Source organism: Aulonocara stuartgranti, assembly GCF_965226115.1.
Source record: "Aulonocara stuartgranti genome assembly, chromosome: 8".
Lineage (NCBI taxonomy): Eukaryota > Metazoa > Chordata > Actinopteri > Cichliformes > Cichlidae > Aulonocara > Aulonocara stuartgranti.
The window spans coordinates 29,739,358-30,001,857 of record NC_138959.1 but is presented as its reverse complement, the minus strand read 5'-3'; the positions used below and the strand labels follow the sequence as shown (position 1 = coordinate 30,001,857).

Below are 262,500 nucleotides of genomic sequence, written 5' to 3'. Positions count from 1 at the left end.
CAAGACAGATGGCAAAATGAGGGGGATTTGATCTTACCCATTAAACAAAGTATTTAGTGTAACTGGAGAGAATGAGCTAAATGACTGAAGGCCATCTTCATAAGAGAGGGAGACGTCCAAATAAAAAATACATTCAAGTCAGAATCAGAGGCTGTCAAATCATGGTGAGACGGAGGAGAAACAATGCTGTTATTAAGGTCCAATAACACATTTATTTTAATGCATCGTATTTAAAGGTGGAATTCTTTAGAAGAAATCCTTTACGAGCAGGCAAACCTTTGGACAGTCGTTCTGCTTTTTAACAGGACATGTCGTAGTTAGTTCTGGTCCATTGTTCCCTCACCCACAGTCCTCTGTTCAAATACCATCACACAGTCAAGCATCTTCAATTCCCATTAAAGTTTTGTTGATGTGCTTTGATCCAAGTTCAGCTGTTTACTCCACACCAGACTCAAACGAGCTGAAATACAAATGTTCCAGAGCTAACGTAGCTCAACTGAGCCGTCTGCAGACAAAACCGTCTTTGCCTCCACTACATGAGGAAGTGTTTTTGTTCTTTCTCACTGAATCATTTGTTAGTGATCCTCTCCATGTGTCTCTGTGTGCAGGATGAAGGACACCAGTAAGAAGAACAACATCTTCTCCCAGTTCAGGAAGAATGACAGAGACAAACAGAAGCTGATAGAGACTGTAGTCAAGCAGCTGAGGAGTCTGGTCAATGGCATGTCCTCTTAAACCCACACACACACACACACACACACACACACACACACACACACACACAGAGACTAAAAGATGTAAACATGAATGGCATCACATGCACGCGTTGAACTGCCAACAGAAGGACTTTTTCACATATGTAAAAACAACACACCAAATGGCAAAGACACACTTGTGAACCACACGGGGAATTCGAGGGACAGATACACAGCTTACATGTACACACAAGTCACACACACACTTTACATGAAGGCAAAGCAATAGACAAACTGTTCAGAGTGTGCAGGACTCTGCAAACACACAAAGTCTCCTTAGCTGACTCAATACTCGACGATAAACGGCATACAGCAGTTCACTGACACAGGAACAAGCAGTAAAATGTTTGTAAAGTATTTTTAATGCAGACGATGAGACGAACTATGTTTTGTACTTTTGTGGGAGTGCAATGGTTGCTGCAGAGCGAGAGCGCTGGAAATGACAGGCACAACTATTGGGACGATGAGGTCAAAGGTCAGTAACACCAGTGAATGGCACCAATCACTATCTGATGCTTTGTCAGACACATTTATAAACCGAAGCCCTGTGCAGTAAGATTATCTGCTGGTTAACCTAGTCAGTGTAAACCAGCTGTTTGGAGTGTGGTCGTTAACGAGTAAATATGTCAGCCCATGCTAACCTGCTGAAGTCCTCTTCTTTCTTTTTGTTGTTGTGCATTGAGATGAGCCTATTTTAGCTGAAAACAGATTTCCACAGACACTCAGTCTGAGCTTAGACTCATGCAGCCCCTTCTGTTTAAAATGTAAAGAAAAGCAGAACTAAAGACAGATCAGATATTTAAACTGAACAAATGTCCCATTTTAAGAATAATAGCACGTTTTGAATTTGATGGCACATCTTTAAAACGAAAAGACGGACGTTTCCCACTGTGTGAAGCTGTGCTGCTGGAACAGCTGCAGTGTGTGCTTTAGTGTTGTCCTGCTGAAATATGCAGGTCTCTCCTGAAAAATACTCTAAAACCTGTATACACCTTCCTGCATTGATGGCCAGATGTGCCAGCTGCTGATTCCATAGGCATTAATGCGCCTCCACACCATCAGCGATGAAGGCTGAGTGCTGGTAACAAAGCAGACTCTTCCTCCCGTCTTTAGTCCAAACATGTCGTTTTGGCTGACCTCAGAACAGTTTCCCACTTTGCCTCAGTCCATTTTAAATGAGCGTTGGTCCAGAGAGGACAGCAGAGTGTCTGCATCGTGTTCACATGTGTGATCTGTGGATGGCACAGCGAGCTGTGTTCCAGCTGAAACTCAGACTCACACCTGGAGGTGACAGGCAGCCAGTGCTGAGCTTCAGTGCTGAGCTTCAGTGCTGAGCTTCAGTGCTGAGCTTCAGCGCTGAGCTTCAGGCTGAGCTTCAGTGCTGAGCTTCAGTGCTGAGCTTCAGCTTTGCACACACAAATTTCTCTGCATCTTTTGATGCTGTTATTACTCTGGATCAGATGTTCACAGTCTTTTGCAGCGCAGCACGTTATTCTGATCTGTTAATTGTACACGTAGTTTCTTGCAGATTGGTGATCCTCTTCACCTGGTCATGCTGCTGACCTGTTGCCAGGTAACCAAATCAGCTGTTCCTCTGTTGGATCTCTTACGTTTCAGCTTTTGTTGCCCTGTCTCACATTTTGCTGCTGCCATCAAATTTAAAATGAGCCACTAATGTTCTTGAAATAGTCAAATGTTGAAGTTTAAATATTTGATAAGTTTTCTGTGTTATATTGTGAATAAAGTACAAATGGTTGTATTCTGGTTTTATTTACATTTCAGACAATTGAAATGTGGGAATCCTACTGTGAACAGATCTGTAATAACGATGAAGATGATGCTTATCTTTTCGTGTGTTGCTTTGTGTTTCTGGTTAGATACTACGTCACAACAACAAAGGTGCAGCAGTTAGTGCTGTGTGCTCACAAAGAAAGGCTCACATCAGGCCCTGTGTGTGTGACGCTGGCATGTTCTCCCTGCTCATACTTTGTTAGAATGGAAAGACGACATGTTGGAGTCACAATGAGAGTCTGAGGTTCAAGAGTCTGACTTTGTTAATGTCCACAATCCTTTCAGCACTGCTGCGCTGAGAAGTCCACATCACAGCTGGGCCGATGCCATCCACAGGTTTCACTTGGAACTGTAGACCTCGGGCCAAGCTTTGATTGATTCAAAGCAAGTTTGTGCTGATTTGAACTTCAGTTGGACTTTTCAGCTGAAATAGTCATTTATGTGAGGACACATTATGACCATCAGCTGTGCTGAACACACGGTCTGTGCTTTAGTCGTTACACCTGAGCAGTACTGCTAACGGTGTATCAACCACTTAAACATTCATAAATGAAAATCATAACTTTTCAGCCTCGTTCCACTCATCTGCGTAAAACTGCAGCCACACTCAAAGTAAGTGCAGCGACGCGGTGACCAGAGACCAGAAGGGACTACCAATGAGAGTGCAGGTTACCACTGATTTAAGCCACATTAGCTAACCAGAGTGGGGAGTGTATGCAAGCGACCAGCCATCAGCATCACAGCGATACATGACGAGCAAACCCTCCCCAGTGTGGCTTACAGCTGCACGTGTGCCTGCCGTGTACGGCCTGGTTCACTACCTTACTGACTTTGACCAACTGCAGAGGGGTTTGGTTGGGCTTGTGTCATGTTAGGGTGAGCAGCTGCTTAATGAATGAATGAAGTTCATTAAAAATGTAGTAAACTTTCCTGTAGTGAAAACGTCTCCCTGCTTCGTGTTTCCAACCTTTCTGCATATGAATGTGTCATGTGACCCCGACAAAGACCAGATGAAGTTCATCGTCCCAATACGTCACCTGTTGTTGCTGTAGCGCTGGTTCTGTGACAGGAGAGAGAAGTGTGGATGATGATGTCTTCAGAGACTGATGTTCATGAGAAAAGGGATGTTTTATTGAACTTGGTGTTTGCTGTTGTTTGCTTCTTCTGCCTGACAACCCTGAGACAGTGACTGAACATGGAGGAGCTCGGTGTGTGCTTGCATGAGAGGACAGCAGAGGGACAAGCCTGTCCATGGAGTCGCTGCATATTTACATGATTTGACCTGTCTTACATGGATACATATGTTGCACAACATAAGACAAAGCTTGATACCAAATAATTTGATTCGTTACCACAAAAACAAGATCGATGCTGGTCAGGTCTTTGCAGCTTGTTGCACTGGATTGTATTACATTGTGCAGGTGTAAACATCTGGATTTGTTAAGGCCCTAATAAGGGTTGATGAAGATTTTAGGCTGAATGTGTGTGACACTGTAAGAAACAGCCCTGTGTATGCACGTGATGCCACCATATAAGAGATTCACTACAGTCATAGCAAACTAACACCTGGTATTAATATGTGGCTTGTGTCTGCAATATGTTTAGCATAAATGCAACACACACGAGTCCGACTGTTAGTGGATCAGCTGGATCACCTCTGAAGGTGTAACTGTAACGTGATTGTGAAGCCAGTGTTTTAAAACTGGCCACAATAAGCGAGGGGCAGATCTAAGAAACAGAAGGACGCTAACGGTTTGTTAGCCAACATCATCCTCCCGCCTGCCTCTGAAGGACGCCATATTTAACAGAACGAACACTTACACTAGTGACTGAAACTAATCAGGAAAGTTGGCTGGGGGTTATTTTCCCATAGACTTCTATACAAGTATTTCATCTCCTGCTGACCACAGAGGTTCTTTTTAGACCTGGAGGCTACATCCAGCCTCCAACTTTTACAAACTGAGGCACTGCACTACAGTAAACCAACTATGCACGTGTCCTTCAGGCTGATTCCAAGCAACCTAAAAAGTATGATGCCAGTAACTACTACTCTGTGGTGTTGGCAGCTGACCGCGTGCACGTCCACAAGGGAGCAAGACTGCACGAGGTCAACGACGTGGCTCATTCAATACAAAATCCACTCGACCCCCTTAATATCACTTGATTATTCTTTATGATTTCTTTAGCATATTCTAAAACCTCAAAAGCTCAGCATGATTTTTTTCCCATAACCAGCTTTGCACATTAGAGTATATAGAAATAATATGTTAGATTTAATGTGACGTTTAAAATTGACTGTTTATCATGTTGAAGACGAGCCTGGTACCTGAGCGTGGGTGAAAAGGACAAATTCATACAACCTTTTGGCCTGTTAACGACCTGCAGAGCAGCTCTAATATCCAGGTTGCTGGTGCTCTACACCTCAGACAGTGAAGCAGGCCTGCCTGTGTCACATCAGCACATGTTAATACCAGGTGGCGATGGAGGCTACGTTTCCTCAGCACGTGGAGCTGGTGTCGCTGAAATTATGCCCCGGCATTACTGGGCCTGTCCGTGGTGCTGAGGCTGGTCAGGTGGACTCTTCTCATACAACCCACCCAAAATATCTGATTCACGCTCACATGGAAACGAGCTCCATGGGGGTCGCAATGTTGATTTAAAGCGCACATATTTAATCGCTCGGTGGCCGTTGCATTCTCTTCTTTTTGTTCCTCAGGGTGAAATCAAGCTTTAGAATCACTTAACACACAAGCACAGCAATAATGAATCTGTTCCTTTACAGCATCACAGGCAGGTTGACATTTTGTAACAAGACTGTTTCTATTCTGTTTGTGTTTGGGCTCTATTTCCTCCTCTGCAGGTGTTTTTGCACTGTAAATGAGTTGTTTTCCTTTTATGATTTATTATTTGCCTTTTTTAATGGTTACTTGTAAATGCCAATGTATATATTGGATATTTTGTAAAGAAAATCTTACAGCAGCCTGTCTGCTTTAGAGAGAATGTGAGGTCGACGGTGTCATATGAACCTCCATCAACAGCTAAAGTAAATATGTAATTAATAAGAGTTTGCATTTGTTCCTTTCCTGTTAAATGCAGCTGAGTGCAATATGAGGACCTGAGTGATTGAAGTCGGTACCTTCTCTTCACACAACTGCATGATTAAAATGTAAAGAGCTGGCTCCTGCTCCACCATACATCCCATATGAACTGTGTAAATAAGGTCCCACACATTTCTCTCTGGGTTTCATCACACCAGTCACACCATTGCTTCTGCTGGTTTGAAAGTAACTACAGCACCTGTGTCACAATATAAATAAAACCCAACTTCCATACAAACACAGCCTGTACTGGTCATAGCTGATGGAAACTGGAAACACAATCATTACACTCTTCATTTTGAAGCTGGCCCCACTTTGATTTTCATAGGAACAAGGATGCTGTACGCCCTGAACTCTGCTGACTTCCTTGATGAAAAAGTTGATCCCACCTAAGGAAAGATTGGCTGGTGGAGAACTCGTTGCTTTTTTAACAGAGAAGCTGTTGTTCCATGTCCTGATGTCCTTGAAGGATTCAAGGTCTGACCCCGGATTTTAAAGACGGGGACCACAGTGATCGGGTCGGGGCAGCAGAATGGGGAGCGTGACTCTTGAGTTATTGGCACTGACTGCTGGTTTACCACATCTAAGATTAAGGCCTAATGAATGTAGGTGATTTCGATTTAGTTTTAGCACAGACGAGTTTGTTTTCTCTTGTCACTTGCAGACGTAAAGAGAGGGTACGTCTGAATATCCAAAGGCATCCTTGCTTTGTCATTGTTCTCAGTAAGAAACGCAGACTGAGATGTTGTTTCCCTGAATTTGTTGTTTTTATTTTGTGTGCTGTAATAAAAGGTTATCCAACACTAATGGCTTCCTGTTGTTGAACATACTGTTTGATGCAAAACTCGGCAGGCAGGTTATATTTAAGACCGATACGTCCAATTGTCCAATAAGACGTGCGCGTCTGACTGGTCAATATTCACGTTGCTGTGATGGATAAAAGTCAGACTGAGCCATGGTAACATTATGGTAATGTGCTGCTTTAAGAGTAGACAGAAGGTGGCTCTTTTTCTGAAAGAAAAAGCTAATATTTGATGTCTATTTACAAGAAAGACTGGAACCAGTGTGTTGGACAGGCACTGGAAGCTGCACAGGAAGAGGTGGAGCTGTTATTTGCGTCCAGATGAAATGAAAAGCATTGTTTACCTGCACTTCCAGGTAACTGGGTTCTGATTGCTGGTTATTCTTGTGTACAAGATGTCAGTTCAGATACCCAGGGTACTGAAAGCTGTCCCAGCTGTGGACTACTTTGTCCTGTTCTGGGACTTAAGTGCTCACATGGGCAGTGACAGTGTGATGTAGAGGGGTGTGATTATGAAAATGCTGATGTAGTGTTTTTATGCAATTCATTCAAAAAAAAACTGCTCTGTAGATGTGTAATGGTGCCTAATCCCAAACCAGCTTTACACAGTTTGAAAGAACCAAGCCTGAAAACCAAATTCCTCTCCTTGGGCAGGTGTGTGTGTTAGGCTCTGCCATCGTGCCGAGCAGGCCCTGATTATCAAACTCCACAAAGGGCCACTTTGTAAAAAATGGTGCTTGTGAGAGCAGAACGCTGCTTCACGTTCCTGGACACCTCTGTGATACCTGCACATATTTGGTGCAGTGCAAAGGTTGTCGACGGTAACAGAGCGGGAAATCAATCAGATTAGCTCGGACTAATAAACAAGTTTGTTCTGTTGGTAGCCGACCCTTTAAACTCACTGAGTGACACACAGGCAACCCTTTACAGGGAGGGTCTGTCATTTCACTCAGAGCCTCAGCGTGTCCCCGCACACACACACACACACACACACACACTCACACACACACACACTCACACACACACACTCACACACACACACACTCACACACTCTCACACACAGACACACACACACACACACACACTCACACACACACACACTCACACACTCTCACACACACACACACTCACACACACACACTCACACACACACACACTCACACACAGACACACACACACACACACACTCACACACTCACACACTCTCTCACACACACACACACACTCACACACACTCACACACTCTCTCACACACACACACTCACACACTCACACACTCTCACACACTCACTCACACACTCTCTCACACACACTCACACACTCTCTCACACACACACACTCACACACACACTCACACACTCTCACACACTCACTCACACACTCTCTCACACACACACACACACTCACACACTCTCTCACACACACACACACTCACACACTCTCTCACACACACACACACACTCACACACACACACACACACTCACACACACACACACACACACACACTGTGAGTCAGAAACAGAAAGTGAACTTTGCCCTGGGTCAGTGTGTCACCGCAGTGATCTTGGTTGCTGCAGATGCAATGAGGCAAGAGACATTTGGACAGCAGCAGCTCGCACTGGCAGGGCGGCCAGTGCAAGCTGCTGTATCTCTTGTTATTGTGCACGCTTCACCAGATACACACTTTGTATATTTTTGTGTATCTTTCAATGTACACCTGCTCAGACAAGCCAGTGTTTGTCACATCCAAGAGTAAAGAGTCAGCCAGTAAAAAGTCCTCACTGGGTTTTACACAGAGTTACTGGGAGAAGATGGGGGAGCTATTATATAAATAATTATTTCCAAACGACGACTGTTTCTTCTTATTGATTATGTGAAGAATTCATTTCGAGAGGCAAAGTCCTCTAACACACTTTAACATGTTTACTTTTAAAATTAATAGAATTAGTTTATATTACATATATATAGTATGTTAAGTATATAAATTAGTCAATCTTCAGATTAAGCTGTGGGCAATGATGCCTGCAGATCATGTGTCCACTGGATTTGTAGCTACAAACTGCTGGTTAAGTGTGTCTGACATGGTAAATGCTACTGGCACTGAAATGACGTGTCCGTCACGTTTGTGTTGATGCTTTGTTAAATGTTTTCTTTTCCTATCATATTAATGTTTGAACTGTAAATAACTCGTCTCCCTTGATTATTTCTTCACTGCAGTTCACCTGCAGCTGTTTGCTATCATGCAGATTTCTGCAGTTAGGATCTTAATTGGTCCTTACATATATAATTATTGCTATCTCAAAATGCACTGACAGTGGTTTGTAGCAGAGACACGTGTGCTTTGCCCTAAACAAACACTACAGAGCATGCTCAGTGCCCACATTCTGCTTATCCTTGTATCTCTTCAAGTTTCAGTTGCAGCTACTGAGGCTTCGTAAAGTACACAGAGGGCTTGATGTGCTAATACGTGCTAAACCGTCACAGTCGTGGGAGACACAATGAACAGATCAAACAAACTTTAATGCCAGTTAACAAAAACACGTTTTTATTCTAGTTTTAAAAGACTTGAGGGAGCAGACCTGACTGTGAGGGATGTGGGGGCAAACATGGAGAGCGCACAGGCTCTCCTGAATCCACAGACCTGTTCATACATCAGGGTGTAAAAGGTCAGTGACAAAAGATTGAAGTTTTGTTGATGAACAAAATCCTGAAATCAATTCTGAAGGTCACAGATGAAACCGGTGTAATATGACCTTAAGTGCCTGTGAGGAGCCAAGCTGCGGCATTTCATACAAGCTTAAGACTGGACAAAGTAAACTGCAGAAGTCAGAGTGGGAAGAATGACCATCTCCAAATCTCTCACAGAAATATCACTCCGAAACCTTTGCCATGAGGCTTGACAGAAAAACCCTGTGATGGAATCAGAGAGGACAAATTCAGTTTGATCCTTTTTTTATTTCTGTTTAGCGATAACAGCATTTATGAGGACGAGCACACTGATCAATAATGAAGTAACAATGACAAATAAAAAATGTTACATGCACTGATTTAATATGTTTTAATATGTGTGTTGTACTTATTTCTTGTCAACTCTCTCATTATATACACAGTGTGTGTCTGTGTGTAGCACATGGGTCAATACATACATACGGCTACTGGTGGACGGAGCAGTCGCCTGAGACTGCATTGGTCTGAAGCCCCTCAGTGAGATCGTTGACAAGACTGGCTACAGATACCGACTATGGCGTGGAGCAGTTGTCAGCCACCTTCTGATCATGGATGGCATCAAGCTGTATGCCAAGAGTGAGACATCGATTCACTGATCCACACTACCAGGCTATACAGCAATGACATCGGGATGTCGTTCGGGCTGGAGAAGTGTAGTCGGATGGTAACAAAGAGAGGGAAGGTAGTCAGAACTGAGGGGATTGAACTACCAGAAGGCAACATTGCAGACATAGAGGACAGCTACAAGTACCTGGGGATCCCGCAGGCAAATGGGAACCATGAAGAGGCCGCTAGAAAGGCTGCAACCACCAAGTACCTGCAGAGGGTCAGGCAAGTCCTGAGGAGTCAGCTGAACAGTAAGAACAACCCAAGGAAGAGGAGGAACCATCATGGAAGGACAGGCCCCTTCACGGTATGTACCACTGGCAGATAGAGGAGGTGGCTGATATCCAGAGGTCCTATGTGAAGGTTGAAGGTAACAGTGGTAATCGGAGCACTCGGTGCAGTGACTCCTAAGCTAGCCGAGTGGCTCCAACAGATCCCAGGAACAACAAGTTATTTTTACATTCAGTACCACAGTAAACCAGACAGACAAAGGAGATGATGACACATATCCCTCCACTGACCCGGACACTGTTCAAACAGTCTGGCTTGTTGCTGCCGGAGTGAACGGTATCTTTGTAAAAGTGTTTTAGTGCAAGTGTCACCACATTTCCACCAACACGTACAGAGAACGACTGCAGCTAATAATAAGAAATGTTCATTCACCTACTCAAACAATGCATCCATGGCAGAGTCGGTGTCAGAAAGGTCAACATCCACAGTCATCGTGCTGCTGAGCTCTGGAACTGCAACAAAGACATGCTACATGGATTACTTTTATTCCTCTCCATCCTGTTTGCTTTTTGTTATTTGCTTGTGTTCAGCTTGGAGGAACCCATCTGTAAGCACATGCAGGGAAACTGCAGGACAGAACTGAAAACAAAGGTTGACACAATTCCTCAGGTTTATATTAATGACAGTTAGAAATAAGGAAATAAAATAATCCCTTTCCACAAACTGAGTGCACATATTATGGCCACTGTTAATTCTGTGGGCAAAAGATGACAACTCATGAAAACGTTATTCTACAAAATACTAAAAGGGAAGCACTCCTGACTGCAATATGTGTCACATAAAGGTTAATGGGCTCCAGAGTCACACTTCCAGGCAGGAAAAACACGGTCCGAAGTCAGGCCCAGATGTACTGCAGCTCGGAGTACTCTCAGATCCACTGACAGCCTCAACAGGGAACAGCAGTCGTCTTCTAGACCCACCACCCTGTGTGGAGTCGGCAGCAATCACCCCAGCTTTGGCAGGTCAGCGCTGCCTTCCAGCTGCAGCATGCAGCAAGCTTCGGCCTGCACGGAGAAACGGGAATATGTGACAGCAGTGGCTGCCATGTGGAGTATAATCAGACTATAAGCATAATCAATTAAGCCAGCCGGACACAGCCACTGTGAAACACAAAATCACCTCAATAAGTGGGAGTTTCCTACAGCAAATATGGAAGTGAATTAGCATGCAAGTGCTACAAGTCTGCTGTGTTAGAGGACGTCTAATGAAGAACAGGACGAGGCCTCGAGAAGACCTCGTCCTGTCTCCTGTACTCTCTGACTTTAAGTCTCACATCCAAAGACGCAGAAACAATGATGTCAGGGGACAAACACTGAGTGAGCGCATACTGAATTAGTAGCTTGACACTCCCTATGACTTCCTCCTGCTGGGAATGCACCTCTGATTTGCACCTCAAACTAGAAATCCCAAGAGTCAAGCACGCCAGTGACCATTAGTGTGCGCCTCACTGAAGTAGTTTCAAACTGAATACAATATTTGTGCTCACACTCAGTGTTTTTGTGATACCCAGAGTGGCTGCTTCCAGCTCTGTCCTGCAGGTTTCCCATTAAAGATGCATTTACTCATCCTTTGTTGAACTGTAAACACAAAGTCTGACATATAATAAAATGTTGTGGTTAACATGTCAGCAGACAGTCATATATAATTTCCTCTGGATTAATAAAGTACTCTGATTCAGATTCAGAGCAATGTTAGCAAACCACTGGAGCCTTATTGATGGAGTCCACTGATTCAACATCCGTCTGTTCAAAGAAAGGTGTATTAGTGGGCCCACAGCCACAGGAGACAAGGACCAGAACCAGAGGCTCGGTAGCTTGTGTTTCTGCGGTGCACTAACATCACAGGAAACAATGATATGATGCTGTTTTGTAAAGCAGTGCAGAAGATGCAGAAAACATTTGCAAGCATTTGTGCAAGGGTCCTTTGCCTGTTACTGCACCTCCAATTTAATAAATGCTATTTGCTTTAAATTTGGACAGGATGATGGAAATAGGTGCAGTGATTACGTGCAAACATAACACAAACACACAGTATGTAAAGAAACACATTGATCCTTCAGTACAGTCTGAACTCTCTGAGGCAGCATTCTTATTATTCCTGTAAGTATCTTCAAGAATCGCTCTCCAGCGCTTCTCAGTTGACTTACTGAGATATTAAACAAATGTAAAGCAGTGAAATGATTCCGTCATTATAACCCTAACCCCTTAACGGACAGTGAACTTGGTTGTGCTCCAGAGTTCACTGAGATGTCGAGGTCACAAGCAGGTCAGCCAATGTGAAATGTGGTGCTCGCTGATTGTGCACTCTCTTCTATAGGTGTGTGTGTGTGTGTGTGTGTGTGTGTGTGTGTGTGTGTGTGTGTGGCCATGTTCCGATCACCAGTTAAGCTAGCATGCATGACTTTGGACTGTGTGAGGAAACCCATGCAGGCACTGAGAGAACATACAAACTGCACACAAAAAGGCCAAGCCACATTAACACACATTAATAAACTTTGCACAAAACCTGAGGAAATGTATGTTTGGTTGGTTATTCCTCTGTTGTAACAGTGTTTTTGGCATTAAATCTGAGGCCACTGGAAAGTCTTAAATGCTGCCACATTTGTAAGGAACATGAATTTGTGGGTTGCGCCCGTGAAAAACTTACTGGCAGTTCAACAGTTTATTAATTGAACTATCAGGGGTCTCAGTAGCTTGTGCTAAGTCTATTTGTGTTTTTGGGGGTTTATCATCTAAATATGATCTGCAACAGCACAAACAGCAAAGCCAAGAGGGACAACGTTTGGCTCTACGGACAAGACACAACGTCGAGACGTTTAAAAAAACGTGTTCTCTTTTCACCAAGCCAGACTCAGGTCTGAAAATCATATTCTACAGTTTAAAATAGACTTTCCTCATGAATTTGTCAACTCTTCAGTAGACTGACAAACTTGAAACATTTCTATAGTAGGTTTAATCATCAGTGTTGTAGACTAATTATTATTATTGTATTTTCACTGGTCCAGTTTGAAGAAAACCCTGCCTGTGCATGACCTGCAAGGTTTAAATGAACAAAAGCAAATGATGATATATCTGGACCTCAAAACCACGGCGCGTACGCTAATCGTCCTGTTCAGGTTTCAGAATGTGGAAGAAGCAAAGTGTGACTGTGATTACAATAAATGCATCAAGTGTTTATTTATTATTGTTACTTTTACTATTAATACTGTTTCTAAATATTTTTCTGGCAGAAATATTATCGATATTAATGTTTTTAGGGGACCAAGGGGTTTATCAGGGAAGCGTGAACATCTGAGTTAACTTCAATAATTACTTCCTCCAAACCTTCAACGTGTCTTTTAGACCCCATTCCTACAAAACTGCTCAAAGAAGTCCTGCCATTAATTAATGCTTCGATCTTAAATATGATCAACCTATCTCTAATAATCGGCTATGTACCACAGGCCTTCAAGCTGGCTGTAGTTAAACCTTTACTCAAAAAGCATCCCTAGACCCAGCAGTCTTAGCTAATTATAGGCCAATCTCCAACCTTCCTTTCATATCAAACATCCTTGAAAGAGTAGTTGTCAAACAGCTAACAGATCATCTGCAGAGGAATGGCTTATTTGAAGAGTTTCAGTCAGGTTTCAGAGCTCATCACAGCACAGAAACAGCTTTAGTGAAGGTTACAAATGATCTTCTTATGGCCTCTGACAGTGGACTCATCTCTGTGCTTGTCCTGCTAGACCTCAGTGCAGCATTCGATACTGTCGACCATAATATCCTATTAGAGCGATTAGAACATGCTGTAGGTATTACAGGTACTGCACTGCAGTGGTTTGTATCATATCTATCTAATAGACTCCAGTTTGTGCATGTAAATGGAGAGTCCTCTTCACACACTGAGGTTAATTATGGAGTTCCACAGGGTTCAGTGCTAGGACCAATTCTGTTTACATTATACATGCTTCCCTTAGGCAGCATCATTAGAAGACATAGCATACATTTACACTGCTATGCAGATGACACCCAGCTCTATCTGTCCATGAAGCCAGATAACACACACCAATGAGTTAAACTGCAGGAATGTCTTAAAGACATAAAGACCTGGATGGCCGCTAACTTTCTGCTTCTTAATTCAGATCAAACTGAGGTTATTGTACTCGGCCCTGAAAAGCTTAGAAATATGGTATCTAAGCAGATTCTTACTCTTTAAGCATGTGGTTACAGAGTAAGCATTTACTAAGCATTTAATGTTGTGATTTGGTGCTATATAAATAAAACTTTAAAGTCAATTTAATTGAAAAAAGAGACACTTAGTTCTTTAGCTGAATGTATGAAAAATGCCAAAGATATATGCATGTATAAAACTGCATTTTTGCACCAACAAGTTGAAAAACTATCAGTAAATAAAAACCTGCCACATCTCAGCCTGTTGTGCAGTGTGTCCTTAAAAACAACACAAATGGACGACAAAAGAAGAAAGCCTAAAATCCACCTACAGCAGAAGAACTACATTTAAAAGTTATATCCTTTAAGTCTTTACCTTACGATATAAAGCACCTTGAGGCAACTGTTGTTTGATTTGGTGCTATATAAACTGAATTGAACTGAAGCTTTGTATAAAGTTGTGTTGTGGCTAAAGCTGAAGTGTATAAGAACAGACTGTGATGGAAGGTGTTAGCCTGGGAGCTATGCATGCAGCACTAACTGACAGCAGCAGAGTCACTGTGTGGGCGTTTACATGGAGGAATCATTCTTTACACTTGAACTTCCCTTCACCTCCTGTCCCCTCTCCCCACCTCATAACACCTCAACAGCAGAATGCTGTTTCACACATTCACATTGTCGTGTGAAAAACTCACCATCCACAGCATGACCAGCTGGAAACCCATTCACCCTGAAAGTCCATCACAAAGCGCTCTCTCTCTCATACATGATAACTCTGGTTGTCAGAAGCATTCTGCAAATGATCAAACGATGACATGAAAATGTAACTTACTCTAAAAGCAGCTTTGCACAGTGCTTTTAAACAGAAAGCTGAGCAACACACTGGTGCCCAAGGTACATCACAATATGATATATGTCACAGTGTTTTACATTAGAGACTATTATCAGGGGAAATGTGACTTGGAGCCTGGAAACCAGCAGAGTGTGCCCAGTAACTCTGTCACCGAGCACAGAGTGCACATGACAGCTGAGAGGTGAGGCTTGGACTAGACTTCTCTGTGACAGCTGTGCACAGCACAGACAAATATTCTTCCATGAAATTTTTTTACAGATATAAAGATCCTACGTTTGCATCCAAAGTACTCCACTTGACCTGTTGAGGCTGTGTGCCTAATTCCATGTGACCCACCCTACTACACAGACACACAAAACAACATCTGGAAATGTTGTTTCAGGTATTTTCTTGTTCACTGTTCAGCTTTTTCCCAAAATAACAGGCTACTTCCAGGAAATCCAGCTATTTATACGCTAATATTACCTCGTGTTTGTTTTAGTTTTTTATTAATTTGAACTGAATTTGAAATGTAGTCTTTAGTATTCATATTTTAGTATAACAATATATTTGATATTGTCTTGTTGATTTTGAGAAACTGTAATAAAGCATTCCTTTTTTTTATCCCAATGTAAAGGTCAAGGGTCCTGTTTATCAAAAGAAACAAAGGTAGGGCCTGCTGTTGTCCCCACCTGCAGCTAAGGTGGTGTCACCTGGTTTGTACTAGTCACACTTCACTTGTAAAGAAATGTAGAACAAATCAGTTTTGCACCTTTATGAATCTGTAGACATGGGAAGAGAGACACTGATCCTGGTCTTACTGCACAACAAGGCTGAAAAAACAACCCAAGTATGTCTTTAATTGTATCCTAGAGATTTACCTGGTGCGCTACAGCCATGCAAAAGTTAAAGAAAAAGTCTTTTTTTTCTAGCAGGCCGTGACGGGAGATCCGATTATACGTCCTGGCTGTAATGGTGATAGCTGCCGCACCTTCCACAGGGGTGAACCTCAGGGCGCGCACAGTCAGCCAGAACAGAAAGATCCATCCGTGTAATGCTTCGCTGTAAAAACAGCAGCCAAGCTGTCTCTGTCAGGCTGAGCGCGCACACGCACGCTCGCACACACACACACACACACCCCTTGTGAAGTTATGGCAGCTCGTAAAAACAAAGAGTCCAAACGCAGCGGCTCGGCTGACGAGGACGTTGTCTGCTCGGTGTTTACTCTGCGTGCAGCAGCGTAACCTGGGAATAACCCTGCGTGTGACCCGTGTTTGAACCCACTCAGAGAGATATCATTTTTATAACACGCACACGCCAGGACAGACTGACGGCAGGTTAAAGTCTTCTTCGAGATTAGAAAGCGGCTGAAAGAGAAGCCGCGCGTCACCGCGCAGCGCAGCTTCCACCTTCATCTCTGATAGTCACGTGCTGCCTTATTCACGTATTGATTTATAATTAAGGCAGGAGGGTAAGCCACAGCGGTCACAGGCTATGAAAGAAAAACAACTCGGACTTTTAACTATGAATGGCACCCACGGCACCCACGGGGAGAGGGATTAAGCGCCGCTTTTACATTTTCTGAAAATTGGAAAGGTCATTGCTCCTGAATACTCGGCGCATGATTACCGCTCCTACAAGCGGGGCTTAAGCCAAGGTAATGAGTGTGTAAAGTAGCTGCTTATTGCCAACAAAGGCGTCTTGGGACTTCCATTGTCTCGGTGGGAATCATCACCTTTTCTCAGTGAAATCCGCCGTGGATTGTGTGCGTGCAACAGGAGGTAGGGACTAAAGCCGTGGCCTCTGGAACAAATGGTGAGGCGAGTCGGCCAGCACAGGTCGGAGGCGGGGCCGAGCAACACCCACAATTAAAGATGAACTTTGCGTGAACTAATTTATCGGAGGGAGGAGAAGGTAATGGGCTGCCCACGGGCTTGCCAGCCTATAAAAACTGCGGCTTGGCACACCGGAGTCCCAGACGCAGACTGAGCTCCACCTGAAGTCTTCACCGGGCCCACGAGACGCTGCAACATGGTCGTGAATGCACTGTTGACCACGTTCTTGTGCACCGTAGCGCTTCCCATTCTGCTATTCCTGTTGGCCGTGAAGCTGTGGGAGATTTACACGCTCCGATGCAGAGACCCGACTTGCCCTTTCCCGCTGCCCCCCGGGTCCATGGGCTTGCCTTTCATTGGAGAGACGCTGCAACTCCTCCTCCAGGTAAACGCTGCTTCTTGTCATCACGCGGAGGATGAAATATTATATTCAACTTAAGCGTGAAAGTTTGGGTTTCCCGGAGCTTATGGGAAGTGTAGAATTAAAATGAACCCACTGTCATAAATGTGTTCATGTATATTTAATGTATCGTGCGTGAGGGTAAAACCATCCACACGTGACAGTTTGTTTGCGTGGCCATATGTTCACAGAGGAAAACATTTCTTCGGATGAAGCGGGAGAAGTACGGTTACATCTACCGCACACACCTGTTCGGGAACCGCACGGTGCGCGTGACTGGCGCGGATAACGTCAAGCAGATCCTCCTGGGGGAGCACAGGCTGGTGTCCGCGCAGTGGCCCGCTTCTGTTCGCGCGATCCTGGGCACGGAGACGCTCTCCAACATGCACGGAGCTCAGCACAAGACTAAAAAAAAAGTAAGTTACTTTGACCTTTCCGTAGAGGGAGCACTGGCTACAGCGGGGGGGTTACATCAGGTTTGCGTCCAAACTCTGAACAAATGCGTCTCCTCTCTACAAAAACCGGGAAACTCGAGCTCGGTCACTTCGGTTCTATTCAGGTTTGTGACATGGCACCAGTTTGCACCAGTTACCTCCAGGTGCTGAAGCTCAATATCATCATGCCACGGTCATATCTGTCACACTATACCTCCAGATTTGACAGCTACTGCTGCAGTGTCATTGTAGTGAGTTTTGTTGTTGTTTTGTTTTTTAAAGAAACTTTCTGTCATTTTATGAAAGCAGAGACTTGATGTCTCCTGACACAATGTAGTTTGTCTTTCTAATACCAGGGTCATTCCATACAAACACATTCTCAGAACATTTTCTGTCTCTAATTTGTTTTAGAATCGAATCGAAAATCGTTTAGAATTTAGACTTTGGTTTTTTGCAATCTTAGCTTCAAATCCTCCAGAGAATGCTCCATCCACCTACTTCCTGCATGTTTCTGTTTGTTTTTGAAATCTGTGGCAGTGTTTGAACATGAATATCTTAAACTGTAAACATAAAAGCCCCAGATTCTCAAAAGAGTGAATCAGGATCTGTATTTTGGGACAGCTGTATCAAAACGTTTTTGCTAGTTGGTGTCCTGTAAAGTCCCACATTTGAGCACATGCTAATAAAGAGAGAATCCAAAAGACACCCAGTGATGGTCTCTGAAAGGTCTATAGTTGTAGTTCACAATAATGCTTACTTTTTCAAATGTGAGGGGGAAATGCAATTTTCATTTAACATTGATTCTGTTTAAGCAAATATGCCAAGAAATAAAATAAAAATGTCCATAGATGGTTTATAGCAGTCTCTGAATATAGCTGAAACCCGTTGAATCGCACGTGCGACCCACATTTCGGCACGCACTGTGCCTCGGAGGAGTCTTATAATTTAGGTTAAGCTTCAGATGTGCTGAGGCATTAAAGCTGCAACAAGCAGTGATGTAAAACATGCAAATAATTATAGTAAAACTAAAGAGTAACGAGAAGTAAAAGCCAGCTGAGCCGGGATCAGGTGAAGGCGTGCTGAATGTCACAAGAACTGTAATAAAGCAAAATGCTGGAAACTGGTCGGCAGGCTGTTGGACCCCAAATGTTTTTGCTTTATTCAGCGAGGTGTGGTCGAGGTTTTTTGACCATAGCATTTTTAGACCAATTGGATTTTGTCGAGCAGAAGGCCCACACGGAGTTGTGCACCCCACACCACCCACCCTGCTCTTGAAACCCAGCTTGAATGTTTCTGTTTTGATAAAGCTTAAAATCAGGACTCTAGCAGGTGATGCTGAACCAGCTTAGTTATGCTGCTATAGACTCATTCCTCTTTCATGTTCTGCACGTCTTTGTCCTCAGTCTCGCTGTGGTCTCTCCTCTTTGCTCTAGTCTTTCCCCCTCACCCCCCATTTGGTCGCAGGTCGTTCTACGTAGCTGCTTCTGTGAGCCTGGATCTGTTGGCGATCTCTTCCTGTTAAAAGATTTCTTTGCACATCTGTCAGGAGCTTGGCAGGGGGAATAATGTGACAGTCTTTCACAATATAAAGTGCATTGAGCTGGAACCATATCTAAACATTAAAAGTCGGACTTGAGCTGCTTTGCATTTGTCTGCATAATTATTCTGAAACTGGTTCCAGATGCAAATCGTCTTTTTCAAGTTTTGCTAACACACTGACCTGGAATCAGTGTAAATGAAGTGATGTCAGCTGCTGATTTGTCGAGCTGTAATGTTATTTCTGGCATATTGCCTAACTAAAAACATTTAAGGACAGAATACTTGTCTTTGACACCGGCACTGAGGTGAAATGGTCTCACTAAGTCTGCTCTTCCATCATCACTCCTGTGCCCCCTCAGGCTATCCTGCGCGCCTTTTCCAGGGAGGCTTTAGAGCTCTATATCCCCGTTATCCAGGAGGAAGTTCAGGCTGCAGTGCAGGAATGGCTGGCAAGTGACTCCTGCGTGTTGGTCTACCCAGAGATGAAGCGGCTGATGTTCCGCATTGCCATGAGGGTCCTGCTGGGCTTTGAGCCGGAGCAGATTCAAACCAATGAGCACGAGCTGGTGGAGGCTTTCGAGGAAATGATCAAGAACCTGTTCTCTTTGCCCATTGATGTGCCTTTCAGTGGACTGTACAGGGTAAGAAGCATGAAATGCCAATATTTTAAAATTGTACAGTTAGTCCAAATAATAGCAAAACTTTACGGACAAGATGAAATCGTTTAGGTCTTCTCTCGCCTACCCTCATCTGATGTTTTCCCCTCTATTCCCACCTTTCCTGCTTCCTCTCCTGCAGGGTCTGAAAGCAAGGAACTTCATCCACTCTAAGATTGAGGAGAACATCAAGAAGAAGGTGCAGGAGTCAGACCAGGAGTGGAAACCCAGAGACGCCCTGCAGCAGCTCATAGACAGCAGCAACAAGAACAAAGAGCCCATCAGCATGCAGGTAATGAGGAGGTCACCTGCTGCAACGCACGTCTACAAAACCGATTTCTGTCCATATGAGCCACTGTAAGTGTATTTCTGTTTGCAGGCCATCAAGCAGTCTGCCACAGAGCTGTTGTTTGGGGGGCATGAAACCACAGCCAGCACAGCCACCTCTCTGGTCATGTTCCTGGGTCTAAACCCCAAAGTAGTGCATAAACTGAGACAGGAGCTCGAGGACAAGGTAAAGCTTGTTTACAGGGACTGTTTTTAGCTTATTTTGTAAAAACAAGGTCTGGACTTTCATACCCATCTATCACCTGGTGCTGAGCTTTGTCACGAAATCGATCAATGTAGAGCAGTGTCAAACCACGGAGGCCCCAGAAAAGTGCAATCAAACGATGAGTTTATTAACAGCCCGGAGAAAACATCAACATATGTCTTCTGACCCAAATACATGTTGTGGACACTTGTAAAGCAGTGGGGTACACGCCCCCCATGGCGTCAATGACAGATTAAAATAGGTTCCAGGCATTAGTCACAGTTAGTCGTACATCTTTAATGGCTATAAGCAGACATAGAACTTCTCTTTTTGATAACACCTTCCATACAAGTAATAATCTTAAGCCCTCAGAGCGTCTGAGGGCTGGTTATCGCCTCCAGTCATCTGTTACCAAGTAGAATAAAATGCAACAGGTTTGCAACAAGAAGCTGGAAACATTTGGGCCTCTGCTCAGGCCTATTCCTAGATTATATGTATTATATGTACTGTGAGCATGCATTGCAGTTATCCTTCTATGTTCTAGTTTCCCTCAGCATGGATCACCTGGACAGTCATGCCAGTGAAGCTTAAAACCCTTAATGAACCGAACATCAACTCAAAATAAGCACAGATATGCAATGTGTATAAAATACTTCTGACCGTACCTGTAATAAAAGTTAACATAATGGAAGGATCCTCAAATGGACATCTTCAATAAACAGCTGTAATGCAGTATCAATACTGTGAGAAATATTATTAGATGAAATAATGCTGTAAAAAATGTTATTAATGCAGGTATAATGATGCAGATTATATGGCAGCTTTGACTTGTTGTGTAATAACAGTCCCGAGTCTTTGCTGTCCAGTCTGATGCTTTAGATTTCCCAAGACTTGTATTTCTGGTTAAATTAAACTATAATAAAGTTACTTCAATAATTTTGCACATCACAGAACTACTGTGGAGCTCCATCCATACTGAAGCTTCTGAAGAACCTCAAGTGGCCATCAGTGGTTAGCACTGCTGCCTCACAGCATCGAGGCTTCTGGTTTGAACCCCACTTGGAGACTTCTTCTGTGGAGTTCTTCCTGTGGCTGTGTGGGTTCCTTTGTTGTGCGCATTGACTAAGCTTAGAAAACTGAGGGAAAACAAAGACGGGCAGCTGACTTTGCAGCTTCACAGAACAGTTGGATATCGCTTTCTGTGTTCAGGCGGCGCAGGGCATGGACCTACAGAGCCTGAACATCGAGTCCTTGGAGCAGCTGAAATACACAGGCTGTGTCATCAAAGAGACGCTGAGGATCAACCCTCCTGTGCCTGGAGGCTTCAGAGTGGCCCTCAAGACCTTTGAGCTCAATGTAAGCTGGCAACAATTTCATAAGTAACATGAACACGGAGGCTTTTAGACTCATGACAGAAGCGGCTCACTAATGATTTCCACTTGCCTCCTCAGGGTTACCAGATTCCCAAAGGCTGGAACGTCGTCTACAGTATCTGCGACACTCATGATGTGGCAGAGATCTTCCCCGACAAAGAAGACTTCCAGCCAGAGCGCTTCATGTCCGATCCGTGTGCGGACTCCTCCAGGTTTCAGTACATCCCCTTTGGTGGTGGCTCCAGGATGTGCATTGGGAAGGAATTTGCCAAGGTTCTGCTGAAGGTGTTCCTGGTGGAGGTGGTAACAAAGTGTCACTGGACTCTTTTAAACGGGCCTCCAACCATGAAAACAGGACCTACTGTCTATCCCGAAGACAATCTGCCAACCAAGTTCACCAGCTATGTACAAAATTAAACCGAATAAACATCTCAGATTTATTTTTATTTTCCCCAAAAGTCATAAAAGATTTGTTTGCAGACTCACTCACATGAACAGGAGGATGTTCCTTTTAGCTTGGTGTCAGTGTTTAAGCATTAACTGTACATAGTGTAGATTACACAAGAGCAAATTTTATATTCTACTATTTATACTTTGGATTTGTGTTTTTTCTTGAGCTGAGCAAAATGAATGAGAGGCACTCTGGACCTGTGAGCTGTGTCTACAGGACTGTACATATTTAATGTGTCTGTTAATATAAATATGCCTTTCTATTGGACCTCAGCTGATGTTTGGGTTTTATTTAATAAAACAAATTTGCAGAAGTGTTTGTTTTTCGTCTTTCACTGAACCAAAAATGATCGCACATGTCTGGTTAGATGCTGTTGAGTGTCTGTGCACCAGTAAGCTCACTATGCTACATGGGCTTTTGTAATGTCCATGATGCTGGTTGTAACTCTGGTTTCGAGTTATTATATAACAGGTTCAGCCTCCTCCATGAGTGCATAATGAGGCAGAAAATAAATCTATGGAAGCACAACTGAAAATCATCATGGATATGTAGACTGTGGATTTTTAGTTCGTCTTTTATAAAGTTAGACTAAAAACCTGGCCCAAAAGTCTGACTTTAAAATGTAATGGGATTACATCGTTTACACCAGTATTCTGTCAGCGTCTCGTAAAGGTTGACTTCTCAGTGCTGGTTCAAGGTTTACATTTAGAGACTCAGAGCTGGAAACAAAACTCTGCAGCTTTGGGATATTTCCATGTTCCATCATTTTCTCAGTGATGAGCCATCCTGCTCCAGCATGTTAGACATGCTCTTATGCTGGGATGCTTCTCCACCAAAAACTGCAAAGAGGCTGTCTTCTTGCCGTCCAGTGGTCATTAATTTCCTCCTCGTACACTCTGGGCTGGTGGAGTCCAGATGCTGTGGCCATAAATCATCTTTCTAAACGTGTTTAGGTCATACTTTGGATTTAGTCTCTTTTCTCTCTAACACCTGATTGTTATCCTTGAAAACACTTGACTCTGACGTCAGCGTAGAATCAGCTGTTCATCAAAACACACTTACTTCTAAGAGATTTCATCTGTCATTCATTCAGACAGAAATGGAGTCATTTCTTCCAAACCCTCCAAATCGTCGTGTGCATAGAGAAGTGATTGAAATGACATTTGAACAGAAAGGAAACACCACATATCCCAGTTCAGGCAGATATGTACACTTTTTAAAAACATAGTTTTTGTGTTTTCTGCATTTGTTAGCGTCTGTTGTGACTTCGCTCAGCCAACACAGTCTCTGCTCCGTCCGTGGGTGCAGCCCTCCTGCCATGGCCATCCTTCCACTTATGGTGTTTCTAGGCAGAATTCCTCCAGCCTGTCTTTTCCCACATAGTGCTAATCGGGTCTCCTTGGATTTCTGCAGTGTCCTGTGCTTCCCCCTGTGTAACCAGTGTTTCTCTGGGTGCCAAAACCAGCTAATGTACTAGTATTACCAGTTCTCTACCTGTCTGCCCACTTCCCACCTGCCTCGTCTTGGACATTCTGGGGCCCTTGGAGAGATGAGCCTTGGTGTCATCTCTCTAAGTAGACTGTTGCGATCAAATGCAGCAACACTTATTCTCACGTACCAGGTCCTCCAGTACCCTCTGCTCTGCAGCAGACCCTGTAGAGTTCCCTCAGGTTACAGCCAGTCACTCCTATTCCAACAAACAGTTTAAAGCTGCTCTCTGCATCTGGTTTAACCAGACTGATGACTAATACCAGCTCACTGCTGGTTTACCTCTGACACACAGTGCTGCCTCAATGCTTTGCTTTTACATACAATAAATGTAGATTTTTATATATTCATTAAAATGTGGTTATTTTTATTTATCTCTATTTAAACACATTTTTTTGACTATTTAAAATTAACTATTTGTGTTTTCTATTCATAGACTGTATATAAAAGATGGACACAGACACAACAATGCCACCCATCAGCTGAGAGCTTCTGAAAGTGGACATGATGAAACAACACACTGAGAGGTCGGGAACTTTCACTGATGTGTTGCATCGCCTGCTGTATTGTCCTTTTTTGCTACTGCAGTGGACCCAGCAGAGTGTTTACGCTTATATTATTCAAAATGATTGAGACTGAAAATCTATCAGCAAAGTGTTTATCATAGTCACAGATTTCAGACTTCTATTAAAACCTGACCGTTTCTGCCTGCTGCTGGCCGTCAGGAGGAACACAGTTTTACTTTGGCTCGATTTTTTAAAGTTACATCTGATACAATTTATTGTAAGATTGCATATTTTTACATTGAAATCCAGGGAATGTAAAACGTCTGGGTTAAAGGCAGAAACAGTGAGTGTGATGTAAGAGTGATTGTAAATGTAGTGATAACACAAACACACACCTCTTTATCAATTGTTGCGAGGAAGAAAGCAACAGAGGAAAAATCTGGAATCCATACAAGCAGGCAAAGCAACGATGTGCCCTGATGACCCTGGCAGATGAGCAGCCAGAGGGTGAACCAGAGTTCATACTGGTCGGTTCACTTTCAGGGCACCAAGCCAGTAAAGATTTACAGAAGAAGAATAAAAGCAGTCCAGTATCATAGCATTCATGTGTCTTCACTCATGATAACAGACTGTTAAAGGATTACTGTTTAAGTGTGTTTATGTCAAAAAGTGAGAAACAGCAGCTACTGCAGCCGACATTGCAGACGATTGTTCGAAGAACACATTACGAGCTAGCAGAGGAGCTAATGATCAGATTATCTGGTTAGCACAGAGAGTTCATTGTGCTTAAAACAAATCCTAACCGTTTTGAGCACTGATCGAGAGGATCGTAGTCTGAGGAGTGTCTGGACCAGCTGCTCTAAGAACTGCAGAAGCTTCTCAGATGAAACGTCTTCAAGGAAACTTCAAGAAGTCCAGACGCTTTTCTTTCTAAGCTCCTCGAGCTCTTTTGCATCGCCACACCTCACCTCCTGGATCCTGACACCCCTCAGCAGACATTTTGAACTTTGGTACATTTATGTGTTTAATCCATGACTTTGCTTTACAGCTGCTCTTTTCTCTCATGTTGTACTACGTGAGGGGAAAAGAAGCACAGCCACTGGCTCCTTTCACACTTCCACACACCCGACCAACGCCTCTCACATCACGCTCACAGGACCAGGACCACGCCTCAAACATATCTCCTGTCATGTATCTATGAATGCTTTCCTGCACTGCACATCGTGTGCTCTCCCCTCGCCTTTTCTCTCTGTATCCCCACTATCACTACCAGTCAGATGTGGTCATCTGATTTAATACTAGAATTACGATTCCTTCGCTTATCTTACACGACGTGTTTCTTTTGGTTGTTAAAGGTAAATTTCTCCAAAGACAATAAACTCTGGTGTAACATACACATGTTACATACAAGGTCTTAAATAATCAGGCCCCATCTTATCTCAATGACCTTGTAGAAGAAGAAAGTGTGTACATTATTGTACTTTATTGAGCCCCGTGGGGAAATTGCTCTCTGCATTTAACCCATTCACTCAGTGAAGCAGTGGGCAGCCATTGGGCGCCCGGGGAGCAGTGTGTAGGGACGGTACCTTGCTCAGGGGTACCTCAGGGTAGCTGTTAAGGGGAATCGAACCCCCGACCTTCCGATCATGGGGCAACCACTCTACCTACTGAGCTATTCCTGTAGTAGTAGTAGTAGTACCATATCACCCTATTAGAGCACTTCGCTCTCGCTCTGCAGGCCTACTTCTTGTTCCTAGAGTATTTAAAAGTAGAATGGGAGGCAGAGCCTTCAGTTTTCAGGCCCCTCTTCTGTGGAACCAGCTTCCAGTTTGGATTCAGGAGACAGACACTATCTCTACTTTAAGATTAGGCTTCAAACTTTCCTTTTTGCTAAAGCATATAGTTAGGGCTGGACCAGGTGACCCTGAATCCTCCCTTAGTTATGCTGCAATAGACGTAGGCTGCTGGGGATTCCCATGATGCATTGAGTTTTTCCTTTCCAGTCACCTTTCTCACTCACTATGTGTTAACAGACCTCTCTGCATTGAATCATATCTGTTATTAATCTCTGTCTCTCTTCCACAGCATGTCTTTATCCTGTCTTCCTTCTCTCACCCCAACCAATCACAGCAGATGGCCCCGCCCCTCCCTGAGCCTGGTTCTGCTGGAGGTTTCTTCCTGTTCAAAGGGAGTTTTTCCTTCCCACTGTCACCAAAGTGCTGCTCACAGGGGGTCATATGATTGTTGGGTTTTTCTCTGTATGTATTATTGTCGACCTTACAATATAAAGCACCTCGAGGCGACTGTGTTTTCGCGCTGTGTAGATCAAATGGAATCGAATTCTCTGAGTAACCTGATGGTTCGTGTCAGACAAACGACAGTGACGAGCGTCGTCAGTCTGACGAGTGTGTGAAACTTTGGGCTGCGTGTATCTGTAACTCTGCAGTCTTCACTTTGCTCGGTAAATGAGACCCAGAGTTTTTGCACTTCAATGGAAGCCTTACTGGCAAATGTGGTTTGGCCTCTTTCACGAGCTGATTCTTATTCTGGTGCCATTCTGATTTACAACCAGCCTCCCTCCATACCATGTTGACTTCTTAGCTTTGTACTGTTGTCCCTGGCCCTTGTTTATTACTGTGCCTCTTGCAATCATTGGATCCACAAATGCTGAACTGTTGTACTTAGTGTAAGTCACCGTGGATAAGAGATTCAGCTTAATGGCCAAATTGTAATAGTAAATTGTTGCTGACACCTTTATGTCCGACCATCCTATCGCTGCTGGTCCAGCCCTCGAACGATGTGAATGAACTTTTCTGAACTTTGCCTCCTCTTCTCGTTTTAAAGAGCGTTTCCTCCCCACCATTGTTCGCCATCACCCAGCAGAAACAAAACTCTGCACGGCCAAGGGCATTTTGTCTGCATTTTTGACCATTTTAGTGAATTTACAACACAGCGTTGAAAGAGGTTTAAAGCTCGCTTGCTTTCATTTAGATCCCGAGGCCTGAAACAGTCCAAAGTAAATCATTGTAATAGTTGGTAGAGTCGTGTTATTGAAGGCAGCACCTTTACACACTGAACAACCGTGAACAATACACGAGTGTGTGTGGAAGCAAAAGGACACAACAGGAAAGAATGCCAAAGAACGGCAGGAGGAGTCTGTATTTACTCGTATTACTATGAACACTGCTGTGCAAATATCTCCAGTCACCGCTCCTTTCTTCAGATTTTACCAGGAAAACGGATAACATAACTCGGAATTTGATCAACACTCCCCAAAACTGCTATGAACAAACTATGTTTATCCACAGCGCTGTTACTGTCTTGTATCCTGCCTGGTGGAGCAGAAATGTGTGCTGTTGCATTAAAGAAGGAAGGTTGTGGGTTTCAGTCTTCCTGAGGCCGTAGCGGTTCTTCAGTATATGAAACAGAAAAAGCTTTGAGGAGGCAATAAGAAGATTGATGTGGTTTATAAATAATAATAATACATTTTATTTAAAAGCACCTTTCAGAACACTCAAGGAGCAAAGTAGTGAAAGTCGGCATAAAAGCAGGGAATAGACACAACAATGAGAAACATAACAGAAGGAACAGATGAAAAGTTAGCAGAGTGGAAAGCTTATGTGGTTTTGAGTCTAGACCTAAAAAGAGAAGATGAGGTGATCCTTCTCAGATCAGGAGGAAGGGGACTCCAAGGTCGAGGAGCAGAGCCCTGCCCCCCGAAGACGAAGGGAAGCAACGAAGAGAGAAAGAGAAGAAGAGGATCTGAGGCACCGAGACGGTGATGTGAACCAAATCAGAGGGAAGACGAATAGCCTTGAATGTGTACAGAAGTATTTTTAAAGTGATGCCATGTTTGACGACCAGAAGCCAATGAAGCTGCTTCAGGATGGGGGTGATGTGGTGGAGAACACGGGCAGCAGAGTTCTGGACATGAAGCTATTTTTGTACCATGAAAGTACAGAATTGTCACTTACCTGGGAACAAATCACAGCCCCTGTTACGAGTACAGCAGCTAAATGTCACTGCCCCACTAATGAGCTGTTTCAGGCCTAATGGTACAAAAGCTCCTGTTTTGAGAGTGTATTTGCTTTTTGATCGAGATCTTCAGTCTCTACAGTAAAGGGGCTGTTACGCTGCATTCAGCTGGAAGACTTTGTCCACTAGCAGGCCGACAGCTGTTCATTAACCTGGAAAAAGCTGCATGAAACCAACACGAGTTGCATGTAAATAAGTTCCTTTTCTTAACATGTTTAAATTGTTCATGTTAATCATAATTGATTTAAACACTTTTCTGTGTGAATGTGCTGATGTAATGGCGAGCAGCAGCTACACGGTACAGTTCTACTGTGGCACAGCTGTAAGGCATGAAACTAAAATGGAAACAAAGACAAACTGCTGAAGTGTGTTACTGAGCCCATGTGAAGAGTGCAAATAGCTGTCGCACATGCATCCTTCCTGCTGAGCGTCTCATCCATGGAGCACACAGGGGTGGCCATGAGGGGGCTACTAAATCTTTACGGCTGGAAGACCAAAAACAGAATTCCCAGTTTCATTATGCTGTTGTCAGATACAGGCTACATGAAAAATATGGCAACAAAACAAAGAAAGAAAAGAATTACAGGCCTTATTAATTTCAGTTCAATTCAGTTTTATTTGCACAGCGCCCAATGACAACAACAGTCTCCTCGGGGTGCTTTATGTTGTAAGGTGGACCCTACAATCATAACTTCCTGCTACTAAAGCTGAGATGACTGAAAATAGATACATATGAAAACCAAGTAAGATTTTTAAATCTTGACTAATAAATAAATCATCGGTTTTAATTGACTGATTGGCTGAAAGTCCCAAACATCGCTTTAGCTGAGCAGAAGCAGCTTAGGATTGAAACAGCGAGGGAAGCATTGAGTGACACAAAACAAATGACTGTAGGTGTCGTCCTCTCTCTGCGTTCACATCTATTAAAATGATCTCCTTCTGTGTTCATGTATGAAACGTATGAACAACATGAGACCCAGACAGTTATTTACTCTTAGGTTAGTCATCCACCTAAAGAAAAGTGATATATTTGTAATGTATTAGGACTCACGTGGGGCCAGTGTGCCTGTCTAAACGACCTTATCCAGTGCAAATCACTCTCAAGTGCTATTGGATGTGCTTAATCAGATCTGTTTAGGATATTCTTCTTGTCTCAGCCATTTGGTCTGATGACCAAGGTCACCGAGAGTCAGGCTGTAGTGGAAAAGTCATTGTAAGAACGGGAGCACTTTGTTTGTCGACCTGCATTTACATAGCGTCTCACAGCCCCCAGTCCCTGCTGTGGAGTGGTATGAGTGCCCAGTAACAAATGTTAATGGTGTCTTTAACATGGCTGTTAGTGGCTCGGTGTGATTATTCAAAATCTGTGAGACTGTTGACGAATCCACGTCAGAGAGTTGAGCTGGGAGCTGCCTGTGGCGTCAACATTTATACACAAGTAGAACAGCTCTGTTTCTCCTACGTAATGAAGTGCAGACAGAGAGGATACATGAGCACGTGTTTCAGTCTGTGGTCACACTGATGATAATGATTCAGTCGTCTGTGAAAATCTTCTTGGTTCCTCCAGCAAAGCAAAGAGTATCTGAAGCAGCTTCAGGAGGAATCAGAATAAAGACGTGTAACAGTGATACAAAGGAAGTGTCTCCAGGATGTTTTTAATACGCTGCAAGAGAAAAATACAAAAAGGTAAATACTCCACTTATGTTGTAAAGTTACTTTGATTACTTGTTATAAATGTATCCTCTTATTTGTTGTTTTGATTATACATTCTTTTGTATTGAAATACAAATACTTAAAGTTGTAATTATTATTGTTAATAGATCACTGCCATGGGAGACATGAGTGGAAAAGTTACTAAATATTTTTACATTTAATTATTAAGCAAACGTATATCAAAATGTTAAAGCTGCCTATATTTATTTCTTTCTTTTGTGAAGCCTCTACCACGCACTAAAAGAAATAAAAGTCTTCAGTTTCTGGATACTGAGCATAAACATGAAGCCTTGTCTCATCGGTGTTGTCCAGTGGGACCAGAGGGCCTTCACAGTTTGGGATAAAGTAGATCCATAAAGGCTATCCCAGCCATCCAATTCACCAACAGCAAAACAAATACTGTACTATAACACTTACTGCTCATCATGTGAATGAAACACTGAACATCTTTTGTGCAAACTGAAGTCAGCGACACATTAGACAGTTTGATTGATTCAATGCACTTTCAGCATCCATCGGGTTTCTTCTGGTTATCCAGCACAGGGTCGCAGGGCCCAGCTGACACAAGAACAGACCATTAAAACCAGCAACTGTGGACTGTGGGAGGAAGCCAGAGTACTCGAGGGAACAGACAACGGGGAGAACAAACACCACACAGGTGTAGTGGAAGTATTCATAATTCATAATGTCAATTATCATACAAAAAAAGAAAACCATTTATTTTCATGTATTTTGATTTTTACTTTATTCATTTAATTCAAAACTACAGTAAACTACAGTAACTCTACATAAAAAACATTTTCACCTGTTCTCTGATACTTTAATGTTCCTGACGTGGTTTGTAACACATTTACAGCATGTCCTGCTCACTCCACACTGTCAGTGGACTGAGTGGAAGTGTCTTGGTCTGTGATGGGGACAGCCTCGCCTTGTCACTGTGTTATATAGATTGCGGTGTGCAGATTTCCGTGGCTGCCTGTTGCCCTGAAACACACTGGGCCAAGTTCAAAGATCTCTGTCAGAGATCCTGGAGCAAGCTTTCTCCTGCACCCGAAACTCACAACAGAAAGTGGAGACGAGGCTGACGATGGTTGACCCAGGAGGCAGCCTGTGCACCTTCATGTGCAGCAGTTGTGTATTATGCTGAGATACAATAAAATTTACAGTTTCAAATAATTCTTATCAAAACTAAAAGAAAGGATTTAAGTTGGGTAAGACCTTAGCGCAGTCACATATCTGTGTATAGACTATACTCTATAGTTTGTTATCGTTTGCAGGTGTTGCTGTTGTTTGGTGCTTGACACTTTTATCATCTGTTTCTTAGATGCTACGTTTGCTGCAGCGCTGGGATGTGACGGTGTGTCTAAAGCAAAGGTCCTTCTACAGTAGACCTGTGAGCCCTGAGGCTGAGACCTCGTCACTGTGGCTGTGTTACGACTGCAGATATGTGGGGATGGGAGATTCTTCCTGGCAGACTGATGCAACGGTTCTATTGCAGAGTTCACAGACCGCAGCCTTTCTTCCTCATCAAAGGACTGATGGTCTCTGAAATGTGACATAGACCTGTTAGATCCTTCCTACGACCTCCTACTTGGATAATTAGATCATCTAAAGTGTTTATGCGAGCAGGTGGATGCGCTCTATGCATGGGGTGTGTTGGAGTAATGTGGCATGGAAAGATTCAGGATATGAGAAAGTTAAACTGGGATTGGCTGCTGACAGGGAGGGTCCCGTGTGTGTCTCCTTTGAGTGTAGACATCAGGGAGCCTTTCATCGTTTATGAGGCAGGGTGTGGTATTTGGATGTTAATGTTGTTGGGGAGACGTTAACGGCACTGGGGAACGAGCGCCATTTGTGCCTTTTACTTCCCTTTGTCTTTTACATGTCAGATTGCTCCTGGACTCATGGAAGTAGGGAATCCTTGTAAAGTTCAGGGATGTGACCCCCTGACCTCACCTCACCTGCTCCGTCTCATCATCTCCTCACCATTCATTCAGGCTGAAGCCAAAGTGTAACATCTTCACACGGTCCTTTGGATTCACCTTAAAGACATTCAGTTCATGTTTGGGGCCTGCACTATGGGATGGAATTAACTACCATCTTCTACTCTCTCTGTGTAAAATATACAAAGGCAGGTATATTCATTCACATCGTACTTTATATGATCATGTTTGTATTTTCATGGGGCTTCATGTCTGGTGATTAATTTGACATCACGCGTAAAAATTTAAAACAGCTCTCGTAAGCTGAAAATTCACTTTACAGTTACTCCAGTGCAGGAAAACAATATTGTAATATTATTCAGAATCACACAAACAAAGAAATTAAGGAGTCTGGATTCACACTTTTTCCATATGTATCTATAACTATATATCCAGGCAAGACCCCAGGCTGTGTAAAGATGAGACAATCCAGCACATAACAGCAGGGTGCAAGATGCTTGCAGCAGGGCATACATGGAACGCCATAACCAAGTGGCCGGCACAGTGTACAGAAACATCTGTGCTGCGTATGGGCTGGAGGTAAACAAGCAACAGTAAAAAAGACAGAGAAGATGTTTAGATTTCATTGGGAGTGAGCAGATTAGCACATGAGAAGGTCAGATTAGCTGGTAAATGTACTGATTCTTATACAGTGCTTTTCTACTTTGCCCGAACACTCAGAGCACTTTATACAACATGCCTCATTCGTACAAGCACTGCCAGGGATCAGACCAAAGACCTGACTGTGTGATCATGCCTCCCCTACCTCAGTAACTGTAACTTTGTGGACCTGGAGTGCAGTGGTGCGTGGAGTCGAAGAGACTGGATCTAGGTACATGTGGCTAAAATAGTCTGCCTGTGTGTGAAGCACATTGTAAATAAAAGAAAACTCACATCATGAACATAAACTGTGTGGAGTGTCATGTTGGGTTCTCACAGAGGGTCATTTGGTTGTTGGGGTTTTCTCTGTATTATTGTGTTTACAATATAAAGTGCCTTAAATTAAATGGAAAACAAAAAATGAAGTTTTTCATAACCCATTTTTGCACCATTAAACTACTACAAGCAACAGAGCTAGTGCTCTGCAACAGAACAATATGACTTTATGAGCAACTGCAGAAAGCAGTGTGTTGCTACAAAAATGGTGAGAAACAGACCATTAACAGTGGAAGAGAGAGAGACCATCATAACACTTATAAATGTGGGTCTGTCCTACAGAGAAACTGCAAAGGAAATCAAAGTGTCAGTGAGTACAGTTTCCTTCACCATCAAACGCACTGAGAAACAAACTGTGACAGGAAGAGGTCTGCAGACCCAAAGACTGAATCAGAGGACAAGTTTCTGAGAGTTAACAGCTTGTGTGATAGGCAGCTCACAGGACAACAGCTTCAAGCACAGCTTAATAGTGGTTGTAGTGAGCAAGTCTCAGTTTCTACTGTGAAGAGAAGACTTCGAGCTGCAGGTTTGACAGGACGAGCTGCAGCAAGAAAGCCAGATGCCAGAATAAGACTAAGAGGCTCAGCAATGAAAGGCGAGCGTCTCAAGCTTTATAGAACATTTTCTTCTTATCTGAAAGTAACAGAGCTGTATGACATGGTTGGTTTGGTGGGCTTGAGCTTTGTTTCTTTAACCTTTTGCTCTTAGTCTCAGGTGGAGTCTCTGGTCTGAAATACAGGCCTCTGAAAAGGAAATAACATTCACATGGACTCAAATATGAAGTAAGAATTTTTGACAAAATGACTCATGTTTTACAGTACATCCAACAGGTCAGAGGTCATTGTAACAAAATGTTTTGCAAAAATGTTTCTGCAAATTCAGCCACATATCAAGAGCAGAAAGAGAGATTCTAACCACACTCAGTGAGTCTAATCTTCGGTGACCAGCTTAGATTAGTGACAACACTGATAATCCACGTCAGTATGTGATGCATGTAGCTTTAGTTGCCCAGACAAGTCAGACCTTCAAGTTGGTCATGCCTGAAATCCCTCAGCAGGCTCACATCAGTGTGGACGAGCTGCTGCAATCTACTTGTGCACACAGTGCAGCAGAGGAAGCTGCTTATGTTCATAATAATATGCTTATAATTAATATATGATAATATTACTTAATTAGTGCTGAACTGGATTGCATTTATATATATTCATTGGGCTCTGTGGGTGGACAGCAAAGAAAGAACTTCATTGCACAGAGAAATGCATTTTCTCTTGTGACACATGAATAAATAATAATAAACAATTTGAATCCTTGCCTAAAAAAAGTTTAGCACGTAGTCATGTTTTGTGTGTGGCACTCATTATCCCAATATTCACTGTAAAATATGAACGCCACACTGGTAAATCATTCTTTGCTTGTAAACGCCTGATAAGGATACTTCATAACCACATTCATATTCATACTCATATCTACACAACAGCCCAGTGAATCATTCTACAACAAAATGGAGCATGTGTTGTTTGGTGTTTATGTGTGTAAAAATGTGTGTAAAAATAATGTAGTATATTATTATTTTCACATATATGAAACTAATGGTACAAAGAAGATGCAGCCAAATATCCAAGGCAGGAACCAAAATGAGTCTTTTAGCCGACACCAGTCCTCCCCTCCCTCCTCCTCAGCTCCCTCCAGCTCATACTGTCATTTGGCCTGCACGTGAACCCTGCTCACCTTCTTCTAACCTCAGAGTAGCAGCACGCCCGACTGTGTGTGTTTTTGTTGCCAAAAACACATAAAAAGATCAGGCACAGGTTTAGGCTGTTAATACACAACAACAACAAAAGATAGGACAGTGTTGGAGCTGCGAAATGCAAATAAATTAAACTAAAGTGAAGGGGAAGAAGTGTTTGGAGATACAAGATGTTGAAACAAAGACAGGAAAAAAGGTCCTAGAAGGTGATCAGGAATAAAAGAGATGCAGGAACTAAAACAAGCAAGACACGCAAGACATTTCTTTTACACCTGCTTGAACTGTGATATTAGTTTTATTTTTTTAAAAACACCTTATTTCGTCTAACAGAGTTAACCTTTACAGACCTCGCATCATGGCCTGTTTTGGCATTTGACAATATAAATACCTTAAATTTCATTCTTTTACCCAAAACATTTTTTATTATTATTTTGTAACATTAGACTGGTGTTTCAAATGTTTGCATACTGAGTAGAATAAAATATATCGTTATTGCCACTTTTACAAGAACAATGAAACACAGTAACAATGAAACACAGTAACAGTGAAACACAGTAACAACGAAACAGTAACAACGAAACAGAGTAACAACGAAACAGAGTAACAACGAAACACAGTAACAATGAAACACAGTAAAAGTGAAACAGAGTAACAGTGAAACAGAGTAACAACGAAACACAGTAGCAGTGAAACACAGTAACAGTGAAACAGTAACAACGAAATAGAGTAACAATGAAACACAGTAGCAGTGAAACACAGTAACAATGGAACAGAGTAACAGTGAAACAGAGTAACAATGAAACAGAGTAACAACGAAACAGAGTAACAATGAAACACAGTAGCAGTGAAACACAGTAACAATGGAACAGAGTAACAATGAAACACAGTAACAACGAAACACAGTAGCAGTGAAACACAGTAACAGTGAAAAACAGTAACAACGAAACACAGTAACAGTGAAACACAGTAGCAGTGAAACACAGTAACAACGAAACAGAGTAACAGTGAAACACAGTAGCAGTGAAACACAGTAGCAGTGAAACACAGTAGCAGTGAAACACAGTAACAGTGAAACACAGTAACAGTGAAACACAGTAACAATGAAACACAGTAGCAGTGAAACACTGTAACAGTGAAACAGAGTAACAGTGAAACACGGTAACAGTGAAACACAGTAACAGTGAAACAGAGTATCAATGAAACAGAGTAACAACGAAATAGAGTAACAACGAAACACAGTAGCAGTGAAACACAGTAACAGTGAAACACAGTAACAACGAAACAGAGTATCAATGAAACACAGTAACAGTGAAACACAGTAACAGTGAAACACAGTAACAGTGAAACACAGTAACAACGAAACAGAGTATCAATGAAACACAGTAACAGTGAAACACAGTAACAGTGAAACACGGTAACAGTGAAACACGGTAACAGTGAAACAGAGTATCAGTGAAACACAGTAACAGTGAAACACAGTAACAATGAAACACGGTAACAGTGAAACACAGTAACAGTGAAACACGGTAACAGTGAAACACGGTAACAGTGAAACACAGTAACAGTGAAAAAGAGTAACAATGAAACACGGTAACAATGAAACAGAGTATCAGTGAAACACAGTAACAGTGAAACACAGTAACAATGAAACAGAGTAACAATGAAACAGAGTAACAATGAAACAGAGTAACAGTGAAACACAGTAACAGTGAAACACGGTAACAGTGAAACACGGTAACAGTGAAACACGGTAACAGTGAAACACAGTAACAGTGAAAAAGAGTAACAATGAAACACGGTAACAATGAAACAGAGTATCAGTGAAACACAGTAACAGTGAAACACAGTAACAATGAAACAGAGTAACAATGAAACAGAGTAACAGTGAAACACAGTAACAGTGAAACACGGTAACAGTGAAACACGGTAACAGTGAAACAGAGTAACAGTGAAAAAGAGTAACAATGAAACACGGTAACAATGAGACAGAGTATCAGTGAAACACAGTAACAGTGAAACACAGTAACAGTGAAACACAGTAACAGTGAAACACAGTAACAATGAAACAGAGTAACAGTGGAACACAGTAACAGTGGAACACAGTAACAGTGAAACACAGTAACAATGAAACAGAGTAACAATGAAACAGAGTAACAGTGAAACACGGTAACAGTGAAACACAGTAACAGTGAAAAAGAGTAACAATGAAACAGAGTAACAATGAAACACAGTAACAGTGAAACACAGTAACAGTGAAACAGAGTAACAATGAAACACAGTAACAGTGAAACACAGTAACAGTGAAACACGGTAACAGTGAAACACAGTAACAGTGAAAAACACTACATACTGTATATTTCATGTCTTTTATGAGTCAGCGGTGGCACAGTTGAAGGGACCTTGACATTGTGACGAGGAGTTTTGGTGGGAATGAATCAGTAAAACGGCACAGGAGGATCGTACATGGTGCACAAACAGAACAGAGGTCAGCGCTGTCCTGAGAGGAGTGAAGATGAGAGAAAAACCCTTCCTGTCCCTTGTGCACATAAAAAGAAGGAGCTGTTACATCACTCACACCAGGTCACCAGGAAGAAGAGAACAATAGAAGTAACTAGACGGCCTGACTCCTGCCTAATGGCTCACCACTTAAAGCTCACACACACACACCCTGACACACACAGTTAAAAGGACACACACAAATTCCCACATATTTACCATCATGTATGGAATTTACATGAGTTATTTACTGTGCTTCAGCATGTCACTGATGCTGATATTCTCTCGACTGCCAATCTGGTTGTAGCTTTCATAGATCCATCCATCTCCCCGCACATCCATCCCTGTCTTTTGTGCCAGGAGTGGGCAATAGGTGTGTGTACTGTGGAAGGTTTGGATGGTGTGATCAATTTGCCTATACATCAGAGGTGTCAGCCTCAGTGTGAACTATTGGCCTTTAATGGCCAATAAATACAAGTTAGCAGGACATAGGTTGACTGCAGGTCACAGAGTGATCACATTTGTTGTTGCTGTTGTTTGTTTAGTAAAAAAAAAAAAAAAAGACATAAATAGAGTAAATTAGATGAGCTAATTTTACTTACTGCGACCTCACAGCTCCTACATCTGCAGCCTGGGACTTTGAAATGCTGTTTTGCCACCACGTATTCCAGATTTCATAACTTCCATATTTTAACATTTAGCTTGCAGCGTCTAAACCTGTGTTTGAACATTTCCTCCTCGTTTCTCTTTTAGTCTGTTTTACTCTGATTGGTTTTCCAGTTGGGACCATCCACCGTCTCATCTCATCTGTCCATGTCTGTCTCAGTTTTGGCCTCAGCCTTCAGTCCTCCCTCCCACCGAAGCAATGGGGTCAAAACCATTCCAACACAGGAAGTGATTTTACACCCTTCACACATCTGAGCAGAACAGCAGGCTGTAGCTGGAGGGATAGACCCCACAGGCCTCAGAAATTCAAACTAGCAGCCCTCTAATGAAATGTGTTTGTTCTTCATCCAACTTTCGCCCTCCCCAATTGCATCGTTCATTCTTATATTTCTTTCCTCAGGTTCATAGTATTAATAATTCATTCTGTCTCTGTGAAATGTCACTTATACATCTTACTGGCAGCAGGGTTTTTATTTTGAAATGTAATGCAACTTCCCCTTTAGGTTCAGGTAATAAAACTGTTATGATATGAATAAAAACTTCTGACATGAGAAACAGTAAAAGCCAGTTGATGCTGGTATAGTTGAGGTGAGTACGAGTCATTTAACAGTATGAAGGTAGGTGGCTCCAGTACGTAGCCCCTTTCCACTCGGGTCGGCTGGGCTTCACTCAGTTTTTAGGGTTTCCATCAGGTGGTAGTACCTGGTTCTTAGTTCCTACTTGGCCAGATTTCCAAGTCATCCCAGGAAATTTGATAATGTAACATCAACAGACTCCATGCCACTGGTTGGCTAGTCAGCTGCGTTACTTGAAGAGTCAAAAGAAGAAGAAAAAAGAAAAAAAGAAGAAGATTCATGCAAGTGTCTCGTTCACAAAAATCAAAAACGCCATTTTGTCAATACTGAGAAAAAGCCATACACCAGGCAGCAGTACACCATCCATTGTTGGTGGAGTGTTCATGTCAAACACAAATGACGTCATGGGACTACATTACTTTGAGTGATATATGTAAAGGTTCTTGATGGGGTTTCACATGCAGGGCAGGAGGTAATTATGACAATACCATAATTACCTTTAATAATTATTTAAAATTATATCTAACACATAACCTGAGGGGCTGCCATGTTACTGTAAAGTACCAGACCAGTAATCTCAGCTACTAAACTGACAGCTGATTCAGACAGCGGTAACTAGCAAGTTTAAGCTCCCTCACTATGAAACTGTTGAGGTACAGTCGGTCAGTTGGTACAGTAGGCTGGCCTGTTGGTCCACTCAGAGAACTACAAGATTAAATTCTAAGAAAAGGTTTTATTTTATAGCACCTGAAATGTTCCAGTGTATGTTAGCTTTGCAGTTTTATCAGCATTCACCAAGTGATTGATTGTGTGGTGACTGCAGTCAGAGCCTGGAACAGCAGGCCAGGAACCATTTGTTCAACCACTAAACACCAACTTCACATGTACATAACAGTCTCTCTCTCTCTCTCTCTCTCTCTCGCTCTCTCTCACACACACAAATGTGCCAGTGAGTATGCACGTGCATGCTGTGTGTGGCTCATTTACAGCCACAGTGAGTTCAGAAGTAGTTCATGCACACGTGAAGACACACAACTCTCTATTCAGTCAAAAAAACACTTTTTCACTTTGTTTGTTTTTACTTGTACGTGTACAGGTAGAAGACGAGAGCGTGTAACAAATAGTAAGAAAGTAGTAGTAAGCTAATAAAATAATAATAATAATAATAATAATAACAACAACAACAACAATAATAATAATAACAACAACAACAACAATAATAATAATAATAATAACAATAATAATAATAATAATAATAATAACAATAACAATAACAATAATAATAATAATAATAATAATAACAACAATAATAATAATAATACTAATAATAATAATAATAACAATAACAATAACAATAATAATAATAATAATAATAACAATAACAATAATAATAATAATAATAATAATAACAACAACAACAACAATAATAATAATAATAATAATAATAATAACAATAACAATAACAATAATAATAATAATAATAATAACAATAATAATAATAATAACAATAACAATAATAATAATAATAATAATAATAATAATAATAATAACAATAACAATAACAATAATAATAATAATAATAATAATAATAACAATAATAATAATAATAATAACAATAACAATAACAATAATAATAATAATAACAATAACAATAATAATAATAATAATAATAATAACAATAACAATAATAATAATAATAATAATAATAATAATAATTTACTCTGTTATGTTGCAAACTTCATCTCACATGTTCACTAAATGTCTTTTATTGTTTATTCTCACCTTATTTGGAAAATACCATGCACACCACTACGAACCTACATTACCTTGATGTGTTCAAATGAAAAACATTATAAATAAATATAAATCACCCATATTCGGTGACACACAGTGTCCACTCCAGCTGCTTGACAAACATGCTCATTAAAGTGTTAGTATTATCTTATTTTTCTAGTGTTTAAAGTTTTTTTCCATGTTTTTGTCCATTTATTATTTCATTCGTTTAGTTTTATGGAGCTTTAACCATCAGCTTAGTTGATTTACTGTTCCAGCAGGTTCCAGTTCTATATTTTTGATTTGCACTTCACTTCCTGCTTTAAGTTTGTTATTTTTCGCTACCTGTTTCCCGTCTTTCTGTTCTTTCCTGGGGTTATAATATGAACCATGGTCATCCCAGCCAGGCTTTCTTTGTGCTAGCTGTCTCAACAAAACGTAAACTTCCAGTTGGTGATAACAGGTACCACACCAGTGCTTCTCATCTAAGCTGGCCTTTGATGAGAAACGCTGGCGTTTTGCAGGCGATGTGATTCTGCCACAGGAAATGATCCCTCTGAGGCCCAACCAGAGACGTTATTAGCCGATGATGATAATAAAAGGACAGTATATTTAAATATACCATTACATTACGACATTAAAGACCAGGTAACAAAGTTTTGCTTTATACATTTGTGTGCAGTGCTGTGAGATGAAAAAATATAAAGTGAAATACAAAATTGAAAAAGACAAAAAATATTAGAGGATAATTAAATATAGTATAATAGTATTCAATATAAGTAAAATAAAGTATATGCAAAGTGTGTTTGCAGGGCAAGAGATGCCATGGCTCAGTGCCACGCGCATGAATGTGAGCCTGGCCTGACCCGAATGGTTTTTGAGAAGTTGAGCATCAGCGGCTCCTAAATTCAGTCTAAACTGAAGAATCACATGGATCAGTCCCTCCTAGTAACACTCTTTTGCCTCGTTGTTCAGCTTCTCTCTGTATCATATTGTGTTGCTGATCTTCTCGCAGGTCAATTGGGTGCTTTCTGTAGCGTTTGTTAGTGGTTTCGTCCATATTACCTGTTTTCTCCTATGACTATAATCTGTCTAAAAATCTGTGTATTTAGCCTCCATTTGCTGAAACTTGGTGAAAGACAATAAGAGAAAACTGTGTAGTTCAGTGTCAGCCTGCTTCACAGTAAATTTATATGCAAAAACAATTCAATAATCAGACTGATTTTTGGGTGGATGGCAGCAGCAGGGAGGTTACAGTGAGGCATATAAGACTGTTGAAGTGGGCTGGCATCTCCTCTAACAGGGTTTGTCACAGAAAGTTTTCACTTCCACATCTTTTTGCAATAGATCTGCGATCTGTCCACATTGTACCATAAAAGCTTGAATAAACTCCAGCCCTGAATCGGATAAGTGAAAGAAAATGAATGGACATTGATGCGTATAGAGCTGTTTGCAGCAGGCAAAGTGAAAGGAACAGAGTTGTGTCTAAAAATCAACATGTATTTTTACTGTTCTGCTGCCACAGGCGGTCAGAATAATAGCTGATGGTTCAGTGTGCAACAGGACTGCACTGTCCCCACAAATATTGACAATATGTTCTTGTGCATAATCACAGCAATATCAGCTCTTTGTTCAACGAGGTACTGGCATATAAAAGTTCTAAGCTTTAATACTGTACCTCAGTGAAAACTGAAACTCTCTGCATTGCATGATAACACACAGACAGGGTGTGAGACCCTGGTGATAGCTGACATTTTCTTTCCTTTTGCAGTTGTGTCAGGAAGTGCAGCCAGCGTAAAACTGCTTCCTGACAGACGGGAGCAGCCTTTACATACATACACGGCTTTTCTAAAAGCCGTGTATGTATGTAAAGAAAGAAAGTGACAGTATTTTACAAAGTATGTGATTTATTAACATTATTATATGTAAATATATTCATATCCCAGCCAATTAATTAATTAACTAGCATTCTATGAAAAGCAGCAAATTCAAAAATCAGCAGACCAAGTGAGACAGTGTGATGGAGAGAGGGATGCAGGCCTAATAACAAAATAATATCAATGCGAGCTCTGGTTTTACTCGTGTGCTTCTCTATGAAAACAGTGAGAGGAGGATGAAGGACATGTGAAAGGAGAACCTCTGGTAGAAATGAGCACTGAGGCTCAGCGTGCAGCATTTATCCAGAGAGGAGCTGCGTTATTACAAACTATCTCACTGTGTAAATCTGAAATCTGTGTAACGGCTGAAGAAACAGAACTTTGCGGTCAGTGTGTTAATGAATGTACTCTTACTGTGTAAATATGAAGGCTGTGTTCTTTTTCTATCAAAGGAGAAGGCTTGAGGGAAAGCGCTTTGCTCAGATGAAACCAAAATCAAGCTCTTGTGTATCAACACAACACGCTGCGCCTGGAGAAACAGAAATGCTGAGTAAGACTCAAAAACCCACCATCCCAGTACTGAGGCACAGAGATGGAAACACAGGACGACTACAGGACGGGCTATGAACTCTGACGCTGGGTCATAGAGTGATCCAGCCATTCTTCATTCCTCAGTCCTGGAAACCCATGGACGGAGCCGAAGCTTTGAGTTGCCGAGATAAGAAACCTGAAGGATTAAGAGAGTTTGTGTAAAGACGAGTGGCCAGAATCGTGATGTGTGAGCAAAGCTGATGACCAAGAAACAAGTGCTGTGCTGCCAACAAGGGTTTCTGCACCAAGTGCTGAGTCCTGTTTTGTTTGGGGATCAAACACTAATTTCACTCAGTGACGTGAAAATCTGGTTATAACTTTAATGGTTTTTTGGATTTTTGGTTGATTTTCTGTCTCCGTCCATTTAAATGAAACTGACTTAAAAAGTAGAGACTCTTCATTTCTTTGTAAGTGAGCAAACTTATAAACTCAGCAGAAGAAAACTAAAAACATAAAAATGAAAATAAAGACACACACACACACACACACTGCCATTGCAGTGCTTCGTGGCTTCAGTGCCAGCAGGAGTCACATTTCTGCAGGAAGTCCCAGTAAAACATTGTGGAGCATGAAACTGACAGTCTGCTCCATGGCTGCCAGCCCAGCAGGCGCTGAGGTGACTCTGAGTGATTACGCGTGTGTGTGCGTGCGGCGTGTGCGTGCGTGCGTGCGTGCGTGTGTGTGTGGCGTGCGTGCGTGCGTACGTGCGTGCGTGTGTGTGTGCGTGTGCGTGCGTGCGTGCGTGAGTGTATGTGTGTGTGTGTGTGCGTGCGTGCGTGCGTGAGTGTGTGTGTGTGGCGTGCGTGCGTGCGTGCGTACGTGCGTGTGTGTGTGTGTGCGTGTGCGTGCGTGCGTGCGTGCGTGCGTGCGTGAGTGTGTGTGTGGCGTGCGTGCGTGAGTGTGTGTGTGGCGTGCGTGCGTGCGTGCGTACGTGCGTGTGTGTGTGTGTGCGTGTGTGTGTGTGTGTGCGTGTGTGTGTGTGTGTGTGTGTGTGTGTGTGTGTGCAGGGCTTCCAGGGGACAAACTGGCTTTATTCAAAGCTCGATCACAGAGATGAGCTCCTGACCTCATTCACACTCGTGCTGCATCTGTGGTTTGTTATTGTTTAGGACTGATGACACTGCAAGCATGACAATAATACATTTCATATTACAGACGGTGTAATGAGTCATGTTTATTGTTGTCTATGGTAGCATTAAAGCTTTACACCGCTGCTGGTGGGCTGTGGGATCTATCGCCTGTAACAGTGGCTTGTTTTGAAACGTCCTACCTGTTTTTATTAAGGTAGAAACATGTCAAATGATTCAGCAGAATAATAATGATTCCTACAATAACTTGGTTTTCAGACTTTCTGCTTACTTAACCCTAACACACCCTAACAGAGGCGGTGCAGTTACCAGCTTGGACATACTCAAATAACTAAACGTCTGCTTTCATGTTTTTAATCAAGGCACAAATGAATATACTGTAATTACTGGGACATGCATTTACATTGGGTACAGTAACAATATATCTACCCTGTCACAGCTTCATCTGTTTTTTATTCACACATATGAGATGATGACACCTGTACTGCTTTCAGGCACACACCCATACTTCCACATGGTGGGACGGGCCCCCGTGGTTCACGTGAAGAAGTCGAGGGGGTCGTTCAGAGGACAGAAACACGCAGGCAGTCTCCCGTCTGCCCTCCAATTAAACCCTTACAGCACACGCCTCCTCTCCTCTCTTTCCCCTCTGCCCTCAACTTAAACCCTCACCCCAATCTTACCTCAACCCTCTCCACGCAACCTTAACCCCCACCCAGCATCCAACGCCCACTGCCTTTTCCCTCTGCCGCTTCTCCTGCCCACACACACACACACACACACACACACACACACACACACACACACACCCTTTCCCAGAAGAAAACAAAGACATTGGCCTTAACATGGCTAAGAAATGACAGGAACCAGTACCTTGTTGTTAATGCCTGCAATGAAATATTGTGTATTTGATGACTCCTGTCACGAACCTCTGTACTGTATTTAAATGGTCACATGGTCTGAAACAAAAAGATGGCAATAGAAGCTTTAGAGTTCATCTGACATGCACGAGGCAGCCGAAATCTGAAAGTAAAACCATCTCTCAGATATCTGTGTGTGAAATTTATAATCAGAGTATAACATTAAGTCAGTCGTGCCTCTGGGATACTGACCTCTCAGCAGTCATTAGCAGGGTTGTTAATCAGTTTCAGCTGCTTTGGTATTAATGAAACGATCAACAGCTGCACTGGAGGGCACTTTGAAAACACATCAGATGTAAATGGGGTGAAAAACATTATGAAATCATGCTGTCAGTACTGATGTCGAGTAATGTGTCAGGAGTGAGAGGATGCAACATCCTTTGATGGAAATGAAATGATCAACCTGCAGACGACTGGAATTAAAGACCCGGGAAGTAAATAGACAAAATTATGCAGCCGACTCGTCCATTTTGCAGAAATTGCAACAAATCCAAATATTCCTCAGTAGTATGTTTGGCCCACACGGGGGTGTCAGATGTACCGAAATATAACGTCCCCGTGGTGTTCTATTGGAGTGAGGTAAGTGAGCGTGGGGGTCAGTCAACAGCATCAGTCCCTTCATCCTCCAGGTACTGCCTGCATGCTCTCACCGCATGAGGTCAGACATTGTTGCTCAGCAGGAGGAACACACTGCACCACCTAATGGCAGCCAGGGTGTTGTTGTTTCCCATCCTGTAGAGCGCGGGGGGGACTCCAGGCCTCGAGGGCCGGTGTCCTGCAGGTTTTAGATCTCACCCTGGGTCTACACACCTGAATCACATGATGAGTTCGTTACCAGGCCTCAGGAGAACTCTCTTAAACCAGCTGTGTTGGATCAAGGACACATCTAAAACCTGCAGGACACCGGCCCTCGAGGCCTGGAGTCCCCCCAGCCCTGTGGGGTGTCCCTCCATGGATATGACCCCCCAGACCATCACTGACCCACGACCAAACCGGTCGTGGCAAGCTTTAGATTGTAAGGTAGAATAATACATACAGAGAAAAACCCTCGCCTACGAGCAAGCACTTTGGCGACAGTGGGAAGGAACAAGGTTGCTCTGAGATCGTGTCATTTTGAAATGTGACAGTGCTCTTCCTGGCACCTACAGCTGTACAGCTAGCATGTTTCCAATATGCTGTTTTATGCTGCTGAATTTTAAAGGACTGTGGAATATGGTGACAGAAGGAATGCTTCAGAGAGTATTGGAGAGCTGGTTTGTGTGATGAATGACAAACACACCTCTGGTTCAAACCTCAGTGACCCAAATGGAGGCATGCTTACACACACACACACACACACACACACACACACACACACACACACAGGTGTGTCTGGCAAGCCTTGTGCGTGTTCACGTTGGTGAAGACATGGTGGGAGGCTGCAACCTCCACGTATATTAATCTGTGAGGCTGAGCCACAAAGAGTCAACACATTTTATGAAAAGAGAGCAAGAACAGTGGGGCGAGCGTCTGTGTTTGACATGTTTCAGTGCAGGGCTTCCACAGAACGAGTGCAACAACCACACCAGCCAGTTGTGTTTGACCCATTAGTAACTGCTTTTGTTACTGTGACATCGCTGAAGGGTTTTCAGAGTCAAAGACTTTCTTCTCTTTACCACTTGTTGCATCTTCCACTGAGCGGTCTGGGATCTCTGTGCTCCTGCATTTACACAATACTGAATCCATGTACAGATTGACCTACTGCAACTGACAGATAATTTATGCTCACAGACATTGTTCTTGCGCTTTAGTGCCATTTCAGCTGGTGGTGTAAATATATATATATATAATCCACCTTTTTTAAGCAATTAAATGAGTTCAGTGCGAGAGACATGGAGTGCCTCCAAAGGTCACTGCACCTCTAACCTCCCTGATGTTTCAAAAGAAACAGTAAATACATCACAAGTTTAGAGAAAGAGAGCAGATTTCTCCTGTTTTGGCTTCCTGTTAAATCCAGAATTCAAAATCCTGCTCCTCACATACAAGCTCTTAAATAATCAGGCCCCATCTTATCTTAATGACCTTGTAGTACCATATCACCCTATTAGAGCACTTCGCTCTCGCTCTGCAGGCCTACTTGTTGTTCCTAGAGTATTTAAAAGTAGAATGGGAGGCAGAGCCTTCAGTTTTCAGGCCCCTCTTCTGTGGAACCAGCTTCCAGTTTGGATTCAGGAGACAGACACTATCTCTACTTTCAAGATTAGGCTTCAAACTTTCCTTTTTGCTAAAGCATATAGTTAGGGCTGGCCAGGTGACCCTGAACCCTCCCTTAGTTATGCTGCATAATAGACGTAGGCTGCCGGGGGATTCCCATGATGCACTGGGTGTTTCTTCCTCACTCACTGTGTTAACAGACCTCTTTGCACTGAATCATTACTTATTATTAATCTCTGGCTCTCTTCCACAGCATTGAATTCTGAAGTGCACAATCCTTTACTTTCTGCTCAGATTCAGAGAGAAATGGTGCAAAACTGAAGGCGCTTCAGTGCAAATGGTTAATGTGCCAACGATTACTGCAAAAACAGTCCAAGAGAAGTGTAGCCACACAAATAACAAAAAACAGAAAAAATTAAAGAAAAATGGAAAAAAGAAAAAAGAAGAAACAACAGAAAAGAAAAAATTAAAGAAAAATAGAAAATAGAAAAAAGAAGAAAAAAGAAGAAAAACAGAAAAAATTAAAGAAAAATAGAAAATAGAAAAAAGAAGAAAAAACAGAAAAGAAAAAAATTAAAGAAAAATAGAGAATAGAAAAAAGAAGAAAAAACAGAAAAGAAAAAAATTAAAGAAAAATAGAAAATAGAAAAAAGAAGAAAAAACAGAAAAGAAAAAAATTAAAGAAAAATAGAAAATAGAAAAAAGAAGAAAAAACAGAAAAGAAAAAAATTAAAGAAAAATAGAAAAAAGAAGAAAGAAGAAAAAAAACAGAAAAATTAAAGAAAAATAGAAAAAAGAAAAAGAAGAAAAAACAGAAAAAATTAAAGAAAAATAGAAAAAAGAAGAAAAAAGAAGAAAAAACAGAAAAAATTAAAGAAAAATAGAAAAAAGAAAAAGAAGAAAAAACAGAAATGAAAAAATTAAAGAAAAATAGAAAAAAGAAAACAGAAAAGAGAAAAGGAAAAAGAAAAAGAAAAAAAACAGAAAAATTAAAGAAAAAAGAAAAAAGAAAGAAAAACAGAAAAAATGAAAGAAAAATAGAAAAAAGAAAAAAAGAAGAAAAAACAGAAAAAATTAAAGAAAAATGGAAAAAAGAAAAAAGAAAAAAAACCAGAAAAAATTAAAGAAAAATGGAAAAAAGAAAAAAAAACAGAAAAAATTAAAGAAAAATAGAAAAAAGAAGAAAAAACAGAAAATAAAAAATTAAAGAAAAATAGAAGAAAGAAAAAGAAAAAAACAGAAAAAGAAAGAAAGAAGGTAAATGACCTGTATTTGTATAGCGCTTTACTAGTCCCTAAGGACCCCAAAGCGCTTTACATATCCAGTCATCCACCCATTGGTGATGGCAGCTACATTGCCCTGGGGCGCACTGACAGAGGTGAGGCTGCCGGACACTGGCGCCACCGGGCCCTCTGACCACCACCAGTAGGCAACGGGTGAAGTGTCTTGCCCAAGGACACAACGACCGAGACTGTCCAAGCCGGGGCTCGAACCGGCAACCTTCCGATTACAAGACGAACACCCAACTCTTGAGCCACGATCGCCCGCTCCAACTCATTAAAAGAAATTCATCACAGTGTTATCTTATCTTGACAGCAGAGGTTCTCACAATGTTTGAAGAGTAAAGGTTAAAACGTGGTGAGGAGTGAAAGGACAGACAATCACAGGTGAAGTGCCCACATTTACAATATCAAGCAGAGCCTCGGGTGGGTTCAGAGCCTCGATTAAGGCTCCTCAGCAATGATTGGTTGGTTTTGGTTGAATCATCTCTTTTTTAATCTGCATCGTCTCTGATTTGGTTTTGTTACCTGCTGCTTTCACAGTCAGACTGAAGCAGCCTGTATGAGATGACCTCATGTTCAGGTACATGTGTGTGCTGCAGGCACAGACGGGGGGAGCAGCAGGCTGCCTGCTGTCAACACTCACAATTTATGATACCTCACCTCACTTTGAGGAACAGCTGCTATTTGTACACACTGACAGTTGGAAGCACTTCACACACAGATACACACAGAAAGCAAAGGAAAAACAAGTCACAGTGTTTTGGCCAAACACTATGAAAATAAGTCTTAAAATGTTGTTTCATTAAATACATCTGTGGGTTTGGGGATTGGAGGGGAGATGGAAATGTAAGTAAAAAGGGTTTTCTGTTGTGGGTGCATGTGACAAAAGAGGAAACCATGGAGACTTAAAAGAATAATGTACTTCTGCTTAAATACAAATGCAGTTATTAAAGAAAAACAGAATAAAAAAGTTCTGTGGAACAAAAGCCAGAAAGTTTGACACAAAATCAAACTAAAAGTCCTTCACTTATGCTACGAATACTAACATCTAGGAGTATGAGTCCTGACAAGCTCAGGGTCAGAGCATAAGGAACTGGAAACTACTAAACTCTGATAAAATGTTTGTGAACCAGCTGATAGAAATGCATCATGTTTATTTATACATGTAACAAACTATGTGAAGCAGCTGAGTATATAGAGCATGGATGTAACAACTGTAACGTCACCTATTGCTTTGTGTAGCCTCGGCGTTAAAGTACCGGCAGCGGTGAACGTTAACATTTATGACGTTGAAACAAGCATATTTGGATATAAACTGGGGTGGAAATTATCAGCTGTAGAGCACAGACACTAACAAAACACAATAGCTTCACTCAGTAAAAATCTTCCTTGATAGTCTGTACCACACAGCATGTTGTTTGTAACGACAGACACTCAGCAGCACAATCCTGTTGGAAAAGTCCGGACAGTAACCGGAATTAGTGGAAGTTATGACTCGTGGTTACTTTTAAGTCTTACTCATCATTTGGAAAAAGAAAACAAAATCCCGACCATTGTTCATCTGTGTGTGCAAACGTGCTTTTTAATGCTGTTCAGGCACTTTGACAGTGCTGTCTATAGGGGACGACTCACTTTTGGGGGGGAGTTGTGTTACAAGTAACCTGTGGCTGAACCCTGAACACACTTCCTCTGGTTACAGGGCCGACTCTTTGGAAAGGCTTCAAAACAAGAAAGAAAGAAGTAAAGCTCCGTAATGACACGCATGCCCCAAAAACTGCAAATGGAAAAAACGTTTTAAAAGAATAATTTAAAAAAACAGAGCGAGAAACGAAAAGCAAAAAGGCAAGAGAGACAGTGACCTTTCTCTGAACCCAGTGATGAACTTCTGCCTCAGTGTACTCCACACACACACACACACACACACACACACACACACACACACACACACACACACAGCACATTTTCAGCTTATGTAATGGAGAGCAGGATCGCGTGTGTGTTTCCACTTCAGTATGAATAGGAGGTGATCCCAGCATCAGTCAAGTCAGCACTGTTCCTCTCTCACACACACGCACATGCACGTACACGCACACACGCACACACGCACACACACTACTGGTTTCAGCACAAATGTGACCTTCAGTTTTCAAACTAAACTGGTCACAGAGTAGAAATCATGGCTCGGGCTGAGGACGAGCACCCACATGTTAATCAGAGCTGCAGAGGTTTAACCCAGGACAAAGCTCTTACCTGCAGTAATTTATTTTAACACCTTCCTAATCAGGAATATGCATGAGTATAACTATCTCTAAAAGACACTGCTCCCACTGTGAACCTGAGTGTGGGATTCCTCGTGTCTGCGCTCTCAGGGCAGTTAGCTGCGATGGTAATCACTGTGGTAATTACTTACCCAGTGCTGACATTCAGCCTCATTTAGTGAAGATTCATGAATTTATTTCATTCCCTTTATTCTGATTTGTGGAAATCAAATGTTCTTCTGTAGTTGCTAGAATTACTGAACACAGAGTTCTGTAGACTCTCATCGTGCTCAGTGGAGCCGTGTGCCACTGAGCATGTGCAGTGTCACCTCACAACAAAGGGTTTGTGGTTCCCACATTCTCCGTGTCTTTGTGGGTTTCACTCCATAGTAAAGAGTAAAATAAAAAGTACAGTTACCCTCCATAAATCCAGTTGTAACCTCCAAATAACTTCAGGATTGACCCGTAGCGTCCTCTTCTGGTGAAATGGAAGTACTGTATACTAATGCGCACAGGGTGTATGCTCATGCTTCTGTCTTACTAGCTGCACCATGCGTCCTGCAACTGCATCAGAAGTTGAACTTGTTGTTTGCGTTAGTGTTGTGTAACACAGTGATTTGATTATGTTAACTTATTATAAACTGTCAAAGTTCAGCTGGCGCAGGGAAAGAGGTGAGTTACTCTCTTTCTAGTCCCTGTCAGGACTCTTGCTGCAGCATTTTGGATCAGCTGAAGGCTTTTCATAAATGCATGAACTAGTTTTTCAGCGTCACTCTGAGACAGGATATTTCTAACTTTAGAGATGTTGCACAAATGGAAGAAAGCAGTCTTACATATTTGTTTAATATGTGCATTGAAGGACATGTCCTGGTCAAAAATGACTCCAAGGTTCCTCACAGTGTTACTGGAGGCCAAGGTAATGCCATCCAGAGTAAGAATCTGCTTAGATACCATATTTCATGGGCGTAGATTTGGCATGGACGGAAGGGACATGTCCCCACCCATAATTTGATCTCCTCGAATAAAGAAAAACAAACCCGATAGAAAGAAAAACCGATCTGTCAGCGTCTCAGTCACCCAGCGGTGCAGAAAGAGTGAAATTACTTCTCTACTAGAGTCCTACGTCATGTGACAAATATGGCCAATGTGATTGGCTGAGCCTTTCAGGGAGCTCTGTTTTGTTTCAGCAGCGGCAAACCTGCGCTGCGAGGAGGAGGAGAGGAGGACGGCAGCAAAGAACCTGGATACAAGAAAGTGTTTTTCAAAGAAACCTGTGAGTCACTTAAAGCCAAGCTCACTCATAAAATGTGTCACAATAACGTCACAGGCTGTGCCAGGCTTTGGCCCACATCAGTCTGAAACTGTATGTAACCATGAAGAACGTGTTTGCACAGCAGGCAGCACTGTTAGTTCTCTCAGTCTCAGAGCAGCGTTTCTCATTTTGATTGAAGCTGTCAGAGAAAACGGAGCCTCGAGCAGCCCGGATATTAGTTTACAGAGGCTGTTAGAATTATATGTCTAATGTTGCTGACACAATAATTTCATCCTAATGGCACTGACGTATTCATAGGGTTCATCTTTGAGACAAAATGTCATGAATAGTCATGATTTTGCAAATATTCCACCTTGTAGTGCAGTTTGCACAAATTGTTTTAAAAATGCACTCAGCCTGCAAACATCACTGATGAGTCATCAGTGATGTTTGTATAGAGCCCAAAATGTTGCATAACTTTGCTGAGAGATCTTTGACTCTGTGGTCATCTTAGACGAGCAGTTTTATGGACCAAACCCAGCAGGTCACTCAGTGTTGCCTTAGTGCTAACGTGTCAGAGATGTTGGTGTAACTGAAGTAATGTTGTTAAGTCCTTAAAGTCATATTCTTTTATTGTCACGACTGTATTTGAAGCTATTTTTACTTTTGTATGATACCTGATTTATATGGAATGTGGCTGAAATAAACTAAAGCCTAAAATACTTCGTCATTTGTTTAATAGTAACTTAACATTATATAATTCACATAAAACTATGAATTGTAATTTTAAATGGTTTAAAAGCAGGTAGAATAGCATATGTAGGCAAGTATATTTCTCCTTTTATCAAGAAGCAAAGACAAAAAGGAAAAAGAGAAACGGGGCAGGTTGGGTGGTCGAATCATCCGTCCCCACCAACGCCAACACCAAATCTACGCCCTTATTTCTAAGGTTTTCAGGGCCGAGTACAATAACCTCAGTTTGATCTGAATTAAGAAGCAGAAAGTTAGCGGCCATCCAGGTCTTTATGTCTTTAAGACATTCCTGCAGTTTAACTCATTGGTGTGTGTTATCTGGCTTCATGCACAGATAGAGCTGGGTGTCATCAGCATAGCAGTGAAATATTCACAGGCTGCTCGGATTGAATGACCTGCATAAAATGAATTAACGAATTAAGATGCACATCTTCTGCACATTGTAGTTTCAACACATCTGTGTCACATTAAGGAAACCGCTGTGACGTCGTTTGTCCTTATCAGTTCTCCCACCCAGAGGTCGGGAAAAGGAGACGGCACCCAGTGAACAGCTCCCGTTCACCCTCAGCCCTCAATCAAAAACACAAAAGCAAATCTTAGATAAATCCATTTTAATGGAAAATGTAAAACCCTTTTGAACTTCAATGTACAAAGCATGTAACACTTGCAAGTTAAAATTTGAAATTGAAGCAAGCCATGTTTTAAAAAAATACCTCAGTGGATGTATATATGTACATATTATAGTTCATTTTTTCTTTATTTTATGTTTTAACTTCAAAATGTCACCATAGTAAATCCTAACAAAAACAAGACAATCAATTCTTTTCTTAAATAAATTACATCTTTTCTGTAAATGTCTCATTTTTACAGCAAATACTTATTTCATAAAATGCTGACGTGTATAAGCCATTTCGTTTGTTTTTTCCTTTACATAATACAACTTTACACAGTCTACAATAGTTTGGCAGGTCATTTTCAGAAAATGTATTTATGGCATGAGGACTGTAGAGCGTCAACATTTCCCAAAGTACAGGCATTAGCTGGTGTGTGTGTGTGTGTGTGTGTGTGTGTCCTCCATCACAGTAGAGCCGTATTACAACTGAAAAACAGCAAAAGAAAACAAACTGTACAACTCACATTTACATAATGCATTTTGTTTCAATAACACTGCATTTAATAGAGCTATGAAATAAATACATCTTCACAGAGGAGATAAAACAAGGTTAGATGAAAGAAATCCTGAAAAAAAAGCACAACAAAACTAGAAAAAAGGACAAGAACGACACGAAGGAACGAGAAACGAGGGAGCAGCAGAGGCTACTGACTAAAACAGCTGAGATTTCTGGTTTGCATTTTCCACCCTCGTGTGTCTTTTTGCCTTTCGAAACATCAGAGATGCCAGTTTTGATCCTAATGCTGCTGGTGATGCTGACGCCATCAGCTGTGTTAGCTGCTGCCATAGGTTAGAGTTCCTGGCCTTTATCGTCCAAAGCAGTGAGCGCGGCTCCACCAGTGCTGCTACGACAGTCTGAGCCTCCGTGGAAACTGCATTTCAGCTGGATGCAGACGCGTTTGGAGGTTTGTAGTGCTGATTCACTCCATCACACTGGCTCTAGTGAGGCTCCCAGCCAGCGTTCGCTTTGTGTTTGGAGCCTGTGGGGCTTTCAGCCCTCTCAGCCCAGCTGCTCTTCAATTTGTCTCCTCTTGGCACTAAAGGTTTGGGGTGATGACAAGGGCGGCAGTGCCTCTCACTGGCCACTGGATGTGTGACATGAATGTGGGTCACACTGTGAGGTCCTCTGGATCACATGACCAGCTTTGAGCCAGCCATTTATTGTGGTCACGTGACACAGCCCTCCATGGCAGAAGGAGGAGGGTGTGGAAAGGGCGAGGTGCTGATGGGAGTCGCAGCCATCTGTGGAAGGCATGAACGAGGCTGAGAGGGCATCATGAGTTGTGTTCCTCGTCGTCTTTCTCAGAGCCGCTCTTTCTAAGGGAACTCGCTGCCTCCTTCACACAATGATACAGGATGTTCTTCACCTGCAGGGAAACAGCAAGGCGACACGGTGTAAGTGCTGGACCTCATCCATTTCTTTTACAAGACTTATGTTCAAATCTCAAACGTCAAGCAGCCTGTCAAATCGCAGACACACACCCAGTACTGCCAAGCAGCAACCTTTGGACCTGAGAAGCTGCCGTTCCTCTGAGGACCCCTTGAGGCTCCACAAACAAGTCCATTCCCATAGGTTGCCATATAACCAACCAGCATTAAAAGCTGTGTTCACAGTCTGCCCCCCCAAAATGTTTTTTTCCCCTGTGTGGATATTTCATAACAAGCGTGCAGCAGCAGTGAAGGTATGGCTGCTCTGACTGACTCGTGTAGAACTGCTAGCTGCTAGGCTTCACCAAGAGTCACTGAACTTGACCTCCCACTGTGGAGCATTTTCATGTCGTTATCTGACACAATAAGATCCCTCTGATGATGACTGCCCCTCTGACAGACTTCGCTTTGGTTTTCAAACACAAACGCAGCAGAATACAGACGATACGGAGACGGAGTCTAACTCAGCCACAGAGCTTTAACCACAACGAGACTGCTGTGCTCGGTGTTCTGCTGACGCTTTTTGTGTGGCGTGTATTGTATTACCTGTAGTTTGTCTTCATAGTTGACCTCCTCGTTGTTGGGTCGTAGCTCCTGGGTCAGGTGGAAGGAGTTAGCCACGTGCTCAGGAGACACAAAGTCATTGATGACTTGAACACAGCTGTGGAGGTTTTGGACCTGCAACAATCACAGAATATCAAGTAAAAATAAGCCAAACACATCGATAATTGAGTGTGCCTATGCAGATTTAATATTCTTCTTCTTATTTTTCTTCTTCTGCCTAAACCTTTGCAGCGAAACGCGTCGTAGCTTTGAGACAACGCTTCCATATATCGTTTCAAGCGGCTCGATTGGGTACGGTGTGCCGGGGATTTTGGTGGTTTTTGCAAAATTCCCCAAAACGAATAGATTTTTAATTGTTCCCCATTCATTTGAATGGGAACACATCTGAAAAAGGCACAAACGCAGGCCACTTTGAAGGCCTACTGCTCGGCCAGAGTTGATCACAGAAACATCATTCAAACATCACATGGGTCACAAGACTTTGGACTGTTATTGACTAAAACCATGCTTCGATAGCTTTTATGGTTTTTTCACAACATCAGTATAAATTTTAAGAAAAATTAGATTTTTCCTGCCACGGAATGATCATGTGACCTGCTCTAAAGACGGCGTGGAGAATCATTTGAAACAGAAGTCTTTCTTTCCCGCCCAAACCTTTTGCTCTACATGTATATTATATACATCAGAGCGTAGCTCCATTGTCCTCTTTCACCCAGTCACGTTTGAGACAGCATGTATGGATCTCTCAGAGATGAAGCGCAGCCTCCTCCCCGTCTCTCCCCCACAGGCAACCACGTGTCTTTACACTGTTACCACCATGATAAACACTACAGATATGATAATGTAACAACGGGATATTTTGTAGACTGGAAACGTCTTTCACTCACGGTGAAAGACGTTTCCTGAGAGTTTTCTGTAGGGAAGCAGTTGTTTCAAAACTTGAATCTTGTTTGGCAGCTGTGTGTCTGAGTGTGCGTTTCTAGTTAGTTAGTTACTATAGTAACCAGTCCTCACAGCTGATGACTGTTTGAAACGCCACTAGGGCTGCCACAAACGATTATTTTGATAGTCGACTAGTCACCGATTATTTTTGCGATTAGTCGACTAATCAGATCATCATCCATTGAACGTAAAAGTACAGCTTATTGCACCAGCAGCGTCTGCTCTTATATAACTATCATTAGCTTACAGCTGTAAGTGTTTAAGGTCTGTGCTAACTAAAAATAAAGACAAGATGATAGTTTATTACATTTTAATGAAATGTGCAGATTGTTTCGGTGGAGTTTAATAAACTCAGCCGATTTACTCAGGAACAAATAAAATACTGAAAAAAGCCAAACAATAACATTTTTAAGTTATCTAAGTGACTTGTATATGTTTAACCTGAGTAGGGCGGTGGGTTTGAAAACGATCTGCCGGGAGTCCGGTGTTCTCACGGGGCTAGTGACCTAGCCCCCGGCTAGCTATCGAGCTAGTGGGTAACAGACGTCTCCGAAAACGTCGGAGCGCTTTTGAAAATATGTGGTGTCTTGATAAACTGAGCAGATATTTGAGGTTTACACAGCTACATTCTCGCCTGAAAATATGTTAAACGTTTATTTTGTGACCCAGAAAGAATAATAAGAGTAATATTAAAACTAACTAGCTGCCGCCATTGTTGACAACTGCGCTAGGCCGCGCTATGAATTCTGGGACGCAGCTTCTTCTTCTTCGGGGTTTAACGGCAGCTGGCATCCTTGTACATGCAGTGCTGCCATCTTCTGTTTCAGTCCGTTATTACACTCTTAAATCCTACTACTTATTCCTGCTTTTGGGATCTTACAAAGCTTCAAACGACGCGTCGACTATTAAATCAGTCGTCGACGATTTTGCTAGTCGACGTAATCGTGACTAGTCGACTAATCGTGGCAGCCCTAAACGCCACGCACGCAGAGCCTGACGTCTTTGAAACCTGACCCAGCAGCAGCTCAGGCACACTCAAAATGACTAGTTTGTGTAAACCATCTGCTGCCACAATATTACGTACAATCACACCATCACCCAAACTGTGTGAAACTGTGTGAAAGCTCCACTGTGCAATAAGAATAATAAGAAATAATGTCAACTACGCTGCATTCAGTTTAAACTAGGAAACATCAAACACCATCACTTCCTCTATTTTAATTGTGCGCTTCACAAAGAGGCCGCCGACTATTAGACTGATTTCATTTCTGCTGCATTACATTTGGTAGAGTTGGACGTGTTGTCCTTATCAGTTAGTGATCAGTGTGTGTGTGTGTGTGTGTGGTAAATACCTGATGCATGGCCCCTGCAGGTATAAGGACAGAGTCTCCCAGGAATTGAACGACTGTCCAGCCCTGGACGCCATGCTCATCCAGCAGCCGCTGACGCTGCTTCCTGCTCAGGTACCATGCGTGCTTTCTGATGGAGTCCTGGTCCAGCGACACGTCCAAACCCTGCTCCTTAGAGAGCTGAGGTGGTTGTTGTTGAAGGGGAGGAAAAGGGTTTTCTAGGTCAGCGCTACGCTGAAATTCACTAAATTCACACAATCACGTTTTGAGTGTGTTTCTGCGAGTGCCGACCTTGTGCAGGAAGTCTCGGACTTTGTCCATGTCTCTGTTGAGGTAGATGTGCCACAGCGCCCCTGGTGTTTCACTCGAGTCTTTTAATCTCTTTCGAACCCCCTCATCTAGATCCTCCTCTTCCAGACGCTTCAACACTCCTTCAGAAAAACAAACTCGTCGTTCATGTATTATCATTTTTTAACAACGACCTTTGTCAAACTGTATCTATGTCATTCAGCTCTCAAAAATCTAAACTAACAGTCGTTTAGTTTATGACATAATACAGTAAACAAACCACAGATTAACTCATGTTTAGTTTTCTCCATTTTGACTCTTTGACAAAGTTTCTCTCAGCCAGCGATTCAGGTAATGCTAACAGCTCCTGTTAGCCCTCACACGTTTCACCAGCCTTACCAGTTTTGGACAGGACTCCATTGCCTTTGGCTATTCCAACATAGACCAGAACAGAGACCACATCGGACACTTCCACGTGGAGTTTTGCAGTCCCAAAGTCCTGGTCCTGAGATGCAGCTACACCTACAGTGACACCATAAGAGCACTTAAAATAATGCATGTGTGGAACTTTATACACATAGTTCTGAGTATTATGGTAAATGGCCTGTATTTGTATAGCGCTTTTACGAGTCCCCCCTAAGGACCCCAAAGCGCTTTACACACCCAGTCATCCACCCATTCACACACTGGTGGAGGCAGCTAGGGTTGTAGCCACAGCTGCCCTGGGGCGCACTGACAGAAGCGAGGCTGCCATATCGCGCCATCGGCCCTTCTGGCCAACACCAGTAGGCGGTAGGTGAAGTGTCTTGCCCAAGGACACAACGACCAGGACTGTCTGAGTCGGGGCTCAAACCAGCAACCTTCCAATTACAAGGCGAACTCCCAACTCTTGAGCCACGATCGCCCACATTATATTATATATGTGGTCATCCTGCTCCTATGCCAAAAAAGTAATGAGCTGGTAAATAAGATGCGATTTAAGACCTTTAAATGTGTAGTTTTTATGTCCTGGGGACTGAAACTCAAAATAACAGCTAGTGTTGGTGGGAGGGCTTTCTTCTCAAAGAAAATGGTTTTCTGGGAAACCTCGACTCCAACTGGGAACGTGGAGGCAACCTTGACACACTCAGCATCATTTTCAAGTTTCTTTGTAGGAACAAAGAAATCAATGTCACGATGAGCCCCAGAAAGTTGATTCTGATGAGCAGAATCTGGCACTGCTAGATATAAACTGACGGCTCCTCTTACCATAGGCACAACAGAGTCTTGGCCCCAGATCTGGCCTGACAAAGAATGAAGGCAGGTGAGAAGCCAGGTTGAGGTTCCCTTCTGGATCAGAGTACTCTGGCAGAGGCAGGTTCTTCATCAAGTCATCATATCTGCAATGAATACTTGTATTTAGACGGCTTCGTCGTCACTACTGAGTCATTTACGTACCTTCAGACCTGTTTTTAAAAGCAGTCTGAGGATCAACACCGGTGCTGTGTACCTTGAAGGCATGAGGGCCATAAACTCTTCTCCAGATGGCCAGTCCATCAGTCGGTAAACCATGGGCTCGCCATCTTTGGACTTTGGTCGCTCTGAACAGTTGCAAAGGATCCAGTCAGACTCGGTCACTGATGGTTTACCATAGTAATGCTCACAAGACTAAATGCAGATGAACTTACTGGTGATGTCTTCAAATCCATCCCAGAACTCCTTGATCCCAGAGTTGGACAGCACCTGGTCTTTGCAGTTCAGGAGGTCTCCCTGATGGTCTGCAAACTCCTGGTTGAAGGAGTCGGCCTTCCACAGACTGGCATTCAGTCGCTTATGGATCCCAGACACCAGCACAGGCTACACAAACACACAAGACACACAATGCATCTCAACACCAGGGTGATGAAGCTTAGTGGAGCACTGCTAAACTGACTTGCTGTACACGGATGTGCACCTGTCCGAGCTTCCAACACTCTCTGAAGAGCTTCCAGTTGTTCTGGTTGCGGTGATCTCTGAGCCACAGTAGCCGTCTGTTGTTCAGCCAGCAGTGAGGGATGTCTGGATGCTGACTGCTCGAGTCCTCCGCTTCTGCTGCAGTAACAGGTGCTGACTTCTTCTTCTCTGCTTTGGCTTCCTCAGCTGGGGCGTTATTGTTGATACTTAGGGTGATGGGCTCTTGCTTCGCTGACAACTTAGTGGTGATGTTCTGGCGGCTGGCGGGGATTTTATTCTCTACAACCGAAGCAATGATGTCATCGAGGATATTGGGCATGCTCCGCCCACCCTTCCCAGTCTACAGAAAAAGGAAAGAGGATCACACATATTACAGGAAATAAAAACCTGTGGCTTCTGTTTCTTTTTCCTTTCTTTACATTATGCTGGGACATGGGAAGTGGTCGGGTAGGACTGGACTGAAAAAGCAGCCCATGTCCAAAGATAAACTTTAAAGAGTTTCAGAAAGACGGGAGAACTATGGCTCGAGGCCGCTTTAGACAATTACACAAAAGTCTGGCTCCTTGGAGCAAAAATCTAAAAGAATAGGTGCAGCTTAAATAAATAAAAAAATAAATGATTGCACACAAACATCCTCTTACATCCAAAAACAGAAGTGGAGGTGATCAGTTATCCTACCGTTTGCTGCTTTGTTACTTGTTCAGACTCCTGTTTGAATTGTGAGCATGTCCTGCATTTGTTTTTTGGGTTACAACTTAATGTATCCTTTAAATTTCTTTAAACTGTGCAAAAGTCTTGAGCCACCCATCATTTGTCTATATTGTGACTAAGCGAGGGGAGACTGTCACTGTAACTTTCTATAAGAGAGTTTGAAGGTTGGTCTTTCTCTGATTCAGTTCCTGAAAGAAGGAGCTTGAAAAGAAAAGAGAACTGACTTCTTTAAGTTTCTTGAAGGCGTCTCATCTCTGATCCAGAAAGCTTCTTCAGTTCTAAGACCAAATGGTGGAGAGTTCCGGGGTATTTAGGTCCTAGTGGGAGCCCTCTCTTCAGAGGGTGGCTGACCCACTGTTGATCATGTGGCTCATCCAATGAACCACGACGTGAAAGTCATGGGTCACTATCAGCAGAGGTCTGGGGTGAAACCGCTGTCAGAGAACCGATTAGAACTAAAGAAGCTTCTCGGCTGAAACTTCCAGTCCAGTCACTTTTTGCTCCAAGCTCCTCAGACTACCATGACCTGGATGACTGAGGATCTATACAGGCCTAATTTTAAAAATGTCATAAAGTTTGGGAAAATGATTTTTATAACAGTGTTCTGTAAATACTTCCTGCAAAGAGGGCTGTGTACGAGTGTTCAGAACCACTGCCAGGCATGGAGAGCATATTTGTCACTGACCTAATGATAGTCTGGGCTCTTATCTGTCCCTGAAAAATATTGGCCTTAAAATTATTGCAGCGATTTATCAGAGATGTGCAGAAAAAAACTTGCTGCATTCAGGATCCAGAAATGAATGATTCACATTTAGTTTCTGCATTTTATGCAAGAACATTAGCAGTGCAGTTAAATAATCACTTTATGCTTTCATTATCAGAAGTCACCAATAATCAGAGTGCACGCATCACTTCCTGTCTCCTATCCTGCTTGTTCAGTTTGCACAATCTGTATTTGATCTGCTACACACAGATGTCTGTATCAGTATTTAGGCTCAATGTTATGATTCTGGTATAATTACAGAATGCCTGTACACTTTACAAGCTACATAAATGCATGTGCCTCCACACAGCTCCCCCTGGTGGCTACACAAGACATCGCCATATTTGCTGTTTAGGCCATTTTAAGTGGCTATACCTGTATGAATCATATTTAAACACTGAACACAGCAGACTCTGTGTACCTGTGAAGCAGCGGAGTAGACCGGTGCAAAGGCAATTCCTGCGTCAGTGGAGCCCAGCTTCAGCTTCCCTGCTGTGCTGGTGAGGAGATCTCTGAGTGTGGAGCCCTGCTCTGTACTGTTACCCAGTGAGGGGGTTTTGCACTGCTGCAGGACTTCCAGGCTGTCCCCTTCTTTGTCCTCCTTCACAGATTTACCCAGCACCACCGACTCTTTGTTTTCTGTTACAAAAAGAGGATGGAGCCAAACTACACATTCAGCGAAACATTTAAACTTAAAGAGTTAATGGTGTGGACGGATTATTAATAATAATTTGTGGCTTCTGTTCCTCTCACCTTTCTTTTCCTCCCTGGATTTCCGCTCTGCCAAGTCTGCCAGGAAGTGCAGAGGCGACTGGGACTCTGGCGGGGTGATGGGAGCATTTGCACCGTCGTTACCTGGACTGGTTCCTCCACCACCTCCTCCGTTAGTTTCTGACTTAACTCCTCCTAGGTCAGAGGTCTGCAGAGAGCCTGGCTCAGCTTTCACCAGGGACAGCTTGTTGCTGTGATTCAGAACATTCTGCAGAACCTGGACAGAAGGAACAGTTGGATGAACTCACTTAACTGCATGAAATCACAAAGCCTTCATGTCAGAGGAAGAATAAACTTTATTTAAACAGTGACCAAGCAAAATGCCTGTCCACAGTATTGATATCCCCTGGGTTACAGGTTAATAGATAGCTATGATCACCACACACAGCTACTGTATTATTAGTTCAACCACAAAGCTGTTAGAAAACTACTGTTAAGCCTGCTTAAAGTCCACCATTCATTAGATAGAAGAGCCCAGATAATAGCACCTGTTTTCGGTTCACTTACTACTAAACCACAGTCTATGATTAACTCTAGTGCAGGAACTGATGGACCGATGATGCCATTTCTGTATGTAAAAGCTATTAACCATGATGTGGCTGGTGTCGGCTGCAGGTCCTGTGTCTCTCACTCAGCAGTGGACCACAGCGACCCACACATGTTGATCTAGTCTGTGCCACAAAGGTAGCATCATAACAATGTCATAAAAGACTGCCCCCACCCTACCTATCACTTAGAAAACGTTGTCAATGACGTTACACGGTCAGTGCTTACAGCTGTGAATGGCCCGATCGATATCTATCATCTATTGTTTTGCTTTACGAGTCATGCCCACTGGTGAAAGCTATTCTTTTCTCTTGATCCCATTTTATCTTTTCTTTGCAAATGTGGTTTACTGGTGACAGCACTCATGTTCCAGTGGTCCCACTTAACATATCTGTCTTATGAGCTATCATTCCAGCGCATGTCTGTATCCCGTCTTCCTTCTCTCACCCCAACCAATCACAGCAGATGGCCCCGCCCCTCCCTGAGCCTGGTCCTGCTGGAGGTTTCTTCCTGTTAAAAGGGAGTTTTTCCTTCCCACTGTCGCCAAAGTGCTGCTCATAGGGGGTCATATGATTGTTGGGTTTTTCTCTGTATGTGTTATTGTAGGGTCGACCTTACAGTATAAAGCACCTTGAGGCGCCTGCTGTTGTATAAATAAACCATCTGCGATTCATCATTTTGTGTTGCAGTCAAGGCCAGACTGACTTGCTGCACCATCCTGTGGAATTACATGTTCTGCTCTGTATCATGGAAATTAATGAAATGAGTCAGAGGCAGAGAACAAGCGTTTTCAATGTAACACAAATCCAATGTCAGAGGAAGTAGATCTGCAGTGTGTACGCACTGCTGAGCAAACACACAGGCCTTTATCTCTATATCGAAATGTGACTACAAACCTGAAGAAATCCAAAGCCCGGGGTCCTGTGATACTGAACAACATACATGTCATGATCATTTCAGCTAACTCTCAGCGTGTTGGGCCATGCACCCATCTCACTCTACATTACCACCACTAACAATCACAGGCAGCATCGCACTATGCTGCTTTTCAGCAGTGAGCGACCTGCCACAAAAGCACAGCTAACAGGTTTTTCTGACCTGAACTCTGCACATTTTAAATTCAGCACCTCTTCAGAAAGTCTTGACAGTGAGTCAGGATGTCATTGACTGGAAGAGGGTGTGGTACCTGTGAGACTCCGTTGGTGGCAGGCAGTTTGGTGAGAAGGTTCTGTTTGCTGGCACAGGGACAGTGAGAGCTTATGTTGTGTTTTTCTCTCAGGGCGTGCATGGACGTCACCAAGTCTGTCAGCACTGAAACATCAAAATCAAACACACAATATTAAATAATTGTGCTGCAAAGTATCATTCAGTCATAAAACTACACACCAGCTGTTGTTCAGGGAAATAGCAACACAAAGAGCTAGGATGGACTGTACCTGAGCCAGGGATGATCTGGGTGGGCATGAGGTGTTTGTGGTCGTGGGCTTGGCCTTTAACACACTTTAGCCATCCATACAGCTCTTTATCTGATCATAGAGAGAAAAAAGTCCCGCAGTGAACACACTCAGACACAGTGGAGAGAAAGGTTACATACACGCGCATGTTGCTGAAAAAGACTCCGGTTCAACCGCTTCTGACTTTTGGTGAACTGTCCAAATAGCCACACTGACCTTTGGAGCTCTTTCTCTCCTTGGCCTTGTAGCAGTCTAGGCAGACGACAAAGCCACATTTCTGACAGACCCAGTGGATGTTGAAAAGTGTGGCTTCACATGCGTCACACATCTCCCTCACCCCTCTCACTGCTCGCTTCCACGCCAGCTTGGCTGAAACACACGATAAAGGTTCAGAGGAAAACACGCTAAGACGTGTTCATCTAAACTCTGACACTATTTTTGAGAAAACTTACCATCCTTCTTAATCCAGCTGGATGCAGTATTCTCTGTTGCTACCATCTGACAGAACTTGTCTCCTATGAAGCTCAGGATGTACTTGGCTGTGCTTTGGTCCAGGTGGCTCTGCTCCATCGGCCCCGGGACCCACAGGCTGAGGGCCTCATCGTCAAACTGGTCTGGAGTGGAGAAGCCATCCATCCGGATGACGCCATTCTTGCTGTAGGAAAGCCTAGATGAGAAGAAACATGAAGGCTATCTCAGTAAGGTGGTGCACACGTGTAGGCTGGCTGTCCAAAGAGGAAGCTGATGAAAGAAGCGCATCTACTATAAAAATGTTCAAACAAGGTTGTGCGTGACTGTATTTTGGTTTCGGACGTGTTTTTGGTGACAAAAAAACAAATGTTGCTTATTTTGTCCTTACAGTCTTAATCAAATAGCTGAGAAAAAACCAAAAGTGTGACATGTTTTTAAAGCGCATGTAGTTTTAAACATGACGTTACTCTGAATCCAGCATTAAAGTGCCAGACTCCAGAAACAGACACACGCACTAAAGCAGCTTTTACTCTCAAACAGAAGCACGAAAGAGGCCTGATGTCACAAACAACTGTTAACTTGTTACACACAAAGTTCAATAGTCTGACTCGTGTTAGCCAGGATGGGTGAAACTGTCTAACACCCAGGCAGCCTGCTTCAAACAAAGACTTTATTACCACAGAGGAAACAACAACATCAATATGACCTGGACGGATCATTTCAGGTAAATCTCAGCAGGTGTGGCACTCTACGAAGGAGCCAGTGCACAGATAAAGCAGGAGAGTTCATAGAGTGAGTGCTTTACCGTCTGAAATAGTAGAAACGACAGAAGACGGGGGAGTGAGCGGGCTCCTCCCCTTTCTTGCTGCGGACCACCCTGCACTCCCTACACTTCTGCAGGTTGGGGCCAATTTCTGAACATGAATCATCCTGCAGGAAGGACTCTCCCGTCTGCTTCAGCTTCTTCACTTTCCTCCAGTCCTTGAGCACAGAGCGAGGGATCCCATCTAACATGCATAACATCATAATCATTAACTGTGACTACGCTTCATTTTTAAATATTAACATAGAGTTGCTCGTCAAGAGAAACACAGAAAATACATCAGATAAAAGAGGAGATTTTCTTTATAAGCAGGGCGTAGATGGAGACGCGCTCACGTCTTTGCCACATTTTCTCTCATCTGAAGTCACAGAAATCACTCTGAGTAATGTGACTTCAATAAATAACATTTGATTAAGAAAAGCATCCAAGCAGTTTCCCTTCAGAAAGAATGAATATTATATCCTCTGATAGAACATATGAGACCAGCAGTCACATGGGTGCTTCATGCCACACATGCTGTTTAGCATCTACACAAACAACCTTTTATGTGATAATGAAGCTAAAGCTGGGAGGTCATAACTGTGTATCAGAATATCTTCACTGTCACTGTAACAACAGAATTAAGAGCAGTCCCTGCAGTGCCACGAAAGTTTAAATATACTTACAAAAGAATAATAACAGAAAAGCGGCAGAAGCTCATAATGAAGGAAACCTTACTGCACCTGCCAGGCTGAGCTGCAGGCTGTGTCAGACACCTATACTCATTTATAAATGTAATTGTTACATCAAACAACACCTTCACCTGGACTCTGTATAACATGCACGATGATGCTTCTGGAAAGTGAAGCCATGCAGAAATACTAAAGCTGTGCTCAGAAAGAATATTCAGACTCTTTAGAGTGTGCGTGAGTATGAGCACGGCGAAACTACTCCCTGAGTTTATGATCGCAGCTGCTCATTTTGCAAATATAGCCCGTGTTATGTTCAGGAGGAGGATGATTCATTGATCTGTTACACAGTTTTGTTCCTTCGAGCTTCCCGAGAACACGTGAGAGACTCTGGCTAACACTGATTCATTGTGTAAATGTTACCCCCACAGCTCCCAGTTGCACTGCTGTGACAAAAACACTGTTGCATGCTCCCTAACAGCAGTGACACAAACCTACAGCGAGACACGAGCGAGGACTTACTGCTGCTGGCCAGTTTGAGTTTAGTCTTCTCTCGGGCTGATCTGAAGATGCCGTTGGGCTTCACGTCGTCTTCCTCTCTGTCGTTGTCTCCTTTCTTCTTGGCCATGTCGTTCTGCTTCTTCTTGTAGGTCGGTTTAGGCTGACGCTTGGCTCGGCCCTCCATCTTGCTCTCGCTGGTGTCAGAATCATCTCCCCCGCTCTCCGAACCAGACTCGTATGTGCGTTTGTTCACCCTCCTTGACCCCACTTTTCTCTCCTCCCCGCCTCCTGGAGCTCCGGCCAACTTGTCCTCAGGCTGTCTGTCTCTGTCACCTTTGCTTCCAATGTCTTTGCTCATCTCGACCTCGTTGGAGGTGGAGGCGCTGAGATTGACGGTACAGGGCTTGATCATTTCTGACATGGCTGCTGTGTTGCTTGTGGTAGTGGTGCTCGGACTTTTCTCCACTTTCATACTGGAGCTTGTAGTGGTAGCGGTGTTCCTGTCCTCCTCGGAGTGCCGGGTTAACCAGGCTTTCTTCAGCTTGTGGTAGTTGTTGGGCTGCGCAGAGCTCGGTAAGGCTGATCCCAGGGACTGGCCATTAAGCAGGGGACTTGACTTGCCTGGTGTGGTACTCCTGCTCGCTGAGCTATTGCTGCTGCTGTCAAACGAGACCGAGGAGGCCTGACTAGTAGCAGGTGGAGGCGGGGAGCTGGAAATGGGGGTTTTCTCAGTGGAATCCACAGTTAAGGAAGAATTTTCAGCTGTGACTGACGAGGGAGGAGTAGAAAGGTTGCTTCTGGACTGTGCCGCAGCTAAAGCAGCTTTGTGCTTCTTGAGGTGGATAAACGAAGAGGCGTAAGGCTGACTCGAGCCAGAGATTGAGCTAGGTGTTGGGGTAAGGCTTGGGCTGGGGCGGGGTGCTCCTGCTACACTCGCAGGATTCAGAGAGACGCCTGGAGATGCGTGTGAGCCAAAGCCCTCCTGGAGCTCCTTTTCCGTCTCTGGTCTTATATGGCAGAGCACCCGACCCCCAGTGCCAGGTTTGAGCGCTGCAAAGTCACATCGAGCCGAGTAAACTGGCTCAGGAGTAGCGCTCCTGGTTTTACTCTGAGAGCCAAAAGCTGAGGAGACTAAAATGGCAGTCCTGCACACAGAGTTTGTAGCACCGGCTCCCACAGGTCCTGACACACCTGGCACAGGAGTCTTTTTATAACCCTCCAGGTTCAAGTTAGGCTGGATGACCCTACCTGCTGCAGGTTCTCGTGGACATTCGTCCTGAAACTTCGATGTGTAGAACCTCCCCTGGGGGAGCTCTTTGTGGATAAGAGCACCAGATTTCTTAGCACCAACGGGACTGTCGTACTTTATAGACGATCGCACAATGACCGATGCCATTGCCGACTGGGGCTTATTTTTAGAGAACCCCTTATCTCCAGAGCACACCCCTCCTCGTTCCTCGATCAAGTCTCTGCCTTTGCACCCATCTGCGGATGGAGCCGCCATCTCTCCGGGGGTGGCAGAGGCCACAAAGGTGATGGCAGCAGCAGTCCCGTGACCTTTGATGTCCCTGAGCTCTGGCAGCAACGTGGGGGGCTTCTGCTGCTCTGCTGATGTTTTGCTACCAGTTACTGGCTGAATGGGAGTGAGGGTTGGAGGAGAGAGGCGTCCACCGTGCGCGGCTCTTTCCCTCTCTGCAGCCTCTTTGCGTTCCAGCGCGTGCTGTGTGGGTGGATGGAAGACAGGTGCTCGGTGGAGAGATGGCATTGCCCTGAGCTGTTGCTGCTGCTGCAGGTGATGATGGTGATGGTGTTGGTTAGAGGCTGAAGATGAAGAGGACAACGTGGAGGAAGGAGGAGAAATAGCAGGGCTGCGACGGTCTATCCTGTCTACGCCTGCGTGGAGCTGATGCTGCGGCTGAACGAGGGTCACCTGCTGACTGAGCTGCTCCGTGATTTTCCCCGCTAAACCTTCTCCTCCCTCCGGCTGGTGCTTGATGAGAGGAGGGGGCTTGGAGAGGGAGTTTTTGGAGCTGGTGTGGTAGCTGCTCATCGACAGAGCTCCTGGGCTCTGCACGGCGGCCCCAACACCGGCCACGACCCCCGGGACCCCCATCGACACTTTGTCATAGTAAGGACTGACATCTTTGGAGGGGTAGAGTCTGGGAGGCTCATTCACCACACTGTTAGACAGCGTGGTGTAATAGTTGCTCTTTTCTGACTGCATGGTATGAGTGAGGGCGTGGCTAGTCTTGGGGCTTGGCGAGGGAAGACCCGGCATCCGAACACAAAAGCTCGAATCTCTGCTTCTCTCTCTGTCCCTGTCCATCGCAGGGTCGACGGAGCGCTGTATTTTAGCCGTGAAGGGAGCGACCTCAATGCTCTCCTTCAGGATTTGACGGTTTTCCTCTTTGTATTTGCAGGCGCGGTCTGCTGCCTGGAGCGCCTCCTGAGAAGAAAACAGAAACGCTGCAAGAAACGCTTCTCACACTTTCTCCTACATTTGTCACTAAAACAGAGACCACGGCCATCACAGTCAGTTTAAATGAGGGCTACACTGAGAAACGGGAAGCAAGGGCCAGACGATCCATAGACTTTAATCAAGTGGAAAATAAATGTCTGCAAAGGCATTTGACATGCAAGCTTAGCTGAAAGTGTCTGTGCAGCATCAGCTTTGCTTCTTAACAAAGTGATAACAACAGGGTAGCGCGCTGATATGGCCCATGTGCTTTAATATTTACACATGACAGACAAATATACGACTCTGATGCCTGAATGTGTCCGCTACTCTCAACCCGCCTTTCTTCCATCTGCTTTAAAAGTGAGTGTTTATCAGGAGAGTGTGCGAGCAGCCACGTACCTGTGGACTCGTCAGACGGGCCTTGCTGTGGGGATCCAGGTAAAGGCGGTGCAGATGGACGTCTTTTCCTGTTGGAGTGCGACTTCTGTCTGTCTGCTCCTGCTTCAGCTGTGCCAGTGTCATTGTCCTCATGGGATCCACGTAGCCTTTCTTATCCACATCTCTGCACACGGACAGGACAGATATTCAACTTCATGAAACAAGCTTTTACCATCTTTTTCAACAACTGCTCCTACTGGAAAGATCTAACTGTGTGTGTGCAGGTCAGTGTTCATGACTCAGAAACAACTGATGGATGGTTTAACCTCAGCCATGTTTTGTGTTGGGTAGTCAGTGATGTTGGTTGTGTAAGGCGGCTACAAGCTGCTGAATGAATGGCATTCTGGGTAGACTGCTTCTGTCATGGTCCGCGGCTGGTGTCCAAGGAGCTGATGGGATGCCCACGCCCACGCGTGTGGCTGTCGACTCCACACCTGCATCCCATCCCAGGCGATCAGGTGGACCATTTAACCCAGCTCTGCCAGCTGCTCCACGCCAGTCCGTTAGTCGCCTCTCAGCGGTAACATGCTTCCACGTGAAGGTGGTTGCGAAATTCTCTTTTGCTGGAACAAACGCTAACCCTTTCCTTGTGCGCTTAGGTAACAGCTCGGCGTGTTTGGAGCCCTCTCCTGCCCGCCTGGAGTTTTTGGATCACTACCGGCACTCGTCTCCTTTATTCACCTGGAGTTTCCCCGCGGACCCTCAGCCCTCCCTCCGGTTCCCACGGCCCCGTCTGGACCGTAAGATTAATTCTCTACCCACGTATGCTGTTATTTCTCCGTTCCCCAGTAAGCCTCTTCCTCTTTCTGTTGCAGCCTCCCACAGTCCCGATTACGGCGTTCCTGAGTTATTTCCCGGTCCCTTGGTTCTCTAGTTACCTGGCGTGTTTTCCTTTGACCCTTCCGGGACACCCTTAGTTAAAATAAAGTTTTTTGCGTGCACCCTGGCGTGTGTCTCTGCTTCTGGGTCCAGCTTGTGTGCTGAACTACGGTTCATGACAGCTTCAGTACGGCGTTAGTGCCACTTCATCTGAGGTATTCCCTGCAGCTCAGAGCCACCTCAGGTCTGCTCTGTGAGAGCTCTCTGAACACGGAGCTTTTGAAGTAAAGAGGAGTTCAAATGTCCAAAGCAAATATTCAGCGGCTCCTATATTTTGTGCTTCTTTTTACCCACAGTAGTTAACTTTTTAATGCATATTGAAGCCACCAAAGAATTTCCTGCTTCCCCTCAGTGCACGTTTTCATTTCATGTGTGAGGTTCAGTAAGAAGTGAAACACAAACATTTGTGTTGTACGGAGAATGAAGAAACTTAAAGACTCCTTAGAGTACCGTGACCTGCGAGACCGTCTGGTTTGACAGGAAGTAGTTCTTTTCCTCAGCGTGGATTTTCTCCACTCTTCAATAACAACAAGTCACAATGGCAACGTGGCCAAACTACGATCTTTATGTTAATTAAGTGTTTTTAAGTCAACACTTAATCCAACCATCCATAATCTGTCCTGTTGAGCCTGATTTACCTCGCCATCACCTCCTCTAACGTTTTGAGCTTTTCCCTCCATAGGACACAAACACAGGTGGGAAACACAAATCAGCTACTGTGGGACTGTCGGTCTGTGTCATTCATCTGGTGTTGCAGGGTGTAACCCATCAAACATCAGCAGCTCTTTGTTTTCACAAGTTCATATTTTCAGTTTCCACTGAAATGCAGAGAAACAATGATTCCAGGTTTCATCAGTATTAATGCGGGTTTGGTGACAGAGCGACGGTGCAGCTTTAACTACAGCACTGATCTTTCTGCTTACTCTTTATGAAGATCCATGCTGGTCTTTGACAACGGAGGGCTCGTGTGGGCGATCTTGACGGGGGGGCGGTGGGCATCGGCGCTGGCTGGCCGGACAGGAACGTGGCTCAGCATTCCCAAACTGTCAGCAGCAGCAGTCTTATGGAGCCATGGACTGGCAGCATTCTACACACAAACAAAAACACCACTGTTATTCTGCTCATGGCAAAAAACTACGTGAGGAAACATGTGGCCAACCAATAATGGGGGGAGGTTATTATGTGCCTTAGACACTCGCGTCTGATTGGCCGGTAGCTTTTTTAACACAGGCTTCTTCATCAGAGGTCCAACAACACAGCTGGGAAAAGCAGCTTTATTTCAGCTTTGATTAGTATGACGAACAATCCAGTTCAACCAGGACATGTATGAAAATAAAAGTCTCGGGTCCTGAGTGGAAAGTATCTTTAACAGATGCTGTAATTCACCTTTGGGTGAACGAACCTGACATGAGCTTTCAGTTCCAGCCGAACAGGGTTCAGGCTCTCTCGGCGCATGTGTGGGTAACACAGTTCATTACTTTTAACCAGTAATACTCGATACAGGAACTATAAATGCATTAGGGGTGGGGGAAAATCGATACTATGTAGTATCGTGATATTTTGTTTGCTAATAATGTATCGATGCAGCGACAGCAGAAATCGATATTTTGTTACAAAAAAGGTTTTGGTGCTCTGACTTCAGAGCATGTTGATCCTTTTTCTGAGCAACAATCCTGACACTGTCCAAATGTGTTTAACTTTTTTTTGGCAGCAATAAACATGACAGTTTACTTATTTTAATTTAAGACATGTTTTATTTTAATTACGTTTAAAACTTTTTTATTTAATGTAAAATTATATTTTGTTTTAATTTACTTTCAAATTCTTCAGTTGCTGAAGGGGCTGCATAGTTTTCATATTGCATAGTTCAGAATAGCTGTAATTGTACCAGATGGTTGCATTCAGTTAAGTTGGACTAGACTGTAATACAAACCGTTCAGTTTGTCAACAATAAAACTGAAATGAGAGAAAGACTGAGTGCGAGACTTTGATATTAGATAAAATGAATATTGATAAAGTTTAACTTTATGTTCAGAATCTGAATATCGCAAAATATTTTTAAAAATTGCAATAATATCGTATCGTGAGTTAAGTATCACATGATATGCTATGAATATGAAGATACTGACAGACAGCCAGTTTGTCTGACCTAACAGCAATAATGTTAAAACATGTCATGAATCACACTGACTGTAAATGTTTAGATAGTTTTTTTCTCACAGCATGTTTCATATATATGATTGGAACATGTTTGTGCAGCCTGTTTACTAAAACTACTGAATATATTTAGTCAAGTTTAAAGGTGTCACGTCAGTCGTCCTCAGCTCCGACCATCCTTCACTTCATGGTTAACGAATGTGTTTTTACCTTTGGAAGCGCGCCTCGTTTTAGAGACACATGCAGGGTTGTGTATTATCACTGTACAGGGCTGATCAGGGGAGGAGCTCAAAGGAGGGGCGTGGATGCTAGGGACAGGATGAGATGAAGGTAACGATCCACCCATGAAGAGAGCGGCCGAAAGATAAAAGAAGAAGGTGGCAGGTGTTGTCGGCTGATTGTGCGTTTCCTCTAATCAACATGAAATGGTTAATGGGCTGATATGGACTGATAATAAAGGCCTTGTATTCCACTTTTCTGCTCACCTAAAACATATTTGTGTTGTTGCTTTGAGTGTTTTAAGTCACATTCAACAACGCACACCTACACACAGCACTTTCTAATAATCACACTCAAACTCTGACAATCACACCAAACTCTGGAATACAGATGGAGGGAACAAGCTGCTGGATGTCATCAGCCTCCACATGAAGGGGTCCGACCCCAGGTTTCCTCCACGGACTACGAATAATGACTAATGCAACCTGAAGCCAGAAACTCTCCCTGGATTGGACTAGTCACTGCGATGTCACCCACCGGTGAACCCACTCCACACAGGGAGGACTTTAGTCTGCTCAGCTTTTTAAAACCAAACGTCGTCAGCGCGTCACAATCCCGGGAACACGAACTGTGGATCTGAGGGACGCTGCACGCTCACTAGCTAACAACCTGTGATTTATAAGTCACATGTCTTTACTGAGGTCACAGAGCAAGACAGCAAAAGGTCACGTAAACCTCTGGTCACCAGTGAAGCTCCTGCTGGAAATGAGAAATAACTGGAGGTGTAAGGTGCATCGTAATCGTCTGCATTTCTCAGAAACAGATGCTATATCGCTCTTTTACACCCATTCTACTGATGCTAAATGTGAAAGTGGACATTTCAAGGCTGTCAGTTTAAAGTCTACGTTCCTGAATGAACACACAACTGGTGTTACTTTGGCACCAGCTCCAGAAACAGATCGCTCACCTGACCTGTTAATAATGGTTTAGACGACTAAAACATAAAACTGAACAAGCGCTACACACCATTAAAATACTAAAAGAATAATTCCTTTCACACCAGCCAGTTGTATGTTGTTAAAATATAATCCACAAGGTGGCAGGCTTCGGTATCACAAAGCTCTGTACTACTGCTATTACTAGGATCAATGTAGCGTTGTAGTGCTGGCATTTTAGGAAGGTGCAGACTTTCACAGATCCATCCATAGAGCTCAGCGACGTGCATTTGGGCTTTACAGGTGAGCGTCTTATTTCATTATTGTGTCACACATCATGCTCACGGCCAACAGGCTTATAGGAAACCAGGGGAGCAACAGCATCTGCCAGTGTTAAAGAAAAAACCAGCCTTTGGAAACCACAGCAGCGAACTTTTGAACATCAAAACGAGTAAATCACTGTAAGCGTCAGCACGCTGGAAACAGACATCTCGATAAAATAAATATGGACATATGGACACGTGTCATCCTGTTGAATGAACTGTCGTATAACAGAAACAGACTATAGCTTAAAGGTGACACTTCTTCTTTCTGCCAACCAAATCTTTCCTTCGCCTTTACCACATCCTTTATCTTTGTTCACCAGTGGAAATATGAACACAAACACGCTGACATGGGTGCTCCTGTACACCTACCCTCCTGAGAGAGGCCTCAGAGTTCACAGTAACAGGATTTTCTGGGTGGACCCACTTAGCCGTGGGTCCACCCAGGTTGAGCCCTGGTGGGTAGGACGTTGGCGTTCCGTTGGGGTACTGCCACAGGATTGGGTACAGACCAAGTCCTGCAGCCCCGCTGTGAGCTTGGGCTAGAAGAGATGGCGAATGGTGGCCCTGGCCCTGAAACACACAGACGCATCTTTAGCTTTTCTTTAATGAGGGTAAAAAGACAAAGACACTACTCTTCTCCACAGTACAGGACTGCAGCACACAGGAGGCACACCTGTAGGTACTGCTGCTGGTGGGGCAGAGCAAGGTGACCCAGACCTCCCGGAGAGTCGAGTCGAGGGTGGAGAGATGCTGCAGGAGGGGCCATGGCTGGGAGCACAGTGGGAGGCAAAAGGTGTGGGTGAGGCAGGGCGGAGGTGTGAGCAGGAGCAAGGAGATGGGAAGCTGCGTGGGGGTGTGACGCAGGGGTAAGGCAGGGCGAGTGGGGGGAGTGCAACGTGTGCAGGTGGGGATGGAGATAGGCCGCCACGTGATTGGATGAGACTGTTGCAGAGGCGGAGTTCTCTGCGTCGGAGCGAACCAGAGCTGGGTCTCTGTAAACAGTGAAGGGCTCATTCTTCTTGATAATCAGCGGACTCTTTGTGTTGCTGCTCGTACTGACCGCGCCCGACTCTAGCCGCACTGGCTTGAAGCCAGACCGCAGAGGTTCTGCCAACTCTATTTTAACTGGCAAACGAGACGGTGGAGGCGGGGAAGTATCCGAGTACCTCAGCATTTTATGTTTAGATACCTCGGGGGAGGTGTTAGGTTTAGGTTTAGAGATGTCCGCCAGGCCTGCGTGGGCCTTAGCTTTGACGAGATCAGCTTGACTTGCGTTGGGGTAGGAGGGGCTCTGAGAGCTGTCGGGGCGGGATTTCTGCTTCAGGGAGTCCAGGTGAGCTGAGCCGGGGTTTGGGCTGGAGCTGATCTGAGGTTTAGATATGTCAGGGGGGAGCACCGTGTTCATCTTGTGGGGGGCTGGTTGCTGCTGAGGGTGCTTTCTTGTCTCTTCAGATAAAGAGGGACTCTTCATGCCAGCGTGGAACGACTGTAGTGTATGGTGCTGCTGCTGATGAAGATGATGGTGAGGAAGGACATTTTTCTCCTTTTCCACCAGCAACACATTTTCAGCTATAGATGTGACAGGCCTGGGAAAAAAGCACAGCAGGAAAAGTAAGAAGCAAGTATGATGTTGACCATATTTGAAAGACTATAAAGTTAAACGTTGAGAGAAGTCCTCAGATCACCATGTGGTCCAGGGCAGGTTTCTGTGATTGCATTCAGTTACGATCCAGGACTGGGACACGTTTCTTTTTCAGTTTCAGATCCTCAGTCCACTTTGTCTAACCCTGACCCGACCAGGTCATTTTCCATCTATCCATGTACTTCCTGTTAGCCTAGTCACAGGTCTATCCGAGTGTGACAGGAGAAACAGCAGGGTGCATCCTAAACATGCTGCTAGTCTATCTCAAGGCTACAAAAGGCGAGAGAAGGTGGGAACCTAACATTCATGTCTTTGCACTGGAGCCTACAGTAACCAGAAAGAGTCTACATGAATGGCAAAAACATGCAAACACAGAGGGGTCCTAGTGGGCTGCTCTATTTAACAGTGACATCCACCATCCAGTGCGCTGCCCTACATCTTGGCTAAGTGAGCAATACTTTTGGTACACAAAGCACACTGGAGGAATAAACACATACGTAAAGAATATATATTTATGCATACCAGGTAAAACAAAGTTCAGTATCTCCCTCAATCTGCAGGTTTTAGGGAATCACAAAGCCACAAATGTGCAGTAGCTAGGAGCCAGAGCAGGCCGCGATCACAGCTGTGCCAGATGTGGTTCTAGTTTTGATGACCAGAGATCCATTGTGTTTGCTAAACTTGTGTTGACTGCTAATATTTTAATATAAAAAGGTGTTTTACTCTCCTAAAATAGGCCCACAAATCCAGCAGTGGTTGAGCTTGCTTGCAGTGACCTATTGTATTAAATTCTCTGCTTTCTTTCCATTATTGGTGTCTTTTATCATGGTGGTGCAGTCTTATCTTGCTATAACCTATGTGCTGCAGTTTACTCTTATTGGTGGCTTTATCTGTGAACATAATTCGTTACCTTTATGTATTTGATGTGTGAACTGTTTTATTTTTTATTGTTTTATGTAAAGCACTTTGGTATGCCCAAGGCTTTTAAATGTGCTCTATAAATAAAGATTGTTGTTGTTGTTGTTGTTGTTGTTGTTGTTGTTGTTGTTGTTGAGCTCTACGATCAAACAGCACCGGAAATATGTCCAACTCCTGGTTTTGGAGTAAGGAAAAGGCCCTGGGAAAAGTAGTCCCACTCCACAGCTGGATCACCACCACATTAATGTTTTTACAGCCGCAGCTCAGGCACCACACCTACGGGATGAATTTCAATAGAATATGTCGCCTTGATCTCGAATTATCGCAGTCACCAGATTTTCAGAAACCTTGACCTCTGACCCCTGACCTTGAGATAACAGCTATTGTATCAATGTAAACTCGTACGTCGCTTCATTCTGTCACAGGCGTCCATGTCGCTCGGGCGCCGTCCCAGCATCAGGTAAAAACACGTGAGCTGAAATATTTAAAACATTGTCTGCACTCACCTGATGACCTCAGAGGACGCAAACTCCAGCCTGCTGCTTACGCTCTTAGTCGCCGTAACGCCGCCTCCCAAGATGCCTTGATGCTGCACGGGAGGTTCCATCTCCGTCCTGCGGCCTCCCTCCGATGGCGAGGGAGACGGCGCTACAGGAGGCGATGAGACGGGTGAAGGGTTGAGAGAGAGGTAAGGTGAAAGGGCCGTGGACTCGGCCTTTTCGGAAGCGAGCAGTGCCGACACAGCCTCTGAGCTCTCGCGGTGCACGGTGGCCTGGGCGTCATCTGTGATGTCAATCACACCGGCGCTGTGGAGGTGGGACAGCGACGGCGTCTGGGATCGAGACGACGCTAAAACAAAACACAACAAAGTAAGAACACTGAAGCGTCGTCAGAGATGAGAAACTTGCAGCAGCTCACCTTTCACAGTGTTCTTGCTGTTCTCCAGAACGCCGCCCTGGACAACATCAGACATCAGCGGCGTCTGTTGCCGTGGAGACTGGGTGATCTGCGTTACGGCGACCAGTTCCTCGTCTTCCTTTGATAACATTTTGCTCGTTTCCTTCACTACGCTCTTTTTGACATCCTCTGTTGCTTGAAGCTCCGCCCATGGAGACAGGCGGCCAATGACAGACGAGGAATCGTTGGTCTCGGGTCCCTGCAGAAGCGGCTTCTCGTCCTCCTCCATTTTAGAAATGGCACTTGGTTTCACGTCGCTGCGAGTCTTTAGCTCGTTCTCAGAGTTGGGCTCTGAGGAGGAGGAAGAGGAGGAGGAGGAGGAAGATGAGGAGGTGGAGGAAGAAGATGAGCAAGAGGAGTGGGCGGCTCTCTTATTGTGAGGATTTTCTGAGTCGCTGCTCTCGGACAGATCGGATGTCATGTCGGTCTTCGGCTTCTTTGGACCCGCCTTCTTCTCATCTTCGTCACCTTTCCTGCGTTTGTTCGCAGACTGCTTCACCTTGGACTTGGGCTCTGAACAAACGACAAACAGGTGGGATCATTCTGCACCTGTGTGAGACTCGTGGTAGCGACAGATTTATGTTGGACAGATCGTCGTGTAGCTGGGTTCCTTCACAGACATTTGAAACATTTTCAGTATCACAAACAAAGGCAAGCTGCTGCTCAGATGTTAAGGAAAGAGACAAGAACACTTGCACAGTCACACAACACACACAACTTTCTGTTAATATGTTGGACTGTTGAATCATCATGTCCACCCACCTGTTGTTAGGGGCTGTCAGAATGCACAGTTTTAATATTCAGCACTGGAGGTAAAACCTCAGTCTGACCATGACCGTAATCGCCGCAGAGCCAGTGAGAGGTTGGACTGGTTTAGCCACTAAACTGGGTCAGATCCACACACATGGGTGAGGCGCAAAAGTAAACTTTCCTGAACAGAAACCTACAAACTAAATATGATGGTGCATAATACATCTAACATCTAACGTCTGGTCCGAGTCTTACGTTAAGCTAACCTTTGCACAGCGACCAAAAATTGCTTCTTTTTTCCATAGGTTAGGTTAAGGTCATAGACTGTACATAAAAGATGGGGAAAGCCACCGTGACATCACATTCTGGTGAAGTCACTTTGTGAAAGGTGAGCATTTATGCTGTTGTGATTTCACTGAGACACAGGCATGATATTTGTTCTGTTTGACTCGATTTATTGTTCTCAATATGACATGAAACTGGGCTTTTTACCACAACCACTAACTGGAGTTTTAAGTGGCTTCCATGAAACGCCTTCACGTGTGTGCATGTTTTAGCTCTCTTGTGATGAAACCCGACTCACCTCGCCCTGCGGGCTCTTCTCTTCGGTCCTTTTCCTCCTCTGGAACGCTGCTATCTGATCCCTTCCTCCTGGAAGAACGAGAGATGCGCTGCTCTCTCTGCTCCCGCCCGCTGCCACCAGGCGAGTGGTGTAATTGGCTGGCCGGTTGCTGACTCTGCTGCGATTGGCTCAGTTGTTGGGAGGCCAGCATGCCCTGTGAGGCTTTAGAGTTGGGGCCTATTGATGTCATGATGGGGCGAGGGCTGTTAGCCTGGGCTCGTGTGTAATGACTCTGCAAGAATGAAAACAGAAATAAATAACAAATTCAATTTATGAACAGAATCTACAGAATCACAAACACAAGTCTGAGTTTACCCACCAGTACGTGCACCTCAACAACATCAGTAAAGCCTACATCAGATTCTATTGTCTGGTTTCACTGTTACGGCTGGCAGGCTGTATGCTGCACACAATCAAGCATTGGCTGACACATTTACACATGACATCAACAAACAAAAGAAGTAACTGGGCTACCATGGGTGTGAAGCAACTGTACAGATTATGAGGTAAGAAAGGAACACTGAAACAACTACTACAAACACACCGTTCTTCTATATGGTATCTATACGACAGTCAGATATGTATGACTGCTTGATATACTTCTGCAATTAATTTAAAACACGCCTGAGTTTAGCTTCAGTCAGAGGAACGTCCACAGACACGAACACTCCCTGCAACAGGCTGGAGTCATCAGGCTTTACTTTGTACTTTCTAGTTTCAGAGAATGTTCCTATTTATCACGTGGACAGGAACAAACCTCCATCTGTGCAGTGTTGAGGTTACCCGACAGGCTTTGGGTCCCAGTGACAGCACAGAAGCTTCTGGTAGACAGTAGCTATTATGCAGTTGCCTAGTTTAATATGTGAAATCATGTCAGTGAAGTTTAAACTACTTAACTTGGTGGGTGAAGATGCACAGCTAACACTATCAGTCTGCTGGGGGGTTGGTGTGAAAGAGCACAAAGTTAACATCCCCGACTGCAACTGAGGGTCACTGCCTACTGTCATTCAAATGACCCACAGCAGACAGGAAGGACAATATTGCTATGATGCCCCCACAGCAGTGATGGAAGATGACACACGGATGACTGGAGCTGTCCTTAACTTGGGTTTTATAGGCTGCAGAGTGCAGGGCAGTGAGCTGATCTCAGGCTAGAGAGAGCTCATCAGTGACAGCATCACTGCCCCAGCACATCCTGATACTGTGACTCTCGCACAGCAACAAAGACACTGTCATTCTGCTTCTTATGGTATATTAGGTAACGAGGTCCCAGAGCTGCAGAGAACATGAAGGTGCATTTGTCTGTAAAGTAGATGAAAACCTACAAACCAGTACGCTCAAATGATTGTAACCAGTATAGTAAAAGACAATGCTGCACCTGCTGATCTATTTCTGCTGAAGGTGTTCAGGGGTCTGCACGCTGATAACCCCTGTCCCTGAAAGCACACCTGCTCAATACGATTTACTGTACGCATGCAGCAGAGTACTATGCAACACAGCAGTCAGTGCAATTCACAAGATGTTTACAAGGAACTAAATTTGCTAAATGTCCAATTTGTATTTACAATAAACGAGCTGCATGTGATTATCTAGGCTTAGCTCTGCTTTGGAAAACGACATGTTTTTCATTATAGATGACAGTGATGCCGATCTGGCTACATTTGTGCTGCACGAGAACGTCACCATTTGTAAGTGAAATAAGTGAAATGAGGTCTTTAGGAGTTTTTTGTTTCCATCGCTGTGAAGGCTGACACCGAGGCCTCATTACCAGGCTGCGGCTTCACTTCCTGTTTGTGGCAGTGGGCGCTCCTTTCTCTCCCATTAGTCAGCGTTATCCTTAATTCCCAGCGTCAGCAGGTCAATGAAGTTGCCTCAGAGTGAGTCATTGAACTAAGCACCTATCCACTTTTCATGACCAACATGGGCCCGTGGTTATTTCCCCGTAATCACTAGAAGCTGACAAACACTGACATTCAGCGCCGTGTGGTCGATCTTAGTCTGTTCCTGTTAGCACAACTCCTACAGACTCTGACTGACATGTTGGAGGCTGCTGTGCCAGTGTGTTTATTCACTCTGTCCCGTTGCTGACCGTGAGAGGGACACGTGCTAAAGCGGTCAAACCGTGGCTTTGATAAGGACAGAACCTACAGCCAGGCACATGATGCACAGCACATTCAGTGTCTGTGAGAGGTAGTTCTTGAATCACGTGATCTAATCCTTGGTGAAAGGCATAGCAAAAAGCAACCCCACACTGCTGCACTGACCTCTGTGGTCACACACACCGTCACAGCTGGGAGCAGCTATATTACCCGGGGTGTGGCGGAGGCTAAAGCAGCCAGTAGATGGCGCTGTGAGAAGCACTTTGGCCCGGTTACTCTTTTAATGAACATGTGAAACGTTGCAGAGCACAGATTTAGGTTTAATGCAATCGGTGTTCACAGAAAACGTTTTAAACTGAATTAATGGCCGAATATTATACGTTTCAGATGATTTAGGCAGGTCAGCTATATTCATTTAACAAACACTGTCACAGAGTTTAATTTGTCTGCTTATTCGATTACTCCACGAGCAGTCCAAAAGACCAATGGAGTAAAACTATTGATAGTTGATGTGACCGAGTGCCTGCTGAGGCAGCCAGTAGTATTTAATAAAACCTGACTTACAGAAATGAACCTATAAGACTGAGAAGACAGATCAGTCCGCTTCCACTGAAGCTGATCACTGACCGTGTTTCCAGCTTTGTCCCAGTGTGTTACGCTGGCTCCAGACTGCATCTCAGTGCAGATGTGTGGAATTAGAGCTCCACTGCAGATACTCAGCTTGTTCTTTTATAAGTACCAAATGAAAACAGTAATCGCTTCACACTGTAAGTACAACCCTGGGCCTGAGTTAGATTTAGGGGTGTGTGAAAATGTTGAGCACAGAGGACGTCTGTCAGCTTTGTTCTACTGCAGAAAGTGTAGGACTGGAGGGTTGGGAGGTGGTGTAGCAGTGGGGGTTCTGGGGTACCTGAGTGCTGCCAGTGGTCCCGCCGGGTCTCCCTCCCGCCATCTTTAAAATGTCAACGACAACAGGAAAAAATAATAAAAAGAAAAATAACAAAATGAAATGAACACAAAGAAAATGTGGGACAAGGAGAAATGTTGTTATTGACTGCGGGACTGGCTAAGAGTTCAACGTTAGCTCCTTACACCAGCTTGCTTCAAACGAGTACGTGGCAACTTGACATTACATCACCACAGTTTAATGGTCACCTGCTGACACCGCAGGCACATTACACGGAGCCGAGAGGTGAGCAGAACAACAGAGCGCCTGAGTGTCTAACCTCTTAGGCGAGGTTCATAGAAACTTTTACGTTAAAGGCAAAGTTGGCAATTTAAAGATACGGTGAACACAGAAAATAAGGAAGGACATTGGTCAAACAGCTCTGTGGAAGATTCGGAGCCACAGCCCTGTTCAGGGAATGCTGAGGATAAGGATGACGACGCGGAGCGTTCAGAGATCTGTGTTGACCAATGTCTCTGACACGGACAGATACACAGGAGGATGCAGATGATGCTGAGATTAGATGAAAAGCAGCAGCTGCTCGCTAACAGAAACAACACCAAAAGCCACGTGCTGGATGCATTCAGCTCGACAGTCATGAGTACACCAATCTTTGCTATTCTACAGCTTTGTGTGTTTCGTCTCAACTCCACACCCTCATCAACTCAATATTTTGCATACAATCCATCTTTATTCCTCATTTCTAATTTTTCACTGAGTACCTACAGCACAGGTGACAGATAGTTTATCACTGTATGTCATATTTGCTTCTGTGTCTGTACTCACGTGGGCAGCGTTGTTGTTCTGACTGGATCGCGACCTGCGCCTGGAGGTAATGCCGATGTTTTCCCCTTTCAGCAAAGAGTGAACAACGTCATCCAGAAAGGTCATCTGGACCATGGATGGATCCACGTTCTGAGGCTCTAGCACCTGAGCACACACACCAGGTTCATTCGACACTCGTATCTTGGAGAATTCAAATGATATCAAATGATGAACAGATGCAAATGTAAACAACATCATTAGAGTATTTACGTTACTCTGCATGTACAGGTCTATAGCAAGAACAGAATATCTGCAGACTGCTAACCAACCATTACAGGTATCCTTCAGCCTCAGAGTAGATACACCAAAACGGCCTCTGACCCTGAGGTGACTAAGATTCAAACACTTCTGAGACTGAGTAGATCCATCTATGGTATCAATCTGATTTCAGTGTAAATCAGTAACTGGGCGGTGTCAGATTCATGCCTGCTTTCATTGAAGGCTAACGGGAAAAGTCAAACTCCACTCCTTTTGCCTCTGTCTCTTAATAGCAGATGAAATCAGATGAAACGTCTGTAAATGATTATTATTTTAAACACGATGAAGACAGAGGGGTGTGTCTCAGGTTAAGGTCACACGTCCCATCCTTTCGATCCATTTCACACAGTGTAAAACTACTTAAATAATAACATCACAGAACTGTGTGTGAGTGCATCCACGTACCTGGTCATTCATAACGACCATGTTTCGACTGAAGAGGTCGTGATGTGTAATGATACCAGTGAACCACTGGGTGGCCGAGTCTTGTCTGTACACACGCACACGGTAGCCATTTAATGAGTAGGGACCTGCGAGCCACAGGAAACAGTTCCCACTGCAGTTATAGTCCCACTGCATGTTCCTTATACAACAACTATTACAGTAACGATGTCACTGACGTGGTGAGCTTTAGCGAAATAAGACGGCATGCTAAAATGCGACCACACAGTCCAAACAAAGACTTACCTTGCATAAAAATCTCCTGCACCTTCTGGTCTTTGAGCCAGCCTTTCACTTCTTCGTGGAGCTGAGGGTTGTCTCTTAACACTGGGCTTTGACTGTCCACCTCATCCTTAAAGACACCAACAAGTACCAGCAAATGATTAAACACGTGTTTGAGTCAAAGCCAGCTCAGAAACAACCAGACTGACACAGACGATGGTTTCTCAGCTACCGGTGCCACCGTGTTCATTTCAACTTCAAAAGCTAATAACTCCTTAGAATGTTTACATTTCTTTATTAACGTGACCACAAAAGTCCTAAATGTAAGAAAAGAAAGAGTTATGTACGTCACAGTGTGTCAGAGCCTCCGTGTCCTTCTTGCACAGGCTGCTGCTAGCTCGTGGATCTTCTGCAAAGTCTAATCTAGACGTCTCTTCCTTGATGAATGGTTCACACCCTGTGCTCAGTCCAGACTGGGATCATCATACTGTACTTGCTGGAATGTGGGTGATGAAAAGATCCAATGATCCTTCTTTCCGGTTCTGGATTTTTCCGTCTGTAATAACAGACTGATTTTGCCTCTGCTAACATCCCTGCTTCCTCTGATGGATGTGTCACTCGCACAGTATGTTGTGGGTTCAGATAAAAAGCCTGGAATAATCTTCAGACACTTTTCCTGCTTAATTCAGTTCATATCTACAGAATAAAGGTTTTCACATCACACTTCTTTTCTAATGCATTACATTTCAGTGTTTTATGATGTTTTCATGCGTGTTCACACAGCAGTCGTGTCAACAAAAACGTGCCTTTTTGATCGTCTACATGAGCTTTAGCACGATGTACAGCAGCATTGTTGTTTAATGACTGAACATGAGGCTGTTAAAGGATTAAATACTAACTAATGCAGTCTCCTCCCTCAGTCCAGACTTCTGGGAAGGGTAGCAGTGCTTGTTTATTTGTGCAAAGGCCTGTCTTGGTAAAAGCTAAAGCAGAAACATGATAGAGCTAGCACGGGGAGCTGAACTCTGTGGGTGAAGTCAGCAGTAGTAACTACAATGACAGAAACTTGCACAGGAAAAAGGGTTTTAACGACCTTATTTTGGGGCACAGATACAAGCTCTTTGTTGTTGTTTTGTGCATTCAGTTTATTTATATCCCGATGACCGCTGAAACTATTTATATAAAGCTGCAAACTGCTCGTCAAAGGTGGCTTTGAAGCAGATGGCAGTTACTTGCACACGTGTCATCCTTTGGTTGTCTCGGTAATCCTGTAAAAGCAGGTCATGTGTCAGCCATCGTATCCTGCCCTGGCGCTCGCAGTCACCGCACACCTCCAAGGTGAGAAAAGTCGGGACCATCTCGCATCGCCGCTGGTTATTTTTCTCTTCGTCACTTGAAGTCATCAAACATCATCAGAGCAAATCCCGCCCAGTGTGGACGCAGCATCTAAAGCGCCAGCATTACCACCATGGCTGAGACATCAGCGGATTCTCACCGCAGTGACTGAAAACATCTAAAAATCCAACTCCTGTCAAAATCTGATGATGTTTATAAAAAACCAGATTCAGTCTGAAACTAGAAACCAGGAAAAAATGAAGTGTTTTTGAAAGACGTGATATTATGTTTCATACAGCTGTGAAGCTCTACTGTCAGTGGCACCGAGCCACAACCAAGTGAAACAAATACCAGAAAGATTCACACACACATATCCCTACATGACACCTTGTTGGAGTAGTTTCTTAGATCTAGTGTACTGGTTATTTATTTTTAAATTATTTGCTGGCTTTATTTACAGACACAGTGAAGAGTGACAGGACAGCAGAGTGAGAGAGGGGAAGGGCGGCCAAGGGCTGCAGCTCGCCGCTCTTCACCATCATACGGCCGCCCGCTCATCCCTCTGAGCCGACTCATGTATTAATGTACACTTTGTACCACAAAGTGTTCGTTTTTACTCTTCTGTGACCTCGTTTTGATTTCACAGTATAAGGCCCTCACTCTGCACACTACTACGTGCTCTTTTATTCTTTATCCCTTCGCTGTAACACATTCAAAGTATCAATAATTACGTTTTTCTATAACAACAGATTTTCTGCTGTGACAGTAAAAAGGTAACAGGTATAAGACAGAGACATCACAGACACAAAGGGATGCTAAAAGACGACGAGTAACCAAACCACAGACACCACACCGTCTCACAGCTCCGTGCAGCTCAGTCAGGAGCTTATGTGCACTACAGCTCGTGTAGTAACGATCCATTCTGAGATGTTCCAGAATAAAACGGATTACTGGTGTTTCAATCAAATAAGACGAGTTGCTCCTTATCCTGGTGACGGGCTGAGACAGCTCAGAGCTGCTCTGATCTCTGAGCGTTTTCTCATATATGAGATCATCTATAATCTTCTCTATTGTTAATTACTGTTTACAAAACTGTGAGATAAGAACTGGGTGTGAGCACCCGTCCGTGTACGTCTCCTCACAGATAAAGAGTGGCAGGAGTCAAAAAGACACAGAGGCAGGAAGTGAGGCCGCTTTCATTTCACCTTCTCTTTCATCTCCTTCCCCTCCCTCTCTGATCCTGCTGCAGTGCTCTACTTTCAAAACCTTTTTTAACTCCAAATTAAACCAGTGTAGCCTAAAAATAGCCCAGTGGAAAGCAGCGTGTCTCATATTCTAGAGTTTGTCCTTCTGATGACTAATGACCTCTGTTAATAGACTCCTCTAACTCGTAATCCATCCCAGTGAGCGCACACACTATTCTCTGTGTGTGAACAGCGGGGCTATGATGTTGCCTGGTTTGTTAGTCAGTATGAAGCTTCAAACCTGCAGTAATGTCAGTTTGAAACGATGTTCTGAAACTAACTCGAGTCCAGCAACAATTTGACTCCTTTTTCTGACGGCAGTCAAAACTGAATGAGTGATGTAAGCTGGCAAAGACGAGCAGACTTCCAAAGCTTTTGTTTTGTCAGATCTGAGTGCTGACTCTATACACGTGGTTTTACGGCGCTCTTACATACGTTGCATCATAGTCTCCCACACAAGTCTCAGTCAGACACAGCAGGTGACTGTGCAACAGCACAGAGCAGCTTTTGTATTAGGAACACTGCAGGGCATAAAGCCAGAAACTTGCTCTGAGGCTGTCAGCTGAACACTATTAAAATGGGTGTGTCAGCTGCTTGCTGCCTTCCTCCCCCAACAGTCACATTCATGGAGGAAAACAAAGAAAACTTCTTAATTTTAAACACACAGAAGTGATCCTGCAATGTGAACAATACTGAACGTCCCCTCATGACACCATCAACGGGTCGGGCTGGCAGCAGCTTCCATGAAACCCAATACTTGGTACTTTGTGGTTTCCAGCCACATCTCCATTGGATGTTCCTGCTGAGCTCCTAAACCCCATATCCCCTTCATCAGACTCGACTTTTCAAAGTGAATTTACACTTAACAGAAGGAAACTGTGTTTGGTCGGCTCTATTATTAACAGATGAATCTGTATTTGGTGCTCTAGTAATAAATTGGGGCAGCGGGACACCATCTGTTCTGTGGTTTATATGACTCGGCTGTTTTGATACTGGACTGATAAGCATGCTATGTGGTTAGCAGTTGCCTCCTAAGCTTGCTCCTGTCCACTGTGTTTGTGCTGTTGAAGCATTTTAGGAGCATTTAATGATCACATGAAGTAAAGTTCTACTCTGCTGTACGTGAGAGTAACAGAGAGCATCTCTGCAGAAAGGTGGAGCGACAGATCTGAAACACAGTGTGTGCATCGTTTGGTCAGATTGGTGAGTCAGCACGAACAGTTTTATTATCTGGCTGCTGCTCTTCAGCTTCAGACCACAATTTTCTAGTAACACACACACACACACACACACACACACACACACACACACACACACACACACACACACACACACACACACACACACACAACTGAGCAGCAGCCTGGGTTGGCCCACTAAACACTGACTTCATTGTAGCGTTTATGCCAAACAGATTGCAGTCCCCGCCCCCTCCCACTCTCTTCTTCCTGTCCAACTCCAAAAAGAAAGAAATAAAACTCTCTGAGGCTGCAGCGCACAGAGAGTGAGAGACACACGACTGTTTTTACTAAAGAACGGGGAGCTCTGTGTGAACATGAGTGATTTAAGAATAGAGGAATTTGCATTGTGTGTGTGTGTGTGTTACAACTCCTCTGCAGTCAGCACTGCCCCCTCCAACCTGACACTCCTTCCTGTTTCAGTCACCACTCATGTGGCAGACTGTGTAGTGTCAGTGTGTATATGTCAGTGTGTATATTGTAGTCATGTGGTTTATCATGAAGTGTGTATTCATTTGACTTCCTTTCAATATTATTTATACAGCACCAGATCACAATGAGTTGTCCCAAAGCATTTAATATTGAAAGGTAAAGACCTCTATACTGATACAGAGAGGCCCCAACAACCAAGCAGCCCCCTACGATCTGCTGCCACCAGCTGAGGGTGAGGGGAGGTCACCTGGTGATTCTAAATCGTCCACAGGTGTGGATGTGGGTGCTCGTCTCTCTCCCCTGTGAGCAGATCTGTCCACAGAGCACCCCCGCCTCTCGCCCTATGGTAGCTGGGACAAACTCCAGCCCCCGCGAGCCTGATAAAGATAAGTGGAAGAGCATGGATAAATTTGCATGCCTAATTTTGATATACTGTATTTGCACATTCAGTGGCCGTGTTGTTTACTCTAACAATCACGCTACATCATGCATAAAAGTTGTACAGTGTGTGGAAATCTATAAAACAAATCACGGCAGCAGCTGATTCAACTTCTGTGTGACTGCAAACACAATACATGTGGCTTTTTTTGACTTGGGTTAAATATGAACTTCTGCCCAAGGTGTGAGTCAGTCACGTGCAAACATGTCAATCAGAGGACAGACTGCACACGCAGCTTATGGTCATGTTCAGGTTTGGCAGTGTTACATCCAGCAGACAGACCTCCCTGCGCTCCACAGCCAGCGTCCCTCCATGGCTGCTGTATCCAACATAATTATGAATGACTCATTTTTCATTAGCACATTTAATTTGGTTACAATGTGTACAAAATGTGCTCAAAATCAACAAATCTGACGTTCTTAGTAAAGAAATCCTCTTGATGAAAATCATCACTCGCATAAAGGCAGCAGGGAGGTCTGAGTTTCCACGCTGCTCTCAGTCGCTGTGAGCAGGTTAGGACAGGACAGCCAGAAGGCTCATTTCAAATCAACATTCCTGCTTTAATGAGCCTTCTGGCCACAACAGAAATGGGACCAGTATGGTTGGAGCGTAGAGTAAAGCAGGAACGACGTGGCCATTTTCATTTCCGCTCATTAAAGAAAAGGCACCAGCACTCAGCGGCACACATATCAAAAGTAACAAAGTACTATGATTGTTCATCATTTTTATTAAGGCTGTTTCAGTTTCATCTCATTTTTATAGGCTGCTTCTTCTTTCCAGCTACAGCCTTCAGGCGTTGCCACAGCAGATCATTCACCTCCATCTCACCCTGTCCTCCGTATCCTCCTCTGTCACCACATCCATGAAATCTGCCCAGTAGCTCCACATTCATCACACTTTGTCCAGTATTTCCACCATCCCTGCTTTGCACATGCCCAAACCGTCTCAGCCTGAACTGCTGCTCCGATGGACTCGTTTCTAATGCTGCTCACTCCCAATGAACATCTGAGCATCCTCAGCCTCCTGTCTTGGTGTAAGAGCCTCATCGGCACCTGCTTCTCTCTCTCTAACTCCGTCTTGCTTCTAATGACTTTGATTTCTCTTCTCTGCCGTCTGCAAACATCATACTCCGCACACACTCCTGCATGACCTCATCTGAGGGGCTCGAAGCAGATGCTGGTGTAATCCAGCAGCTGCACACTTCACCACTGTGTCGCTATCCCCGTGGATGCCCTGCACCATCCTCACATACTTCTCTTCTCCTGACGTCCTCATGCAGCACCACATTTACTCTCCTGGCACCATCATAGTCTCTCTAACTCCACGAGACAAAGTGCAGTTCCTTCTCTAAACGTCTTCATAAACACTCGCAAAGCTAACAGCACACCTGCAGTGCTTCCCCGTGAGCATCACATCAGCACGTCCCTCTGTAGTTACTACAGTGCTGCACATCACCTTTGCTCTTTAAAACCAGTAACAGTACACTTCTTCATGCATCCTCTCACTCATTATGTTTCCATCTGTATCCCTGATCTCTGCCCAGCCAGCTGATACAGGTCCCACTGTGTTTCTCTGGTATCCAGCCTCGCCTATAACTCACTATAAACCATTCCCACCTCTCTATATGCCATACTAGTCTCCCAGTACTCCTGTCTACTGTCTACATCTCCCTGACTTTTCTTTACTCATTCTAAACCGCGGCTCTTGCTCTGTAGGCTCCAGAGGAAGAAGTTAGTAATGAGATCAAACACCTTCCTGGCAGCTCCCCTCAGCAGTACTTTATCAGTCATGTGGTGACTCGTCCCTACCACTCATCGCCCAGCTCAAATCTTCCCCTCACCAACATTCTTTCTTCGTTAGTTTCCACCATGTAATCCAAGCCTTTTGTCTTAGTTCTTGATTTCCAAACTCATCCTACAAACTAGCCCCTGACCACTCCCCCGGCAGCTACTGCCACCTCACAGTCCCTCTTTCAAATTGCAGCTTCTGAAAATCATGCAGTCCACCTGTGTGTACGTTCATCCACTTTTGCACGTCACTCTATACTGACCACAGCCTTTTCACAACATCCACTGCCCTCCTTATCGACCCAACACCATCTAATCAACCTCTGTTCAGGGGCGGCTGTAGCCCTGGAGGTAGAGCGGGACCATCTACCCACTGAAAGGTAAGTCTGCATGCCCAATGTTCTTAGGCAGGGTATTAAGACCAACCTGCTCTCTAATGGGTCCATCAGAGGGAGACTGTTATGATAGCAGTCTCCCTCTGTCAGTGTAATCATAGAAAGCACTTTAAACAAGTGCTTGAATGAATGAGGCACGTAAAGAGAGAAGTCTGTTTACTTCCTGTGCCTACGCGTCCAATGAGCTGCAGCCACCGATTTCTACTCACGACCACGTTATCCAACTTACCCCAGAATGTCTTTTTCTTCTGACACCCAGCCTATGAGGAATACATCCTGACATTCAGCCTTAGATTCATGATCGTAGCTGACGCTCTTCACCTGCACACACTACAACCCGATCAGCGGATCAGTGGATCAGTCCTCCGCTCATCCAGTCCAGGGCCTACTCAGTGTTTCTTCCTCTCTAATAGTTTGAATGCACCTTCACTACCTGCTATTCAGTTGTATATCCAACCCATCATAATCGCTGAAGGACACATTTCTTCATTAAACAGACAAACTGTGGATTTTAAACTGTTGGTCAAACAAAACAAGGTGTTACTGATGTGCACTGTATAGCTTTCATCATCCAAGGCTCCTGCCTGGGTGCTGCAAACACAGTGACCCACTGTTGGCCTACAATAGATGGATATCAGACATATATCAGCCTCACTTGACCACTTCTATCTGCAGTGTGGGTTTGTGTGCTAATGTAACAGCAGACCACTCAAAGCTCGCTGTCAGCGCCGAGTTCCTGTCAAGTGTTTCTGCAGACAAACAGACAACATGAACTAGCATCAAAAACATTTATGACGTAATGCTGTTCAACCTGCAGGTGTACAGGTGACATGCTCACTATTCCCAGGAGCTCTGTATGTTTTACTACTAACTAACAAGTCTGTGTTACTCTGTGTTAAAGGGCCACCCTGTCTCCCTCCACTCTTCCTGACAGAAATCTCTTGCAGGACAAAAGTTCAGGAGATGAACAAGCGTCACGAACGTGCCCATCTGTGCCACCGCGCACCTGGCAGGCTGACCACCAGAAACACTCTCCGTCTGTTTTCTCTTATTTGATGATGACGGATCGGTGCAGACACTCACATTATTTTAAAGGGTTAAAGTCCTGTGTGTGTCCACGCGTGCCTGGACACGTATGTGTTTGTCATATGTGGAGATGAGACATGAAAGTCTAGAGAGTGAATAGAAATCAAATAATAACTGTAATGCATGATTGCATCAGCAGGAAATTCCTTCCACTGCTTATCAAGCTGTTTCCTGCTACTATGACCACGGTCGATTTCATCACCGTCTATGGCACCACTCTAAGTGCAGTGACGTAGTAGAAACTACAATGAAGACGCTAAATTCTGCTTTTAGGTTAGTAGGGCCAAGTGCAGTGACTCATGCAACAAGATCCTAAAATACGTCTGATAAATTTGTTTAGTATCACGAATAAGCGTGATCACAGCGAGAGGCAGGAATGCTGAACAACTGGCATGAAACAAAAATTCATCTCAAGGATTTTTTTTTACCTGACTTTCAGACATTTTAATGAAAGTATGCGCGTAAAAGCAAATATCTGGAAATAGAAAAGCACAGCTGCTGGTGTAGTCTTTTCAATCTCTGCGTAATCGAAACAGCAAACACCAACACTGAGATGAAAAAAGCCCGTCCAGCTGTGAATACCTGGTACGGATGGTAGGCTGAGTGGTCTGACAGGAAGTCCAGCTGCCGGTCCAATAAGAATTCCACTGCTGCCACTGAAGACAACAGGCGCTCCCCCACCACCGGCTTAAATGTCTGTAAAGAAAACACATCACCGTCAGCAGCTGCAGTTTTATGGTGGAGCTCGTTTCTGCGAGCAATCGTTCAGATGTCACCAGAGTATATTTAGATCTCAGTGTTTCATGGAAATATTCAATTCTACAATACATTTCAGGTACGATTCATTTGGAGCTGCAGCTAATGGGACGAAATCAGATGTCAGAAATGTAGGAAGAGGAAACGGGGAGAACGAGAGACAAATAACAGAGCTATGGAAAAGATTAGGGAGGAAAAGCACGAGCGGAGACATGATGAAGAGAGACAGAGACGCAGAGCAGGGCATGAAGAGGAGCTCCAGAGTGATGAATAAATTAATGAGCAGAGGAAGGCTGACAGTTGAAAGGCAGCACACTCCACTTTGATGTTCCCGCTTTTACACAAAGACACGCACACGCTCTCTGACAATGTCAGCCTATGGCTCAGCTGCCCATGCTGCGCAGAGAGCGGCTGCATCCCGTTAAATAGAAATATATACGTTTATATTTCAGCGCCTGACGTCAGTCGACCAGTCACAAAACTAAATGGAAACGTGAAAGAACGAGGGTCACGGCAGTGGACGAGTGCATGTTTGTGCTGCTGTGGGTTCATGGTTACATAACGAGGCCAGTCTGGTGGAGAGATTAGAGGTGAAAACCATGGCTACTGTGAAGCTCTGCTCCCAAACACACACCCACAGGAGGCAGAAGCACATCGTGTGTGTGTGTGCAACTCTATTTCTGTCCATGCAGATCATATTTCCAGCATTTACGAGCAGAATGCAATTGCTAGCATTGTATGTATTTAAGAGGGTTAGGGTTACAAATGTCACAAGTGTCCAGGATGTCATACATCATCAGCATTTCTGGCCAGCAGGGTCTATCCAGGGTTCTTCTGGACCCTGGTGATGCAGGTCTACCCAGGTCCAACAAGCAGATCTGCCGTTTCTAGTCTTGCTTGTTTTTTCTGCGACTCTGCTGGATTTAAAGATCGTCTCCAGCTGATCTTAGAAAGAAGAACTCAGTAGCAGGAAACACGTCATCTGTATCTCAAATTCACAATCTTCCCTTTTTAGCATTGAATTATTATTTAACAAAACCAATGGTCAACACATGAGTCAGGACATTTTATAAAGGTACAGGAAATGATTTGCAACATACTAGTTTCTAAAAACCAAGACTGCCCAGCGTGCACCGTCAGGTTGTTTAAAGGACGCAGCAGGAGGTTAAACCTTTCACACTTATGTTTCATTATCACCACAAATGTCTTCAGAAACATCCACAGCTATGCGCATGTCCTCTCAGACCCCTCTCTTTGGTCTCTGTCCTTTGCCCCACTGCTTCAGTATCTGTCTGTGGACGCCTCCATGACTGCATCATTTAGCAACAGCAGAGGAAATGCAAAGGTTATATGCAATTCACAGGTGCAAGGCTGATGAGTCACGGCACTCTCAACAGCTTATTGTGAAAGAAAATTTCACAACGTCGCTTGTGCCAGCGTAGCTCAGCGGGTAAGCAGCAACCACAGAGCAGTGTCCTGGGTTCGAGTCTGTCTTCCTCGTCACTATGTAATTAAGGCAAATGCCAAAAAAACGATATTTAATTTTTCCATTTCACGTTGATTCAAGACGAATTTCAAAACTGGCCGAACAGTTCAGAAAGCTCGGCCATCGAAAATGAACATCGAGCCCAAATTCAGGTCTCAAAACGTGCGTCAGTCTTGTGTTCAGGTGAGTGTTTACCCACTGAGTCACTTCCACACACACAGAACCCATGGAAAGGTTTTATAAACAGATACTGGAGCTGTCCTACACATCAGAAGTTATGCTTGGTCCATTTTTATAAATAACACTGGAATCACAAACTTCACCAAATTATATTTGAAATAACATTTTTGACTTGCATCAATCAGAAAAAACAAAAACAAGAAGCAAAGATCAAATGATTTTTTCTACATTCCACTTCACCACGATGGGTTTGGCTCGTAAAACAAATGCAGGTGCTCTCTAAGCTGAAACTCAGGGCCTGGTGTTCATGCATTTAGTCCAGGTCATGGAGAAAAAACACTTTGTTCTCCTAAAGACAACAATTAATGCTAAAATGAGTTTATTTAAAAATGAACAAATGCTTGAGTCATAAAAACGTGACGAGATTATGTTTTTAAATCATCAGTGGTAAATCACTGAGACTGCTGGATTAAAGAGTGGAAGTTTTTAAATAAACCTTGATCGCCTCCCTCTGAAAGGACTTCAGCTCCTCCATCTTCTTAAAGACACTGCACACTGATTCAAGACAGGCACACACACACACACACACACACACACACACACACACACACACACACTGAGGTCCTTGTATTTAGAGATAAAAATACAATGAAAACTCTCGGGGAACCAGAACATCTCGGGAGAACAGACACGGCACAGCGGCATGCTGGGAAAGCAGATCAGTCCCCGTGAGCACAAAGACATCTCTGCTGCTGTGTGTCTATAATTGACAGAAGTTCAATAGATTGTAAAGGAGAATGAAGAGGAGATTATGAGCTCATGCCTCGCTAAGAAACCTCAAGAGGTTACCACACGCGAGCTTCAAGGAAGCCGCTGCCTCATCAAAGACAGAGCGAGAACGAGCATCAGAAAAAGATTGCGTCAAATTGAAACACACATGAGCAGTTTCCTCTCGACTCTCCGTATCAATAAGATGCCCAGTGAACCATCAGAGCGCCCTGACTGCTCAGCCAGGGCCCAGAACGCCACCTACACGTGCAAACATCCCTCACTCGGTGAATTGTGCTGCTAGGAGACACTGACAGATGTGCATTCAAACATTTGGTGTTTAGTGAGTCTCATTAAAGTTGTTTGTGTTGCTGTTTTTAGCACGCTTCCACTGAAGGGTCAGTGTTTCAGGGATCAAAGCCAGGAGTTGAATCCACAGTAAGTAATGACCCACAGCATCCACATAAATGCACTCAGAGTGTTGGTCTGTGTACAGCGGGCACATTATGTCTGTGCTATAGAACACTGCTAACTGTACGAGTGCTGAATAAACAAACTTATATGATCACTTACAGATCTCATCTGCTTGGATCACGTGACACATGCATGCATACTAAAGTGTTTTTACCAGCTGGAAACGTCCAGCTGGGAGCTCTTGGGGAAGTGCAGGGTTTTTACAGCTGAGATATTGTGTATCATAGCAACTAAAGTAAGGGCCCTCAGTGACTGCGAGTTACCCGATGAACCCATGAAGAGTGAGACGTCCTTTAACCATCACTTTGTAAATGAATTCAGATAGTGGACCAGGTGATATCTGCAGGTGACTACACCAGGTGACGATACTGTGCATGGACAGTATCGTTTGATAATTTCACAAACTATACTGTCGCTGTCAACAATTATTCTAAATGTCATCATATAACTCAAAAGCAGCGTAGTGCAAAGCTGGGTTTGCACCAGTACTGTCCCTCAGTGATCCCACATTACTGTGGCAAAGCCTGAACTACAGAGCTGCATGTCTGCTGCATCAGACTGCTGCTGTTTCCTCTTGATAATAATAATCAGTAGGTTCTCTATTGGCTTCAGGTTAGGCAAGGTGGTTGGCCAATCAAGCACAGTCTCATGGTCAGCCAATCACTGGTAGTAGTTGTGGCACTTTGACCAGCTCGTCAGCAGAGGAATGCTCTAAACGTTCCTGGCAGATGGCTGCGCTGTCTTTGACTTTGATAAGACATAATGGACCAATCAGCATCAACGAAGCGCATGATACAGCATCTACAATCATCACAGACTGGAAACTGTACACTGCACAGCGCTCCCTCGTTTATCACGCGAGTTACGGTCTAAAAATAACCCACGATCATCAGCAAAGTCAGCTTTATTTTCTACAATTATTATAAAGTTTTAAGGCTGTAAAACCTCACTACACACTTTATACACTCAGACAGGCGTGAACATCTTCACACATTTGTCTCTTGTTTAAACTCTCTCAGAGTTCAAACATTCGTGGAAAAATAAGTCCAGTATTATATTATAATCTAAAACATACAGTAACTTCTAGGGCTGGGCCATATCATACCAGTAATACCAGTATAATGTTGGGCAATGATAAGAAAATGAGATATCGCAATAGAATATGGGTAAAACGCGCATGCGCAGTGCCTTTGTTTTCATACGCACATGGCGGAAAAAGCATGGCGGCGACGCAGAACGAGAAGAGCGAAAGCGGATCGTTGAATGAAACGATGAACCAGAGCTGGTTTGTAAAAATGCTGCAGCTTCAGTGGTGTGGAACTGGTGTAGCTTTCGTCCGTCAGATACACAACAAAGCACATTTTTTGGTAGCGTGTGCTAGCGGGCCGTCGTTATTACCGAAACGATTTTATGTACACGGCGCTCGAAAAGCCGTCAGATGTTTCAGTGCGACTCTGCTAAGCTACGAAGCCGCACCGCTTGATGGATTGTCGGAGCATTACAGCTGTCGTAGGCGGAGCCTCGCGGAGTGATACGTGCTGTGCTTCAACATAATGTTACCGTGTTGTGTGTGTATAACCTCTTAAGTTTTGTGGATGTTATACATGTTATGCTGAGGATGTGTCGGCCAGTTTCCACTGGAAATGCCTTTTGGTTAAACTGGAATTTGCATTTGCACTGTTACATTTTTATATAACTTTAATGCACATAAACAGCTGCTTGTTTAAGTGACAATACATTGATTTTTTTTTTTTGCACTAATAAAGTTGTGGAGTTGTAAAGTATTTTGTTTCACGTAAATTATATCGTCAGTTATATCGTTATCGCAACTTTTAAATATATATCGCAATAAATATTTTTGGCCATATTGCCCTGCCCTAGTAACTTCTACCTTCCTTTAGCATCTTGCTCTGCCTTTGGGTGCTACCACAGGAGCCTTTGATGGTGCAAAACGTTTCATCGACGTTGTTGTGTTTGTTGGGGAGAAAACGTACAAACATACAGTGCAGCAGAGTCACACTGCTGGGATCGAAGATTTATGTAAATTTGACAAGCTGAACGCACTCTGTGCTGTACAGGAGACACAGCACGAGACTGATTGACTATGGTCTACAGCCAATCGGGACGCAGAACACAATGTGCTGTAATAAAACAAAAAAACCCTGCAAAATCGACAAAAATAATCCGCAAAAGAGCAAAGCTGCGAAAGATGAACCGTGTTATAGCGAGGGGCTGCTGTACTTCAAAGAATCTTCCTCCACTGGGGACAATACGGCACAACTGTGCTCTACACAACCACACAAACAACACTCTGCAACACAGACATGATCCTACCTGAAACATGAAATGACCTTTAAATCCAAATGAGGCTCAACTGTAAGTGAAAACCTCTCTTAGTATCAGAGATTTATTCTTCCATGGCGTTGAAAGCAAACGAGCAGCTCAGCTCTCCGAATAACAACGTCGTCTGTAGGTTCTCTACACGAACACAAGAGCGTGTTGGGCACTTTTCATGTTTGCGATGTCTAAAAACGCAAAAGATTTATAAGATTTGTGAATCTGATCTTGGTGCAGTGCTGCGCTGACGAGCGGTGCTGTCTAAGTGGGTCACACACACAACGGTTTCTACTCCAGAAATCCACAGGCTGTGTTCAAAGCTACTCATTACTTTGATGGTAGATGACTGGAGTCATCAAACCAAACTGCTGTCGTACATAGTAATGAACCGTTTGCCTCGGCTGCTGGAGGTCGAGGCCTGTGTGTCAATCAGGCCCGTAACAATGACACGACTTTGACACTCATTACATGTGCCCTGCAATTTGATACAAGGACGACATATGCAATATTGCAGAATCTCACAGCATCTAATAAACTGTAGAATTTATTATATAAAATTATTTGTATAATAGTTTCTAATAAACTCCTTTCATGCTTTGGCTGGATTTCACCTTTAGCTTCAATATCCACAGCTCTTTAAGCTGCCTCATCATTACTGTCTTACATCCACAGCGATATGCTAATCTGATTCTCTGGTAGTTTTGGAGAAGCAAACAGGATCAGCTGGTCCTGGATCAGCTGGTCCTGGATCAGCCGGTCCTGGATCAGCCGGTCCTGGATCAGGGAGCTGCCTACATGCTCCCGGTTTGTCTCACGGGTTAAGTTCTCACTTCTTCCAACTGCGATTTCTGTCCGAGTTCACAAAAAACCAGATGAATTTGCTGCTAAACACATTTTAGTAAGAGTAGTTCCCACTGAGTATCCCATGTGATTATGGATCACACGCGTCGTGTACAGGAACATCTGTGTTAATACAGCCTTTTATATTTGTTCATTACAGCTTAATGGCAGCTTCTGCTCCACAGCAGTCGTTACACATGTAGGACGGGCAAAGTACGTGACATTTTTTGGAGCAGGTACAAGCGGAGGCAGAAAAAGCAGCTCTCCAACACTCAAACACCCCAGAAGACAACACCTAGGACGGAGCAGCATTCCCAGAATAGAAGCTGTGGGTAGTTTCCACAGTTCACAGCCAGTATGTGTTACTCAAATGCGTTACTTCATCAATCAAACTCAGGCCTGCTTCAAAATGTAAACCACAACAGTTCTTCCGAAACAGCAGAGGATATAAAAGTGTAACATTACCTCTGTCCTCCGTGTCCAAACTAACACTGAGAGGCGATGGCTTTGGAGAAAAACTAGCTCTGATCCAGCAACCGGGGCAGAGACAGGAAGAAAGAAAAGGATGACGAAGTGAAAAAGAACGGGCGAGGAAGAGCAACAGAGTGCGGTTTCCTCCTGTGGTAAGAAGAGACAGATGGCCAAGAGGGAGAGAGCAGAGCGGAGGACTAGCTACACAGCCGACATTTTAACTGCTGCTGACGCAAGGAGGGAGAGAGATGAGAGGGAGGGAGGGAGGGAGGGAGGGAGAGAGGCAGGGCCGGCTGACACACACTTCCTCTCTCGCTCTCTCTGTGTGACGCAGGACCGTCCTATTTCCTCACAGCGCTCTTTGACTGAGCGTCTTTCACTTTCTCCCCTCGCCTTTCAGATTGTTCCCTCGCCACTGACCCGCCTCACTTCTGCTCCTCCACTTCCTTCCCCTTCAGCTCCGTTCAACACAAGTTTACTGACAATCGTGTGTTTACAAAATGACAACATAGCAGGAAGGAGACAATACTATGAGTGCCATTACTCCTGCTATTATTAGCAACTCCATTCAGTATTATTAGCAGGCGGCTACATTCACCAGATGCTGGCAAAATGTTGCCCAGCATCGAGTCGCTGTAGCAGGTCTAACGTGTAGGAAAGTGCCTGGTGGTGCTCAGAGGAGACAGCAGCAACGACCCTGTTACCTTCCCTCCCTCAGGGCTGCTTAATATTTGAGCTCATAATTTATTTCTCACATACACATTAGGCAAAACGACAGCTGCCAAATGTGCCACTGATCTACAGTATTCATGTAGACCAACCAGCATTTAGAAAATGGGCTTTTTTGGCCTTCCTGCCTGTGTACACAGCCAGGTGATTTAAACAAGATGTGACTGTACGAGTTTACTTGAACTCTTTAATGATTACAGTGTTTCTTACATTTTAAATGACTCAATTTCTCCTTATATACACAAGACTAAATCAATAAAATACAGTTATCCAGTGTTCAATGATGAAACTACAACAGACGATCTACCAGCAGAGGCAGCAGCCAGCCTCATTCGTCCCTCTGTGCTGAGAAACCTGATTGGAGTGTTTGAAAAGCCTCATTTAGTCAAAGTAAGCAATCAGCTGTTCAGTGACGATCACTTCTAAAACCCTGGAGAGAAAGTGATGTTTAGAAATGGGACCACAATTATCCAAAGAATGAGGGTCAAAGAGGTTGCTTTTATTAAATAGGTTGCATGACTGCACTATTTAAAACAAAACAAGGACAGAATAGAGGAAACACTACCTTTCTGCAGGAGGAGCGATTAACTCTATGAAAATGTCCCTAAACTTTATCAACTCAGATAGTCAGTTATCTCACTGATAAGGAAAGAAACCCTGCAGCTACCTCAGACAATCAGTGGCCAGTCCCTTCCAAACTTTCTACACCATTACTGGGCAGCAAATATTCGGCCATTGCTTTACTGGATGAATGGAGCCAGATGCGGTTGGGTGGCTCAACTAAACAAACTTGTCTTGCAGCTCTACAGGTTATTCATTCATTTCTAATCTGGAATCAATTCAAAAGAGCCTTTAATCTTCCTGAGCTGTGGCTTGCTGCTCCAATAAGGAAAGCCCACCTGTTTACACCGTCAGTTAGACACAGAGCATTGACGGCTGGCTGGAGTCAATGGGAGATACCGGCTTTGCTTCCTTTGCAGAGTCGTCTCAAAGGTTTCAGGTATTTTTAAGATATTTGCAGATTAGATGTTTAGTCTCATCTAATCCTGGATGTTAACCTTCACCTTCTCCAATGGACATGAAGTCCATCATTTAAAGGATCAGACTTGAAAAGAAAATGGACTTGGAACAGATCCTGGGTGAAACGTGTTTAATGAATCCAGGTTGACTTTCTTAGAGGGCCTTAAACACAGATGGGAGGCGAACTGGGACAAACAATACCAGAGACAACCTGGCTACAGGGTTTAAAGATCATCTCCACCTCATCAGCGTCTCCACTGGTCTAAGGACAAACTGTGGACCCCAGCTCCATCCACAAAGTGTCCAAAGTTACATGGAGTTCAATCTTTGAGACCCACCAACCCCTCTGACTTCACTGCTTGGTCTGATTCCCTCTGATCCACCTCTGAATACGCGTGAATCGAACACGACTGCGTCCTCCTCTTTGCTGGCCAGAAGACCGATTCTGACCAGGTGGGAGGACCCTCGACCCCCAACATTTGGGAAGCGGATTAGAGACGTGATGAGACGATTAGGTTCACCATCAGAGGCTGTGCTGGAAAATCCCAGGTTCCTGGCAGCCATTCATCAGTTATGTTGAGAATATGTGATATGGTTTCATGATTATGTTGTGTTTGATGTGTAGAGCCCACTGCCTGACAGTGATCTGTGCACACCCTGAGTATATATCAGTGTTTGGGGAGGGAAGCGGTGGGAGCAACGCTGCACGTTTACCTGCGTATGTTTATGTGTTTAACTGCTGGAAAAACAATAAAAAGAGCTGGATGAAAAAGAAGCTGAGTGCCCCGATGCTGAACCCACCCACAGCATCACGCTTTTATCAGCTGACCACAAACCAGATTTAGTAATCTGTCCATTGCTGCTCAGCAGGTTAATCCTCTACCACTGTAACAGCACACACTGGTCCAGGTACTGGTCCATCTAACACACACTCACAGAGACACAGACACACATATTAAATCTTGTACAACAACCAACCAAGTGTAGTTGTACTTTCTATTTCTCAGCTTTACTAAACATGTGTGGTGCGGTTATCGCTCATCAAAGTGAGTGGACTGAACTGCTTCAGCAGAAGGAGACAAACGTTTCATCTGCAGCCTGCACTGCATAAAGGTAAGCTCTAATTACACATGCACACACAGACCCACAGGAGGCAGGAGATTACACTAGCCCTGCTCCATCTGCTCAGGGAGAGGAGGGGCTTTTTATTGACCCAATTTCAACCAAAATTGCATCTGACGCGGCTGACTGGTTCTTCTCCAGGCTGGCTAACAAGCCTACAAGCAAGGCACGAGGCCCCGACTGTTTCAGGTCTGTGCATGCAGCCGCACAAATACACACATGCTGAGTGGAAGGACAGACAACCTATGAAGGCAGGCAGAGCTAGAGAGTCAGCTTTCAAAGGAGAGAGCTGCACCACACACACACACACACACACACACACACACACACACACACACACACACACACACACACACACACACACACACTCCTTTGTTCTCATGTCATGATGAACAGAGCCAGTACAGTTGCCAGATAACAAGAATGCCTGCTGATACTCATGTGTGTGTGTGTGTGTGTGTGTGTGTGTGTGTGTTTTGCAGAGTGGGCAACTGTTGCTAGGTAACATAGCATGACTTGAGCAGTCTGTAGCCAGGAAGGAGTCGAGTGAAACAAAGATCTAACACACACACGTTCATTCATTTTAGACAACCTCTCATATCAGACGCTGTCCTTTCTTTGTTCTTCGTCTAAAAACGGTGGTAAAATAAAACGCGTCAAAACAACTATTGTCTTTATTCTTTCAGTGATATGGGAATGTTTAAGTGAGTGTTTTGATAGAGATATGGTGACTTTGCAGTGTTAGTGATGGAGAAAAGAAGCTTAAAGCCAAGAAAAACTAGACAAAATATCTTCAACAGACTCATGAAACATGCAACATGTAGACATCAGTGCAACATGTACGATTCAAAACATTTGACCGACATTACAATTAAAAAAATGAGACTCAGACTCAGACAGCATTTCTCTATTCGTATTTCCTTAAACTTCATTCTTCATGAAGATGGTTCATCTGAAGGGCTCACACGGAAACAGGCTTCAAAAGTAAAGCTCCAGTGTCGTGAACCACACACTAATAACCAACGACTTCAGAGCGCACTTTATAGATGTGCCTCCAGGTTTCTGTCATAAATCACAACAAGATCAGTCCGTTTGGCAAACCATGTAAACAATGTTTCAACACAAACTCACTACTTCTACCTCATGCTTCATGACCTCCATCTCATTATTTCACCACTACTACCATGCTGTGCAAAACGTCTTAAGCATTTACGTCTTTGTATTTGGCTATAGAAATGTGAGAAACTGTTAGTTATCAAAGTATGTGTCTTATAAGTAGCCTTCAGAAAAATTACATCCATCTATCTCTCTATATAGACACACACACACACACGTTCACCTTCCTTACCCCACCAACCAGTAAACTCTCCCCTCCCTCTTGTATCATGTGGCCAATAGATTTCACTAGATCTTTGAAGGCAGTCTGCAGTGAGGCTCTTTAATGAGTTCACACAGTGCTCCTGGTAGATACAGAGATGATGTAATAGCTGGATCAGAGATGCAACAGAGGGTTTAATGTGAACACAGAGAGGCTGAGCAGACAGACGTACAGCCCAGGACAACTAAGACTCTGAAGAACATCAGTCCCTGTCTCACCCTTTAAACACCGGTCTGTCTCTCTCAGTGATGCTGTCTTGCTCCCGGCTGGATCTCTCTGTGGTGTCAGATGTGTTTTCGTGTCAGAGCTGGAGGAGCTCACAGCAGAACTGTACCAAATAAATCAAAACATGTCACAGCTGGATGACGGAGCTAATAACTGCTTTTTAAAAGCTAAAATGTAACCACGTATGCCAACGAACACAAAAAATAGTTCAGCTGAAAGCCTTTATGTGCATGTGTGTTTTGTTCAAGATGGCTGATATCAGGTGCGTGTGTGCCAAGAGGCCATGTAACAGGATTGCTTCATTATTTCCTCTGCTGTTGTGTAACGCTGGCATTTTGCTTCAGTAACAGGGTCGTGTCAGTGGAGGAGTGTGGTGGGCAGGGGGTGGAGGGTGCAGTGTGTCACTGTGGAGAAGCCAGAACAGTACAACCCTCTGTGGATGAACACAGCCGCCACGAGCTGTGTGTGTGTACTGATGGACTTTCCTACTACAGTACTGCAGAAACTTCATCTGATTTCTCTCAAACTGTGTTTAAATATTGCACCAATTTTTTAAATCTTCTGTATAATGTCTTTAAAGTGTCTCCTCTTCCACAATGTGCCAGTCCAATCACGTTTCCCTGTTTCTAACTCTGTTAACACAACACAAACTACTTTCAAGATTAGGCTTCAAACTTTCCTTTTTGCTAAAGCATATAGTTAGGGCTGGACCAGGTGACCCTGAATCCTCCCTTAGTTATGCTGCAATAGACGTAGGCTGCCGGGGATTCCCATGATGCATTGAGTTTTTCCTTTCCAGTCACCTTTCTCACTCACTATGTATTAACAGACCTCTCTGCATTGAATCATATCTGTTATTAACCTCTGTCTCTCTTCCACAGCATGTCTTTATCCTGTCTTCCTTCTCTCACCCCAACCGGTCGCAGCAGATGGCCCCGCCCCTCCCTGAGCCTGGTTCTGCTGGAGGTTTCTTCCTGTTAAAAGGGAGTTTTTCCTTCCCACTGTCGCCAAAGTGCTGCTCATAGGGGGTCATATGATTGTTGGGTTTTTCTCTGTATCTATGAAGCGCCTTGAGGCGACTTTTGTTGTGATTTGGCGCTATATAAATAAAATTGAATTGAATTGAATAACTGAGGCCAAATGCAGCTTCTGAACAGCTTCAGTCACACTGAGTGAAGCTGCGCTGGTGCTGCGAGTGCTCAGGTAGAGCAGAAACGTGCTGAATAGGAACCAGTCGATTTACCACTTAACTTATTCAAAGACAATCAACACCTTCTACTACACCAGTTTAAGAGTGGGACACTGGAAGTGTGCACAACATGTCTAAGATGTCCTCATCAAACACTGTGGACGCCACAAACTCCCTCTGTGATGTAAATGCACAGATCCTGGCCCAGTCCTCCGGGACGGTGCTGTGAAACTGACACAGGTGTTTTTCATCACAGTGGACTATCCCCACCTGCCTTAGGACATCCACGACAGTGCCAACTCCCAACATCCTGGTGTAAACTGTCTCAGGGACTACAGACCAGCGGCTCTAACAACAATAATCAAAAGCCCTGAGAGGCTGAACTACAAGTTCAGTCGACACACTCTGAAAGCATACACACTGAAAACCAACAACATAACAAATCCATGCAATACTATTCACTGTCATTTATTATTTACACAGAAACAATACTTTTACAGAACTATTAATGGTCATTTTTATTTTCTTTAGTTGAGACAAAAACTAAAACCTTGACACTTACTATTAAAACATCACAGAGTGAAAGGACACAAAGACATGGTGGCACTAACGAGCTCCAGCCAAAGCTCAGTGCAAAACCAGGAAGTAAGCATGACCTCAGCAAAGAGGCCGACACACAGGAGATGACGAGCATGACCACGACATGTTAGTGAGATTCAGCACCTTACAGTAATGTGAAATGTGCAGGTGCTCAAGTAAACCACACATCTTAAAGTTTAAATGGCCATGGGTAGTAAATACACTAGAGGGCTGCCCAGTTACTGTCACTTATGACCTCTGATCAGCTTCAAAGTGATAAAACCTATGAAGCCCATAAATCCTCTTTTGAAGCAATTAATATAAAATTATATATTATTTAAGAAGGATATATATTATAATTATATAATTATAATATATATCCTTCTTCTTGCTTCATCTCCTTTAAGAGAAACCAAACAAAGAACAACACCTCAGCTCAGGCCTGACGGAGGAAACCACAGTTGTTTCTTGGACGTGTTGAGCCCATCAAACCACAATGAAAAATAAAATCAGTTTTGGCCTTACTGAGGCTTTGGGCTGTTTGCATTTCCAGCCTCTGCTTTGGACAGCAGACTGAAAATTTGCATAGAAACAGGTGGATGGAAATGTGCTGTGGTTAACACGACGCTCTCTCCTGTCAGGTACATCGAAAATATTTGAGACATTTCTGTGCAATATCCTTCTGTTATTATCACTATCATCATTATTATCATCATCATTATTATCATTATTATCATCATCATCATTGTTATCATCATCATCATTATTATCATTATCATCATTATCATTATCATTATTATCATTAGCATCATCATCATCATTATTATCATTAGCATCATCATCATCATCATTAGCATTATCATCATCATTATTATCATTAGCATCATCATCATCATCATTATCATTATCATTAGCATCATCATCATCATTATTATCATTATTATCATCATCATTATTATCATCATCATTATTATCATTATTATCATCATCATTATTATCATTATTATTATCATTAGCATCATCATCATCATTATCATCATCATCATTATCATTATTATCATCATCTTTATCATTATCATTATTATTATTATCATCATCTTTATCATTATCATTATTATTATCATTATTATTCTATCACTGTAGAATTCAACAGGTCTGTCTGTTTAACTTGGTTCTGTGATTTTTGTAAACGGGCCAAACTTCAGTCAGCAGAACAACTGCACTCCGTCCACAATAATCCATCCTACAACACTGTGCACCATGTTTCAAAGAAGCGTTTAGGAGTGTTTGCTAACTGCAAACAGCAGAGTGAAGTCACAGAAACACACGGTTGGGGAAAACATGCAACATAGTGAAGATGTTCAACCCTTAAAATGTTTAATTGTGTTTGTATGGAAGCAGAGAAGTACAGTCAGAAGAGGCAAAAGCAAATCCTGTCTCACATAAAAGTTCACCTGGAAAAACTGCCATCGATGTGCCATAAGACTTATTTCCCACAGCACGCATGCACACAGGAGGATGAGCGCTTCATCTACAGTCCTGCTAACAACAACAAAGTGAGAGGAATGCACAGCTGTATGTGTGTGTGACCGTATTTAGATGTGTACATTTTTCTTCCATACAACAGTGCAGCCTGGGAGCAGCTGTTATATTTACATGTAATGAGCAGACATGCAGGACGAGGCATGCTTTCACAGACAAAGAGGAATGGCACCTAAAGGTCACTTTTCTCTGGGCTCAGCAGAAAACAATCACAGGAACAAGCTATATGTGTGTCTGCACACAAGTGTAGTGTGAGCAGCACATTTGCAAAGTAGCTGCAGCACCGGTGCTCCATCTCTGTCAAACAGGAGGCATTCAGGCACAGAATGAAGCTGTTTTCTCCCACACCTCCATGTGTAACGACCATTATGGGAGGGAAAACAACAGAAAGATCATCTCCTGGTCGTGTTTTAGGCTGGACACTGAGGATGAGCTTTGTCGCACAGCAGGTCCAATTACTAAAGTACATGCAAGTACAAGAGGCACATTTACTGCAGCAAAATTCTTATTTTCAGCTCAAATCTGCCAATGATTAATTATTTCATCATTAACTGTTCCTGACTCGTCATGTCTCCATGTTAGGGTGTAATTATTGAGGTATGTGGTTCTTTTATTTCTCTGCTTTTTATCCAATATTCAGACACCAGCGGATGCATCGGTGAGCAGCTGGAGGTTAGGAGTAGAGCTGGGCGATATGGACCAAAATTCATATCTCGATATTTTTTAGCTGGATGGCGATATAAGATATATATCTCGATATTTTTTTAATCCCATAAAGTAAGAACAAAAAGAGAGTTCTTGGTCAAAGGTACTTGTCCCAGATGTCACACATGTAACTTTTATTAAGATACAACTGTAGATGTACACGAAAAAATTGTCAAAAATAAATTGTCAGCATTTATTAAATAATAATGCTCCATTTTTTTTCTTTTCATACATAACAAAAAGCTAAAAATTGTAAACTAAATGTAAAATGTAAACTAAAAAGATGCAGATCTAAAATAACAAAGGCATCTTGCTCTTTAAAAAGTGCTTACACTGAATTAAAGTTTTCTAAAGTGCTTCTTTGTGTGTATTGCTGAACAATCATCTGGTACTTTGTGCAAAAAACCAAACATGTAAACAGATTGAATGAAATTAACAAAATTACATTCTTTGGTCAGTGGGTCTTTGTCCAAATCTCCAATGACAATAACAATATAGAAAGAACACAAACAAGCAAGGCCAACAACTGTACAGCTTACAGATTTTGTGCCAGGAAAACTAATCTGTCAACAGTATCAGGCTTCAACGATGCCCTGTGGCAGGTTACAATGTTTCCACTGCAACTAAAAATCCTTTCAGAAGGGGAGCTGGTAGCTGGCGCACAAAGATATTTCTTGGCCAGGAGGCTCAGTGCTGGAAAGGCAACTTCATGTTCCTTCCACCATTTGAGAGGGTCAGCATCACTCTCTACACAAACTGACAACAGGTAGCTAGAAAATTCATTTTCGATTGCTTCCCTTTTTGTGAAACCAGTGTTGGTGGCTGTGCTGTGCTGGAAGAAGCTTGCCAGTGATCTCTTTTTTTTTAGCTGTGTGTCCTACTGCTGCTTCTTCTCGGTCTGCAGACTCAGGCACGGCTGGATCAGTCAGCTCAGACAAACACGTACCCTGATAGCTGAGCAGAGACTCTGCCTCCAAGATGAGTTTACGTTTTAGTGCATTAATCTTCTCACTAGGGATGTATTTCGCCCTGAACCGTGGATCCACAAAAGAAGCCATGTCCAACAGGTCACTGGTGGATGGATCTGCATATTTATTGTTGAGGTAATCCACAATGCGGGTCTTGATGGATTTACACAGCTCACTATCCTCCTCTCCAGGTGCCAGGAGACTAGTGTTAAACAGGTGTAGCACAGGTCTGACATAGGACAGGGTCACATACTTCTCTCCTGAAAGTGCATCAGTGAAGTCCTGACAGGGTTTGAGAGCTTTCTGAACTGCTTCCAGGACCTCTATGTCCTGCCAAGTAGGGACTAGAGGTCTGGTTTTCATGTCGACAGAGAGGACTTTAGAAAGTGCTCTTTCCTGCTCCAGACCCCTCTCTATCATGAGAAGCCTTGATCCCCAGCGAGTTGTTGCCTCTGTGAGTAGCTGGTGACTTGGAAGACCCAGCTGTATTTGCACTTCAGCCAGCTCTCTTCTCTTCCTCCAGCTGTAGGAGAAGCTGCTGACGACTTTCTTACACAGAGAAATAGCCCGGGTAATGCGGGCATCATCCATAGCATGTCCTGTGACACACAAAATGCAAACTTTTAAAATCACTTTAATTGTTATGTTAAGATGCAAATCACTCAAAGGCAAATTAACATCCATCTCAGTTGTATAGAATGTGATGCATAAGACTCAACAATATTTGCAAAATGTGTCGTGTATTGTATAACCTAGAAATGGTTGTAGTTAAACTATCTTGGTAAAATCACCAGATCACCAAATGATTAGAACATGTTTTTTTGTTTGTTTTTTTTACACCTTTTAATCTCACTATGTATTTAAAAATGTATCCCTGTCTTGTCTCAGCTGTGGTCCTCATTTAGTGTCACAACTCAATCTAATACAAAGACAAATACACCCCAATACGTTTATTGGATTTAATAGGGATAGTTTATTTATTTGTTCAACTAACTTTCGATTTCTAAGTGATAGATGTATATGCTGGCTATGACTTATAAAAATATTTGTCTTGTGGTCCATAGGCATGTTTAGCTCTACAAGAGACTCTATACACTTTTCATTTATTAGCGTTTTTTTTTCCAAATCAAAAAATTCAGTATTGCACTCACCAATGGCCAGATGAAGCATGTGACCAAAACACTGGATCCTCGACCACTTGTTCAGTTGAACCGCCTTGACAATATTAGCCCCGTTGTCAGTTGTTATAGCAACCAGTCCCGTCGGGTTGAGCTTCCAGGTTTTGAGCACATCCTGCAGGGCTTCAGCTATATGCTCTCCGGTGTGGTCTTGAGGAAAGTAGCTGGTCTGGAGACAGGCAGTTTTCAGTTCCCAGTCTTCCATGAAATGTATAGTCACACTCATATATGGCTCGCACGTCCTGCTGGACCACATGTCGGTTGTCAGTGCGAAGTGAGACACTTTGGTGAGCTGGGCAGCGAGACTCTGTCTAACATCAGTATACATTTTTGGCAGTGCTTCTCTGGTGAAGTATTTCCGGCTAGGTAACTGGTATCTTCGGTCAAGAGTTTTTAGCAGCTGTATAAAGCCCTCTTGTTCCACAGTTGAGATGGGGACCATGTCTTTAGCAATATGATAGGCCACTGCTTTAGTAATTTCCCCCCACTTCTCACTTTTTGTATCATATGGCACAGCACGAGTATATGAGTGTTGTAAGGTGGTCTGTTTCACGGCAGGAACCTCGGAAGACTTTGCGGTCTGGGCTACAGCACGCAATTTCACACACTCTTCATACTGCACTTTATGGCGCAGTTGTAAATGGTGGTAAAGATTAGTGGTGCTCGAACCTTTCGTTGCGACGCTTTTTCGACATTCTCTACAGAATACATTATTCTGCTGCTCATCTGACACTTTGAACCCGAACCATCTCCAAATAATTGAGCCATTGGTTTTCTTTTTTCCGACGAGCTCCTCTTCGCTAGCTCCTGTGTCCATCTTGTTGCCAACTGGAGGTTTAGCGATGGGGGAGGGGGTTTGTGTTCAGTGAGGGTGAGAGGCGGGGCAAACAAACCCAGACGAGAGAGAGGCAAAATAGCGGCTCCACAAGTGTAATTATAACGCAACATAGACTATATCGATATAAACGATATTGTCACAGCTTATGTCTTGTATAAAAATATATCGATATTTTTAAAAAAATCGATATATCGCCCAGCACTAGTTAGGAGGTTAGTATCTAGCCCAATTATACTTAGACTGGTGCAGCCAAGGATCAAACCACCAGCCACGACCTCCTCTACCTCCTGGGGTACAACCAGAAGTAATTCATAAAGTTAATGCTGTTCCCACGTCTTAAACTCTCACTGTGGAGGAGCTCATGGTGCTGAGCTCCAGGCGTGTAAAAGACTGGAACCAACACAATGAAGTATCAGATTTTAGTCTCATTAGTCCGCTCTGTCTTCACTGCGATACTGTAAAGCAGTATTTTTAGAGCAAAGTGACGATTGTGGCACATGAAAATCACTGTGCTGAGCAGGGTGACGTTACATTTGTGTCCACAAGAAGAACCTAATCAAGCATTTGTACGACTGCAATGAGAGGCAGAGAAAGACCGTAAAAGTATCCATGTATCATGACGTTTTATCTCAGTTCAGTTGTGCTGTTCTCGTGCCAAATCAATCGCAAATGTCTCAAGGTGATTTTTATATTGTAAGATAAAAACCCTCCAATGTTACAGAGAAAACCCCAACAATCAGGTGACCTCCTGTGATCAAGCAGTGTCACAATGGTGGGAAGGAGAAACTCCTCAGGAAGAAGTGAAGCAGTGACAGACACATAGTGAGTGAAGAAACACCCAGTGCATCATGGGAATCCCCGGCAGCCTACGTCTATTGCAGCATAACTAAGGGAGGATTCAGGGTCACCTGGTCCAGCCCTAACTATATGCTTTAGCAAAAAGGAAAGTTTGAAGCCTAATCTTGAAAGTAGAGATAGTGTCTGTCTCCTGAATCCAAACTGGAAGCTGGTTCCACAGAAGAGGGGCCTGAAAACTGAAGGCTCTGCCTCCCATTCTACTTTTAAATACTCTAGGAACAACAAGTAGGCCTGCAGAGCGAGAGTGAAGTGCTCTAATAGGGTGATATGGTACTACAAGGTCATTAAGATAAGATGGGGCCTGATTATTTAAGACCTTGTATGTGAGGAGCAGGATTTTGAATTCTGGATTTAACAGGAAGCCAACACAGGAGAAATCTGCTCTCTCTTTCTAGTCCCTGTCAGGACTCGTGCTGCATGCCACCAGTTCTCTAAGTAAACATATTTCTAAAGGTGCCACTGACATGAGATTATTATGTCAGTAACAACACTTTCAATCCACATGTAACGAAAAGAAACCATAGATGTAAATAAATAATGTGTAAGAATGAGAAGTGACACAGGGAAAATGTATTGAACACACCGACATTTATTCTGTATGGAGAAACCAGTCCCAGCTCAGGTGTGACCCACTCACCACACAGTCCCAGCGTGGGATCCTTCTATGAGCTGTAGTTCTTCCCACAGATTCAGGTCAGGTGACTGAGTCGCAGCTTTACGTTCTGTCTCTGAAAGTTACAAACTGGAATCAACGCCTCGTTGAAACCTTGTTGGTATGGTGTTTTAGGCTGAGGCCTTTGACCAAACATGGTGTGTATCACAGCATTCAATTTGGGTTTATCTGACCAAATTATATTCCCCCATATTGTCGTTTTACCAAGATTATGTGACCAGGATGCAGGTTCAGATAAGAAGCTGTATACTTGCACTATATGCAGACCTCCTTTTTTGGGCTGGTCCATGAGGGGTCGCCTCTGCAGATCATCTGCCTCTACCTCACCCTCTCCTCCACTACAGCCATGAACCTTATGTGTGGTGTTCCGCTTTTCTTCGCTAAATGCTAAATTAAAAGCCCTCACTGAGGTAATTTTGAGAAAGGAAAAAAAACCCTAAACAAAACAGGGGAGTGGGGGTGAGATGAGACGCAACAGAGACACAGACAGTGTTGTTCTGCTGTATCTATGGGAGACCAGAGGAGAGCAACATACAGCCAGAGGAAAACAGAGCAAAGTAAACACAAGAGAGCTAAATGAAAGCCAAATGTCTGTGTGTGTGTGTGTGTGGGGGGGGGGGACTCTGGGGGATGGGACTGTCTTGGTGAGTTATGGGCTGGGTGGGGTCACTGGGAACTCTACAACATGAGAGACCCTAAACATGCAGCCTGTGGCAGGTCCTGTCTCAGGCATGTTCACCTCATGCACAGTTGTGGTCAGAAGTTTGCACACAGTCATCATAAACATGAATGCAAGTTAACTCTGGGCTTGTCATATTTCTTTGTTCCAGGGTGGACGATGGTACAGCACACAGACTCAAGAAGTAGGAGCACAAGTTTGAACTCAACACAGTCAACAGTGTATATGCAGGCTCACATATAGCTACACAAACATGTCTTGTAACTTGACGAGACAAAGGCCTATTAACTTCTCATTAGTGTTCATGATTTGCAACAGCTGGCAGTTTGACAGCAGTCATTGATGGACCAATACTCAGAACAACGGGTCCAAGGAGCAGGATGTAAGAAGCAAAGATTTACATAAGTTAGGAGGATCTCTTGTAGCCACGTGTAAACAACTGCAGATTCATCAGTTCAAACAATTATATGTACACACAGGCTACTGAGACGCTTCTGAAAGGAGACCCAAGCTGACTGAACAGTTAAACCTACCATTATAGAATAAAATAACCAGTTTTATGCATTTATGTGCCTTTAACAGATCATAAAGGCATTGCTGGCTTTTTGTTTCACTGCCAACAGGGAAACAGGCCAAATAGGTCAACAGCATGGCATGTAATGAATATGCAACATTTTCTTGTTATTGTAAAGTTTATTACAACAACGTGACATTGTGTCCTTGTGTATAATTGGATGTGTGTCAGTAACTGGGCTGTGACCCAGACACAACGGTATCCAACTACATAAATGGGATTTCTGTTAAGTGTTGGTTCAAATCCAAATGATGTAACAGGGAGAGGGTACCTGGTGTGGACCTGGAGTTTACACCCCCAGGCTGAAAGCAAGACGAATGTGGAGCTTACAAAGACACTCTTCACATTTATCATCAGACAATGCAAATAAGAAATTACAAAAGAGAAACATCAAATGAAACTTTGGGATCTATGAGATCATAAAATCAGAAAGAGTGGAGGCAGGAAATGAGCTTTTTTACTCAGCAGCTCTCTAACACAAAAACAGGCATGTATTTAAGCCTTGAATGGAGCTAACACTTGAGATATGGCTATCAGACTGCAGGATCCTCCTACAGCTGTTACTACTACCAGCAATTCATATTCTATTAATACTCTCACACACAATTTTCCTTTACGGCTGGGTCGACTTCTGCTCATCACGCTGCCTTTGTTCTCTACATCTAATAATCTGACAGCTCACAGAACGATCTGGCGTCTGTGGAGGTCTCCACACCACAGCTTCAGTGAATAATTACACACCTCCATGGATCTGGGGCGACCGTGGCTCAGGGGGTTGGGAAGCGTATCTGTAACCGGAAGGTCGCCGGTTCAATCCCCGGGCTCTCTGTCCTGGTCGTTGTGTCCTTGGGCAAGACACTTTACCCTACCGCCTACTGGTGTTGGCCAGAGGGGCCGATGACGCGATATGGTAGCCTGGCTTCTGTCAGTCTGCCCCAGGGCAGCTGTGGCTACAACTGTAGCTGCCTCCACCAGTGTGTGAATGTGAGAGTGAATGAATAGTGGTATTGTAAAGCACTTTGGGTGCCTTGAAAAAGCGCTATATAAATCCAATCCATTATTATTATCTGCAAACTTCATCTAAACTCTTGCTAGTGACCTCGAAGAAACTGATGCACATTTTACTGTCATACTGAAGATGAAACATAGAGATGACAGCAGCTTATGTATAGATGTGCATTTCAGTATATTAGCAGTAGGGCTGCACGATTTTGCATAAAATGAGAATCACGATTTTTTGGCTTAGAATTGAGATCACGATTCTCTCACGATTTTCTTTTCCAGTATAAATATTTATTGCGCTTATTAACTGCACATCAACTTCGTAACAGTTGAGACTGAACATGTTCTGCCCCTCGTTTGTGGCTTGGTTGGGTTTCTTTGCTTGGTTGGGTTTCTTTGGCTGGCGAATTTCTCAGGTTTCCCAATAGTGGGCAGTATTACCCCTTCAGTTTGTGGCTTCTTCTTTGGTTATTTGGTGTGCACTACACTGCCCCCTTTGGTGATGGGTTGTAAGCAGCAGGCAAAGTTCACGCAGGCAGTGTGAGAAAATGCATGGAGCAGAAAACAAGCTGCACAACTTTAAGCCCAGTTTACATCGTTGGGGAGTTTGTTGAGCCATAATCTGTAAGTAAGCAATGTCCAACTTCATTTTCTGTAAGATTTGTTACTTTCATGTTACTTAAAAGGTTATTTGAACGTATAAGGAAAGATGTTAGTGATGAATGTAAAGCATAAGGAAAGCTATGTTGCTAACTTCTGTTTTGTTTACAAAATATGTTGATACTGATGCTTACGTATTATTTCACTGTATGTTCACAGTCTTACAAATTAAAAGAGGAAAAAACGGTCTTCAGTTAAAGACACAAAGACAAAGCGATGTGTCCTGTCGTTCCTGGAACCATCTCCTCTTATGTTAAGCTCGCTGCATAGGGTGAATAGCCATACATTCACCTGAGGGCAGCAGAGAACATAAAAACAATAAATAAACATAAAAACAACAAATGTCTCACGTTTTGTTGCTGCAAAATGTTGTACTGCTTGAAATTCCGTCTCCACCGTTGCTCGACGCTGCGTGTACAGAGCAGGTAGTGCAACAATAGAAAAATAGTTGCGGGACGGCACTGTGTAGCGTTTGTCTGGGGTGTTGATCGTTTTCCTAAATCTCTCGTTTTGCACAGTGTTGATGGAGCCATATCTGTGGTCAGGTGATAAGTGATAGCCTCCGTGATGTCTTTGTGCCTGCGGGAGGTCGACGGGTAAAGGGAAGCGCTGTATAAGGTTCCCGTTATTGATGTTTGGGTGGTTGACCGGGACGGATTTTCTCCTGTCACTTTCTTGTCATCCCTGACGTGCTCTCCGTTGTTGTTTCCCTGCTAATTTTAGCATCACACGGCACAGCTTCTGTATCACGTGGTATAAGGCTCCGCCCTCGTCATTTGTTGAGCAGGAAGAGTGAGCGCTTGTTTTCATGCAGAGCACGTCCCGGATCAAAATGCGCTACAATCGTCGTCTTTTTTTTTTTTTTTAATCGTTGTCATTTGGAAATGAGATCGCACATAAGTATGAATCGAGATCGCGATTTTCTAACGATTAATCGTGCAGCCCTAATTAGCAGTACAATAGGTTGGAGGACACGTGGACACCCACAGAGACAGTGAGACTAGCAGATCCTCCCATATCACAGCAGCTCTGCAAACAGACTTACACAAACACATGTATGAACCACACAAATACACAATCAGTCCAGTCCTGTAAACTCAGAGTGAGCTTCAAAAGAAACCAAAAACCCACACTGAGAAAAGCCCAGACAGAGAGATGAATGACAGTAATTAATAGTGAATTAATACTGATGAGTGCAACAGCCCCTCTGTGTGTCTGTGTGCACACTTATACATCCTTGTGAGGACCAAAAATTCAACTGTTACTATACTTGTGGGGACCAACAGTCCCTTATGGTCCAAATGCCCGTCAAACAGCTTTTGAAGGCATGTTTGAGGCTGAAATTGTGGCTTTAGTAGCAGGGTCACAGTTAGGTTATGGTTAGGGTTCAGGTAAGCAGCTAGGGAAGGCATTATGTCAATTACATGTCCTCACTGAGATATAAAAGCCAAGTGTGCGTGCGGATAGTTATGCAACAACAAAGCGATCTGCTGGGTCCACTGGCCTGCTCATCTATGCTGTCCCTGTCTAGCAGCAGCTGCTGGGGCTGAAAATTCAGGCAGGACCCACGTGAGGTTTTAAAGGCGAGTCAAAGCCACACACTGGAGAACAAAGCGCTTGGAAGCAAAGGACTCGGTGTGAGTGGTGAGGGTTACTCAGACCAGGGCTCAGATTGGTGAGGTTTGCTGACAGGCCGAGTGGCTGTTTGAGAGTCTGCAGATCTGACTGACCTGAGGCGCCAACCAGAGGGCAGCGGGTCAATCAGGTATATATTTCAATGTTGTTGCTATGGCAATAGCAACGGTGTGATAAATCTGTGAGAAACGGGAGGAGCAGTAAGAGAGGCAGAAAAAAGTGTCTTTGAACTCTTATCTACAATGTGTGTGCCAGATGGCACCGTGCACTCTATTACATAACCAAAACAGTGAATCACATTCGTACGCACACAGAGAAAAGAGCACAGTCGGAAAATAAATGACATCAGTGCCAAACATTTCCGAAGCAAGTCCTCCAATAAGTGACAAAGCCAAAAACACGAGCAGACCCACAGGATCATCTCCTCAGACAGTGGTGCGACATCGAGACAGCGGCATAAACACCACGGTAACCACACTGCCACCACACCAAAGTGTGTGAGTGACGCAAGCCGCAGAGCAGACCGAGCCTCACGTGATCACTTACACACACTTTGAAGGCCACTTACAGACAAATGTAGTTTGACTAAGGTGAAACTGAGTCCAAGCCCATCTCTGTGGCTCTGCCATTGGCTGAGAGACTGAGGATGTTGGGCTCAGTCCTCTCCTAACCCTGCTGACTTTATCCAGTGATGACCTGCTGCCTGTGCTTGTGCTACTGGAGCCCTTGTAGAGTGTGAAGCAGCTGGCAGGAGGATTAGCACTTGCAAGTCTGAGGCGGGGTTCTCGGTTACCTAGACTCCTCCCCAAGCAGACTTCAGGTAACCATCAAATAACACAACAAATTGCTCGCCATATCCTTCTGCTTATCTGAATTTGAGTTGCGAGGGCAGCACCCTAAGCAAGGAAACCTACACCCTCCCTCTTGCCAGCCACCTCCAACAGCTTATTCCGGGGAACGCCGCAGCGTTCTCTCATCTCAGGGCCTCCTGCTCCAGTAGGCGACTGCCTCGGCTGGTTCCTTTCGATGTGGAGTAGTGGCTCCACTTATATCTGCGATCTCATTCTTTCACCTTTCAACAATTAACAATAACAGACAAAAAGATCAGAACAGCAACTACAGTGCTCCATCTGATGGCAAATGGCTGCATAACATTTAGGACAACAATTTACCTGGTGCTGATTTTAACTGTAAACCAATTAGATTAAAGGACTAGTAAGTCTGGTACAAACGACTGACAAGACTAGTCCTCCAGTTAACTAGTCAGGCACATCAGGCACTAGTCCCATCTGTACCTCAATGACTGCATGGTGCCCAGGCTCTGTTGCTGCAAAACAACCCAAATCATCCCCCACCATATTCTCCACAGAAACCAAGATTGGGGCTGCAGCTGCAGTGATGCGGACGCTGCACCGGTCCGTCGTGGTGAAGAGGGAGCTGAGTGTAAAAGCGAAGCTCTCAATTTACCGGTCGATCTACGTCCCTACCCTCACCTATGGCCACGAGCTGTGGGTAGTGACCGAAAGAACGAGATCGCGGATACAAGCGGCAGAAATGAGCTTCCTCCGAAGGGTGGCTGGCCTCTCCCTTACAGATAGGGTGAGAAGTTCGGCCATCCGGGAGGGGCTCAGAGTAGAGCAGCTGCTGCTCCACATCGAAAGGAGCCAGCTGAGGTGGTTCGGGAATCTGACAAGGATGCCCCCTGGGCGCCTCCTGGGTGAGGTGTTCCAGGCATGTCCCACCGGGAGGAGGCCCCGGGGCAGACCCAGGACACGCTGGAGAGATTATATCTCTCGGCTGGCCTGGGAACGCCTTGGTGTTTCCCCGGATAAGCTGGAGGAGGTGGCTGGGGAGAGGGAGGGCTGGGCCTCTCTGCTTAGGCTGCTGCCCCCGCGACCCGACCTCTGATAAAGCGGATGAAGATGGATGGTTTCTGCTGAACAAAGCACTGGGAATCATGGTCAAGCATCTCCAATTTGACCTTGTCTGGCCAAAAGACATTGTTCCAGGACTCCTGTGGATTTTTCAGACACAGCTTTGCAAACCTACGCTGTGCTGCCATGTTCTTCTTTTTTTAAGTGTACTGTCATGAACATTTATCATGGTCACGGAGCCAGAGATCCAGGTCTATGTCTTTCCATGTTTCGGAGCACTGCACTCTGAATCTGCTGGGACGTCCGCTCCTGGAAAGTTTGCCCCGCTGTGTAAACACACGTCTGAATGCTCCACACCAAACTGTCACACCCGCTGCTTCCACACAGATCGTCACACTTGCTGATCATAAATGAATTTAAAATCAGATATTAGTTCATTTAAAAGAGATTTTGGAGGAGTTGACATATTGTCACAATCACTGGAATCAGCCTTTGTTTGTGGCTTTAATCAGTAAACACAACAACAGTGAACATAGTAACAAAGTATCCACTGTGCCATAATATGGTGCTGTATTATTGATCTGTATCAACTAACTCACAGCTATGATCACAGGGTGTAAAGATTATTAGAAGAAAACAGATAATAATCCATAAGAAACAGTTTGTCATCACTATTGTTCAGTCATCATCATGCAGTAGCTGCCTGCTGCAGAGAGCCAGATGAGATAAAGCTAACATGAGTTTTTATGGTGACAGAATCATTTGTGCCACACAATCAGACCACGTGGATAACGACAATAATCCAGGTTCATACCAGTTGCAGCAGCGGTGACTGTGCAGAAAACCTAACCCTGGACAGCAGCTGCAGAGGACGCATGTTGGCTGTGAGCAATCATAGCTGAGCAGCTGAAGAACTTAAAACTTCCTCAGTTCACTGATGATTGACAGGAAACGGAAAAGCATGACACGCCAAGCAAACAACAGCAAGAGCCAAACAAGTTTATAGAAAAGCTTGTAAACAGCAACACCTTTATGCAAAACCACAGAGACGATCCACAGAGCAGCAGATTAAAGTGCAGAGAGAACAGAATACTTGGAGCTCCACGCATGCAGCAGAGTCAACTTGGCTGGCCAGTCTCATTACCGTGCCCAGCCTATAAATAGCAAACACAGGTCTTACCAGGGCAGGCCACTGTATGTGTTTGGCCTTGGATCCCTGCAGTAGGCCTCCTGCTCCTCCTCCTCCTGCTGCTGCGCACTCCTTCCTCTTGGCCCAGACCAGCTGATGCTCTAGTAGAAACAGCTGGAAATCCTCATAGACCTTCACCCACTCCCTCTTGTCCCACTCCTGGTCATCAAACTCCACATAAACCTGTACACGACACAGCAGAAGGAAAACACACAAAAAACTGTTAATAACCGATAAAATGAACGCAATCAGTATCGTTTGGTTTAGCTCATCAAGACCCACATTAAGCATCTGCTACACACAGGAAGAGGAGGAAGAGGAGTTAAAAGGACAAAGAGTAATATCTCTCACATACAATGTAAATAAGTAGGATTTACAGCTGGATAATAAACAATAAAGATAATTATCATGAAATAAGTTAACCTCGATATAAGTATGACGCGATCAGTCACCCATGTTTGGACAGACAACGTGACAGACCAATGACAACCATAATAGCCCCCCACAGAACCAATCACGTGGCTGGGACAGACTTCAGGTTAGGTTGATTTACACACGTGCTAATGTTTGGGCCGCAGCAGCCGTACACACCAGCACGCCGGGAGCAACAAAACATGGACAGTGGCAGAGTTAATGACCACGAATCCAACAGGAAGAAAGAAGAGAGCGACGTGTGCCAAAGCATGTTTCCATAAAAGGCAGGTAACAACACAAATCATGTTTAGCAGCAGTGCAGAGACATTTGGACAGGCACCACACAACATAAGACATACAGTAACATGACAAATGCAACATGATCCTGAGTGTAGAAGGACAGTCGCACAGCTGAGCCTCGCTGACCAGCTCTGCAGACACAGAGCACGTGCGATCAGTCTGCAGCCGCTCTTTAGTATTCAAACGCTGCATTGCTGACATCAGAAGATAGTCCAGTGACTAACTGTTGCACATGTTTGTGTGTCTGTGTGTGTGTAGTGATCATCTCTCTCTCTCTCCATCCTCATCATTTACTCCCCCTCCCCCACTCTTTCCTCCACGAGCAGGGAGACAGAGGAAGAGAGATCAGCGAGTGCATCTCTCTCCTCATTCAGCCTCCCACCCACTCCGTCTCCCACAATGCACTGCTGCAGTCGATTGAGTGATAGCTCCCAGCCAGCACACGCTGAGGACATCATTGTTGTGCCGTCTTTGTTTACCCTTGCTGTTTTATCGCCACATATTACTCATCTGTTTATTGCTGCATACTTTTACCCTCCACTTCAAATTCAACACTGGCCTCCTTCTTTATTTTGTTTGGTGGAGTAGTGCTCATTCCTTTACACCATCACCCTCATCACCCTTCCCTGCTCATGTGATCATCCGTCCATCCTGGTGTGTGTCTGCCACTTCGGATTCTTTCAGTGCTTTCCCTTCATTTCATTCTGGGGCACAAGCAGCAGTTTACTCACTGTCATCATTCATTCTTACTGGTTTCATCATTATACTGGTGTCATTATCATCAGGATCATTAAAATGCATACCTTCTGTCACCACTGAAGAGATAACGTCGTTCCAGCTGTTTCCTCTGATACCCACCACTGTTTGTCTTTAAACAAGGCAAACTGAAACGTTATCGCATCGTGCTATAGGACACTGATCACCACACGTGTGATTTTACAGCTGTGACAAGATCAGAGAAGAACGAGTGAGATAAAGAGAAGTGCTGCTAAGATACAGTCATAAAAGAAATTACATGATTGTCCTCATATCCAACCATTTTTACTCATCACTCGTTTTCAAATCTAATCCTCACCTCATCTTTTCAATATTCTATATACACACGAATCCAGTCAAACTCAACAAGACGGCAAGTCATCCTTCTAACTTCAGGAGAAGCAGGCTTAGAATGAAATAAAACCAAAAGCTCAGAGAAAATGAGCTGCTGGCCTGATCAGAACAGTGACAGTGTTTCAATTAAACTCACCTAAACAGCTAAATCTATCATACTTCAATCGAGTTTTGCTATCAGGATCCTATTTTCACTTTAAAGTGAGACAGACAGAAAGACAAAGACACTGAACATTAGGGCTGCCACGATTTGTCGACTAGTCACGATTACGTCGACTATCAAAATCGTCGACGACTGATTTAATAGTCGACGTGTCGTTTGAAGCTTTGTAAGATCACAAAAGACGCAGGAATAATAGCAGGATTTAAGAGTGTAATAACGGACTGAAACAGAAGATGGCAGCACAGCATGTACAAGGATGCCAGCTGCCGTTAAACTCTGAAGAAGAAGAAGCAGCTGTGTCCCAGAATTCATAGCGCAGCCCAGCTTAGTTTCCAACAATGGCGGCAGCTAGTTAGTTTTAATGTTACTCTTATTATTCTTTCTGGGTCACAAAATAAACGTTTAACATATTTTCAGGCGAGAATGTAGCTGTGTAAACCTCAAATATCTGCTCAGTTTATCAGGACACCACATATTTTCAAAAGCGCTCCGACGTTTTCGGAGACATCTGTTAGCCACTAGCTCGATAGTTAGCCGGGGGCTAGGCTAACTAGAGCCGTGAGAACACCGGACTCCCGGCAGATCGTTTTCAAACCCACCGCCGTCTTTCGCTGCTCAGGTTAAACATGATATATGAGTCACTTAGATAACTTAAAAATGTTATTGTTTGGCTTTTTTTAGTATTTTATTTGTTCCTGAGTAAATCGGTTTGGCTGAGATTAAAGTTATAGTTTTTACACAGCTGAATAAACATCAAGCAGACAGCTGATTATCAGAAGTGTGAGATGCTCGAGAATTTACTCCGGTGTCCTGTTATATTTTAGATAGCAAGGAGTTTATTAAACTTCACCGAAACAATCTGCAAATTTCATTAAAATTGAATAAACTATCATCTTGTCTTTATTTTTAGTTAGCACCTTAAAAGCTTAAAGCTGTAAGCTAATGATAGTGATCATTATGATGGTAGAGCAGATGCTGCTGGTGCAAGAATCTATATGTTTTGCGTCCAATGGATGATGATCTGATTAGTCGACTAATCGCAAAAATAATCGGTGACTAGTCGACTATCAGAATAATGTTTTGTGGCAGCCCTAGTGAACATTCACCTCTAAAGATACAAAACATGTAGTAAGTAGCTCATACAGACTGAATTGTCCATATAAAAGTACATTTATAATAAGCTAAAGCAATCGTTATAAATAATAATATTGATAAAACAAAACAAAGCAAAATAGAATTTAAGGATATCAGCTCACAGGGGAAACGGTGTCAAAGCACAGAGTTGGAATAATACAACGAGAAATCAATAAAGTGTTTTATTGCAGAGTTATAGATTTATTATAGATTTCTTGTATCTGTCCTCGTGGCAGCAGAGCTTAAACAGCCCCGCCTCCCGTCCACAGCGTGATCGGTAAACGTCTCCACCACAGCTGTTTCCATTTGAATGACTTATTTAAATACTATTACAGTATGTAAAACCTCAGCTTTAAGATAAACATCAAAGAATCCAAGTAAGAGAACAACAGTCAGCAAGCAAATGAGGAGCAGGGAGGCCTGTTTGACTTTACCCACTGGAATCTCTAAACAAATACCTATGTGAGTGTGTGCGCTGTGCGGGATCAGCGTGATGGGTCACATTCTCCTCAGCGATCTGCTTCATCCAGCTCTACAATCTGGAGATTTCACTCTCAGTCGAGCACAAGAGACGTGCCGACGACAGGGAGAGTGAGACGTTCCTGCAGAACCCGTCTGCGTCTCTCAGCAGCGCACAAACCGGAGCTCACGCGCGGGACGTCTCAGATAGATGAACACATCTCATGGCGTCTGAGCATTTAGACAAAGCTGCAGGAGAAGGAACGCCGAGGAGGAGAGCTGCACAGTCTGTTCCCCTGTCAGGACGATCCGTCTGCGAGCACGTGTTACTGTTCACAGCAAGGAAGACATGGCACACACAGACGTATGCAGATGCACACACACACACACACACACAGACGTATGCAGATGCACACACACACACACACACAGACGTATGCAGATGCACACACACACACACACACAGACGTATGCAGATGCACACACAGACGTATGCAGATGCACACACAGACGTATGCAGATGCACACACAGACGTATGCAGATGCACACACAGACGTATGCAGATGCACACACACACACACACACACAGACGTATGCAGATGCACACACACACACACAGACGAATGCAGATGCACACACACACACACACAGACGAATGCAGATGCACACACACACAGACGTATGCAGATGCACACACACACAGACGTATGCAGATGCACACACACACAGACGTATGCAGATGCACACACACACAGACGTATGCAGATGCACACACATGTAGAACTCAGTCACGAAAACACACCATAGAAACTGGAAAATGGAGAGTCTGGTGAGTTGGTTGCTATAGTAACTGAAGGTCGCACTAAGCACTGGCTATGTACACACACACACACACATACACACACACCTAGTTTCCTATTGAATCTTTGTGTGTGTTTCTTGGTTTCCACCTTTCACGTGCAGCTGAGCGTTCAGCTTCAAACATTTCAGAGCTTTGAGCGTGCAGCCAAGAACAACAGCAGATGCAGGGTGGGGGCAGAGAGGGACAAGCAAAGTTTATCAAAATCTCACATATTTTCTCTGTACAGATGCTTTAGTGTCTGATTGTTTTGGAGGTGTGTTTAGCAGTGCAGCAGAGTATAATCTGCCCATCACTAACAGCTGCAGAGCTGCGTTCTGGCTGGCTGCACCGACGGCCGCTGGCAGCCAATGAGCACAAGTCATGAAAATGTAGAACCAATGGGGGGAGTGCAGTCAAATCTGCTTTTTAAACTGAGCACCAGGGGAAGCTGGAAAACACACCCACACACACAAGAAAGAAGAGAGAGAGGAGAACAAAGGTTGTGACTGAGAGAGCACTTCATGACCATGATGACAGCAGCAAGGTGTTTCCAGTGGACTTACTGAGATGCATAAGCATAAAGCACAAACATGCACATCCTTGCATGGAGTGGAAGTGGTTTGGCCTTCATATGAGACTGCTCGAGTGCACTGCAGGAAGCACACATGAACGTGCAGGTAAACCATTCTAAACAATCTCTTCATGTTTTTGAACAACATCACATACAGCTGCAGCAGCAGACTGAAAGCCTTCTGGGAGTTTTGTGATTGTAACTGCAGGACAAATCACGCACTCTGTCTTTAATTTCCTTTCTCTCATTACAGTGAAAACTATCTATGAACATTTGAAAAGAGTCGACAGAGTGATTCAGTGTTTTTACCCCTCTGATGACTTCATAACTTTCACAAGCAGCTACACCCTCTTCCTTTCCTCTCCATCTCCCTCTAGATCCGTCTGAGCTCCAGTCTTACCCTCCAAACAGTCATGTCCACGCACACACGCACACACACACACTACTATTCTGCTTGCCAAAAAGTCTAATCTGATTTACTGAGCTTGACTGGAGAGAAAACATGCTAGCCAAGCTAAAAAGACTTCTTTATCCCCCCCCCTGGAACCTCCACGGCCTCACACACAGAGGAGGAAGCACACAAACACACTTAGAACAAGTAAGGAGATTTAAACTCAAGCCTTTCCATCCGCAGTAACAGGAGAAAGAAAAGTTACATCTGTCACCACGAACAAGCCCATCCTTTATACTACTTTGAGTACTTGTGTGTTTGTGACATTATTTGCCTCATTACATACAAACTGTAGGGTCACGTAGAGCTGACTCGGGGAATGAACAGGCCGAAGAATGCAGAGATACAAAGGCAGTGAATTTGCACCATGAAGAGGTGAATCTGTGTCACATTACATGAACACAAATCTGCATATCAGCTACAGCATATCAGCTGGGGACTGTGGATTCCCCTGAGAGCAATGATCAACAGTCAACAGTATGTGGTGACAGAACAAGGAGTTCTAAAAATACTAAGAAGAGAGGTGAACTACTGAGCATGAACCAGGCTTACAATACTGAAGCCAAGGTGCCACGTAGCAACAGATGATGCTGGAGCATTTTAGAGTTACAGAATATCAATCAGCACGGTGACTTTCACAGAGATGGTCCCCAAGAGGCACATAGATATATGAAGCAGCTGCTGAAACGTGTCAGTCTACCCTGCAGCACAGATGGTTATGATCTCCCAAGTTATAAATAAAACTTCGTCGCTTTTCTGTGAGGAAGCATGTGTTGAAATGTTAACATTCAGGGTCTAGTCTGATTCACTGAGCATCTTCAATAACAATCATCTATATTCACAGTCACCAACTGAACAACATGGTGCTTCACAATGAAACGAACTCCAACACAGAGACAGACAGCACTCTGTGAGAGTGTCTCTTTTGTGGAAGGTCACTGGGTTAGAAATAACACGAAGGCGAGAGATGCAATAAGAGAGCAGATGAGTTGAAGTAATGCTCAATGACAGCATGAAGCCACGTCCCTTCTTCTAGAAGGTCATCTCTCTCTGCTCGCACCACGCTGGAAACAGACACGATGCGTAGCGCAGACACATGCAACACAACAGAACTGGAACCGGGAACATGTGGAAGAAAGTGGAAAAAGGTTGAGACAAATATGTAGAGTGAGCAACAGACAGATAAAGGAAAGCAAACGTCCTCGAGCAGAGTGACCCAGCTTTTCCTGCCGCTCTCCTCTTTCATCCACTCCTCTCCTCGTGAAAGATGTGTGGGCCCAGGAGCCAGGAGGGACTGTGCTGCCGACGCTTCAAGACAAATCACATTGTTGTCGTTTGTAGATATGATCCAATGCAACCAGGAGAAAACAGCTGCGTAGTGTTGTGCTTACAGGACAGTCACACATCCTAACGCGTGTTCATGGAGGCACGACATAGGCCTGCTTCTTTTCAATTTCAACATTAGCTCCTGAAAACACAACATCTCAAATGAATACAATATTCTAGCATGAACCTCTGGGTTTAGTGCAGCGCAGGAAACCACAGTCATGGTGAGCTGAGCCACACAAGGTCACTGATGAAGATTAATTATTAATTATTATTAGGAAAGTTGACAGTGTGGGAAACGTGTGGTAGGAGGAGGTGCACAGAGACGGCCACAGCCTTCAGAGGGTCGTTCACAAAACAGGAACCAGTGTGAAGTGTCCGTTTGTGGAGTCATCTGCTGCTGCTGGTCCAAGTCTACAGTCAATGCAGCCGTCCAGCAGGAGGATTCACTTCATCTTTCTATGCGCTGACATACACAGATGCCAGTTTCTTTACATTTCCTAAGGAGAAACTACGAGGAAGATGAGGAAGACCAACCCAGTAACACTTCAGCCGACTGCCTCCATGCAGTGCCGCTTTGAAGCAGTAATTTGTGGTAAAGGTGAATATATGATCGAAACATTCTAATGTGAGACACTCGATTCATGATATTCATGAACTCTAAACTAGAGATGGCACGATACCACTTTTTTATGTCCGACACCGACATCATAAATTTGGATATCTGCCGATACCGATATGAATCCGATATACTGTGGTTTTTAATCAATAAAACTGTTTTTTAATATCTTGCTGCATTTTGATAAGTTCATACTCAAGTTTAAATAAACAACAACACTAAAGCTATTCTGTTAAACCTGTATGTAAAGAACACACTGCACCCAAAATATTTCATAGATCAGCAAAACTGATCAATCTAATAAACTTAAACCTGCTCCATCCTCCCTGTTCTGGTGTTTTAAAGAGAACTTAGCAGAAATATTAAGCAACCTGACTAATAGGGTTGCAAACTCCCAGCAAAAAAAAAAAAAAAAATAGGGAACCACCCCTCACTCAGCTGATCAAGCTTAAACGTGCTGCTGCTGTTCAGCCGCTGGTTTCCTCTTTCTGATGCAAAGTGGGCCAAAAACAAACAAGAGAGACGGACTCACGACAGAAAAGCCGATCAGCTGATCAGTGATCAGTTTCATGATTGAAGTAGGAGCAGGAGAGAGAGAGAGAGGCAGTCGCTCCATATATCGGTTGTTAAGCTTAACGCTGGAATGCTTTACAAACATTCAGAGATGGACTTACACACTTTCTTTACTTCTCTGGGATCACTTCCTCGGAGATGAAATGCTGGTTTGGTAGCGAGGCTACAAACACACACAGCGGCTCTATCACGTGACCACACTGCTCCGACGTGCTACGGTTATGAGCCGAGTCGCCATGTCGCAAGTTTTGTGAGGTGCTTTTTTGATATTTAATGGATCGGATTACATTTTTTATTTCTCTCCGATATCCGATCCAGTAATTTAGGTCAGGATCGGTCCATCTCTACTCTAAACCACGTAGAAGATAAAAGAAGGCCTGAAACATTTCACTTTACACACAATGAATATAGAAGGTGAGATTTTATGACCTGTATAAACATCTTAATGATATTCATCATTTATTATTGTAGTCAGTATTAAAGACATGTATAAAAGTATCATCTGTCAGTTTGTGGTAGGGCTTGATGAACTGCTGGCTCTTTGGACTCATCATGAGACTGAGCACGTGTCCCGACCTCACTGAGGTGGCTCGCATGTAGGGCTGGGCCATATTATACCGTAGTGCTGGGCGATATATCGATTTTTTAAAAAATATCGATATATTTTTATACAAGACATAAGCTGTGACAATATCGTTTATATCGATATAGTCTATGTTGCGTTATAATTACACTTGTGGAGCCGCTATTTTGCCTCTCTCTCGTCTGGGTTTGTTTGCCCCGCCTCTCACCCTCACTGAACACAAACCCCCTCCCCCATCGCTAAACCTCCAGTTGGCAACAAGATGGACACAGGAGCTAGCGAAGAGGAGCTCGTCGGAAAAAAGAAAACCAATGGCTCAATTATTTGGAGATGGTTCGGGTTCAAAGTGTCAGATGAGCAGCAGAATAATGTATTCTGTAGAGAATGTCGAAAAAGCGTCGCAACGAAAGGTTCGAGCACCACTAATCTTTACCACCATTTACAACTGCGCCATAAAGTGCAGTATGAAGAGTGTGTGAAATTGCGTGCTGTAGCCCAGACCGCAAAGTCTTCCGAGGTTCCTGCCGTGAAACAGACCACCTTACAACACTCATATACTCGTGCTGTGCCATATGATACAAAAAGTGAGAAGTGGGGGGAAATTACTAAAGCAGTGGCCTATCATATTGCTAAAGACATGGTCCCCATCTCAACTGTGGAACAAGAGGGCTTTATACAGCTGCTAAAAACTCTTGACCGAAGATACCAGTTACCTAGCCGGAAATACTTCACCAGAGAAGCACTGCCAAAAATGTATACTGATGTTAGACAGAGTCTCGCTGCCCAGCTCACCAAAGTGTCTCACTTCGCACTGACAACCGACATGTGGTCCAGCAGGACGTGCGAGCCATATATGAGTGTGACTATACATTTCATGGAAGACTGGGAACTGAAAACTGCCTGTCTCCAGACCAGCTACTTTCCTCAAGACCACACCGGAGAGCATATAGCTGAAGCCCTGCAGGATGTGCTCAAAACCTGGAAGCTCAACCCGACGGGACTGGTTGCTATAACAACTGACAACGGGGCTAATATTGTCAAGGCGGTTCAACTGAACAAGTGGTCGAGGATCCAGTGTTTTGGTCACATGCTTCATCTGGCCATTGGTGAGTGCAATACTGAATTTTTTGATTTGGAAAAAAAAACGCTAATAAATGAAAAGTGTATAGAGTCTCTTGTAGAGCTAAACATGCCTATGGACCACAAGACAAATATTTTTATAAGTCATAGCCAGCATATACATCTATCACTTAGAAATCGAAAGTTAGTTGAACAAATAAATAAACTATCCCTATTAAATCCAATAAACGTATTGGGGTGTATTTGTCTTTGTATTAGATTGAGTTGTGACACTAAATGAGGACCACAGCTGAGACAAGACAGGGATACATTTTTAAATACATAGTGAGATTAAAAGGTGTAAAAAAAACAAACAAAAAAACATGTTCTAATCATTTGGTGATCTGGTGATTTTACCAAGATAGTTTAACTACAACCATTTCTAGGTTATACAATACACGACACATTTTGCAAATATTGTTGAGTCTTATGCATCACATTCTATACAACTGAGATGGATGTTAATTTGCCTTTGAGTGATTTGCATCTTAACATAACAATTAAAGTGATTTTAAAAGTTTGCATTTTGTGTGTCACAGGACATGCTATGGATGATGCCCGCATTACCCGGTTATTTCTCTGTGTAAGAAAGTCGTCAGCAGCTTCTCCTACAGCTGGAGGAAGAGAAGAGAGCTGGCTGAAGTGCAAAATACAGCTGGGTCTTCCAAGTCACCAGCTACTCACAGAGGCAACAACTCGCTGGGGATCAAGGCTTCTCATGATAGAGAGGGGTCTGGAGCAGGAAAGAGCACTTTCTAAAGTCCTCTCTGTCGACATGAAAACCAGACCTCTAGTCCCTACTTGGCAGGACATAGAGGTCCTGGAAGCAGTTCAGAAAGCTCTCAAACCCTGTCAGGACTTCACTGATGCACTTTCAGGAGAGAAGTATGTGACCCTGTCCTATGTCAGACCTGTGCTACACCTGTTTAACACTAGTCTCCTGGCACCTGGAGAGGAGGATAGTGAGCTGTGTAAATCCATCAAGACCCGCATTGTGGATTACCTCAACAATAAATATGCAGATCCATCCACCAGTGACCTGTTGGACATGGCTTCTTTTGTGGATCCACGGTTCAGGGCGAAATACATCCCTAGTGAGAAGATTAATGCACTAAAACGTAAACTCATCTTGGAGGCAGAGTCTCTGCTCAGCTATCAGGGTACGTGTTTGTCTGAGCTGACTGATCCAGCCGTGCCTGAGTCTGCAGACCGAGAAGAAGCAGCAGTAGGACACACAGCTAAAAAAAAAGAGATCACTGGCAAGCTTCTTCCAGCACAGCACAGCCACCAACACTGGTTTCACAAAAAGGGAAGCAATCGAAAATGAATTTTCTAGCTACCTGTTGTCAGTTTGTGTAGAGAGTGATGCTGACCCTCTCAAATGGTGGAAGGAACATGAAGTTGCCTTTCCAGCACTGAGCCTCCTGGCCAAGAAATATCTTTGTGCGCCAGCTACCAGCTCCCCTTCTGAAAGGATTTTTAGTTGCAGTGGAAACATTGTAACCTGCCACAGGGCATCGTTGAAGCCTGATACTGTTGACAGATTAGTTTTCCTGGCACAAAATCTGTAAGCTGTACAGTTGTTGGCCTTGCTTGTTTGTGTTCTTTCTATATTGTTATTGTCATTGGAGATTTGCACAAAGACCCACTGACCAAAGAATGTAATTTTGTTAATTTCATTCAATCTGTTTACATGTTTGGTTTTTTGCACAAAGTACCAGATGATTGTTCAGCAATACACACAAAGAAGCACTTTAGAAAACTTTAATTCAGTGTAAGCACTTTTTAAAGAGCAAGATGCCTTTGTTATTTTAGATCTGCATCTTTTTAGTTTACATTTTACATTTAGTTTACAATTTTTAGCTTTTTGTTATGTATGAAAAGAAAAAAAATGGAGCATTATTATTTAATAAATGCTGACAATTTATTTTTGACAATTTTTTCATGTACATCTACAGTTGTATCTTAATAAAAGTTACATGTGTGACATCTGGGACAAGTACCTTTGACCAAGAACTCTCTTTTTGTTCTTACTTTATGGGATTAAAAAAATATCGAGATATATATCTTATATCGCCATCCAGCTAAAAAATATCGAGATATGAATTTTGGTCCATATCGCCCAGCTCTATTATACCGTTCACGGTAATACCGGTATAATGTTAGGCAACGATAGGAAAATGAAATATCGCGATAGAATATGAGTAAAACGCGCATGCGCAGTGCCTTTGTTTTCATACGCACATGGCCGATTGTTGAGGAACCAGAATTGGTTTGTAAAAATGGTGCAACTTCAGTGATGTGGAACTGGTTTGGTGTTTGTCCGTCAGATACACGTCCTTTCATTTTCTCAAAAATCGACAGCGCGCCTTATGTATGAATTCTGGTTGTGCTTACTGACCGCGAACCGATTTTATGTGGGACACAGCGCTCAGCAATCTGTCAAAAAATGTTTTAATATGACTTTGCTAAGCTACGAGCTGCACCGCTTGATGGATTGTCGAGGATTACGGCTACCGGGGAGGAGCCTCGCGGAGTGATACATACTGTGTGTGTATAAGGACCACAAATGGCACCTGTTCAGAGACGTGGTGCAGCTGTGAAATCTGTCTTTGTTATTATGCTCAGCGTCTATTAGTTTACATTTTGACTGCACAATTGTGAGCTTTTTGTTATGCACAAAACCAACATTGTTTTCTTTTATTTATGGACCATGATTATTTAATAAATGCTGATAATTTATTTTTGAGTAATTTCTTCATGTACATCTACGCTGTATGTAAATAAAAGCGCCCACATCTGGGACACAGTGTGACTAAGAACTCTCTTTTTGTTCTTAACTTATGGCTTTAAAAAAAAAAATCGAGATATATATCTTATATCGCCATCCAGCTAAAAAATATCGAGATATGACAAAGCACATTTTTTTGCAGAACATGCAAGCGGCCGTTGTTATTGTCGTATTTGTCGGACTAAGATGCTCTTAAATCTGGGAGTAATCTGGGTCCTAAACTCCAAACGAACACTGCAGCATCACTGAGAGTTAAAAACTGTCTAAATTCTTTCATCTTTAATAAAACGATCAGCATTGCTGCTTTACCAGGTGTAACTATGAAGTTTAACTTCCAGGCATCCATGAAAACAAAATTTATTACATTTAACGGAGTTAGAAGTTAGCAGGAAGCTAGCGGAAGTTAGCTCGCTAGTTTCGCTAGTTACCTAAGCATGATATAGCATGTTCTGACTGAGAGATTTCTGAAAAAAATCAAACGTACAGCTCTGCTATCACTTCCAACATAAATGAAGACAGGAAACTAAACAGCAGTGACGTTTGTAGGGTTACTGAAGTTGGGCTAGCTGGTATATAATGATGTGCTACCTGATCGCTAGCAACACAGCTATGTTAGCATAACATAAACAGTGAAGCTGGAGGACGAACACTAACACTTTTCCACTTATAAAAGTTAACGTTAAGGTAGAGCAGGGCGATAAGGCCAAAAATATTTATCACGATATATATTTGAAAATTTGCGATAACGATATAACCGACGATATAATTGATGCGAGACAAAATACAACTCCACAACATTACTCGCGCAAAAAGACAATCTTCCATTTATTTTCACTTAAACAAGAAGCTGGTTTTTATGTACATTAAAGCTTTATAAAAATGTAACAGTGCAAATGCAAATTCCTTGCTGAAAGTTTAACCAAAAGGCATTTCCAGTAGAAATGGGCTGACATATCCTGAGCATAACCATGTATAATATCCACTGAAGTTAAAAAGAGGTGCTTTGCAACATTAAACTGCAGTGTGCAGTACGTATTTTTCGGACCATAAGGTGCACGGGATTATAAGGCACATTAAGCGAAACAAAGCAGTCAGATAAATCAAACTTTATTAAACTCATTCTTCTTGCTTCCTCCACTTCTGTACCATTGATTCATTAGTGTTGAATTCTCTGGCAGCTGCTCTATTCCCATGTTGTTGCAGTATATTAATGACTAACCTCGTATTGTGGATGGATTATCTCAGTTGTTCTCCTGACTGAAGTTTGGTCCGTTTACAGCATCCTGCCATGCGATTGCATTTGTCTCGAACCATGAGGAACCTTAACGTTAACTTTTATAAGTGGAAAAGTGTTAGCGTTCGTCCTCCAGCTTCACTGTTTATGTTATGCTAACATAGCTGTGTCGCTAGCGATCACGTAGCACATCATTATATACCAGCTAGCCCAACTTCAGTAACCCTACAAACGTCACTGCTGTTTAGTTTCCTGTCTTCATTTATGTTGGAAGTGATAGCAGAGCTGTACGTTTGATTTTTTTCAGAAATCTCTCAGTCAGAACATGCTATATCATGCTTAGGTAACGAGCGAAACTAGCGAGCTAACTTCCGCTAGCTTCCTGCTAACTTCTAACTCCGTTAAATGTAATAAATTTTGTTTTCATGGATGCCTGGGAGTTAAACTTCATAGTTACACCTGGTAAAGCAGCAATGCTGATCGTTTTATTAAAGATGAAAGAATTTAGACAGTTTTTAACTCTAAGTGATGCTGCAGTGTTGTTTGAGCTGGAGTCAAATATACGGAGTTTAGGACCCAGATTACTCCCAGATTTAAGAGCATCTTAGTCCGACAAATACGACAATAACGACGGCCGCTTGCATGTTCTGCAAAAGAATGTGCTTTGTCGTGTATCTGACGGACAAACACCAAACCAGTTCCACATCACTGAAGTTGCACCATTTTTACAAACCAATGCTGGTTCATCTGTTTCACTCAACAATCGGCCATGTGCGTATGAAAACAAAGGCACTGCGCATGCGCGTTTTACTCCCATTCTATCGCGATATTTCATTTTCCTATCGTTGCCTAACATTATACCGGTATTACCGTGAACGGTATAATATGGCCCAGCCCTACGTTAAGGTTCCTGATGGTTAGAGACAAATGCAATCGCATGGCAGGATGCTGTAAACGGACCAAACTTCAGTCAGGAGAACAACTGAGATAATCCATCCACAATACGAGGTTAGTCATTAATATACTGCAGCAACATGGGAATAGAGCAGCTGCCAGAGAATTCAACATTAATGAAACAATGGTACAGAAGTGGAGGAAGCAAGAAGAATGAGTTTAATAAAGCTTGATTTATCTGACTGCTTTGTTTCGCTTAATGTGCCTTATAATCCCGTGCACCTTATGGTCCGAAAAACACGTACTGCACACTGCAGTTTAATGTTGCAAAGCACCTCTTTTTAACTTCAGTGGATATTATACATGGTTATGCTCAGGATATGTCAGCCCATTTCTACTGGAAATGCCTTTTGGTTAAACTTTCAGCAAGGAATTTGCATTTGCACTGTTACATTTTTATAAAGCTTTAATGTACATAAAAACCAGCTTCTTGTTTAAGTGAAAATAAATGGAAGGTTGTCTTTTTGCGCGAGTAATGTTGTGGAGTTGTATTTTGTCTCGCATCAATTATATCGTCAGTTATATCGTTATCGCAAATTTTCAAATATATATCGTGATAAATATTTTTGGCCATATCGCCCTGCTCTACTCGCATGCGTTTGCTTTTCTATTATTATTGCTTTGTTTTCCATCCATCTACCATCTCTCTACATGCCCGAGGAGTAAGATCCCTTAGACTGACACACACACACACACACACACACACACACACACCTTGTTTAACTCCAGAAGCACCTGCAGCCTTTTACCTGTGTAGTCCACATGAACTAACTAACTGAGCTGCTGACAGGAAACCCAATTTGTTTCTTAGCTTCAGTCTTGAAGCCACCTGTCTCTGATCTGTTCAGTAGTCACACTTTATTAAACTGCCTTTCACACTTTTCTGGAACTTCAAAGAATTTTATTTTTAATTGCAATCAAACTTTGATAATTATCAAAGGAGACTTGGTAATCTTTCTGCAGAACTCAAACAAAGCCTAAAATGCACGGGTTGTTGCAAAGACACAACATAGCCATGGATGTGAGACAGGTAACACACTTCATTGCACTTGCAGCTCTGCAACCCTCGTGTGAAATATCAACTCCTGATGGGAACAGAGAAGCCGACTTCTGAGGGAACCAAATAAAGAACTAAATGTTGAATATTCAGCAGAATATGAGGACACACTGAAGGAAAAAGAAGGCGGGGCTTTCTTCTCTGCATTGCCTCCCCTCCCTCTTCTCTCACTCCCCGTCTCCTGATAATACAGCTCTAATAATAGTCTAGTTGCAGCGAGACAATCGTTCAGTGGAATCTAGGGCAGCCACTGCAGAGCCAGCATGGGAAAATCCCTCCTGTCCTCTCCAGCCTGCATGCCTGCCTGTGCGCTCTGCATCTGTGTGGGTGTTTTCAGTTCATGCTGCACAGGAGGAAAGAGAGCACTTGTGTTACATTTAAAGATCTTTATCCTGAAAATCGGCCAACAACTCAGCCATTTCTTTGACACGTGGCCTCCCAAATATGTGTCCCTTGGCATGTGGGAGCCTCCTACAGTGGGGGGGTAATGAATAAATAAAGCCCTCTGTGCACGACGAGCTCTGGATAGAAACAGCATATATGGACTCAACATATATGTGCATTCATCATACTGGAAGCTGTAAATTCGTGCTCCTCTGTGACGCGTCGGGTGAGCTCTGGTCTCTGAATAAACAACCGTGACAAACATCTGCACACCGCCACCTCTGTGGATGTGTCACAGTGCTTCAGGGCTGTTTAATAATCTGTAGTACATCTTTAGTCACTGTGTTCTGGCTTTATTGTATGAACAACCACAATTACTCGCTGTCTCAGCAGTGATTCCCTCCAACTACAGGCCTTAACGATTTCTCCTTTATACTTGATAATATGCAGGGAAGAGCTTTTGTGCGACAAACACAGAGATGAGATTTGGAGTTGGGTGGGGACGGGGTGCCATTAAGCATCATCTCATTAATGTCACGGGTAAATAGTGACCTGCAAGTTTTTATGTTTTTCCTCAGAGAAGACTCCTGGATGAAGTGAAGGAGTGCATGCAGAGGGTCGGATTCTTCTCTGTTTGGCACTGAGTCGATGCACCGACTGCGTGGGCATGTCTAAACTGAAGAACAGAACTGAGCTAGGCTAGACTGGTGCTGTGCCTGGAGACACCAGCTGGGATCTAGTCTCACTCTAGCTTCCATCCATGCGACTGTTTTCTACGTGTTACGTAATGACAAATATGGGGGTCAAACTCCAGCTGTTATCAGCTAGAAAGTGACAGTTGTGCAATATTACACAGCCAACAGCAACAACAGTGTGTTTGTAAACCTGAAGTAGTTTGATTACACTCAGTGAGCAAAAAGAAAGAATGAAACCAGTTCAGAGTTCAGAGACACGTGTTCACTGTGCCAGGAACACTGTAAGGCCTGGGTTTAGTTACCGCGTCCTAATGGGGAACTTTTTAAACCAGTGTCATCCAGTCAGGGGTTCAGTGAGCTGCTAATGGTCCCACGCGTATAAGAAAATAACGTATTCTTCAAGGGTTTATCCCTAAATTTAAATGGAGAGATTTTTCCTTGTGAAAATCAAACCCTCTGCAGCCTCTCGGGGATAACGCCGTCTGTTTTTTCCTCTGTCACATTAGGAAGTAGCTTTAGCTTTAGCAGCGAGGCATTCTGGAGTTTAAGCCAACATGGCACATGGCATGGGCCCGTCACACAGACACAAGCTGGCCCAATGTCTCCTCACCAGAATAAGTGTTTATGCCAGCTGCAGTCTGCACTGTAATAATATTCATGTAAATGACTCGAGCCTTTGGAAGAGAAAGGGAAAAAGAAAGGCTTGTCTGTCTGTGGGTGGAATTATCACAGGAGCAAAAGCTTCATTGTTGTCAGGTATGTATATGTACATGAATGTAGCTGAAACAGCTGCTGCTGTCTTCACACAACAACAACAGGCTGAGCTGTATGAATATGGAAACACTGGCTGAAACCACGACAACTGAAGCAGAGATGCGTCACACACACCCAAGGCTGGTCGGCCCTGTGCTGTAGTGCCAGGCCAGCTTAATCAGCCGGGCTCCTAGTACCGAGTCATGTGACTGCGCCGAGTCTCAGCTGTGTGCGCCCATGAGAAAGGAGGCAGAGAGAGGGACTCTGCTGAGGTAGGCAGGAGTTTCCACACATGCACATACACAGCAAGCTCTGGGGTTGATACAGTGAACAAAGAAGACCTCTATTCAAGTGAGCATTCACAAGTAGGTCTGCATCGAGTTAGAAGAGCTAAAAGTTTGTGTGTGAAGCACGTGTGCTGCAGAAAACAAATCTCCAGCTTACAGACGAACACCCTGGTACTGTTAGTGTTTCCACCTTAAAAAGCACTTCAGCCCTCAGCATAGATGAGTTCAAGTTCGTGTCTTGTTATTTGCCTGCTCATAGTGTGCGCTGGACTCCAGATTGTTGTTCTCGGTGTGCAAAGGCCACTTTAGCCGTGAGTTTAAGAGTAACTACTGAGTTTGAAGTAACTCTTGCAGTTCTTCTGTCTCCCCTCAGTAACTATGTGGGTAGGTGTTAATATTTGTGTTAATAAATATGTTGGAATTGTGTTTTCAGACATGAAACGTCAGACTGTTTTATTCTGCTCTGTTTCCCTGTAAATGTTGGGGACCATAGCTGACCGCTTTCACTCATATTTAACCTTCAAGCTTCGTAGGGTCTCTTTGAGTCAGTCCATTGGAGTTCATTCAGTTTAAAACAGGAACAATCAGTTAACTCTGCACTAGGGCTGGGCGATAAATCGAGTTTTTTAAAAATATCGATATATTTTCATACGAGATATAAGATGTGACAATATCGTTTATATCGATATAGTCTATGTTACGTTATAATTATACTTGTGGAGCCGCAGGTTTGCCTCTCTTTCGTCCACTTTTGTCTTTACGCAACGCTACTCTGCCTCGCCTCTCCTTCACTGAACACAACTCCGCCTCCCCCATAGCTTCACCTGCAGGCAATGACAAGATGAAAGCGGAAAATCTCCGTTAGCGAGTTACCGTGCGTGGGGCTGGTCGGCGTCAACGTGTTAGCGAGCTAACCGCGCTAACGACATGCAGCCAGGAGGGGCTGCACGGCCTAAAATCCTTTCATTTTCTCAAAAATCGACAGCGCGCCTTATGTATGAATTCTGGTTGTGCTTACTGACCGCGAACCGATTTTATGTGGGACACAGCGCTCAGCAATCTGTCAAAAAATGTTTTAATATGACTTTGCTAAGCTACGAGCTGCACCGCTTGATGGATTGTCGAGGATTACGGCTACCGGGGAGGAGCCTCGCGGAGTGATACGTACTGTGCTTCAACGTAATATTACCGTACTGTGTGTGTATAAGGAGCACAAACGGCACCTGTTCAGAGACGTGGTGCAGCTGTGAAGTCTGTCTTTGTTATTACGCTCAGCGTCTATTAGTTTACATTTTGACTGCACAATTGTGAGCTTTTTGTTATGCACAAAAACAACATTGTTTTCTTTTATTTATGGACCATGATTATTTAATAAATGCTGATAATTTATTTTTGAGTAATTTCTTCATGTACATCTACGCTGTATGTAAATAAAAGTGCCCGTGTGACATCTGGGACACAGTGTGACTAAGAACTCTCTTTTTGTTCTTAACTTATGGCTTTAAAAAAAAAAAAATCGAGATATATATCTTATATCGCCATCCAGCTAAAAAATATCGAGATATGAATTTTGGGTCATATCGCCCAGCCCTACTCTGCGCTGCCGGTCGCTGCAGCCAGCCGTGGAGGCAATGCTCATAACGTATCATTGAAAATCACTTGGTGTCATTCTGCAGCACCACACTGCACTACTGTTGCTTTCTGCCACCACTGTGGAGACATGCAGCCACGTGGGCAGATGTTACTAAGAAATCCTTGAACACGTGTGGTGTTAGATACTTTATACCTGGCAGTTTACAACAGGTAACACACAGATTTGTTTCAGACACAAACTCAGTCACAACAAAGGAACACTGTTCTGCTTTGAAACAGAAAAGCAAATCATTCAAACATTAAAGCCTTTTGTAACCCGTAGTAATAAAGTGTGTCCAAAGGCAGAGAAGAGTTATCTCATTAAAAACACCTGTAAGCGCTCGCTCACATGCTCGGGCTGAGCGTTACCTGCCTGAAATCTGATTCCACACAAACCCTCCCACCCAGCAGGAGGGTGGGAAGCCGGTTTCCACTTATTCTAGTAGTGTAAATTACCATAAATGAACCAGCAACACACACACAATCTCGTGTTTCATGGCAGAAGACATCAGTGGAGAAATGTAATTGTGTTACTTGGCCCTCTAACCTGTCCTCTGCCTGACCCATAAAACTTCTCTTATCACTTCACTTAGTGGACGAAGACGCTGAAATAATCCAGTTTCTTTTCCATTTGTACGTGAATCCGATACTTTACAGCTAAGCAAGCAAGTGCTCTCTGCATAGTTACGACCCAGTAGAAAAAGGATTTCCAGTTAAAGATACAGATGTGGCACTTGTTATCACATGGTGAAGTTAATAACTAGATGACTGATTATCCTCATATGAGCATGAAGGCACCAGCAAATAAACTCAGTGGTCCTGAGAAAAGGTTTTGTGTAACCATGACACACACGATCACATTCACATTCAGAGATGTTGACCCACTCGAGCCTGGCAGCGAGCGCGTCACAGCAGTCACCAAAGCGCTGCCCTGCGCCTGTTAAAAATGCTCCAGAGGTTCCCGTGAAAGATAAAATGAAAGTCCTGCATGAACGCTGAGATTAAATATGGCTTCTACTCTGATCTGAGTAAGTAAGACTAATAAAGTGCCTCAGATTTCCACTGATGACACGTGTTCAGGTAAAGGCTTCTTCCCAGCTACACAGACCTGAAACCATACTGGAGGATGTGTGAAGGATTGACTAACTCTTAAGAGGATTTATCTATTGTGGCATTGACAGCCAGTAAATGTGTGGAAGGACAGACGACACAGCTATAGGGTGTGTGTCTTAACCACTAATATGACTGACACACCTGGGATTTCCAAAAATCCATGTTGTGTTCATTTCACTCTTATTAGCAGTGCATGTGTCCTTTCCTCCTCCACACATGAACCACCGTGACAGCAGCACTGTTTGAGTGAGTGCCTCCAAACAGGAGTGGTCCACAGGCTCCCAGCAATTAGCAAGCAGCCAGAGACAAGCAGAGGCAAGCAGTGATGTAACGATAGACACATCCAGCGCTGCTGGGTTACATGAGACCGGTTCAAAACAAACTAGTGATTCATGCAGAAGGTTCAGATTTCATTCATTAGAAAAAACAAGTACAATATAAACAGCATGTCTGCAAGCGGAACTACTTCAAGACCGAGTGGAACAAGAACAGATTAGTGCGTAACATCCAGCACAGCAGAAAACTAGTCCCAGCGCTGATCGGAGCCCGGTGGTTCTCCTTTGGTGTCTGCTCCCTTCAGGTGAGCAGGAGATCCCTCATGCAGCAGGGTCGACACCCTGAGGTTTTTTGTTGCATCGCTGCACAATCAAGTACATTTCATGCACTTGAAAGGCCTTTACTGAGGACTGTCAGTGCGATGGGAGACGTGATTGGTCTGTAATGCTGTGAATGTGGGAAGTGCACGTCAGAGTAACATCATGCTTGAACAAAAGATCCAAAGTTTCCCACTCACACCGTAGCAACAGGAACATTTTGTAGCAGCTTAGAAAAACATTGTTACTTTTTCCATAATTGTGAAAAAGTAACAAATACAGCTGGGATGAAACGATATTGCATCTACAGTGTGTGGCCATGATGTCTTTTACTTGCGTTATCTTTGTCTTTGTCTATCTCTAATATTTAAATTTGTTTGATAAAACATTCACACCACTGCATTTCTTCCATGGTCACCAATCAACCATCCTGGTGTTCTGGTCTCACCGACCAGCAGCAGCTCTCTACGCTACATTCATACAACTATACACTATATTCAAAATTTGGAGTCACTAATTAAGCCCCCAACCTGTTTTTGACCTGTGGCAGTAAGGCCCCACAATCAAACGGACAACCTGGCTGTAACAGCAGCAGTCTGTGGCTACAACACTACTGTCATTCTCACTGAGTAGTGTAGCTCATAGTCTCCATTACCATGACTGGCATCGAGTAACCGAGACTATATTTACACACACGTTCTTAATATAAGAGGCTGGCCTCACTTCTTCTATCAGCAAATGACAACTTAGCTCCAGTTCCCTTAATCACAGTGACTACTGTTGCAAATTAAGACCTGGACTCGTTTTCATTTTGCTTGTTGCTGACAATGACATGAGACAAAAAACAAGCAAACAAAAAGATAACGGGAAAGACAAGAATTGTCTGTAATATGATCTGATACAGGATTCAAAGAGAGGATGTGGTCACGGACAGAGACCCTACAGATATTCAGCAGAAGCCAGTATGTAGAACATGAGTTGTGCGGTGTGGATGCAGCACGTCTGACAGCTGCACGTCTCAGAAACCGAGCTAACAGCGAGCAGTCCCCACATCAGTTTCTCCTCCCCTCTTATCAATATTTCAAATTGTTCTGTGAGAGACAAGTTTGTGCTCACGCAGAGAAAAACATACACACAACATATGCAGTGTGTTACAGCTGCAGACCTTATAAAACTCGATCTAGTTCTCCTCAATCCGCTCATGTTTCCTGTGTTTTGTTTCTGCATACTTGGTGTATCCATTTGTTCTTATATACACAACACACTTCATTTTATTCTAGACTCAAATTGTGTGGTTAATGTTTGTAAGTGTAGTTTAGTATAACAAATCAAATTACAAAGCAAAGCTGTTCTTTTTGTCCTGGCACTGGGAGCACCATGCTTACAATGTTCAACAACGGGCCTTAAACCTTAAGCAGGAGCAGGGTGAGTATTGTGCCGGCTTTCTACCTGCTGTGCTGGATCACCAGAGATGAGCAGCAACTCAGAAGTTCAAGTCTGTGGACGTTCTACTGTTGAGACAGACTTTCACTGACTAATAAACAGAAAAGTGAGTGTTGCGGTGAGCGTGTGTTATAGTGGCGACACTCACACAGCTCAGCCAAAAGTACAACATTAACCAATTCAACACAGGTCATTTTATTATTGATCAAACAGTGGATTTTCTCAGTTACTCCTAGTTTTTAATGTAAGATCTGTAAAAAGAATAAATCTCCATCCAAGCTTCACAAAGGCCAAACGTGCCCAGGAGACTACAGGAGATTAAATTATAGTTTATTTGTGTTTACTTTGGAGCACATTTTCAAATGTTTGAAAATCTATTTCTTTGATGGAAATGAAGGAAAAAAATCACTATTTTGGAAATCAGTGAGATTACCGTGACCAGCCTCGTCTCTACCACTTAAGCATAAACGATGTATTCAGATCAACGTAGCCACCATTACAATATGACCACTGAGGTCATCGGGAGGTTGGTGGTTCAATTCCTGGCTTCACCCTAGTCTGCATACTCATGCATCCATCAGAGAATGAATGTGTGTGTGAATGTTAGGAAGCATCGTGTGATTGGGTGAATGCACAAGTTGTGCAAAGTGCTTTGAGTGCTCAAGATAGTAGAAAAGCGCTCTATAAGAACCAAAACACAAACTCAGCTCAAAGACATGACCCAACAAACACCCACTCATACTATAAAGTTACTATAAAAATGTTAAAGCACCCAGAAGAGTGCAGGTTTTAAGAAAACAAAAAGGGGGACGCAGAAGCAGAAAGCACATCCACTGACAGCCTCTTGGTACATCTTGTTTCCAGGCAGAATTCCTTCTAAAGACTACAAATCCCTCAGTTTTACATCTTCAAGGTTTTGAGATCCAAGATCCTGACTTCACACTGAGACGTCCAATCTGGGATGAAGCAGAAGCAACAATGAAATATCCTGATGAAAGCAAAGGGCCCATAAAAGAGACGTCACCACACAGCTCTGAATATGTGTGCTGTTAGATTAAACACAAACAAGATGAAGCACAACCATCCTTTGTAACAATATTCAGCAAGAGTTATCTAACCAGCCACACTCAGTGTGTGTGTGTGTGCGTGTGTGTCTGTGCGTGTGTGTGCGTGTCTGTGCGTGTGTGTGTGTGTGTGTGTGTGTGTGCGTGTGTGTGTGCGCGCGTGTGTGTGTGCGTGTGTCTGTGTGTGTGTGTGCGCGTGTGTGTGTGCGTGTCTGTGTGTGTGTGTGCGTGTGTGTGCGCGTGTGTGTGTGTGTGTGTGTGCGCGTGTGTGTGTGCGTGTCTGTGTGTGTGTGTGCGTGTGTGTGTGTGCGTGTGTCTGTGTGTGTGTGTGCGCGTGTGTGTGTGCGTGTCTGTGTGTGTGTGTGCGTGTGTGTGTGCGTGTCTGTGTGTGCGTGTGTGTGTGTGCGCGCGTGCACGTGCAGGAAACCACACGCCCCAAACAACAGACAGTTATGAAAACAGTCCTGTCTCTGGATTCTGTGCAGAGAGCTTCCCATCACACAGCTTCCTCCAGCTGTTATTCTAACACCAGCACTATCGGTTGAGTATGAGTTTTGCATATTCTGATAAATGTTATCAGCACTGTAATGATATCTAGCATCATAAATCCCTACAGCAGCTGAAGTCAGTGCGTGTGGTAATGCAACAGCACTGCCTCTCTGAAAAGACATGCTGCTGCAGCGTGCTCACGACCATCTGTTCAACAGCAGACCTAAATAGTACAGTGGTTTAAACCAGCATTTGTATCACATGGGTATATGCACACACACAGAGACACACACACAGGCCGGATTAAGGCTGTTCAGCAGTGTCTGCAATCTGAAATCACTGCACTCCCCCACTGTGGGTTTCACGACAGCAAACAATGGGAGGCAAAAATCAATCAAAGATCTTTCTGTAGCAAAGCAAAGTTCACATAACAAGGCAGTAAGCAGAGCTGATGCCTGCTGTGTAAACAGAAGGTTTAGGTGTCAGAGAGCCATCAACCATTGACCCTCTGCTTTTTAATAATCATGTAACTAAACATCAGCTCATATTGCGTGACTTTTCCTAAAATGGGTAAAAGTCATGGATTTTGGAGTGTGTGGGACAAGATGGTGGAAAAAAGGAAATGTAAAGAGTTCCCCACTCGCCCTGTGGGCAGTCTTTGTCCACCAGAGGCCTGGGAGCTTGAGGGTTCTGCACAGTATCTTTGCTGCTTGGTTATGGTGCTCCATGTACGCCTGCTAGCATCTTGCACCCTGCTGTGATGTGCTGGGTTTTCTCATGGGCATCTTTGCACAGCCTGCACCCGCCTCTTCCCTGGTTGGTAGACCCCTGCCTTCATCACTTTTGAGCTTGAGCTTGCTCCTGCACAGCCGTTATCAGCTCCTCTGTCCTGTCTCTTAGGCTACGTCCACACGTACACGGGTAGATTTGAAAACGGCGTTTTCGTCGGAAAACGCTCCATGTCCACGCTAGTGTTTTCAGTCGTGCGTCCACATTGAAACAGCCGAAAGCGCCTTTCTGTCTGCCGCTTATTTGCGGCTCTTTGAAACGTCGCGGCAAAATGTCGAGGAAAAGCACCGAGTTTTTTAAATGGACTAACAACGAGGTGTTGTTGCTGTGAGTAACACAAAAGTACAAAGTTGCAAACGCGAGTGAGAATTAAAGAATTTGAAGAAAAGCTCTCAGGAGCACGTACAGACTGATATTCATCGTTAGAACAGCTGCTGCCCTCCACTATCTTTGGTCACATGACTGCATCACATGACTAACATGCGTCATCGTTTTAGAAAGTCTCCGTTCTGACTGTCCACACTGCGACGCGAAAGCACCGTCTTCAAATGTATTCGTTTTCGAGAGCGTTTTCAAAACGCCGTCGGCTACGTCCACACGTACACGGGTATTTTTGAAAACGGACATTTTCCGTTTTAAAAAATAATCCCGTCCACACATAAAGGCAGAAATGAAGGAAAATGCTGCTATGAACATGCCAAAGCAGCAGGTGGCGATATATTCCTAACCGTGCAGAAATGTTGGCCAATCAGAAGTCTAGAAGCCTCGGTGGGAGAAAGCAAACAAAGCTGGGGCATAGAAGCAGAACCGAGTGGTATGTGTGGACGGACAGTAACTGTGTGTATATGTGTCACGGTCCTGGGTCCCCTGACCCAGCGTTTTTAGTTCCTTGTGATGTTTGTATTATTGTACTTGTGAGTTATTCGATGGTTTCTAGTTTCGATCCCTTGCCCTTCATGTTTCTGTGTCCCCTCTGTTCTGTGTAAGTCTGTGTCGGCATGTTTGAGTTCCCCTCTGTGTCTCTCGGTTCTTAGAGTCCTCTGCCTTATGGTTCATGTTTCTTAGTTGCAGTCTCCACTGTGTCAAGTTTGCGTCTCTGTGTGATACTTCCTGTTTTACTTTGAAGGTCCGTGTCTTATGTGAATGCGTCCTGCTTTGCTTGTCTCGTCAGTCCTGATTTCTCCCAGCTGTGCCCTCCTTCTGTGTCTCATTCCCCTCGTTACTTCCCAGTGTATTTAAGCCCTGTGTTTCTCTGAGTCAGTGTCGCGTCGTCCCTCATGCTGTGTGGATCGCCCTGTGTCTCTCTGTGAGTTCTTAGTTTGTTGTTCCCAGTTTAGTTTGTCTGTTTTTTCCCTGCCAGCAAATAAAGCTGTGTTTTGAGTTCACCTCCCCGAGTCTGTGAGTCCTGCATTTTGGGTCCAACTCATGCCTGCCGCACAGCGATTCATGACAATATGTAAGCATTTAAACACTGCAGAGAGTGCAAGTAACAGTATTGTAGAAATTCATTTCACCGAAACAATAATGTGGCGCACAGTGTGACGTCAAAAAAGGCGCACACCTTTGACGCTGCGTTTTCTCCGTTTTTCTCGTCCACACGTAAATGCAAAAACTGAGTTTTCAAAAATATTCACCCTGGCCGGAGTTTTTAAAAATCTCCGTTTACAGTGACTGAAAACGGCGTTTACGTGTGGACGGAAGGTGCAAACGCATAGAAAAATCTGCGTTTTCAAAAATACCCGGGTACGTGTGGACGGGAGAGAAAACGGCGAAAAAACAATGAGTTTTCAAACGAAAACGCATCAGTGTGGACGTAGCTTTAGTCCAGCCTCGCCCAGCCACCGGTAGGATTCCCTTGGTGCTTCTACCTGCTCCTTTCTGTGCCCCGCTCATGTACTGAGCCATGCACCTGCTCGTCTTAGCCAGTATGCTGCCTGACAGGAGCTTCCGGGTGGTACTGAGGCAGGTTATTGGCTGGTAGTTGGATGGGACCGATCCCTTCTGGGGATTCTTGTGGATCGGGACTGTCAGCCTTCGATTAGCTCTGATTACCGGGGGTTTTCGTCCACTAGCAGCTGGTTCATTTGTGCCGCTGCAGAAAATAAATAATGTTAACTTTGAATCTTCACAGAACTGAAAAGGAACCTTTAAGCATGACAGAAACATCAAACCTCACTGATATGAAAGACAGTTTACAGAACGCTTTACATCAAGTAATCCTGGTCAGATTCCTTCAGACTTTTACAAGAAGTCAGAATAAGAACTCTACTGTGTTACTCATTTGCTACGTCCTGGTTGGAGCGACTGTGACTTTGATAGTGACAGGAGCTGAAAGTGTGCAGGCTTCTGCACAGCAGAGGGAACACACGACAGGCCTGACTTTCACCGCACTGCTCTCACCGTTACAGTCTGTGACCTTCTCCTCTTCTTCCTCCTCGTCTTTCATTTTCCTATATGTGCCTTCATCTTCTCCTTTCCTCTGGTTATTCACGCACAGTGAGCGGTGAAGGACGAGAAAAGGCAACGTACAGTCTGACTAATGGTTCCAGACCAAGATGGAGTCTTTCGGTTCGTGTCAGGGCCGATGGCGACCTCATGATTCAACAACAGGAACTTAAAGTAATCTTTCTCTGTAGGACTTCAACAATCTTTCAAACCAAAGCTGTGCTGCTGTTCTTTTTTGAACAAAGATACTTTCTCCTGGGAACCTTCTTTTTCTGATTGCGCTGTCAAGACATTTACGTGTAACCGAGCCTGCAGAGTCTGGCATGTATGTTTTTGTTGGTTCTGTGCATTGTGTAGCATCGTAAATACACACCTGAATGCTCCAGACCAGCAAAATGCCAAACCTTTTACTTTAATGGAGCTGCTCACACTGTTAATTAAGTTAATCCTACATGGCTAGGGGCAAAGAGCTGCTACCTTGCCTCTTAACTCCTATAGAAGAAAGTAAGAGCGTCCTTGGTTTTCCACAGGACTCCTCAGACAGCTGCGAGAACTTCACGACTGTCCCAGAAAATACAAAAAAACAAGCATTTCAGTAACATTTGCCCAAAATGTGAGTCTTCAGTATGCAAATGATCAGCGTGGATCTTTTACTGCCTGTGCAACATAAACACACAACACAAACATGTCTAAGAACAGCGTGAGTGTGACACGAGCAGACTGCTGTGCTGTCTCTGCTTGTTAAACGTAATCACAGTCTGGTTTAAATTTAGCTCCTGCTTAATTACACAGCACACAAGACTCAAACCTCACAGTGCTATTCTGGCGCCCAAAAATATAAGAATGCTTGTGCTATTACAAGACATGTTTACTGTTGGCTGTGTGGAGCCCAAAGCATGGAGAGCTGCATCCACGTTTCAACGAGAGACAAAGCACCAACTGCTAACACATGACAGGAGGGCGCGATGTTTTATCTATTATCTTTTTATTCCAAATTATGTAAAAGCCTGTAAACTGAGCTGGAGCTGCAGCGGGCACAGCATCTGTCTTCATGTGGCTTTGAGTCGAGCTGCACAGCTTGACACAAAAGAAGAAATAAGATGAAGGCGGGAGGAGCAGAAGAGCTGTGACTCAACCAGAGATACTGTGTGTGTGTGTGTGTGTGTGTGTGTGTGTGTGTGTGTGTGTGTGTGTGTGTGTGTGTGTGTGTGTGTGTCACATACTCTAAACTACACAAAAAGAAAAAAAGATTTTGATCAAATAGCGTGTTCCTAACTCTGGCCTTCATCATTTTCATGCTCTGTATGAAGCAAACGCTCCCGCTCCTTTAAAACAAAGTATTTTTGGATGATTGTTTTTATTAGTCAGCACCGCCTGTTATTCACATCAATGTTAATGTGCAGGGCCAATATAAAAGGAAGCTAGAAAAAAGCCCTCAGCTCTCTAAACTTCAGCTTCGTGACACTTTATTAAATGAAAGGTCCCAGACAGAGGTGAGCACTGCCCTCTGGCCATCAGCCATGTTTACTTGATGCTCATGTGCCAAAATCTTATAGTACGAGTCGTATATTTGACAAAGATTAATACGATTAATAAGACAGCAAAAAACATAAAACATTTAAACGTTTAAAGATCATAAACATAAAACTGGGGAAAATAACCATGATTCTGATGATCATCTAAATATCCAATAAATCAGATCACCTGACTCAGCTCTGTCTTTGAACCTCTCACTCGTGTTCTTGCTCTTCTTTTAGTCTAACAGATGCAAATAATTGTCATGCCTAAAAGAATCTCGTGTACAGTAACAGTCACACGCACTGATCCATGAAAGCCAAGAGAAACACAGCAGGACTGCTGAGCACGCTCACTGAAGCACCGAACTACACTCGGTCCTGCCCATCCCTAGCTTTAGGGATCGTAGTCCACTACAGCGTCAGAGAAACACCCACTCAGGACATGTCACACCAACAGGCTTTGTTCTCGTCGTCTCTCTGCCTTCCATCTTTTGTTTTCCCTTTTCTCCCCAACTGATGTCTCCTTTTATCTCCGCTCGCTTCCCTTTAAAAGGTGTCTTCCCCGCTTATATTTCCTACACACTAATTCCTCCAGACTGTCTGTGTTGCACCACTGTGCTGCTGCCCTCCCCCTCTCTCAGAGATGGTTTGAGGTCAACCGGCTCACGTGTCCTCATCTCCTGCTACAGCATGTGGGCTAGAAATTCCATCATCCCACCGTTTCAAATTGCATGTTTCCTGGCTCTGAAAGAGCGGCTGCACACACAGTCTGCCTCCTGCAAAAAAAGACCACTTACACACACACCCTTGTTATTCACTTCCATGCACACACTCTCCCATGCGAACACACAAAACTGAGTAGGCATTATATAAGCAACAACCTGCTAGTGTGAAGGCAGAAAGCAATGAAGTCATTTCTGAGACATGGCACATATCATTATTGAGAAAAGACTTCAAAGTGATGAGCTGACTCTGCTCACAGTCCTACGTCCACGGTCAGCCATTTGTTTACTCAGCTAGTTAAGCCATCATGTAAGAATCAGGTTTGTTCCTGCTAACTGACGGACTAGACAACAAGAAAGAAGAAAGAAGGAAAAGTGACATGTTTGCATATCACTGTACACAGAAATACAAACAAAATACGATGCTTTTTCAACCTACATTTATTTGAATACACAACACAGACAACATATCTAATGTTCAAACTGATAAACTTTATTACTGGTTTGCAAATCTTCACTCATTTTGACTTTGATGCCTGCAACACGACCCAAAGAGCTGGGACAGGGGGATGCTGACCACTGTGGTATATCAGCTTTCCTGTTAACCACACTGGGAACTGAGGACACTAATTGTTGAAGCAGTGTAGGTGAATTCTTTCCCATTCCTGCTTGATGTACAGCTTCAGTTGCTCAACAGTCCAGGGTCTCATAATGCGCCACACACGGGAGGCAGGTTAGGCTGCTCTTTCACTACGAAGCCACGCTGCTGTAACACATGCAGAATGTGGCTTTGCACGGTCCTGCTGAAAGAAGCAGGGATGTCCCTGAAGAAGACAACGCTTGGATGGCAGCATGTGTTGCTCCAACGCCTGTATGTGCCTTTCAGCATTAGTGGTGCCTTCACAGATGTGCAAGTTACCCAAGCCATGGGCACTAACACGCCCCCATACCATCACAGATGCTGGCTTTTCAACTTTGCACTGATAACAATGCGGACGGTCCTTTTGCTCTTTGGCCTGGAGGACACGACGGCCATGATTTCCAAAACCTATTTGAAATGTGGACTCGTCAGACCACGGCACACGTTTCCATCTCAGATGAGCTCGGGGCCCAGAGAAGCCGGTGGCGTTTCTGGGTGTTGTTGATAAATGGCTTTCGCTTTGCATGGTAGAGTTTTAACTTGCGCTTGTAGATGTAGAACTGTGTTAACTGACGATGGTTTTCTGAAGTATTCCTGAGCCCACGTGGTGATCTCCATGTCAGAATGATGTCGGCTCTTAATGCAGTGCCGCCTGAGCGATCGAAGGTCACGGCCATCCAGTGTTGGCATTCGGCCTTGACGTGCACAGATTTCTCCAGATTCTCTCGATCTGTTGATCGTATTTTGGACAGTAGATGATGAAATCCATAGATTCCTTCAAATTGCACGTTGAGAAACGTTGTTCTCAAACTGCTGGACTATTTGCCCACACAGTTGCTCACAAAGTGGTGAAGCCCTCCTCGCCCCATCCTTGCTTGTGAACGACGGAGCCTTTTGGGGATGCTCATTTATACCCAATCAGGACAAAAACCTGACTCCAATTAACCCGTTCAACTTTCCCAGTCTTTTTTGGAACGTGTTGCAGGCATCAAATTCAAAACGAGTGAAGATTTGGACAACAACTACAAAGTTTGAACATGAGACATCTTGTCTTTGTAGTGTATTCAAATACATATAGGTTGAAAAGGATTTGAAAATCATTGTGTCACATGTATACAATGTCCCAACTTGGGGCTGCAACATCACCATGGAACAGTTTGTTCAGTGTTGACAGAAACAAGTCAGGCAGGATTACTTTTTGTAGCCTTTTATAACTAAAATGAACCAGCTTGCTTTTCATATAAGCTCATTATAAGCTTGTATTTGTGCGTATGTTGTAGTAATCTCTTACACACTTGACAACACTCATATCAGTGTCCGTATGCAGCATTTAGGACCTTTCAGAGTTCCAGAGTTATGGAAAATCAGGCACCGTCATTCTTTCTGTAATGTACTGACAAAATACTGGACAGTGTGTTTAACACAGCGCTGTGCACAGTCTGTCCACTCTGGCTCTAGTCGGTGCTCAGTGTTCATTTACTACCCAACTCTTATATCATTCTTGCTTCTGCACTGAGGACTTCACTGCTTTGTCTTGTCATCAAGAAAAACATTCATTTTGAAATTACTTTCAAGCACATGATTTTCTTCTTACACGTTCTTAAATCTTTCTAGTAAAATGTAAACATTTTGTATTGTTGTTTATGTAAATATGCTAATGCTTACTGTGAGGATATCAACTGACATTTAGTCTCAAGACATCCACACAGGTCAGGATTTACTCGACTAACTACTCTACATACCTGCACATGTATGTACACTGCTCAGAGAACTTAAAGGAACACTTTAAGTTCGCATCATTTGATGGAAATAATAATTATCAAAAAAAGAAGGGGGGTATCATCATCTTCCTGCATGAGGCCAGGCATTGCAGGGCCCACTGCACCACCTAATGGCAGTCAGAGTTACCGTTGCCTATCCTGTTACATGCAGCACCACACTCTCCCCAGCGTTTGTTAATTTCATTAATACCAAAGCACCTGAAAGTGATTAACCCCCCCTCTGCTGACCAGAGATCAACTGACTTGATGCTGCGCTCTGATGTTTTTTGAGCAGTGTCGTTTCTCCACACCCTGTGATTGAACATTATGTTTTGCATAACACTTGACACCTCTATGGGTTTTAGCACATCATCACAGTACCATCACAGGACCCAGTTCCACTGAGAGTAAATAAATGACACTGAGTTATGACCCAGTCCTAACTGTAACGGCTGATAAGAGTCACTGATTAGGGTTTGTGTTGGTACAAAGCTTTAACAGAGTGCAGAACAGCATCCAATCAGAGTTCACCAAAGCCTTATCACCACTGCTACCACAGTTCAACAGGGTCTGTGATTGTGTGTGTTCATTCATCGTAATCCTTGTCAGTTAGTATTCAGACACATGGCTGCTAGCAGTGAGTGACCATGCAAATCATCTACACCTTATCTGTATCTCTTTGCAAATGCCCATAAATAAGGACCATACACTGTTGTAGTTGAGGTTATGAGCCTCAGCCAGTCACTGTGTTCCCCTTCGCCCTGTACTTCCAACTGAAACAACACCACAGCCTGTCTCGGTCAGCACAAGCCTCAAAATGTTGTCACAATATACTGTCTCTACTGAAGCAAGGTGCCAGCACCCACAGCAGCAGTACATGGCAGTAGTAATGGCACAGCACTATATCCAGTGACACAGCACAAGCTCAAAAGTACCACAGGAACAGTTTTCCCTGGAAAGTTTCATTAAAAATTATAAAATAATACTGTCACAAAGAAAAGGTGAAAATATTTTACCTGGGATGTTATCTCTAAACTTAGCTTAAAGCCCAGCACGAAGTGTCCCAGCAAAACTTGCTGGAGTCATTTCAATTTCACATCACCAGCTGCTAGCATCTCCTGCTTCGTGGCTTAGTTGCACTCGATGGCGTGTTTCTGCTTCAAGTGGCAAAACAAGCGTATTGTTTCCACCTTCAGCAGGAATAACTTTCTTGCATGTTTTCCAAAGTTGTACGCATTGTTGGAGGTTGTTGATGTAGTTCCCTGTTCAGGTACCAAATCACCATCTGAGGCTGATGTGTGGCTCTCGCTCTCAGACATGCCCGGCCCTTTAGTAAACACACTGGCATTGCCATAGCAATCATATCACAATATGACACTTTCTACTGCTATTATCATGGACAATACGATGTGACCTAGGGCGGACAGCACCAAAGGAAAGCTTGCAGCATTACTAGGACTAGAAGGTGTTTATACCATGACAGCAGTGGCAGCCAGTGTTCAGGGTTGCGGTTTAATAACTGAGCAAAGAAAATCAACCAAAGCCTGTGCGTAAAGTACACCATGGAAGTTGCAAACAAATTTTAAAAAGTGCACAATGAAATAGTGGCAGAGGCACTACTGCTGCAAGCAAGATTACACACAGAACCTGTGGTGTTGCTACATCCCTGCAGTGCCAGCATTAACAGTAGTAGTGATGACAGTGACCACAGCAAATGAACACTGAGCCAAGCTGATGAGCCAAACTGTGATTTATCTCTGTCTAAATGTGAAATGGGTTTTCTGTGCAGACACCCTGACAGCTGTCTCTCTCTCCATCATGCTAAAGCTGTATCAGATGTGCAAATAGTGTTCTCCACGGGCTTTAATGCAACTCGAGTTGCAACTGTAGTTGACCGTCAGTGGTGAGAGTTGGAACAGCATCACCAGACATGTTGATTTATGCAGAACGCCTTCAGACAGCACACTCCCACCACATTTCATCACATTCTTCTATCTGATGGAAAAACATCGCTGTCAAGTTTGAATAATTCAAATCATTCTCTGGGGCTGATTTAAATAAATAACAGGTAGGAAATGAGGCAAAAACATAAACAGTTTGAGGTTTTAGGCTAAATGCTGGATTATATTTTGTACACAATCAAGTAGAACAACACTACACAAATGAGGTTAGACTAAAATGTACAATTCTATCAATTAGCAAATGAAAAGTTAGAAATCAATCTTTGACTTTCTCTAGAACTTTTCCATACGGAAAAAAACATTTTCCATGATGACTTTTAATATTTAAAACAGGTTTTTACAGTACTGTGGCATTGATATGTGTGCTGACACAGCCTACAGTCCACAGATAACCCTGCCTCCTCTCACTGTCAGTGCTGTCAGTGCTGTCAGTGCTGTCAGGCAGCTGAATAGTGTTGTGTTATTGTGTTGGAAAATGTGACGTTTGGAGCTGTCATGAGTCCCAACCCAAAGAGGATAAAGAAAGCAAGCGTGTGAGACACAAGTGAGCTGATATGAGAGTGCTTCTAGGAAACTGCAGAGTGCTAACACCTCTAATTTAGCAAACAGCAGAGAGACATGCAAAGCTGTGACAAGAACTGGACAGCTCGCATTTTAGCATCACCTTGAAAAACAGCCCAGTACATCATCACTGTTAAGTGGGGATGGGGATGGATAAGAATTTAGAGATTCCAATTCCATTATGGATATCACTTATCGATTCTCATTGGCTCCGCTTTGAGAGTCGCCCCATCACCAAGCAGCGTATCAAAGACATTACATTGCATTCTGAGGTGGGAATCACCATACATCCCACGATACGATATTATCACAACACTTAACGCACGATACGATATTATCACAACACTTAACGCACGATACGATATTATCACAACACTTAACGCACGATACGATATTATCACAACACTTAACGCACGATACGATATTATCACAACACTTAACGCACGATACAATATTATCACAACACTTAACGCACGATACGATATTATCACAATACTTAACGCACGATACGATATTATCACAACACTTAACGCACGATACGATATTATTGCAATTTTTTAAAATATTTTGCGATATTCAGATTCTGTACATAAAGGTAAACTTTATCAATATTCATTTTTATCTAATATCAAAGTCTCGCACTCAGTCTTTCTCTCATTTCAGTTTTATTGTTGACAAACTGAACGGTTTGTATTACAGTCTAGTCCAACTTAACTGAATGCAACCATCTGGTACAATTATAGCTATTCTGAACTATGCAATATGAAAACTATGCAGCCCCTTCAGCAACTGAAGAATTTGAAAGTAAATTAAAACAAAATCTAATTTTACGTTAAATAAAAAAGTTTTAAACGTAATTAAAATAAAACATGTCTTAAATTAAAATAAGTAAACTGTCGTGTTTATTGCTGCCAAAAAAAAAGTTAAACACATTTGGACAGTGTCAGGATTGTTGCTCAGAAAAAGGATCAACATGCTCTGAAGTCAGAGCACGAAAACCTTTTTTGTAACAAAATATCGATTTCTGCTGTCCCTGTATCGATACATTATTAGTAGAGCTGGGCGATAGAACGATAACGATATGTATCGCGATATAACTTTTACTCGATAGAGAAATTAAGCTATCGCGATAGACCTCGCTGCTCTTGTCCTCAAAAAAAAAAAAAAAAAAAAAAAAAAGGTCAGCCAATCCAAATTAAGTAGCGCAGAGCCGAACCAATCACAGCCGCAGCGTCACGTCGCGTGACTTGATACGTACAGCCGCACGTGTGTTTGTTTGGGAAGCAGCCAGCGTGTAATGGAGGAAATGAGTGTGCCAACTAGAAAAATCAACCGAGCGTGACCGAAGAGAAAACAGATGATGGTTCCAACGCCGGAGAGATTGTCGAACGGAAGAGCCAGAGAAGTTCCGTAGTGTGAAGGTATTTCGGCTATTTCAAGTCTGACAAAAAACAGAGTAGCGTGCACTGCAAATTGTGCCGAAAGCAAGTCTGGAAATACAATAAACTGGTGCATGCGTCACACTGTGCGCCACGTTATTGTTTCGGTGAAATGAATTTCTACAATACTGTTAATTCTACTCTCTGCAGTGTTTAAATGCTTACATATACACACAGTTACTGTCCCTCCACACATACGACTCGGTTCTGCTTCTATGCCCCAGCTTTGTTTACTTTTTCCCACTGAGGCTTCTAGACTTCTGATTGGCCAACATTTCTGCACGGTTAGGAATCTAGCGCCACCTGCTGCTTTGGCATGTTCATAGCAGCGTTTTCCTTCATTTCTGCCTTTATGTGTGGACGGGATTATTTTTAAAACGAAAACGGAAAATCTCAGTTTTCAAAAACACCCGTGTACGTGTGGACGTAGCCTCAGTCTCTGACTGGAAGCGCTAATTCATCATTCGGCTTTTGTCAGACTAAAGTAACTGTTAAAACTGTTTGAAAAGCTCAGCTATACAACAAGGAGAGATTGAGAATTTCCTTTTAGTTCTCAGTTTATTTGATATTGACAAAAGTTAGTCAATTTTGTCTGATCTTCTGTAAAACAAACTAAGATTTATTTTTAGAATTAATATTTTGTTTCTAAGTGGAATTGACAGTTTAGTCTGTTTCGTTTGTTCTATTTTGAAACTTAAACGCTTTAGCGGCTGCCTTTTGTGTAGTTTGCAATATTTGCCTTTATTTATCTGAAAAAGTCTCATGTTCCTTAAGTACATCTACCCTGTTGAACTTATTATGGGAAATAAATATTTAAAAACAAGCTGCTGATTATTTCACATTTTACTTGTGAGCAACGGCACATTTAAATCTTACAAATATAGTTATTTGGCTCATATCGTGATAGATATCGTTATCGCCTGAAATGAAAAAAACATATCGTGATATGAAAAAATCTCATATCGCCCAGCTCTAATTATTAGCAAACAAAATATCACGATACTACACAGTATCGATTTTTCCCCCACCCCTAGTGATGACCCATAAATTAAAAAACACAGAACACTGTAAGAGCAGCACAGTAATGGCAGAGCTATGCAGTGTGTGTGTGTGTGTGTGTGTGTGTGTGTGTGTGTGTGTGCGTGTGCGCATGCATGCGTGCGTGCGTGTCTTTGGCAGCCGCACAGACATCTGCTGTGAAGGTCAAGTTTCAGTCTGTATGGAACCAATCAATGAAGCCAACGCTAGAACACCCCTCCCTTTCATCTGCTACACTGGGACACACATGGCCAGAAAGCAAGCATTCACAGGCCAAGTATGATAATGCACACGTACAGACACAAAGTTATCACGGATACACAAGCTGACCACAAACACACAGCCGCACTTTTACTCAGCAGGTCTCTGAAACCTACACATTTACTGGAAAACGCATCTCAGAAGCCATTAAACACACAACTGAAGGCAAACAGGCAGGCTTAACACACACAGACCGACACACGTGTGGAGAAGGAACCTTGCCCTAGATTTTCAAGGAACACTCTCATGTTACATCTCCGGTCTAACTGGGCTTTGTAGCACAGCAGTCTCTCAGCCCTGCAGGGACAATACATCACACTCGTGCAGGCTGCGGGCATACTATTGTTTGGAGATTTCTCCTGCTCTGTGTGCAAAATGTGCAAAAAGTTTAGAAAGCAAACAAGACTGAACAACTATTGAAGAGTTAAAAGAAGCTGTAAATTCTGATTGGACACATCACCACGGGCCGTTAAAGGGAAAGCACTCTTTGTTATTTTCTATTGTGTCAGTCTTCAATACGGCAGCATGTTAGGGTGAGTGCAGGTAGAGTGACACCAACAAAGATTCAACACTTCATCAACTATTTCCATTTTTTTCTCTTTACCATGACAAACAGAAAACACGTACACATTTAAAACTGTTTGTGCACGTGCACGCACACACACACACACACACACACACACACACACACACACACACACACACACACACACACACACACACGGAGCTTAAAAAAAGAAGTTGAGCTTAAGGCTGCTTTTTAGCAGTAGTGTTGTCTTTCAGAGAGGATGTAACAATGTGACAGCACACCCTCCACATGCACACACACACAGACAAACACACACACACATGACAGTGTGCAGAGTATTTACATATCATGCATCTAGTTCACTGGGATAGTATTTGCTTCATTCAGTCTTCACAGCGTAATACAGAATACAAAATGTTCTGAAATAACTCTTACAGTACCCAAGACATGGAACCGAGCGTGAGCTCAACTGAAGAGTAAAAAGTTGAGAATATGTGAAAATCTAAATATGATCCAATAAGGAGCTCGTTTAATCAATCCATGAAAACTCATTTGTTAACTATGATTCTGTTTGAATACATTATCAAACTGTCATGCTGCAGATCACAGAAACTGAACAAAGAGCTCAGGTTTCATTGATGCACGTTTTACACCATTAATCATTTTGCTGTTTTAAATCACCTCTCTCTCTCCATTCACAATCTTCATCAACATGAACAACACCACTACTACAGACAAGTGTGTGTGTTGCTCAGAATCACCTCCAGCACTGTTTTCCTCAAAGGTGTGTCAGTGTAGAACTGTAGTCCAGTCACTTCTCTTTTCTCTGCTTGCCAACACTACAAAAGAAATGAAGCGGGCCTTGTGTGTGGGCAGGCATTTGGAGTCCACATGTGTCTTTTCTTTCAAGTGTGAGTGCTAGCACAGGGGGCCAGGCTGACGTACACACTGACAGGACAGTGGAAAGAAGCCTGGCTGCATGGCCGCCAGAACAAAGACTACTTGTCTGACAAGCTTTACTGCTTTGTGACTGCGACACTGTCTGACTGCTCAAACAGGGAAATACTAATCGTGTACTATCGAGTATATAGCTACTGGGGCTATAGGCAACTTGGGTACACATCTGGATTATATTCCTGTTTATTTTGACATATCTTACACTCATTCTCTATTCAGAGAGACAGACGTCTGTCGGAGCTGCAGCTGCTGCATTAAATGAAGATATTACTCTTAACCGACTGGTATTTCTAGAGCAGACTGTTATCCAATTCAAATTTCACTGCACAACTAAAATATGCCACAATAACTCACAGGATTTTAGCCCATGAGCAGCACAAAAGTTAAAAAGAAAAAGAGCAGCACTGAAGACATCTGTGAAAATGTGACAATAATCAGGCAAAGGATTCATTGTAACAGCTCATGTAAGTGATTAATCATTAAAAGTATCTTCTGACTGTTGATTTCACAAAACAGGCAGCAGAGCTCTGAGCTGCTGGTGATGCTGCTGCATTTATAAAGGCACAGTTTTCTTGAATTTCATAAATCCAAAATAAATCAATATTGTCGCCTGCATGTGGGGATAGTACTGTTTGCTGCTTTGATGAAGAAAGAAAGAGCCGACCAGCATTCAGCCTGCTGATGATGATGATGATGATGAGCTCTTCTTTGGGAGGGAATATTTTCTCTCTCAGGAAACAAGAGTTAACTTGTTTAATTGCAATTCACATTCCAGCTGAGACACGTCAAATACAGGAGCTACTGAAGCAGTTTTCAAGGCTAATCACACAGCAGTGTTCAGGGGCGGTGGTGGGGCCTACTTAATTAAAAATACTGCTCTCCATTCATAAAGGTGACATTACATAAGTGTAACTGAAGCACAACCATTCAGGTTTCACAAACTGAAACCATCCCAAAGCAAGCTTATATTAAACTCAGTGTTTTAATAATCACTTTGTACTGTAACAGCTTATAACAATCAAAGAACTGTACAATGAACTCTTCACAGGCAGGTCTCCAAATATTATTTCCAGCATGTTAATGTTTTTTAATCTAAGACCAATTTATTTCAGCTCTAAATGTCCAAAATAGTAAGATATAGAGTACTGAGGTCCAGCCTGGTATCTTCTAATGATCAGTCCTACATAGGGATGGGTACCGGTGTCCGGTGCCATGACGGCACCGGTTCTGACATAAACGGTAGTAACCAGACTGAAAAGCAGCGCACATTTCGGTGCTTTATTTCGGTGCTTTTTTTTCCTGAGCTGTGATACACTTCTAGCCAATCATTTTACGTTTCCGAGGATAGTAGGCGGGGCCAGGTACGTACGTTCTTTTAGAGCAGAGCTACAGATTAAAAATGCCCAAGGCGAAGCGGTCAAAGTCTGGCTCTACTTCACAGCAAAAGATGCAAACTCAGCAGCAACAAGTGCTTTAAGCTGATACTGTGATACTGTCAAAGGAGGTAGCACCTCAAATCTGATGAAACACCTGGCGACGCATAGCGTTTTTTTTAAAAGCCCAGAAATGCACCGTATTTGATAGCTTGCTGCGAGACCTCACACCGAGCACATCTACTGCGGGTGTGGTGCCTGTTATCGGACCCAGAGTTAGCAACATCCCCCAGAAACCCGAAGAGGAGAGTCCTGGCCCCTAGCCCTGCCAGTGTAGCAGAAATGATGAAGATGATGATGCAGCAGCAGCCGTTCTTCTCTGCGTGAGTAGCTTCATGTTGTTCGTGTGTAATTTACGTTGAGTAGGCTAACAGGAAGATGGTGAAGGACCTCAGCCATCCCAACAACAGACTGTTCTCTCTGTTGAGGTCAGGAAAGCGATTCCGCTCCCTGAAGACCAACACAGAGAGACTGAGGAGGAGCTTCTTCCCGCAGGTGATACGGTCTCTCAATCACACCACCACACAGTACTGACCCACACATACAGTTCTTACACACACACTGGACTTTCTGGACTTTGGTTTTGCACAACACTGGTCACTATATTCTTCATTTCCAGTTAATACTTGTACAGCTGCTGTTATTGTGTATATATTTATTTAGATTTAGATTCCTTCATACATTCTTATATAGTTCTATATTGTGTATTTTGTTGTACAGTTATTTTATTTTCAACTTTAATTTATATATTTTATCTTATTCTTCCCAGTTAAATTTACCCTTCATTCTAATTTGTGTTGTACAGTTATTTCATTTTTAACCTTAATTTATATTTTATTCCTTCCTAGTTAAATTTACCCTTTTTAATTTTTCATATTTATTTCCTATCTTATTCATAGCCTTTTCCTTTTTTGTTCTCTTTAGGTCACGAGCAGTTGTCCAAGCATTTCACTACATATCGTACTGTGTATGACTGTGTACGTGACAAATAAAATTTGAATTTAACCACGTTATTACATTAATGCATGTAAGGTGAACTAGAAAACATCATCATAGCTACATGCGGCTGTCTTCCTGTTTGATGGCAGATGCTCCCTTCACCCTGGCTAAAAAGGCTAAAATGACCAAAGAAAAAGTGGGAAACAGTTAAACATGAGAGGTTTTTGGACAAAGTTTGTGTTTTTTCCATTGTTTAAGCACTGCTTCCAGCCAAGAGTGATACCATATATGCCCCATAGCTGCAGAAAAGGCTAACATTGTTATCTTTTTACAAAAAAACAGCTGAACATGAGAGGTTTTTGGGCCAATTTTGTGTTCTCCATTCTTTAAGCACCGTTTGAGCACCGGCACCGTTTCAAAAGTACCGGTTTGGTACTGGTATCGGATAAAACCTAAACGATACCCATCCCTAGTCCTACATGTGAATGATGGTGAAGCTGACCTCATGGCTGATTCTCAGTCGTTATGTATATTCAGCTGAGACTGAAGGAGTCACCTGGATGAGTGACGAAAGGTTGGTCTCACTGAAAACTCCACGTCCAGATGAACAGGATCAACTTTTTGGGGATTCTACATGTGAGTCTGTTTTTTTTATGCAGCATGACGGCAGCTCGAGGCTCTAGATGACGAAGCATTATTAGTCCTGTATGAAAATGTCACTTTGGCTTCACGTGTCCTTCTTTCTTCATGATTCTTTCCACCCTGACATGACTCCCAGATCCAGATGCATGACGCATCCCCACAGCAGATACTCCACGTTCATGGATCATGGTCTTCAGGTTGTACGCCTCTCCTTCTTTCTCCAAACATAAGCAGCATTTCTGTGAGCTCCATACTCATCTCATCGAAATTGGAAGTTATCCTTTAGTTTGAACTTGATTTTATCATAAAGTTAAAGCATATCATTAAACAGCAGTGGTTTTTGCTATGGCTCAATAGAAAAGGACCGTTTTCGGGGGGATAAGATGAAAAGCAAAGATCAACGAGAGATCAAGGACAAAACAAAACCGTGTCCATCCGATGCTGAGCACAAAAGCCAGATCTCTGCTGTTCTCTTGAACCAAGCAACAGCAGCATGTACAGAATTACATACAGAGGAACAGCAATGTTTCTTATGTTTATTTACTTGACTGCAAACTGTGGTCACAGTGAGCTGACATGCTTTCCCTCTCTCACTCACTCACTCATTTACTTTCACTGTCATGATATTCAGGCAGGAGCCTGAGAAGCTGAAAGGACGGTGTGACATTGCTGTTAAGCTTTACTACGCTCGAGTATAGCGCGGGATATGGATTCATAATTTCACACTGGTACTGGATCAGTACGCATTATCAGCAGAGACCCACAGCCAAAGATCCGGATCAGGTCTGACCTGGATCAGGCTGGATCCCAGCTCTGATTCCATCAAGACAAAATGAAACAGGATTTTAAGTGGACAGCATATTAAACTTTGTTAAACTCAGTTTAAACTCACATGTCAGTCTTCACGTTCACATGATACACTCTCTGTCAGGTCACAAGCTAACGGTGTAATTCTTGGGTAGCTATGCTGGGAGAGACCCTGAAGCTCTGAAGCTTCAGGGAGAATTACTGTGAGGCTTACACTTCACCCACTGGCTTTGCTACCTGGCAAACACAACAGGAGCAGACACATCACAGTCACAAAGACTCCATCAGACACACTCAACTATCTCAGAAGTTACTCTCAGCTTTATGGCACGAAACAGAGCTGGGAGAGCGCTTCACTGTTGTTGACTTTTGTTTGTTTCTTTTTGTGTTTCTCTGACATCTTTGCAACATAATAACACATCACTGTTCCAGTATAAGGACTAGTAACATTAGATGTCTTACAACCTTGCATTGCTATGTCTTAGTTTAAGAATGCATTTCAAATAAACAGAAGCAGTTCAATACTGATGTGGACATCAGTGCCAATATTGGGTCACCGAGTCATTTGGTTTAGTGCTTATGGACACAGCAGCAGAGAAGAAAGTGGCATTAGCACTACGCCATCTGGAAAGAGTTAGCTAGCTGCTGAACGAAGAGAACAGAATGAACAGAAGGCAGCAAAGGCAAAAACAAGCTCTTTAACGTTTCGACTGCACTCTTAGTGAAACGGAGATGAAGCTCTGCTTTGAAAGCACTACACACTCAAATACACGGCCCTTCACTTTGTTTTGGGGTTTTTCTTGGAAGAAAAAGAGATGTTTCTATGTCTGTATTGCACAGGCAGAGTGAAGCTGGACTCCACAGGGGAGCCATGCTTTCTCCAGTCAACAGTCGTTCCACCGTTTCACTCTCACAGTGCTGTAAACCTTAACATAAGTGCACAAGCGTACTCTGATCTCCTCCGCATGATGTTCAGTGCACGACTCTGCTGAACTATGTTAAAGATCACTCATTAGGGAGCAGTATCCCTGCATTTCAGTGTGTCTTCACTAGAAGCTGCTCAGCTGCACTAAAATAATTGTTGCATGTGTAAAATGTCTGCATTGCATTACAGGACTGTTAGCTTTTAATTGTGCAAATGTCATGGACACCACTGTATTATATTGCACATATTCTATCAGATGGTAGAGCAGTGATTAGTACTGTGTGGTCAATGAACATCTCTGTCTGAAATCAACTGAAGACGCTACAGTTGGAAAGGATACAGTGTGCTCAGATCCTTTGTAGATCTTTGTTGTCTTGTGCTCTGTGCCTCTGCTGTAAGCTGGCACTGAAGGAGTTAAGCTCTGTGCAGCGGGTGAACTCAAAGAAACTGCCGTTCACGTGGCTAAGCCGCTGTTGCTATGGGAGAGAGGCCAGACAGAGGAGAAAGAAACCCCTCTCTCTCACATTCCCATTTTCTCTCTCACGTTCCCTTTCCCTCCTCCTCTGCTCTCGTTCCCTCTCTTCCAGAGAGCCTGGCTGGCTACAGAACCAAACGGCTAATGAGAGTACACAGCTCTCTCTACTCTGTCCCTTCATTTTTCAAATAACAGCCGCTCGCTCCTTTCTTACAGCTCTCTGTAACATCATCTCTCTCTCCTCCGTCCCTCACTCTGTCTCTCTGAATGCCAGCTAGTGAGTCATGCACCAACAGCAGAGGGCCAGGCTCAGCGTACCAGTGTGTACATCTATCAGTTTATTTTCAGGTCCAAATCAAGGAGCTTGTGATCAGAAACATTTCAGCAGCTTACCACAGCCGCTGAAATGTTCACATTTTTCAAAAATACAAACAGATTCATTGCTGAAGAACATGAAGCACAATATGAGTTCAGAAACATGAAGTGTCGCTGCTTCTAAAGAACTAAGAATCGGGAGTCTGGTTCAGCCAATAGCTGATATCAGCCTGTGATTCAAGTATCACACTGTGGTGTACGTGAAAACAGCTGTTTTACCCACTGCTGCACCACCTAATAGAAGAAATCACATTCTATTCACCACCTCTCCCCTACACTCACACACATACATTCATATCTTTTAATGCTACTGACCGTCTGTCATTGGCTCTTTACTGCAAGCATACCTGCTGCTGTTGGTCATGTGCCATACTGTCTGTGTACACAGGCTCTTTTTGAAGACAGACAAACAGTATTTTGATTCTCCTGCACGTCCTGTGCATGCAGCCAACTGTCTTTGACTCTAAATGAAAACAGCAAACGGCAACATCCATAAATGAGATCGTCCAAATGACCTGCACTGTCCCTTTAGTCAGTGCTGCACATATTACACATAACTGTGCATAGGGCTGTTCGATATAACCATATATATCTGATGACGATATAAAAACATCTATCGTTTCATAAACTGTTTACAGCAATATGTTTTCAGTGGCTGTATTCATTAGTTAAAGTTCTCTCTTTCTCTTATATTTAATATAACCACACTACGGACGGACAAGCACCTGTTTTTATGCGTTGTCGTTAGCAACAACGACGGTAACACCATCGCGTGTCCGCTTGTTTATTTTCTACATAAACCTTTCACAATAAAGCTCAAGATCCTGTTGAGACTTTTCAAAATAAACTGAATCACGTGAAAGAGCAGATTATTTACGGATGAGAAGTAAAAAAGACGCCAGGAGCTAAAAAATAAAGCTCAGACTCAAACGTTAGAACAGGCTTTTCCTCGCAGCACGCCGTGTAATAAATACAAAGAAAACGGCGCCGTTACAACTTATGTCTAAAGATGTATCTCCAAAAGTTAATTCTGTTCATCTGGACGAAGTGACGTCTTCAGTCTCAGCTGACTGCAGGTTCCAATCTTATAAACAGGACATGTGCATAATGACTGAAACCAGCCCACTGAAGGAACAATGGGCTGGGAGGTCAGTTCCTTAATCTTAATTATGCAAATTCTCATGACCACTGATCAATGACCACTGATCAATGACCACTGATCAATGACCACTGATCAATGACCACTGATCAATGACCACTGATCAATGACCACTGATCAATGACCACTGATCAATGGCCATGAGTCCCGTTGACAGAGAGTTGGGGAATGGCTGCCTTTGATTTAGTTACCTGGATGATTGAGCAAGCATCAAGATTAAAAATGTATCGTTTCATACGTCGGTTAAAACACTCGACTCCAGCTACACGACGCGCAGCTGGAAACACTTCACGCAAGACGAGCTGCCCGAGATTCACAGACTTTACAGAAAATGTTACATTTTTGTGATTTATATGGTTATCGGACGATAGATGTCTTGTATCGGGATATGAGATTCTGGACATATTGCACAGCCCTAGGTGTGCAGAAATCTTTTTGAGCTATTTGATCAAACAGACGGACAGAGGTAAGAGACAAAGAACCGACAGTGGGTTTTGCATTTCCTGCTATAAGGTCATTCAGTGGTTAGCATTCAAACTCATTTAATGGTCAAGCGATCAACTTAGATTACACCTCGTCTGCTGGACTATACGTTTATCGCCTGGAAACTGGATCTACACATACAGCTCGGAGGTAAACTGGAGTACAGCACATACAATAACTTCCATCTGGGTATACCCAGCAGTTAAACAAAGAAGTATTCGATATACTCGTATCACAGCCGGGTCGAGGCAGGAGGAGGTTAACGTGCACCATTTATTCTCCACACTCTGTGCTACCCAAACAGAAGAAACTCAGGTAAAGACTAGGGCTGCCACGATTAGTCGACTAGTCACGATTACGTCGACTATCAAAATCGTCGACGACTAATTTAATAGTCGACGCGTCGTTTGAAGCTTTGTAAGATCGCAAAAGACGCAGGAATGAGTAGCAGGATTTAAGAGTGTAATAACGGACTGAAACAGAAGATGGCAGCACTGCATGTACAAGGATGCCAGCTGCCATTAACCCCGAAGAAGAAGAAGAAGCTGTGTCCCAGAATTCATAGCGCAGCCCAGCTCAGTTTCCAACAATGGCGGCAGCTAGTTAGTTTTAATATTACTCTTATTATTCTTTCTGGGTCACAAAATAAACGTTTAACATATTTTCAGGCGAGAATGTAGCTGTGTAAACCTCAAATATCTGCTCAGTTTATCAAGACACCACATATTTTCAAAAGCGCTCCGACGTTTTCGGAGACGTCTGTTACCCACTAGCTCGATAGTTAGCCGGGGCAAGGCTCACCCAAATCGTTTTCAAACCCACTGCCGTCTGTCGCTACTCAGGTTAAATATATATGAGTCACTTAGATAACTTAAAAATGTTATTGTTTGGCTTTTTTAGTATTTTATTTGTTCCTGAGTAAATCGGTTTGGCTGAGATTAAAGTTATAGTTTTTACACAGCTGAATAAACGTCAAGCAGACAGCTGATTATCAGAAGTGTGAGATGCTGGAGAATTTACTCCGGTGTCCTGTTATATTTTAGATAGCAAGGAGTTTATTAAACTTCACCGAAAGAATCTGCAAATTTCATTAAAATTTAATAAACTATCATCTTGTCTTTATCTTTAGTTAGCACAGACCTTAAACACTTAAAGCTGTAAGCTAATGATAGTTATATAAGAGCAGATGCTGCTGGTGCAATAAGCTGTAGTTTTACGTCCAATGGATGATGATCTGATTAGTCGACTAATCGCAAAAATAATCGGTGACTAGTCGATTATCAAAATAATCGTCTGTGGCAGCCCTAGTAAAGACACACGTGGACGTTCATATACAACAATGAACAATTTAGAACACCAGAATTAACATAAGTGGACTTCATCAGTTAAATAGCTGAGATATAATTATTCCTTAATGGTGGCCTCCCAGCACACAGTGGAGTTTGCACCGTCAGATTAAGCTTTCATTTAAAAATCAACACTGCTGACGTCATCATCCTTGGACACAACCCTGCACTGCAACAAACACATCATGTGGTAGATACATGAAAAACAACTAATTCCACATAAGTAAAGAGAGCATCCAACACATAAAATATAACGGCAGCTTTTTAGAGATGTGATTATTATTGCAATGCTTCTTTAAGTCCAATAAGGGCACCGACCGGAGCCACAGGTGAAGCCAAAAGCAGACTCCATCAGACTAGATGCTCACCATATTATTAAAGGACTATCAGGAGAACATTAATCAGTAATATTAATGTTAGTATAAAGCACACCCCGCTCAGTACAGTGGATCCCCCTGCATGACAAAAACAATCACCAGAACAGACGTGACCAGCATCAGTCTGGCACGGTGCCCCAGTGGGTCTAAGCCATACTGGGAGCACGGTGAGCCCTACCAGGATTAGGCAGGCGATTAAGGTGTTACCTTATTGTTGTTTATAAAAACACATGGTAAGATTTAGAGAAATCAACGAGGTGGTGTGCTTCAGTAACCATGACAGCCAGCATCTATGGTGGTGGTAGTGACAAAACCATAATAGGAGATTTATATTGTTCATCACAGTCTTATCAGGTAGGAATGGTTGGTGTCTTTGCTCACAGAGAACAAAGTGTTCTGTTTAAAATTCATCTACTGAGGCTGCCGGCACGCCAGCTGTCACTCTATGCTTTGTAGTGTCCCACTGGCACAGAGCAACCACGTTTAATATAACGAATCAGTAGATGACAAGATTAAGTGAATTATGTTTCAGGGCCGACTGGTTTCAGCTAGGACAGAAGTCGGGCGCATTATGTAAGTTGAAGCTCACTGCTCACAGGTAGCAGACAAACAACACTCCACTCACCCTGTGCTCCAAAACTGAAGACGGCAGCAGAAGACAAGATGAACGCATGCGAGCCACAGTGCCTCCATCAATCCATGTGGGAGATGTTCCAAACTGAATGAGTACAACCTCCTCATTACTGGCTACACAAAAATAGCTTCGCTCACATTCTTTGGTAACAGTCTCGTTAGAGGGCCCAGCCAGTCTCCTGGTTGACTGACAGCAGCGTTCAAAAACACACAGAACAGCTCTGGGCTGGACTGAAATGAGTCTGAAGTGCGACACAAGTCATTTATTGAGTCGAGTTGCTTTTATGAGAGACATCCCATGGTGGCGTTGATCTATACTACTTATTTGGATCCCAGCTATATACAAATTGAAGAAACATTTTAGACATTAAGTCCAGTCAAACCATCTCAGTGTGTAGTATTGCATTACCTCTTTTATGCCAAATCAGCCAAGCGTGAGGACAGAGGTGCTGAAGCAGTCAGACGAGCTCAGGTTTACTCGCTCCTTATGCTTCCTCCCTACATGCTTTACTGAGACACTGACTTTGCTGTGGAAACCCCACAGGTCAGCTCACATGTTTTGATTTATCCGTGACATTGGCCTACACAGTGCATTATGTAGTTTGCTCAAAGCCGTCTACAGAAAAAGATCCTGACTAAACAAAGCTGTTCACGTAGCTGTTGATTCATGCCTACACTGAGAGCTTAGAAGGTTTTCCAAAGAGCTCGGCCACGCACTGTTATCCTCCAAAGGTAAGCCACTCACTGAGCTGTGATCCATTACTGAAGCCTTCCCACAGAGTGAAAACAGGGCATGAGGTTAGCTGATATGATGACAGTTTAATACTACTTTGCATTGTGTTTTGATTTAATTGAGTTGAATTATTTGGGGGATGATGATGTGAAATTCAACATGAGGCCAAAATGTAATAAAAACTACACAGTCTGTCTACACACAGAAATTAAATCATGTGAGTGGTTTGTGTGATGCTCATTTATTTTATGAAAAATTAAAATGACTGTCCTTTTTCTTTAGATGTATAATCATTTTCCAGCTCACCACTGTAACGTCGCTGCATCACTCATTACTCACTGTGTTGGGTTTTTAACACAGAAAACCAAAAGATGAGGCATTTACCTTATAGAGCAAACAGTCAGTGAGGAAGAGAAGCTTTAATGGAAGAAAGCAGCTCAGACGAACAACTGCAAGGTTTGGAGCGGGCGGATGACACCACCTGATGAAGGCGTAGACACTGATGATAGCAAGTGAGTCAATCTGCAGGACGATGCTTTGGGATCTTCCTTCTATAACTCAGTTATACATGCTCTGCTGTGAGAGCGGAGTACTGGAAGTTTCACTGCTCTGGCTGAAATATTACACAGTCAAAATCCTGATATGGGAGCTGTTTGGTGTGTCCGCCCTCGCACACTGTGCAGAGCACATCGTTCAACTGGACGGTGATTCGGAGAGCTTGGGAATTCTCCAGTAAGGCATGAGAGGTTAGTTATTTCATTCTGTTTAGCTTCATTAGTGCTTTCCTGCTGCACTTTGATGTATTTCTATTTTAAAATATTGCCGTTAAATGAACTTTTGAGTATTTTCATGATACACAGTTTTACTGTTGCTTTGCCTTACCTCCTGACCATTACTTACACAGGGAAAAGAAATTAGTTTTACTTCTGGTCTGTCAAGAAAGTCCTTGAAAGTGCTCCAGTTCAATTTGTTTAAAAACTGTTTTGGAAACTTGAGCTTTTTTCTAGTTTGACCACATTATCTCAGTAACTAGATTACTTCTTACCACTACAAGCGAGAAAAAACAAAGCGAAGGAGATGGTACAGTGGCGATTTTTGTTCCTTCCACAGATGTTGATGATATTAGGATTCCCAATCATGCCATGATAAAAAAAAACTGTTATGGTTGCAGTGTGCCTGGGAAAAGAACAACTTAACCCCAGGATATATAGGGGTTAAATTACACCGTAATATTACATGAAATGCTCCTGATCGGACGTTGTGGACCTCTGCTCTGCCCACTGATTGTGCCACCTGGCCCTCTCGTTATGGTGCAGAGTCATTTCTTTGCAAATAAGATGGGTGGAATATCGTACACCCAACCTATTACAGGGAAAAGTCAACCACAGAGTATCAGACTGAAGCTTAGTGCAGCAGAGCACAGTGCACCTGACTCAAACACCCTCTCCAACAAGTCATCATTTAAAAAGTGCTCTACAAACCTTAGCATCAGTTAGCATTACTGCTACCTGATGCATTCTCTCATTTCAGTGCAGCTAGCCATCAATGAAGAATCACTTACTGCTTAATAGACAAAGTGAAAATGGACAGCCTTCCTTTGGTTTTAACATTAAATGTATTGCTGCAGCTAGGAACAATACACAAGGTTATAATACGTTTTAGCATTATACAGTTACACCATGCCACACTAAGAACAGAAGAACAGCCCACTGAGGTCTGACAAGGTCCTGCAGGAAGCTAGAGCAGCTGACTAGAGGAGCCTAATATATTCCCAGGGATATCTAGGAAGCCCGAGAGCCTGTAGAAGACTTTGTGGCTGCTGTATGAAGCAATGAGGTTCAGTGTGTGTGTGTGTGTGTGTGTGTGTGTGTGTGTGTGTGTGTGTGTCTGACAGCAATGGGGGAAGGGTGCATCCAGCCATCCCAACTTGGCTTCAGATTACATTTTGTTTCCTTAGGCACCAGAAAACAAACCACTAACATTTGGTGGATCTCGTTACCGCGCTGCACAGACACCTCACAGCTTGGATGTCATATTGCAAAATGTAGCTCAATGCACTGATGCCAACCTAATAAATAAATATAACCATTCTACACATTTCATTTATTTACCTGATTGAACTGAAACGAATGCTATAACTAATGTGAGAAACGTAGTACTACAAGAATATCCTGAAGAATTTGCAGTACATTTAAAGTCTTAACTGTGCTCAGCTAACCTCCCAACAACATCGTTTTTCAGCTTTACATCCTGTGTGGCTCACGAAACAGACACAAGTGCTTCTTTTCTCCCAAATCTTTTTTTAACTATTCAATTATATAATGAAATTTAGAGTATTTGTCGACAGCTCTATGAGAGATTTTTACAGAGCATAAAAGAAATGAGTGCGCGGTGGTGAGAAGCTCGGCCTGAGATAATACAAAGCTTCTTCACAATATTAACAGAAATTTTACAATATTTTTTAACCATGTAACAAAATGAATTGAAGACCATGTGACTCATATGTACAGTCATGTGACTATAATTTGGACTGACCTGTTGAAGAACACATTTTAAGTGAAAACTGAAAAACAGACGAAGCACCGAACAACAATGCAAAGAACTCAAATCCATTGTGTCTTGTACAGAATGATATAGTATATGGGTCTATTTCATGTGGACTAAGCCTACATCTACACAAGAAGCTGACAGCATCTATTCTGCCACATTTATTCCCTCTGTTTCTAAACAATGTTGTTATTCACGACCCAACACACACACTCACACACACTGCAACACCCATGCATGGATTCTGTATGTGGAAGGTTCTTTTCCACTCACAGCCTGTTATTTTCTGCTGATTAGCCACACAGTGATGGACCGAAGGCTACAGCCTTAAAAACAAACTGGCACCAAAGGTTCTGTACACACACACACACACACACACACACACACACACACACACAGGATTGTAATGAAAAACAAAAGCTCCTATAGGCAATGACCTGGCTGCCCTGCCCTTTCTATTCACTGTGAATCCAGATGAGTTTGTCAATTTTGTGTCTAATGTGCCAGAGTAGAGCTTTGCTGCTGAGCTTTGCCTTTTCTTTAAGCATGTGTCACTGTCTCTCAAGCAACTGAAAACTATGGGGGCCTATAATGCTGTTTAGACATTGTTTAATATGACTGCTTCACAGATGTTCAGCTCTCGGGTTAATATTTATCATTTTATATCAGTTCCATTTAAACCTGCTACCAGTTTGTGTTTCAGAGTGCTTGCAGAACCAATACTGGCTCAAATGCAGAGGAACTCACAAAAATCATCAATGGAGTAATTTATTTTCATTTTCTGAACTTTATTCTTTTTAAAAATCCTGCCAGAACCGAAGCAGAGCTAATTAAAATGACTTTAGGCTTCTCAGGTGGCAAACACCTAGTGACACTGCAAATAGATTAGGAAGTAACAAGAGCCTGACATGATATGACATGAGATGGAAAATAAACACACGTAGACTGAATCTAACCCTGCGGCTACTCATTAAATATCATTATAAGCAGAACCAACTGTATCAAACTAAACTGTTATTTCATCAAAACAGATACATTGTATCTTATTAACTAACAGTTATGACATTCTGTGTAACAGGATTAAGATTTAGTTACAATGTATTTGTAAGCCTGCTCCTGGGCAAAAAGACGCTCGTGAAGAGATAAACAAACACCTCTGGCAAGGGTCACTCTGACCAGGAGAGGAGTGAACAATGGTTCATGTCACGTTATGTCAAGCTCACTGAGATGAATGAGGCCTACAGGTTGTAGTCCAACATAATGAAGTCATAGTTAAACTGCAGGACACTGAGAAGCAATTAGTGTTACTTGTTTATTTGTCAGAAAGTACTTTGAAAACAAATGATTTGAAGACAAACAGAAAACAGCGTTTAATCCATCCATCCATTCGCTTCCACTTATCCTTTTCAGGGTCGCGGGGGGCGCTGGAGCCTATCCCAGCTGTCATAGGGCGGTACACCCTGGACAGGTCGCCAGTCTGTCGCAGGGCCAACACACAGGGACAGACAACCATTCACACTCACATTCACTCGCACATTCGCACCTAGTGGCAATTTGGATAAATCAATTAACCTATCTCCACAAGCTGCATGTCTTTGGACGGTGGGAGGAAGCCGGAGTACCCGGAGGGAACCCACGCAAACACGGGGAGAACATGCTAACTCCACACAGAAAGACCCCGGTCTGATGGTGGAATTGACCTCAGGACCTTCTTGCTGTGCGGCAACAGTGCTAACCACCGTGCTGCGTTTAATTCAGTGTTATTTATATAGGACCAAATCACTACACTCAAGGTAGGACTGGGTTAACATGAGGAAAATCTAATATCATGATATTTTTTTGGGCTATATCACAATAAACGACATATATCACGATATGTTTACAACCTCCAAAACCAAATGTTATTTTGAACCATACACCGTTCAACATTTTTTTTCAACATCATCATGAATTCATGAGACAAAATAAAAACTGAAAGTAGGAGTAATAACGGAGTAATAATGCCTTCGCAGCGTGTGGGAGAGGAAAACCTCATATGCAGACAGCTTAATATTTCTATGGCAATTTATACTCAACATGGCTTTATCATAACCATTAACCATCGTACATGCAAAAACTAGCAATACATCGAGTATATTCGATATATCGCCCACGCCTGACTGAAGATGTTTTATATTAAAGGTAAAACAGGTTCTGCCACTTTACTTGATATACAGCTTAGCCAGATGTCAAATTTAAGATCTTAAATAATTTTGACATAATAAAATCTCTGTCAGACAGAGTCCACAGCATTTCATGGCTCTTTGAATTTTGAATATTAACCTGGTAAAATCACACAAAGACAATTATGATTATTTCCATGCTCACTGACTCAATCCACGAGTGTTAGAGTGAAAAATGCAGAAGTCAAAATACCAACGAGTTTCACTTTTTTGTTTTCTCATGTCATACCTGGGAAAACTCTACATTAACTCAATCAACCCTGATAATATAGCTTAGAAGACCTTTATAAACAACCAGTTACCAACAATGACCTCCAAAGCACCCTGTACCAACCCTTGAGTAAACACACAGGGTATATGGTCACTTAATTCGGAGCTCTTCATATTTACACACAATTGTTAAACTGTCTTATGCAAAATGAACTCTAGAAACTGTGAGTAGCCAACATGGTTGGCTAACCATGCAACCAAATGAATACGATATGAATACGTCTGACCGATCACATCTCAGTGCATCAACGCTGTCTGTGATCAGGTCACACGGACCGCACTGCAACAATCAGAGAAACAACATATTTTCTTTCTTTTTCCAAATCAAGTAATAAGCTCTTCCACTCCATATAAGAGTTAAATAGGGCTGTGCGATATGTCCAGAATCTCATATCCCGATATAAGACGTCTATCGTCCGATAACGATATAAATCACAAAAATGTAACATTTTCTGTAAATTCTGTGAATCTCGGGCAGCTCGACTTGCGTGAAGTGTTTCCTGTTGTGCGTCGTGTAGCTGGAGTCGAGTGTTTTAACCGATGTATGAAACTATACATTTTTAGACATAAGTTGTAACTTTCTAACGTTTGAGTCTAAGGTTTATTTTTTAGCACCTGGCTTGTCTTTTTTAATTCTCATCTGTAAATAATCTGCTCTTTCGCGTGATTCAGTTTATTTTGAAACGTCTCAACAGGATCTTGAGCTTTATTGTGAAACATAAACAAGCGGACACGCGATGGTGTTACCGTCGTTGTTGCTAACGACAACACATAAAAACAGGCGCTTGTCCGTCTGTAGTGTGGTTATATTAAATATAAGAGAAAGAGAGAACTTTAAGAAATTGAAGAAGAAGCCACTACAGCGACCATCAGAACCATGAACAAATATTGCTGTAAACAGTTTATTTTGCGACACCACCAAATAAACGATAGCGTAAAATGAAACGATAGATGTTTTTATATCGTCGTCCGATATATATCGATATATCGAACAGCCCTAGAATTAAATGCAACTTTAAGACAGTGAAACCAAGAGGATCGTCTTTACAGGAATTCTTAAGTGCTGTTCTGTCCAACGGATTTTTGATACACACTCATTGATTTCTACTTCAGCCACAAACGTGAAAAACATTAAGGGGCGTTCTCTTTTTTCTACATTTGTATCTGCTGAGTAATAAATCTCAGTGAGCATTAACAGTAAATATGAACTTTTGGCCTATCTGATCAGAGACACTTGACAAAGGCCTGGCAACCTGGCTTGACACACTTCCTCTAATCTACTCTCAAATCCCTCTCCACTGTATTCACTCTGATAGTTAAGCCCCTTGCTAATGAGACTGTGCCACACTGTATGGAATTAAAGTAGAACACTACTCCATGCCTAAGTTACATCACAGACAAGGACCAGCTCTACTGGGCATTAGTAATCTGGGGACACGGCTGTTGTCCAGTACAAAGAAGCACATGTCTGATCTAGTGAAGGCACCAACAATGTTTTGTTATGAAACTGTAATTAATTCATGAAAGATAACCACCCATGCCAGCCTGATACTTTGATTATATGAATAACAGAAAGCAAGGAAGGTGTGACAACACAAATTCGTCCACTCTCTAATCAAAAAGACATCAGTATTAATCAGTTGCATCTATGGTCTGCCAAGGACTAAGAACACTGAAAAAAAAAACGTTTAAGCTTCAAAATCGTTGGAAAATATGCAAGAAATTAACTTGACAAATAAAATCATACACAAAGAATAAATCCGCCACAGAGCTCTGTGACAATCACATGATTAAATTCGCCATAAGCTTTAAAGCCAGACGCTTTACTGCTCTCAAAAAAGGGAACATATAGACAAAGACAACAGGCTAAAGCATCAAATCAGAGCTGGGCTGGGGCTTCTGCCAGTTATCTGCATAGGCAGTCAAAAAAGACTGAACAAAAGAAAAGGGGAGAATGCACTATACACTGCGTTCGCCAGCCAAGGGCTTGTCAGGGCAAATATTTCATTGTTTGCTGGCTTTGGCACGTTAGCCCGTTATAAAAAATGCCTCTTTATAGGAAGGAGGGGTCGTGTATTTACTGCCCGGCTACTATTACGAATGCAATTATTACACGTGAAGCGGGAAACGTATGGGCACCTGCGTGACAGGAGCGTGACAGAAGGTCCTTTTTGAAAATGCAAACCATATATTTTACTTGAAGACAAAATGGCCTTTGTTCAGCCTGCAGCGAGCCTCTTCTGTTGTGTGTTTGGAAATCCTAGCATTCCCGCACCCGTGCGCAAGTCCGAGTGGCCACAAGAAATGCCCTAATAACACGGACGGAGACTAGTAACCACGAAGTAATAACGACTATTTAACGTCTGTGGAAAGCCAACTTGACACGCGTCAGCTGATCTGCAGTGTAAAGCAGGGACTCAAATTCCTACACATGCTTTTCTCCAATGACAACATGAGCCATTCACGTGTCACTCGGTGCTTCGCATTGATTATGTGTCAATCGACCCTTACAATATCCCTCAGGCTGGCAGAGGCACACCGCGCTTCAAATGATCTGGGCACTAACTGAATAACCAGCCCACTTATATCAGTCTGAGCCACAGCGCGTGCCTACTGGAAGACACAAGTTGGAGGATTTCGTGTAAATAAGCGCAGAACTTAGACCTGAACTAACCGTTTGCTTTCCAAGCTACCACGCATTGACTCGCAGGCTTAAGCGGTCCGAAAACTAGCCAAACTCACACGTAAACAATGCAACACATTCTACTAATCAGGTGTGCATACACACCACAGACTCCTGCGTCCGAAGAGTCGCAGCGACCGAAAAGAAAGCCGCAAAATAATTTCCGCCTGGCAAGCCTACAACAGTGCCTCGCTGGCTAGCCACCAACCACAGAGATTTTCCCGTTTGCTTTGCATGTAACAGACAACTACGAGGACAAAGTCAGCATTTTCCTTACCGTCAGCTCGGCATTGTCGCTGTCACGATGGTTGACGGCCCGTATAACCCCGGACCTCCACGGCCACCGACCAATGTCGCCGATTTCAGGCGGCTCGGCACCGCTGACACAGAGGAACCGCTTCCCGACCAGCTCCGGCCGAGCCTCGACTGCCATGGCCCTTTGCTGGTCAAACCCCCCCACCCCCCCCGGAATAAACTTCCCAACAACGACGCCCTTGCAGACCTGTAACTTACGACATTAAAACAGCTCTAAATAATCCAACGGATGGGAGGAAAAGGAAAAAAAGAAAAGTTGGCCTTGCTGAAAGATGAAAAACCGACCCGGGGGATTTAAACGTGTAGCAGTCTCCACCCGTTCAAGCGTCAGTCGCCTTTTCTCTCCACTTGAAAAAACGGTGGAACATTGAACCGCAGCACAGCCGCCATCCATTGGTGTTTCTCCGCTGATCCCTAGACATTCACAAACCGCAGCACGCTGGTGTCCCTCCGCTCCGTCGAATAATTGGTACTATTTTTGCTAATACTACACCGACTATTACCGCCACGAGTCGAGGCTAATATAATGAACGGCTAATGTTCAAATTCCTTGTTATGCTCCCGCTCTGTTAGCGGGACTGCACTTCTATTTCTGCCATCACAAGCAGCATTAATATAGGAAGGTAACAATTCAGGAGGAAATTATGTTTATATCATATATATTTTGTTTAATATGTTGTTTATATTAATATATATTATAAATAATGTAATCATTTATCCATTCTACTAAAGGTATACGTTTTTCATCACTATCCCAGTATGAAAGTTGGGGTTTTTTGGTGCGTGTGTGTGTGAGAGAGAGAGTTTTTTTTTTCTTTTTTCTTGCAAAATTACTATTAATCTCTACTCTTTAATGGCTACAAAGAACATACCCAGTGTGCTTGGGGGGTCTCAACAACAACAGTCTGCCTCAAGCTGCTTTATGTTGTAAGGTAAAGATCCTACAATAATACAGCAAATACCCCAACATTTAGTTGACTCCTTATGAGCAAGCACTTTGGTGACAGCGGGAAGGACAAACTTCCTTGTAACAGGAAGAAACCTCCAGCAGAACCAGGCTCAGGGACTGACGGGAAAAAGACACACAACTAGAGATTATTAATAACTAATAATTACATGCAGAATGGTGTACAAACACACATAAAGGTGAGTCAAGAAGAAACACTTAAGGAAGGATTAAGGGTCATCCTTATAATATTCTTTGTCAAAAAGGAACGTTTGAAGCCTAATCTTAAAAGTAGAGATAGTGTCTGTCTCCTGAATCTCCAACTGGTCTGTCTCCAACTGGAAGCTGGTTCCACAGAAGAGGGGCCTGAAAACTGAAGGCTCTGCCTCCCATTCTACTTTTAAATACTCTAGGAACAACAAGTAGGCCTGCAGAGCGAGAGCGAAGTGCTCTAATAGGGTGATATGGTACTACAAGGTCATTAAGATAAGATGGGGCCTGATTATTTAAGACCTTTTATGTAATAATAAGGGTTTTTAATTCAATTTTGGATTTAACAGAGAGCCAATGAAGGGACACCAGTGAAATATACTCTCTCTTTTTAGTCCCTGTCAGTACTCTTGTTGAAGCATTTTCAGGCACTTAGCCTATTCATAGGTTTACAGTTTTTAATGTTGAAGCATTAATAAATGATAGGGCTTCTCTGAACAGTCTTGTTGCAATGGGGTCTAAAACACACATTGATTGTTTGGAGGAAGTAATTACTGAAGGTGAACTCACAAAGATCAATTGGACAACAAAAGTCTAAATAAATATCAATGGTATTGCGCTGTGGAGATGTAATACTTCACAATGTATGACTAGCCGAGTAATTGTTGTTGTTGTCACTGGTCGGATTTACTTGTTTAATCTAATTGTTATGTTTTTATGTGATGCCCAATGTCAGTAAATCCTGTCCTGAATGTTATGCATCCATCCGCCACCAGGTGGTGCGTTGTTGTTTGGGGGAGTCTTGTATCTCAGTCCGATCTTCTTGTTAACACAATTAGACTGAGATACAAGCAGTGGAAATTTTCTCAGAAAGGTGGATGGGCTCTGCCTTAGCGATAGGGTGAGGACTTCATTCAGTCAGGAGGTGTTCAGAGCAGTGCTGCTACTCCACATCGAAAGGAGACAGCTAAGGCTAGGTGTTTTGGCTGGGCATGTCTTTCCAGGAGCAGGCCCAGGGTATACCTGGAGACATCAGATAGAAACTCTGATTAAGGTCCAGGAGGACGACAAATATCAACAAATACAATTAAAACACTTTCTGGGTCTTTGGTTGATTGATAACCTCGAGTGGAAGATTGTTGCCACTCACCCGCCTCAACTTGAGCTTCAAGGATTCTAACAGTTAGTATGACTCGGGTGTTGATTCATTTAAACTAAGATAATCCACCTGCTGTAACCAGGTGTCCGTAAGGCAGAGTACATCAATACGTTGATGAATTATTAATTCATGTACCAATAGGAACTTAAGAGAGAAACTTAATAATCTGCATTTCACTGTTTTACTCTTTGGTGCAGTTGTAATTCAGTTGAAATTAATTCATTTATATAGCGCCAAATCACAACAACAGTTGCGTCAAGGCGCTTTATACTATAAGGTAGACCATACAATAACACGGTAGACCCCGCAATAGTTGTAGATACCACATTGTTCTTTCTTTGGGACTTTTTGTTGTCTTTTGGTGGTCTGGAGCTGACGCAGTCAGGTCACCTACTAATCGGAAGGTTGGTGGTTTGATCCCTGTCTGCTCCAGACTGTGCACTGTATGAACACTGAGTTCTCAGAGTAGAAAAGCACTATATAAGAACCAATCCATTTACCAGACTGAAACTCTGCTTCCTGGTCTCAACTCTGGATAGTTTGGGGGGTTTGACCAGATTCCTAGAAAAGAGATTAGCTCCATCCAAGGATTGGATGTTGTAGCTCCTAACAAGACCAGGTATTCCCCAGAAAGTCTTCCAATTATCTATAAAGCCCACATTATTTTTTGGAACCGTTCAGACAACCAGCAATTTAAGAAGGACATGTGGCTAAACACATCACTCCTGGTCCAATTAGTGGGAACCAGAGAAAACTACCTAGTACAACATTGTTTTGACTGTTACATACTGATTCAATTCAAATTTTAGTGACCTCTTATTGATGTAGCTGACTGGTATTACTGCCAATGGGAGTTATAGTTTTACAGAATTTATGTTTATCCTTAGCCAACAGTTTCAGAGCTCCTGCGATGTCACCTGCTTTGGCCACTGGAAGATACTTCACTATGGTTGTTGGTGTCAGCTTCATGTCCAAAAACAGAATCAGCAATAGCCAGAGTTTGTTTGGTGTTGTTTATTGGGTTGGATGATTGAAGTCCTAAGAAACATGACATTTTGGCAATTTAACAATTTATTCATTTAACAAACACAGGCCATAGAACCATGTGGAAGGACGATACACAGCCACAGCAGGCTGGCACTTCCTTCTCATGCTAGTCACCACTTGGTCACACACTGCTGTGGGCATTCCATTCTTCAATGTCACAAGTCAGCCAATGTGAATATATTGGTCACTCTGGCATGAACAGCACGGCCAAGTTGATCCCACAGGTGTTTGGTGAGATTGAGGTCAGGACTGCAGGCAGACCATTCCATTCTCTCCACTCCCAAATTCTGGATGTAGTCTCTAATAAACCCCATTCTCTGGGGAATTAACATTGTCATTTTAGAGGATAGAGTCCAGGCTCAGACTGTGGAGATATGGCATTGCTGTTATGGTAAGCTGTTTGGCAGGCAGGGGTTGGACCCAAACGCAGGACTCTGAGACGGAGAACTTAACTTAAAGCAGCAGCTTTTATTTGTTGGCAAAAATGAACCTAGAAACAAAATACATGAACAATAAAAGATAAATAAAAATTCAAACTTGGACTAATGAGCTAAACTTGGGAGATGAGACGAGCACCGACAACTAATGCAGAGAATACTGCAGCTTGGATTTGCAGAACAGCAGCTTGAAGTTGCCCAGTGGCATGGGCCCTATCCACATCAACCAAATGTGGCATGCACCAGCAGATGCCAAATGACTGCTGTAGCATTATTGTAAGCACCTAGGATATCAGAGTCAGTGGCCTCAAGGCGCTTTATATTGCACAGTAGATTGTACAATAATACATACAGAGAAAACCCAACAATCATATGACCCCCTATGAGCAGCACTTTGGTGACAGTGGGAAGGAAAAACTCCCTTTTAACAGGAAGAAACCTCCAGCAGAACCAGGCTCAGGGAGGGGCGGGGCCATCTGCTGTGATTGGTTGGGGTGAGAGAAGGAAGACAGGATAAAGACATGCTGTGGAAGAGAGACAGAGGTTAATAACAGATATGATTCAATGCAGAGAGGTCTGTTAATACATAGTGAGTGAGAAAGGTGACTGAAGAAGAAACACGCAGCCTATGTCTATTGCAGCATAACTAAGGGAGGATTCAGGGTCACCTGGTCCAGCCCTAACTATATGCTTTAGCAAAAAGGAAAGTTTTAAGCCTAATCTTGAAAGTAGAGATAGTGTCTGTCTCCTGAATCCAAACTGGAAGCTGGTTCCACAGAAGAGGGGCCTGAAAACTGAAGGCTCTGCCTCCCATTCTACTTTTAAATACTCTAGGAACAACAAGTAGGCCTGCAGAGCGAGAGCGAAGTGCTCTAATAGGGTGATATGGTACTACAAGGTCATTAAGATAAGATGGGGCCTGATTATTTAAGAGCTTGTATGTGAGGAGCAGGATTTTGAATTCTGGATTTAACAGGAAGCCAAAACAGGAGAAATCTGCTCTCTCTTTCTAGTCCCTGTCAGGACTCTTGCTGCAGCATTTTGGATCAGCTGAAGGCTTTTCAGTGAGTTTTTAGGACTTCCTGATAATAATGAATTACAGTCGTCCAGCCTGGAAGTAATAAATGCATGAACTAGTTTTTCAGCGTCACTCTGAGACAGGATATTTCTAACTTTAGAGATGTTGCACAAATGGAAGAAAGCAGTCTTACATATTTGTTTAATATGTGCGTTGAAGGACATGTCCTGGTCAAAAATGACTCCAAGGTTCCTCACAGTGTTACTGGAGGCCAAGGTAATGCCATCCAGAGGAAGAATCTGCTTAGATACCATATTTCTAAGCTTTTCAGGGCCGAGTACAATAACCTCAGTTTGATCTGAATTAAGAAGCAGAAAGTTAGCGGCCATCCAGGTCTTTATGTCTTTAAGACATTCCTGCAGTTTAACTCATTGGTGTGTGTTATCTGGCTTCATGGACAGATAGAGCTGGGTGTCATCAGCATAGCAGTGTAAATTTATGCTATGTCTTCTAATGATGCTGCCTAAGGGAAGCATGTATAATGTAAACAGAATTGGTCCTAGCACTGAACCCTGTGGAACTCCATAATTAACCTCAGTGTGTGAAGAGGACTCTCCATTTACATGCACAAACTGGAGTCTATTAGATAGATATGATACAAACCACTGCAGCGCAGTTGTTAAGCTGAAGGAGAGGACTCTATGGCAGAACACACAGAGATGTAAGAAGTGCAAAAGGTGCTTTTTATTTACAGTGCCCGGAGTATTTACATAGGCTGGGAGGTTGTAAAATAAACGAGGGAAAACCAGGGAAGGAAGCTGACACGCATTCGGAGTGAATGGGGAAATCAGCGCACACAGGGTGGATCTACGGGAAAAAGGGAAACGAAGTTTTAGGGGAAGACACCAAACAATCGATAGCAAACGGCAACAGGCATGGGGAGAGTTGGGGAGCTCACTTGTCACACCGTAAATCTCCGGGATGCAGAGGTAGATCTCAAGGTTGATCTCCATAGAAATCCAGGAAATGCGGCTTCACCAGCACCTGGCAGCACCAGCACCAGCACCAGCACCTGGACCCATCACCCGGGTGATGGGTCCAGCTAAGGATACAGGAATGCGGATAAGCAGACCAAATCCAAAACATGGGTTTGCCGTAGTGCACACCGCAGAGCTCAATCAACACATTAAAACTCAGGGAGGCGACAACATTCCGACACCAGGCGTCCGTCGCGCTGCTCCTTAAGAACGCGCTATCAAATGACGTCTGATGTACCGCTGGTGTGCCAGCATCCTGTGACACACCGCCCCAACTACCTGTGCTGAAAAAGGAAGCAAAACCCATGAAACCACACCAGAGAGACCCCACCAACTCCTAATAGCAGTACCTGTAATACCTACAGCATGTTCTAATCGCTCTAATAGGATATTATGGTCGACAGTATCGAACACTGCACTGAGGTCTAGCAGGACAAGCACAGAGATGAGTCCACTGTCAGAGGCCATAAGAAGATCATTTGTAACCTTCACTAAAGCTGTTTCTGTGCTGCAGGCATGTGCAGGCAAGGATGTTTGATATGAAAGGAAGGTTGGAGATTGGCCTATAATTAGCTAAGACTGCTGGGTCTAGAGATGCTTTTTGAGTAAAGGTTTAACTACAGCCAGCTTGAAGGCCTGTGGTACATAGCTGATTATTAGAGATAGGTTGATCATATTTAAGATCGAAGAATTAAAATGGTAGAAGTTAACTCAGAAAGATCAATGGGAGAAAAAGACTAAATGAATATCAATGGTAATGAAAGTAGCTGTAGATAATGTTACATCTGTGAGATGATTATGAGTTATTTTTCTCTAATGGTTAAAATATCTATCTATCTATCTATCTATCTATCTATCTATCTATCTATCTATCTATCTATCTATCTATCTATCTATCTATCTATCTATCTATCTATCTATCTATCTATCTATCTATCTATCTATCTATCTATCTATCTATCTATATCAGAATTTAAAATGCAGCTGGCATGTTTGATCTCTCTCCTGTGTGGTTTACTCCACGTCTTCCATCGACTTACTATAAACAAGCAAGACTAAAAAAGGAGCAGTGAAGGCAAGAGGAGGAGAATAGGGCAGAGCAAAGCAGAATGAGAGAGGGAAGGTCTGTGTGAGTCTCCTACTCATGTGTAGCCCTGTCCAGGATTGCGCATTTGTGTGCTTTTGCGTTCATGTGCTTACGTCTCAATGGAGTGGAGTGGAGGCATCTTAAGGACATCGTCAAGGTTTATATGCGTGAAGCATGTAGCAATCAGCCTGCAGTGATCTCCAGGCTTGTGGGATGCAAGATAAGGAGAGAACGAGAGCTTGACGAGCGATGGAAGAAGAGCGGCATTGAAAAAAAAAGGGAAAAGATCCTGAGGAAATGCAGTCATAGAACGGACGGACAAGGAAATGCAAGAAAGAGAAAACAAAAGAGTACGAAGAAGGCACAGAGCAGCGGTAGGTATCAGCAGACGAGTAAGACCAATTTGAAAGCAAGAGTATTGTGATAACTATGAAGAAATGACACTGTGGGATGAACATTATTGGATTCTATACTGTACTGTACACATTTATATTGTGCTTTTACATAATACAAGACCTGCTGGGGAGCTCTGCTAAAGACATCCCAGTTCCTTAAATTAGCAGAAGAACTCACTGCATATTCAAGGTTCTTTATTTGTCACATGCATAGTTATACAAGTATAACACACAGTGAAATGTAGCCTGACACGCTCCTCGACATGTGCATATTCATGCTGTTTAAAGAAATACTTCAACGGCTTTCTAGATTTCTAGCCCTAGATGAGTTGGTCAGATGTGACCAGTCACAGTCAGTGTACAGCTGAGTAGGGATGTGTTTGGTCTTCTTCGTCTTTCAGCGGCCTCCATCTAGCCCTATCCCTACCATCCTCCATCACACCAAGCCTCTCACTATCCCTCCTCTGCACACATCCAAATCATTTCAACCCTGCCTCTCTGACTTTGTCCCTCTGATATACTCATTTCCAATCCTGACCAGCCTGGTCCTGCTCTGCTTCTGGTTTTTCGTCAGCACTACCATCTCCAAACCATACATCATAGCAGTTCTCCATACCAGCTTATAAACTTTTCCTTTCACTCTTTCTGCTGTCCTCCTGACACTCAGTCCGCACTGCCTGCTCTCTTCTTCACAGATTTTGTGCACTGTCTGTTGTTTTGGATAATAATGTCCAGGTATTTAAATGTATCTACTTTCAAACACTTGACTCATCCCTCTTCTCTTCAGTGCATACCTTCACCTCTCTAGGCTCTGTTCCATCTGCTCCATACTCTCCTTACAGATCACTGTAGTCCATGCCTGACCTCATGTGCCAACTTGTCCAACACTATCACAAATAATGAGGGGCTCTCAGAACATCTGTGATATAATCCCAGCTGCATCTTGAACCCATCTGTTACTTCCACCCTACAGCTCACCACTGTCTCGCTGTCCTTATCGATGCCCTCCACCACGCTCGCATACTTCTCTGACACTTTTGACTTCTTCATCCAGTACCACACTTCTTCTCTTGGCACCCTATGATATGGCTTCTCTAGATCCACAAAGACACAGATCAGCTCCATCTGACCTTCTCTAGATTGCATTGGTAGTGCTCTTTCTGGGCAAGTACAGCTTCCACTAATCATTACCACTCTTTTTATCCTAGCTTTAGCTTTTTCCCATAGCTGCATGGCTCATTAATCTCTCTGTAGTTACTACTGTTCCATAGATTACTCTTGTTCCTGAAAATCGCTACCAGCACATTTTTCTCCACTCCTCAGATGTTCTCTTACTTCTTGAAGATTGTGTTAAACATATTACAGTTTTTCTCGATTGGTTTGGCTCATTTCTTGAAACCGAGATGACATTCTCAAAACCATAAGGTCATTTGGCCAAACAGTCTTACTGTCATGGTCCGCGGCCCGGCGTCCGGGGTGCTGTTGGGATGCCCACGCCCACGGGCGTGGCTGCTAACCCCACACCTGCATCCCATCCCAGGCGATCACCAGGTGGACTATTTAATCCTGCCCTACCTGCTGCTCCACGCCAGTCCGTAGTCGCCTCTCAGCAATCACAACTCGGCGTTTTTGCGAGCCACCTGCCTGTCCACCTGTCCGCCTGAGATTCGGAAGCACTATCAGCCTCGCCGTCTCGACCCTTTTGGAGCCCCCCCCCTCTGGTTCACTCAGCCCGGCTACCTCCGTAAGACGTATACTCCACCTTCCCTCGTATGCTGCCTTTTTTCCGCACCCCAGTAATCTGTTTCTCTTTTTTGTTTTGCAGCTTCTCACAGCCCCGCTCTCGGCGTTCCCTGCGCAGTTCACCTCCCCAGTCCCTCGGTTTCTTCTGGTTCCATACGTTGTTTTTTCGGCTACCCTCACGGGACACCTTTAGTTATAATAAATTTGCTTTCTTTATTCCCTTCTACCCTGGTGTGTGTGTTCTGCTTCTGGGTCCAGCTTGCGCACGGAACTTCGGTTCATGACACTTACAGTTCTGCCCAACATTATAGCTCACTAGCAAAATCAAATATCTTTCCCCAAACTCTTCGTCCATGCTTCAAAAGCATATTCCTTTCCCATATAAAAGGTCAGTACAGTCAAAATAGCACAGATCCTTCTCAATTGCCTTGGCACATGTGCATTCATTTAGTGCTTTTGTCAAAATAACCTGGATGGTTTAGCACAACACCATGGATCCCTGCAAAAGCTCATATCTCTCCCAAAAAAGTTTATCCATGTGTCAAAACTAAATATCCTTCCCATATAAATAGTCAATGCCCCCAAAATGCATTATACCTTTGGCATTGTTTAAGCACTGCAAGTCAAAATGCTTAGACGTTTTGTCACTGAGACACAGGTCTAGCAACAGAATACCACTATGAATAAAACTAAAAGATTTTACAGTAAAATCAGCCTCCAATAAACCACTCATACTCAAGGAAACTGTAAACATTTTTATTCGTACAAAGAAATGTTAACATTAGAGAACATACTGTGAAAAGAAAACATATACAGGATTCTGTAAATGTGAACAGTTATAAACACAAACAAAAAAAAAAACAAACAAACTCTAGCCTACCATACTGTACATAACGTTTCAGAACTATAGTACAGTAATATTTTCAGTGGTCGCCATTGTCACCCTCTCTTTCCTGGCCACCATCCTCATCCCCCTGGCCATCGACGCGCTGCTCTCTGTCAGGCCATAAATTCTCATCCACATCGCAACGGATATTTTCTCTTGCGATGCAGCGAGGGAAGAAACGGCGTGAATGTCTCAACCATCCCCTACATTGATCCCCTGTGATGTCCTCACATGCAGCAGGGCCCTCTGGTCTTGAGCCTGATGCTCATACACCCTCCACCTCCAAGCTGAAAAAAACTCCTCAATTGGATTTAGGAAAGGAGAGTAAGGTGGAAGAAACTCCATTAGCATCCGGGGATGGGTGGTGAACCAGGTTCTGATGCGTGGGCCGCGGTGGAAGTTCACATTATCCCACACAATGACATAATGTGGTAGCTGAGGTCCTTCTTCACCTCTCTCATTTTCTGGGATCAGATCAGTATAAAGGTGGTCCAAAAAATTGAGGAGCTTTTGTGTATTGTAGGGCCCTAAACTGGGAATGTGTGTGGCCACACCTCTTTCTGATATAGCGGCACACATTGTTATATTTGCTCCTCGCTGGCCTGGGACATCCACAGTGGCTCGGTGGCCAATGATGTTACGGCCACGCCTTCGACCTTTGGCCAGGTTGAAGCCAGCTTCATCAACGAACACTAGGATGTGAGGGGTTTCGTTGCCTTCTAATGCCATTATTCTCTACAATAGAATAGAAATAAATCTAATCAGTCAAGTAGAGACAGATACTGCAGGGAGGATCTAAAGTACTGTAAAAACAGGGAGTGGAAAACTGAAGACAATTTCTAGGCAAAATGCTCTAGTCACACAAAGCTGGGTTCTGAAGGTAAAAAGGATAACGCAAAACAAAAAAAACAGTGGTAACCATGTCTTACTGTAATAGTGTTACAATGATAGACAACCAGTAGTTGACTTACATGCACATACTGGTACCGCAGCCCTTTCACTCTGTCAGAGTTTCTCTCAAATGGTACCCTGTAAATCTGTTTCATGGTCATCTGATGTTTCTGCAGTACCCGGTCTATTGTGGAGATGCTGATAGAGTTTATATTTTGGAACATTACATTGTCTAGCAGGATTGCATTACGAATCTGTCTCAGTGTGATGGCAGTATTTGCAATGACCATGTTGCATATTTCTCGTTCTTGTTGTTCATTTAGAAGTTTTCTTCTGCCGCCCACTTGAGGCTGTCGTCCAATCCTAGACATACAAGTCAAAGGTCAACACTGTAAATTTGTTACAAAATGAGTTACCAATGTAATTGTACTGCTGTTTTATGGTACTAAAAGTGTGATGCACTGCACAGTGACTGGAATACTATTCACAGTATTTTCTCCATTTTTTTTTCTTTGTCATTTTTATATTATCATATAACATGACATGAAGATATTACAGTACTCTAGGCCTACACACACACCAACACTGAATAGTTCAATAGCATAGTTCTGTACCTGTTTTCCCTGCGAAAGGTTTGGATGATGGAGGAGACTGTAGACCGAGGCACATTAGGCTGCACTCGGCGACCTGCCTCTGCCATTGTGAGGCGATGGTTTATAACGTGGTCAATAAGGGTGGCCCGGATTTCATCTGGGACATCATGGTGCCTCCGTGCTCCTCGGCCTCTTCCCCCTATTCCTCCACGCATTCTCACTCCTCCTCTTCTTCTTCCTCCTCTTCCTCTTCTTCTTCCTCCTCTTCCTCTTCTTCTTCCTCCTCTTCCTCGAGCAGGAAGTTGCTGTTGTACTTGGCGAGGTGCTTCCATGTTCACACTGCAAATGAAACTGGCCCCGGGCCAAGCTCTGTCTATATACTTTTGGCAGCAGTCATAATCATAGACAACACCTGTCAGGTATCTAAACAACCTGTTTGATTGGTCATCTGAGATGTGGGAAACTGCTCCTTCGTTAGTTCTAATTTCACCTGATTGATTGTCAAGTACTGTCATAACTTTATCAAATGTTCCAAGACATACTTTCATGGTATTATATCTTTGACTAATTTTGACAGTTGAACAGACAATTGTGCATATGATGACTTACACAATGAAACCATGCTGATATGTTTTGGAGTGAGTAACCATTTCACTGAAAAATCAACTAATCAGTTTAGATCGCCAAGATCTATTTATTTGGAAAATGTGCTAAATGTGGGCTCATTGTGCTAACTGTAGCTACTTGTACATAATCATTTGAAAAGAAGCACAAAGTCACTTGAGACATGTACTAAAGCATTAGCAATTTGATGAAACCAATGAAAAATGACATTCTGTTGTGAACAATTGCAAGGTGGTTTGGAGATTTGTCCATGTTATTTTGAGAAAGTCAACTCGGTTTCAAGAAATGGGCCAAACCAATCGAGAAAAACTGTAATAAAAAATGTCCACGATGATGCGGCTCATCTTTGGGGAAGATCAGTGCACCTACAGGATTGACTTGGAATCAGTGATGGTGTCATGCAGAGACAACAACTTCCTTCTTAATTCACCAAAGACATTGGAGCTCATCGTGGACTTCAGGAAGAAGGAAAGGTTACTCAGCCATTACTCGTTAACAGGAAGTGTATGGAGAAGGTTTCAGTTTCCTGATTTTTGGGAGTCCACATCACGGCGGACTTGACCGGTGGTGTTAACACAGCTGAGGTGGTGAATAAGGCCCAGCAAAGACTTCATTTCCTGAGTGTGATAACAAAAACAAAAACCCCAACAACATCCACCTCAAACTGCTGGTATCCTGATATCGCTGCTCAATAGAAAGATTACCGACGCATCGTCTCTGTGTGTGGTTTTCCAGCTGCACAGCGGCACAAAGCACTTCAGCAGGTTATCAGAGTTGCCCAGAGAAAAGTCAGTTTGCCCTCTCTGGAGAAACTTCACAATACCCACTGTTTCAGGAAAGGCCCCAAATTTTGTGTGACCCATCACACACATATCAAGATCTTTTAAATTGCTGCCATCAGGCAGACAATACAGGACAATAAAATCAAGGGCAAATAGGCTAAAAAAAGAGTTTCTACCCCACAGCCATTCAAAGATTAAACGCAATTAAAGTATAATTTCTAATTATTATCAATGAGATTGATGCAATCTCCTGTATATTGGGGGCCACGATGGCTGGTTGAGGGTGTGTTCAGGCCAGATTAGTACTAAGACCGAGAAAATGTGATGAATAAACACTTACAGCTGGCAGTCACTATTGTAATGATAAAGTGAAATTTACACTTTGATCTGAGCAGCAAAGCTCTGCTAATATTTCCTGACTCATTTTTACAGGCTTCACACTCTGAATAAAAACACACACACTAAACAATATATATTATGTATGTCTATGATTCTATTTTGACTTCTTTCAGTTGAATGATTGGGACAAAGAGAGATTGTTGCTTTGATTTCATTTTAAAGTTGCCTGGTGTAATTACTGGGATGCAGAAGTAAAAATTCAACCGCCACCACTGCAGTGTACTCACAAAGAAAGACCCAAACACCTTGCGTAATGGGAATTGCCTTTTACCAGAGGCTGATCTTCAGAATACAGCATATTTGTTCTGTTTGGTTTGTCTGCAAATGTGTATGTTTCTAATTAATGTTGTTGCTCTCTATGACATTAGACCAGTGAGCAGCTGAGGGTGAGGAGGTGTTTTCTGTTCAGCCCTGAGCCTCTGATGCTTTCCCAGACGGATTGTGTGACCAGACAGGCTCCTCTGGGAATCTCCTCGCTGAGCTACACGCTGTAGCAGCCGCCTTCATGAATAACAAGTAGCTATAAAACCAGACCCCCCTCCCAGTCTTACCCACATGCCTGAACATACCTGCACAATACACTAACATGTCTGCATGGGTTTACAAATATCCTGATACAGAAAGGCACAAGCTCATAGCTGCAATTGTACAAGCTCAGATGCTGTTATTACTTAGATTATTATTACCTAAAGCAGACACACACAAAGAAGCGCCATTCTGAAAGCTGACAGATGGGGTTTGTGTGTACTGATTACAGTTAGGTCCGTGAGTATTTACACGATGACACAGTTTGTGTTATATTGCCTCCGTACACTACCACGGTAGAGTTTAAATCAAACAATCAAGAATTGCAGATTCTTACCTTTAATTCAAAGGGATGGCAAAAGTGTTTTTGTACATAGTCCCCATTTTCAGGTGATCAAAAGTAATTGGACATTTGACCGAAAAGCAGTTTCATGGTTGAGGATGGCTTAAGCAGATTAAAAAAAATCTGGGGTTGATTCAAATGTTGAACTTGTATTTGGAGGCTGTTTACTCGAACTCTCAATATGAGGTCCACATAGATGTCAGTGCAAGTGAAGAAGGCCATCACTAAAAAAAAAGGCCAAATCAACAATGAATGTAACCACAAAGATGATGAAACACAGCTAACGTGTGGAATTCTGTCTGTGGTTAAGAAAATGACTTCAGAAGCCGTCATGAATGTAAACACAGAGGGTTTCACAACAAAGTGCAAACCGCTGGTTAAACTCAAGAATGGGAAGGGCAGATTAGGCTTTGCCAGAAAACAGAGCTTGCACAGTTCTGTAAAATATTTTTGGACAGATGAGACCAAGATGAATTTGGTACCAGGTGAACCAAAAAGACTGAAGAAAGAAAAGAACAGCTGATGATCTGTTATGGCATGCACGAGTGCCTATGGAGTCAGGTCACTAGTGCTTATTGACCATTACATGACAAAACACTTTTCTGCATAACAACAAGAAACAGACACTTTTTATTTGGCCCATTGGACTTTATGAAATGCTTCAATATTACTTACCCTGATGTACAGTAACCACCTAACCCTTTGCTTTCCAACGTTTATGCGATTAAAGGCATTGTTTATTTTAAAAAATCGTGCTTTCACTTTTAGGTTATTCAAAATGTATTTTGTATAATAACAGCTACAGACATGAAGACTAAACGTAAAGTGGAGGTCAAAGGGCGCGCACCTGCCGTTTTCATGCTCTGAAAAATATTTCCCTCGTGGTTGGCTAGAGCTCGCCACGAATCGACAGCAGACCAATCGGAGCACAGTAACTGAGTTTAAAATGCCACTTGCTTAACCAAATGGATGTGATTGGCTAGCCAAACGTGGCCAGCCAATTACAATTTCAGGTTCGTCGTAAACAGACTGCACTGGCCAATAGCATATGCGGAGGGAGGGTGTTTATTTTCCCTAATGACGACAGCACCTTTCTTGTGCCAGGAACTGAGCAGCGAAGCAGAGAAGGAAGGAGGAAATCTGATGGGAGGGAGCGACTACAGCAGGAATATTTAGGATACGCGCTTCGTCGTGTAGCTATGACTCCAAGGACACTGCAGTGAGGTGTTCCTGGTGTGTTGGCTAGCTGATGTACGACGAGATTAGCTAGCTGTTTCTGTTTACCGAAGTTTGGGCTGAAAAGTTCACGGCGGTGCGGGATCGGCGTTTAACATTATTATTGGCTCTGTTCTACTGCTGAAACAGACCTACAGATACAGAAGACATGGTGTCCTGGATGATTTCGAGATGCGTTGTGTAAGTACAGAGACCGCTCAAGGAGAACTTTCCTCGTTTTATGAGCAGCCGCTGTTTGCCTGGCCTGCTTGGCTAACCCGTTGTCGTGCTTAAGCTAAGTGGAGGCTCGAGTCATTTAAACTTGTACATTCGCTCTAAAACAACATCGCTTACGTCCATGCAGAGCTACAAAGTTGTTCTGTTTATGAAATCTAGTGTTGTGGGGACGCAAGGTATGTAATCTTGTCTGAAGCTAATGCTAACAGAGTCATAGCCATCCGTGGTGCTGGTGAGTCAGTCCTAAGGAACTGTGACTATTGTGAAGTGGAACTTTACAAGCCTTTACATGTTCCACTGTGAAGGAGTGTCAGGTACAGCTGTCAGCCTGGAGATATAACTAACCAGCAATGCCCGGTTCAACCTGTTATCCACAATGTTGTCAAGACGCATGAAGAAGTGCGCTGCTATAAGTGGGGGACGGATTTGGTTACTGGATAGTTATTAAATATCCAATGGCATATCACTGGATATTACGTTGAAATTACGTATGATTAAAGCAGGTGTTTAATGTGTTGGGAGCATGAGAGACATGTTGATCTGGTAAGGAAAACAGTAACTTGGGAGTCGACATAATTCCTTTCTTCCCGTCTGCTCCTCCCTGTGTCTGCATACGTCCACAGGGTAATGGCGGATAGGAACACCAAAAGCCCTCTGGGGAGAGAATAAATGCTCCTCATTTTTAACTAGTACAGCCTGTTACTGTATAATGAACACAGTCATGGGCTGACGGTGCTGCACTTGGGCAGTTATGACGGTGCTGAAAGTACAGAAAGAAGGTGTGTTATTGTCTTAGACCAATAATTACATGCACACACATTCCTTCTAATTTTAGATTCATTTGAACAAAAGGAAAATTGTATAGCCAAGTGTACAAACCACATTCGCCTGTACAAATTGTAGCTAGAGTGATAATTTTCATTTTACTTGGACAATAACTTATCCCAATCCTGCTGAGAAAAAGCCTTTAAATCAGCATGCGGTCCATTACACATGCTCTTTTCCAGTTGCTGGTTTGAAATTCAGTGTAATTTTGTTTAGTCACACATTTATTACAGTCTGCTATATGCTTATGCATCGCCACAAAGAGACTGTTATCTCCTACACAGATAATGTGGCGAGTGTTACCATCTTTTTGCATCTCTCCACGATCTCATAGCTGGTGTATTTTATTATAGCTGAAATAAATAAGGTTGTGTCTACACATAACAGACAACTTGTTGTTAAAAAAGTTCTGTACTTAGACCCCATTTTTACTTTAACTTGCTAAAGAAACGCCAGCGGTAACAGTTTAACAGGCATCAAATTGTATTTTTGCTCCCACAAGATGATTCCAAAAAGCTGTTGGTGGAACATTCAGCATATCTAAAGTGGAGGACAACATCTCAGATGAACAATTGCTGAAAGTCATTAAATGAGAAGAAAGAGGACAGAAGTTTCAGACTCTCCTTTGCACGTTGTGTCAATCAGCTGCCACAGCAGCTCTGCCTCGACTCATTGATAACAGGTAGTCAGAAATGTGTATAGAAGGACTTTGTGTTGGTATCCTCAGATGCATGTTACCATTTTGGAATCAGCTTTGTGCCACAGCTTAAAATGTTTGCAGTTGCTAATGTTGTAGAAATGCTAAAGGTAACATAATGTATCTAATAGCGTTTAACACTACTGCCTCCTCCACAGTCAGCACCAGCATGTGACTGATTCACAACGACTTTTTAGTAAAAGAGCTTAAACAGTGTGGTACTGGTACTGACTATTACATGTTTGCTGTTGTGATGTCCCTACTTGTGAATATCCATTTTTATGGACATTGCTTACTTTTCACATCTATTTTCCTATCTGTTTTTTTCCTTATGCTTTTATTTGGCTCTAACTCATTTTCATATAGAGTTAATGTTATCTATATGTTAAAGCCATAAAGAACGGCACACAAGGATATAATACTGTGAAATAAGGCAACAGCACAGATGACGTGGCAAGCATGCAGTAACAGCAATCAGTCAAAGTCACTGCCACAGGCCCAGTTTGATTAAGGCAAACCCCAGGCTAGAGCTTTGGTTGGTTTAGCCCATTAGGCTGTGCAAGTGACCTATGTGTTTAGGCTAATGCAGGAAAACATCCCCTCTGTAAGCAGTGTCCTCATGGTCACCACCAAAAAAGGAAAGCAAGTCTTCAATTTGAGATCAAGGACTTCTGTCACTCTGCAAAGAGAACATGTAGGTATAACTAACAGTTTCTGTAGTGCACAGGGAAACCCTGGAAGTGTCACCGTAACATAGGGATAGAATCCAAGAGTTGACATTGTTCTATTTTAAGGTGATGAACTCAGCATTAAAAATAAGAGCAGCAGCACCTCATTCTTACGCGTTTCCTTTTCACTTCAGTGTATCTCCCTTTCAGCAGCTATTTCCCTCGTCTGATTGTGCCGCAGTAGAAAAATAAATCAAAGGCTGATTTTCAACCTGTTTCTAATTTTAGGCAGCACCCTCACAAGTCTGCAAGTTAATGTGCCAAATTTTTGTGCCTTTCTTCAAGTCTGTGTATTCAGCTTGTTTCATAGTTGCCGCGTCCTTTAAGTTTAGCGACAAAGATGTTTGAGTAACCTGCTTCAGAGATAACCTGCTTCAAGATAACAAAGGAAGCAGTGATTAAAAGACACAGTGGGATTTCAGCATGCTCAGCTGTACAGGTCCAAAAAAGTTTTCCTTCAAAAGAAAGTTTTTGTTGTAGAAGCTCGCCTGTCTCTGCCCGTCTGAGACCCTCACGTTCACTTGTATTGAGGGGAACAAAGTCAATATTCATGCACCAGCTTCACTGTGCTAATGTGTGTGTATTATCCTAACCATAGCTCTCTAGCTAACCACCATGTGGCGCACCATTACATGCCAGCTAGCCAACTTCAGTAACCCTACAAATCAGGCCGCTGTGTGGTTGTGTCTTTATTTATATCCAGTGATAGCAGAGCTGTATGTTTTAGTTTTTCAGAACTCCCTCAGTCAGAAAACGTCCATCATCTTTAGATAGCACAGAGTTAGATCACTAGTTTCTAACTTGTAACGCTGTTAAACTTCTTAAATCCTGTTTTTCATGGATGCTTGTGTGTTCAGCTGGATTGTCACACCTTTTAGAGCAGCCACACTGATCATTTGGACGGTTTTTGACTCAGCAGTGTTTGAGTTTGGGAACTTAAGAGGAGTTTGGACCCAGAAACAGCCATTGACTGTGTTTTTAGTGGAAAAGTCATGTAATCAAGTTCTTATTCCTAAGGCTCAAACCAGATGGTGGGAGCTAAAATCTTGGATATCTCTGGGTCTCCCACTCCTCCTCTCTTCATTGTGTGTGTGTCTCCTGTGTGTTTTTCTTCTGTTTTTTTTTTTTTTTTTTTAAACACTGCTCTGTGTTTCTCTGTTCTTTCCTTCCACCTCCATCCATCTGGTTTTTGGTGGTGTACGATGTCAGGAAGCCAGGGAAACTGACCTGTCGCCCAGAGTCAAAACCCATCTGAAAGCATTATTTTCACAGCTGCATGCAGAGAGAGGAAGGGGTGGGGCTGTGCTGAAATGAAGCTAAGAGGAAATCAGAGGGAATATAAAGAAATGGACAGATGCTAGTTTTGGCATGATGACATTCAACATGTTTTCTGTGAGTATTTGTAGTTTTCTTTCTTATCCTCGTGCACAGGATACGTTTAAGATCACGAAAAATGTAAACGTGCTCTTGCTACCATAGTAACTATCTAAATGTTTCCTAATAGATTTTTTTAATATAAAAATATACGACACTCCTGTTGTTGTACTAAAGTGGTACTCACAGAGGTCAGACACCATGGCATCAGTAAAGATGAAACCTCTATGTAAAGTCTGTACCAGAAGCATGCCAAGGGTGTGACATACAAAACAAGGAGTCCAGCCTGGGAACGATAGACCTCCGTGTAGATGGGACACAGCTGAAAGTCTAAAGGAATCTCTTTGATCCTGAATGATTCAGTTTAAAATAAATATTAGTACATAAATCAGCACAGTCACATGACCCATAGTAATCTAATTAGGCCATGTGAAGCTCGATGACAGGAGGACATTTGATACTTTTTTCAAACTTCAGATTTGTCCTCAATTGGTCTTATGCCAGGTTCTGCTCTGGTGTTAGTTTGCACAGGTCTTTGGCTAAACAGAGTAAAGGACTGCACAGTAACTGTAGTTTAAGTGTAAATAATAATGTCTTGGTTAGCATGTTAGTTTTCTAAAACCAGAAGGGACCATATTTGGATGATGTGGTACAGTATTAAGTTGTTAGCAAGCTGTGAAACACAAACACATGTGCTAATTAGTGCTAACACTAGACTTTCATTCACGAAGACTGAGGCTCTGTTTCATACAGAAGCTATTTTAAAATGCCATTAAAAATACTGAAGAAGGTGCAAACACAGTGGAGAGGTCCAGTTCAAGCCTCAAACAGGACGATTGGCTAAAGTTCCCAAGTCAGGAGCCGTGTCAGATCAAAGTGGCTGCACTCCAGCGTCATAAGTAAATTCACCCACTTTACAGTAACTGTCGATAGAGGAACAGAACATTACTTTTACTAGGTAACGTATCAAAGTTGATAGCTATGGGGATGGAGGCCAGATTCACTGGCCGGTTTGCTGTTGCAGCACGTACGGTAGCTGCTTCTTCACAGTTTCTTGTTTTGCACATCACCAACCAGAACCTGCACCAGGTGAAGAAACGACTGGTGCGACTGCGCTGAGCTCAGTGTAGTTGTAGAGCAGAACAAAGACTACTGTGGCTGCTGCAGTCTGAAAGGGTGAAGTAGCAGTGACTCTGCAGAATGAGAAACTGCCCGAAGAATTGGCTGAGTATATTACTCAGTTATTTTTTTATAAATAGTTTGCAGAGAATTACAGAAAAGACAGATTAAAATGCATTAATTTAATAATGTAAGACAGTGTGCTGAGAAACAAGCTGCAAGTGCATTAAGAAGGATTCACTCACCCTTCCAAGTCATCAAATTCAGCTGTTTCATCGCCCTTATTGTGACAGGTGTATAAATCAAGCACCTAACCATGCAGACTGCTTCTACAAACATGATGGATGCCACCTGTGCAACAAGTACAGCTGTGAAGTTGCCTTACTGCTAAATATTCCACAGTTGGTGGTATTGTAAGTGGAAGCAACTGGGAAATGACAGCAACTCAGTCACAAAGTGGGGTCAGCTGATGTGGAGACACAGCGTGTGCAGAGTTGCCAAGCATCAGTCACTCAGAACAGTGCTTCATGGAGTGGCTTTCCATAGCTCAACCGCTGCATCCACAGTGTTACGTGTCGTGACTGGACTCGAGAGCAGTAGAGATGTTCTCTGCAGTGACAATCACACGTCTTCTGTCAGGCCAACAGATGAGTCTGGGTTTGACAGTTGCCAAAAGAAGGTTAGCGGTCTGACTGCACTGTGCCAAATGTGAAGTTTGTTGGAAGGTGGATTATGGTGTGGCGTTGTTTATCAGAAGTTGTGGCGCAATCCAATATAACCTCTCTGAGATGAGCCAGGAATTCTCGGGATCAGTGCCTGAACACACAAATGTGCTTCTTGAAGAATGGTCAGAAATGTCCAATAACACTCCTAAACCTCGTGGAAAGCCTTCCCAGAAGAGTTTGAAGTTGATATAGCTGCAAAGGGTGGGCCAGCATGTATTTATAGACAGACATGCAGTACAGTGTATGTGCATGACCTGTCCAGAAAATCTCTGGGAACTATTTTCCCTCCAGTTCTTAAAAAAAGTTTGAAATAAAGCTTTATTGCTCTTGATCTTGGAATGGGCATTGATGCTGATGTTTTGATTTTGTGTGGCTTAAATATTTTTATAATAAAATGTATGAAATAGCTCAGGTGACTCCTGCTGAGACAAATCCACTCTTGAGGTTTGATTTTCCTGCCTGTGATTGTCCTACTTTCCTGGAGGAACCTTCCACACCCGCCTTCACTTTCCTGCATAACATACCGTCCTTTAAGTTTAACAGCGTTCACCACCAATATGGGTACTCATGGATTTGTTACCAAGTAATATCTTTGCCATCATATGAAACTGAAAAGCCGAATCCTACGTGACAGCAGATGTGGAAGACTCACTTTACATCTTCGGCCACATACAGCTCTCTTTGATTTTAAGTGGGCTGGACTTTCATTGGGAAAGTAAATTCCCAATGAACTAAAAACATTTAACTGCACATTTAATCTCTGAGTAAGAGTGTGTGTGACGAGTCGTCTAATCGTTGCTGCTGTCAGGAGTCGGTACAAGGCGTGGCTGTAGCTGCGGCGGTAGAGCAGGTCACCTACTAATCAGAAGGTTGGTGTTTGGTCCCCGTCTGCTCCAGTGCATGGCAAGTATCCTTGGCTAAGATACTAACCCCAAGGTGTCTCTGCTCCACCGTCAGATTATAGAACATATCTTACATGCAGGAAGAGTGCTTGTGTGACTGGGTGAATGAGGCAGGTTGTGTAAAGCATGTGCTCAGAGTAGAAAAGCGCTATATAAGAACCAGTCCATTTACTAGTCATTTAATTGAATTATTTTCGTATAGCATCAATAGCTGTAGTGGAGATTTTTATCAGTGGGACAGGCTGTAAAATGTGTGACAATACAGTTAAAAGAAGAAGAAATCAGTGGGCCTGACTGCAGTGTTTTCTGGGCTGATTCTGAATCTTGGACCTTATGTTTGACACCCTTGGTATGGCGAGACCAGGACGTCCTTGCAGGCTCTTGTCCCTGTGTGTCTGGGTAGTCCAGGGTCTGATCTTGGCAGCTTTCCTGTCTGCTTTAAACGCTCACACAAAACCCATTCAGCACCAGAACAGAGAAACAGGATTCAGGTACAGAGTTTTGTTTTCCGTCGGTGGCTCGGCTGTGTGCTTCTCTGCCCTTTATCGAACAAAAAGCACATTTTTGAACCTGCACTGACATGACGCAGAGACGTGACGAGCGTGTGAAGTCTTGGTTACCTCGATGTTTCTATAGCGACAGCTGGAATATAAACAGCTCTGTTTGTTGGCAGCTCGCTGGTTACTGAGGGGACTGTGGTCCGAGGCGGTGTGTCTGTGTACGATACTGTATCCGTGAAGTCTGTGGTTAGAGATTTTTATAGTGCAAAAATGATTTAAAGGCTTCCATGTTTCCTAAAAGTCTGAAAGTTGTTCATAACTAATCAGTAAATAAGCCGATTATTTACAGCCACGGGGCAGTAAATACTCAAAGGATCCGTTCTTGGTTGCTGAGCTCTTGGTAAAATCCTCAACATGTAGCAGAAGGGTTAAATCAGCTCCTTTATTCTTACACCATCATGAGATTATCTGATATTTTTGTCTTTATAAATGTCGAAACATTTTGCAAACATGAAAGTATTTATGTTGTATCCCATCACTGCTGTTGATGTAAGTGATCAGAGTGATCGGGCACTGGAAGGCGGAGTCTTGTTTTTCTTTTAATCTGATCCAATACTGGATGATTAGAATGATCGATGTCTCCGGCCTGTTCTCGCTTCCTTGTGAGGCGTGTTCGGTATTATGAACATCAGTTCCTGTTCCAGCTGCTCGTGAGAGGAGGCTGTGTGCCTGTCTGTGGCTGCAGCGCTGTATCGTGTTGGGTGCTAACTGGAGAAGTTGAAGATGGCACTGATATGGATGATGGTATTTCTCTGGATCCAGGCTACACTTGGGTACGAGAGATTCTGTTTAGTCCAAATCTGTGTTTAGCAGATACCATTTAATCTGCTTTGGCTGTTTCCTCTGTACAGAGTTTCTCACAGGCTTCTTATCATTTGGTTTTCTCTGGTGTTTGCAGTGCTGTTGTGAGACTGGTCAGGTGTATTTGAGTGGAGGCACAAACAGACTACAGCATTAAGATCAGGATTATTTGATTTGGATGGAGAGGATCGTCCCACGCTTATGCGAGCATGTCTGGACTCGCTGTAGCCGCTGCTGTTGTCATGGTAGCTAGCGGCAGTCCGGTAAAACTCATGAAGCCCATCTTTCTAACGTGTGTGTTTTAATCGTTTCCCGTGAACATCCGCAGAATTAAAGCACTGAAATCTTTATGATGTTAACATGAATCATTCTCACAGTTAGCACAAATTGAAGACCACAAAAATGTTGGGACTTTCTGCAAGACAGGGAGCAGGTCCATGACCACTCCCAGTCAGCTGCAGTCTTCAAAGCAACTTTAATGCGTTCAGACGACAGCAGTAAGACACGGCGAGTCTATCATTCGTCTGGTTTTTGTTTGATATGGGGCTAGTTTGGCAATTACATCGATTCTGTTTGTTATAATACAGCGATTAACCATTAAAATGAACAAAATCACAATTCTGTTTCCATCTACATGTATAGAAAATACAACTACACAAATGTAGTTGCTTCCATTCAGAGTCTAGCCAGAACCTTCAGACTTACAACAGAAATGCCCCCACAAAGAGCCATGCAGTTGCTACAAAATGTCTACATAATGTCAGCAAATTCACTTTTATAAAAGAACAAAAAGAGCGCGACTAGTTTAGTCTCCTCTTCCAGAGAGGCGCTCGCAGGTACTGGGACAGCCAGATTGCAGTAGTTTGCTGATTGCAATTAGACAGACATTATTTGCAAACCTTTGCCAATCTGTGTGAGAGTGATTGCAATCAGACAGCTATGTTCCAGCTGTGTACCTAAACCTTGCTTTGTGATCAAAAGTGGTGAGACTGTTGCATCCTGGTCCATGCTCGACCTCTCAGCCACTACATAAGTTAGTTATTTATTCATTTTTGTGAAAAACCCCCAAGAACAACCAAACAGTCCAGTAAAACTAGACAAGGTAAGCAGGGTAAAACAAGGTAACCCACAACATTGCTGATGGCTACTAGCTAACTAGCTAAAAGAGTAAAAGTTCTTTACTGGTTTTGTTCTGTCCTATCGACGAGTCAGACAGCTTTAAGAAAAGACTGGTGACAATTTCCACACTTTTTACGTTAAATGTGACGTACAAAAACTGCAATGATACTAAAGCACTTATTTTGTGCTGTAGCCATGCTGTGCTTCTCCTGTCTGTCAGTGTTTCCTGTAATCTGTGCAGCTGAGTAATGTTGATGGCAGCTGACAAACTGAATGCCGCCCAAGAAGCTGTGTGTTCTTATGTGGTGCACAGTCAGGGTATATCTAGCTTGTGCATACTGGAGAGACCTGCACACTGTGCTGTAGACAGAGTAACCTCAGTGCAAGAGGAGCTTAAGGAAGAGGGATTGGAGGAAAGGAGTGTCCCACTTTAAATTTATCGAGTCGCTTATCTTGCATTGTGAGTCACTCCTTCACAGGCTTCTACCATGAACAGTATATGGTGTTTACCTAGTGTGGGTGTGTAGATGTTCATTGTTTTGCTGTGTGTAACGAGAGCTCTCCTAACGTCATCTGAAACGCTTGATCCTTTATTGCTCGTTGTGCAGTTTCTCTTTCGTTCAGGTGAAATTCAGTATATAATTAAAAAAACGAGGCCTGCACAGTCAAAAGCACCTCAGCTTCAGAAACCCAGCTTCACATTCTTCATATGATTTTCTCTGCTTGAATCTTAGCACACAGTCCTGAGTGAACAGTGCAGTATTTTGGGGTAGTGTTGAAAACTGCATAGAAACCAAACTGTTGCATTATATGACAGAGGAAAGTGGGATATAAATGAGTCCCCACATTGTTCAGATGCAAGAAATGATGGTTTTTAACAATAAAAACGCAGTTTTGGACGTTTGCCTTAGCTTGCATGGTGGCACTGCAGGCTTTCAGCAGTGTATGCATTGGTACAAACAAACCAACATAAAAATAATTTCTTGTATACATGTGAAACAGAATGTATAAACCTGCAGCACTGGTTCACCACTCAGTATCTACTGTATCATATACACCATGTACGGGCCCGTCTTCGCTATGTATGCCTGCTGATCAGCGTGTTGAAATAGGGTGTGGGTTTAAAGGCAAAGCTGTGTTTCCACATACCAGCGATGTTACAGTGCAGAGAACTTTCCTGTTAAACTGTATTTGTGTTGATTAAATTTGAGAGAAGTTGTCATGTGTTCTGTCTCCATGCAGGCTGCTGTTTGGGACTCTGTATCCTGCGTACTACTCTTACAAAGCTGTCAAGACCAAAAATGTTAAGGAATATGTAAGTTCAGAAATATTACTTTTTATTTACTTCTCTTCTCCTGCATGACTTCATCTCACACACAGACACACTGTGGGGGGGTGAGGGGGGGGGTCTAAGTTATTAACATTTGTTAATGTTGTTTTTAAACATTAGAAAACATTTCATTTCAACAACTTCGACAAATTAGGAGGTAACGTGGGCCAAAATGATCTGGAGCATGATTATAGCTTTTTCACTTAATGAGTAATTATTCCAGCAGGCATGCAAATGAATAATATCATCAAGTGACGTCATTTTGTATGTGAATGCGTCCAGCATGGTCCTGCTGACACAGCCGTCGTGCTTCATGTGCTTCATGTGCTGTCTGCATATGTCAGTGAAACTGAACATATGATGTTGTAAGTTTAAAATATATATCTTATTTTCATCATTATGTACCTTTTTCAAAATAACCTGAATGGTGATATTAACTCAGAGATGATATGTGCAGTACAGTAATAGACTATGTTGGACTAATGCAGAGCAGGCTGTGTATCCACTGTTAGTGACATTGACTGCACAGCCCCTTTTCCATCAGTACCTACTGGGATCGACTCGGTATGGTGTGCCACAGTTTTCCATTAGGTCATAGTACCTGGTACCAGGTGTGGGGTTTTTTTTTTAAATAAAGTACCTGCTTGCCCCGGGGTTCCAGGCGATCCAAGCAGGCACTAAAATGTGAGGTCATCAGACTGCATGCCACTGATTGGCTGGTCAGTAGCGTCACTCGGTGAGTCACGGACAGTGTCTCCTTCATGAAAATTAAAATGGCCATTTTTGAAACTCTGCATTGAATGAAATGGCAAAAACCCCCAACAAAAACAAGGCCATGATCTTTGAGAGTGACGAAACGCCACGGGCCAAACACCAGGTATTGTGTCGACGTCCAACTTTGTTGTAGCGTTCGTGTCGCATATTAATTACATTGCAGGATGCTCGGGCGTGTTGCTATGACAACAACCTCGTTAGGTAGTACTGGATTGGGCGACCAGTCAATCCGTGGGGAGTTGATCCGAGGAGGTACTGATGGAAAAAGGAGCTCGTGTCACATTTTTCTACATTCAGGCTGCTGATGCTGTTTATTTTGACTTGACAACTTCCACTCGTTACACAACAGCATCTTTGTGCTGGTTAGCGGTGTGAAAGCAGCCAGCGCTCATGATGTTCTCCCGTATACATTCTCCTATTTACTGACCACTTTATTAGGTATGAATCGATCATTCAGTGTGCCTCTGTCTGACTTCAGAACTGCTTCATGACTGCATCGACGCAGATTCAGCGAGGTGATGGAAGCAGTCCTCAGAAATGTAGAAATGGATTTCTACAATGGCGGACCTTTAACTTGACTCTCTGCAGTGTTTACATGCTTACATATACAACACAGTTTCAGTCCCTTCACACAAAGGGCTCAGTTCTGCTTCTCTGCGCCATCTTTGTTTACTCTTTCCCACCCAGGCTTCTAGACTTCTGATTGGCCAACATTTCTACACGGTTAGGAATATATCGCCACCTGTTGCTTTGGCATGTTCCTAGCAGCGTTTTCCTTCGTTTTTGCATTTACGTGTTTTCAAAAGTACCCGTGTACGTGTGGACGTAGCCTGAACCTCAGTTTGAACTTAAGCAAGCCGACTTGCTTAACTATTAAATCTATTGGTAGATTAATAGTTCTTTTGAAGTGAGTTATTTCTCCCCTGTGCCATTAGAGGACTTTAGAGTCACCCTGCCTACCAAAGCTCACTTTCATCTGTGATTACAGTCCTCCATCCTTTGAAATATTTTCTTCTCTGTCAGTTTTAAAAATGCGTTTGATGGTTCGAATGATTTGATCTTTCATCTCGATTCAGACATTCTTGTCCTTGTCTTAGGGACTAGCCCCTCTGGTAGATACCAACTTGCTTTCTTTAAGTCTTTTGCAGAATGTTAAACAGGTCTTGGGACTGATTACACATTTGAAGCACGGCTGGATGCATATAGACGATATGCCCTAGAGATGTTTTGGCTAAGGAGTCGGGTGATGTAACTAATACCAGTGAGAGTGACATTCCAGTCTGCTGAGTTAGTAACACATTCACATACAGCTTTAACACACCCTGTCTCAGACTGCTGCGTCTTTCACCCACTTACTTTATCCTTATCTGCTCTTCTTGTTAGACCTCTGCTTTTACTTTGCTTTTGCAGAGGTTCATAAAGGAATGGTTGGAAATGAAGATCAGTACTGTTTCTTGTTTCATGAAGCAAGCTGTACTTAAGCTGACCAGGAGAAATACTTTGTGTGCAGCGCAGCAGCTATTCTGCGTCTCGTTGCTGCTTGTTTGTAGCTGCAGCTCACCCTGCAGAGGTTACTCCAGTTCATGACAAACTTGAAACAGATTCAAGTCCCAGCCTTCTTCTTTGTTCACTGCTTATGAAAACGTGCACGTACCATTGCGCTCACTGACTGATGTTAGTGATGTCGCTCAGTTTCCAGCAGCGTTGTAGTCGGAGTTGTCCATCCATGTACAGTCGACCACACTCAGTTGTAGATAAACAGGTCTGAGATCAGCCGTGTGTATCCCTGCCATGATTGAGCAGGCCTGTCTGCTCCACCATGTGAGTACATACAACATATCTTTTGCAGTGTGTTTTGGAAAACTTAAGCTGTTGTGCATCAAATGCTTTCCAGATGGTGTTTCCTGATTTAAATTTATATTCATTTTGACAAAATCTCTAACACGGTGGATTGGACTCTGTGGTTTACAGATGGCTGTAGACGCTGTACTTTCAGAAAGGTTTGTGTTAGCTGGCTACAAAAACCCAAACAGTCCTCCGGTACAAGGACTGAACTGTAAATGAGTATGAAAAACAGCCAATAACCAAATAACAGCTTTCAAAGACCTCCAGAAAGCTTGGAGAGCTGTTGCTCAAGACCACTTAAATCATTTTAAGAAGGTCTGGGATGAAATGAAGGATGACTAAAGACCTGAGCACATGAGATGTTGCTTTATGGTGCTTCAGTGGGGCCAGTATCAGCTATTTGCCAGTTCAGCGTATCTGCACTTTTGATGGCTGATCAATGAACATAGTAAAGCAGAGATGTGACAGATGGCCTTAAATCATGTTGCATGGTTTTAAGCAACTTACCTTTTGGCAGCATGTGTTTGGAATACCACCAAAAGAAATCAGCTGATCCAAGTATAGTCTGGCAGAGTGTAAACAAGTAATCCACAAATCTCATAACTAACTACATACATCAGATTCTTTTTAATCCCTAGATATCAGCGTATTGATCGAGTGGTGCCCTGTCAGCACTGCTTGGTGAGGTGGGGAGAAAAACCTCTGGGAGAAGCTCCAGCACAGGTCATGAGAGAGAGAGAACTTTTTAGCACCGATGTAAAAGAAAAAGCTGCAGTCGCTGTCTGTGCTTCACTTACAGGCTTTTCAACCAGTCAGCGTTCTTTGGACTGAATGTCATTGCCAACATGCTGGAGCCTTTTCGGAGGATTGAACTCAAAACCGCCATAAAGCCTCCGTATAAGGAATCATAGTTTGTCTGCAAAGCCCAAGAACTAAATAAATTAAGACCAAACATTATGAGCGATGCAAACACACTTTAAATAAAAGCTTGTTAGTCTCTGCAGCTGAGGAACATAAGATGTGGGCCAGTGCTTGAGAAAAGTGTTGTGATGCTCTGTGTGCACCTTAGGAGTTTGGTATGACAGATGACAATTTGATGACTAATCGATAAAACTTTAGTGTTTCTTTCATTTAGTCAGGATGAATTGATGGATGGTTAATCAGCTGCTTGGATGCAAGTTTGCTCAAAATTCTTTGAGTTTGTTTCAGAGGCACAACTGAAGCTCGGGTGGTCGTAACTGTTGCCCACCTTTTAGCATTTTACCTCTTAACTGTAAGCGTGGGTGTTATCACACAGTGGGGCTGGCAGTGTGGAGCATCTACTAGGAGGCTGAGGTGTCGGGCCACCAGAATTTTGATCCAAGTTTAACCTTAGCAGTAGTGGCTGTGCAAGTCTAATGTAATGTTTCTTCTCCCCCCCCCTGGAAGGCAGTTATTCAAAGACAGGGTCAGTAAATGTCTACTGTAGCCCCAGGAAGCTAAAAGGCTGGTGTATAGGTTACATCTTAATGTCCTTTGTACTGATAAAATGAATGAAGGAGGAAAGGAGCAAATATTCTATCAGAAATGGAAAGCAGAAGGAAGCTGGGAGCTGAAATGTCTGAAGCAGAGGGAGACTGAACGTATAAATTAAACCTCTCAGTGTCAGCTCACTCTTTACATTTAGTGTGAGTGTGAGAGATGGGTGAATGTGTTTCCCTGTTGTTTCTCTTTCAAACACACTCTCACAGAGATGAGTGAAGTAATGTCATTAAAAACGATGAGAAGTCTTGGCTGACTTTCCATAATCTGCATTTTTTGATCTTGGATGTTTTTCATGGTGAACAGCTGTTCAGCATGACGGAGTGGTAGCTGAAAACCCCCCTCTGTGGGCAAATGGGACACAATTAAGCATCACTTATTTACTCACACACACCTACTGCTTGGTTTAACATGGAAATCCAGTCAGACGGGACTGGAAAGCCGTCAAAGAGGGACGAAGGAAGCCAGACCGCCGGGGGGGGGGGGACCTTTGTCTAAGGAGCTTGGAAAGAAAAGCGTCTGGACTTCTTTAAGTTGCTTGAAGACGTTTCACCTTTCATCCGAGAAGCTTCTTCAGTTCTAAGGGCAAATGACCTTAGAACTTAGACCTTAGAAGAAGCTTCTTTGACTACGATGACCTGGATGACTGAGAACCTTCACAGACGTCCTCAACCTTTGTTTCACTGCTGCCAGCCTGCGAAGGAGGCAGAGGCTTAGAGAAAGAACAACATCATTTAAAAACGAGTTTATTAGCTCAAAGCTGTCCACTGGGGTTCGTGACCATGTTCGCTTGTTACACCAGTGTGGAGCAGGGTTCTTAGTAGAATAACTTTTGAATGCTCTGCTCAGTCAAAGCTGAGGTGGTTGATCATCAAAAATGATCAATTCTACCCATTTTCAAAATGCAGCTTTTTAGAAGCACCCATTATGCCTCAGGGCATGTAATGTAAGTCAAAAGAAACCCCAAGTATGTCACGTTGTGGGCATTACTATGCTATAAACGTCTTCTACTGAAGGACGCTGTCACAAATACAGGAAGTGTGCCTGTGTTTATTACACAAAGTGATGCACTCTGGGTCGATGATGCAAAATGGTGGCACTCCAGAGCCGCTTATTATAACTAACTAACTCTAACTGTTCAGAGCTACGCTTCCACTGCTGTAGATATATTCATAGGACATCTGTTTACCACACACCGGCACATCTGTATATATGTAGCATATCTTTATATTTGTTCATAGTACACCTGTATATCTGCCCGTCTGCACAGATAGAACATCTGTGTGCTGTACAGATCACCTGTATTCATCTCTACTCGACTTATCTGGATATGCTCTGCTCTTATTGCACTTGCTGCTCTTGCAGTCTGCATCTAATCAGAAGTGTGTTTTGTTACTCTGTATTCATTCATGTGCAATGACAATAAAGTGGAATCCTAATCCCGACAGACCAGAATATACAAAATATGAGCTGCTTTTGGTTTTAACTTCCTGTGCGCAGGAAACGAGGGATGCAGTATGAATCCTCACGGCTATGGAGGGCCAGGAGTGACAAAATGAATTAATTAAATACACAAATTAAGTAATTAATTAAATGTGTCATTAATTAATTAAAAATTGGAATTGATTGAATGAATAAATCTATCAATAATTAATTAAAGGCACGATCATTCCATTTAAAACATTGAATTATTTATTTCCTATTTTATTAATGACACGTTTAATTAATTATATAATTGCTTAATTATTTACACATTTAATTATTTATTCCGGTTTTTAATGACGTATTTATGTCATTCATTTTGGCAGTCCTGGCCCTGTGGCTGTTCATGAATGAATTTCAGCCCATCAAAGTCAGGGGCGGGGTTAGTGCTGAAGTCACACCCATTGCTTTGGGCTGCTGCGAGGCTGTATTATAAACTGTGATATGAGTCTGTAGGTGCTCGTATCCTTCTTGCCTTCAGTCGTATTAGTTTCCTTCTGGAAGTGTGTGATGTGTTTCATAGTTTCTAACAGTGAAACGTAACGTGACATAAAAAAGCACGCCCCACACAATCAGATGTTAATCTGATTTTATTTTTATTTTAGTAAATCTAAAGAATCCTAACAGACAGAGGTGCTTAGATTACAGTTGAATTAAAACAAACGGATGATGTCATCATTTCTTCATGATCAGCATGCTGGTTCAGACGCTGCTGCTCTCGGTGGACATGCTCCCTCTCTGTCCTCCTCGTATAACAAAGATTTTTAATGTTAGTGTTAATATTAGTAATGTTAAGAGGTGATGCATGGTTTAATGCTCAGCCAGCCTTTTAAACGATGATTCATGTCTCTCTGCCTGTAGGTGCGATGGATGATGTACTGGATTGTATTTGCCCTCTACACTGTCGTGGAGACGATCACTGACCTAACACTGGCATGGTGAGTTTGCCATGAATGTTAAACACAAACACAGTGAATCAAACATTATGTAAACCTCGTGAACTCACATGTCGTACAGATACATCTACACTGACTGTGTGAGTGGAAGAAGTTGTTTTCCTCGCTACCCTGAATAATAATGATAGAAATGTACTCTTTCCTAGTGTAACTAGAATAAACTTGTGGTAATGTGGATGTGCACTGTGTAGGAACAGAGTCACATTTGCAGGAGCTTCAGGTCGAGTTTCAGTGATTTTTATGAATCTCTCATGTGGCAACATTTAGCTCGAAGGAACAATGTAACGATTTTGAGGAATTGATGGAGAACGATGTTTTTTTTTACAGATGTTATATGCAGTTAAACTTTAAAACGCTGACATTTCTAAAACCAATGAGAAGTTTTTGAATATTTATTATTACTCATTAATAAGAGAAAATAATTTCTTACCCGGTTACTCGATTAATCGATAGAATATTCGATAGATTAGTCCATTAATAAAATAATCGATACCTGCAGCCCTACAGCTGATGTTTTATCAGACAGTCACAGAAAGTGCTGGAACATGTCGGTGCAGTCCAAAAAACCATAATAAACCTTCAGAGCTGTGTGCAACAAAAACTTGACAACAGGAGTGGGAGTGGGTGCATATCTCTTAACCTGTTTTTCTGCAGTGGAAAGCATCATTATGTACCATGGGTTAAACTTACCGTGTGTGTCTCCATATCCAGGTTTCCTCTCTACTACGAGCTAAAGATAGCTTTTGTGGTCTGGCTGCTGTCCCCTTACACCAGAGGAGCAAGTCTTATTTACAGGAAGTGTCTGCATCCTTTGCTGTCCTCCAGAGAAAGGGTACATTCATCCGTACATCCACGTGTAATGCAGGTCACACTGCTTTGTGCCCAGTTCAACTGTGTTCTAAAATGTAATTGTTGTCTTCCTTTAGGAAATAGATGAGTACATTGTGCAGGCCAAAGAGAGAAGCTATGAGACCATGGTGAACTTTGGCAAGCAGGGCCTGAGCATTGCAGCCACCGCTGCGGTCACTGCAGCCGTCAAGGCAAGTTATTCTTTTTTTTAATTTTTCACGTGAGTGCACTACAGTTTTATGTTAGATAGCATGGCTAAGTCAGTTTTCATCTTCTTTCTCACTACGTTGCTACAGAGTAGGGCTGTGCGATATGACCAAAATCTCATATCCCGATATAAGACGTCTATCGTCCGATAACGATATAAATCACAAAAATGTAACATTTTCTGTAAAGTCTGTGAATCTCGGGCAGCTCGACTTGTGTGAAGTGTTTCCAGCTGTGCGTTGTGTAGCTGGAGCAGAGTGTTTTAACCGATGCATGAAACGATACAGTTTTAGACATAAGTTGTAACGGCGCCGTTTTCTTTGAGTATTTATTACACGGCGTGCTGCGGGGAAAAGCCTGTTCTAACGTTTGAGTCTGAGCTTTATTTTTTAGCACCTGGCGTCTTTTTTACTTCTCATCCGTAAATAATCTGCTCTTTCATGTGATTCAGTTTATTTTGAAAGGTCTCAACAGGATCTTGAGCTTTATTGTGAAAGGTTTAAGTGGAACATAAACAAACGGACACACGATGGTGTTACCGTCGTTGTTGCTAACGACAACGCATAAAAACAGGCGCTTGTCCGTCTGTAGTGTGGTTATATTAAATATTAGAGAGAGAACTTTAAGAAATGAACATAGCCGCTACAGTGACATCAGAACCATGAACAAATATGGCTGTAAACAGTTTATTTTGCGACACTACGAAACAAACAATAGCGTAAAATGAAACGACAGACGTTTTTATGTCGTCATCCGATACATATCGTTATATCGAACAGCCCTACTACAGAGGAATAAAATACCAGTCTGCGGCTTCAGCTCTCTTTGCTTGCAACAGCTTCCTTTGTCTGTGTTCTACAGTAGCGCCTGTGGGCACTGAATGTCCTTATTTAGCGTGCTAAATCAGACGTAAGAGCATACAGACCAGGGGTCGGCAACCTGCGGCTCTTTAGTCCTTACAGTGCAGCTCCGCGTGGTTTGGGAAAATAAATTAGAAGTGTTTAGATGAAGTGTATTTTATTTATATTAGTTCTTTTTTAACTTGTAGTTCTAAATTGGAAGATTATTGTGATATTGAAATATAAAAATAAAATTCTATTATTTTTTTCATCGCTCAAAATAAGCGTCACACTCGTGGAAGCTGAAACGGCGTGCATTTATCGAGACTTTCAGCCCCACGTAGGCCAGTTATGGCCCTTCGGATCCACATTATGTCAGCAGCTCCACCGTGAACTATGTTAAAACAAACACGCTCACGCCCCACAGACGACAGCTTACAGTCCTGTAAAGATAAAGTGACTTCGTACAGCCCCGACCTGCAGACACTGTGCGCAGAGGTTCAGGAGCAGAAGTCCCGTTGTAAACATATCACAGCAGACCCGACGATGTTTGCATGAACGCGCTTTTCAGCATCTCTTTATTTGACCACCTTACACACAGTTGCTGACACATACAGCCGGCTGTAGCTTTGCAGCTCACAGCCCCACACATACCACCAGACGTTAAGGCGGCGAGGCCTGATTGCGGGTGCAGCTCAGGTGCGTCCGCCTCCCCTGCAGCGGCGCTGCAGACCACGCCCCGCCACACACATTAACCAGGTAAAATACATATTTAGGCAGAATTTTGCAAATATATATTTTTCATTTTTTAGCAGCATAGTGCTTATTTCCCCAATTATTTTTTAAAAGTCAGGTCAAGGCTCCAAAAGCACAAAGGCGATATGAGGGGGGCGGCTCACAGCAGTTTTTGTTTGCTGGATTATTTTAGTTCAGCTTTTGTTGTATTTCTTTAAGAGTTCAGAATGTGTTCATTACATGAATATAATGTAATTTTCTCTGTAGCACTTCATGGATGTCATAAGCAACACGCCTTAGTTGTTCACACAAAGCATAAAGGTAAAAAACAATATACACAGTGTTATCTTCATTTTAGATGTCAACAAGTATTTTCTTTTGCGTGGAAACCGGCTCCAAATGGCTCTTTGGGTGTTGAGGTTGCTGACCCCGATATAGACTGTCACTGTGGCATTGGTGCATGACTGAGTGCATAGGAGATGAATCGATAGCCTGTACGAGATCTTCACTTGACGATGTGTCTGATAGCCTTTGCACATGCTCACACATCCTCTGTGCATGTCTGTGCCTCAGATGGTCTTCCTGCAGAGCCAGTATAAATAAATGACATTTGAACTGGTTTCTTCAGCATTTCTTGAATACCTGAGTGATTCAGATAGGCCCAGTTGATCTCACGCTTCACAGCACCTGAGCAGTGGGGATGCACTACAAAGAAAAAGCGAATGGTGTCAGGTTAGATCCACAGTAGTACAGCAGTATTTAACTGTGAGACACTACAAAACAGTGAACCCCTGTAACAAATTAATAACTGCTCACATTATTATTATGATGCTGATGATGATCAAGGATTAGTCTGGTATTAAGTAATTTTATTTGTTTATGGGAGCAGCTGAAAGCAGCTTTATTAAGCAAGACTGAACAATTGAAGCCCATGTTCAGAAATGGAGGAATAATGACTAACTAGTACATTATTAATGATTAATAGTATGTAGTTATTATAATATCGAACTATAATACAATTCTATTGTGTGTTTGTGTGTGTAAATAAATAAAGACTCAGAATTAATCTGAATTGATTGGACCGCTCAGCCAGGATTTAGCAGGTGCAAAGTTCAAGTATCAGAAAATGTTAACATTATGTTAGGATGGTCTCTGTTAGTGTTACTATAAGATGACATTAGCTATGTTACCTTAGCCTAAGCATTTATCCAGTGCTTGCTAACACTTTAGCCTGTGGAGCGGTGTCGGCCGTGTCAAACTAAACAACTTGAATGTTGTTAATGAGTTCAAACTGAAGGAAGTTGAGTTCTTGAGTGGTATTTCCACGACTGCATTGAACTAGGTTCTGCTGACCGTGCTACCCATCGACTCTGAATGGAGTTTTTAACAGGCCATACTTCTTCAGTGGGATTAGTTTGTGGCTGACTTCAGCTGAGTAACAGTGTTATGTTCTGTTTTAGAGAAAGAGCACCTGCTTTTTCACATAATGAACGAGGTCAGGTGTGCATATTCTAACACAAAGAGGCAGCACTCAGCAGGATCAACGACAGGTCTGGTTGTTTTTGTGTCCTTGCTGTGTCAGTGCAGCCTCCTGTCTCCACTTACCTGAAACACCCTGTTAATCAAAGCGATGCCTCTGTCACTGCCCTGCATCTCACTTCTCTCTCGCTGCCTCACTTTGAGTCTCCTATGGTTCCTCCTTGACATGAAGATCTTCTTACATATTTCATCTTTGTGTTCCCCGTTTGTCTTTACAGTCTCTCTTCTTTTCTCCGCATGCATGTTTTGTCATCACAGGGTTAGTAGCAGTTTTTCATTTCTTTAAAATAGGCTTGCATCTTACTAGGAATTTGATTGACCTTGGCTTTTACAGTAAAACCATCTGAAATGCACATAAAATCAATCTGTCTGAAATGTTTTAGCTGAGCCTAGAGCTGTGGTTAGACATGCAAACCTGGCACCTACACCACATGTACCTGCTGTCACAGACTGAGAAGAAAAGACATTTCAGAGCTTTTCCTCCGTCCAGTTTACAGTTCAAAGCTGCTTCTTTGTCCATCTCACAGCATGGGACCAAGATTCAATAAATGAAGTCCTAGCAAACAAAGTAAAATCTAAAATGTGTTGTAATGTGGAAGCTTGCAGTCCTGGCTGGTTTGGTAACCAACCAGTTTACCAAATGAGTATTACAGCTCGCAGTGCTCCTTTTGTGAGATGTGTCTGTATCCACACTGATAATTGATAAAACATTTGCATTGCTCTTGGTAACTACGGGACTGAAGAACTTATTGCTAATAAGATCACATAAACATAGTTTAGCTTTGAACAGGTAATGAAGGTCACATCACAGCAGATTAGATCCGAGTACTTTCTAACCATCATCTAGGCAACTCTTGGTTAACAATTTGCTAGTTTTAAGCAGATGCAAACAATATAAACAGGGACTATTTTGATGTTCCTGTCACTGCTATCCGGATGGTGCAGACACGCAGTAAACATGCATTTAAGTTGAAAACACTGTAGTATGAAAATGTAGCATCATTGACCCGAAATGTAAGCAGAATAATTGCTTCACTGTATTATTGTTAACTCGGAGTGCCCCAGAGAAACCCAACCACTGTCCTCCTCTGTGGTTGTGTTTTTAAGAATTTGCTGATTGCAAGTGTAACAAACTCGACTAAATATGAGTTGATATTGTGTGTTTGTTGGTCATCAGCATGCAGGGTTGTGAATGTTTTGGATCCTGGGGGAACACTGCAGATCTCAGCTGGACGTTTGCTTTTGAGATGATGTTTTCTGCATCTGCACCAACTTGCCTCCTGTCTTCCCTCTGACGTTTGTTTCTTTTCTGTCTGCACTAACATCCTTGTGTCTTCAGGGTTTCGGTGGTTCAGCAGGCTGCTCTGGGAGGTAAAAACCAGTCAGTGTAAGCAGCATGGACAGAATGTTCTGTTTCGTACAGCTCAGCATCCACCCTTTGATTATCGTCTGTGTCCAGACCCGCTGCTTGAGAACATCAGTTTTAATTTGATTCTTCTTTTTGGTTTTGGTTTTGACATGGACTTGGTGGTGTTGCAGATACATGTCACTCATTATTTACGACACTGTTTGTTTTTCATTGTATGTCCCTTAATGTGTTTGACATTAATTTCATTGTTACAGCAGCATGCCGGGGCTTTATGTTTACAAACAACAAACAAAAAGAAATTAAGAATTATGTATCAAAACCTTCTAAATCACAAAGCTCTAAGAATAATAATAAATGAGCTTACATTGGTGCTACAGGGTGAAAATGTCCCTGTGAATGTCTGACTTCATCATTTTGTTCGTATTAGCGTTTACCTGTAATAGCCCAAATATACTGCTGTACATTACAACAATACCCCCCCCCCCCTGCTGTTCATGTTCTTTGTGAAGTGTTTCCGTGGTAACATCTTCATCATCATTCAGTAGCATCCCTGATCTGAATGTATTCTGTACCTCGTTATTCAGTTAGCGTATTCTTGTCATCATCAATTATTCGTTATATGTTTAATTGATTTAAGCTTTAATTCCCAGATCTGAAGCAGACGGTATCATTTAATCAATTCCATTAGGTATCATTTACACTAGTGGGTCTAGTTACAGTGGAAATGCAGCTTCAGAGTGCTGAAGCCTGTTGCTGTTGAAGCTGTGGTGCTGTGACTGTGGCTTTGGGCCTTGTTAATGACTCTGCACCCTCTCTGAGAGTCCAGTGTGGATGAGAGGCATCACGAAGGCAAACGAAGCCTGTTTCAGGCTTTATTTGTTCCTGAGGCTTGAAAAACAAGTGAACTAATCCTTTAATGCAGAAGGTTCCTTTCATGATGTCTCCCAGTATTTCATGTTTCTAAAAATACAGCAATGATGAAGGACAAACACAGATCGGCAGCACAACAAGAAACGAGTGTTGTGGAAAAACATGTAATGCTTCTTAAACTTTTTAATGTAAAAATGTTGTCACAGCAAAGTCATTTAAACGACATGTTTGCATTTCTGTGCTCCACCGTCGGTTTGTCTCACAGGTCTTTAAAGCTGCATGAAGCCCTGTACAGTAACAGCGCAGCAGTGCGGACTGAAGTTTAGTTTTCTCTAATGTAAATATTCTCTTCTTCATGTAAGATACTGATAGTCCAACATATGAACGATCTCCTCCACCTCCATACTTCAGTAAACTTGGATCTATTTCCAGAAGTGAAGGGTTGCTCAACAGCAGCTCACAGTGCTGTAGTTTGCAGTGTCTGTTTTTACTGTCAGATTTCTGCCGTTCCAATAATATCTGTCCTGTATTAATATATCATAGTGTTCCCAGTGAACTAGTAAAATCTGAACAGCTCAGTGTTGATATTAATCAGTCACAGCTACACGATGACATTCTGGATACAATGATGCATAAATATGTGGAATTATAATGCATCAAATTTGAATTGTAGCTGTTTAGATGTGACGTGTGTCTAAGGTACAGATAAGCAAAGAAATATTTCCAATTATACAAAATAGTTATTATGAGGATTTTGATTGGTGAGTAATGAACTCTAGATATCTGACACTAGTTGCAAGCACACAAATACGTCTGCTTTTAATTTAGACAAATTAAAGTCTACAGTGTCTGTTATAACAACTGATGGCATCAGGAACAGGACACCTGTATGACTGTAGCCATTCACGTGAAAGATGACTGCCACACCTGGAAACATGATTCAGATTATTGATAAACTACAGGCTCTTTCTGTGATTGTAACACATCAGCACTGCTGATCTCTGAGATGTTTTTGTGGTGTAATGCTGAGTGTTGTGTGTGCTGCAGGGTCAGGGGGCCATTACTGAGAAGCTGCGCAGCCTGAGTATGCATGACCTCACACAGATAGACCAGCAGGACGACAGAGGAAACCAGCTGTACCAGTACAGCTCCCATTCTTCCAACCCTGCTGTCAGGAGGTCTCGCAGCAGTGACGCTCCGGATGGAGATGGTACACACACACTCACACACACTCGTGCGCTTCTCTCATAAACGTAACACAACTTCTCAATCACAACAATTCATGGTAAAGGAAACCGAAAGAGTAGAGCAGCTGCTGCTCCACATCGAAAGGAGCCAGCTGAGGTGGTTCGGGCATCTGACAAGGATGCCCCCTGGGCGCCTCCTGGGTGAGGTGTTCCAGGCATGTCCCAGGACACGCTGGAGAGATTATATCTCTCGGCTGGCCTGGGAACGCCTTGGTGTTCCCCCGGATAAGCTGGAGGAGGTGGCTGGGGAGAGGGAGGTCTGGGCCTCTCTGCTTAGGCTGCTGCCCCCGCGACCCGGCCCCGGACAAAGCGGATGAAGATGGATGGATGGATGGAAACAGAAAGAGAAAACAGTTCGTAAACAGAAACCTAAAAGAATAAAATCTGTGATTAGAGGTTTGACTAGAACCCTGACAGCTGATTGATAACATGTTTGATATGGTAGCTTTTTCTAAACAATGCTAAGATGAGATTTCCAGCCAAAGGTCAGTCCTTCGTGGTGGATGAAGGTGGCGTCGTTCTGTCTGTCACTGGTTCTCGCCACAGTCTCCATGACAACTACAAAACGTCTCGTATCTGAGGAAGCCTGCTGGGGTTTGGAGCTTTGCAGTGAGCCGGTGACTGGACCTTTATGTTCCCCCTGAAAAGTGTCTCCCTGCTGTGCACAGTTCAAAACCAACCAGGACCCTGAAGAGCCTGAGCTCAGCGTTTAGACTGTTGTGTGAGCAACGATGTGCGCAGTGAGCACATGTGCTCAACACTGTCATGTAAGCACATGCAAACCTCACACATGCCATGAAGGGATGAATCCCAAACATGACTCCTGGAAAGATATCAGTGAAACTCTTTCCAGTGATATTACGTTTTTATTTTATTATGAGTTTGGCAAAAAACGCCAAAGCAGTAATCCATGAAGACTGACGCTGGTGATGAATGAGAGAACATTATTTTATTACAATGTTGACTAATAATAATTAAGAATAATGACAACCATCATAAATGATGATGATGGTCAGAAGAGAACAATAAGGCACACATGAGCAGGACTTTGTTAGACAGCTACATTGTTACCTTTGCACTTCTCTGTGTGTGTTTGTCCTCAGCGTGATGACAACTGCAGGCTGGTTGGAGTGTGAGATGACTTCCCAGCAGACACAGGGGATGAGATAAGGCTGTGTGGGATGCCAGTGGAATGTCAAACACACTCTCCTGCTCGCGCTCTCTCTCACGCGCGCGCGCGCACACACACACACACACACACACACAGCAAGTAGGTGAGGTGTGGAAAGAGACAGAACGGGGGGTGAGATGAAGGAGGCGAGGACAAAGATGAATGGAGATGTAGAGACGGATGGGTGGATGTAAGGGAGAAAGGCTGCTACACAGCATCAGGATACTGAGAGAGAGACTGTATTATGTATTCAGCTCAGACGACGAGGAGGAGCTACAGAGAGATGAAGACGGAGATGTTTATGCCTAACAACTCTCTTGTGTGCTCCTCGCTGCCTCTGAGGCTTCATATGTCTGTCATCCTTTTAACAGACTTAAAAATGACTGGTGATGATGCACATTAGGGCTGTTCGATATAACGGTGTATATCTGATGACGATATGAAAATGTCTATCGTTTAATATTACTATCGTTTGTTTTGTGGTGTCACAAAATAAACTGTTTATGGTTTATTTTCTCATGGTTTTGATGGTCGCTTTCCATTGTTGGAAGGATGCAAAGATATGGACGGGGAGGGATGGTTTGTGACTGTAAACTGTACACAAACTGTGTATGACCCAAAATAGTGACTGAGACCATAAGAAGCCAGGTTTTTCTCACTGACGTCTTCATGACTGGAAGTCTTTGTGTAACCATCGTCTTTATGGAAGAATGCAGGTTACAGAAGTCACAGCCTCGGTTTGGTACTGTCTGTGGTTCTTTGCCACAAAAACACAATAGAAATAACAACAAGGTCGACAAGAAGAATTGAGGATGACATCATTGCTATGAAAATTGCTGTCAGTTAATTGAAGAGCAGGGAACATGTTCCACTGGACAGTCTACAGATCAGAGCACTGCTGAGGCATGGTGCACTGTTCTGGATCTGCACTGACCACAGGGTTAGGGTGTTTGATTCCCATGATGCACCCAGTGCATCATGGGAATCCCCAGCAGTCTACACCTATTGCAGCATAACTAAGGGAGGATTCAGGGTGACCTGGTCCAGCCCTAACTATATGCTTTAGCAAAAAGGAAAGTTTGAAGCTTTAAAAGTAGAGATAGTGTCTGTCTCCCGAATCCAAACTGGAAGCTGGTTCCTGAAAACTGAAGGCTCTGCAGGATGTTTCTGTGCGAGCGCCGGAGCCGTGCTGTGCAGTCGTGAGTGTCGTTCTCTGTCACAACACATGTGGTTTCTTCTTTCTGCTAGTAACTGATTGTGAGTGTGTTTGGTAACGATTCATTCATCCAGTCCAAATCAACTTTGTCGTCATACTAATATTCAAGTATAGTGCATACAGTTGATACAAGTAGGAGTGTGTATTGGCGAGAATCTGGCGATACAATATGTGTCACGATACAATATATTGGGATACTAAAAGCCAGACGATATTTGTGTTTGTGTTGATTGTATGAGAACTGTCAGGGGTTTAGACATTTGTTCAAAACACAAGTAAGAGAAATGAGACAACTGCAGACCGACTCAGAGAGTAATTAGAAAACGTGCGCACGGGTGATTGCCTCTGAGAAGACACACACACCGAGCACAGGCTCGCTTGCTTTATTTATAAGGCAAAAATGGGTTACATAGTACTTCCTCTTTTTAACTGTCAGGGAAGAGATTAAACATTAAATCAGCTTATCTGATCTTTCACACACTGGGATAAAAATACAGAAGTATATCATGCTTTATCTGACATCACAGACACTATAGGAAAAGAATGCATCATTATATCATGCTGTCAAACATCTCAGACACTTAGGTAAGGAATGCATCAGTTTTCCTTTAACAATAGACTTGATTAGGTAATTCTTCAACAATAGGTTTGGTTATGTGAAAATATATGAACACACAAAATATAAGGCATACTTGGTTAGAATATAAGGCCTACTTGATTATATTGTATTATAGAGATTTGGTTATAATGTATAATGTAGAAAATCTCTAACAAGAACTCACAGTAAACAGTCCAAAGTGTTAAATGAGCTGTTAACTAAAACAGAGGGATACGTTTCACTCTCCAAGTTCAAAATGAATGGAGAAATGTCTTATCAGAAGATAAACAAAAACCACTTTACTGATAGAAGTAAACAATGTAACACTGAGGTCTTACTTAGTGAGTACTATCATTTTAAAATACTAATCCAAAAACTGCTCTCTGCAGCATCAAAAAGAAGCACTTTTATGTGACCTTAACATAAACAACTATACATGAAAAATGAAATTGCTTGAAGAATTCATCCAAGTAAACAATATAAAGTGCTAATAAAAGAAGCCCTGCCATGTCCACCAGTGGAACACTTTTTGTGCAACCTGAAAAGGAGTTTGTTCGTCTGTGACTGAAGGTTCCACGGATCAGTATGTGATGAGCTGTGATCTCGAAGTCCAAGCAGCTGTCTGCTGAGCTGGGAGTCCAGGACTGTCGCTGTGACTTCTTGGTACAACTTTGGAGAGCGATGTCTGCGATATGTTGTCCGGAGAAACGGTGTAACGGGGCTCCAGCGTTGTAATCATATCACCGAATCCTTTATTCTCTACTGCGCTCAGACAGCGCAAATAGAAACAAGTACCGACTGCGCTGGTTTTGTTGCACGAGTCAGTTGCTGGTAGTTTTAAGGTTAGCATTTGATGCTACGTTGCTATGGTACTCGTAAATTTGTGTTACCTGAGTATTTGACTGTGGCGGTGCAGATTTTACGGACTTCGTAGCTCTTGTCAAAGTTTTACTGCCTTGTTTTGTCCTAAATCCAAAAGAAGTCCACACATCTGCTTTGAAAGCTGCTGTGTCCTCTCCTCTTCTGTCATCAGTGAGCTAGCACAGTTTGCCACACGTCCGCTGGTCCACTTCTTAGGTTTGGTAAAATAGACGCTTCTACGGCACATCCAGTGTTATCGCGAGACCTTGTTTTTCCATCATAGTGAAAGCGGTAAACACTAGCGGCCGGAGTTTGAATTGCTACACATAAAAGAAATACACAGTAAATGCAAGTAAATTCTCAATAAAAAAATCGATAACACTGCTTTTGAATATCGATTCAGTATCGTAACACGAAACATCGCAATATTCCAATGTATCGATATTTATCCCTGGATACAAGAGTGCGATAGTGTGAGGCAGTCCTGTCCATGATGTGATGTCCACGAGCTCGTAATGATAAGCTCAGTGCAGTGAAGCTGCAGATGTTGTTATTAATAATGAGCTTGTGCTGTTGTGTGTTTATGACAGTGGAGCCAGAGAGAGGCGGCACTTCTGGTGTGTGCTGCCCTCTGCTGGGACACATGCGCCTCACAGTCATCGCTCACACTCTTCAGTGTTACAGTTTTCCTGTTGTTGGTCCTCACAGGACCTCACCAGTTTGTGATGGTTTTGTGTCTCGTTGTTGTTTTAGTATCGTTGTGTATTTGATTTGTGCTTCTGTTTCCTGTTTATATTACTGTACTGAATATTTCAGTTTGAGTGTGCTTATTGACTGTGGGCCCTTTTAATAGTAAGAACAGTATAAAAAGTCTTACGTTGAATTTGGTGATCATTGTTGAAACTCAGACGTGTTGGTCAGCACGGACGCCTCACAGCAGGAAGGTCCTGGGTTCAAATCCGGGCACTCCAGCTCCGCCCAGAGTCCCAAACATGCAACTCTGAGTCTGTCACAGCTGTGAATGTGAGCGTCTTAATCTCTGTGTGTTAGCACTGGGCACCTGTGCAGGGTGAACCTCTTAAGTGGAGGAGAACAGATGGATGCAAACATTGTGTGTCTTGGTGATTCCTGACGTATGTGTTTCTGTTCTCCAGAGTACTATTATGATCAGGAGGAAAGGACGGACGAAGAGGCCGAGCCAACCTTCTCTGAAGACGAGGCTGTGAGTCAGAAAGGACTGAGGCGATCGCAGAGCGTCAAACTGTCTCGATCCAGAGTTCGCAAAGACGTGAGTGTTCTGTTCCACTGAGTACGCACATTAGTGTGTCGATACATCCTTCTGCCACAGTCAGTAGTGCTGAATCTCTGGACTGCAGCACACTGATGAGTGTTTTTCTTAAACGTTGTCACCAGGCTCGTTACGGATCACTGAAGATTAAAGGCAAGAAGAGACCAGCGCTGAGCGCCGTTAACTACGGAGTCTGAAGACATTACTGCTGTCACATACATACACACAGCTGAGCAGGCTGCTGGTTGGTGGATGGTACTGTCAGCTTGTTTTTAGCTCTGACTTTTCACTCTGCTGAGCTCTTTGACGATCACCTTTCTGCTGACATATTTATTACACGCAGTGGCTCAAAGAGCGCTCGCTCTCAGCGAACACGGGCTGACTTTGTTGTGGGACGTGTGATTTGTTTCTTTCTTCGTTAGCATTGTAGACATGTTTCTATGTGTGTCCAGATTTTAGATGAGCTGTTGATTTGTTTGTAATTTTACAGGACACATGCCACCTAAGGCGTCCTCTGTGAGGAGTTCATAAAGTCATGCTTCACTAGTTTTCATGCTGTTGCATCACAGCATAACAGTAACCCCTCAACAGGCACAAGCTTTGGTTTCTCCACTATTGTCAACTTTTTGCATCAATGATTTTTCTTGTGCAAAAGACCAAAATCTCAAAGTTTGAGTGAACCTTCAACTATTGTGTGCTTGGCTGGAGTCACGTGACACTAATGGCTAACACTCATACTCTACATAGACATTTACATTGCTTTTAAAATAGCTTGTTAAAAATCTTAATTAAAGCTTTATCAGGCAGTTGTTGTAAGAGCAGCAGAAGAAGGGCGAATGTCTAATAACACGTCTGTCTTATTAGCAAACATGAGCGAGCTGCACATTCAGCTACACAACAACAACACAGTTGTGTTACTAAGTGCATTCAGGAGTAAATCATCCTGATTTGGATTGAACTTCATTCCAACTTTCAGCTCAGAGTGAAAAATCACTGTTCTCGTGGTGGAATATAAAATGTTGAACTTGCATTTAGAATAACCAAAGTTGTTTTTATTATATATGTTTTTATGATTTATTTAGCAGTTCAGCTTCAAACTCTATTCGAAAAGTTTGGCATTAGTTCTGCTTTTGCTGCCTTTTAGCTGTTTTACCTGCTCGTACCACTATTGTTGGAGTCTGGACTTGTGGCCTAATTGGTACCCACTTACAGTACCAGTGGAGAGCAATGTGAAAGCATGAACATTTGAGGAGAGCAGGCCTGACAGAGCTGATATTCAGACTCTTCTGTCGGGGGGAAACAACGTGAATAAGAGAGAGTGTCAGCACTTGTGCAGGCCTGCAGCTCCCACTCTTGATGATTATTTTCTGTTTTTTATTGGTGCACTTTGTACTGTGTCCCGATCACTCCCTGGTTGTAAATTTCAAGTCGTGTTTTGTGCTATTACTCAAGTTTTGCTTTCTGAATGGTGTTTTTTTTGGTGAGGTGATCAAAAGGTGTTTTGTATGCAACCACGTTTTGCACATATACCTCCTCTTATACTTTTTTATCTTTATGCTGTCCTTGCTTGTCATCTCAATTTTAATGTAACTAGCTGTGAGAGGATGCAGAGCACGAGGTGGCTGATGGATGCTGATAACAGCTGCTCGTAGCATTCGTTTCCTCGCACACTGCTGGTTGAGCGACGTTGTGATTTCTGCGTTTCTCTGGCAGAAACGATGTCGATGTGTCATCGTGCTCCTGGTTCAGCAGGTCGTCCTAAAGCAGAGGAATTTTCAGCCTGTTTTTATTTGCTTTGATGCAACAACAAGCCAAACGTATTCACATCAGCGGGTCCATGTAACCATTGTAACTGACTAATGATACCAAAGCTTTATGTATCCACACAAAGCACTGTGGCTGTATGACCTTTGTGGGGAAGATACCTGGTGTGTGGAGGTGTAATAAAAGAAAGTTTGTCTGACTGCAGTCAGGCCAACAGATCCTGTGGTCTGTCCATTATTATTCAGTTCTGAGAGTTTGCAGTGGATCTAATGTAGCGCCCATATTTCCTGTTAAAATCTTTGTGTGAGACTATGAAACAATACTGTACAGTGTTAATATTACAGAAGAACCGCAGGTGAAACAGACAATTCATTTTATTACAAAATTATACAAATGTATGAACTGTACTCCTGTGGTGTTGGGCGCTGTAACAGTACTCTGGCCCATGGTCATAATTCATATTTCAGTGTGTGGTGCCACTCGGGCTTTTTCAGGAGCAAAGTGTGGACAGATCATTTTTCATTTGCTACTATTACAGTTTTTCTCAGTTGCTTTGGTGCATTTCTCACAACAGAATTGATCTCTGCACCACTACTAAGGCTCTTCTCAAAACAATTAGTGCAAACTGCAAAACATGGTGGATAACTTGCAAAAGCGAGTCACTTCATCAAAACAAATATATCCATCCAAAGCAAGTACTTATATCAAAGTGTCAGGGCGTCACAATTACAAGTCACTACACCAGCACCTTTGCTCACAAAATCAAATGGTTTGAACATGTTCTCATTGTGACGGAGTTCTTTGTAGGTGCTTCCCAATGACATGTCAAGTCTGGACAGCATGCACGGCATGTTGAAAACCAGAAATTGTAAAGGAAAATCAAGACACTTCCTCTGCACTCTTGATAATATTTAATTGAAACTGTTCACAGCTTTGTGCAACTGGGGAAATACAGCAAATCAAACATTTTACAGCAAACAAACTCACTTAGACAGTAAACCTTACTGCAGTAGTCATGAAACAAAAACCTGAAAAACATATCAATCATTGATATCTAGACGCTCCCGTCTGTCTGCCCACATATTTGCATCAACATCGCAGCGAATGTCAGCTCTATCGATGCATCTATGAAAGCATCTTCTGGAGTGTCGAATCCACCCTTTGCAGGACTCTGCTGTGATGTCATCACAAGCTGCATCCATAGCTGCTAGCAGGGTCATTTGGGTACGTGGATGCCTGTCATATACCTTCCACCTCCAGGAAGAGAAAAACTCCTCAATTGGATTTAGGAATGGAGTGTAAGGAGGAAGAAACTCCATAAGCATCCTGTCGTGTGCTGCAAACAACTGCCCGACTACAGCAGAGTGATGGAAGCTAACATTATCCCAAACCACTGCATACATTGTCCGATTGTCACCAGGATCATCCCTTTCATTTTGTGGGATTAGGGCCCGATAAAGAGCGTCCAGAAAAGCCAACAGGTGTTGTGTATTGTATGCACCAATGTGAGGAATATGGGTGTGAACGCCATTTTCTGAGATTGCTGCACACATTGTAATATTTCCTCCTCGTTGGCCTGGGACATCAATGGTGGCTCTTTCGTCCACGCCGTCTGCCTTTTGTGAGATTGAATCCAGCTTCGTCAAGATATACAAACGTGTGCAGGGGTTCCCTGGCCTCCAATTCCAGGATACGCTATCCAAAGGATGAGAATAAAAAAGTCTGTAATGGTGCATTTGGCACAACAGATTGTACAGTTTGAACTGTGAATAGGATTACAGTAACATGCATAAATGTAAGTGCAGTACATGGCCTAAACTTTTACAGTAAACAGAGGTACATATGCAAACATGTTTTACCTGTACATACTGGTGACGGAGCTCCTTCACTGTTCCGTTCAAATGGTACTTTGTACAATTGCTTCATGGACATTTCATTCCGTCTGAGGACTCCGTCTATGGTGGGCATTGATATTGACTGAATATTTCCAAAGATGGTGTCATCTTCTACGACAGCTCTTTGTATTTCTCTCAGTCTCAAAGCGTTGTTTGCAGCCACCATTGCACAAATTCTTTCCTCTTGCTGCGGAGTCAAAAGTGGACCTCGTCCACCTCTTCTAGGTTGTCTAGCAGTCCTTTAAGCGCAAACACGCTTACAGTAATGGTTACAGGACTATCATTCTAAACTCCTTTCTTTACAGCATTACTGTATTGTACCACAGCACACTATGCCACACCAAGTCTGCGCTTCAGTTACAGTACGTCTATATGTAAAGATCTATAAGGTCATGTCCTAATGCAAGTCTCCTGTATGACTATGAAAGTGCAGAGCAAATTAGTTTGTGCTGAATAACTACATTACAGTATGCTCGCCTGTTTTCCCGACGAAATGTCTGAATAATGGAACTTACAGTAGTTCTCCCAACATTTGGCTGCACCCTTCGACCAGCCTCGGCCATTGTGAGGCCATGGTTTATCACATGACCCACAAGTGTTGCCCTGATTTCGTCAGGGACGTGTCTATGTGGTTGGCCTCTTCTTACCCGGTTTTGTCCTCGTCCTCCACCGATCCTCACCCCTCTTCCACAAGGCTGACGTTCCATGTTCTGCAGTTTTGTAGATTCAGTATGCACCTCATGCCAATCCTGTCTGTTGGTTTACATTATATATATACTTGTAGAGTAACGCGATTCACCTGTGACTGGGTAGAAGAGGCTTTTCATTGGTTGCAAGTAAGAGTAACACACACCAATATTCACTAGTGTGAGATAAGGTTCACCCGAGAAAAGTAATTTATGGAGATTTTCATGGAAACTCCTTAAAAATAGGGTTTTCAAAATGGGTGTACAAATTGTTTGACAAGATGTTCAACAATTTTGAGTGCACTGACACAAGCAATGAAATGAAGACTATTAGTTGTAAGGACAATGACTATTCAGCCGGCACAAGTATAAATAATTGTGACATTCATGATCAAAGCAAGGAGATGGTGATGAACAGCAAGTCAAAAGTGACCATTCTTTAGATATTTGTACTTATTCAACTGCTTCATGTCCAAAGGCATTTGCCTGAACATGAAACTGCCACAAGGTTGTGCCAAAACGACTACATGTTGTGGAGGTTGAACTGACTATTGTGCAAAGTTTAATTCTGTTGTGAGAAATGCACCAAAGCAACTGAGAAAAACTGTAATAAACTACGTAGAAGCTGATGATTGAAGCCGCCCACAGAGCAGCTTTTGGACTTCTCCCTTTGCCAGAAAAACCCGTTTTGCCAGAGCTGCTCTGCTCAGAGTTCACACCAACAGCAATTAGAAGTGTGTGCAAATCACACAGTACAGAGTTTGTATAGGGCTAAGATGAATCTGACAACAGCACATGAATGTGGTTCTGTCAATATAAGAACACTGCCCGTCACTGACAGCAGTAAAGCCAAGAGTCTGATCCCAAAGGCTGATTCTGTTCATCTGGACGTTTTCAGAGGGAGAAACTTTCATCATCAGGTGACGTCTTCAGTCTCAGCTGACTGCAGGTTCCAATCTTATAAACAGGACATTTGCATAATGACTGAAACCAGCCCACTGATGGAACAATGGGCTGGGAGGTCAGGTCCTTAATCTTAATCATGCAAATTGATGACCATTGATCAACAACCACTGATCAATGGTCATGAGTCCCATTCGCAGAGAGTTGGGGAATGGCTGCAATCACAGCATTGTAAGATGGTGACAGATGTACCCTCAGGCCCCTCCTCCATTCAGAGATGGTCTTTCCCTCCTTGACTCCGCCCTAAAACCAGCGTCCCTCCCTGTCCAGGATGTTACATCCTCATCATTGAACGAGTGTCCACTGGCCTGTAGGTGTAAATAGGCTGCAGAGTCCTGGCCTGACGAGGTGGCTCTGCTGTGTTGTGCCGTCCTCTTAGCCAGAGGTTGTTTGGTTTCCCCGATGTATAAATCCTGCACTTAACAGCGCACACTATGTTACTCTGTCTGTGTCGGGGACCCGATCCTTGGGGTGGACCAGCTTTTGGTGCAGCGTGTTTTGGGGTTGAAAAGCCAGAGAAGTCACTTGGATGAGTGACGAAACATTTCTGTCATTGAAAACGTCCAGATGAACAGAATCAGTCTTTTAGGATTTACTTACCTGGATGATTGAGCATGCAGCGAGCATGCAGCACCTGGACGACACTCCAGAACTGCCTCCTTATGACATCAGTTACAAAGCTGCAAGAACAATGGAACCAAATGAGATTACACACAGAGCTCTAGAAGATGTGCTTCTGTTCACTGATCTTGAAAAGGAGATCAGCCAGATTTAAAATAAGATTTTTATTTCTGGCTTTAAGCCTTTATAGATGGGCTTAATGACTTGCAGGAAAATGGCCCAGTGTGGTCCCAGGCCTCTGTAGTAGCAGCATATGAGCCACCTGCTCAACTAACTTACCTATATTGGTGGCCCATTCTCAGAACCAGTGCTTACTGAACTGCTCAAATACTACTTGACATTTCCCTGTAGTTGCTTCGACAGCTCTAGGTGGTTTGCAAGTGAAACCCTTAAAGTGAAGCATCAGCAGTAAGAATGTCTTCAGTGGTGTTTTAACAAATCTCTGATCCAACCGGCCACAAGTGGCGAGCTGGGACACAGATGTGTGGGCCTTAGTTAAGCGCTTGGGCATTTGGAAGAACTGAGGTGGTTTTAGAGCTGCTGCTTTCAGTCAATGAGTCAAAAACTTGTCCAAAAACAAGACAACTTGAAGCTTTTTCAGCCGCTGTGATTCTGATAGCTGACCATCTGGCAGGTTTGTCATGCTGCATTCATGCCCTGTGAGAATGATAAAGCAGCTTCTGTAAAGCTCATTTCAAAAACACACGAATAACATGAAGTCCAAATGACACTCTGAGACTGACAGTCAGTTAGCTTTATTCAAAAACAGAACATCATTTTGTACAACTGTTCACATCACCATCGATTTAAAGGCCAGCTAAGCCAAACACGTGGCTTACAATGAATGAGTTTTGCATAGCTGGGAAATGCAGCAAAGTGTCCTGTGTGTAGCCACGTCTTCATCTTCATCATAGTGGATCCAGGAAGGAAATGCACTCTCTTAAGTGAATACACGAGTTTGTACAAGTGCCTCGAAATATGTGATAGTATGCATGCACGTGCTGCATGCATTAGACTGCAAGCAACACAGTAAACAAGTTGCCTCGAGTCCTCTTTATTCTGTTGTGCCGACATAAACGATCAGCTTTGCTCGTAGACATGCTGGACTAAACGCTTGCTCAGCTCGGTTAAAGCTGCACCACAGCTTCAGTTCAGGAGCCGGTGAGTGTCGGGACGTGAATGATCCATCAATAAGAATCTTTTAAAGGGATGGCTTTGTGATTAAGCTGGACTAGCCTCGCTGGATGTTCACTGACGGCCTATGATAATATAAACGTGCCCTGCCTGCAGTTTATGCTGCATTCTGCTCCTTCTGTTGTCATGGATGTTTGTGATCAGATTTTATGATGTGGATCAAAATATCTTCAGTTATTTGAGGCATCCAAACAAAAAGAAATTCACAAAGTCACATCCTGGGATGACTGTGAGCCAAACATTTAAGAGAGCTTCAGATTACCGAAGGTGCTTCTTTTGGCTTTGCAGGTAATGTACAAACTGCCACATTTGGGACTAAAAACGTGTAACTGACATAAATTGTAGTTCCTCCACCGGCCACTTGAAGCTCGCGCCAAGAGAGACTCTTTCCCCTTAGACTCACGTTACAATGCCCAGCTACCCACATTAGAAAGCATGTTCACTGGCCTCAAACAATAGTTTTACCCTGCCACAGCTATAAGGAGGGTGAGCAGCCTTTCATGCCTCTGCTATTTGGATACTGGTGAGGCTTAACTTTGGGGCTTGACACAGAGTCAGCCCGTCACCGTCTGCTCACCCCAGTCAAGATGAGTTTATTTGAGCTGAGTGCTCTGCTGCCTTCATGCTCTTTGTGTGTTGGAAACCAGGCCTGCTGAGATGCACCCGTCCAAGAAGTCAAGTATTCTGACTGTATTCACATGTGGTCTACAGTAAACACAGCTGATGTTACCATTAGAGCACACTGTAGTTTAATGTATGCGTGACCACCAGATGATATGGTACTGCAAACGCTCAGGACTAAACATTTCCATTAATGAATAATTACTTGGTTTCAAAACAGGAAATAAAATGCAGACTACAGTTTGTTAGCAGAGTCAACAAGACACGATGAATGACGTCAACATCATAAACAGTACAGACATGAAGATCCTGAGACACAACAACCCACAACTACACTTGTTTTTGAAGAACTGTGTGAAGCATCTGATGGACTCTGCCCTTTGACCTTTGAAGAACACTGTCATTATTCACATGGTGTTTGTTGGAAACCTTAATGTATCAACTCTTCAGAATAGATCAACATATCTGCTCGCTGATGACACTGTGTGCGCGTCAGCCCTCATTCCTATTGATCCCCACTGACACCCATTGATAACCCGTGTGTCTCTACATTTCTGGTGGGGAATAAGAAGAACATCAGAAGGCTTGTTTGTTTTATAAGCCTTCAAGTATCTGCTCAGAAAAACATCAATGAGTCTATTACAAGCTTTTCCCTAACACCAGTATGCTTTCTTATAATTAAGTTACACATGATCTGAATGCATCTGTGTGGATACAAAAGAATTTTAGGAGCAGTTCATCCAGACCTCTCATGTCACTTAAAATCCAGCTCAGGCCTGCGGTGCCGAACACCTGGAACAGAACGTCCAGGACGGAGTTCATCCGCAGGACCAGTTATTCTGAGAACAGCTGAGTTTGGAGCCACAAAGCACACATACACAGAATTATGTCATAACTCTTGTAGGAAAGCTGTGTGTGTGTGTGTCCTTTCATAATAATGCACACACTTGCACACACCCCCGCTTCCACAACACCTTAAATAAAGTCTAAATCTGTGGGAAACATCAGCTGATCTGCTGCTGACAGAACTAAGCTGTCGTTGAATGCTGTATGAGATCTGGGTCATGTGATAACACAGTAGAAGTCTGAGACATAAGTGAAAGTTTTGGGAAAACCTTGAACCTTGCCCGTATTCCTGTCCTGCTGACACACAGCCTCGCTGCTGTTCTCACAGATCAGTGAACGTTTCCTTTATCTGTGGCTTGGACTGCCTTGCACCAGTGATAGTAGCGTTATCACTTCCTCCCTCTCTGATGTTCCCGTTTGTCGTCTGATTCCACCTGAGCAGAGGCCTCGTGGGTCGAGCCGGTAGCTTTCACTGTATAACGTTTTGGCATCTGAACTCAAAGTCGTACTGGTTGAACCACATGTATGTGTGTGTATGTGTGTGTGATGTGTTCTATTACAGCTTATCCCTGTCTAGTAGCTCCTGCAGTTCATTCTGGATGTCCTCTGGCAGCTCCAGAGGAGGCAGGTCATCCAGACACAGGTCTTCCTGAGCTGGCATTTCCAACGGTGGCAGCTGAGGGATTGCGATCTCCTTTCCCTTCCTTTTACTCTCCCCTCCCTGTCCAACTCCGGTTCCCATAGGACCACCTGCTTGTGGGAGCACCCAGAGCTCGGAGCGCTCCACAAAGTCGGCTGCCTCCGAGTGCAGCCTCATGTTTTCCAGTCGTAGCCGCTCGTTCTCGGCTCTCAGCTGCTGGTTTTCGTTCGTCAGGCCGTCAACCAGGAGTCGCAAGTTCTCAATGGTCGTCTGTTGTTCTTCCAGGCGCGTTTTGTCATCTTTGGTGGTCTTAGATCCCGAACACACTGGAGTTAAAATCTGTGTTCCTCCAGTCTGCCGAGTCTGAAGCTGGTATAGTAAGGTGTCATACTCCCTCTCCCCGACGCTTCCAAGCTCTGCAGCTGAGGCGCCTGGAGAGGCATAGGGCCGGCTGCTGCCCGTGGACGGAGATTTTGAAAAGAACCCTGGCCCGGTAGCCTGCACTAGACCAAGTCGTGTCTTAACCGCCTCTCGCCGAGCTTCTCTCTTCCAGCGCTCTTGGATTAACCGTTGCTGTTTAATGTGACTGTCCCTCTGCAGCTCCATGGACAAACGAGCCTACAGTCAAGGAACAAACAATCACTCTCCTGATACAAGACATACACAAACAATCAGCTCTGAAACTCTGACGATCAGGCAGGTGGGTGAGTGACTTCTGACTTTCCTACGTTTAAGATTTGTCTGTTTTTAAGACTACTACAGATTACTACTTATTGAGATTTGCACAGAGACTGATTAACAGTAGTAGTGCTAATAAAAAAAATCCTCAGCATATCCAACCAAGAAGAGGCCACGGAGACCACATGTCAATGTAGTTTTTATTTACAGCAGACATGTGCAGGTCACCTCTGTCACTACACCCCTGAATCTGCTCTGTGGTCCTGCTCTGCCCCTCTGACACCCTCATGTCTAATCCTGTCCGTCCTGGTCAGGCCTAATGAGAAGTCTTAGCATCTTCAACTCTTTTTGTTTGTGCTGCTGTCTCCAAACCATACATCACAGCAGTGTGATGTACAGGGTCTGCGGTTACACCCGTCTCATTCACACATGCATTCTGTCTCACGTCTACTGATTTTCATTGCTCTTCTTCAACTGTCAACATGACCACTGACCATCAGAGCTACTGATGTACTCCTGCCTGAAACTCCGTCTGTCATTCCTGCTTTTACACCTCACCCACTGTCTCGCTGTCTTCCTGATGTTACATGTTCAACATTACATTAAGTTTATTTTCCCCTTAAATTTTTCTTTGATGATAAGATGGACATTTTAGAGGAAGTGACCCTTAACTTCAGCTGCTGCTTTAAAAAAAACAAACAAACTTGAGTTGTCATGGCTTCAGTTTTCCTCTGGGGTCTACGTCAGCGGTCCCCAACCTTTTTTGGGCCACAGACCGGTTTAATGTCAGACAATATTTTCACTCATCGGCCTTCAAGGTGTCGCGGATAAATAGAACAAAATAAAATGACACGACCAAGACAAAAACTGGTATTTGGTAAATATAATAATAAACATGAATTCACTGTGTAATTGTGTAACTTTTTTAGCAGCGTCCTCCTGAAATGCGCCAACAACATTGAGAGTAACATCCTCCTCTCTGCCCCTTAATGCTCTCTGGTCGCTATGGTAACATGTAAATATTTCTTTCAAAATAAGACACAACTACAACACGGGAAAAGACCCGGGGAAACAGAGTTAACGATAAAAACCCTGAAAACCATAAATTTCACACCCGAGCCTCAACTCTCGCTGCCCGGTACCAAACGACTCACGGACCGGTCCGCGGCCCAGAGGTTGGGGACCGCTGGTCTAGATGATCTACAGCATGCTACAGGTGGTGTTAGAACTGTGTGTGAATCTGAATCAGCATGTTTACATGACAGAGAATATGTTTCACTCCATCACTGATCAAACACAGAGAGATAAAAAGATAAAACTGAGTGTCTCACCTGCTCACACACGGGTGCCTTCATTGCCTCAGTCAGAAAATCTGGTAGTGAGACAGTGTGTGTGTGTGTGTGTGTGTGTGTGTGTGTGTGTGTGTGTGTGTGTGTGTGTGTGTGTGAGAGAGAGAGAGAGAGATGAGACAGAATACACACCTAACACACACACAGTATATTGGATTAAACATCAGTTTAATGTATGGTCATCACAATAAGACAGGGACAGTATTTGTTGCGCTGGATTGGAGTGAAGTGGATGTAGTAAAAAACCCAAACCCAACAACACCACCCTTCCTCAGACGCTTTCTTATAAGATGTTACCATGGCTACAACATAAAAGTATATAGGAAGTGAAATGCAGTTTGCTTATGTGAGGAGAGTCAGCACTGTAACGTTCTACTCGTTGTTTGGTTACTTCCTGATTCTGCATAAAAGCAGATCAAGTCCAGAAAGAGTCCAAAGCACATTCAGTGAACGACCTCCGCTCTGCAGAGCATCTACAGAGGAGCAATGCACTACATGGCAGGACTGTAAGGAGAAAGACTGTGGTCGAAGAAGACTGTAAGGAGTGTGTGTGTGAAACTGAGACTACCTGCTGCTTTTCCATGGCAGGAGATGGCCTCTTCATACTTCCCAGCAGCTACCAAACGGTCGGCCTGTCTGCACTGCTGGTGAGCCTGAAGAACGTAAGACAGGGAATGCAATGTGTTACGAGAATGTTAAAGAGGTGGTGGAATGAAACCAGGGATAATATATGAAGCAAAAATACGAAACAGAGACTAGCTTCCCCTCTTTACTGTAAGAAAACTTCTTGTCATACATGAACATTAATGCTATGAAAATGAGACTGATGATCCGATAGAATCTGAAGACTAAGTCTTCAGATCCGATAAATTGGATTTTATGTGATTTACTGTGTTTTTTGTTCTTGACATGTTACACTAGCTGGTAGTTCTACTGTAATCCTGGATGACCGAGTTTCAGAGCTGTAGCTAAGTTAGGAGGAAATATTAAGATCAAATGGAGAAGGGTTTCATGTGTCGCAGACATGCTCCTGATCAATCATCTAAAAGCCTGACTGTGCATTGCTGACATGGATGGCCTATGTGTCTGCTAAATGCTGACAAGCGGGCCAGAGTCAGCATCCAGCTGACGTCAGAAGGTGCCGTTTTCATCTGGAACGCCTCCTCAACCAATTTATACTTGGAAAGTCGGAGAAGCCACAAGAACCTTAAGTTAACAAACAAGGATCGTGACAATGAAGGTAAAGATTTTAATCTGTAATCCCACTATTGTATTTGTGACTCACTACATAAACCATACGAAGGAAACTGACCAGGCTCTGTCCACTGCTTCAGTATCCTGATATATATCCTTTGTGTACATACAGCACCTACATCTCCTGATGATTTGTGCCCCACGAGTAAATTTGACCTGGGTGCACTTTATTTTTTAAACATCTTCTCTTTCACTTCTGCATCTCTATGGTGCGGTTAGCGTATATTGCTAACCAGAGGTGTGGACTCGAGTCACATGACTTGGACTCGAGTCAGACTCGAGTCATTAATTTTATGACTTTAGACTTGACTTGAAAAAATGTTCTAAGACTTGTGACTTGACTTGGACTTTTACACCAATGACTTGGGACTTGAATTGGACTTGAACCGGTTTACTTGAAAAGACTTGATATTTTACCCCAAATATAAAATTTAACATGCATATTATATAGAGATTGAAAATGTGACGTCATTCACGGGTAGAACCGCAAAGGATTCTGGGAACTCGTGGCAAGCGGTACTAGCGCACGCAGGCTTTCAATTAAAATCAGTTATACAGCGATAAAAAGAAACACAAAAATGTCAAGAAGCTGTTGTATTATTAACTGCAATAGCCGGTCGCATGACAGCCACGGGAAGCCGACGGGTAAAGAGATCGGTTGTTATCGGATTACGTCGTTGAAGAGAAATTGTTCGAGCCATGTTTCCGAAGTAACAAAGACGCGACGGATGGCCTGGATTGCAGCCATTCAAAGATCAAATATAACGTCCCAGAACACTCCAGCTCACAGGTTAGTCTGCTCCAAGCATTTACACGAAGGTCAGTCTGCTGTTGTAGTTAATGCATCATTTTTCTTAACATAATTGGTGATATAGGTTACAAGCAAGTCTGGCGCTGAACAGAAATTGTCGCGCTATGCTCCTTTGTTTATTGTGCATAAATAGTGAATTGTCCTGACACAATATTGTGTTTCGCTTCTGTTATTATGGTACATTGACAAAAACATATACTTTTATTCACAGGATAAAACAGGTTTTTTTGTATCACTAATTGCCCAGTACGATTACAGCATACAGTATTATTGTCACTGCTACATTTCTGTGATGCTACCAGAAATTATTTCTACTACTAATTAATTACCGTTGAGCTCAAAGGTCCTATTAATAAACGGTTAACGAATGTGTATTTATGACGACAATTTGTGAGACTGGTAAACTTATGATACGTACGATGGTCTTTCGTTCTACACGGTGCATTTCAAGGTCCTGCACCCATCCGGCGGTAAACTGTACCTGGGCTTGTTGCAGTGACCTGAAGTTACTAAACTTCATGAGTGTATGCACTCACTCCAAGAACCGTATGATTATAAATATGCATATAAATATGCTAAGATGAGATAGCTGACTTCATCTAACTAGCAAATGTTGTCCAGGCTACGTTGGTGATACAGTTTTTTTTTAATATGTATGATATTTTTGTCATGCGATTTTAAAGCCGGTCCTACAACCGCATCCAAGAATAACATGCAGCTTATCTCAGAACTGTCGGTGAAAATTATTCTTGGAGCTAAGTTTAATTGAGCTGCATTTTAAAGAGGTGCAATTTCACAATTTGTGTATATTTTCTAAGTTCACTATTTTGTCATGTGTTGAGAAAAACACAGATTAAAAAATTACATGGTCTAATATTTACATTTAGCATAACTGCAACATTATTTTTTCGTTGTTTTTTTTTTAAAGACTCGAAAGGACTTGAAATTCAAAATTTCAGACTTGTGACTTTACTCGGACTTTTACACCAGTGACTTGAGACTCGACTCTGACTTGCCTGACATTACTTGAGACTTGACTTGAGACTTGCAAAACAATGACTTGGTCCCACCTCTGTTGCTAACTATTGCATGATCCGCCATTGCTGTAAAAAACGAAACGTTCCGTTGGAGTGAATGGGGATGACGCGGCTCTGGTTCTGATTTCCGAGGTAACTGAAACGTTCCCATAAATTGGATTTCCAACTCAGAAAGTCGAAGTAGCTCCACCAATGAGTGTAAACAGCAACCCAACCGTGCCGGTCTGTTCGGCCACGGTAGTGTATTTGTCACCGGCTAAATAAACCATGCGCAGAGCGCTGCTTAGCCTCTGTTCGTGAACGGACTGCAGCGGTGTGTTATGAGGCATAAAAGCATTGCGCTATGTTGCTAGTGATGCCTGAATGGCTCTGCTAACGAGTAAAACAGATCCATATATTCTTGTTTTTCCCGACTTTACGCCTTGAGAGTAACGCCAGTCTCTGCTCCAACATCTGACTTACGAAGCAAATGGGTCGCAGCACAACAGCAGCAAAGCTAACAACAAAGCGGCTAGCCGCTAGCTCCTAGCTGCTGTAAAGATAGCCTCTTATTGCAACATCAAACTTACAAGGTTGAGCGGGCTGTCCACGACCTCCATGGAGTCGATCCTTCGACGGCTTACACTACATGAAACGCGCCTCTGTCCCTCACTGACTGTCATTCGCACTGAGATTCAAAAGCTCGAATAAAATAATTACAAGAAAATTACTGTAAAGGAAGCAAGAGTCGCCTCGCTGCACAGCCACAGCAGCGTCGTGACATCACAGCTAGCTTGCATCTTGATTGGTCAACTGTGGTGCTGGGTCGGCTTTCTTCTTCTTCTGTTAATTATTTTAACGGCGTCGGTAAAGCATGCAGCAGCATCACCGCCTGCACTGGCGTGTGGACAGATTAGCAGAGGAAACGAGCTGAATTCTCAATCCTGTAGTTCAAAGATGCTCCTGTAATAATAACATAATCTGTGGTGCTTCCTCTAACATGTAAAGTTCTGATTACGATCCTTTCAATCACGCTACTAAATCTCTCCCCACTCGCACTTATTGCATTTTTAACACTTTCTGTCATAATAGAGTAAAGACGGGGTGTTAATGGGTGTAGTGTATGGGTCAGTCCTATATGATCTCCTGCTTTGGGTTCCTGCCCTGCATGCTGTTCAAAACTACTTACTACTTAATGGATTCTCTGTAGATGTATTTGTGTGTCCACTATCTCAACATTCATATCAAATCTTCTGCATATGATTATGAATTATATTTTTTCCTTTGGTGCTAATTTTCTATAAACTGAATTCATTTTTGCCAACAAGTCCACCTTTATATTCCCTGAACACATACACGTACGGGCAGATAAGCTCTTCTTTCCTCCCGTCTACTTCGACTTGAGAGACACACAAAGCAGAAACTAGACTTGTGTCTAACTTTCTTTAACACCAGTTTAGCTTCTCATCAAACAAGCATGTAGAAATCTCACCACGTGCACCTGTAACCATGAATGTACTGATTTTTAGTATTTTTTTTAAAAAGACATGATTTTTTTAACTGATAAAATAAATAAATATAGGATAAATCCCGACTTATTTGCACAGTCTTCTACTTCCTTTCCTGCAGGCTGCATTTTATTTCAGAGACATTCCATTTTTCTACCCAGTGCGCCCCATCTTTAGCATAACGCAATTTTCCTACATTTGTTCAGTCTTTTCAAAAACGTCATTATTCTTTATGTTAAGTAATATACGACACATCATACGACAGTCTATTTTTACTTCTTTTGTCCTACCAAACAGGAATTCTAATGTCAACTTTTACAATTTGCTATTTACTGCTTGTTTTCTGAGTTGCAGAAGTCCCTCACCACATTTGATGAGGAGCCTCTGTTATCATCAACTCTATGCTCCCTGATCTTAATGCCATGGATCTATAGCTTAACAGATTTGTTGGGTCTTTACCTGAATTGACTATTTACACTATAACTGCTTGGTTTGATTGAGGGGATTGGGATAGCTTGTGCCCTTTACTAATATACACACAATCATGATCATTTATGAACTTTTTCAATCTCTTCATTCACATGAACGAGTTCTGCTACGACTCCCCACATCACATTTCCTCTGATGGGGACACCAACGTCATTCAGTATATCAGTTCTCGGTGTGTTGCTAGGATTATGATAATAGACCACACAATGACATGATATCGTCACACTATGTTTATCTGTCCATACCTTGATTACATTCATAATATTATACCATGTCCTATTCTGGGATAAGACATACCACATGTATGTCCTATTCTTCACCTTTCTAGTCTGTCTGTGACTCCTGATTGTATACCAATATCTGACACAATCAAACTGTCATTTCAACCATATTTCTTGAATACATATTAAATTAGGCGCTTCTAACAATTCTTAAACAATTTTGTAAAATTCTTGTCCATTGGCTTCAAGACTCATTGAATTCCACAGTGAATACACGAAGAGCCATCAGACCTTGACAGAAAGTTAGTATTTCTGGAATTTAACATTCTTCTACTGTTTCACAGTGTAGTCCTTAGATAATAATTGTATTGTTTTTTCCTGTCTTAAACAGTAACAGCAAATACAGTAACACCCGGTTTCCTTGCAACAAACAGAGTCACAGTTTTGTGTGAGAGCTGCTCTTCCGAGCACATCCCACGGATCTGTTTACTGCGGAGGCCTTTTGAGTGTTTTTCAATCTTCTGTTTCTTTTTGGTGAGTCCGAAGTGTGGCGTCAGTTTCCTGTTCTTAGCTGACAGTTGTGCCCCCCACTGTGGGGGCCCCACTGTGGTCTTCTGTTGCTGTAACACAGATATGTAAATAACGCAGAGTCATAAAGATACACGCAAAAGAGGTCATTTCTTTAACGCTGTCTGTAAATCCCGCTGACTACAGCTCATTCATTACACATAAAACCAGACAGGGAAACACAGGCATCACCGAGCATCCTCCTCCTCCTGCTGCTGATTCAAGCGACCGGAAATAGAAATGTTTCTGTAAAAATAAAACCTCAACGATATTCATATGTTAGCTTGTTTATGCTACGTTATATATTAAATCTCATGGGTCTATTTTTTAAATTCATCTTTATTCAGTGGTTATTTCTGAACTCGAATGAATCTAGTTTTTTCTTTTCTTTTTCTTTATTTTTATTGCGACATAATAAACAGAAATGCTTTGCGTGCTTGTCTCACGTGACAGCCTGTTTGGTTTTCGTTTAGTGCTGAAGAGGAAGTGTCTTTCTGTTTGGTCGGTGGGATTCAAATATATAAGACAATCGCGAGCTTTTAACCGTATAATATCTTAGCAGGTATCGTACGAAGGTTCTGCTTGTTCCGTAGCCCGTGTAGCTAAGCCGACTTCCGCCTGTGCGTCCTGCGCGGACACGTACGCAGCATCCTGGCAGCTTTAAAACGAGAGTGTTAAATGAAGTACACGCCAACAGCAAAACCACTGATGCTGATGACAAAGACAAGTCATACGTGTTTGATAGTTTCCAGCATGGCCTCTTTGGTCCTGCTCATGATGGTGCTTTACGGGACCATGAGCAGCCAGCAGCCGGGCGGCTCGAGCCTCAGACACGACTACCAGCTGCTGGGCAGACCCCTGTACAAACTGGATCTGAGCTGGCCCAAGAACCCGGAGCTCTACACCGGAGACGTGTTTGGAGTGGCAGTCAACCAGTATGCTGGGGTGGTGTATGTGGCTCAGAGAGGTAATCACACTCTGTTGGTAAAGTACTTCAGAGTCAAACATCATAATGGTGACTGCGTCATCAGTGTGTCAGTGCAGATGAAGATGATCTTAATTGTTATCTGTTACGATAAGGTCGACATTTGGAAACTGCTTCATTACAGAAGTTAATTTAAACACAACAAATATAATAAAGGTAGTAAAACAGTGCTGCTGAGGTCAGATGAAGTAGCTCACTGTATCAGAGTGTAAGGGCACCAGGTGGCAGCGATGCTTTTATAGATGTTGCCAACGCAACCCAGTGTGGAGCAGGGCTGGACTGGGACACAAAATGGGCCCAGGCATTTTGAGTAGAGCCCCCAGGTATTGTAGGAAAAGCTACAAAGCCTTTGAATGAAACACTGCAGTGACAGTGATGTACAGTCTTGTTGGTATATGTATGATTTCTATACAGGTTACATCAGATGACCACTTTAGTTTAAAGATTCAGATAAATATTTATTAAAAGTGAGACATTTTAAATAAGAATAAGACAGAAAAGTATTTCTTTGTGCCCCCCTCTCCCTGTTAATGCCCTACCTGCCCCCCTAGCAAAACTTTGCTAGACCCGCCCCTGCACAGTTACCAGCTGTCAGCTACTTAGAAAAGGATCCTGGTGTTATTTGTCTCTCAGAAACAGTTCATAACTTCAACTCATTCATGTCACCTAAAAGGTAAACCTGTTTCTCCATCACCTGTTCAGCTCTGATGATTCAGTAAGGACATCTCCTGGTTTCATCTTCATGTTTCCCTCTCACCAGATAACCAAACCATATCATGACCAGCAGCTTTACAGCTGTGGCTCCAGCAAACATCAGCTGATACTAGAAAGTAATATTAAATAAATTCTAACAACAGCTGATCAAGCTTGAACGTGCTGCTGTTGTTTAGCGCGACATCTGCTGGTTTCCTCTTTCTGGCACAGAGTGGGCGATAAACAAACAAGAGAGCCGATCAGCTGATCATTGATCAGTTTCATGATTGAAGTAGCAACAGGAGAGGGAGGGGAGAGAATGAGAGAAGAAGAGGCAGCTGTGCAGCGTAAAGACAGAATAAATCCAGCTTTGTAGCTGAAGTCTGAGACGAATCAATACTATTTTCTTCTGTGTATCTGTGATAAGACAAGGGGGCGGGTGCATCTGACCTCCTCGGCTGTAATTGGTCCATTTCAGAATTGATCATGGCACATTGTCCAATCAACCACCTTTCATTGTTTATGCCATTACAAAATAAGCAAAAACCAAAAAACCTTGGCCCGTAAAAATGAAAAATCACCATCGGCCGAAGGCTGGTCAGCTGTGGTGTGGAGGGACATCTGTGTGTGGTATTTAGTACATGATACAGCGCAGTTTTGAATCTGTGAATGTATTATCAAGGTATCTGTAATCTGAGTAGATACACCGAAAGAAGAAGATGATTTTAAAAAAGAAAAAATCACTCAGAAAATTACAAAACGTCAGTACACACGAGGGGTTTGACATTGTGCTGCAGTTCTCTGTTTAACAAGTGCATCAGTTTGTGGACAAACAAATTCTGCAGTGTCACAGTTTTGTGGTCAGGAGTCAGTCGTGTAATAATCAGCAGTTATTTCTCTTCTCCTCCTTTAAATGAAGCACATGTCAGCTCTCAGTCCATTTAACCCAGCATGTCAGCACATCTTTCAGCTTATCCCACACCGCTGCGACCTCTCCCTCTCTCACACATGCACAGCATCATACAGTTCACATGCAGATCTTGTTAGTAAGAGAGTCGCTGCATCAAGCTGACTTGTAGAGCTCCTCATGGACAAACACCAGCTCACATCATTGACCTTTTACAGCCATACGTCCTCAGCAGGGACTAAAACTAAAGGACACCAAGCTTTGTTAAATGCTGGCTGCATGTGGAGTCTGATGCAGTGCAGCATATATGTCACTGTGCTTGCATTTACTTTCCTTTAGGTGACAACGCTCCGAAGGTGCTGGTGTTCACTACAGACGGAGATTACCTCATGTCCTGGAATACAACCACCCTGGAGAAGCCTCATGGAATATTTCTAGCAGATGCAGCTTCATCGAACCCCACCGTGTGGATCACAGATGTGGGGAACGGCCCGTATGGTCACTGCATCAAACGTTACACGCCATCAGGAAAGTTGCTACAGGTGATTTGGTGCTAAGTAAAGCTGTTTCTGAAGTATCTAGTGTGATTCTAGGAATAGAAAACATCCTGTTGATTCTCGATTTGTTCGTCTCAGGTGCTTGGAACGCCAGGAAAAGCAGGTTCTGGACTGGACCCCCTGCAGTTTGATCAGCCCGCCGAGATATTTGTCCACGACTCTGGGGAAATTTATATTGTGGACGGTGATGGAGGGATGAACAACCGCCTCATTAAGCTGTCCAAAGAGCAGAAGGTGATGTGGATGCATGGAGAGAAAGGACAAGGCCTAGCTCAGTTCTACATCCCACACAGCGTGACCGTGGACACGGCCCAGAGGGTGTGGGTGGCTGACAGAGGAAACAAGAGGATCCAGGTTTTTAATTCTGTCACCGGGGAGTGGCTGGGGACGTGGGGGAGCTGCTTTACTGAAGATGCACCCTATTCTGTGCGCCTTACCCCAGACAAAAAGTACTTTGTTGTTGTCCAGCTCAACACCAATCAGATTTCACTGCTGGATGCGCCGCCTGTAGGCATGATTGGCCAGTGCAGAGTGGTCAGTGTGATCCAGTTGGCTGATGATGTGAAGCCCCACTTGGTAGACCTAGACCTGAAAACTGGGGCTCTGTATGTGGCTGAGATCGGAGCTCAACAAGCACAGAAGTTCACCCCCTTTAGTCTGGGTGAAAACTTCCTGTGACACAAGCTAAAACAGCCTGACTGATCATAAACGGTTTATGATCGAGCGTCAACAAACAGGATGTTTAATCCTTTTAATTAGCTGGCTTGAATCAAAAATCAAAAGGGGCTCTATCGTGTACTTTACAACTCTTTTTCTTTCTGGGACTCCACTACAGCAGCTTTGCATGATCACAGTAAGCCCACTGAGGCCCAAGTTTAATCCATGACAGCCCCAACTTTAAACTCTAACCGGAGACAGTCCGGATATTTCTGTGGTTTAGAAAATGTTCTGCTGAGTATCAGGGAACAAACCACTCACCAAAAACAAACTAACACGTTCTCTAGAATATAGGGCTAGACTTGGGGTCCAATCACTAATAGAGGGTTAAAGAAACTGCCCTTTATTTTAAAGTGAACTTTAAAACTGAAAAGTAGTACAATTTCACAGCCTTTTGCTCAGTGGAGTTAATTTTACCTCCTTAGTTGAAGCCTGTCCTCATTAAATGTGAACAAACAGTTTAGTCTTGTAGACATGCACGAAGAGGGGAGATGAAATGAGGTCTCCTTTAAGCAAAGACTGGTCTCAGATTCACTTCAGTTGAATTCAGTTGTATTTACATAGTGCCAATCTACAACAGCAGTTGCCTCAGAGTGTTTTATATTGTGATGTAAAAACGATATGACAGTAATAGACAGAAACCCCTCTGAGCAGGCAGAACCAGGCCCCTCCGGCCCGGCGGCTGAAGGAGAAGAGAGCAAAGAGACAAACTCGAGCCAGAGTTAATCACTGATGATTAGATCCTGCGTTACAACAACGTCTTGTTCTTTCAGCTACTTTTCAGATTTTGTCTTTTGTCAAAATAAGATAAAGGTGAAACAGAGTATCATGGTGATTTGTTTTATCAGGCTGTTGTTGTCGGTCCTCGCTGTAGTCACGTGCCATTTGTAATGTTCTGATTTTGCACTGTTTCAGCAGATCAGAGCCTCTCTGAGATGTGTTCCTTCTTTGCTGCAGACACTTTAAGTTTGTGTGTTTTGCCTGAACCAGAATCTGGTTCAGGCAAAAGGCTGGAGCTGTTCTGATAATATCATCTGATAATGTTGTTAATTCATGTATGATTGATTTGTGTTTTTTGACACAGCAGATGTGTAAAATGCTGCAAAATATTTACATTAAAATCCATCCTAATGCTGTCAGCACTCATCATTGAACACGAGCAGCCATAAAGCTGTGTCCATCACGTGGTCAGAGTCTAATCTGGCCTCTGTTCCTTGAGCACAACGAGTGGTTTGCATGTTGTTGGAAACAGGATTGTACATCTAGAATCAAGGTGTTTCCTAACTGTAGTTTCTGACTTGGCTAAATGTTGTGAAAGACTTTTCTCCACAGTCATTCACTTTGAGTTATGCTGTGCTTTGCACGGCAATAGTCACCCGCCACCATCATCACCGTGCAGTGCAAGAATCTGCTTTGCTCAGATGAGACATGCTTTAGTGTTTAGAGTAACGGGATTGTTGTATATATTCTCCCCTCATAAAATTCATGGACCGCAGCTGTTTGTGGAGGCTTGTACATCAGTGCAATGGAATACGATTTATGGGCAGTTTAACGTTCTGACTTTGTTTGTTTGGCTTCTTCCAGTAACAACTCAATGATACATTAGAACGTGACAGCAGTCGGGATTTGATCAGGAAAATCAGCCTAAAGTATGAAGCCTGATAATGCAGATCCATAACAAGGGTCTGGTTATGGGAAGAGCCTTATAACATACACTGCTGAGCAGCGGGGGAATGAGGAACAGGTGACTGCATAAGTCAGGTGACTACAGTCACATGGCTGACAAACAGGCAGAACACGTTTACTGAGCAGGGTCAGAAATCAGATTTAGTGCGTGTTAGATTTGTATTGTTGATTGTCATTTATGCTTAGAAATATTTACTTCTATATGCTTAGAGTTTTGTAATTAGTTGTAGATTGGTAGAGGTTTTGATCCTTGATAGTCTGCAAACTTTGTGTGTATTAGACAGCACTTTGGGAGCATGAGAGGTCATACCGTGTCTTATTGTTTTATGGTAGGATTAACGTCGTTGCGTCTGTTCTAGTCTAAGTGCTCTTTGTTTAGATGAACTGCAGGACTTCCTCACCGTGTTATCTAGGATGAACCATCTAGGGGGAGGGGGAGGCTACCCTCTTCCTGACCAAGGATGTTTGACCCTTTGATCAGCAGTCCACACACACACACACACACACACACACACACACACACACACACACACACACACACACACACAGGCAAGGTACTCTTTGTGTGTATGTAGACGTCATATGTTAATGAACTTATGCATATTCATGTAACCTCAATAAAAGAACAGTGGTACGGGAGAACGGACGAGAGCAACTGGGGTCAAGCGAAGGAACGGTGCCTGTCCGGTTCTCTCCCGTGCACGAGAAACATGAAGAACTTTGCCTACTTGTGTCTTGCTTTGCAGTGTAATTATATTGTCTTCAACGTTCCAGCGGATGGGTTCAAGCTACAAACCTATCAGTGCGTCTGAATCTTAGTCAGAATATCTCAGCCTCTACTGCTTTGGTTACTCGTAGATCACCTATGTTTCTTCCATAATTTCATTATAAATGTCAATCATTGTTTATATTCATTGTGTTTAAGAACCGTTGCCACTCACTGGTTTACGACATTAATCTGTGATCCCATGAGGCACATTTTCAGACTTGTTGGAGACTGCTGTAATATGTAAACAGTCGGTCTGTGTAGTTTCAAAAGATCATTTTCCAATACTGAGTTCATCCAAACATGTATTACTGTCTGCTCTAAATGCAACTACAATTTAAATCCTTTACGTTCAATAATAGTCCGTATTTGGGAAATTGATTTGCAGAATATCAACACATCAAACAACACACAAAGGTGTCAGGTCACTTTAAGTAGCATCCAGTAAGGGTCCCTGTCTGTCTGTCTGAAGCGCTTTTATTTTGGTGGACTGTGTTTAGGTGCTACCACTAGGTGGAGCTGTATCCACATAGTTTGTACGTCTCTCCTGCTTCTACAGCTGAACGCCAATAAAGAAATACAGCATGATGAATCTCTTCATCCTTCATTAATGTTATTGATTCACTTTGAAAGGAAGGAACTAACTAACATATTCATGTCCACACTCTGGCCTGTAAACAACCTTTTTCCTCTGACTGAATAACACACGAGAGTCTCTCAGTAACGAGGAAGCTGTCCTGGGGTCAGTTTAAGCACGTTTGCAAGGTTTTTTGTGTTGGGCCTGGAATCTGTTAGAAACAGGAATGGGTGTGTGACGCATTGAATGAACAGACACTGTTCAGCTGCAACAGCACATGTGATATCAAAGGAGAGGTAGAAGCACCTCGTGTAGGTCAAACTGAACAATGCTGATTTTATTAAAATGTGCTAACCTCAGCCTTAATGCTCATTTGGGCTTATTTCCCAACTGATTTCATCCTCAGTTATTAAAATTATTTGTAAGAGAAACTTTCAATGAAAATAACTGTTGGTTTCACCAACGTAATGTCAACGTTGTTAAAAGTTTCAAAATATGATTGGGGACATAAAACACAGGGACATAAAGGTGCTGGCAATATTTGTAATTACATTCTGCAAACAGCAGCAAACCCGGGGCTGTTGGAGCCTCGGTGCTCAGTGTGCTCAACTAAAATACTTTCAAACAAACAAAGAACATGCCAAACAGTAAAAGTCCAAGTTCAGGCTGTTTAATTCTTTAAAAAGGTTAATTGAGGTTAGTGTTCAGAATAACAGCCTGACCTATAAGGAACAGTGCTCTCTGTACTGTTCTGCCCTCGCCAGTGTCTTAGAGGAACTCTGTAGGCGTCCATGCAAACAACAGAAAAATGTGAATTGACTAATGCCTCATTGAATAAAAAGAGAGAAGCGAGAGAGATTCAGGAAAAGAGCAGAGAAAGATGGGAGGACTCGGGGAAGAAAGGGGAACTATACCGAGATGTGTGTGAGAGGGAACGGGGTCACATGGATAGGAAGATGAAGGGGTACAGATGAATAAAATGCCACACAAAGCTTGGTAACACAGTGGGGTCATTGTTGCCCCGTTGTAGTGGCCTCTCAACACAGGAGCACTAATGAAAGAAGAGAAGACGGGCGAGGAGAGCGCAGAGAGATGTAGCAGCCCCGCACTAGGAGCTGTGCACTGGGCACTGTGCACTGGGCACTGTGATGGTACCGCAGAGGAGAGCCAGAGCGTCTCAGCAAGGTCAGGGTTCAGAAATCATGAGTCTCAATTCCTTTGATTCACTTTGATCATTTCATCTTAATTTATTTAGATATTACATTTTCTACATGTATAGACAACGTCTCGTTCACGGCACATTTTAAATAAAGACTGTGGCAGGCTGCAGACCCTGCCATCTGACCTATCCTCTCCCTCTGGGACAAACACAGCTCTTTGAAGGCAACTACAAAGCTCATCCTTCTGACCTCATTTCCAGTCAAGCATCTCAGTCTCAGTAAATGCTCAAAATTAGTATAATTACCCTGCCAGGTAATTATACGAGCTATTGCATTCATTTCTTGATCTTCATGTAACTCAGCTGGCTTTCTTCAGGGTAATATTAATATTTCATCCTGCTAGTCTATATGATCTGTCTGCTAGTTCAGTAGTTTGGACAATCGTCTCACAGCGCTAACTAGTAATCCTAGTGCTAGTAATGCTGTTGGTTTTATTAACTTAAACAACTGCTAATTTGTTAGAATACATACAATTCTACAGTGTCATCAAGCTAGTCATAGAATACAAAGGACTGCATGCACTAATTAATGTTGTGTTCAGTGGAACAATGAGCACAAACACAGGACACACAGGGAGGATTTTTATGGTTTATTATTGTTGTCTTTGTTGTTTTTCTTTTGAAAAACAAAACAAAAAGAAAACGTTCAACCCTGAAACTCTGGAATCTAGTAAAGTAAATAGAAACATGAAGTATAATATATAATTTGACAGTATTTGAAATATGCATTTAATAACATGAAAGAGAGTGTGTGGGATTTCTTCGATCCTCTGTGGACGAGTCTCGTTGCTGCTCTTGCCCCGTGACCACCTCGGCCTGACGAGTAAACACAACGCTCTCTGCTGCTGCTCAGGTTTCTCGCTGCATTCTCACTCGGGGGAAGCTTCACGCCCCCTGCGAGTATCTTCCTGCGACAGGTACTTCTGCTTTTCCCGATCAGCGTGCAGCTGTCGGGGATGTGTGTGTCGTTCCTGTTGACTTCCATATAATATAAAGGAATGTGAGTGTAGGAGTTGTCCTATTCTGCACACCAGGATGGTCCCACCGACACACACTTTGTGCATCTGCATCACACTTTCCTTATCATGCACGTTTCTTTTTGCTTGGCATTCTCACTCTCATACAGCTTTTGTTCTCCTTGTTCTCCTCTTCTTTTATGGTTTCTGCCTCGTTGGCTGTTTTGCTGACAGGCTCCAGCTGGATGTCATGGCTCGGAGAGAGGCGGGATCCTGAGTGTGTAGGTTGGTCTTTAGAGGCCTTCTGTATGGGGAAAGCCCACACAGTTCACCCACACACCTTCCACGCACACCCAGGAGGGATTCCACTCACCACAAAGGGCACTTCCCTGTTAGAGCTATTCATTTGTTAAACGTGTCATATTAAGGACTGAGCAGTCCCCCCTCCACCCTCTTTTTAAAAACCTGGTCAGGAAAATGAATAAAAATGTTACCAAGTTAAAATCAAAGTGTTTAGTTTGATGTTTCAGTGACAGCAGTGGCGCTCAGCTCTGCGGCTGCATCTTGTAACCAGGATCAAACACAACTTCATCAGAATCCTGCCAAACGCTTGTGTCTGAGTGTTAAATGACTATTATTAACTTAAAAACATCCAGATAATGATCATAAATGGTTCACATCTATTAGTGAACATTATTCTTATCATTTCCTCGTCTAACAGTAAAAACTAGTAACTAAACTTTTATATAATTTGCATTCATTATTATAAAGTTTTACAATTGATACAATATGAAGTTGCTCATGTCTTAATCTCGCAGAGGGTAGAAAGAACATCCATTTTTACTTTTTTAAAAATCTATTTTGTATATATGTGTGGTGTAATCATTTCTGATGGTGTGACAAATTATTTTCAGTTGCTGAAACGTGCGCTGGATGCATCAGGGCCATGCAGGACAGCTGTATGTGGGTTTCTTTCTTTGTTTTTATCGTCTTGATTTGACAGATGTGACATGAATTTAAAACGGAAAGTAATTTACTTAAATGCCACATGTCTGCCTCACTCTTTGCCTAATGAAGACTTTGAGGAATTCAAACATTACCTGTTTTCACTCAGTTAAATATTAGACAGCTTCTATCTGCCCATTGTGCAGATAGAAATGTGTGCAAACCGTGTGCAGGGCAGGAACAGCTATATCACTAACACAGCTGCAGCTCTTTGCAAGCATCTGTACAGACAGCACACTAATGCAGCCTGCTAACAAAAGCAGTGATGAGTTTATAGCAGTGTGAACTCCATTTCTACCTGTACATGTATCTGCAGTAGAATGTGGAGGTTGTATTGACACTGCATTGAATTCAGCACACTGTGTGATGCAGTGGGACATTATTCATGTTATTACATACAAAAGTTGTCTGTGGTAAGCACTTTTCTGCTCTGCACGAGCACTCAAAGCGCTTTCATTCCCCCATCCACACATGCAGTTTATTAAACCTTCACACACATTTTATCGGCGTCTCCAGTGACCAACTCTGGCTTCGGTATCTTGTTCTTGGACGCGTAGAACTGGAGCAGCAAAGGATCGAGCCACCTGCTCTACCTCCTGACACACAGCACGACGAGCTCCGATAAAGTCATCTTGAAAATGCAGATTATTCTTCCCATCACTTCACACCCACTCACTGACTTCTCGCTGTAGCAGAAAGCTAAAGGCATGCATGGACATTACTGCTGCTGTGTCGTCAGTCCTGTCATGTCCTGTCAAATACACAAAGACACGGGAAGATGGATGAGTTGTGGCATTGTACATGTGATGGCGCACTGATGGCGCTCTTTCTACACTTAAGGAGGTAAACAAATATCAGATAACTGCAGGCAGACATACTGCTGGTTCTTTAATCAGTCTTACACATTACTTTGGATCAACTGTGGGCAAAAATCCTGGAAAATCACAGCACACGTCAGCTGAGCTCAGGAAGATCGTTTAAATGATTAAAAGCAGAACAAAAGTTAAACTGACAGAGTTTCTTTGACACAGAGAAATGAGATGTCTGAATTTACTTATGTAAAGCCTGGGAATAGCAGTCCTGAGGGGCTGGGGACAAAAGAAACAGCAGGGGGTAAAAGAGTACACTGGTGACTGTCTGGACACACACACACACACACACACACACACACACACACACGCACACAGTAAATACATTAAGCTTTTAGTGATCAACACTATCATCAGAGCCACAAAGAAACTAAACTCCAAAACTAAACAGAGCAATGAGATCCAGCTCTTGCTCAAGCTGACAGTAATAACACGACAGTCTACGTAACTGCAGACGTGAACTGTTCTCTGTAAATCATCGATATCTAAATATCATCAGAAATGGTATCTGGTTCTACACGATGGACAAATCACCTCCGACAGAAGAAAGAAGGAGCAGTCGGGGCTGACAGATCGTATGGAGCTACCGGCCGTGCGGAGGCTGGGTGTACTGACCATCACCTTGGAGATGGATACCTGCAGTTTTGTAGCGTAGCACCGGCACATTAAAAGAGTGCACGGCATGTGCAGAAAATGTGCTGTGTCGGTTTAGTTTATGAGACCCGTGACACATTTTTTTCAGCATGTATGTAAACCTCGTAATCATTCTTTCACCTGCAGAGAGCTTCCTGACCTTCATTACAGACGGTTCATGGCTTCTGTTTCACAGGTTTAGTACCAAAGGATTATCTTTGTATTACAGTATGATGCTGACTTTGTCAGAAAAGCTTTAATGTTTCGGTGGGCTCTTTAAACAGGAGGCAGAGAGTTTTTCACTTGTGCCTGAAAAATCAAAACAATTAGCTGCTCGTGATTACAGCCTATTTTATTCATTATTTCCTGGTTCATAAAATTCTATTGATGCATAATGATATCTAAAGATCTAGCGATTTGGTCCGGTACCATAAAGTTATCATTTCATTAGTAATCATAATGGTCTCAATAGTTTTTGTAAAATTTCCTGTTAAACTTGAAAATAAATGATGACTTTAGTAAACAGATCAGACTTCAGTTGATTAAATAAACTACCAGGATTCTGTGAGGAGACAGGAGCCTGTCCGACCTGCTCTGGATGCTCTATATTGCCAGTGTGTATGAGACTGTCGCGCTTTGGTTTTTGGCCAAAGTGATGAATTGTGAACACAGAAACACCAGATTTTGATTTGTGTTTGTCAAATAGAATAAAACACTGATCCTGTTCAGATCTTCTGTCCACTCGGATTACCCAGTGATGAGCACACAAATGAAACGGGTACAGTATCGTTCCCCGGCAGAAACACTGCATCAGTTCCTGTCTGTGGTTGAACATTAACAGGCTGTGAATAGGACTGAATGTAGCTCCTGCTCTTCTGCTGCATCCTGAGGCCCTGCTGAGAGAGACAGGACACTGCTGGTGTCTCGACACCACTGAGCCCTTCAGCCACATCCGTCTTTGTTTGTCCGGACAGGACAAGACAGTGATGACAACATGTCAGCCATAATAGCCTGGTTTGTAGTTTTCTGCTATAGCAGGAACTCAGTCAGCGGCTGGCTGTGACAGAGGAAGCAGGGAGGCAGATGAGAAGCATTATGCTGAGCTTTTAGACTCGTTCCATCAAGATGCTTGTTGTCACAATTTGTTTTTCCACTGCTCTGCTGACGACCCACCACCACATTTCAACTGGGCTGACTGGGCCATTGCACCTTGTTGCTTTTCTTTTCTTTAGACATTCTCTTGTAGATTTGTGTGCCTGGGATTTACATCCTATTACATGATGCAGTTTCAGCCACGCTGCAGCTCACAGAGCCATGTCTTTATATTTTCCTCTTAAGTGCTTTGCAGAGGAGTTCATGATTGACTCAGCGACTGCATGGTGCCCAGGTGCTGCAAAACAAGTCCAAATCATCATCTGTGTGTATTGGTTTAAGGTGTTTCTGCTGACGTGCTGTTTGGTTTCCTCCAAACATGCAGCCGTGCATCACGGACAAACTTTGGTGTGAGCTGTCCAAACAACATCGTTGCAGACGTTTGGTCCTTTGTTCAAATGCAACTTTGTGATTTGTAGAGAGAAGTGGCAGGCCTTCCAAACACATCATACCTGTTCAGTCAGAACTTAAACATGTGGCATGCTAACTGAAGTCTGTTGAGTCTGAGACCTCTTGTGATTTTGCAGTTTCTCTGATCATTGCCGTCTGATCTTTGGATAGATTTACTGGAATGTCCACTCCTGGGAATTCTGAATGTTTTCCTTTACTGCTCATTGGAGAATAATAGACGTTAAAATGTTTAGAATCAGCCTCGTAGTCCCTCCCACATTGATGCGCCACACTGCAAAAACCTGTAATATTCTGGCACACGGGCCACCAGAATTATACTGGAAATGTACCATCCCATAAAAATAAAGACTTTTCTCCATGATCTAAAAACAAAAAGTTTACGTAATAATGAATAATGTAAAAGTTAATACAAATAAATAGTAAAATGATAAATAGTAAATGAAAATACCCTAGTTGTTTTTAACTGACATAAAATCTAATGTGTTTTAACATATTTTTTCTATATGAAATAAAATGTAGTTACATGTGTAAAAACAATAAAATGACCTAATAACATGGTCAGCTGCTCTAATATAATTAATCAGTGCTGTTATTAGTTTGGCTTTATTTTCTATTTCATGTGAAAATTCAATAAGTGTAATAATAATGTAATAATCTGATTCATTAAACCAAAGTCACTCACTGTTATAATTACAATATAATGACAAACACAGAGCTTATCAAGTGCATCCTGATGGAGGGGCTTTATTTTGTGTGGTAATGCTATAACACTGCTGCAGCTGAGAGACTTTATCTTTTTATATAATGACATAATTTAGAGAACGACGAGATTCATTTTGCAATGACAAATCTGAAACGGTAAAGACACACTTACTTTCTGTGCCTCAACTTTTAATTCTGTTAACAAATAGACAGAAACAGAAAACTTTAACCAGTTTGTTGTGAAAACAAACATGCTCTGATTTTAATGAGCCATAAATAACAGAGTTAAAATCAAAACTGCCAGTGATCAAATGAAGGGTTCCCTCACACAGAGCATGTTTCCCTGGTGCTTCAGAGCTAAAGATGTTTGGATATGTTTAAACAGCAGAGTTACGTTTCAGTCTTGGTGCGCTTGACAACGTTTAGGTTCACTGTGAAACGCTTCACAGGAAGTCTATCAGGATGGCACGTTCAGAGGTGCAGTTTGCAAGGTTTTCTGTGTCTCCAAGCACAGTTTCAACAGTGTGGTAGATACATGAGGAAGGCAGGACAGGACTGTAGGAGGGACAGAGCACACACTGCCAATCTATTAGTGGACTGCTCACAATCCAGCACCAGAGATGATGTAATAACATAGTAATAACATAATAATAACAATTAACACTGCGGACTAGGCTACATTAACTACAGTCCTTTTCATGTCTGTCTACAAAGAGTGTTACATTATGACACACAAAATGAAAGCTGATGGTGACAGTAAACAAGACAGTTGAAAGCACTGTATATATACATACACATATACATATAATTTCATATACAGGGCCTTTTAGGCTTTTCAGTGAAACATCACAGCCTGACAAGTGTAATTTCTGAAAATCCTAAAAAGCTCTTGGTGCAAACTCGCCTTTTTAATAACCGTTGACACCAACAAGTCATATAATGAATCTGCTTAGAGAATAAAAAACAAACCTGTGTGAGTTCAGAGGACGTGGCACTGATGCAGTCTTGGCTCTCTGGGAGGATTTTACCTAACACTGAACCAACTCTGACTGCTTTCTACCTGCTTAGTGTTTGTAAGAAACTGTGTAAAATTTAAATAAAAAACAAGAAAATCAAACAATCGTACATTTGAATGTAATTCAATTCATATATTTACATACGTGGCCTTAATTTACTTAATAGACTGATATTTAAATTCTAAGCTTACTAAATGGTTAATGCGTGGTTTGTGTCTTGAGGGTTGCTGTAAAGTTTCCACTGATATTTAGAGTAAACATGTTAAAACAAGTAAAACTATAAACCAGCTGTGAACCTGCTGTTAGCCTGTAATGGTATTAATGGTTTGGGCTAAAATACGCCTTTGACAACATTAACCCTACACACTGAAACATCATGTTTAAGAGCACCCAATGCATTTAAAGGTTAAGCCAAGGGTTGCTGACAGACAGCCATATTCACTGCTGCCCACACTGGTGCATCATGTAACCAAAGGACACATCGTGTGCGCTGTTTTCCATGGACACGAACTGAAATCAGACTGTTATAGTGCAAGAGTGCAGGACGAGAAAAAGCATGTTCCCTTCTTTCTATTCACCCAGGGCACCGACAGCTGAAGAACCAGAGTAACACAAGTCGCAGCATAAGGGTAGCTTTAATGTAATTAGAATCAGAAGACTTTATTACTCACTGAGGAAATTATGTACTATTACTATTACAGCTTAGTACATGTAACATGTAACATCACCACGTTACTGAAAATGTGCTGTGATTACAGAGCACCCACACACCGCATTTTTCATCTGCAGTTTGATCTTTATGAGCGAAGCTCCTGCAGAAATGACACCGTTGTCTCCGTCCTGCTGCTCGCCGGTGTGTTCTTGAGCATTGCACTCATTTTGGTCGGAGTTATAGCAGGTAAACATTTCCACCTTTATCTCTGCTCCTTACTGAGTAACTCACCTTCATCAGTGGGACTGGCATGGGATTTTTTGGTGCTCCTCAACTTGAATTTAAACCTGACAAAGTTATTTTCTTATCCCTCTGCATGATGTGGATTATAAATGGTTAAAATGACCCGAGAAGCCAAACAAACACACACAGCTATAAAATGTCATGTTTGTTTGTTGTCTGAAATAACATTTACTGTATGATATGTATATGTTGTATATACCTGTTTTATAAAGTATGTAGAATAAGTCCAGCCATGCAATGTTAGAATAATAGGAAACAACTCACTGCACACAGAAAAAGTTGGAAAAGAAATCTTTGTTTCTGTAATACAAAGTGCTCGTCTGTCAGGTGCTGCCCAGGCCGCCTCTTAGCGTCGCTCTTGCTTTTCTTCAGTGTTCCTGCCGATCTCCATCTGAGGAACGCAGAAAATGAGCGCAGAGCTCGAGGGCACACGACACACGATCGGATTATTCTCACAACTGAGTTTGAACAGGTGCAACAACACTAAGTGGTCATGGATGGGTTGCATTTTGAAGGCAAGTGAACAAAATGTGCTAAATGATGCAATTTGTGTTCAGAGATTTGCAAAACTGTGATTTAGAATATTTGACCAATGGTACAGTGCTTAGAGTTCAGCAGCTGGAAGTGATGTTGTTGGTAAGTCATGAAAAAGTTATGTGCAATAATGAGAAATCACATGAGGGGAAAATACTGAACACGGTTATTTAAATGTATTTAATACTTGTCAGTTTGAAGAGGCCTCCTGTACGGTGAAACTGTGAGACTGGCAGGTAGAATCCAAACACAGGACTCCACAAACACAAGGTGAAACAGTTTTATTGCTGATCTCTTCACAAGGAAAACCAGCGAGGAAAAAACCAAACGATCATTCTTCACAGGAAACACTCACAAGGAAGGACACAGCCACCAGGGAAGACTGAGACCACAGACACACAAAGAGAATAATGAGGGAACAGACCACAGATGCAAACACAGCCGACACTAACTGAAGACTAAAGGGACAGATGAAGCACAAGTGGCCAACGTGCACGGCTTGACCCACAGAAGCTGAAACACAGACTGAGGGAACAGAATGGGATATAAAGGTAATAGAATAGAATAGAATAGAATAGAATTCAACTTTATTGTCATTGCACATGCACAGGTACAGGGCAACGAAATGCAGTTTGCATCCATCCAGAAGTGCTTTAGTGATATAGATATATTACAATATATATTAGCAATAATATAGATATGTGAGTATATTACAGAAATGGGTCTATTATGGTATGTTATAATGTACACGGTATGAAGTATGTTGTGAATATTCTATAACTATAAGTATGTACAGGCTGTAGTGAGTACAAGCTATGTACAGGATATGAACAGATAATACACAGATTACTGCAACATAACACTAACACTGACACAAAGAGCCTGAACGACAACAATACAGAATAAAGAACAAAAAGCGAAACCCTGTAAACGCCCCAAACCCTGGGTCAGAGACAGGGACCATGCTCCACACAAACAGTCTTCTGCATGCTCCGTGGGACCCTTCTGTGAGCTTTAGGTCTTTCCACAGATTTTCAGCTGGATTCAGGTCAGGTGACTGGCATTTTTATTGGCGTTTGGGATCACTGCCTCGCTGAAACGTCCACTTTGTTGGGGCGAGGCCTTTGGGGCTCACATGGTGTGTGTTATAGCATCCAAACTAGATTCTCCCAGTATTTCACAGACTTGTTTAAATGTTGTGCAGCAACAACATGTTTTTCCTTAAGCACTGGAGTCTTGCATGGTGATGGTGGCTGAATGCATTACTAGTGTACCTGCTGGTTCCAGGTCTCCACGAGTTGCCCTTGGCTCTTGGACAATAGCTTGGACAATTCTTTTCAATGTAATTAATGAAGTTCTCGTGGTGTCTGACAGTAGACGCGTCTCTATATGCCCTGCTAGATTTGAACTAAAGGCCCGTCTGAAAGAGAACCCCATCTTACAGTCATTTTGATCAGGATATGTAACAAACACATTAAACTTATATCATGATGTTGCTAAAATGTAAAACTAGCCAATGCATTTGTTTCTCGTCGCTGTGAAGCTCGTCTGAGAGTATGAATTTAAAATCCTTCTTCTTAAGCAGTGATGTCGACAATTTAAAGAGAAGACTGAGTCTTGAACTATGGCACAACTTTCTGTAACTGTCTACCATGTATCACCCAAAGCCAGGCTGTGTTATGTGGTCATTTTAGCATACAGGTACTGCACAACGTCAAAGCATGAACTGGAGGACCATCTGTTTGGTGATTAAGACGGGAAAAACCTAAAGTCTCCTCCGTATGAGTCCTTTATGTGGCAGCAGACTAACAAGGCCAAACTCTGACTTAAACCGTTACCCATGTCTGTCTTTGCACTCACATACACAGAGTACTCGTTCTTCTCTTGGCTACTTGCTCTCGGGTTTGGCGCAGCAGATGATCTGCCTCTAACTCGCCCTATCCTTGGCATCCTCACCAAGCCTTCTCATGACCTCATCTGTGTTATTCCTTCTTTCCTCAAACTCCTCAGCCTGTCGCTCTAACGTGCTCAATGCTGCCTAACCCGGTCACTCCCAATGAAAATGTTAACATCCTCAGTCTTTTTTAATACAACCACTACAAAAACAATATTTATGTCCAAAATGCTGACTTCACTACCATCTTCTAGATCTTTCTGTCACATATCACTCGTATACTTGTCTCTCTTCTTCACATCTCTGACCACAGGTAAATCTACTAGTTTATAATCACTGACATACCTGCTTTGGACTGTGAGAACAGAGACTCTACCGTAGCAGCAAATCTAAACCCACAATCTGTTTGGTGTGAGGTGACAGCACTGCACCACATACTACTCTTATCTACAGCTGTGATTAAAGCAGTTGGGAGTTAAAGGTGTTGACTTGCACGGAAACATACGAACGATGGCCCCATTGTTCCAAACAAATTCACTGAGCAACCAAGACGGCGCTGAGCAGAAAATGAGCAAAGTGACTCCGAGTGCAAGATTCTTGAAATTTCACTTTCACACAACAGAACTAAAAGTTTCTCTCCTATTACTCCCTGAGTGAATTTGTTTCTTTGCATGCAGATTAAAGGGTATTATTCACAAGAAAGGGGAATGGAGATTGAATAACTACAAAACTAATAAGGGAAATGGTTTGAGGAGTTTCTTTACATTCCCTTCTTATGAAGAGAGGGAGAGCTTTTGCTATATTTGGCTTCCATCAACCTCAGATCACATCATTTGCACCATTCAATAAAACAGTAAATACATCAGCACGGGCTCCGAGGCCTCTCTACAGCAGAAACACAACACACACAAAGATGATCAGCAGAGACAGAGGGATTCTTGATGATTTTCTAATCAGGTTTATTCCTCTTTCCTGTCATTAGTCAAACGATGACAAATCCATTTGATCTCCACTGTGTGATGTTATATGAACTTCACTGGGGAAACTCTCTGCTCTCCTGCCCAGATGAGCCTGAAACCTGAACCCTCACATTCCCTTTTTTGTTTAATTGAAGCATTGAGAGGCAAATTAAACAATAGCCTAGTGTAATTAAATCTCAGCAATACCCTGTTGTGGTACTTTCAGCTGTAATGATGTTTTTGCCTCACTCCTCTCTCGTGTTCCCCACCAATTAAAACTTGCTAAAGAGCATAAAGACAGCTGGATCGAGTTCTGCTTAATGCCACTGTTGTGGTTTTTGATTCGTCCTCCAGTGGCGCTGAAATCCAATAAATGCTATAATTGTGCTTCCTTAATGACAAGACACAGGTGCAGGGTGATTTGTTTTTCTTGATTTGGCGAGCGCCATAAAATTTATGCGAGACAAAAAAAAAGTTGCTTAATTGCTACAGAAAAAGACACTGACTTGAAGATTATGTGTGGAGGTTTGAATATAAGGAATGACCCAGAAATCAGCGCTACAACAAAAAAGCAACATTTAAAGACTGTATATTTACAATTTTAATATTTGGAGGATCTAATTGAAAAAATGGAGATGTATGCAAAACGGGCTTTTGAGACGGTGAAGATATATTTCAATTCCCTGTTGTGTTCTTTATGCTGGACACAAACATCCCTGTGCCCTTTCCTGACCGATGCCAACCTGTTAGATGTCTGCCTCGTGTTTTTCCTCCCCAGCATCTCCAACGTCTTGTTCATCAGGAATCATATTATTCACACTATTCTCTGTAATCTTATAGGCCATTAACAGGAGCGCACTGAACTAGTAACAGTGTTTCAGGCTGGGAATGTTTCTCCCTTGCAGATCACTCTGCTCATGTTTTGTTTTTCTTGTGCTCAGAGTGCACGTACACAGCTACGTGTCTTGGTGGTGCCTAACTGCACCTAACTGTTGCATAATGAAGGTGACAAAGTTACAACTGAGGCAAGGAAGAGTCACAAATCATGTCGAGTGAAAACAATGCAGCACTTTAAATATCTTACACTTTGTATCACATCACAGTTCATATGTTCGTGTGTTTGAGAAATCCCTTTGTTGACTTGACGTGCAAAGTTCAATGAGCTGTAAAAAAAGTGTGAAATGTTTAAAATAAGCGGAGCCTTGTCACAGTCTGCTGTGTGACCTGCAATTTAGGACCTAAACCCCAGGAAAAGATGGAAAACCCAAAGAACAACTGTACTGCGTGAACCAGGTGACCACAGGAAAACTCAGACCACAGGAGCACAAAGCAAGTGGGTCTTTTTCCTCTGCAAACACTACAACAAACTAAGAATCAGACAGAAGCATTAAATAACAGAAAAAGAACGTAAAATGAGAAAACTCCAAAATGCTAGCTCACACACCCAGGATCATGACAAGCATTAAACATCTTCAGCAGTAATGCTCATTAGTATATGTCAGGGTGTACTTTCCCCTGCAGGTGGATCGGTGGGCGGGTCTTGCCTCACCTGCACCCTCCGAGTCGTCTGCTCATCAGGAGGCTGTGGATGTAAGCTCAGCTGTGACTCTGGGTCTCTGCCTGGTTCTTCTCATCATATTACCTCTGAGCGTTCCTGCCAAGTAGTTATTCCTGTGTCTTGTGTTTCTGGCTTTGATTAACGATTTTGTTTGCTGATTTGTAAAAACTCACCTGGCACAGGGCAGACACTCTGCTTGTCTCTGTAAAAGTCAACACATGCCTCTGATTTTTAACAAAAATAAAACAGACGCCTTCGTAAACTATTACCTATGAATGGGTATTACATCTATTTCTCTCAATATTTGATTGTTAAATAGAAATAATCAATACAATGAATAACTGGCACTTGATGAAGTTTATTTATTGCAGTAATTTACTACGCAAAAGGTGTGATTAGTAATTAGTTGAAACACTATAACTTCCAGGAAGTGTCTGCACAAGTTAAGTTTAATTGGTTAGTTTAATTAATTTAATCAGTTTATAAATCGTTTGAGTCATACCAGCTTTAATGTTAACATCTAAATGCATTTTAAATGGTTTACTTTTAATAATAACATAAAAAAGAGACATTCACAAAAAATTCACAAAAACAATTTACACATTTTTTAACAGCTTTACTTCACCACTGAAAACAAAGCCTCATCTACTAAAGCCAAACTCAGAGTGTGGAGGGGGACAAGAGCACAATCAGTACACGATGCACGTTTATATATTATATTCTACATGTAAAATTAAAGTCAAATTTATAAAGTCAAAAAAGAAATGCTTGTGATTACTATCACAGTAACTCTGAAGATTTCTCCCCTCTCCTCTCCTATCCTCTCCTCTCCTCTTCTCTTCTCTCCTCTCCTCTTCTCTCCTCTCCTCTTCTCCTCTCTTCTCTCTCCTCTCCTCTTCTCTTCTCTTCTCTTCTCTTCTCTTCTCTTCTCTTCTCTCTTCTCTTCTCTCTCCTCTCCTCTCCTCTTCTCTCCTCTCCTCTCCTCTCCTCTCCTCTCCTCTCTTCTCCTCTCCTCTTCTCTCCTCTCCTCTTCTCTCCTCTCCTCTCCTCTCCTCTCCTCTCTTCTCTTCTCTTCTCTTCTCTTCTCTTCTCTTCTCTCCTCTCTTCTCTTCTCTCTCCTCTCCTCTCCTCTCCTCTTCTCTCCCTCTCCTCTCCTCTCCTCTCCTCTTCTCTCCTCTCCTCTCCTCTCCTCTCCTCTCTTCTCCTCTCCTCTCCTCTCCTCTCTCCTCTCCTCTCTTCTCCTCTCCTCCTCGCCTCTCTTCTCCTCCTCCTCTCCTCTCCTCTCCTCTTCTCCTGTCTCCTGTCTCCTCTCCTCCTTCCTCCTCTCCTCTCCTCTCTCCTCTCCTCTCCTCTCCTCTCCTCTCCTCTCCTCTCCTCTCTCCTCTCCTCTCCTCTCCTCTCCTCTCTCCTCTCCTCTCCTCCCCTCTCCTCTCCTCTCCTCTTCTCCTCTCCTCTCCTCTCCTCTCTCCTCTTCTTCTTCTCCTCTTCCTCTCTCCTCTCTCCTCTCCTCTCCTCTCCTCTCCTCCTCTCCCCTCTCCTCTCCTCTCCTCTTCTTACTCTCTCTCCTCCCTCCCCTCGCCTCTCCTCTCCTCTCCTCTCCTCTCCTCTCCTCTCCTCTCCTCTCCTCTCCTCTCTCTCACTCTCCTCTCCTCCCCGTGGCCCCTCTCCTCTCCCTCTCCTCTCCTCTCCTCTCCTCTCCTCTCCCTCCCTCCCTCCCTCTCCTCTCCGTCCTCCTCTCCCTCTCCCTCTCTCCTCTCCTCTCCTCTCTTCTCTACTCTCCTCCTCCCTCGCCCTCTCCCTCTCCTCTCCTCTCCTCTCCTCTTCCTCTCCTCTCCTCTCCTCTCTCCTCTCCTCTCTCCTCTCCTCTCCTCTTCTCCGTCTCCTCTCCTCTCCTCTCCCTCTCCTCTCCTCCTCCTTCTCCTCCTCTCTCCTCTCCTCCTCCTCTCCTCTCCTCTCCTCTCCTCTTCTCTCCTCTCCTCTCCTCTCCTCCTCCTCTCCCCTCTCCTCTCCTCTCCTCTCTTCTCTACTTTCCTCCTCTCCTCACCTCGCCTCTCCTCCGTCCTCTCTCCTCTCCTCTCCTCTCCTCTCCTCTCCTCCTCTCTCTCTCTCTCTCTGACTCTCCTCTCCTCTCCTCTCCTCTCCTCTCCTCTCCTCTCCGTCTCCTCTCCTCTCCTCTCCTCTCTCCTCTCCTCGCCTCCTCCTCTCCTCTCCCTCTCCTCTCCTCCCCTCGCCTGTCCTCTCCTCTCCCCTCTCCTCTCCTCTCCTCTCCTCTCTACTCTCCTCTCCTCTCTCCCTCCTCCCTCGCCTCTCCTCTCCTCTCCTCTCTCCTCTCCTCTCCTCTCCTCTCCTCTCCTCTCTCTCCTCTCCTCTCCTCTCCTCTCCTCGCCTCTCCTCTCCTCTCCTCTCCTCGCCTCTCCCTCTCCTCTCCTCTCCTCTCCTCTCCTCTCCTCTCCTCTTCTCTCTCCTCTCCTCTCCTCTCCTCCTCCTCTCTCTTCTCTCTCCTATCCTCTCTCCTCTCCTCTCCTCTCCTCCTCTCCTCTGTCCTCTCCTCTCCTCCCTGCTCCTCTCCCTCTCCTCTCCTCTCTCCTCTCCTCTCCTCTCCTCCTCCTCTCCACTCTCCTCTCCTCTCCTCTCCTCCCCTCGCCTCTCCTCTCCTCTCCTCTCCTCTCCTCTCCTCTCCCCTCTCCTCTCCTCCCCTCGCCTGTCCTCTCCTCTCCCCTCTCCTCTCCTCTCCTCTCCTCTCTACTCTCCTCTCCACCCCTCGCCTCTCCTCTCCTCTCTCCTCTCCTCTCCTCCTCTCCTCTCCTCTCCTCTCCTCTCCTCTCCTCTCCTCTCCTCTTCTCTTCTCTCTCCTATCCTCTCTCCTCTCCTCTCCTCTCCTCTCCTCTCCTCTTCTCTCTCCTCTCTCCTCTCCTCTCTCCTCTCCTCTCCTCTCCTCTCCTCTCCTCTCCTCTCCTCTTCTCTTCTCTTCTCTTCTCCTCTCTCCTCTCCTCTCCTCTCTCCTCTCCTCTCCTCTCCTCTCCTCTCCTCTCCCCTCTCCTCTCTCCTCTCCTCTCCTCTCCTCTCCTCTCCTCTTCTCTTCTCTTCTCTCTCCTCTCTCCTCT

The 262,500-nt window shown here is 43.1% G+C and overlaps 7 protein-coding genes across 15 annotated transcripts in view; 4 read left to right on the top strand and 3 right to left on the bottom strand.

Annotated features, from left to right (window-relative positions):
- The window catches only part of exoc6 (exocyst complex component 6), a 69,269-nt gene extending 62,818 nt beyond the window's left edge, over positions 1-6,451 (top strand). For both annotated transcript variants that reach the window (XM_082545356.1, XM_082545357.1), the window contains one exon: positions 609-6,451. In XM_082545356.1, coding sequence (XP_082401482.1) covers positions 609-735 — 127 coding nt within the window. In that variant the 3' untranslated portion in view covers positions 736-6,451. The remainder of the gene's footprint in view (positions 1-608) is intronic.
- A 9,804-nt stretch (positions 6,452-16,255) lies between these two features.
- cyp26a1 (cytochrome P450, family 26, subfamily A, polypeptide 1) lies at positions 16,256-22,585 on the top strand. Its single transcript, XM_082544381.1, has 7 exons — positions 16,256-17,272; positions 17,479-17,703; positions 19,620-19,901; positions 20,059-20,208; positions 20,296-20,430; positions 21,658-21,804; positions 21,900-22,585. Exons 1-7 carry the CDS (start codon positions 17,084-17,086, stop codon positions 22,236-22,238), a joined length of 1,467 nt encoding a protein of 488 aa, XP_082400507.1. The 5' UTR covers positions 16,256-17,083; the 3' UTR covers positions 22,239-22,585.
- Positions 22,586-52,998: 30,413 nt separating this feature from the next.
- On the bottom strand, positions 52,999-176,863 carry jmjd1cb (jumonji domain containing 1Cb). Of its 4 annotated transcripts, XM_082545340.1 has the most exons (32): positions 176,364-176,863; positions 119,257-119,448; positions 91,919-92,032; positions 83,405-83,510; positions 83,123-83,247; positions 82,421-82,564; positions 81,599-81,640; positions 78,551-78,821; positions 77,179-77,730; positions 76,767-77,109; positions 74,374-75,286; positions 74,070-74,270; positions 70,987-71,150; positions 69,146-69,308; positions 66,310-68,734; positions 65,102-65,303; positions 64,278-64,492; positions 64,042-64,194; positions 63,808-63,897; positions 63,558-63,682; positions 61,808-62,042; positions 61,476-61,693; positions 59,582-59,920; positions 59,316-59,484; positions 59,138-59,228; positions 58,897-59,027; positions 58,048-58,170; positions 57,652-57,791; positions 57,364-57,540; positions 55,052-55,183; positions 54,350-54,444; positions 52,999-54,297 (listed from the first exon to the last, which is right to left on the bottom strand). In XM_082545340.1, the coding sequence occupies exons 1-31, from the start codon at positions 176,517-176,519 to the stop codon at positions 54,352-54,354; spliced, it is 8,544 nt and encodes a 2,847-aa protein (XP_082401466.1). In that variant the 5' UTR covers positions 176,520-176,863; the 3' UTR covers positions 52,999-54,297; positions 54,350-54,351. The 4 variants fall into 4 exon arrangements, with proteins under 4 accessions (XP_082401466.1, XP_082401465.1, XP_082401467.1 ...); XM_082545339.1 differs by having other exon boundaries at positions 52,999-54,444; XM_082545341.1 differs by lacking the exon at positions 81,599-81,640 and having other exon boundaries at positions 52,999-54,444.
- LOC309713602 (E3 SUMO-protein ligase ZBED1-like) lies at positions 106,841-177,868 on the bottom strand. The gene is made up of 3 exons (XM_082545379.1): positions 177,687-177,868; positions 109,257-111,120; positions 106,841-108,704 (listed from the first exon to the last, which is right to left on the bottom strand). Exons 2-3 carry the CDS (start codon positions 110,098-110,100, stop codon positions 107,917-107,919), a joined length of 1,632 nt encoding a protein of 543 aa, XP_082401505.1. The 5' UTR covers positions 110,101-111,120; positions 177,687-177,868; the 3' UTR covers positions 106,841-107,916.
- A 13,720-nt stretch (positions 177,869-191,588) lies between these two features.
- Positions 191,589-223,504, top strand: reep3b (receptor accessory protein 3b). Of its 5 annotated transcripts, none has more exons than XM_082543580.1 (8): positions 191,592-191,939; positions 202,068-202,140; positions 208,639-208,715; positions 209,445-209,565; positions 209,660-209,773; positions 216,189-216,351; positions 221,389-221,522; positions 221,648-223,504. In XM_082543580.1, exons 1-8 carry the CDS (start codon positions 191,908-191,910, stop codon positions 221,717-221,719), a joined length of 786 nt encoding a protein of 261 aa, XP_082399706.1. In that variant the 5' UTR covers positions 191,592-191,907; the 3' UTR covers positions 221,720-223,504. The 5 variants fall into 5 exon arrangements, with proteins under 5 accessions (XP_082399707.1, XP_082399706.1, XP_082399709.1 ...); XM_082543583.1 differs by lacking the exon at positions 191,592-191,939 and adding an exon at positions 193,380-193,482; XM_082543579.1 differs by lacking the exon at positions 191,592-191,939 and adding an exon at positions 199,614-199,678.
- A 4,686-nt stretch (positions 223,505-228,190) lies between these two features.
- On the bottom strand, positions 228,191-236,673 carry nrbf2b (nuclear receptor binding factor 2b). Its single transcript, XM_082544380.1, has 4 exons — positions 236,451-236,673; positions 233,348-233,432; positions 232,762-232,802; positions 228,191-231,370 (listed from the first exon to the last, which is right to left on the bottom strand). Exons 1-4 carry the CDS (start codon positions 236,541-236,543, stop codon positions 230,669-230,671), a joined length of 921 nt encoding a protein of 306 aa, XP_082400506.1. The 5' UTR covers positions 236,544-236,673; the 3' UTR covers positions 228,191-230,668.
- Positions 236,674-239,077: 2,404 nt separating this feature from the next.
- LOC309712999 (NHL repeat-containing protein 3-like) lies at positions 239,078-243,639 on the top strand. The gene is made up of 3 exons (XM_082544290.1): positions 239,078-239,612; positions 241,570-241,772; positions 241,866-243,639. Exons 1-3 carry the CDS (start codon positions 239,324-239,326, stop codon positions 242,463-242,465), a joined length of 1,092 nt encoding a protein of 363 aa, XP_082400416.1. The 5' UTR covers positions 239,078-239,323; the 3' UTR covers positions 242,466-243,639.
- Positions 243,640-262,500: the final 18,861 nt, after the last annotated feature.

Excerpts from the sequence above, each read along its gene's own strand:
- cyp26a1 (XM_082544381.1), top strand. The coding sequence starts at position 17,084 with ATGGTCGTGAATGCACTGTTGACCACGTTCTTGTGCACCGTAGCGCTT. Across the intron at positions 17,273-17,478 it reads CGCTGCAACTCCTCCTCCAG|AGGAAAACATTTCTTCGGAT; the intron begins GTAAACGCTGCT and ends ATATGTTCACAG. Across the intron at positions 19,902-20,058 it reads CTTTCAGTGGACTGTACAGG|GGTCTGAAAGCAAGGAACTT; the intron begins GTAAGAAGCATG and ends CCTCTCCTGCAG.
- LOC309713602 (XM_082545379.1), bottom strand. The coding sequence starts at position 110,100 with ATGGACACAGGAGCTAGCGAAGAGGAGCTCGTCGGAAAAAAGAAAACC. Across the intron at positions 108,705-109,256 it reads CATGCTTCATCTGGCCATTG|GACATGCTATGGATGATGCC; the intron begins GTGAGTGCAATA and ends TGTGTGTCACAG.
- jmjd1cb (XM_082545339.1), bottom strand. The coding sequence starts at position 176,519 with ATGGCAGTCGAGGCTCGGCCGGAGCTGGTCGGGAAGCGGTTCCTCTGT. Across the intron at positions 59,229-59,315 it reads TGGATTTGAAGACATCACCA|AGCGACCAAAGTCCAAAGAT; the intron begins GTAAGTTCATCT and ends GCAACTGTTCAG. Across the intron at positions 55,184-57,363 it reads CTGCAGGGGCCATGCATCAG|GTCCAAAACCTCCACAGCTG; the intron begins GTATTTACCACA and ends TGATTGTTGCAG.
- reep3b (XM_082543579.1), top strand. The coding sequence starts at position 199,629 with ATGGCACTGATATGGATGATGGTATTTCTCTGGATCCAGGCTACACTT. Across the intron at positions 202,141-208,638 it reads CCAAAAATGTTAAGGAATAT|GTGCGATGGATGATGTACTG; the intron begins GTAAGTTCAGAA and ends CTCTGCCTGTAG. Across the intron at positions 209,566-209,659 it reads TGCTGTCCTCCAGAGAAAGG|GAAATAGATGAGTACATTGT; the intron begins GTACATTCATCC and ends GTCTTCCTTTAG.
- nrbf2b (XM_082544380.1), bottom strand. The coding sequence starts at position 236,543 with ATGACAGTCAGTGAGGGACAGAGGCGCGTTTCATGTAGTGTAAGCCGT. Across the intron at positions 233,433-236,450 it reads TGGACAGCCCGCTCAACCTT|GCTCACCAGCAGTGCAGACA; the intron begins GTAAGTTTGATG and ends TACGTTCTTCAG. Across the intron at positions 232,803-233,347 it reads CTGCCATGGAAAAGCAGCAG|ATTTTCTGACTGAGGCAATG; the intron begins GTAGTCTCAGTT and ends TCTCACTACCAG.
- LOC309712999 (XM_082544290.1), top strand. The coding sequence starts at position 239,324 with ATGAAGTACACGCCAACAGCAAAACCACTGATGCTGATGACAAAGACA. Across the intron at positions 239,613-241,569 it reads GGTGTATGTGGCTCAGAGAG|GTGACAACGCTCCGAAGGTG; the intron begins GTAATCACACTC and ends ACTTTCCTTTAG. Across the intron at positions 241,773-241,865 it reads CATCAGGAAAGTTGCTACAG|GTGCTTGGAACGCCAGGAAA; the intron begins GTGATTTGGTGC and ends TGTTCGTCTCAG.